Source organism: Scyliorhinus torazame, chromosome 1 (genome assembly GCF_047496885.1).
Source record: "Scyliorhinus torazame isolate Kashiwa2021f chromosome 1, sScyTor2.1, whole genome shotgun sequence".
Lineage (NCBI taxonomy): Eukaryota > Metazoa > Chordata > Chondrichthyes > Carcharhiniformes > Scyliorhinidae > Scyliorhinus > Scyliorhinus torazame.
In genome coordinates this window covers 168,730,793-169,019,150 of record NC_092707.1, presented here as the reverse complement: position 1 = coordinate 169,019,150, position 288,358 = coordinate 168,730,793, and the positions used below count along the sequence as shown (strand labels likewise).

Here is a 288,358-nt window from a genome sequence, read left to right as displayed (position 1 = left end):
ACGAACGAGGTACCATCAAGTCTTAGTGGTCCACGTTGGGACAAACAACATAGGCAAGACTAGGAAAGAGGACTGTTTGGAACAAAATTAAAGAACAAGTCCTCCACGGTTATAATCTCTGGATTAATACCCAAGTGCAAATTGGCATTGGGATGAGAAAATTAGGGAAGTAAACACGTGGCTAAAGGAGTGGTGTGGGAAAGAGGGGTTCCATTTCATGGGGCACTGGCATGAATATTGGCACAGGAGGGATGTGTACTGTTGGGACTGTCTCCACCTGAACCGATCTGGGACCGGTGTTATAGCGGAAAGGATAAATAGGGTGGTCACAAGGACTTTAAACTAGCAAATGGGGGAAGGGAAGGCCTCAGGGGAACTCAATACAGTTCCATAAACAAGTAACAGGGCAGAGAGTAAAGGAATAGTCATGAACCAACTAGGAACTGCAGCTAATGGTAAAACTACAAGAAGTATAATGGTTAATTGGAACCAAAGCAGCAATCACCATGTGAGGAGAAGGTAGAAGTTCATAGGATGACCAGACAGGGCCAGTCTAACAACTACGGAGGGGAAAGGAAATGTAAAAGATCAAAATGTAAGGTGACTGTGGGAGTGAAAGTTGGAATTGGGGCTGAGTATTATCAGAGATTAATAAAGGAGGTCAGAATGTGTGAAAAGCATAGTGCACAAGAAAATCCAGCAAAGAAAAGACAAATCAGTGCGAGATATTTAAAAACCTTGTACCTAAATGCACGCAGTATTCGGAATAAGATCAATGAGCTGACGGCACAAATAGAGACAAATGGGTATGATTTGGTGGGGATTACTGAAACATGGTTGTAGGAGGACTGGGACTGGGATTTGACTGCCCAAGGCTACTCAGTTTTCCGAGAGGATAGACAGGATGGAGCAGGAGGTGGAGTTGCTTTGTTGGTTAAAGAAGACATCAAGGCTGTATTAAGAAATAATATTGGCACTGATGGCCAAAATGTTGAATTGATCTGGGTGCAAATAAAAAACAATGGAAAAAAAATCCTTGGTAGGAGTAATTTGCAGGCCCTGGGCAATACTTCCAAAGTGGGGCATAATATAAACCAAGAAATAATGAGGGCTTGTGAGAAGGGCACAATGATAATCATGGGTGTTCTTAATATGCATATTGACTTGATTGATCAATTTGGCCCGGGTAGCTTCGAGGGAGATTTCAAAGAGTGTATGAGGGATTGTTTCTTAGTGCAATATGTTATGGAGCCAACCAGGGAGCAGGCTGTTTTAGATTTAATATTATGTAACAAAGAAGTTGATAAATAATCTTGTTGTTAAGGATCCTCTTGAAAGGAATGGGGCGAGATTCTCTGACCACCCGCCGGGTCGGATAATCGCCGGGGGCTGGCGTGAATCCCGCCCCCGCCGGTTGCCGAATTCTCCACCACTGGATATTCGGTGGGGGCGGGAATCGCACCGCGCCGGTTGGTGCCCCCCCCCCCCCCCCCACCACCCCCTCCGCGATTCTCCGGCCCGGATGGGCCGAAGTCCCGCCGCTAGAATGCCTGTCCCGCCGGCGTAGATTAAACCACCTACCTTACCGGCGGGACAAGGTGGCGCGGCGGGCTCTGGGGTCCTGGGGGGGGGGGGGGCGATCTGGCCCCGGGGGGTGCCCCACGGTGGCATGGCCTGTGATCGGGGCCCACCGATTCGCGGGCGGGCCTGTGCCGTGGGGGCACTCTTTTCCTCCTGCCTTCGCCACGGTCTCCACCATGGCGGAGGCGGAAGAGACTCCCTCCACTGCGCATGCGCGGGAATGCCGTCAGCGACCGCTGACGCTCCTGCGCATGCGCCGCCTGGAGATGTCATTTCCGCGCCAGCTGGCGGGGCACCAAAGGCCTTTTCCGCCAGCTGGCGGGGCGGAAATTCATCCGGCGCGGGCCTAGCCCCTTAAGGTTGGGGCTCAGCCCCCAAAGATGCGGAGCATTCCGCACCTTTGGGGCGGCGCGATGCCTGACTGATTTGCGCCGTTTTGGGCGCCAGTCGGCGGACATCGTGCCGTTTCCGGAGAATTTCGCCCATAATCACAGCATGCTAGAATTTCAAAATCAGTTTGAGCAAGAGTAGACCGAATGCCATACTAGAGTTTTGGTGTTTGGCAGAGTTGGCCCAAGTAGACTGGGCACAATGATTTGAGGATAGGACAGTTGAGGAACAATGGCGGATATTCAGGGAGATATTAAATACCTCTCAATTAAAGTATATTCCTGAGAGGAAGAGGAATTGTATGAGGGAGACGATCCTTCCATGGCTAAACAAGGAAGTCAAAGCGGACATAAAAGCAAAAACTAGGGCATACCAATCTGCAAAAGCTAGTGGTAAGCTGGAGGATTGGAGGGACTTTAAGGTTAATCAAAAGGCTACTAAATATCAAATCAAAAGAGCTAAGGTGAACTACAGAAGGAAACTAGCAGAAAACATAATCACTGATACCAAAAGCTCTATAAGTATATAAAGAGGAAAAAAATAGGTAAAGTAAATGTTGGCCCTTTAGAGGACGATACTGGTGAAGTAAGAATGGGGAATGCAGAGATGGCTGAGGCACTGAACCAATATTTTGCTTATATCTTCACGGTAAAGGATAATAAAATTTTTCCAAAAACTGCAGTTAATGCAGAGGAACTTGGTGCAATAATCATTATTAGGGAGAAGGTGTTGAATAAACTAATGGCATTAAAGACAGATAAGTCTCCAGGACCTGATAGCCTGATCCCTCGGGTATTAAAGGAGGCAGCAGAGATAGTGGATGCATTGGTTATGATATTTCAAAATTCTTTGGATTCTGAAAAAGTCCCAGTGGATTGGAAACACGCTAATGTGGTGCCCCTATTCAAAAAGGGAAAGAGGCAAAAAAGTAGGAAACTAGACCAGTTAGCTTGACCTCTGTGGTGGGGAAGTTGCTGGAATCAATCATTAAGGAGAAGATGACTGAACATTTTGAAAGACAAAGCTCAATCCACCATTGTCAGCATGGTTTTCTGATGGGTAAATAATGCTTGATGAACTCGCTTGAGTTCTTTGATTGGATTGAGGATTGGCTGACTGACAGAAAACAGAGAGTTGGGATAAATGGGTCCTTTGCTGGCTGGTGAACTGGCTAGCAGAGTGCCGGAGGGGTCAGTCCTTGGACCTCAACTGTTTACAATCTATACAAATGATCGGAAGCAGAGACGGAGTGTAATATAGCAAAATTTGCAGATGATACTAAAATAGGTGGGAAAGCAGGCAGTGAAGAGAAGATAAAGATTTTACAGATGGATATAGATCGGCTAGGAGAATGGGCCAAAATTTGGCAGATGGAGTTTAATGTGGATAAGTGTGAGGTCATGCATTTTTGCCAATAGAATAGTAAGGCAAATTATTATCTAAGTGGAAAGCAGATTCAAAATGTGTCTGGATAGAGGAATCTGGGTGTCTTTGTTCATGAATCACAGAAATTCAGTATGCAGGTACAGAATGTAATAAAAAAGGCAAATTAAATTTTAGTGTTTATTAAAAGGACTGGAGTATAAAAGTAGAGAAGTGTTGTTGCAATTGTATAGGGTGTTGGTGAGACCACAGCTGGAGTGTTGTGTCCAGTTTTGGTATCCTTATTTGAGGAAGGATGTGGTGGCATTGGAGGCATCTCAGAGGAGGCTCACCAGATTGATTCCAGGGGTGAATAGGTTGACGTATGAGGAGAGATTAAACAGTTTGGGCTTATACTCGCTGGAGTTTAGAAGAATAAGGGATCTGATCGAGGTATATAAAATACTAAGAGGGAATGATAAAGTAAACGTAGACCAAATGTTCCTCTTGTGGGGCAATCTAGAATGAGAGGTCACAGATATAGGTTGAGAGGCAGGAGGTTTAAAACTGAAATGAGGAGGAATTACTTGTCCCAGAGGGTGGTGAGATTGTGGAACTCGGTGCCCCTTATTGCGATGGAATCTCAACCATTAATGGTTGCAAGAAGGTGATAGAGGGCAAAATTCTCCCCCAACGGCGGGAGGTCCGCCGACTGGCGCCAAAGCCGACGCCAATCAGACGGGCATCGCGCCGGCCCAAAGGTGCGGAATGCTCCGCATCTTTGGCGGCCTAGCCCCAACATTGAGGGGCTAGGCCGACGCCGGAGGGACTTCCGCCCCGCCAGCTGGCGGAAATGGCGTTTGTTTCCCCGCCAGCTGGCGCGGAAATGCGGCGCATGCGCGGAAGCGTCAGCGGCCGCTGTCAGTTTCCCGGTGTATGCGCGGGAGCGTCAGCGGCCGCTGTCAGTTTCCCGCGCATGCGCAGTGGGGAGAGTCTCTTCCGCCTCCGCCATGGTGGAGGCCGTGGCGGAGGCGGAAGGGAAAGAGTGCCCCCACGGCACAGGCCCGCCCGCGGATCGGTGGGCCCCGATCGCGCCGCGCTGCCCCCCAGGAACCCGGAGCCCGCCCACGCCGCCTGGTCCCGCCGGTAAATACCAGGTTTGATTTACGCCGGCGGGACAGGCAATTTCTGGGCGGGACTTCGGCCCATCCGGGCCGGAGAATCCAGCGGGGGGTCCCGCCAACCGGCGCGGCCCGATTCCCGCCCCCGCCGAATATCCGGGGCGTCATTCTCCAACCCCCCGCCGGGTCGGAGAATGGCCGTTGGCCGCCGTGAATCCCGCCCCCGCCCCCGCCGAAGTCTCCGAAGGGAGAAAAGTCGGCGGGGCGTTAATGGCGCCGCTGCCGCGGAGAATGTCACGGGTCTGAGCAAGGCAGCCGATTTTCGGCCTGCCGATATTCTCCCTTCCGGATGGGCCGAAGTCGCGTCGACGTCAATCAAACCTCCTTTTCATCGGCGTGACCAGGCTCACGCCGACCAGCGAGGAGGTGAGTGACGGCCTGGGGGGTTGGCTCTGGGCAGGAAATGGCGTGGCTGCAGACTGATTGCGTGAGGAGAGGTGTGTCTCGGCTTGTGTGTGTGTGCGGCTGGGGGGGGGGGGGGGGTGGTTAGAGTAGGCTGGGCTCCGGGGGAGTGCCGGGAGGGGGTCCGTGCCGGGGTGGAGGTTGGGGGTTGGGGGGGTCCGTGCCGGGGTGGAGGTTGGGGAGGGGGTCCGTGCCGGGGTGGAGGTTGGGGGTTGGGGGGGGGTCCGTGCTGGGGTGGAGGTTGGGGAGGGGGTCCGTGCCGGGGTGGAGGTTGGGGAGGGGGTCCGTGCCGGGGTGGAGGTTGGGGGGGGGGGTCCGTGCTGAGGTGGAGGTTGGGGAGGGGGTCCGTGCCGGGGTGGAGGTTGGGGGGGGGGGTCCGTGCTGGGGTGGAGGTTGGGGAGGGGGTCCGTGCCGGGGTGGAGGTTGGGGGGGGGGGTCCGTGCTGGGGTGGAGGTTGGGGAGGGGGTCCGTGCCGGGGTGGGTGATGGGAGGGCAAATGAGTTGGTCCACCTGGCCAGGGTCCAGCCTCCAACAGTTGGACCCATGCGGTCCATGCCACCTGGCTGTGGGGAGGAGGGGATATGGGCAATGATGACATGTCGTCGTTCCCCTCCCCCCCACCAGGCCGTCATGTTTTCAGACCATCCAGCGATGTTGGTCGCCGTGGTGGCAGCCGCTCATGTCTATGTTGCCCTGGATGAGGAGGAGGAGGAGGAGGAGGAGGAGCGTGCCAGAGAGGCGGCGCAGGCTGCCGCAGAGGGGCAGGCGGCAGCCGCCCAGGCTGGAGGGACACCTGACCGACAGGACGAGGAGGGGGAGGAGGACGTCGCGGCCCCACGGCAACGGAGGCACCCGAGGGCGCCCCGTGTGTACCGGCCCCGGCAGTCATACCAGGACCTCACGGACCGGGAATGCAGGAGGAGACTCCGGATGAGCCGGGAAACCGTGGCACACATCTGCCACCTGCTGGCACACCTGTCACCGCGTGGCACTGGCGGGGACACCCTCTCCCCGTGTCCGTCAAGGTTACGGTGGCCCTGAACTTTTATGCAACGGGGTCATTCCAGGCACCGAGTGGGGACCTGTCCGGCATATCGCAGACATCGGTGCATCGGTGAATCCGGGCAGTGACAGATGCCCTTTATGCCATGGCGCACCGCTACATCCGCTTCCCCGTGGACCGGGCCAGCCAAGATGCCCGGGCCGTGGGCTTCTCTGCCGTTGCCGGGTTCCCCATGGTCCAGGGCGCGATCGATGGGATGCACGTCGCCGTGCGGCCACCTGCAGAGAACAGGGCCGTGTTCACTAATAGGAAGGGGACCTATTCAATGAACGTACAGGTGGTCCGCATGATGATCCTGCACGTCTGCGCCCGTCACCCAGGCAGTGTACACGACTCATTCGTGTTGTCGCGGTCATCCATCCCCGGCATGTACGAGGGACGCCATCCCCGGCTGAGGGGCTGGTTGCTGGGCGACAGGGGCTACCCATTGCGATCGTGGCTCATGACGCCTATACGGAGGCCACGCAATGAGGCGGAGAACCGCTACAATGATGCCCATGTAGCGACAAGGGGAGTGATCGAGAGGTGCTTTGGCGTGCTGAAGATGCGTTTCAGGTGCCTGGACCTCTCTGGGGGCGCCCTCCAGTATCGGTCAGATAGGGTCGGCCGCATCATTGTGGTGTGCTGCGTCCTGCACAACATAGCCCAGCAGAGGGGCGATGTGCCGCAGGCAGAGGAGGGCGGAGTGGAGGAGCAGCAGGAAGAGGCCCAGTCCTCCCCAGATGAGGGGGATGGGGGCAATGGTCAGGGCAGACGGGGTAGACACAGGCGGGTGGCTGTCCACCGTTACCGGCTGGCCCAGCGGGCACGGGACAGACTGATAGACGCCCGCTTCACTGACTAGATGGGCGTGGGAATCGGGTAGTATGGCCACAGACCGCACACCATGACAACAGCCGACCACCCACACCCCCCACCCATCCACCCACCCAGCACCCTCACCCCCCTCCCCAACCCCACACACCCCACCCGCATGCACACCACCCCCTCACCCCCAATTGCCGATCCACCGGCGGCACAACGGGCCGGGCTCACCCAGTTGCGGGTGGACGCGTGTCTATCGCAGGCCATGGAGAATGATGACAGCCCGCCTCCGATGAGCTCCTGGCTCTACATCGTTGGACTATGTCTGACCCATGGCCACAGTACCACCATCCACCCGGACCATCCCTGCATGCGGCTGTGACACTGCAGCGCACGGTCCCGTCCTCTGCCCGGGGGATGTTGATGGCGGCCCAGGGGGAAGGGGGCAGACTCACCTGGGGCTGAGGTAAGACCACCCCTCACACACACACGTGCGCTCAACGTACATGACACCCCCGCACACTTTGGACAGAGCACAAAGGCAGCTTCGGTAGGTGTAACATTGACTTTAATAACCAAAGGAGTTCATGCACGTGCCCTAGCCCCTAAAACTCATCTGTGCCCTGCACCCGTGCCAACTTACTCAGTGTCTAATTGTTTGGCCTTACGGGCCCTTTGACTACGTCTACGTGGTTCCCCAGACGGTACAGCAGAACTGGAGGTGGACTCCTGTGATTCCTGCCCTCTGACACTGGATCCCTTTGGCGGCCGTTTCCTGGGGCGTCCTGGCCTAGATGGGCCAGGCTGCGGCCCGGGCGACTGGGATGGCGAGCTGCCAGCCTGTCCTGCCCGTTGCCCACCCGATGCACCTGGGACGGAAGGGGGGGGGGGAGTCCGAGGTGTCGCGGTGTACCGGGACCTCCCCTACAGAGGGAGCCGGGACGGACCACACCACCTCCTCCTCCCTCGGGGTGCCCGATGGCCCCCAGGCCTCTACATGGGTGGGGGATGTGAACGGACTGGCCATCCGACGCGCCCCCGACATCTGGCGCTGCCAGTCCTGGAGGCCCGTGCTGGTATCGACAGGGGTCTGCAGGTTTGCAGCCATGGAGCCCAGGGGGTTGTCGAACCCTGTCTGCGACAGTGCGACGCCAGCTCGCACATGGCCACTGGCGCCGATGCCCTCAGCGATGGCCTGCTGAGACTGGGCCATGGCCTGCAGAGACTGGGCCATGGCCTGCAGAGACTGGGCTATGGCCTGCTGAGACTGGGCCATGGCCTGCTGAGACTGGGCCATGGCCTGCTGAGACTGGGCTATGGCGTTGAGCGCCTCTGCCATCTGGCGCTGGCACTGGCTCATGGCCTCCTGTGAGAGGGCAGCCATTTCCTGGGCCACAGACGCCGCCTGCACGGAAGGCCCCAGGCCTCGCAACCCGTGCGGTGTCAGCCTGGGTGGCACGCATGACCGGGACCACTCCCAGCTCCTGGACGTGGGTGGACTCCTCCACCTGCGACCGCAGCCGCCGCAAGCCACCCGTCACCCTATTCGCTCGTCTCCGTGTCGGTGGTTGCATCGGATCTATGTGTGGGTGTGGTAACTGCAGGAACCCGGGATCCATCTGGGCGGCAGATGTTCGCTTGGCCTGGGCTGCCCTCCGACCGCCCGGTCCCTCTGCTGCTCCTACCTCCACCTGCTGTACCGGGACGGCTGTGTTGTGCGCACCAGTGAGTGTACCAGACGCCTCATCACTAAAGTGCCCAACCGTGGTGAGTGTTTCTGCGATGGTGGAGGGTGTTGGTGACAGCAGTGGCTTTGTGTCGTGCTCTTCGTCCCACTCTGAGTCCATGGCACTTTGGGGTGGGGGTTCGTCTCCACCCATCCACTCTGAGTCACTGTCCGGTATTTCGTCTTCCCGGGTAGGGGTGTCCTGGGTAGTGCTGTCCGGGGTAGTGCTGTCCTGGGCAGTGCTGTCCCGGGTAGTGCTGTCCCGGGTAGTGCTGTCCCGGGTAGGGGTGTCCTGGGTAGTGGTGTCCCGGGTAGTGGTGTCCTGGGTAGTGGTGTCCCGGGTAGGGGTGTCCTGGGTAGTGGTGTCCCGGGTAGGGGTGTCCTGGATAGTGGTGTCCTGGGTAGTGGTGTCCTGGCTCGGATGTGACGGGGGCCTGTGGCTGCCCCCCTCATCGCTGGTTGGTCGCTCCCGCACCTGACGGGGGTGTCGTCTCCCTGTTGCTCCAGGTCTCTCCGTCTCCCGTGGCGTGCGAGGGGCATCCTGCGGGTGTCGCATGCTGGAGGGTTCGGGTCTCTCCGTCTCCCGTGGTCTCCGAGGGGCATCCTGCGGGCGTCGCATGCTGGAGGGTGCGGGTCTCTCCGTCTCCCGTGGTCTCCGAGGGGCATCCTGCGGGCGTCGCATGCTGGAGGGTGCGGGTCTCTCCGTCTCCCGTGGTCTCCGAGGGGCATCCTGCGGGCGTCGCATGCTGGAGGGTGCGGGTCTCTCCGTCTCCTGTGGTCTCCGAGGGGCATCCTGCGGGCGGTCTGCATCTGCGGGGATGGGTGCCTGGACGTTTGGTCCTGCGATACACAATGAAGCATGCATGGTTAGACATCAGGCAGTGATCAGGTGATACGGGGGAGGGGGATATAGGGGAGGGGGGATATGGGGACGGGCTGTTGGTGGCTCACTTGCTCGTGGGGCCCCGACCTCTGCATCAGCAACCTCCCGGTCCTCAGGTCCGCCAGCCAGTTCCAGGGCCCTTTCCTCGTGTACGGTCAGTGGCCTCTCATCAGCGGGCCCTCCTCCAGTCCTCACATGCTCCCTATTGTTGTGTGCGCGCTTCTCCTGTGGGGGGGGTGGGGTGGTGGCAGGGGTAAAAGGCAACAGTGTTAGGCAGGTATATGAATGCACGCCATCGGTTGCGCGTGCATTGCAGAGGTTAAGGTTAGGGCTGGATTCACTTGGGGATATGGGGGATATGGGGGAGGAGGGGATATGGGGGATATGGGGGAGGGGGGATATGGGGGAGGGGGGATATGGGGGAGGGGGGGATATGGGGGAGGGGGGATATGGGGGAGGGGGGATATGGGGGTTATATGGGGGATATGGGGGAGGGGGGATATGGGGGATATGGGGGAGGGGGGATATGGGGGAATATGGGGGATATGGGGGAGGGGGGATATGGGGGATATGGGGGAGGGGGGATATGGGGAGGGGGGATATGGGGGATATGGGGAGGGGGGGTATGGGGAGGGGGGATATGGGGGAGGGGGGATATGGGGGAGGGGGGATATGGGGGAGGGGGGATATGGGGGAGGGGGGATATGGGGGAGGGGGGATATGGGGGAGGGGGGATATGGGGGAGGGAGGGATATGGGGGATATGGGGGAGGGGGGATACGGGGGAGGGGGATATGGGGGAGGGGGGATATGGGGGAGGGGGGATATGGGGGAGGGGGGATATGGGGATATGGGGGAGGGGGGATATGGGGGAGGGGGGAATATGGGGGATATGGGGGATATGGGGGAGGGGGGATATGGGGGAGCGGGGATATGGGGGAGGGGGGATATGGGGGAGGGGGATATGGGGGATATGGGGGAGGGGGGATATGGGGGAGTGGGGATATGGGGGAGGGGGGATATGGGGGATATGGGGGAGGGGGGGATATGGGGGAGGGGGGATATGGAGGAGGGGGGATATGGGGGATATGGGGGAGGGGGGATATGTGGGAGGGGTGGATATGGGGGAGGGGGGATATGGGGGAGGGGGGATATGGGGGAGGGAGGATATGGGGATATGGGGAGGGGGGAATATGGGGGAGGGGGTATATGGGGGATATGGGGGAGGGGGGATATGGGGGAGGGGGGATATGGGGGATATGGGGGAGGGGGGATATGGGGGAGGGTGGATATGGGGGAGGGGGGGATATGGGGGAGGGGGGATATGGGGAGGCTCACCCTGCCTGCTCTGACGAGGTCGTTCACCTTCTTGTGGCACTGGGTGCCTGTCCGTGGTGTTAGGGCCACAGCGGTGACGGCCTCTGCCACCTCCCTCCACAGACGCCGGCTGTGGCGTGGGGCAACTCTGCGGCCGTGCCCGGGATACAGGGCGTCCCTCCTCTGCTCCACCGCGTCCAGGAGCGCCTCCACATCGCCTGACTCGAACCTCGGGGCTGAGCGACGGCCAGCCATCAAGTCGGGTGTAGCGGTCGGCTGTTCCGGTCGGGTGGGGGGGAGCTGCGCGGCCTTATGAGCCGTCACGCCGTGCAGCGCGTATGACGCTGCACGGCGTGAACCACTGCGCAAGCGCGGATCCCGTTACGTCGCTGCTAGCCCATTTCGGGCCGCAGACTATCGGCCCATTTTTATGACGTGACGCAAGTGGGATTTGCGCCGTTTTTTGCGCCGATCGGCGGACTTTCCGCCGATAATGGAGAATTTCGCCCCCGGTGCCAGAGACTTCGGCAACCGGCGGGGGCGGGATTCACGCCAGCCCCCGGCGATTCTCCGACCCGGCGGGGGGTCGGAGAATGACGCCCCTGCTCTCAGCCGGTGGGACCTCGGCGTGGAAGGGTCTGGGGGCGGCCTGTGGGGGGGGGGGGGTCCGGCCCCGGGGGGGCCTCAGTTGTGGCCTGGCCCGTGATCAGGGCCCACCGATCGGCGGGCTGGCCTCTCATGCTGGGGGCCTCCTTTCTTCCGGGCCGGCCTCTGTAGCCCTACGCCATGTTGCATCGGGGCCAGAATTGCTGATCATGCACCCTGCACGTACACGTGATGCCAAGCGCCCAGTATGTGTGTGCATTTGGCACCAAATCACAGAGGAACAGCCTCTTCTGTTTTCTTGCTGCTGGCAAGAAAGGCAAGAGGACAATGAAGATGAATTATTTTCTCACGAGCACGGGATGGCCAGAGATACAAATAGACAGTGTACCTACTGGCCAGAATCTTGCAGATGAGAGAAGAAGTTTCAGATTTTGAAAGAGAAGTGGTGGGTGAAAAATTCCTTTTGAGGTTGAGACCCCAGAGTCAGTAATTAACTTACAGCTGACTCCAAATGAAAAGATTACATTGCTGTACCTAACCTGTGGTAGCACATTAAAACATGCCAAAAGCCCAAGAGGCTGTCAGCATTCTGTAGTAGCATCTCCCAGGAGTATCCAGTCCTGAGTAAAACAGGTATTTTGTTGCTATTGTCCTTCACGACGACCTACATGTGCGAGGTTGGATTTTCCAGTCTCACAAAGTTGAAGACAAAGGAACTGGTTGAAGTCTGCACCTGATATGTACATTGCCCTCTCCTCCTGTGAACCTGATTGGAGTGAGATCATGATGACCAAGCACGCTCCCCTTTCACATTAAAAGTAAATGAGCGTGGAGTGTGTCGCGACGATTGGCCGGCATAGGTTCCTGAAGGTCGGCCAGTTGCCAAAAGTGGGTCCCCGGAAAAAAAGTTTGAAAAACACTGGTCTATAGATCCTTCTGGTCCCTTTGAATAGAAGACCTCTCTCCTCCTGTGCAACACTCCAAGGCTTCCAGTTCTGCATTAGGGAATCTCAGAGCCCATTCTCTCCCCTGTTGTTCCATGCTTACTCTTCTTAAAGGTCAGATACTCTTCCCTACACCCACACCTTCTCCGGTCAAAATGCACATCACCTTTAAGAGGCAAAGGTTGGTTTAAGTAGTGCAGCTGGATTGAACTCACGTTTGCCTCTCATGGTTTTGTGCCTCCTGCACACGCTTGCAGCCACTCAAACAATGCGCTTGATACTGCCTGCCACTGCAACCCTGTAAATGAACATGCAGCACAAAGTTTGCATGCTGCCTGCATCAGAAGCAACGGGTTAATGGCACAAGGTGACCCCTGTCTGTTTTGAGGCCCTATCAAATTTTAAGGCTCAAGAGTGGAGCCAGTGAGTGTAAACCTGAGAGAGGCCAATAGCAGTATCGCTGAGAAGAGTTAATTAGTGGGAGGAACGAGTTGCTTTTCCCAGACACCATCATTCGGCCATAAGGTGGGGAAACAAATCCCTACCCATGAGAGAATTACACCTGTCCCGGATGGCTGAACGTAGCTATTTTCTCACCCTAAACAGCTCTGCTTTAAGGAGTAAGTGGAATAAATCCTTCAGAGCTGAGCAGAAATGGTTTGAAGGTAGATTATAAGAATAATAAACAGGCTTGGCTATACATTGAGCTCTTTGTTACCTGACAACAAATGACTGAAACCTCGCAGTCCAACCCTTTAAGCTTTTTTGACAGGACCTTTCTAATAATGTTGAAGATAGGGTTGATTTACCACTGTGAAAATCCTCACAAGGAATTGCAAACAAGTAGAAGTAGAAATGAGACACTAACAGTGTTGGAGATGTTGATTGCGAAATCCCCCTGTTGATGGAGACAATAAGGAACTTCTTTCTCCTGTTAGTGTAGCTGATGAAAGTAAGAGGGACTTGCTTTTAAATAGTATCTTTTTGGAAGCCCCAAAGAGCATCACAGCCAATGAAGTGCATCTCAGTTGCACTGTTGAAATGTAGAAAACACAGCAACCGATCTATACACAGAAGGATCCCACACACTTCAGTGACCCGGGGCAAAATTCTCTGGTATCGGCGCGATGTCCTCCACACCTTTGGGGCGGCGCGATGCCGGACTGGTTTTTGGCGCCTGTCGGCGGACATTCGCCCTGGATTCTCCGTTTCTGAGACTAAGAGCTGGATTCTCCATTTCTGGGACTGAGGGCTGGATTCTCTGGGCGGAATTCTCCGCAATCGGCGCGATGTCCGCCGACCGGCGCCAAAAACGGCGCGAATCAGGCCGGCATCGAGTCGCCCCAAAGGTGCGGAATCCTCCGCATCTTGAGCGGCCGAGCCCTAACCTTGAGGGGCTAGGCGGGAGCTTCACGGGCCGCTCACGGCATCCCCGCACATGCGCTGTGGAGGGAGTCTCTTCCGCCTCCGCCATGGTGGAGACTGTGGCGAAGGCGGAAGGAAAAGAGTGCCCCCACGGCACAGGCCCGCCCACGGATCGGTGGGCCCCGACCACGGGCCAGGCCACCGTGGGGGGACCCCCCCGGGGCCAGATCGCCCCGCGCTCCCCCCAGGACCCCGGAGCCCGCCCGCGCCGCCTTGTCCCGCCGGTAAGAGAGTTGGTTTAATCCACGCCGGCGGGACAGGCATTCTAGCAGCGGGACTTCGGCCCATTTGGCCCGTAGAATCGCCGGGGGGGGGGTCCCGCCAACCGGCGCGACGCCATTCCCGCCCCCGCCGAATCTCCGGTGCCCGAAAATTCGGCAACCGGTGGGGGCGGGATTCACGCCAGCCCCTGACGATTCTCTGACCCGGCAGGGGGTCGGAGAGTCTCGGCCCCCCTTCTTAACCACATTCGTCCAATCCTGCCCTTTGTCAGTTTAGGAAAGGGTTTGGCAAAAGGTGGCATCCCTCCTTTCCCACAACTGTGGAAGAAAATAGTCAACATTTTTGTACGGGGTGATGTCTCATGTGCGTGAATGACTCCTGACTTCAAGTTTTGTGTCCAGAATTTTCCCAATTTAGATTGCACAGAGAATGATTCATGATGTGCAAGTATGGACATGCAGGGGTGAGGTAGTTACAAGAGAAAAGGAAAATAAGAGGGGAAAGTGAAGCATGTAAGTGGTATTCTTTCAAAATAGAGAAACTTGGACCACAGCCAAGCTGAGACAATGTGATGATTGAAAAGGAGCGAGCATATATTTATTACAATAAATCCAGGAATTAGTCAAAGGGCTTTTTAAATGTCCTATTGTATATAGTCATTTTAAATATTCACCGTTGCTAGTCATTTGGCTTGATAACAAACATTGGAACTATCACAAAAATTATGGCTTGAATTTTACTTTATCATGGACATATGCAATAATAACATTTTGTTTAGGCTTCTTATTTGAGGCTAGAGGTAACAAAATGAGAAATAAAAAGACAAGAACCAAGTGTACAGATAAACTAAAGTGGAAGCAAGAGGGGGAATAGTTAAATAACTGTTAGTGAAGAGAAATATGAATTCAAGTTGGTATTCTCATGCTTCCAGATATCTGGGGCGGGATTCTCCGATCCCCCCCCCGCGGGGTCGGAGAATCGCCGGGGGCTGGCGTGAATCCCGCCCCCACCGGTTGCCGAATTCTGCGGCACCGGATATTCGGCGGGGGCGGGAATCGCGCCGCGCCGGTTGGCGGGCCCCCCCCCGGCGATTCTCCGGCCCGCGATGGGCCGAAGTCCCGCCGCTGTCAACCCACGCCAGCCGGCGTGGATTGAACCACCTTTGAGACGGCGGGACACGGCGGTGCGGGTGGGCTCCGGGGTCCTGGGGGGGGGGGGGGTGGGCGCGGGGCGATCTGGCCCCAGGGGGGTGCCCCCCACGGTGGCCTGGCCTGCGATCAGGGCCCACTGATCCACGGGCGGGTCTGTGCCGTGGGGGTACTCATTTCCTTCCGCCTTCGCCATGGTCTCCACCATGGCGGAGGCGGAAGAGACCCCCTCCACTGCGCATGCGCGGGGATGCCGTGAGCGGCCGCTGACGTCCCGCGCATGCGCCGCCCGGCAAAGTCAGCTTCGCGCCAGCTGGCGGGGCACCAAAGGCCTTTCCCGCCAGCTTGAGGGACGGAAATCAGTCCGGCTCGAGCCTCGCCCCTCAAGGTGACGGCTCGGCCGCTCAAGATGCGGAGACTTCCGCACCTTTGGGGCGGCGCGATGCCGGACTGATTCACGCCATTTTTGGCGCCGGTCGGCAGACATCGCGCCGATATCGGAGAATCCCGCCCCAGATTTAAAACATACACAGATAGCTGTGGACTCTATAGCTACCGTCTTGCTGCTGCACAAATATTGGTTGAAATGATCAAATAGACTAATTCTTACATCCGTTATAAAGCTGAATAAACATTTCTAATTCTAACAAAAATTTAAATTATGTGGCAGGTGTGATGGTGCAATTTGTGACAATAGGTGCTTGACTGCTGATCATTAGGACATTCAGCGTCACTAATTAATTAATTTTTTGAAACTGGATTTAGTGCAGGTTTCTGAGCATAAAAGTAAAACTGGGAACGTAATACTTTATGTGGTAAGTGAATTTGTGGGGATGGGACTGTGTTGTTCATCAAGTGGGATGAACACTGTGGGTGTGATCCAACAGCCACTCTGCGCCAGAAAATCAGCTCGCCACGGCGCAGCATGGTCGAGGAAAGCCAGGAGACCCCACTCTCGGGATCTACCCAGCTCGCAACGCCTCGCGAGATCCAACGCCATTTAAAAATGGCGTCCCAATCTCTCGCTTCACTGGGGAGTTCCGGCGAGCGGGGCTATGTGTGGCCTCGGCTGCGCCTTCCCCATTCAGGCCCCTTATACAATGCAATTTGCACTGAATAGACATGTGTTTATCGGCACTGCGAGTGCCTGGAAACACGCGGCTAAACGTGCTCGCTAGGGGACTTTGTCCCCTTTTGGTGGAATCGCGCCCTGTAAATGACTCCTTAAACCAGACAGCAAGCATGCCTGGAAAATCAGGATAGAATTTAGTGGCAAATTTGTTGGTGGGGGCATTCAATTGGTCTGGAGGGTGGTGGTGTGGAAACCGCAGCCTTCCTGCACCTACCCCAATCAAATTGATGGCGGAAAGATTCATGGACAGCCAACCTGCTCCTCTGCCAATTAAGGCCCTTAAGTGTACAATTATTGCCTACTGAAGGACCTCATTCCACCCTGTTGGTATTAACCCAATGACGGGTAGGGGAGTCAATTAGCATGCCAGGAGTATGATAAGCAAGCCCATCCGGAACTACTTACGAGCTCCCAGGGAGTGGGGAGCCTCTTGTTCAAAAGTACTCAGTGACTGCTCTAGGGACCCGACATTGGGAAGGACAGGGGGCCCCACTGAGAACCAATCCCTGCCCTTGTTGCTAATCGGGGCTGGTTTAGCACAGTGGGCTAAACAGCTGGCTTGTAATGCAGAACAATGCCAGCATTCCCGTACCGGCCTCCCCGAACAGGCACCGGAATATGGTGACTAGGGGTTCTTCACAGTAACTTCATTGAAGCCTACTTGTGACAATAAGTGATTATTATTATTCTTATTATTAATCCTCCTCTCCCTGTCTTTCCCCTGACCCCACTCTGCCATCTTTCTCTTGTCATCACTCACTTATGGCTTGGGATCCTGTGATAATACTAGGCCTCATGTGGGTGTATTATCAGCGATGGCCACAGCCTCTGATTGGAGTCCTTGATCCCTGGGGAAGACCTGCCGCTGTCCGGTTAGGTGCCTAAGTGACACTTAATACAGGGGCCCTTGCCGAAAAGAGGGTGCAGGGGGCTCTCGTTGGCTCTCCAGCCAGCGGACGAACCCCGTTGCCTCAATTAAATACTGCTCTCAGTGTCACCTGAATAAATCAGGGGTTTTTGTTTGATTTTTCTTGTGACATCTTGTGCAAACCTTGTGCACTTTCTGATTGGATAAACTACATCTGTTTTTTGAATGGCCACTTAACTAACTAACTGAGGGTTTTTAGAGGATCATTATTGCTGTTTATCAAGGGTGTTTGAATTGTTTTTCATTCCTGTTAATTAAACAATGTTCTTTGGACGTATATGACTATAAGCACACCATTGCTCATGTCAATGGGATTTCTCATTGAAGTCACCCCAGCGCACTGCCAGTGAGAAAAGAGGGGCGTCATTCTCCGACCCCCCGCCGGGTCGGAGAATGGCCGTTGGCCGCCGTGAATCCCGCCCCCGCCGAAGTCTCCGGTACCGGAGATTGGGCGGGGGCGGGAATCGGGCCGCGCTGGTTGGCGGGACCCCCCGCTCAATTCTTCGGCCCATATGGGCCGAAGTCCCGCCCAGAAATTGCCTGTCCCGCCGGCGTAAATCAAAGCTGGTATTTACCGGCGGGACCAGGCGGCGTAGGCGGGCTCCGGGGTCCTGGGGGGGCACGGGGCGATCTGACCCCAGGGGGTGCCACCGTCCCACCGATCCGCGGGCGGGCCTGTGCCGTGGGGGCACTCTTTCCCTTCCGCCTCCGCCACGGCCTCCACCATGGCGGAGGCGGAAGAGACTCTCCCCACTGCGCATGCGCGGTGAACTGTCGGCGGCCGCTGACACTCCCGCGCATGCGCCGCATTCCCGCGCCAGCTGGCGGGGCAACAAACGCCATTTCCTCCAGCTGGCGGGGCAACAAACGCCATTTCCGCCAGCTGGTGGGGCGGAAATCCCTCCGGCGCCGGCCTAGCCCCTCAATGTTGGGGCTCGGCCCCCAAAGATGCGGAGCATTCCGCATCTTTGTGCCGGCGCGATGCCCGTCTGATTGGCACCGTTTTTGGCGCCAGTTGGCGGACATCGCGCCGTTGGGGGAGAATTTTGCCCGAGAAGCCCAACGGCTGGAGAATTCTGGCCTTGGTGTGCCTATGGTGAAGGGAATAGATGTTCAAACTGATAGACAGATACCAATCAAGTGGGTTGCTTTATCTCACATTCCACTTTCATTGAAACTATCCTGGTGAACAGGGTACATGATCTATAGGGCCCAGCAGTTTGAACCTTGCAAAATGCATCTCATCAATCAAACAACCACAATGAAGACCTGTTTCTTTAGTTTTCCAGTTTCTCTCCTCCTCTTCTGAAGGTGTTGGCAGTTACTGGCATGTGGTTACATTAGTGTTGGCCAGATTACAGCACCTTACCCTGCTTGTTGCTTCTTCATGTGTGAGTAATAGGAGGATTTTTAGCCAAGGCATCATAGTTCAGACCTATCTTACCCTTGCACAATATCCATATCTGTACATTTTCTAACAGGAGTAATTGAATAGCCAGGAAAAGCCAGGAACTTGCTATTTTTCTCCAGCTAACTCAGCACACTGAAAGTGACAAAAGTGAAGCATTTGTTCATATGTTCATTAAATTATTTTCCAACTGTGTTAAAGTACCGGCTATTCATTATAAAATACAGCCTATGGTGCATGATGATCCCTTCTGATCCATTATTCCTAAGCAGTATTTCTTACCACAGTAAAATCTTTGTTACTCATGCAAAGGGAATGAGTAGCACCGGTTAATCAAAAATTCCGATTAATGGAAAGTTCCACTTACCGATGGAATACAGCCCAATACTTGTCGTCTGAACTTTCAAAGAGTAAAGTTTGAAATAATATAGATATAGAAGCTGGGAGATTGTGGGCTCTATAGTACAAATCCAGGAGGCTTTATTAACCCAATCCCTGATGTCAGATTGCCTATTTATCGTCTTTTTCTGCATTTCAGTAGAGTGCAGAATGTGCAATTGCATAACCTCTTGTGCAGAGCAGCAAACGATACATCAGAAAATGTACTTCGTTCAGTCAGTTTCATTTCCTTATCAATTTCTTTTGCCTTTTGTTGCTCTCTTTGGTTGTTTCTAAATATGGCGGTCAATATGGTCACCTTCCTTAATTCTAATTACGTTTGCTTTAGAGCCACCAGGTATCTTTCGATACTGCCACAAGGTTCAAATCCGAATACTGATCAAAGAGCCGGTACACCAGTTAGTTAGTTCAAAGTCAATACTATTTATTTACACACACAGCAATATCTACTCATGCACGACATACTACAGACTAAACTATCACTACTGCTAAATCCTACACTTAGCTTCGGGCGTCCACTCAGTCAGAGGAACAATGGCCGTTGCTCGGTTCTGTGGCTGCTGGGGTCAAAGTGGTAGAGGGGAACAGCTAAGGTTGTCCGTCTGGTAGCGAGCGTTGACCTTGGACTTACTTGCTTCTGGTGTAGCTGGTGGAAGGGTCTCTCCGCTGTGAGAACCGATTCCACAAGAGCGATTCTCTCTTGGGGCCCGAAGGGGGCTTCACGCACTTTTGGGCGGGCCTTGAACTTGGCCCCAATCAATTGGGCCATTTCTTGATCAGTCGCATTGATCCTGACCAATAAAGAGGTGGGTGCCCTGATGGCTGGGCGTGTCCTAGGTGGCCGTTGGCCTGGCTTTGTTTTCTGCCATCGGTTTGGGGAACTGGCGCCGCGAGGTCTGGGGCCAGATCGGTTACTTAAATATCTTCCTTAGTTCTTGGAGATGGGCCATCCATATGCAAATGGGCCTACAGTTTCAGTCTCGTCTGGGAGCTGTTTCTCCAATATGCAGACAGGCTCTGTGCCTGCCTGCTTTCTTAACATTGTCCATTTTTCCCTGCAATCTTTGCAAATGTCCAATTTGTATTCTGGAAGTGGCCATCCCAGATGGCTACACTTTTAATGAGCATTGGGCTGGAGATAGGGGCACCTTCCGAAAGTTTCAACAAAAACCATAGAAAACACTGTCTACCTGCTCTAACTGAGGCACATGAAGAGTGCAGCTTCCCATGGCTTTATTTGATTTGGAACTAGCAAAAAAATTCTTTTTGAGCCTTGATATCGGGGATGAGCCAACATTGTATTATTTCATCAAAGCCTTCTGATCCTTGCCCTTTGGATTACATCTATAGATATAAATTTTCCGCTTTAACATCAATAAAACTCATTTGAGCTTTGTAGGAGGCTTTTCCCTGGTTTTATTGAGGGATTTAATAGCAGACTGAAGGAGAATTTCACCCCCCTCACAAGGCATTCCCGCTCCTCTGATGAATGTGTTGAAGTCTGAGATGTGGGGGAGGTGCTCATTGGTAGATGGGTGATGAGCACCATCAATGCAATCTGACCAACTTGATACCTTGCTTTTGCTCCACTTGACCCACCCAAGGACAAAAACACAAGGGAATTCCCAATGTGGAACATGTTCTGCACCATAAATTCTATAATTCTATGATTCTCCTTTGTGTGACCTGGTGAGTGGTGATAGGAATAGCGGACTCTCAGATCATGCCCTTTGGCATTGGGCAGTCCCAATTATAAAACTTGTCATCTCTGGCATGTTTATACTTCATTACCTTCATGCATTTGTATCATGGGGTGAAATTCTCCATAAGCGGCGCGATGTCCGCCGACTGGCGCCAAAAACGGCGCAAATCAGTCCAGCATTGCGCCGCCCCAAAGGTGCGGAATCCTCCGCCCCTTGACCGCCCTAGTCCTAACCTTGAGGGGCTAGGCCCGCGCCAGACTGATTTCCGCCCCGCCAGCTGGCGCGGAAATGACATTGCCGGGCGGCGCATGCGCAGGAGCGTTAGCGGCCGCTCACAGCATCCCCGCGCATGTGCTGTGGAGAGAGTTTCTTCCGCCTCCGCCATGGTGGAGACCGTGGCGAAGGCGGAAGGAAAGGAGTACCCCCACGGCACAGGCCCGCCCGTGGATCGGTGGGCCCCGATCGCGGGCCAGGCCACCGTAGGGGCACCCCCCGGGGCCAGATCGCCCTGCGCTCCCCCCAGGACCCCGGAGCCTGCCCGCGTCGCCTTATCCCGCCGGTAAGAGAGGTGGTTTAATACACGCCGGCGGGACAGGCATTCTAGCTGCGGGACTTCGGCCCATACAGGCCGGAGAATCGCGGGGGGGGGGCCCGCCAACCGGCGCGGCGCGATTCCCGCCCCCGCCGAATCTCCGGTGCCGGAGAATTCAGCAACCGGCGGGGGCGGGATTCACGCCAGCCCCCGGCGATTCTCCGACCCAGCGGGGGGTCGGAGAATCTCGCCCTTGTTATCAAAGAAATGCAAAGAAATGTGGGGCGACATTCTCCGACCCCCCGCCGGGACGGAGAACCGCCGGGTGCTGGCGTGAACCCCGCCCTCGCCGGTTGCCGAAGTCTCCAGCACCGGATATTCGGCGGGGGCGGGAATCACGCCGCGCCGGTTGGCGGGGCCCCCCGCTCGATTCTCCGCCGATAAATTGCCTGTCCCGCCGACGTAAATTAAATCACCTACCTTACCGGCGTGACAAGGCGGCGCGGGCGGGCTCCGGGGTCCTGGGGGGGTCGCGGGGCGATCTGACCCTGGGGGGTGCCCCCACGGTGGCCTGGCCCGCGATCGGGGCCCACCGATCCACTGGCGGGCCTGTGCCGTGGGGGCACGCTTTCCCTTCCGCCTCCGCCACGGTCTCCACCATGGCGGAGGTGGAAGAGACTCCCTCCACTGCGCATGCGTGGGAAACTGTCAGCGGCCGCTGACGCTCCCGCGCATGCGCCGCCTGGAGATGTCATTTCCGCGCCAGTTGGCGGGGCATACAAAGGCCGTTTCCGCCAGGTGGCGGGGCGGAAATCCCTCCGGCGTCGGTCTAGCCCCTCAATGTTGGGGCTCGGCCCCCAAAGATGCGGAGCATTCCGCACCTTCTGGGCGGCTCGACGCCCGTCTGATTTGCGCCGTTTTGGGCGCCAGTCGGCGGACATCGCGCCGTTTCCGGAGAATTTCACCCGTGAATTTAGCCAGCTGATGATGTACCTCACTGGCTATAAAGCACTTTAAGAAAATAAGAAATAGGAGCAGGAGTAGAGCATACAGCTTCTTGAGCCTGCTCTGCCACTCAATACAATCATGGCTGATCTGCCTCAACTCAATATATGACCAGCCTGTTCCCCATATAAACTTTCCTCAGTGATCAAAAATTTGTCTATCTCAAATGTGCTCTATAATGATTCATCCAGAACCTCTCCTCATCTCAGTCCTAAATGACAGAACCCTTATCCTAAGGCTGTGCCCCTCTTGTTCGAGATTCCCCAGCCAGGAGGAGCTGCTTCTCAGTGTCCACCCGGTTGCGCCCCTTCAGGAGCTTGAGTTCATGAAAGGAGCTGTAATAAATGCAAGTCCTTTTCTTTTATTTTAAGGAGGTAGCAATGATTAAAACTGATAAGAGAAAATGACAGCGATACATGTGCGCTGTTCTTCAAGTTGAGAGTGAGGTTGGTAGAACATTACAACCATGGGGCGAGATTTTCTGACCCTCGGCCAGGTCAGAGAATTGCCGGGGCTGGCGTGAATCCCGCCCCCGCCGGTTGGCGGGCCCCCCCCCCCCACCCCCCCGTGATTCTCCGGCTCGCGATGGGCCGAAGTCCCGCTGCTGGAATGCCTGTCCCGTCGGCGAGAATCAAACCACCTCTCTTACCGGCGGGACAAGGCGGCGCGGGTGGGCTCCGGGGTCCTGGGGCCCGGGGTGTGCCCCCACGGTGGCTTGGCCCGCGATCGGGGCCCACCGATCCGTGGGCGGGCCTGTGCTGTGGGGGCACTCTTTTCCTTCCGCCTTCGCCACGGTCTCCACCATGGCGGAGGCAGAAGAGACTCCCTCCACAGCGCATGCGCGGGGATGCCGTGAGCGGCCGCTAACGCTCCCACGCATGTGCCGCCCGGCAATGTCATTTTGGCGTCAGCTGGTGGGGCACTTCCGCCAGCTGGCGGGGCGGAAATCAGTCCGATGCGGGCCTAGCCCCTCAATTGTTAGGACTCGGCCGGTCAAGGGGCGGAGGATTCCGCACCTTTGGGGCCGCGTGATGCCCGACTGATTTGTGCCGTTTTTGGCGCCGGTTGGCGGACATCGCGCATATACCGGAGAATTTCGCCCCAGTTTTTTTTTTCCAATTAAGGGGCAATTGAGCGTGGCCAATCCACCTACTCTGCCCATCTTTGGGTTGTGGGGGTGAAACTCACGCAAACATGGGGAGAATGTGCAAACTCCACACGGACAGTTACCCCGAGTCGGGATAGAACCCGGGTCCTCAGCACCGTGAGGCAGCAGTGCTAAACACTGCACCACTGTGCCACCCCACCTGCCATTTGTCAATGGGATTACCCATTGAAGCCACCCCACGCCGCTGGGAAAGCCACCGACGGGGCTCTGCTGCCAGCAGTAACAGGGAATCCCAACAGCCGGACAATTCCGGCCACGATGTACAAAGAGTGAGATAAAGTGAGTCCAAAACTCCTAACTGATGGAACCCGTGCTCCGTCCCCAGGGATCGTGTGCTCCAGTCCCATTGGCCGACTGGACCACATGACCCTCTGGGGACTTGCCCCCTTCAAGGGGCACGCTACCACAGATATGTGCTCAAGAAAAAACATGGAGTTACATTCGAGATGTGCGTATGTTTTTAAAATTATTTGATACAGCTGTACCTCGTATGGAACTTCATTGCTTTTATTCTGAACCATGTATTTCACTGAAGCACTGGACTATTGGCACAGACTGGGCTTTGCACTGAACTATTGGCACAAACTGGGCTTTGCACTGAACTATTGGCACAAACTGGGCTCTGACTTTGGCAGGAGTTTCACACTTCATCCTGGGTGCCAAAAGAGTTGCTGAAATCCAGTTTGTAATTGATTTTAAAAGGAGACAACAGTCTGGTTAAATAAAGAGTACATTCTTGCTTATCTGCCCGAGGCTGTGACAAGACAGTGACAGAGAATAACTACCTGTTGCATGATCCATCACTCTTGTACTTCCCTCCAGTGTTTTTGTGTTTGTAGCATAGATTTAAAAATCCTTACTTGTATTTGCTACATTTGTGAGACTAAGGGCGGGATTCTCTGGTCGCCGACGTTGAAATCGCATTTGGTAATCGGCCGAGAATCCCCACTTGTTTTACGACAGGAAAAACACGCAACAGCTGCGATTCAGCTACTGTAAATGGGCTGCACCAGCACCACGTGGATCGCAACCGGTTCCATGCGAAATGGTGCCGGATTCGCCGGGTCCGTGATTAGCGCACACGCCGTAGCTGTACTTCAGCGATCCACCCCCCCCCCCCCCACCCCCACCCCCACCCCCCTCCCCCACACACACACACACCATCCAAGTCAACAAGATGGCTGGAAGGAGAGCACGCCACTGTTCAGGGACGCTGAGCTGGATACCCTCCTGGACGCCGTGGAGGAGAGGCGGATGATCCTGTACCCCGGCTCGGCCGTTCGCCGTGTCTGGCCGTAGGTGGCAGATGTGGTCAACGCCATCGGCAACGTCGTCCGGACTGGCATCCAGTGCAGGAAGAAACTGCATGACCTCCTCAGGGGGGCCAGGGGGAGTAGGCAGTGCTGTGCCCCTGGCTCCAACCCCGCCCTCCACACACCCGTTACCCACCCCCTAGTCGGTGAACCGTGTGGCGATGAGGGCGTCCCATGCATGCTGGCCCTGGCGATGGCATTGTGCAGCCTCCCATGCCTGCCTGGGCCTCTGCCCCGCTCAACGTCCATCTTCCCCGCATCCTCCTTGTCGGATGAGGTCTGATCTTCCTCATCAACCTCTTCCTTCAGCACATCGCTCCTCTGCAGAGCTACATTGTGGAGAATGTAGCAGTCCACTACGATGTGTGTGACCCTCCTAGCCTCTTACTGGAAGGCCTCTCCAGAGCGGTCCAGTCACCTGATGTGCATCTTCAGGACTCCAAAGCATCGCTCGACCACACCCCTGGTCGCTGTAAGGGTATCATTGTAGCAGGTCTCCGTGTCGGTTAGTGGCCTCCAGATAGGTGTCATCAGCCACGGCCACAGCAGGTAACCCCTGTCACCCAACTACGCAGCTGGCGGGGTGGAGGGTTGGGGGGGGGGGATCACTGGATATGCCAAAATGAGTGAGCCATGCGCACTGCCGGGTACCGGGTGCAGACGTGCATGACAAGCATCTGTTGGTCGCACACCAGCTGGATGTTCATGGAGTGGAACCCCTTTCTGTACAGTGGCCTGTTGTCCGCAGGTGGCCATAGGGTGACATGCATGCCAGCGATATCAGCAAACCCCGATGCCTGGGCATCCTGGTGGGCTCAGTTCACGTGTGACAGGATGTACCACTCCACCTGTGCATATAGGGTGCCGTGATGGTGCAGATGCACCCGTGCAGTAAGGTCTGTGAAATCCCGGACATGCCCCCTCTCGGCGTCTGTAAGTACCCCGTTGCATAAAAGTTGAGGGCAACTGTCACCTTGGCGGCCACCGGGAGCAGGTGTCCTCCCCCATACCCACACGGTCCCAGGTGTGCCGTGATCTGGCAGATGTGTCTCACAGTCCCTCTGCTCATCCGCAGTCTCCGTCTGCATGCCCGGTCCCGCAGGTCCTCGAATGACACGTGGTTGCGGTAAACGCGGGGCCTCATGCGGCACCTCCATTGCAACTCCTCCTCCTTGTCCTGTTGGGTGGCCAGCCTCCAGCCTGTGCGGCTACCACCTGCCCTCTGCAGCCGTTCCGCTGCAGCCGGGTCCTCTGCAGCCCGGTCCTCTACTGCAGACTCTGCCTCCTCTCTGAGTGGCACCCGCTCATGCGGCCTCAGGGCATCTTGCAGAGCTGCAGCCATCACCACGGCGGCCAGCACTGCGGGTTGATGTCCGAATGCCATTCTCTGCGGGGGGTGAAAGGCTAATATGTTAGCATGGCGCATACTCCCGTGCCCAACAAGGTACCATGAGCTACAAGATGGCCCCAGTTGGCACTTCGGGCCCTGCCCATCTATGCCCCCCCCGCACCCCGGCCCGGTCCTGGTGCCCATCCCTGCTGCCAGGGGCACTGTTGGCTGCCACTGCCCTCATTGGAGGCTGCCTTGGGTGTGATCCTGGGTGGTCCCCCAGTGGGTGGCTGCCGGTTGGGCGGGGTGCTCGGGGCCGAGTGGGAGGAGCGTAGTTTGCCGGGGAGGGGGCGCACCCATATGGCCGGTGTCACTGTGTAGAACTAGGGGCCGGGGTGGGTGGTCAGCAAGATGGCCGCTGTAATGGCGGTCGGTCCCTGGGCAACGCCCCAGTCCCGTGGGAGGCCGCCCTCCCCCTCACTCCCCCTCCCCTCCCTCAGCCCTGGCTGGGCCCCCCCACCCCGCCACAGCCAGCACAGCTGGTGTCCGGGCCAGCAGCCCGCAATCTCTCCACGCCATTTCCTACCTATTCTCTCTCGCTCAGCAGCCAGAATGTCAGGTTCACGATTTTTAGAACCACAAGTGAACCACGCCGTCGGGAACTCAGCTGATCGGAGGCGGTGAATCGCGGAGGCCCCGGAGCATCGGGCGTCAGGCATGCTAATAATATGCCAACTGTACTTTTAGCCCGCATGACGAGCGACGGATTTATGCCATTTTCGGGGTGCCGGAGCATACCGATTTGGCGTCAAACCAGCTCCTACCGTGATTTCAGCGTTGGAAGATATTCTCCGCCAAAATCGTGTTTCATGATTTTGCCATTGGCAAACAGAGCATCCCGCCCACTGAATTTCCATCACAGCTGCCTCCTACACCCTTGACCGTCCCAGAGACACTCACCTCGGTTGTGCAGTTCAATAAAGAGCTTCCTGGGACACTATCTGGTGAGCACCACACATGTGCTGCGGTACAACAGGTGGAGGGAGGAACCCCGAGGCGTACTTACACCTCAAGGACTGCAGCGGTTCAAGAACACGACTCACCACAGCCTACTCAAGGGTAACTAGGGATGGACAATAAATATTGGCCTAGCCAGAGGTGCCCACATCCCATAGATGAAGATTTTAAAAAGTGGCTGCAGGCTGGACTTCCACTCCTCACTCACTTCTCGCCTTAAAGCGCTGCCAATCAATCTGATTGGGCTGATGCTCTCCTGTCCCTGTCTCCTGTAGTGCTGCAGTGGACAGAGGAAGAAATGCAGGCAGATGCCTGAGACAGGGTCTGCGCAGGAGGCCCAAAAGGTTCAAGAGGCCGCAGGGCAGGGAGGGTAAGGAAGGCCAGGGAGGGGGTGGCATGAAGGGGGTGGCCAGAGACTCAGGGGAGAGGCCGGATTGGGGGAGCAGTGGCAGGAGGCCGAGAGGCCACCGTAAATTAAGCCTCGGTGCCTGACTTCAGAAAGGGGCTTCTGATTGAGACGCATCCCTTCACCTTCCCATCTGAGATGTAACTCTGTTCGTTTTTTATGCTTCCCACATGGAGGTTCAAACCTCCTGCCAGCCTAAAAATTGAGGCTGTGTGGGAAACAATATTGTCTACTTAGGGGCCACAATTGGGGCAAGGGTGGGCTTCCCATCTAGGTCCTTGCCCATTGCAGTGTAAAGTCACTGCGGGAATCCCGTCCCTTCAATTTCATGCGCCCCCTGCTTAGGGAGGGGCCCACAGGTGAGAGAGCGTAACATTCTGGCCTATGTCACTGATGTGACCATCAATTCACACAAGACGATTAGTAGAAGTGAACAGTGGTTTTAATAAGCTAGATCTGTGCCTGCCTGCGACTGCTCTGTACTGAGTGCCGCCTACAGGCTGCAGATCCATATACCTCCCCCGAGGGGACGGAGCCACAGGCGATGCCCACAAGGGCATCAACATAATACAATACAATACAGTGGTGAATTGTAGGAGCAATACATTCACCAGTCACTCACTCACACTCTTATCGACGCACAAGATTAGGTGCAGATGAAAATAAAATCAATAGTTTTAAAAATGGACTGAATCTCAGTCTCGAGACAGGCCTATTATTTCATCCGAACATTGTTAGATGTGAAGGTTTTGAAATCGCAGAAATGGCTGAGCAGTTGCGATGACTCTTTTGGTTGAGCTGCTGGAGGTTGCTTTCACAAGATGGAACCAGGTAGGGTGGGGAAGAGCGGAATCTCTTTTATTCCTCTCTTAAGGGACTGCAGCGTGGCCCTGGTTTACTCCCTGTCAGTGGAGTTCTGTCTGCTTGTAGCAGGTTGTGCTATTTTTACCAGGGAATAAAGTTGACCACCGGATCATGTGACCCTATAACAAATGCCAAGTCATCTTCCAAATAAGCATTATGATCATTTTAGTTATGGTCTGAATCCTCCCATCTGGGGCGAAATTCTCTGCGGCGCGATGTCCGCCGACCGGCGCCCAAAACGGCGCAAATCAATAGGGCATCGCGCCGCCCCAAAGGTGCGGAATCCTCCGCATCTTGGGGGGCCGAGCCCCAACCTTAAGAGGGTAGGCCCACGCCGGACTAATTTCCGCCCCGCCAGCTGGCGGAAAAGGCCTTTGGTGCCCCGCCAGCTGGCGCGGAAATGACATCTCCGGGCGGCATAAGTGCGGGAGTGTCAGCGGCCGCTCACGGCATCCCCGCGCATGCGAAGTGGAGGGAGTTTCTTCCGCCTCCGCCAGGTGGAGACCATAGCAAAGGCGGAAGGAAAAGAGTGTCCCCACGGCACAGGCCCGCCCGCGGATCGGTGGGCCCCGATCGCGGGCCAGGCCACCGTGGGGGCACCCCCCCCGGGGCCAGATCGCCCCGTGCCCCCCCAGGACCCCGGAGCCCGCCCGCGCCGCCTTGTACTGCCGGTAAGGTAGGTGGTTTAATCTACGCCGGCGGGACAGGCATTCTAGCGGGATTTTGGCCCATCCAGGCCGGAGAATCGCGGGGGGGGGGGGGGGGGCCGCCAACCGGCGCGGCGTGATTCCCGTACCCGGCGAATATCCGGTGGTGGAGAATTCGGCAACTGGCGGGGGCTGGATTCACGCCAGCCCCCGGCGATTCTACGACCCGGCGGGGGGTCAGAGAATGACGCCCCTGGTTCCTCATGAGATAAGAGAGAATGGTTGGCATCCACAAAAGCAGCCATTGACCTCAGAGTCTATATTTGACGTACAGTCCATATTTTAAAATGTTAAAATACAGCTTTCATGATTTACAATACTGTCATGACACCTGGTAATATGCTGGTAAATTTCTTCTGTATCCTTTCTGATGCCTTTACATCTTTCCTGAAGTGTAGCGCCAAGAATTGTAGGTCCTTGCCCGTTGCAGTGTAAAGTCGCTGAGGGAATCCCATCCCTTCAATTTCATGCGCCCCCTGCTTAAAGACCCAGTCACTCACTCACTCACCCACTCACTCACTCACTCACTCACTCACCCACTCACTCACCCACTCACCTATTCACTCACTCACTCACTCACTCATAACCCACTCACCCACTCACTCACTCACCCACTCACTCACTCACTCACCCATTCACCCATTCACTCACTCACTCACTCATAACCCACTCACCCACTCACTCACTCACCCACTCACTCACTCACTCACTCACCCACTCACCCACTCACTCACTCACCCACTCACTCACTCACCCACTCACTCACTCACCCACTCACTCACTCACCCACTCACCCACTCACTCACTCACCCACTCACTCACTCACCCACTCACTCACTCACTCACCCACTCACTCACTCACCCACTCACTCACTCACTCACTCACTCACTCCCCAAACAGTGCTATTGGGCTGGATTCTCTGATTTGCAGACTAAGTGCTGACGCTGGTGTGGGAACAGTGGCATTGTACGCCAAATAAAACGGCGAATAAGCTGCACCGATCTTCTGTCTGGTGAGGGTAGCCCCTGACTTTACCTGCGAATATGGCTGTAGAATTGCCAGGTCCATAGCCGTGCATGCGCACGGCAGCAGCCTGCAGAAGCCACGCCGTGCAACATGGCACCGGCGGTGCGCAGATCCGGCCTGCCAAAACCTGCCACCCTTTGACTAGGCTCACCACCCCCCACCAGTGCCCCCAGCTCCCGCCAAAGCCCCCCAGCTCCCTGTCCGTGGAACGGCTCTCCCCCGACGGTGGCGGCGCTGGACTTAGTTCACAAAGATAAAAAGGATACGTGTTCCACACTGTCGGGAACTCGGCCCATGGGGGGCGGAGCATTGGGGGAGGGCCTCAGGTGACGTCCTGAGGCCGTCCCGATGGCGTGCAGCGTACTCTGCGAGTGTGCCGTTTTCACGGGGCGGAACATTGCAAAGCGGCACCTCCTCCGATTTCGGCACAAGCGGTGATTCTCCTGCCGATCGCCGAACGCGATTTCGGCATTGGCGACCAAAGAATCCCGCCTATCCTTTTTCTCCATAACATTTGTCCTTTTAGCCACCTTATATCGACTTGCCCTCCCCACCTTTAAGGATTTGTGCACCTGAAAGAAAGATTTTCCTGCTCCTCTACACTTTATGCGAATCATTTAAAGCATATTGTGTATAGTCCTGCCAAAGTGCATCACCTCTTATTTCTCCGCAGTGAATTCCATTTGCCATATGTTTTCCCCATTTCGCCACTTGCCAATGAGCAATCAGTCGATCGGGGGCCCTGGTCATCCTCTGTGATCGTCGGAGCCTCGGAAGTGACTCTGGTGGAGGCTCGGGCGTCTGTGACTCCGGGAGCGTGGCTTCGATCTCCGTGGCAGCTTCAGCACCCCTAGACGGCGCTGGTGGGGAAAACGGCTGACCTGGGAAGGTAGCACCTGCGGGGGGCGTCGGTAGGTGGGGGTACCTAGGCAGGGGCGGCGGAAGGACCGATCCTCCTGTAAAGTGCTGCGGTGGAGGGGAGGATGGGACTGGTGGCTGGAATGTGCGTGGACGTCCGGCGGGTGCCAGGTCCCGAAGGGAGACCATATCTTGTCGGCCGTCGGGGTACGCCACGTAGGCGTACTGGGGGTTAGCATGGAGCAGGTGGACTCTCTCGACCAACGAGTCTGACTTGTGCGCCCGCAAGTGTTTTCAGAGCAGGATGGGTCCGGGAGCTGCCAGCCAGGTCGGGAGCGAGGTCCCAGAGGCGGACTTCCTAGGGAAGACAAGGAGACGTTCGTGAGGTGTCTGATTGGTGGTTGTACAGTGTAGTGACCGGATGGAGTGGAGGGCATCCGGGAGGACCTCTTGCCAACGGGAGACTGGGAGGTTCCTGGACCGTAAGGCCAGTAGGATGGTCTTCCGGACCGTTCCGTTCTCCCTCTCTACCTGTCCGTTACCCAGGGGGTTGTAACTGGTCGTCCTGCTCGAGGCAATGCCCTTGCTGAGCAGGAATTGACGCAGTTTGTCGCTCATAAAGGAGGACCCCCTATCACTATGTATGTAAGCAGGGAACCCGAACAGTGCAAAGATGCTATGGAGGCCTTGATGACGGTGGTGGCTGTCATGTCGGGGCAGGGGATGGCGAATGGGAACCGGGAGTACTCGACAATCACGTTCAGGAAGTACTTGTTGCGGTCGGTGGAGGAGAGGGGGCTTTTGAAGTCCATGCTGAGGCGTTCAAAGGGACGGGAAGCCTCTATCAGGTGTGCTCTCTCTGGTCGGTAGAAGTGCGGTTTGCACTCCGCGCAGATTTGGCAGTCGCTGGTGGCTGTCCTGACCTCCTCGATGGAATAGGGCAGGCTGCGGGTCTTGACAAAATGGAAAAAGCGAGGGACACCCGGGTGGCAGAGGTCCTCGTTGAGGGCTTGGACGCGGTCTACTTGTGCGGTGGCACATGTGCCGTGGGACAGGGTGTCAGGAGGCTCGTTTAGCTTCCTAGGATGATACAAGGGGCGAGATTCTCCGACCCCCCGCCGGGTCGGAGAATCGCCGGGGGCTGGCGTGAATCCCGCCCCAGCCGGTTGCCGAATTCTCCACCACCGGATATTCGGTGGGGGCGGCCGGTTGGCGCCACCCCCCCCCCCCCCCCCCCCCCCCCGCGAGTCTCCGGCCCGGATGGGCTGAAGTCCCGCCGCTAAAATGCCTGTCCCGCCGGCGTAGATTAAACCACCTACCTTACCGGCGGGACAAGGCAGCGCGGGCGGGCTCCGGGGTCCTGGGGGGGGGCGCGGGGCGATCTGGCCCCGGGGGGGTGCCCCCACGGTGGCCTGGCCCGCGATCGGGGCCCACCGATCCGCGGGAGGGCCTGTGCCGTGGGGGCACTCTTTCCCTTCCGCCTCCACTGCGCATGCGCGGGAATGCCGTCAGCGGCCACTGACACTCCCGCGCATGCGCCGCCCAGAGATGTCATTTCCGCTCCAGCTGGCGGGGCACCAAAGGCCTTTTCCGCCAGCTGGCGGGGCGGAAATTCGTCCGGCGCCGGCCTAGCCCCTTAAGGTTGGGGCTCGGCCCCCAAAGATGCGGAGCATTCCGCACCTTTGGGGCGGCGCGATGCCCGACTGATTTGCGCCGTTTTGGGCGCCAGTCGGCGGACATCACGCCGTTTCCGGAGAATTTCGCCCAAGATCTCGTAGTTGTAGGTGGAGAGTTCGATCCTCCACCGCAAGATCTTGTCGTTTTTTATCTTGCCCCGCTGTGCATTATCGAACATGAAAGCAAGCGACCGTTGGTCAGTGAGGAGAGTGAATCTTCTGCCGGCCAGGTAATGCCTCCAATGTCGCACAGCTTCTACTATGGCCTGGGCCTCCTTTTCGACTGAGGAGTGGCGGATTTTGGAAGCATGGAGGGTACGGGAGAAGAAGGCCACGGGTCTGCCCGCTTGGTTGAGGGTGGCTGCCAGAGCTACGTCAGACGCATCGCTCTCGACCTGGAAGGGGAGGGACTTGTCGATGGCATGCATCGTGGCCTTTGCAATGTCTGCTTTGATGCGGCTGAAGGCCTGGCGGGCCTCAATCAACAGGGGAAAAGCTGTGGATTGGATCAGGGGACGGGCCTTGTCTGCATAGTTGGGGACCCACTGGGCGTAATAGCTAAAAAACCCTAGGTAGCGTTTCAGGGCCTTAGAGCAGTGAGGGAGGGGGACCTCCATAAGGGGGCGCATGCGTTCAGGGTCGGGGCCTATAACTCCATTTCGCACTACGTAGTCGAGAATAGCTAGATGGTCGGTTCTAAACACGCATTTATCCTTATTGTATGTTAGGTTAAGGATTTTAGCGGTCTGGAGAAATTTTCGGAGGTTGGAGTCGTGGTCCTGCTGGTCGTGGCCGCAGATGGCAACATTATCGAGATACGGAAATGTTGCCCGTAAACCGTACCGGTCGACCATTCGGTCCATCTCGTGCTGGAAGACCGAGACCCCGTTAGTGACACCAAAGGGAACCCTTAAGAAGTGATAGAGCCGTCCGTCTGCCTCGAAGGCAATGTATTTGCGGTCACTAGTGCAGATGGGGAGCTGCTGGTAGGTGGACTTGAGATCCACCGTGGAGAAGACCTTATAATGCGCGATCCTGTTTACCAGGTCGGATATGCGGGCGAGAGGGTCCAGCTGCGTAAACCTGTTGATGGTCTGACTGTAGTCGATGACCATCCTATGCTTCTCCCCGGTCTTTACCACCATTACTTGAGCTCTCCAGGGGCTGTTACTGGCTTGAATGACCCCTTCCCTCCGTAGCCTTTGGACCTCTGACCCGATGAAGTTCCGGTCCTGGGCACTGTACCGCCTGCTCCTGGTGGTGACGGGTTTGCAATCCGGGGTGAGGTTCGCAAACAGGGAAGGCGGGTCGACCTTAAGGGTCGCGAGGCCGCAGACAGTAAGGGGGGGTATAGGGCCGCCAAATTTGAAGGTCAGACTTTGAAGGTTACACTGGAAGTCTAAACCCAGGAGTGTAGCCACGCAGAGGTGGGGAAGAACGTAGAGACGCAAATTTTTGAACTCCTTTCCCTGGACTGTGAGGTTTGCGACACAAAACCCCTTTATCTCCACTGAGTGGGAACCGGAGGCCAGTGAGATTTTTTGATTAACAGGGTGGATGAGGAGGGAACAGCGCCTTACCGTGTCGGGGTGTATGAAGCTCTCCGTGCTCCCAGAGTCAATTAGGCAGGACGTCTCGTGCCCGTTGATGAAAACGGTCATCGTAGCGGTTGAGAGTGTTCGAGGTCGAGACTGATCCAGAGTCACCGAGACCAATCGCAGTAGTTGGGAATTCTGTTCAGGCAGTGTGTGGTCGGCCGAGCTGAGGTCCTGGGGGTTCATTCAAGATGGCGTCTCCCATTGGTCGCACATGGCAGGGGGTGCACAAAATGGCGGCGCCCATCCCTCAAGCGTGGCGTCCGCGGAACAAGATGGCGGCGCCCGGGGTCCACACGTGGCCCTCAGATATGGGGGTGGTGGCGACCGCTGGCCGCACGGGGCCCGTGGAGAAGTTTGTGGCGGCGGTCCGCATTCGCCGCTGGAGACCGCGGCCACCGCTCGGGCCTGACATACCCCCATGAAATGGGCCTTTATGCCGCATCCCTTGCAGGTGGATGTGTGGGCCGGGCAGCGCTGGCGGGGGTGCTTGGCCTGCCCGCAAAAGTAGCAGCGGGGCCCCTCGGGGTTGCCAGGCCGCCTTGCAGTGCAGGCCTGTGGGGGAATGGGGGATGTCTCGGGGTCGGCCGCTGCGGGGTTCCACGCTGCCCAGGGGGCTGCCGCGCGGTCGGGAACGTAGGCGCGGGCGTTCCTGGAAGCCACGTCCAGCCTGCAAGGGCCCGTGCCTCCCTGAGACCCAGGGTGTCCTTCTCTAACAGGCGCTGGCGGATTTGTGACGAAAGCATACCTGCCACGAAAGCGGCACGGACTCAGAGTTCCGTGTGTTCGCTCGCCGAAACTTGCGGGCAGCCGCAGCTTCTTCCCAGCACCAGGAGTGCGCGGTACAATTCCTCCAACGATTCCCCAGGGGTTTGTCACCTTGTTACAAGCAGGTGCCGGGCGTAGACCTGGTTTACCGGGCGAATATAGTGTCCTTTTAGCAGCTCAATTGCTGCATCGAAGTCTTCCGCTTCCTCGATGTGGGTGTAAATCTCCGGGCTCACCCTTGAGTGCAGGACGTGCAGTTTCTGCTCTCCCGTGGGTGCGTTTTCGGCCGTCTCGAGATAACCTTTAAAGCACGCCAGCCAGTGCTTAAAGATTGCCGCTGAGTTCACCGCGTGAGGGCTAAATTGCAGACACTCCGGCTTCATTCGGAGCTCCATCCTTTCTTCTTAAAAATCTAGCTTATTAAATTGATGCACGATCAATGACCACTAAAGCGAGGTTGTAGGCCAACTGAAGGCTTTAATAAGCTAGATGTTTCCCCCAGCAGCTCAGGTACAGAATGAGGGCTGCTGGGGCGGCACAGGTTCTTATACCCCGCCTATCAGGGCGAAGCTATTATACACTCTAGCCAATAGCAAGTATACAGGTTCTACCAATGGTGCTTTAGCCTCTCAGGTACCGTAATACCTATAATACCACACAATGTAATACTGAAATCTGCAATTATCCTCATCACGACCAACTCTTTGACAACTTTACAATCAGCTGCAAGCATTATAATACTGCTCTCTACATCTGAGCCAGGGTCATTTATAAAAATTGCAACCAGTAATGGATTACAAACTGACTTTTCTGGAAAACCTCTGCAAACCACTTCCGAGTCTGCAAACCATCCAGCCACCCCCACTGTTTGTTTCCAGTCTCTGAACAATGAAGTATCTGTAGTGTAGGATTCTGGCACATAAAGGGTTAATGTGGGACTGAGTACTGTACCATCCTCACAGTGAAGTAAGAGAACACATGGCCCCACGTTGGGGTCAGTGTAGTGTTAGACAGAGCCATGTGTAGAATCAAGCATGGAGACAGCTCCTAGATTCGATCTTTACGATCCCTTGGTATTTAGGGTGAGATTCCCTGGCCTCCCCCCGGCGTGCTTCTCAATGGGAGGAGACGGGATCTTGTGGTCCCACTGCTATCAGTGAGATTTCCCATTGAATTCACCCCATGCCAATGGGAAACACGCAGCAGGGGTGCTTTGCGGCAGAATCAGAAGATGACTTGGGCGTGAACGGCCGGAAAATCTCATCCTAGTTTTTAGTAGTTAATAAATACTTAGGGCAGCACAATGGCGCAGTGGGTTAGCACTGCGGCCTCACGGTGCCGAGGTCCCAGGTTCGATCCTGGCTCTGGGTCACTGTCCATGTGGAGTTTGCACATTCTCGCCGTGTTTGCGTGGGTTTCGCCCCCGCAACCCAAAGAAATGTGCAGGCTAGGTGGATTGGCCATGCTAAATTGCCCCTTAATTGGAAAAAATGAATTGTGTACTCTAAATTTAAAAAAAAAAGAAGAAAAAAATACTTACTGTTGAACTGTTGACTGAGAATACCTCAATAAGACTTACTGAACAACACCAAACACTTCTAACAGTAACCATACTATCATGGCCCCTTAATTTCATGGGCATCCACCTTCCAAGTAAGTCTCCTGCGTGGTACTTTTTCAAATGTTTTTTGAAAGTCGGTGTGTACAATTCCCTTCTGGTTCTCTTCCCAATTAGCTTTTAATTAAAATTGATTTTTCTTTCTGGACTGTGTCTGGAATAGCAGGCAGGTCGATGCCAATGTCACAATGCAAACTGCAAGTGTGTGTACTTCCCATATTCTATTTGCCCTTTCTTGTGAGAAAACACATTCTGAGAATTAGAACAATTTTGTCACCTCATGGATTTCCTAAGTTGGAGAATTCAAGTGTCAGGTGGCTTGGGTCTGGAGAGAGGGAATATTGAAGTCCCCAGTTTATTTTGTTATTCTTCAGACATGGGTAACAGTGGGAAGGCCACACCACTGCTCTGGCAGGGCAACTAATGGCATTTGCAAATTAGTTAGACATTCCCCCACATATTCAGGTTTTAAACATTTTTGCGTGACAGTAGTTGAAAGCACAAGTTTGTAGGCTGGGATTCTCCGAGCCCGCGCCAGCTCGGAGAATCGGAGTTGACGGTGAGACGGCCTGCGACGCCAGGACACGATTCTCCGGCGACCGGTAAATTGGCGGCAGTCGCGCACGCAGTCGACGCGGTCGACTGGACGAGTTCCCGCTGGCGTGGTTCATGTATGGTTCCACCCGGCGGGTGCTCAGCATCGCGGCTGCGGTGGCCATCCTGGTGGAGGGGCGGGGGGATCAGTCTCTGGGGGGAGGCCTCCATGACGGCCACGCTGGCAATCTCGGGGGGGGGGAGGGGGCCTACCTTCTTCTGCGCCGGCCAGCTGTGTGGCTCCGCCATGTTGCGCGGTGCCGGCACGCAAGCGGCCGGCGCGTGTATGCGCGGACCCGCGGCCGGCCGCCATGCGCATGCGTGGACCCGCGGAGCAGTGCAGGGCTGTATACGGCAGCTGAAGCAGCGCGGAGCACTCCAGCGCCGTGCTGGCCCCCTGTGGGCAACAGAATCACTGGGCCAAGAGGCCCGTAGACACCGGCGAAACACTTCGGTGTTTACACCAGCGTCAACACTTAGCCGCGTTTTCAGAGAATCCCGGCCGTAGAGTGGGGAAGTTGGCCATTTGAGATTTGGGCCATAATGATTCAGTTGTCCCAGTGCCCCCCCCCCCCCACCCCTGCCTGCCTGCGGATTCCCTGGCAGCGTGGGTGGCTTCAATGGGAAATCCCATTGACATGTGACAGGAAGAGAGGTATCCCATCGCCAGCGAAAGGCGCAATGCTGAGAAACACGCAGCTGGGGGATTGAAGAATCCACCCATGGTTGAACATGGAAAGCAATCTCCTGAACCAACCTGATTAAATGATTGGTAAATAAGCAGTGCAAGGGCTGAGAATGAAGGTGTAAATAAGAGTGACTGAGGCCAGTAACTTCCTGGATCCCGTGTGTCAGATTTGGGGAGTACACACAAGAAGTGCTTGGAAATCCCTCTGGAAAGTATCCAGGTAAGGGCTTCCCTGGCAATTGTCCAGAAGCTCCACTGTCTGCTGGACAATTGCACTGCGCTGGGACCCATTCCGGCAAAGAAATTTAAATTGTTAACTTGTAGAGTGGGAAGTAGACGTGGAGAGGATGTTTCCACTAGTAGAAAAAACTAGAACCCGAGGGCACAGCCTCAGACTAAAGGGATGATCCTTTAAGACAGAGATGAGGAGGAATTTCTTCAGCCAGAGGGTTGTGAATCTGTGGAACTCTTTGCCGCAGAAGGCTGTGGAGGCCAAATGACTGAGATAAATAGGTTCTTGATTAATAGGGGAATCAGGGGTTATGGGGAGAAGGCAGAAGAATGGGGATGAGAAACATATCAGCCATGGTATATCAGCCATACCGGGCAGCACGGTAGCACAAGTGGATAGCACTGTGGCTTTACAGCGCCAGGGTCCCAGTTTCTAGTCCCCGCTGGGTGACTGTCTGTGCGGAGTCTGCACGTTCTCCCCGTGTCTGCGTGGGTTTCCTCTGGGTGCTCCGGTTACCTCCCACAGTCCAAAGACGTGCAAGTTAGGTGGATTGGCCATGATAAATTGTCCTTAGTGTCCAAAAAGGTTAGGAGGGGTTATTGGGTTATGGGGATAGGGTGGAAGTCAGGGCTTAAGTGGGTCGGTGCAGACTCGATGGGCCAAATGGCCTCCTTCTGCACTGTATGTTCTATGTTCTACGATTGAATTGCAGAGCAGACTCAATGGACCGAGTGACCCAATTCTGCTCCTATGTCTTATGGTCTAACTTCAGATGGTTCTGCCAACGTTATACTAATAGTTACTCTGAAAGAGTTAGAAGAAGTAAAAACATTTCGAGGTTCAGCGTAACTAGTTTAAACACGCAGACGAAACACTACATGGAATTCCCGAAATTCTGGACCCCGCTCCAAATAATCCCACCCCCAGTCCGGTATTTCCAACCCGATCTTCACCCATGAGATTCCTCCCACCCTCGAACTGAGCCACATGGGACTCCCTCCCAACCCCTGCGCCCGACTCAAAATCTCCACCAACCCCTCCAATCCTTGATACCCCCCAACATCTGACACACCCACTTGCCGACATCTGATCCGACCCACCTGACCTGATACCCCTGACCCAACCCAAAATCTCCCAGTCCCAAGCCCTCCCGACCTGATCCGACTTGAACTGAATAGTTTGCTAAACTACTGTGATGGTATCAGGAGCCACATGGAAGATTAGTTGTTAATACCATTCATGAACCAGTGGGTTTTAACATTTTCTAGCAACTTTCGTGGTCATTTTTCTTCTGTTGTAAGTCCACAAATTGTCAAATTTATTCAATTTAGTTTGTCAACTTGATATGGTGGAATTTTAACTTGTAAACTGTGAGTTGCCAGTCCCTTATTATAACCATCATGTTACACATGAAGGCAACAGAAAGTTGGTACAGAAAGATTTGATAGAAACAGCTTTGTTAGAAACAGCTCAAAAACAGCTTCTTCCCCACTGTCACCAGACTCCTAAATGACCCTCTTATGGACTGACCTCATTAACACTAATGAGGTATGCTTCATCCGATGCCAGTGCTTATGTAGTTACATTGTATATGTTGTGTTGCCCTATTATGTATTTTCTTTTATTCCCTTTTCTTCTCATGTATTTAATGATCTGTTGAGCTGCTCGCAGAAAAATACTTTTCACTGTACCTCGGTACACGTGACAATAAACAAATCCAATCCAATCCGATAGGGATGATGTGAGGGATGATCTTAACCACTGGACTAACATCCTGAAGAAGATGGAAATATCTCATACCGCTAGACAGAAGAAGAGTCAGCTTAGATGGGGTGTGGAATTTCTTCTGTGAGGAAGGGGGAAATTTACCTGGACACTTTATTTCAGGAGATAGTCACTTCCCTTAGGTGATTTTATCAGTCATCAGGGTCAGGAGGATGTTGCAGAATCTGGTGAATGTAGTAATTGTTATATACTGTTGCAATAATGGCTGAAAACGCCTGGGTTAAGGTTTTTATTTGTTGCAGTAATATTATTAAAGAAGCTAGCTTAAAGTACCCAGACTGTACGTCCAGTAAAGCTGTAATTTAGGAGTCGTAAAAGAATGAAATAATTATTGATTTTAACCATTTACTTTGTTAAAGATAAAGGGCTAATTGAATCATGTTTTGATTGCTGGAGATTCCCTGGAGTGTAGATAATTTATGGGGGAAGTGCTGGTCCTAGCTAAGCAGCTTATGGAACTTAGTGGGATATAGATGATGTAATTAATAATGCCCGTCAGGTCTGTCTGTAGTTTTGCAGTGTGCCATAGGATTTTAAGTTGAAAAGCAGTTTTGCCAAATGCTGTAAGCTTGAGTAGAAGTGTACTGGATCTGCTCTTGAAAGGATCTCTCTCCAAACATCCCTACATGGCTAAGCAAGCAGAATAGTTTCATTAACTTTATTTATAAGTGGTATGTGAACTGCATTGGGTTGCTTAATTGGAGTTAGTAACAGGTATGGATAGTAAGTTTAAGCTTTTCCTTGTGTTTAATAACTGTTTAACTGATAATTGTATAGCTATTTCTTTGATGTTAATGTGGTTTATTCTTGTTTGTTTTAACATAAAATATTCCTATTGGTCAGAGTCATCACTCCTGGGGTGAAATATCCTTTCCTTACAGTTTTACAAAATTAAAAAATCTGTTTGGGGTTCTTGTCTGGTATCCCAATAAATGTTGGGGTCTGGTCTGGTGTCCTAACAAGAGAGCCAGACGGGTACAGGGATTAAAAAGATTGAAGTGGAGGAGCCTCAGTCCTTGTAATTGTTCAACAGTTTTGAGATTCTTGCTGCTTGTGTAGGTGCAATGGGAGGCTGCAAAGTGGATGAGTGAATTGACCTTGGCACCATGCTACAGGAGGCTATTTAAACAGGGGGAAGTTAATCAAAATGTAATAGTAGCAGAAAATATAGCCATGGGGCTAGACACTGTTCTCTGCATCTGAGAGTGAGAGTCCTGCAGGCTATGTTGCCTGTCTACTGCCAAAGTTCAAGACATCAGCTCTGGGCTGGAGAGGAACTTGTAGTGAGAGCGGGAGACTCCATAAGACATGGTCCATGTTGGCACCTACAACATAGATAGGATTAGGAAAGACGTTCTGCTGAAAGAGTATGAGCAGCTAAGAGTTAATTTCAAAAGCAGAACCCCAAAGGTAATAATCTCTGGATTATCACCGAGACCATGGGCTAATTCATGCTGGATAAATGCACGGCTCAAAGACTGATGTGGGGAAAATTAGTCTTGATTCAAGGGGTGCTGGTAACAATACGGGGGGAAGAAGGAGCTAGAAACTTTAGGACAGTCTTCACTTGAATGTGCTGAGTTAAGGCGATAGGCGAGTGATGTAGCTGGGTAGAAGAGATGACTTTAAACTGAATAGTCTAGATGAGGGATCAAGTTTGGGTAGATGTGATGAATTAAGTAGAGAAGACAAGGCAACAGAGCAAAGTAAGAATAAGAGAAATGATGATTAGAGCGGGGCAGGAAGGGAAAGAGTGTATAAACCTAAATGTGCACCGGCAGATAAGGTGAGAGGCTACAAAAATAGTAAAAAGACGGAATTAAAGGGTCCATGCACGATAACGTTCGTAACAAGACAGGTGAATTGACAGCACATATAGAAATAAATATGTATGATCTGATAGCCATTACAGAGACATGGCTCCGACCTGAATATTCAAAGGTATATGACATTTCGGAAAGACAGGAAGCTAGGAAAAGGTAGAGGGGTAGCTCTATTAATTAAGGTTGACCTTAGCTCTAAAGATCACAATTTAGAATCAGTTTCGGTAGAGTTAAGAAATAGTAAAGGTAAGAAAGGTACTTGTGGGAATAGTTTACATCCCTCCCCCCCCCCCCCCCCACCCCACCCGCCTAACAGAAATCACATTGTAGGAAGGCATATACAGGAAGTAATAATGCGGCCTTGTGACAAAGGTTTGGCAATAATCATGTGTGATGTTAATCTACATATCGATTTAGTTAATCAGATCGGCAATACAACCTGGAAGATGAATTTATAGGGTTTTAAAAAAATATTTTTTATTGGAGGTATTTTCAAATATATACAGAACAGAAACGGGCAAACAACAACAGTAATAATTAACCATGTACAATTGCCCCTATTCCCTCGTATCAACCCCCCATCCTCTCCTTTTACACCCAGGCCCCCAATCCCAAACAGAACACAACCTCCCCCCCTCCCTCCACTGATGTGCTACTGTCCCTTATAGAAGTCACTAAAGAGACTGCACCTTGTGGAGAATTCCTCCTCCGCTCCTCTTATGACAAACTTGATTTTTTTCCGAGGTGGCAGAACTCTGCCTAGTTGCTCACCCATGTCCTCATGTTTAGAAGATCCGGGACCCGCCACCACAACAAGATTCGCCTCCGGGCTATCAGCGAGGCACGTCACCTCTCTCCCGGATTCTCCGACACCTCAAAAATCGCCACCCACGGGCTCGGGACCACCTCCACTCCCAATACTTTGACATTACGTTCGCAAACTCTTTCCAGAACCTTTCCAAAACATGCCCAAAACATATGGACATGGTTCGCCAGACACCCGCACCTATCTTCCACCCCTGGGAAAAGCTGACTCATCCTAGACCCCATCATATGAGCCCCATGCACCACCTTAAACTGTATGAGACTCAGTCTTGCACACGTCAAAGACGAGTTTATCCTCTTCAGCGCCTCGCCACACTCCGGCCTGCATCGCCCCTCCCAACTCCTCATCCCATTTGCGCCGGACCTACTCCATCAGGGCCCCTTTCCTCTCCATCAGCTCCCCATATATATCTGACACCTTGCCCTCACCTATCTCATCCTCGGTCAGAAACTTGTCCTATAGCGCTGGAATAGGTCGCTGCGGGAACGAACCCAACTACTTCCGCAAGAAGTCCCTCACCTGCAGTCCCATTTCCCTTTGGCAGCAAGTACACCTCCTCAAACTCCTCCAATTCTGCAAACTTACCCCCCACAAAAAGACGTCAAAAATACTCTATCCCCGACTGTCCCCACCCCGAAACCTCGCATCCAGCACTACCGGCACAAACCTGTGTGTAATACAAATCGGCACCCACAAGGAAATGCTTTCTATCCTACAGTGCTGCTGACATTGATTCCACACCCTCAACGCTGATACCACCATGGAGTACCTGGCCAGCGAGAACGAAGAGGTGACAACAATAACTCCCTCAGACTGGTCGCTTTACACAAAGCCTCCTCCATCAGTCCCCACAACAACCTTTCCTCCACCCCCCCCACTTCTGTATCATTGCTATGTTTGCTGCCCAATAATAATTCTGCAGATTCGGCAGCACCAGCCCCCCACATTCCTATCCCTTTCCAGAAACACCCTCCTGATCTGGGGAACCTTACCGACCCACACAAACCCTAGTATCCCCTTATTCACCCTACTAAAAAAAGACTTGAGCATGAAAATCGGGAGATTCTGAAACATGAACAAAAACTTCGGGAGCACCATCACCTTTACCATCTGGACCCTTCCAGCCAATGACAAAGGTAACACATCACACCTTCATTCCCTTCACTAGCTTTGACACATTCAACTTGTTTAGCTGGGCCCAGCTCTACGCCACATGTATCCCAAGATTCAAAAAAGCCCGCCCCACCAACTGAATTGGCAACCTCCTTAAACTTCCTCCCTGTCCCCAGGCATTGATTGGGAACACCTCACTTTTCCCCATTTTTTTATTGGTAGAGGGATTGAGTTCCGGAGTTGGGAGGTCATGTTGCAGCTGTACAGAACTCTGGTACGGCCGCATTTGGAGTATTGCGTACAGTTCTGGTCACCGCATTATAGGAAGGACGTGGAGGCTTTGGAGCGGGTGCAGAGGAGATTTACCAGGATGTTGCCTGGTATGGAGGGAAAATCTTATGAGGAAAGGCTGATGGACTTGAGGTTGTTTTCGTTGGAGAGAAGAAGGTTAAGAGGAGACTTAATAGAGGCATACAAAATGATCAGGGGGTTGGATAGGGTGGACAGTGAGAGCCTTCTCCCGCGGATGGATATGGCTGGCACGAGGGGACATAACTTTAAACTGAGGGGTAATAGATATAGGACAGAGGTCAGAGGTAGGTTCTTTACGCAAAGAGTAGTGAGGCCGTGGAATGCCCTACCTGCTACAGTAGTGAACTCGCCAACATTGAGGGCATTTAAAAGTTTATTGGATAAACATATGGATGATAATGGCATAGTGTAGGTTAGATGGCTTTTGTTTCGGTGCAACATCGTGGGCCGAAGGGCCTGTACTGCGCTGTATTGTTCTATGTTCTATGTTCAGCTTACACCCTGAAAAAAGACTGAACTCCATAATGCCATCAAAGCTTTCAACCGGGTTCACAACATATAACAAGAAGTCATGGAATTCTTATGAAGAAAAGTTCCAATTGTATCTAGTAGCAAATCAGACACCGGAAAACCTGAATGCTGTGACTTTTCTCAGCTCAGTTTGATGAAAACCATTTTTTTGTTACAAAATCGAGTCCACCCAGCTAAACCAGGAGGAAAAACCTACAAAGAGTTAATGACAATCTTAAAAGGGCATTTCCCTCCCTGTCCGTTGTTGATGGCTGGAAGATTCTGCTTCCATCATCATGCACAAGAGGAAGGACAAAAATTGCAAATTTTTAGCCATACTATATAAATTAGCCACGTGGATTTGGCCAAACACTTGATGATACACTTCGAGACAGATTGGTCTGTGGTCTCAAAAATGAAGTAATCCAAAGGAAACTGCTGACTAAAGATGCATTAACCCTGAAATCTCTGTGGAAATTGTTATTTCCATAGAACTTGCAGTGAGAGATGGTTTATTTATTGGAGTCCAAAAGTAGGAGATTCAGGGCTACACCATTCCCCCCCACCCTCCCCGTGCCCATCCACCCCCTCAAAGCCCTAAATGCCATTGCCAACGGTTCAATCGCTAGGGCAAAGAGCAAAGCGGAGAGCGGACACCCCTGCCTCGTCCCCTGATGCAACCCAAACTACTCCAAATTTGTCTGCACACTCGCCTTAGGAGCCCGATACAACAATTTCACCCAGTCGACAAACCCCTGCTTAAACCCGAACTGCCCCAACAGCTCGAATAAGGACAGCCACTACACATGGTCAAACATCTTCTCCGCATCAACAGGCATAACCACCTCCTCCTCCTGGCCCATCGAGGGCATCATTATCACATTCAATAACCTCCAAATTTTGGTGATAACTGTCGTCCCTTCACAAACCCCGTCTGGTCGTCCCCTATCACCCCCGGCGCACAATTCTCTATCCGCACCGCCAGCACCTTCAGCAATAACTTTGCATCCACATTTACCAAAGATATTGGGCAGTACAACCCACGCTGCTCCGGGTCCTTGGGCGGGATTCTCCGGAAAGATTTCTAAGTGTGGTAGTGAGCGGGAACTGCCGCAAGCTTCCCGGCGCTCAGCCCAGCAAGGTTGGCAACACTATTTAACGATAATGGTCCACTTAACGGAGCCCCACAAGCTTCTCGCCGCAAATGAAGACTCGCCAGCTGATTCATGGGCATCATGCTCGCCAGCCCCTTCCGCTAACAAAGTTGAGCAGCACTTAAGCTGCACTTGCTCAGTCAACCCCAGACAGTTTGCAACAATGGCGCCCAGGAGGCCGGCCCCAAGATTTGGGGATGCAGATCTGGCCAGGCACTTAGGCAGTGAAGGCCAGGAGGGATGTTCTGTTCCCCGAGGGTCCCAGAGAGTGAGCCACAAGTCAGCCAGTGCTGCCTGGGATGAGGTGGCGGCTGTGAGCGCCGGGAATGTGACCAGGAGGACCGGCCTCCAGTACCAGAAAAAAGGTCAACGACCTACACCGGCAACACAGGTGAGTAGATACCAAGGCCCCCCACCCCTTCCCTGCCCGAGACCGTTCCACCCCCACGCTAGCATCCAACCCCCCAACTTTCCTTGCGACCCCAACCCTCCCTCACCCCCTCTCCCTTTAACCCCCCTTACCGTTCCTTCACACACACCCTCCCACCACTGTGAACCAAGCGTGTGGCGAACAATGTCCTCTCTGTGTCTCCTCAGGAAATGCTCTCCCACAGTCACTGGGAGAGGGCCCAGACTGGCGGCGTGGTACCAGACGTAAGAATCCTCACCATCTTCGAGGAGCGTGCCCTGGAGGAGACTGGGATGGACGAGGACAGAGGGGTCAACAACATGGAGGCTGGTGGACGCCACAGAGGTGACAAACCAACGGGCTCCATCCGAAACACCTGAAAATGTGAGTTGTTATTGCCTTACTGACGGATCCATCCGTCCCACTGACCTCATGTCCATTCTCCGATAGGTCCTTCAGCGGACTGCGCCGGACCATCCAAGGTGGCCCCCTGTCCAGCCTCCCAGGAGACCATCTCAGAGGGCAGGTCCGAGGAGGAAATGATCGAGGCGTCAAAGCTGTCATCCCCACCCTCCACCAGTGCAGATAGACACACCTCGGTGGGAAATGTTATTGGTCAGTTTTCTGGGGCACAATCTGGTGAGCACCACACAGCTGCTGATGTACATCAGGTGGAGGAAGGAACCCCCAGGCGAGACAGCAGCTAGAGGTCTGCTGGATCCCAGTGGATCCCAGCTGGATCCCAGCCTGATGTTGAGCTTGTGGAGGAGGTTTCCCAGAGCTGATGGAGACATTTGGGTGTGGCGAGGACAATCAGAAGGCGATGTCAGCGATACTCCAGTATGTCTACAGCTGATCGGAAGAGTCCCAAAGGCTAGGGGCACAGAAGATGTCAGCACCATCAGTGCAGGTGTCCAAGGCATCGCGCAGTCGGTGACAGCCATGGCTTAGGTTCTCGACAGTATGTCTGCTTCGCTGGGGGATGTCCCCCAGTACCAGGCTGACCTTGATGAGGTTCTGTGGGACATGTCCCGCTCTCAGATGGGAATGGCGGAGACGCTGTGGAGCTCGTGCCAGTTGTAGGTGTGCATTGCCGAGGCGCTGCAGAGCATGTCCCAGTCACTGAGGAGCATCGCCGAGGGCGTCAACATGATGGTGCAGACCATGGGGAGCAGGCAGGGTTGGCAGAGCCAGATGGTGCAGGGGCAGCTGGGGCTCGAACCAACTGTCCCTCTGCCCCATGGTGAACGCCAAGGCCCTATGGGCACTGAGCAAGAGGAGGGGGCGCTAGATGCCAACCCGGACCCATCGCATGGAGTGGCGACGGTGGCCACCAGCTCCCCCGAGTTCCATCCTCTGATGAGACCGCGTCTCGCAGGCACCACATGGGCCAGGGTGGACCGGCTGTGTATGTACTGCCGACATGTGAACCAGGGCCCTCTGGCTCCAGAGCCCCCAGAGGACACCCGGCAGGGGCATCGAAGGCCGCGGGACGTGGTTAGCAACTGGCTGCCTCCAACTCTTATGTGCAACCTGGGGACACACCTAAATGTAGCGGTAGAGCTAGGGAGGCAAAGCACATCGAGAATCACTGAGGGCACTGGGGTGGGGTGGTGGTGGTGGGGGGGGGGGGGGGGTGGTAGGTAGGGGGTGAGGGGGTGGGGGGGAGGGGGTGGCACCATCGGGAGAGTGGGGAATTGTTACACACAACAAACACCCTTGTGCACAACCAGTATGATGCCCCTGTCACATTCCTCCGCAATACGGGTCAACTGTCGAACCCTTGGCCCTTCTCTCCCGGTTTCCCCCCATTTCCGTGGCACTTACCCACCCTCCGGCCATGGACATGTCCCTCGAGCTGTGTCCCTTCCCCTGGGTGTTCGGATGTTGGCTGCTGCGTGTGTGGTGTTGCCTCCCATAGTGTTCAGGCACCAAGGTGTGATTGGGATGCTAGGCAATTACTCCCACATGGTACATGGCCCGCCTACCCACAGGAAATTACTTGGGTTATGTGAAGTGCGCATTGACCATGATTCCCAATTCCCTATTTTATTCCAACCCTATTCAAACGATTACCAAACATAAAAGGTCAGGAGAACATACTCCCCAACACGACTATACAGTTTGTACAATTTTCATCCACCACCCCCCCCCCCCTCCCCCCCTCCCCCCCTCCTCCCCCCTCCCCCCCTCCTCCCCCCCCTCCCCCAAAGAGTCTGGCCCGACCTCCTCCCCCACAATCTTTATTAGTGTCGCGAACGCGCCCACCCAGAATCTCTCTAACTTCTCACAGCCCCAGATCAGGGACGGAGAATGGCCGTTGGCCGCCGTGAATCCCGCCCCCACCCCCGCCGAAGTCTCCGGTACCGGAGATTGGGCGGGGGTGGGAATCGGGCCGCGCCGGTTGGCGGGATCCCCCCCTCAATTCTCCGGTCCGGGTGGGCCGAAGTCCCGCCCAGAAATTGCCTGTCCCGCCGGCGTAAATCAAAGCTGGTATTTGCCGGCGGGACCAGGCGGCGTGGGCGGGCTCCGGGGTCCTGGGGGGGGGCGCGGGGCGATCTGACATCGGGGGGTGCCCCCAAGGTGGTCTGGCCCGCGATCGGGGCCCACCGATCCGCGGGCGGGCCTGTGCCGTGGGGGCACTCTTTCCCTTCCGCCTCCGCCACGGCATCTACCATGGCGGAGGCGGAAGAGACTCTCCCCACTGCGCATGCGCGGGAAACTGTTGGCGGCCCTGACGCTCCCGCGCATGCGCCGCATTTCTGCGCCAGCTGGCGGGGCAACAAACGCCATTTCCGCCAGCTGGCGGGGCAACAAACGCCATTTCCGCCAGCTGGCGGGGCGGAAATCCCTCCGGCGCCGGCCTAGCCCCTCAATGTTGGGGCTCAGCCCCCAAAGATGCGGAGCATTCCGCACCTTTGGGCCGGCGCGATGCCCGTCTGATTGGTGCCGGTTTTGGCGCCAGTCGGCGGACCTCGCGCCGTTGGGGGAGAATTTCGCCCCATATGTGCGTGGTTTGCTGGCCCCGCCCACACTTCTTGCACTCGACTGCCACTCCCTGGAAGATCCCACTCATTCTTACCTGAGTCATATGCACCCTATGTACCACCTTGAACTGTATCAGACTCATCCTCGCACACAAGGAAGTCGCATTTATCCTTCATAGTGCCTCACTCCATACTCCCCAGTTTATCTCCCCTCCCAACTTCCCTTTCCACTTCTCCTTAATCTTCACCACCTGCTCGCCTCCCTGCTCTCCCAGCCACTCATATATGTCTCTGATCCCGATCTTTGCTTCCATGTCCGGAAGAAGCAGTCGCTCCAGCTGGGTATACTTCGGTAGCCTGTGGAACTCTTTCCAAACCTTCCGTGTGAAGCCTTTTACCTGCAAGTATCTAAACTCACTTCCGCTCAGGAGCTCTACTCACTCCTTCAGTTCCTCCATCCTGGCAAACCCCTCCTCCAGGTACATATCCCTCACCCTAACCAGCCCCACTTCTCTCCACTTCCTATACCTACCGTCTGTCCCCCCTGGCTTGAATCCATGGTTTTTGCACAGTGGCGCTAACACCGACATCCACTCTATCCAAAAGTGCCTCCTCAACTGGTTCCAGACCTTCACTGTGGGTTGCACCACTGGACTCTCCATGTATTTCCCTGCCGCCAGTGGCAATGTCGCAGTCACCATAGCCCGCAACCTGGGTTCCTTACAGGATTCTTCCTCCATCGTAACTATTACAGGCCAGGGTTTAGTGTATCATGGAGTTCACCTGACCCACAACTTTAAATAGATTGTGGTATGGGGAGCACACAGCCCACTCTACAGGTGTGATGTGTCAGAGATCTAGAGCACTTTTAAAACAAAACAATGATTATTATATGAATCCAGTTAACATTTTATAAACACACAGTAAACATCATAGCAACTATCAACTCAAATACTTCCCCCAAAGAATACAGTACTCTATAAGTAACCCTTAATCTTTCCTAGCAACATCCAGAACACAAATACTCTCTTTAACAAAGACAGCATCTCTACTGAGAGCAGTTATCACTTTTAAATTAGCAAGTGATCTGAAGATATTCTTTACATGCAGAGAGAGATCAAAATTACACCTTGTTTGGCTGGAAGCAGCTCCAACTCTGTAAACGAAACTAAACACACACTGTAGCTGCCAGCTCAAAAACGAAAGTAAAACAGACAGACAGCCCAGCTCCACCCACGCTCTGACATCACTGCAGCTATTTGATAAACACCCCTTTCTTAAAGGTACATCCACTACAGCTATTTGATAAACACCCATTTCTTAAAGGTACTCTCACATGTCACTAACCCATTCTGCCCCCTCTCCTTCCCACCACTGCTCCACCTTCTCCACGTTCGCCGCCCAATAATAATGCAGCAGGTTTGGCAAAGCTAATCCCCCCTTCTGCCTCTGCCTCTGTAACAGGGGCCCCTTGATGCCTGGTACCTTCCCTGTCCACACAAACTCTGAGATAATCATATCCAGCTTCCGGAAAAAGGCCTTTGGTACAAAAACTGGAAGTGCCTGGAATATGAGTCGAAACCTTGGCAAGATGTTCATCTTCACCACTTGGACCCTCCCTGACCAGAGTCAGGTGCAGCGTATCCCACCTCTTCAAATCCTCCCTAGCCTCCTCCACCAGCTTTGTTAAATTCCATTTATGCAGAGTCGCCCACTCTCCCGTTACCTGAATCTCCAGATATTTAAACCTATCTCTGGCTACGTTAAATGGTAACCCCCCCCCTAGGTTGGCTCTCCGACCTGGGCTGATTCACTGGGAACACTTCACTTTTCCCAACATTCAACTTGTATACTGAGAACACCCCGAACATCCGTAATAGGTCCATAATCCCCCCCCATGCTCTCCAGTGGGTCCGACACGTACAGTAACAGGTTGTCCGCAAACAGAGACACCCGATGCTCCCTACTTCCCCTAGTAATCCCTAGCCACTCTGCTGACTTCCTGAGGGCCATTGCCAGAGACCCAATAGCTAGCACAAGCAATAGGGGCGACAGCAGGCACCCCTGCCTTGTTCTCCTGTGCAGTTCAAAGTTCCGTGAGCCCATATTGTTGGTCCGTACACTCACCATCGGTGCTACGTATAACAGGTGCACCCACGTCACAAACTTCGGCCAAATCCGAACCTTCCCAGGACCTCAAATAGATACCGCTACTCCACCCGGTCAAATGCCTTCTCCTCATCCATGGACACCACTACCTCCAATACCCAATCTCCCGATGGAGTCATGATCACATTTAACAGTCTCCTTTTATAATTGTAGAGTTGCATGCCCTTTACGAAGCCTGTCTGGTCCTCCACGATCACCCCCAGGACACAACATTCCGTCCTCCTGCCACCAGTTTAGCTAGCACTTTTACATCCGTGTTTAACAGTGATATGGGCCTATATGACCCACATTCTAATGGGTCCTTCCCCTTCTTTAGTATCAATGTGATCGTTGCCTGTGTCATCGTCTCCGCCAACTCTGCATTCTTCAGCGCCTCATTAAATGCCCCCAACAGATGTGGTACCAGGTCCGTTTCATACTCCTTATAGAATTCTGCCAGGCAACCATTGATCCCCGGGCCTTTCCCAACTTCATAACCCTTATACTGCCCAATACCTTCTTCAGCCCCAAGGGCTCCTCTAGTAGCTGCCTCTTCTCTTCCTCCAACTGCAGAAACTCCAGTCTATCCAAAAAATGTCCTATGTCCCCTTCTTCACCCCCCAGGTCCACCCTGTCCATCTCCTTATAGTATTCCCTGAATGTCGCATTTATCCTCCCTGGCTCTGTCACCACCTCCCCAGCCTCTGTCCGTATCCTCAATATTTCCCTGGACGTGGCCTGACTCCATAGTTGATGTGCTAGCATTCGGCTCGCCTTCTCCCTGCATTCGTACTGCACCCCCCCCCCCACCCCCCCCCCCCCCGCCCCCACCCCCCCCCCCCCCCCCCCGTCCTACTTCCAGCTGCCCCACTTCCCTCCTTCGTCAACCTATCACATTGCCCCAGCAACTTTTTCCTTCTCACCAACCCCCTCGTGGTGGGCACCCTTGAATACTCCTATCTACTTCAACTATCTTGTTCATTAAGTGCCCATACATTTCTCTCCTTTTCCTATCCTCATGTGTGTGACAATATGTATATTGTTTGATGTGAATGCTTCCAACCACTAGATGATGATCAAGTGCAGACATGTGAATCACTTGATACCTTGATTCTGGGAGTAGGTGATTAGACGGGATAGAGAGTAGTCATGTTTTCAGAAGCTCTGTAGATAGAATAATAGTCTTACTATATTTTGTAATATTTACATTTTAGTTGGTTCGAATCTAGTTTAGTTGTAGTGTTAATGAATAAGCTTTGTTTGAAACATAGCTTGATGTTTTTTGTTAGACACCACACTTCAAAGCCATCATCATCCAGAAAACAAAGAACATCACATGGTACCATGAGTGGTTGCTAAGACAAATAGAAAGGTTCAGCAGGAGAAGGGAATTTTGGAAAAAAGCTCCGTTGAAAAAAATCAAAAATTCAAAGAAATTCTACCAGGCTCTGACTGCATCGACAAAGACGCAGACTTTCCTAGTCAAAGCGAGATTGGAGGTCTGCAAACTCCACAGTAATTTTGTACTTTGGGTAAAGTAGACGTTAATTGGCGCAATTTCAAGCAGCAGTTTGACCTTAGGCCCAGAAGCGGCCAGCGATCAGCGAAAAATAGCGTTGTTTCTAACAGTGGCTGTTTCGCAAGCCCTAGAAAATGTTCAACTCGTTCCGAATGAAGGACGAAGCAGATAAGAAATAATACAATAAAGTAATTCAAAAATTCGATAAGCAATGCCAGTTGCTGCAAAACAAAATGTTTGAATGGTATGTGTTCATGCAAGAGTGCAAAAAGCAGGTGACACACTTGACTGCTTCATCACAGATCTGAGACTTCAAGTGCAGACATATGGGTTGGAATCTGCGATTTTTGAGGCTATGTCCCCACGCCGGCGTGGGAACGGTGACGTTTTACGACAGAAAAATGGCGTAAATTGGCCACCGATCCTCTGTTTGTCTGGGGTCTAGCATCAATGCAGCGTAGAGCACCCAGCTCCAGCTGCCGATACGGCCTAGAGAATTGCCGGGTCCTTGGCCATGCATGTGCACGGCGGCGGCCTGCAGCAGCTGCACTGTGCAACATGATGCCGGCTGCTCGCAGACTTGGCCTATGAAATAGTGCCCCCCCTTTGGCCGGCTCGGTAGCCCCGGACCACCCCCCAACAGTCCCCCCAGCCCTTGGCAAAGTCCCCCTGCCACGGATTGGCCCCCGCCCGACTGTGCTGGACTGAGTCCGCAGCTGCCATGCCAAGTTACTGACGGATGATACCACACGCGTTGAGAGCTCGGTTGGTCGGGGGGAAGAGTATCGGGGGGTGGGCCTCAGGCAATGTTCCGAGGCCGTTGATACGGCGCGTGGCATACTCAGAGAGTACACCGCTTAGGAGTACGTGGAGCATCGCAAAAGCGACGCCGCCCCTGATTCGGTCGTGAATGGGGATTCTCCATCCGATCGCCGAACGCGATTTCGGCGTCGGCGACTGAAGAATCCCACCTGTAATTTTTCCATTCTCCTAGACTCACTTCTGCGAGATCAAATAGTCTATGGAATAAAAAACGATAAGCTACAGGAAAGATCATTGAGGCAGTCTGATTTAACGTTAAAAGCCGCAATCAGAGAAGGTGCTGCTGGAGCAGGGGCTGGCTCTTCCGAATTTTATTAATTACTACTGGGCGGTGAATATTGCGATGGTTAGGTCGTGGGAGAGGGGTCGGTTTGGGAGCGGCCTCATGTAAGGGGCAGGAGTTTAACGGCACTACTAATGGCACCTCTGCCGTTCTTGCCGGCTCGGTATTCCACCGGCCCGATAGTGGTGGCAGCCCTGAGGATGTGGGGACAGTGGAGGCAGCACATGGGGTTTGAGGGGCGTCAGTGTGGGCACTGTTATGTGATATCCACCAGTTCGCCCCGGGGCGGGGGGCTGGATGGGGGGTTTCGGAGATGGCAGCGGGCAGGGATCGAGAGATTTGGGGATCTGTTTATTGATGAGGGTTTGCCGAGCTTAGAGGAGCTGGAGGAGGCATTTGAATTGCCAGGTGGGAATGGGTTCCGGTATTTACAAGTGAGGGATTTTGTATAGAGGCAGGCTTCGACCTTTGCAAGCCTGCCGCACCGGGGACTACAGGATAAGGTGGTGTTGAGAACAGGAGTAGGAGAGGGAAAGGTCTCAGAGATCTGTAAGGAACTGATGCAGTGGAGGGAGTCCCAATAGGGGAGGTGAAGAGAAAATGGGAAGAAGAGCTGGGTGGGGGAGTTATGGGAGGAAGCCCTGAGGAGAGTTTATGCATCCTCGTCGTGCGCCAGGCTCAGCCTGATACAATTCAAGGTGGTCCATAGGGCGCACATGACTGTGGCCCGGGTGAGTAGGTTCTTTGAGGAGGTGGAGGATAGGTGTGGGTGCTGTGCGGGGGGGGGGGGGGGGGGGGGGGGCTCCTGCAAACCATGTCCACATGTTTTGGGCATGTCCGAGGCTGAGGGGTTTCTGGCAGGGGTTTTGCTGATGTGATGTCAGAGGTCTTACAAGTGAGGGTGGTGCCGAGTCCAGAGGTGGAGATCTTTGGTGTGTCAGAAGATCCGGGAGCCCAGGGGGTGAGAGGCTGACGTCCTGGCCTTTGCCTCCCTGATGGCCTGAAGACGTATCCTACTAGGATGGAGGGACTCGAGTCCACGAAGTCTGGGTTAGCGACATGGCGGGGTTTCTCAGAATCAAGAAAATTAAATTTGCCCTGAGGGGTTCGTTGCAGGGGTTTGCTCGGAGGTGGCAGCCGTTCATCGACTTCTTCGAGAAAAATTAAGCCGTCAGCAGGGAGGAGGGGGGGGGGGGGGGGTGGGGGGAAGGGGAGGCATGGGAGAGATGAGTAAGGACAGGAGAACCAAGGGAGGGGGGGGGCTGGGGAAGGTGAACCTGTTTGTGTAAGCCATGATGGCTGGGGGTTTGTATTCGGGGGGTTTGTTAGTTATATTGTTGTGTTTTTGTTTTTGTTGAAATTCGAGGTTAAAATTGTTAAAATTGTAAATGCCTCAATAAAATATTTTCTACAAAAAGAAAGAAGGCACAATCAGTCTGTGTGGAGGCAAGCGAACTTGCCAGAATTCTAGGGCTGGATTCTCCTCCGCGGGATCCTCCATTTTGCCGGCGCCTGGGGGGTTTCCCGATGGCGTGAGGCTGCCCAACAATGGGAAACCCCATTGACCGGCCGGCGTAATGGAGCATCCCACTGGCATGGTGAGGCAGAAATGTGGCGCGGCGAGGCAGAACATCCCGCCCCAGTTCTCCGAAATGTTTGTCCGTGAAAAAGGCACGGAAACTAACAATGTGGCCGACACTATTAATGCTGTGGAGCACCAAAAAAGAAACGTCCTCCAAACAGCCGCCATTTTGCGCATGGCGTCATGACTGTCATGACATGCACCTTATGTTGCAATGTCTACCGAATAAAAAAGTGCCCTGCGTTTGGACAAACCTGTGCGAAGTGTCACAAATTGAAACACTTTGCATCTCAGGAATAAAATCGCAACATGTTAAGCAGTTTAGTATGGTGATTAACACCTGTACAAAGAAATAAGCAGTATAAAACATGTTAATAAAGCGATCATACCTGACTCAATGAAGATGCATTTGATTTGGAAGATTCTTTCTTTGTATAGAGAAAGGGGCTACAGGAAACTTCCGATGCGGACATCTCACAACAGATATCAGTTGTACACAATAATGATGATTGTTGTACTAAATGGAGATTAAATTTGATACCGGAGCACAAGCTAATCTGATTAATCCGACAGATGGTGAGCCAGAAGAAGAAGACCCTGAAAGTTTATTTAGTTTATTTGGCATCAGTAGCGAGCTGATAACAAATAGCATCTAATCTTTGAAGTATAACGGTGAATGTGAATGTTCTAGGATGGACTGTGCAGAGGCTGAAAATGAGAGACAGCAGACAAATCAGTTAAGAGCACATCAATTGTGAACAGCCAACAGGAAACTGAAGAGATAATTCCCATCTTGGAAACAGTTGGGCTGGATTCTCCGATTCTGAGATTAAGTACTGATGCCGGCGTGGGAACGGTGGCGTTTTTATGACCAAAAAATGGCGCAAAACGGCCACCGATCCCCCGTCTGGTCGGAGGCTAGCAGACACGCAGCCCCCGGATTCTTTGTCTGTGAGCAAAGATGGCTACCCACCTCTTGGGGTCCCCACAGCAGCCCTTCCAACACGTTCATGTTTTTCGAAAAGAGTACTAATCGCCACCAGCGTGACCACTTGCTGGGGAGGTCGATGAATCATGGGAGGCAATTGGATAAGGCTCCCCGTTCATTGTATGGAAATAGGGCTTAAGTGGTGATAATTGGTTTCTCGCCACACTACAACGAGATCCCAATATCGCCCACGGGAACGGGCCGGTTGCATCGTAAACCGACGCGGTTCTCGTTTTCGGCCTCTCCCAGTATTCATCGGCCTCATTTTGCTCAAGTGAGGGCCCGACAAGGCTGGAGAATCGCACCCCTTGGGCTGGATTCTCCGTTTCTGAGACTAAGTGCTGACGACGGCGAGGGAACAGTCGTGCTTTAAACAGTAAAAACGGCACAAGAGGTGTACCGACTCAGCAACTCTAAATGGGCTAGCAACAGCGCCATGTGGAGCACAACCGGTGCCAACCGGCACCGGATTCGCTGGGTCCGTGATTGGTGCACATGAGGGTCATACGCCGCAGCCACACTTAAACGGCCCCTCCCCCCACACACATTGTCACAGTCAACAAGATGGCTGGAAGGAGAGCAGCTCCACGGTTCAGTGACGCTGAGCTGGATACCCTCCTGGATGCTGTGGAGGAGGGACGGATTATCTTGTACCCCTACCCGAGAGGAAGGCCACCAGGCACCGCCGTTCGCCATCCCTGGGCGCAGGTTGCTGAGGCATTCAGCGCCGTGGGCAGTGCAGGGAGAAACTGCATGAGCTCCTCAGGGTGGCCAGGGAGAGTAGGCAGTGCTGTGCCCCTGGCACTATCCCCCCCCGCCCTCCCCCCCTCCCCCCCCCCCCCACCCGCTCCCCCCCCACACACACACACCCGTAATCCGGCCTCTCCCCCTCCGGGGACCAGCTGACCCCTCACCCTGCCCCACAGGCCAGCACCTATGCCAGCCGCAATGGGCGGGTGCCCTAGCAGCTGTCTCCAACACCCTCCACCATCCCGGAGACTATCACCTCGGTTGGACACATTGGTGAAGAGGCTCCTGGGACACTATCTTGTGCGCACCACACAGTCGGTCCGGTAAAGCAGGTAGAGGTAGGAGCAGCCGAGGGGCTGGACGGTCGGAGGGCAGCCCGGCCCCAGGAACCAGCTGTCGCCCAGACGGGTCCCGGGCTCTTGGAACATCCAGTCCCACCCACAGTGCAGGTGCAGTCAGAGACCCAGGGACTATAGGAGGGGATGACGGCTGGCTTCCAGCACCTGTAGGTGCAGGAGGAGGAGTCCATCTGCGTGCAGGAGCAAGGGATGGTGCCGGTCATGCGTGCCACCCAGACCGACACTGTATGCGTGGTGTCCGCTGTGAGGCAATGGGGGCGATGATGTCAGATATGGGTCAGAGTATGCAAGGCCTAGGGGCATGCTGTGCAGGTGAGGGCCGAGGCCCAGGACAGGGTTTGCCCTCTCACAGACAGCCATGTGCCAGAGCCACCTGGACATTGCAGCGGTGCTCCTTTGCGTGGCCCAGTCACAGCAGGCCATAGCTGAGAACGTCGGCGGCATTGCCGAGGCGCTGGCCGGCATGACCCAGTCCTGGAGGGAGGTGGCCCACACCCAGAGGGACGTGGCCCATCACTGACTGATGTGGCACAGACCCTCAGGGTGGTGGCACAGTCGCAGACGGAGATGGTCCACTCACTGTGCTCCATGGCAGCGAACGTGCAGACCCTAGTCGAGACCAGAGCTCGCCTCCAAGGCTGGCAGCGCCAGGTGGCGGAGTGGCCTCAGGGGATGGCACCCCTGTGCCACGGGGTAGCCCGGGGTCCATCAGGCACCTCGAGGGAGGAAGTACCGGAACACGCAGCACCTCGGACTCCCCCCCCCCATCCCGCACCCAGTCCCTGGTGCTTCTGGCGGGCTGCAGGAAGAACAAGGTGGCACCACGCCACCCAGGACGCCCGAGCAGCAGCAGGGCCCATCCAGGCCGGGTCGCCCCAGGAGGCGTGCACCAATGGGGACCCTTGTCACAGGGCATGAGTCAAGCAGGCCACCTCCACTCCTGCTGTGCCGTCTGGAGAACCACCTCGGCATAGTGTTGGCCCGTAAGGCCAGAACGTTAGACACCAGTTAGGTTGGCACCGGGTGCAGGGCACAGTTGAGTTATGGGGCGAGGGCACAGACTGTATATATTCCTCCACAATAAACACCTGTTAACCCTGTTAAATCCTGCATCAGTGCTGTGATGGGCGTGGGTGTGGGCTGGTCAGTGCTGGCCGTGGGGAGTGGGGAGTGGGAGCAGTGCAGGCCCCATGGGTGGACCGTGCTCCCCCATCTCCACCCTGACTGTCCCCAGCACCCCCACCTCAGGGATCCGACGGGACCACGTGCTGGACTGGCCAGCATGCATGCGGGGATCACCCAGGTCGATGGTGCGAATGTGGGCATGAGTTAGACATTGTCCATACGATGTAGAGCACCAGAGCTCATCGCGAAGTGGGGTTGTCATCATCCTCCATCCGATGGACCAGAACCGCTGTCACTGCCAACCCAGTGCCCCCAGTTCGTCGCGCCGCAGGTATGTGTCATGGAGGAGGTGTGAATGCAGGTGTTTTGGTGGTGTGGGAGGTGAGAGGTTTGCGTCTGGGATGGTGGTGTCCATGCCCGTGGCCAACAATCTCCCTCCTCCCTAGTCGGTGAAATGTGTCGCCTTTGAGGGCGTCCTGCGTGCGCTGGCCCTGGCAATGGGCATCGTGCGGCCTCCCATGCCTGCCCGGGCCCCATGTCCCGCCCATCATCCCCCTTCCCCACATCTTCCTCATCGATTGAGGCCTGCTCTTGCTCCTCATCCTCCTTCTCCAGCACATCACCCCTCTGCTGCGCGATGTTGTGGAGGGCACTGGTGGATAACAGGCCTGGGTGATCCCCGCATGCGTGCTGGCCAGGTCACCACGATTCGGGCGACCCTCCTAGCCTCGTACTGGAAGGCCCCTCCAGAGCGGTCCAGCCACCTGAAGCACATCTTCAGGACCCCGAAGCACAGCTCAGCCACATCCCTGGTTGCTGTACTGGTGTCGTTGCATTGGGTCTCTGCATTGGTTAGTGGCCTCCGGATAGGCGTCATCAGCCGCGACCGCAACGGGTAACCCCGTCGCCCAGCAGCCAGCAGCGCAGCCGGGTGGGGGGCTCAAACATGTCGGGGTACACTTTGTGTGCCAGGATGAAGGAGTCGTGCACACTGCCCGGGTATCAGGTGCAGACGTGCATGATGCGCATCTGTTGGTCACAGACCAGCTGGACGTTCATGGACTGGAACCCCTTTCTGTTAGTGTACAGTGGCCTGTTATCCACCAGTGCCCTCAAGGTGACATGCATCCCATCGATCACCCCCTAGACCTGGGGCAGCCAAGCGATGGCAGTGTACCCCGTGGCCTAGGCATCCAGGTGGGCGCGTTCCACATGGAACAGGATGTACTGGTCTGCCTGTGCATAGAGGGCCTCCGTGACGGCACAGATGCACCTGCGCACCAATGTCTGCGAGATGCCGGACAGGTCCCCACTTGGCGACTGGAAGGACCCCATCACATAAAAGTTCAGGCCGACCATCACCTTGATGGTCACCGGGAGCGGGTGTCCACCCCCATATCCCCGAGGTGCCAGGTGTGCCATCATCTGGCAGATGTGTCCCACAGTCCCTCTGCGCAGTCTCCGTCTGCATGCCCAGTCTGGCATGTCCTCAAATGACATGCAATTGCGGTACACGCGGGGCCTCATCGATGCCCCCTTGGCACCTCCTCCTCCTCCTCAGCCTGTTGGGCGGCCCTCCAGTCTGAGCAGCTGCCACCTGCCCCTCTGCAGCCCGCTCCTCGGCTGCAGCCTCTGCCTCCTCTCTGAGCGGCCCCCACTCACGCTGCCACAGGACATCATGCAGGGCCGCGGCCATCGCCTCGGTGGCCAGCATCGCAGGTTGGTGTCCGAATGCCATTCTCTGAAGGGGATGAAAGGACAAAATGTTAGCATGGTGCATACTCCTGTGCCCATCCAGGTACCATGGGCAGCACGGCTGGCCCGGTTGGCACTTCGGGTCCCGCCCACCCATGTCCCCCCCCCCCCCATACCCCGGCCCCGTCGGTACGCCCAGTCCTGGCGCCGGTTCCTGCTGCCACTGGCACTGCCCTCACTGAAGGCTGATGCCGTGGGTGCTGCCCTGGGTGGTCCCCCGGTGGGTGGCAGCCAGTTGGGTGGGGTGTTCGGGGCTGAGGGTGGCACGCTGTGGAGGGGGATGGGCACCCATAGCGGGGACACATTTACGCCATTTTCAGGGTGCCGGAGCATCCCGATTTGGCATCAAACCGTTGCCTACCCCGATTTCGGCCTCGTAAGCTATTCCCCGCCCAATCGCGTTTCACGATTTTGGCATCGGCAAACGGAGAATCCAGCCCCTTATCTTTCTTTAAAATGAGCAAGATAGTCACCTGACATAGTGTGGGGGGGAGCTCCCCACTCCCCACCGACTCATTGTACATCTCTACTAACAGGGCCCCAGCTCTGACTGAAACTTCTTATAAAACTCTGCAGGGAACCCGTCTGGGCTTCCTCCGACTGCATCGCCCCCACATACTGATAGTCCTTCAATAAGCACATGACAGAGTGATGAATGTATCTGAGGCGTTAATACACTAAACAGCAAGTTTCCTGCCTCTGGACCCGAACTGGGTCAGAGGCGCAGACTTGCCACCTTTATACATGAGCCCGAGGGGAGGAGCCACAGGCGGAGCCAGCCTGGACAAGCCCAGGCACGTACAACACAACACAATGCAATACTGTGGTTTACCACATTCACCCCCTGTTTGAATAAGAGTCCAGCTGGGGTGAAGTGGTCTTAAAGGTCAAGTCTGTCGGGGGCCTTGAGCTTCCTACGTGATCGCCTCAGTCCCGGCTGTGGTGTGGGCACCGGTGTCGAGACCTGAGCGTCCGGGAGCGTGTTGGCTTCTTCTTCACCTAGATGTTGAGCCGGTAAAGGGGGGTGGCGGTGTATGGGCGGAGGTGGTGGTGATTGTCGCCGGTGGGCCTGCGGGTGCTTGTTCGTGAGGTAGGTGGGCCGGGGCGGCGAAGACGGTGTAGGGTCGGAGGTGGATTTCCTGGGGAAAGAAAACACGGTCGTGAGGAGCCTCGTTGGTGGCTGGACACAGGAGCGACTGGATGGAGTGGAGCGCGTCGGAGAGGATCTCCTGCCAACTGAAGACTGAGAGACTTCTGGACCATAGGGCCAGGAGGACAGCCTTCCAGACTGTTGCGTTCTCCCTCTCCACCTGTCCGTTTCCTCGGGGTTTATAGCTGGTCGTTCTGCTGAAGGCAATGCCCTTGCTGAACAGGAACTGACGCAACTTGTCGCTCATGAAGGAGGATCCCCAATCACTATGGATGTAGGCGGGGAACCCGAACAGGGTGAAAAGACCGTGCAGGGCCTTGATGACGGAGGCAGAGGTCATGACAGGGCACGGGATGGCAAAAGGGAATCTTGAGTACTCGTCAACGATGTTGAGGAAGTACACATTACGGTCAGTGGAGGGGAGGGGCCCTTTGAAATCAATGCTGAGGCGCTCAAAGGGAGGAGAGGCCTTTACCAGGTGTGCTCTGTCTGGCCGATAGAAGTGCGGTTTGCACTCCGCGCAGACCTGGCAGTCCCTGGTCACTGACCTGACCTCCTCGATGGAGTAAGACAGGTTGTGAGCCTTGATGAAGTGAAAAAAACGGGTGACCCCCGGGTGACAGAGGTCATTGTGGAGGGTTCCGGAGTCAGTCTACTTGTGCGCTGGCACATGTACCGCGGGATAGGGCATCTGGGGCAAATTGAGCATCCCGGGTCGATACAAGATATCATAGCTGTAGGTGGAGAGTGAATCGCCTGCCGGCCAGGTAATGCCTCCAATGTCGCACAGCTTCTATGATGGCTTGGGCTTCCTTTTCGATGGAGGAGTGTCGAATTTCAGAGGCATGAAGCCACGGGCCTGCCCGCCTAGTTGAGTGTAGCGGCCAGAGCAAAGTCAGACGCATCGCTCTCCACCTGGAATGGGATGGACTCGACCGCAGCGTGCATTGCGGCTATGACAATATCTGCTTTGATGTGGTCGAAGGCCAGGCGGGCCTCAGCCGTCAGTGGAAAAATGGTGGATTTGATCAGTGGACGGGCCTTGTCCGTATAATTAGGCACCCACTGGGGCATAGTACGAGAAGAACCCCAGGCATCTCTTCAGGGCTTTGGGGCAGTGGGGGAGGGGGAGTTCGCATGCGGTCGGGGTCGTGTCCTAGGACTCCGTGAACCACGACGTAGCCGAGGATGGCTAGGCGGGTTGTGCAGAAGGCGCATTTTTGTCTATTATAGGTGAGGTTCAGGAGTTTAGCGGTGTGGAGGAAGTGCCGGAGGTTCTCGTCAAGGTCCTGCTGGTCATGGCCGCAGATGGTGACATTGCCTAAGTACAGGAACGTAGCCCGCAGCCCGTACTGGTCAACCATTCGGTCCATTTCTCTTTGGAAGACCGAGACCCCATTGGTGATGCCGAACGGGACCCTGAGGAAGTGGTAGAGGCGGCCACCTGCCTCGAAGGCAGTGTATTGGCGGTCCTCTGGGCGGATAGGGAGCTGGTGGTACGCTGACTTCAAGTCAACCGTGGAGAAGACTCGGTACTGCGCAATCTGATTGACCATGTCAGATATGCGGGGGAGGGGGTACGCATTGAGCTGCGTGTACCGGTTGATGGTCTGGCTGTAATCGATGACCATCCGGAGCTTCTCCCCAGTCTTGACGACCACCACTTGGGCTCTCCAGGGGCTGTTACTAGCCTCAATGATCCCCTCTCGCAGGTGTCGCTGGACCTCCGACCCGATAAAGGCCCTGTCCCGGGCACTGTATCGTCTGCTCCTTGTAGCGACGGGCTTACAGTCTGGGGTGAGATTTGCGAAGAGCGAGGGTGGGGCGACCTTCAGGGTCACGAGGTTACAGACGGTGAGGGGGGACATGGGTCCACCAAACTTTAAAGTAAGGCTCTGGAGGTGGTACTGGAAGTCGAGCCTCATTAATAGGGCAGCACAGAGATGGGGAAGGAGTTTGAAGTTAGTGTACTCTATGCCTTGTACAGTAAGGGTGGCGACACAGTAGTCCCCGGATTTCCACTGCGTGGGATCCGGAAGCCAGGGAGATTTTCTGGGTCACAGGTAGGATGGGGAGGGAGCAGCGCCTTACCGTATCTGGGTGTATGAAGTTGTTTGTGCTCCCGGAGTCGAAAAGGCAGGCCGTCTCGTGCCCGTTGATCCAGGCGGTCATCGTAGACTTCACGAGGTGGTGCAGCCGGGACTGATCGAGCGTGATGAAGGCGGTTGGTAGGCCGGTCGGAGGTAGCGGTGCTCAGCGTACGGTCGGGTGAGCTGGGCTCCCGGGAGGCTGTGGAGTGATCCTAAGATGGTGGCCCCCATGAGTCACACGTGCCGGGTGGCAGCGGCGATGGCATCCAAGATGGCGGCCCCTGTGGGTCGTGCGTGGCGGTTGGAGGATGCGTTAAAGATGGCAGCGAAGATGGCGGCGCCCACGAGTCGTACATGGCTGGTGGCGCAGCAGCTGGCGGTGGCCCTGACAGGCAGCGCTGCTGGGCCTAGAGGTTTTAGGGGGAGATCGGGCCAGGCAGGCATTTGCAAAGTGGCCCTTCTTCCCACAGCTGTTGCAAGTTGCGTTCCGTGCTGGGCAGCGTTGTCTGGGGTGATTACTCTGGCTGCAAAAGTAGCACCTCGGGCCTCTGGCTTTGGCAAGCCGCTGCGCGGCACAGGCTTGCGTCGCTCCCGGGTCGGATGATGGCTGCGCCCACGAGGCCCACGAGGGTGCCACGCGGTCGGAGGTGTAGGCCTCCATGTTCTGGGAGGCCACCTCTAGCGAGTTGGAGAGTTGCAGTGTCTCTGGGAGACCGAGTATTTCCCTTTCTAGTAATTGCTGGCGGATATAGTTTGATTTCATGCCCGTGATGTAGACGTCCCTGATCAGCAGCTCCGCGTGCTGGGTAGCCGATAGCACCCGGCAGTCACAGTTCCGGAAGAGTGTACACAAGGCACGCAGGAATGCTGCAAGGGATTCCCCAGGATGTTGCCGTCTCGTGGCGAGGAGGTGCCTAGCACACACCTCGTTAACGGATTTCACGTATTGTCCCTTCAGTAGAATTATTGCGTCCACATACGAGGGGGCGTCCCTGATGAGAAGAAAGACTCTTGGGCTCACCCGTGCATGGAGGATCTGCTTCTTCTGGAGGTCTGTGAAGTCTTCAGTGAAGGATCCGACGTACGCTTCGAAGCAGCTTAGCCAGTGCTCAAAAGTTTCTGTGGCGTTGGCTGCCTGTGGGTCCAGCTCCAGGCGATCAGGCTTCAATGATGAGTTCATCTTAAAGTTTAGTGTATTAAATTGATATGCCTTCAATAAACACACGACGAGTGATGAATGTAACTGAGACTTTAATACAGTAAACAGCAAGCCTCCTGCCTCTGACCCGAACTGGATCGGAGGCGGAGACTTGCCACCTTTATACATGTGCCCGAGGGGAGGAGCCACAGGTGGAGCCAGCCTGGACAAGCCCAGGCATGTACAACACAACACAATGCAAAACAATGCAATACCGTGGTTTACCACACATAGTCCATCACCTCCCCAGACCAAACGGGCCCCCAGCCCCCGTACCCTCACTTCATCCACCCTCGGGAACTCTAGCGCATCCACCCTCGGGAACTCTAGCCAATCGCCCTCGCTGCCGCATGCTCCCTCAACTGATGCATAAGTATCCTGCTCGCCTTCTCCCCAAACCCGTGCACTGCCCCTCTGGCCCAGTGCAACTGTCCTCCCACCTCCCTCGTTGACACTAGCAGCTTCTGCCTCTCCCTCAGCAGCACTTCCTCAGGTGCCACTGAGTACCTCTGGTCCGCTGCCAGAATGGCCTTCACCAGCCTCAGCCTCTCCCCCCTGCTCAGCCCTCACCCTATGCACCCTCATTGAAATAAACTCCCCTCTCACCGCTGCCACAATGCCTGCCACAGCGTAGCCGCTGAGGCCTCCCTCCACATAGTTCTGGATAGCCAACCCATCTTCTCACAGACTTCATATTGACCAATAACACCACATCCACCCTCCAATGCGGCCTTTTGGAGCTTGCCCCTTCTACCCAGTGTTGCGCATGGTCAGACACCACGATGGCCGAATATTCGGTCCCATCTATCCCCACCAGCGGTGCCTTGTCCAGAACAAAACGATCAATCCAGGAGTACCCTCTGTGCACATGCAAGAAGAACAAATAGTCCTTTGCCCTCAGCCTCCCAAACCGCCATGGGTCTGCCCACCCCCCCCCCCCCCCCCCCCCCCCGCCCCCCTCCCGCCATGATCAGGCGGTGCGTGTACAGGGCAGGGATCTTTGCCAGGACTCGCCTCAAAAACTCCACATCATCCCAATTTGAGCATAAATGTTCACCAGCACCATGGGTGCCCCTTCCGACCTCCCGCACACCATCACAAATGTTCCCCCTGGGTCCACCACTATGCTCCCCACCGCAAAGGATACACTCTTATTAACCAGCACTGCCACCCCGCTGAATTCATATCCAGCATCGAATGAAACGCCTGACCCACCCATCCCTACCTCTTCATCAGCCTCGTCTGATCCACCACCTTCAAATGAGTCTCTTGCAAAAACACAACTTCTGTCTTCGGACTTTTCCAATGCGCGGCAACACACTGCTTAACCGCTCATTTAATCCCCGATCATTCCATGAAATCAGTCAGGTCAGGAGGATGCGCATTCCCCCCCTCCCCTCTGGTCATCCATATCTCCGCATTAGGGCAGCACAGTAGCACAGTGGTTAGCACTGTGGCTTCAGGGTCCCAGGTTCGATTCCCCGCTGGGTCACTGTCTGTGCGGAGTCTGCATGTTCTCCCCGTGTCTGCGTGGCTTTCCTCCGGGTGCTCCGCTTTCCTCCCACAGTCCAAAGATGTGCAGGTTAGGTGAATTGGCCATGCTAAATTGCCCTTAGTGTCCAAAATGTTTAGGAGAGGTTATTGGGTTAAGTGGATAGGGTGGAAGTGAGGGCTTAAGTGGGTCGGTGCAGACTCGATGGGCCGAATGGCCTCCTTCTGCACTGTATGTTCTATGTTCTAATTAACCAGCCCCCCCAGGTCCAAGCCATTTACCCCCTCGGGCCTATCCAAGATGCCCACCACCATCATAAGCAACTGCGCCACACCAACTCCGTCCACGTCAGCAGCCCCCCCCACCATCACCAACAAAGAACAAGAAAAAGAAAATGAAAATATCCTCCCCCCCCCAGCAACAGATGTATCCCACACTTCACTCCCGTTAACTAGTCTATCCGCTAGCATGGTGGCCCCCGCTCAAGGCAACTGCCTTGTCCCGATTCTCCCCACTCCCTCGTCCCTGTTCCTCCACCTTGCCCCTTATACCCACAACCCCAATAGCCCACATAATATACATCATGACACAACATTCAACCCAACCGACACAATGGTAACATATCCCCCACTATATCTCCATAGTCCCAAGTTCTTACAAGTCCCCAAGTGGCCTCGCAAAAACCTGCTCGTCTCCTCTGACGTGCCCATGTATAACTCCTGGCCCTGGTACGTAACCCACATCCGGGCTGGGCAACGTACTCGGCTATGGCCTGTGATATTTTCCCACAGAAGGCCTTGTTGGTCAGGAGGGTTGTTTCCAGCATCCATGGGGGGCGCTGGGCACGGCCCGTCTCCAACCTCACATCCATGTAGTGTGGCGTGTGATCGAAGCACCGATTTCCACACTTCAAAAAGTCGAAACGGGTGTAAACCCTGTGTACCTGTGAGAAGAATGAGAACTCCATCTCCTCTGAATGCTTGAACCTCCACGGATCCACTGCCTCCATCTGCTCCATAAACGACGCACCTACCTCGTTTGCTATGTTTGATGTCTTTCCCATTTTGGGGTATGACTTGTCTGTCAGCGGGTCCTGTACGCAGTTCAAGTGTGTTTCCCCCCCCCCGCCCCCCATGATAAGTCAGTGGGTGTTTACATCGGGGATTTCCGCCATGGTCTTTTTAATAAACTTCGTGTCACCCAGTTGGGAGCGTACACGTTCACCCGACCACTGCTGTTCCTTCCAGCACACGGCTGACCATGACGTACCAACCCGTGGGTTCGTAACCGCCCTTGTCACGCTAAATGCCATCCTCTTATTCAGCAGTATGGCTACCCCTTATCTCTCGTCCCGTAACATGAATGGTAAGTCTGACCCACCCATCCGTTTCTTACCCTCAGTCTGTCCTTCTCCCACAGTTGTGTTTCTTGGTGTCAACTTTCATACTTCCCAGCTGGATCTTTTCACTGGGCCATTAAGTCCCCTGACATTCCAGGTGACTATCCCGTTGTGTGGGGGGGGGGGGGGGGGGGGGTGGTTCTGTGCCCCCCCCCCCCCGCCACATCGTGGGATCAACCATACTTACCTTGTGGATGCACCCTTGCATTCCGGGGTTTCCCTTTCCTAGGGGGCCATTCAATATGGCCACAGTCACCGTACTCACCATGAGGCCTGGCCTTTGCATTCCGGGGTTTTCCTTTGTTTGGGGACCCTCCATGGTGGCTGTTTGCGGGGCAATTTTGCTCCTTGTTACCTCGTGTGACCTGTTGTACCCAGCCTAGAGCCCTTTCCACCCTTGTCCCTTTGTTCCCCCTGTGGTTCTGCGTCTCTCCCCTTCTTTTACCCTCCCCTTCCCTATTGTTGTTCCCCCATCTACCCCCCATCAACCCCCCCATCTACCTTCCATCTACCCCCCTAGCTATCCTGCCGTTGGTGGTGTCCCCCCACCCCTCCACCATCACCAGATGCTTCTCCCCGGTGGAAGTTGCGCTGTGGATCCCCCTCACGTACCTCCTGGTTGTACTTTCCCGCTAGTGTGGTGGGCCCCCTCCTGGGTTCGGCCTGACCCCCTCTTTCCCAGCTGCTTTTATTCCCCCCCTGTCTCCTTCTCGCCCTCTCTGCAGCCCTCACCCCCTTCTTTCTATCCACTGGTTCCCAGGATCAGAACAAGGCGGTAGAGTGTCGCAAAATTGTCCTTTAACATTTTCCACCTCTTAAGAGTCTGCCTAATCGTTGTCTCTGTTGCTGTCTGGCGCCTCGGCTGGTTCTCGTGGTCCTCAATCTTTCCCTTCAGATTCCCCTTGGTTGCCACCAACCTCGTTATTTTCGCCTCCAGGGTGGCAATCCGATTGCTCTGGCCCATCAAGGCTTTTTCCTGGTCTTTGATCATGTCACCCTAGGTCTCCAATCTCCTTTCTACTTTGTCAAGGGCCACCTGGATGGCGGCCTGCATTTCTGTGACCGCCGCCTTGACCACTGACTTGATCTCAGTCTTGATCTCGTCTTTCAACTCCTTTAGTTCCTTCATGAGTAACTTCCTCAATCCATCCTCCGGCGGCGGTGGGGGGGGGGGGGGTTTGCGGTTAGCCGGGGTCCCTCTCTCGGGTGTGTTCGAGGATCCCCTGCCTTGTGGGTCCGTCGATCCGCTGGCTCACTTCTCTTGTCCTTTGCTGCTGCTTTTGGCCTCTTTGCGGCCTCTGGAGCTACTGCTACCCAGCATCTCTTCTTGTCCGTGTGTTGTAAAGGGTGAGGGGATGTTTTTGTCCAATTTATGTGGGCTACTTTCAGTCAAAAGTGCGTATTTTCTAGTTCTTTGGAGGAGAGACATCTTTTGTGTGTCGCTCAGCTCATCACCGTCACCGGAAGTCATTTTTTAACTTAAATAAGGGCAACTATTATTATTTTTAAAAATAAATTTAGAGTACCCAATTCATTTTTTTTTCCAATTAAGGGGCAATTTAGCGAGGCCAATCCGCCTAGCCTGTACATCTTTGGGTTGTGGGGGTGAAACCCATGAAAACACGGGGAGAATGTGCAAACTCCACACGGACAGTGACCCAGAGCCGGGATCGAACCTGGGACCTCGGCGCCGTGAGGCAGCAATGCTATCCACTGCGCCACCGTGCTGCCCTAAATAAGGGCAATTATGAGATTATGAGACAGAACTGACTAAAGTGAATCGGGTAATTATGTTCAGGGATAGATCAGTAGAGAAACAGTGGCAGACATTCACGGCCCACTGACATGTTCAGTTCAGGACAATTAGGGATGGGCAACAAATGCTGGTTTTGCTGGTGATCCGCTGAAAGGATAAAGTGAAAAATAATTGGAGAGAACAAAGTTGCTCAATATGCAATGAGTTGATCAACTGTAAATCAGCAACAGGGAGAAATGTGAAATAAAAACAGGAAATTCTGGAAAAATTCAGCATGTCAGGCAGCATTTGTGGAGAGGGGAATAGAATTAACATTTCAGGTCAATTACTGTTCTGCTGAGGAGTCATCATCCTGAACAATTTCCAACATTTGCAGTATTTTGCTTTTGTATTAGGGGGAAATGTGTATGAGATTTCCTTTTAGACCTTGTACATTTATTCACACATCTAATATTTTTAATGCCATATTAATAAAGGAAACATGAGTGCTAAATATGCCAAAGATGTCCTGTTTACTACAGATTATATTGCTGGTCAAGATCTTGTTTCTGTGACCTTGGGTGTCATTCTCCGACCCCCCAGAGGGTCGGAGAATGGCCGTTGGCCGCCGTGAATCCCGCCCCCGCCGGTTGCCGAAGTCTCCGAAGGGAGAAAAGTCGGCGGGGCGTTAATGTCGCCGCTGCCGTCGGAGAATGGCACGGATCTGCGCAAGGCAGCCGATTTTCGGCCTGCCGATATTCTCCCATCCGGATGGGCCGAAGTCCCGTCGACGTGATGACCGTTCACGTCGACGTGAATCAAACCTCCTTTTCATCGGCGTGACCCGGTGCTCCAGGCTCACGCCGACCAGCGTGGAGGTGAGTGACGGCCTGGGGGGTTGGCTCTGGGCAGGCGATGGCGTGGCCGCAGTCTGAATGTGTGGGGAGAGGTGTGTCTCGGGTGGTGTGTGTGTGTGTGCGGCGGGGGGGGGGGGGGGTGGTTAGAGTGGGCTGGGCTCCGGAGGAGTGCCGGGAGGGGGGTCCGTGCCGGGGAGGGGGATGGGGGGTCCGTGCCGGGGAGGGGGATGGAGGGGGGGGTCCGTGCCGGGGAGGGGGATGGGGGGGGTCCGTGCCTGGGAGGGGGATGGGGGGTCCGTGCCGGGGTGGAGGTTGGGGGGGGGTCCGTGCCGGGGAGGGGGATCCGTGCCGGGGTGGAGGTTGGGGGTGGTCCGTGCCGGGGAGGGGGGTGGGGGGGGTCCGTGCCGGGGAGGGGGATGGGGGGTGTCCATGCTGGGGAGGGAGATGGGGGGTCCGTGCCGGGGTAGAGGTTGGGGGGGGGTCCATGCCGGGGAGGGTGATGGGGGGTCCGTGCTGGGGAGGAGGATGGGGGGGCTCCGTGCCGGGGAGGGGGATGGGGGGTCCATGCCGGGATGGAGGTTGGGGGGGGGTCCGTGCCGGGGAGGAGGATGGGGGGATGTCCGTGCCGGGGAGGGGGATGGGGGGTCCGTGCCGGGGTGGCGGTTGGGGGGGGGGTCCGTGCCGGGGTGGAGGTTGGAGGGGGGTCCATGCCGGGTAGGGGGATGCGGGGTCCGTGCCGGGGTGGAGGTTAGGGGGGGGTCTGTGCCGGGGTGGATGTTGGGGGGGGGGTCCATGCCGGGGAGGGGGATGGGGGGTCCGTGCCGGGGTGGAGGTTGGTGGGGGTCCGTGCCGGGGAGGGGGATGGGGGGGGGTCCGTGCCGGGGAGGGGGATTGGGGGGTCCGTGCCGGGGAGGGGGATGGGGGGTCCGTGCCGGGGTGGAGGTTGGGGGGGGTCCGTCCCGGGGAGGGGGATGGGGGGGGGGTCCGTGCCGGGGAGGGGGATGGGGGGTCCGTGCCGGGGTGGAGGTTGGGGGGGGTCCGTGCCGGGGAGGGGGATGGGGGGGTCCGTGCCGGGGAGGGGGATGGGGGGGTCCGTGCCGGGGAGGGGGATGGGGGGTCCGTGCCGGGGTGGAGGTTGGGGGGGGTCCGTGCCGGGGAGGGGGATGGGGGGGGGGCCGTGCCGGGGAGGGGGATGGGGGGTCCATGCCGGGGTGGAGGTTGGGGGGGGTCCGTGCCGGGGAGGGGGATGGGGGGGGGTCCGTGCCGGGGAGGGGGTGCGAGGGCAAGTGAATTGGTCCACCTGGCCAGGTGCCAGCCTCCAACAGTTGGACCCATGCGGTCCATGCCACCTGGCTGGGGGGAGGAGGGGATATGGGCAATGATGACATGTCGTCGTTCCCCTCCACCCCACCAGGCCGTCATGTTTTCCGATCATCCAGCGATGTTGGCCGCCGTGGTGGCAGCCACTCATGTCTATGTTGCCCTGGATGAGGAGGAGGAGGAGGAGGAGCGTGCCAGAGAGGCGGCGCAGGCTGCCGCAGAGGGACAGGCGGCAGCCGCACAGGCTGGAGGGACACCTGACCGACAGGACGAGGAGGGGGAGGAGGACGCCGCGGCCCCACGGCAACGGAGGCACCCGAGGGCGCCCCGTGTGTACCGGCCCCGGCAGTCATACCAGGACCTCACGGACCGGGAATGCAGGAGGAGACTCCGGATGAGGCGGGAAACCGTGGCACACATCTGCCACCTGCTGGCACACCTGTCACTGCGTGGCACTGGCGGGGGACACCCTCTCCCCGTGTCCGTCAAGGTTACGGTGGCCCTGAACTTTTATGCAACGGGGTCATTCCAGGCACCGAGTGGGGACCTGTCCGGCATATCGCAGACATCGGTGCATCTGTGCATCCGGGCAGTGACAGATGCCCTTTATGCCATGGCGCACCGCTACATCCGCTTCCCCGTGGACCGGGCCAGCCAAGATGCCCGGGCCGTGGGCTTCTCTGCCGTGGCCGGGTTCCCCATGGTCCAGGGCGCGACCGATGGGATGCACGTCGCCGTGCGGCCACCTGCAGATAACAGGGCCGTGTTCACCAATAGGAAGGGGACCTATTCGATGAACATACAGGTGGTCTGCGACCACCGCATGATGATCCTGCACGTCTGCCCCCGTTACCCAGGCAGTGTACACGACTCATACGTGTTGTCGCGGTCATCCATTCCCGGCATGTACGAGGGACGCCATCCCCGGAAGAGGGGCTGGTTGCTGGGCGACAGGGGCTACCCATTGCGATCGTGGCTGATGACGCCTATACGGAGGCCACGCAATGAGGCAGAGAACCGCTACAATGATGCCCATGTAGCGACAAGGGGAGTGATAGAGAGGTGTTTTGGCGTGCTGAAGATGCGTTTCAGGTGCCTGGACCTCTCTGGGGGCACCCTCCAGCATCGGTCAGATAGGGTCGGCCGCATCATTGTGGTGTGCTGCGTCCTGCACAACATAGCCCAGCAGAGGGGCGATGTGCCGCAGGCAGAGGAGGGCGGAGTGGAGGAGCAGCAGGAAGAGGCACAGTCCTCCCCAGATGAGGGGGATGGGGGTAATGGTCAGGGCAGACGGGGTAGACACAGGCGGGTGGCTGTCCACCGTTACCGGCTGGCCCAGCGGGCACGGGACAGACTGATAGCCGCCCGCTTCACTGACTAGATGGGCGTGAGAATCGGGTAGTATGGCCACAGACCGCACACCATGGCAACAGCCGACCACCCACACCCCCCACCCATCCACCCACCCAGCACCCTCACCCCCCTCCCCAACCCCACCCGCCCCACCCGCATGCACACCACCCCCCCCCATTGCCGATCCACCTGCGGCACAACGGGCCGGGCTCACACGGGTGGACGCGTGTCTAGTGCAGGCCATGGAGGATGATGACAACCCGCCCTGCGGTGAGCTCCTGGCTCCACATCGTTGGACTATGTCTGACCCATGGCCACAGTACCACCATCCACCCGGACCATCCCTGCATGCGGCTGTGACACTGCAGCGCACGGTCCCGTCCTCTGCCCGGGGGATGTTGATGGCGGCCCAGGGGGAAGTGGGCAGACTCACCTGGGGCTGAGGTAAGACCACCCCTCACACACACACTTGCGCTCAACGTACATGACACCCCCGCACGCTTTGGACAGAGCACAAAGGCAGCTTCTGTAGGTGCAACATTGACTTTAATAACCAAAGGAGTTCATGCACGTGCCCTAGCCCCTAAAACTCATCTGTGCCCTGCACCCGTGCCAACTTACTCAGTGTCTAATTGTTTGGCCTTACGGGCCCTTTGACTACGTCTACGTGGCTCCCCAGACGGTACAGCAGAACTGGAGGTGGACTCCTGTGATTCCTGCCCTCTGACACTGGATCCCTTTGGCGGCCGTTTCCTGGGGCGTCCTGGCCTAGATGGGCCAGGCTACGGCCCGGGCGACTGGGATGGCGAGCTGCCAGCCTGTCCTGCCCGTTGCCCACCCGATGCACCTGGGACGGAAGGGGGGGGAGTCCGAGGTGTCGCGGTGTACCGGGATCTCCCCTACAGGGGGAGCCGGGACGGACCACAGCACCTCCTCCTCCCTCGGGGTGCCCGATGGCCCCCAGGCCTCTACATGGGTGGGGGATGCGAACGGACTGGCCATCCGATGCCCCCCCGACATCTGGCGCTGCCAGTCCTGGAGGCCCGTGCTGGTATCAACAGGGGTCTGCAGGTTTGCAGCCATGGAGCCCAGGGGGTTGGCAAACCCTGTCTGTGACAGTGCGACGCCGGCTCGCACATGGCCACTGGCGCCGATGCCCTCAGCGATGGCCTGCTGAGACTGGGCCATGGCCTGCTGAGACTGGGCCATGGCCTGCTGAGACTGGGCCATGGCCTGCAGAGACTGGGCTATGGCGTTGAGCACCTCTGCCATCTGGCGCTGGCACTGGCTCATGGCCTCCTGTGAGAGGGCAGCCATGTCGTGGGCCACAGACGCCGCCTGCACGGAAAGCCCCAGGCCTCGCAAACCGTTCCCCATGTCTGACACCATCGCACCCATTGCGTCCACCGCGGACGCCACCCGTGCGGTGTCAGCCTGGGTGGCACGCATGACCGGCACCGCTCCCAGCTCCTGGACGCGGGTGGACTCCTCCACCTGCGACTGCAGCCGCCGCAAGCCAGCCGTCACCCTCTTCGCTCGTCTCCGGGTCGGTGGTTGCATCGGATCTATGTGTTGGTGTGGTAACTCCAGGAACCCGGGATCCATCTGGGCGGCAGATGTTCGCTTGGGCTGGGTTGCCCTCTGACCGCCCGGCCCCTCTGCTGCTCCTACCTCCACCTGCTGTACCGGGACGGCTGTGTTGTGCGCAACAGTGAGTGTACCAGACGCCTCATCACTAAAGTGCCCAGCCGAGGTGAGTGTTTCTGCGATGGTGGAGGGTGTTGGTGACAGCAGTGGCGTTGTGTCGTGCTCTTCGTCCCAATCTGAGTCCATGGCACTTTGGGGTGGGGGTTCGTCTCCACCCATCCACTCTGAGTCACTGTCCGGTATTTTGTCTTCCTGGGTAGTGCTGTCCCAGGTAGGGGTGTCCTGGGCAGTGCTGTCCCGGGTAGTGGTGTCCTGGGTAGTGGTGTCCTGGGTAGTGGTGTCCTGGGTAGTGGTGTCCTGGGTAGTGGTATCCTGGCTCGGATGTGACGGGGGCCTGTGGCTGCCCCCCTCGTCGCATGGTTGGTCGCTCCCGCACGTGACGGGGGTGTCGTCTCCCTATTGCTCCAGGTCTTTCCGTCTCCCATGCTGTGCGAGGGGCATCCTGCGGGCGTCGCATGCTGGAGGGTCCGGGTCTCTCCGTCTCCCGTGGCCTCCGAGGGGCATCCTGCGGGCGTCGCATGCTGGAGGGTCCGTGTCTCTCCGTCTCCCGTGGTGTGCGAGGGGCATCCTGCGGGCGTCGCATGCTGGAGGGTCCATGTCTCTCCGTCTCCCGTGGTGTGCGAGGGGCATCCTGCGGGTGTCGCATGCTGGAGGGTCCGTGTCTCTTCGTCTCCCGTGGCCTCCGAGGGGCATCCTGCGGGCGGTCTGCATCTGCGGGGATGGGTGCCTGGACGTTTGGTCCTGCGATACACAATGAAGCATGCATGGTTAGATATCAGGCAGTGATCAGGTGATATGGGGGAGGGGGCTATAGGGGAGGGGGGTTATGGGGACGAGCTGTCGGTGGCTCACTTGCTAGTACGCCCCCGACCTCTGCATCAGCAACCTCCCGGTCGTCAGGTCCGCCAGCCAGTTCCAGGGCCCTTTCCTCGTGTTCGGTCAGTGGCCTCTCATCAGCGGGGCCTCCTCCAGTCCTCACATGCTCCCTATTGTTGTGTGCGCGCTTATCCTGTGGGGGGGGGGGGGGGGCTGGCAGGGGTAAAAGGCAACACTGTTAGGCAGGTATATGAATGCATGCCATCGGTTGCGCGTGCATTGCAGAGGTTAAGGTTAGGGCTGGATTCACTTGGGGATATGGGGGATATGGGGGAGGGGGGATATGGGGGAGGGGGGATATGGGGGAGGAGGGATATGGGGGAAGGGGGATATGGGGGAGGGGGGATATGGGGAGGGGGGGATATGGGGAGGGGGGATATTGGGGAAGGGGGGATATGGGGGAAGGGGGGATATGGGGAGGGGGGATATGGGGGAGGGGGGATATGGGGGAGGGGGTATATGGGGAGGGGGGATATGGGGGGATATGGGGGAAGGGTGGATATGGGGCAAGGGGGGATATGGGGTGGGGGGATATGGGGAGGGGGGATATTGGGGAAGGGGGGATATGGGGGAGGGGGGATATGGGGGAGGGGGGTATGGGGGAGGGGGGATATGGGGGAGGGGGAGATATGGGGGAGGGTGGATACGGGGGAGGGGGCATATGGGGGAGGGGGGATATGGGGGAGGGGGGATATGGGGGCGGCTCACCCTGCCTGCTCTGACGAGGTCGTTCACCTTCTTGTAGCACTGGGTGCCTGTCCGTGGTGTCAGGGCCGCAGCGGTGACGGCCTCTGCCACTTCCCTCCACAGACGCCTGCTGTGGCGTGGGGCAACTCTGCGGCCGTGCCCGGGATACAGGGCGTCCCTCCTCTGCTCCACTGCGTCCAGGAGCGCCCCCACATCCCGTGACTCGAACCTCGGGGCTGAGCGGCGGCCAGCCATCCAGTCGGGTGTTGCGGTCGGGTGTTCCGGTCGGGTGGGGGGGAGCAGCGTGGCCTTATGAGCCGTCACGCCGTGCGGCGTGTATGACGCTGCACGGCGTGAACCACTGCGCAAGCGCGGTTCCCGTTACGTCGCTGCTAGCCCATTTCGGGCCGGAGACTTTCGACCCATTTTTCCGACGTGACGCAAGTCGGATTTGCGCCGTTTTTTGCGCCGATCGGCGGACTTTCCGCCGATAACGGAAAATTTTGCCCCTTGTGTCTGATCTGCTTTTCTGCTGACTGCAATGCAAACTGCACTAGTGGAATAATAATAAATGCACTTGTTTCTATAAATCCCAGCTTGCAGATATATATCGATCACAATATTTTGGCAAATTAGTTCCTCACAATTTCTGTCTTTATACCAGCAACAACCTCAAAAAAGATGGAATTTTCAGGGGGTGTTTGAGAATCCTTTTATTCTGTGTGAACTCTTCACAATCAGATGCTACATCATAAATGGGAAAATGTAGGCAGCTAACAAACATCTTCTCGAAAATTATGTGGCTAAGTTATCGGTTTTGCAAAAGAGTTTGGTCGTAATCACAGTAATTATATGCTTTTAAAAAAAGGGTAGGTGACTCCCTGTAATGGCATGCACCAATCTAATCTGTAGGGCAAGGAACTGCAACCACTACACTGGCTTATTAGTGTTATCTGCAGATCTGAGGCTCTTGTCCAACAAGATTGAAAAGTGTCAAGGCTTTGAAAAGTCTGAAACGTCCTAATCCTCCCCCTTACTAGTCTTTATCTGCACTAAAACCATGTTTACATTACAAGACTTGTGTTGAAGTCTGCCCTGAACTCCCATGCAAAGCATTTACACCAATTACACTCGGCCTGCAAGTTCAAGTTTGTTGTCAACTTGGAGGACAGTTGCAGAAAGTTCTTTGGTATAAAATCTGGTTAGATTTCGGAACAAATGTGCAATGTTTGTTGCATGGAGCAGGTGGCCTTGAACCAGACACACCTAATGCAAATCTGATTTGGGGAACTCAAAATTCCGTGTACATATGTGTCAACGCATTTAATAATATCTTCATGAACTGATTTATGGAAACCTCCAGCACTAATGAGTATTGTAAAGTAAATTACTGATCATGCACTCTCAGCAGTGTGGCACATTGTGGACCAAAGATTCCTGGTGGTGTGTGCCCTATCTTTAAACTATGCACCATTCGAGCATGGCGACCTGCTGACATTCCTTTCTCTACTATTTAATGGAAAATATTAATCTGTTTCTTTTAAATGGGAAAATGCCTGTGTTAAAATAGAGGACTTTGTAATGTCATTACAAAAGCATTAAATGTTCAACCATTAATGTAATTGACACTATTTTCTGGCTGACCTGGGACAAAATATATTTGTGCAGCTCAAGCTGAGCAAATAACCAACATGGGCATGAAACGTTTACCTTCTCGGCTGCCAATATTTCACAATGTGGAGGTTAGGAATTTTTAACCCTCTTTGCCCTTTACTTGCCAGGCAGGCACAAGGGGTGTAAAATGGAACAGCGGCCATTATTCATCCATCCATACTCACTTCCCACTCTATGCAAATGGCATGTCAGGGTCCATGACGTGGTTACTGACCCAACGTGATCTCAATAGGAAACAATGGACGAGCCATCATTGTCCTGCCCATTCGGTTCAGGATTTTTAAAGCTGCAGGCATTCAGTATAGTGGAATCTACGTTACTGGGCTTGTTGGAGTTGCAGTGATTTGGTGCTTTGCATATTAGTTACTCATTTTAGTTTGTTTTGCCCTCCTGTCCTTCATGAATAGTGACAGCCTGTGGTGATTGACGCTCTGACTGTGATGCACTCATGTTGCTCTCAGCTCGGGACCAGCCAGCAGAATTGTCTCAACTGTGAGGAATTTCATTCAGTTAAAGTGAAGCCTGTATGTGATCATAACTAGTGGATCATTCAAATCTGTGCCCAGTTCCCAGGCAGCTGTTACAATATATTCATCTTGTGGTAGTCAAATAATCTCCCATTTTTCCCAACCTGCCAGGAACGTTGAAGGGTGCATGTTAGCGATAGTAGTTTCTCTCTTCTACTATGGTCCATGATACTTATTTGAAACCTGCATCACATCAGTAGACAATTCAAGTATAACAAGAGCCATGGCACCTCAAGGGACATCATCAAACTTACTTTCAGGCTCCTAAAGCAAATGCTCATGTACCTTGACAGTAATGCCAAATGTTCCAGAGAAATCTCCTAGAAATAGGTGTCCTGGACAGTATCTCGATCCAGATGAGAAAACAGCTGGAGGAGGTAGATGACAAGTAAAGTCTTCATCTGAGGAGGAAGAGGTGCGAGAAGGTGAGGGAGAACGAGCAGCACAATGCCTTGTAGCCATCGATACAAGGAATGCATAAATTACTCAATGCTTCCGATGAACTTTTCTTCAGTCCCTTCACAAGCATCAAGATAGTGCAAGAAGAGCTTGGAATCATTTTGCTTTTGGAATTCAATGTGGTGGGGTATACATGGCTGAGGGAGGGGGACCAGAGCAGGCTGAAGGTAGGACTTTTGCTATGGACAGACCAGGCAGAGTTGGAAGAGAGAAAGTGGAAGAAAGAACAGTGTAAATTTTGTAAAAATCAGGCTAACGGCTTTTAACGAACAGCTTAAAGCACCATTTTGTAAAATGGTGAGGCTAACAGCATTCGCTGTTCTAATGGGGTAAATTCAGCAGCAACTTTAGTTATGGTGGATCAGTCCTGGATAGCCCCTGATCAGTGTGGTGACTCGAGACAATACACTGGAGCCTTCCAGTGACAACAAAGGGGGTTTATTACCAGTAGGCAAAGGCAACTATTTGCAGGCACAGAGCAATGATGGTTAAGTTGTGACTCTATAGCTCCAGGGTTCACACTGCTCGAGTCTCTGCTCCCAGTGCCCTGCGCTTTCACTCAATTGGTCGGCCTTGGCACGCTTCCATGCAATTGGTCCTGAGCCGTTCACATTGACCGCAAAGACCACCCCCATAAGGGGCTGCGCTACTACAATCAGCAACCGTGCGCACCTTGGACATCAAATCAGCTGCTCACACAGAACCAATAAGGGGCTCCCATGGCGATCAGTCCTTGTACTGGACTTCTTCACCATCGATATCAGCGATCTCCTTCCCACAAAGTCACAGCTCTTTGTTTATGCTGTTGACCTGGTCCTTGCAGGTTAAAGAACTTCAGGACATTAATAAACCCTCACTGAATATTTTTCTTCTCCAGAAGCCTACTTCATAAAATGGAGACTTTGACCAAAGACTGATAAGATAAGACTGTTGCTTCAGCCTTTCACCTGAACAATCCAAAGGTCAGGGAAGGATGTCATGACTGGTTCTGTGGCTGATCAATGACTCAGCCATGATCCAATGCCAAGATATCTTGACAACACCTTCAGAATGCCAGGGCCAAGATCCAAACGCGAGTGAATCACGTACAGAAACTGATGGGTATCTGCTGCGGTAATAGAGCCAACACATTGCGCATTGCTTGATTTGTCCTGGTCTACCGGACAGCAAGTGTCCTGCTGCTCAACATGGCTCAGGAGCTGCCACACAAACAGGGTAGATATCCACCTCTGGGAAGCCAGGAGGATTATTTCTGGGATCTTGAGTCCTGTGCTACCACAAATGGAACCTTCTGATATCTGCAGGCAAAATATCCTCCTTAAAGAACACCAACTGGCTGAGAGCTGACAAAGCACTCCTGCTGACACATAGAACATAGAACATTACAGCGCAGTACAGGCCTTTCGGCCCTCGATGTTGCGCCGACCTGTGAAACCACTCTAAAGCCCATCTACACTATTCCCTTAGCGTCCATATGTCTATCCAATGACCATTTGAATGCCCTTAGTGTTGGCGAGTCCACTACTGTTGCAGGCAGGGCATTCCACGCCCTTACTACTCTCTGAGTAAAGAACCTACCTCTGACATCTGTCTTATATCTATCTCAACTCAATTTAAAGCTATGTCCCCTTGTGCTAGACATCACCATCCGAGGAAAAAGGCTCTCACTTTCCACCCTATCCAATCCTCTGATCATCTTGGTATGCCTCAATTAAGTCACCTCTTAACCTTCTTCTCTCTAATGAAAACAGCCTCAAGTCCCTCAGCCTTTCCTCATAAGATCTTCCTTCGAGACCAGGCAACATTCTGGTAAATCTGCTCTGCACCCTTTCCAATGCTTCCACATCCTTCCTATAATGCGGCGACCAGAATTGCACGCAATACTCCAAATGCGGCCGCACCAGAGTTTTGTACAGCTGCAACATGACCTCATGGCTCCGAAACTCAATGCCTCTACCAATAAAAGCAAACACACCGTACGCCTTCTTAACAACCCTCTCAACCTGGGTGGCAACTTTCAGGGATCTATGTACATGGACACCGAGATCTCTCTGCTCATCCATACTGCCAAGAATCTTACCATTAGCCCAGTACTCTGTCTTCCTGTTATTCCTTCCAAAATGAATCACCTCACACTTTTCTGCATTAAACTCCATTTGCCACCTCTCAGCCCAGCGCTGCAGCTTATCTATGTCCCTCTGTAACTTGTAACATCCTTCCGCACTGTCCACAACTCCACCGACTTTAGTGTTATTTGCAAATTTACTCACCCATCCTTCTACGCCCTCCTCCAGGTCATTTATAAAAATGACAAACAGCAGTGGCCCCAAAACAGATCCTTGTGGTACGCCACTAGTAATTGGACTCCAGTCTGAACATTTCCCATCAACCACCACCCTGTCTTCTTCCAGCTAGCCAATTTCTGATCAAAGCTGCTAAATCACCCTGAATCCCATGCCTCCGTATTTTCTGCAGTAGCCTACCGTAGGGAACCTTATCAAACGCTTTACTGAAATCCATATACACCACATCAATTGCTTTACCCTCATCCACCTGTTTGGTCACCTTCTCAAAGAACTCAATAAGGTTTGTGAGGCATGACCTACCCTTCAGGAAACCGTGTTGACTATCTCTAATCAAATTATTCCTTTCTAGATGATTATACATCCTATCTCTTATAAACCGTTCCAAGATTTTGCCCATAATAGGATTAATGCTCACTGGTCTATAGTTACCTGGGTTGTCCCTACTCCCCTTCTTGAACAAGGGGACAACATTTGATATCCTCCAGTCTTCTGGCATTATTCCTGTAGACAAAGATGACTTAAAGATCAAAGCCAAAGGCTCAGCAATCTCCTCCCTAGCTTCCCAGAGAATGCTAGGATAAATCCCATCCGGCCCAGGGGACTTATCTATTTTCACACTTTCCAGAATTGCTAACACCTCCTCCTTATGAACCTCAAGCCCTTCTAGTCTAGTGGCCTGAATCTCAGTATTCTCCTCGTCAACATTGTCTTTTTCCTGTGTGAATACTGACAAAAAATATTTATTTAGTGCCTCTCCTATCTCAGCGGACTCCAAGCACAACTTCCCACTACTGTCCTTGACTGGCCCTACTCTTACCCTAGTCATTCTTTTATTCCTGACATATCTATAGAAAGCTTTAGGATTATCCTTGATCCTACCTGCCAAAGACTTCTCATGTCCCCTCCTGGCTCTTCTTAGCTCTCTCTTTAGGCCCTTCCTAGCTAACTTGTAACTCCTGAGCGCCCTAACTGAACCTTCATGTCTCATCTTTACATAAGCCTCCTTCTTCCTCTTGGCAAGTGTTCGACTGCGTTAGTAAACCACGGTTCCCTTGCTCGACCACTTCCTCCCTGCCTGACAGGTACAAACTTATCAAGGACATGCAGTAGCTGTTCCTTGAACAAGCTCCACATTTCCATTGTGCCCATCCCCTACAGTTTTCCACTCCATCCGATGCATCCTAAGTCTTGCCTCATTGCATCATAATTGCCTTTCCCCCAGATATAACTCTTGCCCTGCGGTATATACCTATCCCTTTCCATCACTGAAGTAAATGTAATCGAATTGTGGTCATTATCACCAAAGTGCTCACCTACTTCCAAACTAACACCTGTCCTCGTTTATTACCCAGTACCAAATCCAATATGGCCTCGCCTCTTGTTGGCCTATCTACATACTGTGTCAGGAAACCCTCCTGCACACATTGGACAAAAACGGACCCAGCTAAAGTACTCGAACTATAGCGTTTCCAGTCAATATTTGGAAAGTTAAAGTCCCCCATAACAACTACCCTGTTGCTTTCGCTCCTATCCAGAATCATCTTTGCAAACCTTTCCTCTACATCTCTGGAACTTTTCGGAGGCTTATAGAAAACCCCTAACAGGGTGGCCTCTTTTCCTGTTTCTAACTTCAGCCCATACTACCTCAGTAGACGAGTCCTCATCAAACATCGTTTCTGCCACCGTAATACTGTCCTTGACTAACAATGCCACCCCTCCCCCTCTTTTACCACCTTCCCTGAGCTTACTGAAATATCTAAACCCCGGCACCTGCAACAACCATTCCTGTCCCTGCTCTATCCATGTCTCCTAAATGGCCACAACATCGAAATCCCAGGTACCATCCCATGCCGCAAGTTCACCCACCTTATTCCGGATGCTCATGGCATTGAAGAAGACACACTTTAAACCACCTTCCTGCCTGCCGGTACACTCCTGCAACTTTGAAACCTTACTCATGGCCTCACTACTCTCAACCTCATGTACACTGGAGCTACAATTCAAGGTCCCAAGCCCCTGCTGAACTAGTTTAAACCCTCCCGAAGAGCATTAGCTAATTTCCCCCCCAGGATATTGGTACCCCTCTGGTCCAGGTTTTGACCATCCCGTTTGTAGAGGTCCCACCGACCCCAGAATGAGCCCCAATTATCCAGAAATCTGAAACCCTCCCTCCTGCACCATCCCTGTAGCCACGCGTTCAACTCCTCTCTCTCTCTATTCCTCGTCTCGCTATCACGTGGCATGGGTAGCAACCCAGAGATAATAACTCTGTTTGTCCTAGATCTAAGTTTCCACCCTAGCTCCCTGAATTCCTGCCTTACATCCCTATCCCTTTTCCTACCTATGATCTAAGTTTCCACCCTAGCTCCCTGAATTCCTGCCTTACATCCCTATCCCTTTTCCTACCTATGTCGTTAGTACCTATGTGGTCCACGACTTGGGGCTGCTCCCCCTTCCCTTAAGGATCCCGTAAACACCATCCGAGACATCACGCACCCTGGCACCTGGGAGGCAACACACCAACCGCGAGTCTCTCTCGTTCCCACAGAATCTCCTATCTATCCCCCTAACTATGGAGACTCCAATGACTAATGCTCTACTCCTCTCCCTCCTTCCCTTCTGAGCAACAGGGACAGACTCTGTGCCAGAGACCTGTACCCCATGGCTTACCCCTAGTAAGTCGTCCCCCCAACAGTATCCAAAGCGGTATACTTGTTACTAAGGGGAACGACCACAGGGGATCCCTGTACTGACTGCTTCCTCCCAGCCCCTCTCACCATCACCCATCTATCTTTATTCTTCGGAGTAACTACATCCCTGAAGCTTCTATCTATGACCAGCTCTGCCTCCCGAATGATCCAGTTCCAGCTCCAGTTCCCTAACACGGTTTCTGAGGAGCTGGAGATGGGTGCACTTCCCACAGATGAAATCAGCAGGGACACTGACGGCGTCCCTCACCTCAAACATTCTGCAGGAGGAACATTGCACTACCTTCCCTGCCATCCCCTCTAGATAAAAAAAGAAAAAGAAAGAAAGAGCTTACCTGTTATTCACTCCCCTTCTCAGCAAGCACACTCTCAGCAACCTCTGCTCCTTGCACGATAACACCTGAGGGAAAATAAAAGAAAAACTACTTCCCAGTCACCAGCCAATCCCTTACCTACAGGCTGTGACGTCAAGGTTCAACTTATTTCTACTTCTACCTGCCCTCGGGCCTTCCTCACAGGACCTCAAAATAAAAATCCCCACATTCATCTGAAGTCCCATAGCCCCTCCTGGGACTCACGCCATACCCTACAAACCAATGACAGCCCCACCTCAGAATGGCTCACCACCTGGTTGACTGCAAACAGCACCAACCACAATCTGGTAACTGACCCGAGGGATGAGGTCCCAGGTTTCAACCTTCTGCACAAAATCTGGATAACCCTCAAGCACTTGAGGACAGACCAAGGAAGATGTGGCCACGTGCTCATTTGCTTTACTAGTGGAAGCCATTCATGGATTGCTAACCTCGACTTCAAGCTATAACTGCTTCCCCAGCTGTATAAATAAAAGTGATGAATTAGAGTAAACCTCCGTTGTAAAACAACACCAAAACATTATGGGCAACTGTTAGCAAGGTGAATGGTCAGTGGTTATCCCTTTGTCACTGACCACCAAATCCAGGTCATGGAGGATAGATACCTGGGCAGCAGCTCAGAAAGGGAAATAGAGTCTGAAGAAAAATGGAGCAGAGGTGAAACTGGGTTTCCAGTCTTTGCTGCCTAAAAGGAAGAATTGATTTTGCGTAAGTGATGAATTTGAGTTGGAACAGAAAAGCAGGGGTAGCTATGACAGAGGATGCGAGGTGATAAACACATATTCAGCTGTGTACGGTGAAGATGGTGAATTTCAGAAAACACTGACAATAATTAACCATTAGAAAGGCAAACCGGAATGGTTTGAGTTTTTTTCTTCTTATTTCTTTCATTTTCTTGTTTGTTTTGCATTTTTCCTGTGCTTCAAGGGCAGCTCGGTGGTGCAGTGACTTAGACCCTTGAGCACTTCTCACTATGTTCACCTCTTTCCAGCTTTGAAAACATTTGTTGGCCATTTTACTCGGCGCAGGGGAGGGGAGGGGGAATGTTCCCCCAATTCCCTTATTCTAGACCCCGCATTCACTGGACTCAGCCAATTTCTATCTACTCTGCCCCATCTCTTCATAAGATCAAATCGCCCTGAAATCTATTTTAGAAAAAGCACACCACAATATTCCACCCCTTTTTCTTGTATTTGTGTTTCCTCATACCAGGTATTATCAAAATGAACCTGCATTGTATTTTCATTAATGTCTTGACGCTCCTCTCGGAAGCATTGCATCCAAATTTTGAATATAAGTGCAGCAAGTGTTCCTTGCTGATTAAATCAAAGAAAAGGTATGACACAACAGACTAATCAACATGCCAGGGTGAGGCCCTGATGATGAATTCTAATTTTATGTTAAACTAGTTAGTCCTTGAACAGGAATTCTCCATAATACACATGTAACTAGTAAGATTTTGGAAAATATGTATACTGTGGTTCTCATCTCATTTATCTTCAGTCGGTCACACTGATTTGAACACCAACATCAACAAACGTTTCTGGCCATTATTATTTATGCGATGGGAAGGCATTGTTCCAGCTTGAGATTATCATATTTTAATACAGGAAGATAAATTGGATGATTCAATAGATTTACTGGGCGTGAATACTGTGCTGATTCATCTATTCAGTGAGGCACAAAGACTGTCATGAATCACAAGCATCCACACACACATATACATATCCATTCTTGTGCAATTGAGGCAACATTGCAAACAGGCTTTAACGTATGTCCTCCTTCTTTACTTCCACAACATGTGTGCCATTTCTCTCCAAAGAAAGCCAGGGCTTCAATTCGGATTATAGTGCCTATTTTTTGGTGTGACAGATGTTAGTTTGCCTCTCATATGTTGTCCATACCTACACACTTCTGACTCTGGTTACGCTAGACCCCATTTTGCTGAAGGCTCTACGACTTGCAAAGGGTGTGTCTACCAGTAGCACGCAGAGTGATTGTGATGTTAATCAGTACACACTGACATTTTGAAACTCAAAAGTTCATCCAGTGCTGTCTCTTTACTTAACACAGCTGAACATGTGTTCAGGGGCAGGAAGGACTCCCCCATCCATACTATTTAAAGGAATTGTCAACTGTTTGCAGGCTAAGTGCTGATTGCATTCCATTGACTCTGTCTGAGTTTGAAGAAATATTTAGTAGGTTTCAGTGTGGCTTAAAGTTGCTGACATCAACAGGGAATGTTGTGGCACATGCTGAAGGACTTTGTCACCTTGCTTGCAGGTAGGGATACAGTAGTTTGCATCGGGTTTGGTCTACATCATGACCAGGAGAATGGGCAGAGGTGACACAGAACAGTAAAAGCTGCTAGAAGGGGGAGGAGGTGAGGGAGAAGGGTCTTCAGCAGGAAGCCATATCTGCCCACTGTGCTCAGGGACCAATTCGCCAACCTAAACCTTAGACGGACAATGTATTAGATGTCACTGCCTTGCCAAAGAGATCCTCGTTGAAACCCACCACTAAGTGCAGCATGGTGGCACAGTGGTGAGCACTGCTGCCTCATAGTGCTGAGGACCCGGGTTCGATCCCAGCCCCAGGTCATTGTCCGTGTGCCGTTTGCACATTCTTCCCATGTCTGGGTTGTGGGTCTTACCCCCACAACCCAAAAAACAGATGGAAAAAAAAGAATTGGGTACTCTAAATTTATTTTTAAAAAAGAAATCCATCACCAGCTGGAACTATAACTGCAACCTCAAATCAAGGCAAGGACTGCATTGACATTGGTTTTGAAGATGCTTGTGGCCATAAGCGTTTATGTACCTGGCTTCTTCCTGGCTGGAGCAAATAGCATTGAGGTCAACTCCCAGTTCTTGACCCATTGTTGCATAAGGGCCATCACTGAGTCTGTTTATTGCAATTGAGCTGAATACATTTCCTTATCTCTTGCCAAGGAAAAATGCAGAGCGGGTATGTAGCTTTGTGAGGTTGTAATAATAATAATCTTCATTAGTGTCACAATTACATTACACTGCAATGAAGTTACTGTGAAAAGCCCCTTGTCGCCACATTCGGCACCTGTTCAGGTACACTGAGGGAGAATTCAGAATGTCCAATTCACCTAACATGTAGGTTTCCCCATGTCGCAATTGCCATTGACTACATTTTGTTTTGACGTTCCTCAGATCAACTCTGAGATGCACTGCCAATGATTCCATTCCCTCAATGCCCAGCTGGTATGTGATACGTAGCGTATCATGCAGGCCATTATCGGGCGGCACAGTAGCATAGTGGTTAGCACAGTTGCTTCACAGCTCCAGGGTCCCAGGTTTGATTCCCGGCTGGGTCACTGTCCGTGCGAAGTCTGCACGTTCTCCCCGTGTCTGCGTGGGTTTCCTCCGGGTGCTCCGGTTTCCTCCCACAGTCCAAAGATGTGCAGGTTAGGTGGATTGACCATGCAAAATTGCCCGTGGTGTCCAAAAAATGTTAAGTGGGGGTGGGTTACGGGGATAGGGTGGATATGTGGGCTTCAGTGGGGTGCTCTTTGTAGGGGCTGGTGCAAACTTGATGGGCCGAGTGGCCTCCTTCTGCACTGTAAATACTATGATTTCTATTATGATTCAGTGACCTGGCAGTACGCATGAAGCTTTAATTCTACAGCAGTCCATTGTACAACCAGAGGTGGGCCATGGGTGACAAGGGTTATCCATGACCACATGGCTCATGACTCCAGTACACGCTTGCACAGGTGGGCAGCATGTATAGAATGGAAGGCGTGTTGCCAAGCAAAACGTGACTGAGCAGAACATTGGGCTGCTGAAACAATGCTTCAGCTGCCTGGACCATTCCTGAGGTGGCCTGCTGTACTTGGCAGTGTGGTTTGTCGAGATTCATCAAAGTCTGCTGTAGACTGAGCAACCTTGCCATCCAGAGAGTACAGCCAGTGCCTCCGGCTATACAGCGATAGACAACGGAGGAAGGGAAGGAACAACCAACACATCCCCTTTCCAGCCATGTTGTTTGTGATGAACTCATTTGAATGTGATACCAATGAGCACAACCGTGGTTCCTCAACAGTCCCACAACTTAACTTCCCTCTGTCACTGACCGTCATACGCTCACTTGACCACAATACGTAAAAGCTACCACAAAACAAATATTTCAAACCAAATCTATAAAACAAACATTGCGTTATTGCATACAAAAGTCAACTATTCATCCCTAGTTCTTGTTTTGTGTCTGCCCTTGTCTCTCCTCGTGCTCTTATTCAGTGTTACCCAATTACCTGCAGCATGGCTGGTCAAAGACTGCTGACTGCCTTGCAGGATGACCTTGACCACCTCTGACCCTAGAAGAGTGATTCAATCAGCGTGGCCAGCGGCAGTGTGGGCTGGCTGGCGTATAAAAACAGCTAGGCCACTGGTGGAATGGCAGTGGTGGGAGGATGAATGTAGTCATTCCAAGATGGGATAAAGGGTTTGTGCGCCATGGAGCCGCTGTCACACTTCTGGGACAATATCTCAGCAACCCTAGTAATGTGTTGGAAGGACAGATTTCAGGGCTGCTGCAACACTCTGTAGGCCTCTTTGATCAGGAATCTGCAGCACTGATGGCTGCCAGCTGATAAAGCACAAAGCTGTAACACGTAGAAGCAGATATAGGCCATTCAGCCCATCGAGACTGCTCCGCGATTCAATGATTTCAGCTTGAGCTGTTAATGCAACAGTCAGATGTTGAGTGGCTTCTACTTGTGCTGTAATTGAAGCTGAGGGATTGCCCATCAGATGCTGCATCATGAATGGGTCAGGAGGTTTCTCATGGGGTTGGCGATCACTTTTCCACTGCAGACCAGACAGGCTCCAAGCACTGCGCAAAGCCCTGAGCCAAGTTGGTGCTGGACATCTCCATGTTCCTTGACATTGAGGGCAAGCTTTCTGGCTGGTCTGTCAATGCACCAAGGATTTCATTTTACAAGCCCATCAGCGTTCCTCTGTGTGCTGCCCATCAAGATTCTCTTCTGAGTCCTCTGCAGCAGAACTCATGTTCACCTCACCTTGCTGTGAGCCAACATCTGTGTTACCCTTATCCCTTGCCTTGGATGCAGTCCACCCATGACTGTTGTTTCACCTAGTGCAGAAGCTGCCTCTAACTAAGGCATTTGAAAATGCATTTACTGACCTTAACTACTTGTGTGAGGTCATTGAATTTCCTGTGGCAGTGTATCCAGGTCCTAGTGACTAGACGGCCTAATGAGAGTTTATTCGGAGTGTTTCCTGGCCCAATACAGGTAGATGATCTCTCCTCTTCTGCAAGGCAGCCAGTGCAATGTTATGATGGTGCCTTGAATTTGTGCTAGCCTCTCTCAATTTTGCACTCTCGACTAGCGTGACACAGTGGCACATTGATTAGCACTGCTGCCTCACAGCGCCAGGGACCCGGGTTCAATTCTGGCTTTGGGTGACTGTGTGGAGTTTGCACTTTCTCACCGCGTCTGCATGGGTTTCCTCCGGGTGCTCCGCTTCCCTCCCACAGTCCAAAGATGTGCAGGTTAATTGGATTAGCCATGCTAAAATTCACCTTCATGCGGAAGTTATTGAAGAAACATTTAGTTACTATGATGGGAAAAAAATTAGGATCTTGCTGGATGGATGAACTAACTTTACTGTGATCTCCCATGATGCCGTGATTATTTAAAATTTATTCAAGACAAAGTTGGACAGATATTTAATGGATAAGGGAGTCAAGGGATATGGGGGGTGGGAGTGCAGGGAGGTGGTGGGGTGGTGGGGGAGTAGTGTGCGGGGGATGCAGATGGGAGTTGAGTCCACAACCAGATCAGTCATAATCTTATTGAATGCTGGAGCAGGCTCGAAGGGCTGAATGGCCAATGTTGCTATGTTTCTACATTCAGATTGTGGGGTAGAAATATGACTCTGGATCGACCATTGCTACTTGCAGCACCGCAGCCCACTGCAGGTGTCATATGTAACATTTGTCCAATCCAAAATCACCCTTTTGCTCCCCACTCAAGATGAAATTTTGCCCCCAGGTCTTTCATAATAAAGACGAATTTAAGATTGCACACAATGCAAGAGCATTTTTGGAGGTTCAAAGCTAATTCTTGAACAAAACTGTCTTTTTAAAAAATGGGCACGGCATATATCATCCCGTGTCAATGCATCACACAAATAAACACATGCCTAGGTAGAGTCCTAATTCATGTAAGTTACAATTTTCAGTAACTGTTTGCTGCAATTCAAATGATAGTGTCCTGCAGGCAAATTCTGCAGGCTCCTGGAATATCCCTTTGTTGTGCCGCCAGAATCTTTCAGAAGGTGTCTATGCGCACTTGTCTCATGTTAGAAGGTTAGTAGTATTTTCAAAACTGTCTGATCCATGGTAGCAATTAAAAAGGTCCACATTCCCATTGATTAGAGGGTCTGTGTCACTGCCTTTTAACCAAACAATTTGAGACTTTGCATTGGAAGGGGGAACTGGTGGGAAATCAAGAACGAAAGGACAATTAGTCAGAGTCCAGATATTAAGTGCACTTTGCACTGAACTAAAAGGTCACCAGTTCAAGTCACAGAGCTGACAACTAGTCAAACTCACTTTCCTCAGTTGGGCAAATCAGTCAATCTCAGACAACCTCCTGGGTGGAGTTAGGGACATTTATGTGGTGATGCAGAAGTGAAGTATTTGTTTCAGGGATGATATCCGCAACAGTATCTCGGAGTTTACAGTCAGCGGTGAAGGAGCCGCACTCACTGTTCACCACACCGGAAGCTGCCCCACAGACCTTTTTGCAGGGTTTTGAGTGGTTCCTTCTTGCCAATGGGTGTCTGAACATGTGCACAACACTCCACAGGGGAGTTATAGCATGTGTGAGCAGGGCAAGCAAAAGCGCGTCTCTTCAGCCAATCAGGTTGCTGAACCCTCGGAGACACACAGGTATCAAAGCAGAAAATATGAACCAGAAAATATAAATTAGATTTCATTCATTGTAAAATCTTGTGCAGTAAAGGAAATTAACAGAGGGATAGGTTTATGGGATTATGAGGGAGTGCGATAAAATAGAAAGACAAATTAAAGAACAATTATGTTTTTAAAAAATATATATTTTTATTCAACTATTTTCATTTTATACATAATACAAAAACAAAATAACACAACCAATCGAATAAAAGTTATTCACTCCCACCTACCACCTCCAGGCCCCAGCCCCACCCCTTCAGAAACACTGAACCCCAACACCCCCTCCACTTCCCCCACCCCCCGCTTTAGCAAATAACGGTGACCAGCTGTTTGAAATACATACCTTTGGTAAAACCCTCAAATTACTCCACTCACAGAGTACTCGACTTTCTTGAGGTATAGGAACTCCTTCAGATCTCCAGCCACAGAAGCACTGGGTGGATCTGTTAGCCTCCACCCCATCAACAGTCGAAGGCCAGGACATTGGCCCCCTTGCCCGTCTGCAGCTCCGGCGAGTCCGACACCCCAAATATGGCCACCAAGGAACAGGGCTCTAGCTCAATTTTCAGATTTTGCTGACATGCTGCTAAAGAGGAGACCCAGAAACCCAAAGCTTGGGACACACCAGAACATATGCACATGCTTGGCCAGACCCCCTGAACAGCGCTTGCACTTGTCCTCGACCTCTGCAAAGAACCAACTCATGCTTGACCTTGTCAGGTGAGCTCCATACACCACTTTAAATTGTATTAAACCAAGCCTCGCACACAAGGGCATGGAGTTTATCCTCCGCAAGGCTTCATTCCACACCTCATCATCCAACACAGGCTCCAACTATTCCTCACACTTGGCCTTAGCCCCCTCCACCGATACAGAGTCCTCCAACATAATCCGCCCATAGATACCAGAAATGGTCCCTTTTTATCATTATCATAGAATTTACCGTGCAGAAGGAGGCCATTCAGCCCATCGAGTCTGCACCGGTTCTTGGAAAGAGCACCCTACCCAACGTCAACACCTCCACCCTATCCCCATAACCCAGTAACCCCACACAACACTAAGGGTAATTTTGGACACTAAAGGCAATTTATCATGGCCAATCCACCTAACCTGCACATCTTTGGACTGTGGGAGGAAACCAGAGCACCCGGAGGAAACCCACGCACACACGGGGAGGATGTGCAGACTCCGCACAGACAGTGACCCAAGCCGGAATCGAACCTGGGACCCTGGAGCTGTGAAGCAATTGTGCTATCCACAATGCTACCGTGCTGCCCCTGCGAGTGAAAGAAGCTGAATATTTCACTGGTGAGAATGGGAGCAAGTCCATTGTTAATGCCCTCTGCCCGGACACACTACACAATTTCAATTCCATCTGCACCCACATGACTCCTGGATCACTACACCAACCCAACACCTTCTCCGTCTTCGTCGACCAATAATAGCATATCAGGTTCAGCAGCGCCAAGCCCCCTGACTGTCTGTCCCTTTGAAGGACTGTCCTTCAAATCCTCACAGCCCTGCCCGCCCATATAAAGGACGTGATCAATTTTTCAACTCCCCCAAAAAAGAATTTAGGAAGAAAAACTGGCAAACACTGGAACAAAAGCAAAAATCTTGACAAAATGTTCATCTTGACTAATTGAACTTTGCCCACCAAAGACAGACAGAGGCACATTGTCCCAACTCTGCAAATCACTCCTGACCCAACCCACCAAGCTCATATAGTCAGTTTAGGGAACCGGGCCCAATCCCGAGCCAACTGAACCCCCAGATACCTAAATTGGAACCAGCCATCTGGAACGGCAGCAGCCCCAGATTGACTCCCCTTCCCAGGGGATTAACTGGGAAGCACTTACTTTCTTCCAGGTTTAATTTATACCCGGAAAAAGAACCAAACTGCCTCAGCAGCCCAATATGTTACCCATGGTGGGAATCAAATCCATTACATCCAGTAAGAGATAATCGGCGTAAAGGGATATCCTATGCTCCACCCCTCCCCTCACTACCTCCCTCAACTACTTGAAGCCCTAAAGGTGATGGCCAAAGGCTCTATCGCCAATGCAAACATGAGGAGACACATGGGGCACCCCTGTCTCATTCCCGTTTAATTGGAAATAACCCAAGCTCATATAATTTGTGCGGACACTGACTTTCAGGACATTGTACAACAATCACACCCAAGACACAAACTTGGGCCATAACCCAAACTTTTCCATTAATAATAAGAATCTTTATCAGTGTCACAAGTAGGCTGACATTAATACTGCAATGATGTTACTGTGAAAATATTGCAAACAAATACCCCCATTCTACGCTGTGGAATGCCTTTTCGGCATCCAATGCAACAATTAACTCTGGTTTCGGCTCCTTAGACGGGGACAGCACAACATTTAACAACCGCCGCACATTAGATGACAATTACCGGCCTTCACAAAAATCCGTCTGCTCCTCCCCTTAACTTGAAGGAGACACTGGTCCAGCCTCAGTGATAATAACTTGGCCAATATATTAGCGTCTACGTTCAATAAAGAAGTAGGGCAATATGATGTGCATTCCACCAGGTCCTTATCTTTCTTTAACAGAAGTGAAACGGACATCTATAACATCATCTCGGGTTACCCTCCTTCCAATCTTGGCAAAGGATTCAGTCCCTCCACCCCCTCCAGCAACCCTATGGTCCTGAAGTTCTGTCTCCTCGACCTGTTCTCCACATCCCCGACCTTAGCCCTCAGGCTCTTCTTCCTCTCTCCCCCACCAGCAGTTCAGCTTCCAGTGAGGCAATCTGATCACTGTGTCATGACAAAGCCTCCTCCACCCCCTTCAGCACTTCTCCATGCTCACGCACCATCCCAGAGATCTTTCCCAATGCCTCCCTTGTTAGGCTCAGCGCATCTTCCACCGACGTTTTGAGGGTCTCCATCATCTCCCTCATTTGCCTTGCAAAATTTTTGCCGCATTGTCTCTCAAACTCGGCTGCCATTACCTCCGTCAGCTTATCCACAATAATAATCCCCAACCGACGAGCTTGCCTTTACACTTTCCCAGTCTCCTCTGAAGGGCTACCATTTGTATCCTTCTTTCCAACGTTCTTTTTTGCATTCTTTGACATCCTCTCTCAAAGAACCATTAGATGGGCCCGGCCTGTCCACAAATTCCCCCCGGGAATGGGGCTAAAAGGACCAAAATGCGAGCACTCTACCTTGGGTGCGACCTCCCTCTACATGCCGCCACTGGAAGTTGAGAAAGAAAAATTATGTTAATTTTTATATCACCAACACCAATTATATTCTGAAATAGTGAAACTCCACACTTGCATAGTTAAATTTTCAGGTCTAGAGAGGTTGTTTGACAGTGATTATGATTTACTTTTCCACCAAATATTCACTATTATATGTCTGCACCAGACTTAACTATCTCTGGCTTGTTTAGTGGGTAACTAGAGAGTAAATATCTCAATTTCACACTCAACCATGGATTTAAATACCAAGGCTATCAGTTAACTTAAAAGCAAATAACTGTGGATGCTGGAATCTGAAACAAAAGCAGAAAATACTGGACAATCTCCGCAGGTCTGACTGCATCTGAGGAGATAAACTGAAGCCAACATTTGGATGACTCTCTTTCAAAGCTGGAGAGAACTGGAAATGGGGTCAGATCTCAATTTACGGCAGTGGGTGGTAAAGTCTGCCATGGGCCTTCCCTACTCAGAAGCAGGAGAGGCGGGAAAGCAGCAGGGTTTAGGTAAGACATCACCCTGCCTAAGTAAGTCCCTTCTCGCCTTCCACATACCACCTCAGGGAGCAGAAGATTCAGCCCATAACTTTCCTTCCTGGAGGTTTGTCACCAGTTGGTAACAGTTGAGGTGCATTGATTAAAACAATAAAGAGATGTGAACCCCAAATAATTCCACAATTCCTCAGGTGTAAGAAAAGCAAACAGAGTGGTAGCCAACACTTACAAAGGAGAAGAAATGAGCAGCATGGATTATCATTGCTACATATCAAATCTCTGCCCATACCCTTTATTGTTACGGTTACAGGGTTTATTGGCACACACTTCCACAAACGCCGGGTCCCAGAGCATGCATTTAGCATTTTAAAAATGAAATTTATGGTGGTTAGATTTCACAGGGACTTAATGAAACAGGATCTAAATCAATCAATGACAACCTTGATTTTGACTGCACCTGCTCAATAGTTGCCATCATTGCTATCTCATCTGTCAATGGTATGCAGTTGGCAGTGTTACGACACCCTATGCGAGTGCACGGACAATTCCAGCCCCACAGACCCCGGAATTCCAACATAAATGAATTCACCAATAATCTGTGTATTTCGCTGAGATCTTTGGCCCTTGACTGCTCCAATGAGATCAGGTGCCAGATTTGTAAGTAAAACATTTAAAAACTGTCTATTATAATAAGGGAAAAGATAAACATGTAATGAAAATAATCGAACAATGGTCTACTAATCTAGGTTTGAAATAATGGGGATTAAACTGGGGATGAGAGATAGATCTTTGCTGCTGAGGTTGTAGACTTTGTAGTTGGGGATCTTCCAAGGACGTGAAGAGTTGAAATCATCAGTTGGTTTTGATCTTCTAATGGTTGTCTTCAATTTTAACATGCAGAATTCACTCTGGGGAGCCACTTTCAGATGTACAGGCCTCCACCGGACTGGCTTTCAGACACACTGAGATAATATTAGAAGTCTGTCCCTGAGAATTTAAAAGAAGGTTACCCATCCACTCCACCTATCGAATACTTGTCTGCCATCCCCACAGATCGAGATGAACTGTAGTGAAGAGAAAGTAAAAAGTCCTTTTCCAGACCTCTAGAGATCTCAGGGGAGAGCTATCAGCACTGTGCCTTCCCAGCTTTCCAAACAGAGGTTAGGCTTTCATAGACCTGGCTGGAGATTATTTGCAGCCTTTTGATCAGAAGTTACTTTCACAGGCTTCAGCCTTTTGAATCGCCATGCAGATACCTGCTTCACCATCCAGTGGAACTTCCACGTGCTAGCAGAAGCATTTTAAATCATCCGAGAGAGTAGAGAGAGACTCAACCTTCTGTCTGCTGCCTTTCAGGCCTAAGCAGAAACTGAAAGCCAAAATGGAACTTGCCTGGATTTTCCAGAATTTTCCAGATGCTTCTGAAGAGCTCCACTAATCCCAATCAAAAGTAGAAAATGTCCTGGAATTTCAGGAGAGATCTGCTCGCCAAGTCCATCAAAATGACATCACGAGCAGCGCCAAAGAGCACACTGTATCAAAGGGGGTGCCTGGGTCAGTCCAAATAGCAGCTTGTAATGGGGGGAGGGTTCAGTTCAAAACCAAAACTCTGCAGTTTTTAAAACAGCAGCCAGCAAAAACAACCAGCAAAAAGCAGCCAGCAAGACAGGGATTAAAAAGGGCACAAGGATTATACAAGGAGTTTGTTTTATTTGTTCATGGGACGTGGGCGATGCCAGCTGGGCCAGCATTTATTTCCCATCCCTAATTGCCCTTGAGGGGGCAGTTAAGGGTCAACCACATTGCTGTGGGGCTGGAGTCACATGGAGGCTAGACCGGGTTAGAACGGTAGATTTCGTTCCCTAAAGAACATTTGTGAACTAGATGGATTTTTATGACAATCGACAATGGTTTCATGGTTATCATTGGTTAGTACATTGGTTGGCGCTGTTGCTTCTCAAGCTCCAGGGTCGCTGGTTCGATTCCCAGCTTGGGTCACTGTCTGTGCGGAGTCTGCACGTTCTACCGTGTCTGCGTGGGTTTCCTCCGGGTGCTCTGGTTTCCTCCCACAGCCCAAAGATGTGCAGGTTAGTGATTGGCCGTGCTAAATTGCACCTTAGTGTCCAAAAAGGTTAGTTCTGGTTACTGGGTTACGGAGATAGAGTGGAGGTGTGGGATTAAGTGGAGTGGTCTTTCCAAGGACTGGTGCAGACTCGATGAGCCGAATGGCCTCCTTCTGCACTGTAAATTCTATGATGATTAGACTTTTAATTTCAGATTTTTATAAAAATTCAAATTTCACCATCTGCAGTGGCGGGATTTGAACCTGGGTCCCCAGAGCATTACTCTGGGTCTCTGGTGTACTAGTCCAGTGACAATACTACTATGTCCCTACCTCCCCAAGAGAATCCTTACAGCAGGGGCGACGGAAAGAAGGAAATTACACAGGAACAACTTCTTCAGATTGGTTCCAGTCCCCAGGCTTCACATTTCAGGTCAATCACAGTGCAGACATCAGTCTGATATGGATACATACGTATTAATTTGACCCAGCTGGTGTTACAACCACCCCCAGGTGAGGTTCCCTCAAATGTTGTTGATCCAGACGAGACTCCTCGATTTGTCACTGTCTAGCTGAGATACCCCTGAATTGTTACAAACTCCGGTGAGGAGGAGGGATATCTTTATTTAACCCACCCTTGGCTGGTAGCAGCAAGGTTTTAATGTAGCAAGGTTCCCTTTCCCTTGGATACCTTTCATGTTTCAAAAAGGAGCCAATTCGACCAGGCTTTCCTGAGTTAAGATAGGGTAGGTATATTAACTGCTAAATGGGTAAGGAGAAACGCTAAAACACCTCTACATTCTTACAGATTAGATGCAAGAATTGAGTCCGATAGTAAATAAACCTAAATAGCAATACGGAACAGTCCTCGATTGGGAAGGAGTAGATGATGACACATTGCAGCGGTTACAAATTCATTCCTGTACAGTTGACTTCTGCGGGCAAGTGATTGATTCTATTATTCAAGTGATCTGTAGTTTGGTAGAAGTATTTCAGTTCTTTTTTCCAGCAGTGACCCTTTTTGTTGGCTGTTTGACTTCCAATTCAGAGAGAGAGAGAGTTTTTAGATATTCCTGCAAAAGATAGCAATTTCCTTTTTGCAAGGGCACTGGTTCTGGTACTGTGCCACATGCCTACAGTGTGGGATTTTTCCAGCAGCTTTTCCTGACAGCACACAGACAGACAGTACGGCAGTTCAGGCAGACCCTGGGCAACTCACCCCATGAGCTTTTTACCTGCTTTTAACCAAATGGAAACTAGGAATATACTAGCCTGTCTAATCAGTTATATCCAGATTCTTTGAGGTAAGGTAGTCATCATAGAATTCTAGACTTCCTACAGTGCAGAAGGAGGCCATTCGGCCCCTTGAGTCTGCACTGACTCTCTGAAAGAGCACTCTACCTCGGCCCACTCCCTTGCCCTATACGATAAGCCCACCTAACCTGCACATCTTTGGACACTAATGAACAGTTTGGCATGGTCAATCAACCTAACCTGCACGTCTTTGGACTGTGGGAGGGAACCAGAGCACCTGGAGGAAACCCACGCAGACACAGGGAGAACATGCAAACTCCACACAGATAGTGACCTCAGGCCAGAAATAAACCCGGGTCCCTGACACTGTGAAGCATTAGTGCTAACCATTGTGCCACTGTGCTGCCCATTATGTCCCTTTGCCTTCACCAGAGAAGGTAATCAGTCTTTGGATGCTTTTAGAAGTACCTGGTCTGGAAACAGGGAGGGGTTCCATTGTCGCTCAGAGAAAACCCCTGCAACCATTCCTGTCAGTGGTTAACTGTACATTCTCAGCCACCGTCCATTTAAAAATATAAAACTCAGGTCTTTTTAAAGTCCAATATTTCCATGTATATATTCCATGGCTTTTTCTATGTCATCATTAAATTGGGTAGCAACCTGGATGCTGAGTGTTTTAAGCAGCCCTCCAGAATTCGAACACATATCCTAAATTGAGGAGGTGCCAACTATCAGATGAGATGTGAAGCCCTCTGCTTTTTCAGAGGCTGTTGTGACATTGTGTAGAATGTCTAGCATACAGAGGGTTAATGCAATATCATAATTGACCACTAGATGGAACTAGATGCAGAACTATATAAAGCACTGACTCTCAAGTTTCTGGGAGAGGGCTGGAGAGAGTGCAGAGGAGAGGTCTAGAGAGTGCAGAGTACAGTTATAGATAAAGTGTAGAGACTAGTGTTAGTTGAGTGTAGATTGTAGATTACTAGATTATTGCTTGCTATAGGAGTAAGTGGTCGAGCTTTAATAAGTAGTGTAATAAATGTTAGCTTTGTTACTGAAATTAGCTTCTGTGGTTTTTTTGAACACCACAACGTCCATCCTGATAATAAAAATCACGAAGGAACACCACATAGTACCAGAAGTGTGTTCTCAAAAGTATAGCAGTAAGTTTAGAAAGTCAGATCAGCTTTAAAGAAGAAAAGAACAATCACCTACTCAACAGAATCTCGAAATCAGCACCAAGTTACTGATCGTAAGATGGAAGGTCTGAAAAAAACAGAACACTTCAGGGCGACCGGTAAACTAAGTCTAAACTGGAAAGATTTCAAAAGTTTTTTTTATCTGCCTCCCCGTTAGAATCAGCTCCTGATCATCGCAAATTCGTGCCCCTCCTAAATTTGGCTGTACCACAGGCATTTGAATTATATAATTCATTTGAGTTTGAAGACAGTGAGAATAAAAATTTTATGAGTAGGTCATGGACAAATTTGATGTTCATTGTAAAGTGCAAGTGAATGAAACATATGAGCGCTACATGTTTTAAAAAAGACGGCAGCTAAAAGGAGAATCGATTGATTCATTCATCACTAATCTAAGGCTCAGATCTCAATAGAACATAGAACATAGAAAAATACAGCACAGAACAGGCCCTTCGGCCCACGACGTTGTGCCGAACCTTTGTCCTAGATTAATCATAGATTATCATAGAAGTTACAGTGCAGAAGGAGGCCATTCGGACCATCGAGTCTGCACCGGCCCTTGGAAAGAGCACCCTACCCAAGGTCAACACCTCCACCCTATCCCCATAACCCAGTAACCCCACCCAACACTAAGGGCAATTTTGGACACTAAGGACAATTTATCATGGCCAATCCACCTAACCTGCACATCTCTGGACTGTGGGAGGAAACCAGAGCACCCGGAGGAAACCCACGCACACACGGGGAGGATGTGCAGACTCCGCACAGACAGTGACCCAAGCCGGAATCGAACCTGGGACCCTGGAGCTGTGAAGCAATTGTGCTATCCACAATGCTACCGTGCTGCCCTTAAGAACAAATTCATCTACAATATATCATTCTACCGTAATCCATGTACCTATCCAATAGCTGATTGAAGGTCCCTAATGTTTCTGACTCAACTACTTCCACAGGCAGTGCATTCCATGCCCCCACTACTCTCTGGGTAAAGAACCTACCTCTGACATCCCCCCTATATCTTCCACCTTTCACCTTAAATTTATGTCCCCTTGTAATGGTTTGTTCCACCCGGGGAAAACGTCTCTGTCTACTCTATCTATTCCCCTGATCATCTTATAAACCTCTATCAAGTCACCCCTCATCCTTCACCGGTCTAATGAGAAAAGGCCTAGCACCCATAACCTTTCCTCGTAAGACCTAGGCAACATCCTGGTTAATCTCCTTTGCACCTTTCCCAAAGCTTCCACATCCTTCCTAAAATGAGGCGACTAGAACTGTATGCAGTACACCAAATGTGGCCTTACCAAGGTTTTGTACAGCTGCATCATCACCTCACGGCTCTTAAATTCAATCCCTCTGTTAATGAACGCTAGCACACCATAGGCCTTCTTCACAGCTCTATCCACTTGAGTGGCAACTTTCAAAGATGTATGAACGTAGACCCCAAGATCTCCTCCACATTGCCAAGAACCCTACCGTTAACCCTGTATTCCGCATTCATATTTGTCCTTCCAAAATGGACAACCTCACACTTTTCAGGGTTAAACTCCATCTGCCACTTCTCAGCCCAGCTCTGCATCCTATCTATGTCTCTTTGCAGCCGAAACAGCCCTCCTCACTATCCACAACTCCACCAATCTTCGTATCGTCTGCAAATTTACTGACCCACCCTTCAACTCCCTCATCCAAGTCATTAATGAAAATCACAAACAGCAGAGGACCCAAAACTGATCCCTGCGGTATCCACCACCACTTTCTGACTTCTATCGGTTAACCAGTTTGTTATCCAACTGACCAAATTTCCTACTATCCCATGCCTCCTTACTTTCTGCAGAAGCCTACCATGGGGAACCTTATCAAATGCCTTACTAAAATCCATGTACACTACATCCACTGCTTTACCTTCATCCACATGCTTGGTCACCTCCTCAAAGAATTCAATAAGACTTGTAAGGCAAGACCTACCCCTCACAAATCCGTGCTGACTATCCCTAATCAAGCAGTGTCTTTCCAGATGCTCAGAAATCCTATCCCTCAGTACCCTTTCCATTATTTTGCCTACCACCGAAGTAAGACTAACTGGCCTGTAATTCCCAGGGTTAGCCCTCTTCCCTTTTTTGAACAGGGGCACGACATTCGCCACTCTCCAATCCCCTGGTACCACCCCTGTTGACAGTGAGGACGAAAAGATCATTGCCAACGGCTCTGCAATTTCATCTCTTACTTCCCATAGAATCCTTAGATATATCCCGTCAGGCCCGGGGGACTTGTCTATCCTCAAGTTTTTCAAAATGCCCAACACATCTTCCTTCCTAACAAGTATTTCCTCGAGCTTATCAATCTGTTTCACACTGTCCTCTCCAACAATATGGCCCCTCTCATTTGTAAATACTGAAGAAAAGTACTCGTTCAAGACCTCTCCTATCTCTTCAGACTCAATACACAATCTCCCGCTACTGTCCTTGATCGGACCTACCCTCGCTCTAGTCATTCTCATATTTCTCACATATGTGTAAAAGGCCTTGTAACTTTTCCTCTGTAATGGATTCATTCATTCGGGATCAAATCGTGTTTGGTGCATATGATGAGCGGTTGTGAGAATGTTTACTTAGAAGATCGATTTTGTCGTAGAAGAAGCTATAAATCTCTGCAAGGATAGCGAACAAGCCACAAACCAGTATGCAGAGTTTAGGGCTCAAGCAAAAGGCGCAAATTCGGGAAACGTAACCGACGCCATTAACTCAGTGATGCAGTTTAGAAGACAGTGCGCCACTGACGGTGGCCATTTTGAAAGTGACGCAAGCAACATGATGTCGTAAACACTCTGTGGTCACGGCCATTATAGAAAGAATTGTCCTGCAAAAGGAAATAAATGCTCATGATGCGGTAAACTTAATCACGTTGCCTCCCAATGCCATTTTACATCAGCGATACCGGAAAAAAACTCTAAAAAAAAATCATATCAGAGATATAAAAAAGTACAGAATGTAAAAAATGAAGGAAATGAAGAAAACATTTTTACATCAAATTCCGATTCCTCTAAGTATACTCTGCAAGATACCTTCATGGTAGAAACGATTACAAGAATTAATAAATTGGACACTGATGACAAGACAATACTTCAATTATCAGATCTAATAAAAGATTGGACTGACACACTTCATGTTAATGCGTCTGATTTAATGTTCAATTTAAGCTGGATACAGATGCAAACTTGATAACAGTGGCAGATCTGAAACTTGTAAATAAGTTTCCAAAGATTAGGAAGTCCAAATGTCGGCTGACAGACTACAACGGGAACGCAATTGCAGCAAAAGGTTCCTGCTGCCTCACAGAACAGAACTGTGACATCTGCATACCATTAGAACTTGAAATTGTTGATGCTCCAAAATCATCATTAACTGGTGTAGATGTATGCATTCAATTACATTTGGTGCAAAGAAATCAGACTTCCAACACATCTCAGCATGAAGCTGAGGGCAAATAACTTGTTGTAGCAGATGCATTGTCAAGAGCTCCGAGTTACAATGATGAGAAAGCACAAGCCACATTTACCGCAGACATGTTACCAGTGTCTGATGCATAACTGGGCAGCACGGTAGCATTGTGGATAGCACAATTTCTTCACAGCTCCAGGGTCCCAGGTTCGATTCCGGCTTGGGTCACTGTCTGTGCGGAGTCTGCACATCCTCCCCGTGTGTGCGTGGGTTTCCTCCGGGTGCTCCGGTTTCCTCCCACAGTCCAAAGATGTGCAGGTTAGGTGGATTGGCCATGCTAAATTGCCCTTAGTGTCCAAAATTGCCCTTAGTGTTGGGTAGGGTTACTGGGTTACGGGGATAGGGTGGAGGTGTTGACCTTGGGTGGGGTGCTCTTTCCAAGGGCCGGTGCAGACTCAATGGGCCAAATGGCCTCCTTCTGCACTGTAAATTCTATGAAATGATTTCTATGAAATAACTAAGCTTAATTCGGGACGAGACTGAAAAAGATACAATACTTCAGTGGGTGATCAAACATCTGAGAGAAGGATGGCCTAATGGCAGCTTCAACAGTTTTAGAAGCGTCAAGGATGATCTGACTGTTGTCAATGGATTCATGTTGAATGGAGATAGAATTGTCAGACCATCATGCCTACGAAGAAGTATTCTAGAAAAGATACATGAAGGGCATCAAGGGGTAGAGAAATGTGAAAGACGTGCCAGGCAATCAGTATATTGGCCAGGCATCACAAAGATGTTCAAGATTGTAGTGTCTGTCAAACACATCAACAATCCCAGAAACATTTGCATCGAGTGAAATTGTCACTAACCCACGGTCAAAGGTTAGGATGTCAGAATAGTAAAACAACTGTTCAAAAAGGCATTTGATGATCAAAAGGATTTTTTGTTAACACAGTTAAGCTATAGAGCTACTCCTTTGGCATCAGGTTTGTTCCCTGCCCAGATGTTGATGGGAAGGAAGCTACATACTCCGTTACCAGCCATAACCATTCCAGATCTGGATAAACAGCTGATTCATGACAAAATGAAACAACTGAAATGCAAACAAAATCATATTATGATAGGCATGCAAAGCAACTACCTCCACTGATAGAAGGTGATGTCGTAAGGATACAAAATCCAAATGGTGGATGGTCGGAAAATACAAAGATGTTGAATGAGGTTGCACCATGCTCGTCTGTGGTACAAACTGCATCTGGACTGATGTTTCGTAGGAATCAACGAGCTTTGTTAAAAGTCAAGAATCCAGTGCATGTTCCAGAACCAACTATAACACAACTGGATACTATGTTTTGCAATATTGACTTTCCGAAGGCTTTGTTGTCAAATAGAATTAATGAACAGATGAGGGACAATTCTAATGACACTTTAAGTGTATTAGGAAGGTCCAAAAGGACAAGGAAACAACCTAATCCTCTGAACTTGTAAACAATGATACCTGCACTCTGTAATTGTAATTATGATATTTGATATGACATTGTACAGGTTATATATAAATGCATTCTCGTATAGGCCTCTCCAGCTCCTATCTTCTATGTATCTATAGCAGGATTAGGCTATTGGGTTGGATGATCAACCATGATCATGATGAATGACGGAGCAGTCTCGAAGGGCCAAAAGGCCTCCTTTTTCTCCTATCTTCTATGTATATTTATGTATCAAATGTTTGAAAGTATTTCAAACATTCTTTTCAAAGAGAGGGGATGTGACATTATATAGAATGTCTAGTATACAAAGGGTTAATGTAATATCATAATTGACCACTAGATGGAACTAGATGCAGAACTATATAAAGCACTGACTCTCAGGTTTCTGGGAGAGGGCTGGAGAGAGTGCAGAGGAGAGGTCTAGAGAGTGCAGAGTGCAGTTATAGATAATGTGTAGAGACTAGTGTTGCCAGAGTGTAGATTATTGCTAGATTATTGTTTGCTACAGGAGTAAGTGGTCGAGCTTTAATAAGTAGTGCAATAAATGTTATTGAACTTAGCTTCTGTGGTCTTTGTGAACACCACAACATCCATCCTGAAATTAAGAATCACAAAGAACACCACAGCTGTAAAAGATTCCATAATTTTATTTGAAGGAGATCTTTGCCCACATTTCAGTTCTGGGGCGTCATTCACCGACCCCCCGCCGGGTTGGAGAATCGCCGGGGGCTGCCGTGAATCCCGCCCCCGCCGGTTGCCGAAGTCTCCGAAACCGGATATTCGGCGGGGGCGGGAATCGGGCCGCGCCGGTTGGCGGGCCCCCCTGCTCGATTCTCCGGCCCGGATGGGCCGAAGTCCCGCCGATAAATTGCCTGTCCCGCCGGCGTAAATTAAAGTACCTATTTACCGGCGGGACAAGGCGGTGTGTGAGGGCTCTGGGGTCCTGGGGGGGGGGGGGGGGGCGCGGTACGATCTGGCCCCGGGGGGTGCCCCCACGGTGGCCTGGCCCGCAATCGGGGCCCACCGATCCGCGGGCGGGCCTGTGCCGTGGGGGCACTCTTTCCCTTCCGCCTCCGCAACGGTCTCCACCATGGCGGAGGCGGAAGAGACTCTCTCCACTGCGCATGCGTGGGAAACTGTCAGCGGCCGCTGACGCTCCCGCGCATGCGCCGCCCCGACATGTCATTTCCGCCAGCTGGCGGGGCAACAAAGGCCGTTTCCGCCAGCTGGCGGGGCGGAAATCCCTCCGGCGCCGGCCTAGACCCTCAATGTTGGGGCTCGGCCCCCAAAGATGCGGAGCATTCCGCACCTTTGGGGCGGCGCGATACCCGTCTGATTGGCGCCGTTTTGGGCGCCAGTCGGCGGACATCGCGCCATTGGGGGAGAATTTCGCCCGTGGTTTCTGATGCTGCTCCGATTTTCTTCATTCCACTGTTTTAAACTGAAAATTGGGTTGTGGGGGTGAGACCCATGCAGACACGGGACAATGGGGCAGCATGCTGGTACAGTAATTAGCACTGGGACTACAGCGCTGAGGACCCGGGTTCGAATCCCAGTCCTGGGTCACTGTCCATGTGGAGTTTGCACATTCTCCCCGTGTTTGCGGCCGTACTTTCAGACTCTCTCTGTAATTCCTACCTAAATCTTTTTCCTTCTCTACCTGTCTCTTCCTTTAAGTAGATCCGTACACCTTCTCTTTTGAACAATCTTCTTGGGCAGCTGGTTCTAAAATCTCTTTGCGTGGCTTGGACCTAATTTTGTTTGATAATGCTCCTGTTAAGCGCCTTGGGCATCTGACAGTATTACAAATGGTAAATAAATAAATACAATCTTCCATGAACACTACCTACCCCTTAATCAACTTGACTAAAACAGAGGAAGAAGAATTAGTCCTTGTTGTGACCATTTACTGGACCAAACGTTTCTGTTGAGTAAACAATTTTGGGTTGTTATTTCTCATTGTCAATCTGCCCTTGAAGTGTGCTAGCTGTCAATTGGAAATCAATGACATCACAGTACCCAGATTTTTAGGGAACTTGAGTACCAAATCAAGGTGTTAATATTTGTATTCGGATTCTACTCCTACTTGTTTGTTCAGATTTACAAAGGCCGATCAGGTGGTCCTTAAAGAAATTACTGGTGGTTTCCCACAAACATGTAAGTTTTCCTTAGAACAGAATCAATTAAGGGGATTTTTCAACAGAGATGTTCAAGGTTATGAGTTTTGATGAAGTAAAGAGGTAGAAACTGATTCCACTGGCAGCAGGATCAGTAACCAGGGGCGTCATTCTCCGACCCCCCCAGCGGGTCGGAGAATGGCCGTTGGCCGCTGTGAATTCCGCCCCCGCCGCCCGCCGAAGTCGCCGAAGGGAGAAAAGTCGGCGGGGCGTTAATAGCGCCGCAGACGTCGGAGAATGGCACGGGTGGGCGCAAGGCAGCCGATTTTGGGCCTGCTGATATTCTCCCGTCCAGATGGGCCGAAGTCCCGTCGACGTGATGACGGGTCACGTCGACGTAAATCAAACCTCCTTTCAATCGGCATCAACCTGTGCTCCAGGTTTACGCCGACCAGCGTGGAGGTGGGTGACGGCCTGGGGGGTTGGCCGCTGGGCAGGCGATGGCGTGGCCGCAGTCTGAATGTGTGGGGAGAGGTGTGTGTAGGGTTGTGTGTGTGTGCGTGCGGCGGGGGGGGGGGGGTGGTTAGAGTGGGCTGGGCTCCAGGGGAGTGCGGGAGGGGGGTCAGTGCTGGGGAGGGCCGGGGAGGAGGATGGGGGGTCCGTGCCGGGGAGGGGGATGGGGGGGGGGTCCGTGCCGGGGAGGGGGATGGGGGGACGGGGACCGTGCCGGGGAGGAGGATGGGGTCCGTGCCGGGGAGGAGGATGGGGGGGTCCGTGCCGGGGAGGAGGATGGGGTCCGTGCCGGGGAGGGGGATGGGGGGGGGGGTCCGTGCCGGGGAGGGGGATGGGGGGACGGGGTCCGTGCCGGGGAGGAGGATGGGGTCCGTGCCGGGGAGGGGAATGGGGGAGTCCGTGCCGGGGAGGAGGATGGGGTCCGTGCCGGGGAGGAGGATGGGGGGGTCGGTGCCGGGGAGGGGGATGGGGGGGTCCGTGCCGGGGAGGAGGATGGGGTCCGTGCCGGGGAGGGGGATGGGGGGACGGGGTCCATTCCGGGGAGGAGGATGGGGGGGGTCGGTGCCGGGGAGGAGGATGGGATCCATGCCAGGGAGGGGGATGGGGGGTCCGTGCCGGGGAGGGGGATGGGGGGGGGGTCCATGCCGGGGAGGGTGATGGGGGGTCCGTGCCGGGGAGGGGGGGTGCGAGGGCAAGTGAGTTGGTCCACCTGGCCGGGTGCGAGCCTCCAACAGTTGGACCCATGCGGTCCATGCCACCTGGCTGGGGGGAGGAGGGGGTATGGGCAATGATGACATGTCGTTCCCCCCCCCCCCAAACCAGGCCGTAATGTTTTCCGATCAGCCAGCGATGTTGGCCGCCGTGGCGGCAGCCGCTAATGTCTATGTTGCCGTGGATGAGGAGGAGGAGCGTGCCAGAGAGGCGGCGCAGGCTGCCGCAGAGGGGCAGGCGGCAGCCGCCCAGGCTGGAGGGACACCTGACCGACAGGACGAGAGGGGGATGAGGACGTCGCGGCCACACGGCAACGGAGGCACCCGAGGGCGCCCCGTGTGTCCCGGCCCCGGCAGTCATACCAGGACCTCACGGACCGGGAATGCAGGAGGAGACTCCGGATGAGGCGGGAAACCGTGGCACACATCTGCCACCTGCTGGCACACCTGTCACCGTGTGGCACTGACGGGGGACACCCTCTCCCCGTGTCCGTCAAGGTTACGGTGGCCCTGAACTTTTATGCAACGGGGTCATTCCAGGCACCGAGTGAGGACCTGTCTGGCATATCGCAGACATCGGTGCACCGGTGCATCCGGGCAGTGACAGACGCCCTATATGCCATGGCGCACCGCTACATCCGCTTCCCGGTGGACCGGGCCAGCCAAGATGCCCGGGCCGTGGGCTTCTCTGCCGTGGCCGGGTTCCCCATGGTCCAGGGCGCACGTCGCCGTGCGGCCATCTGCAGATAACAGAGCCGTGTTCACCAATAGGAAGGGGACCTATTCGATGAACATACAGGTGGTCTGCGACCACCGCATGATGATCCTGCACGTCTGCGCCCGTGACCCAGGCAGTGTACACGACTCATACGTGTTGTCGCGGTCATCCATCACCGGCATGTACGAGGGATGCCATCCCCGGCTGAGGGGCTGGTTGCTGGGCGACAGGGGCTACCCATTGCGATCGTGGCTGATGACGCCTGTACGGAGGCCACGCAATGAGGCGGAGAACCGCTACAATGATGCCCATGTAGCGACAAGGGGAGTGATTGAGAGGTGCTTTGGCGTGCTGAAGATGCGTTTCAGGTGCCTGGACCTCTCTGGGGGCGCCCTCCAGTATCGGTCAGATAGGGTTGGCCGCATCATTGTGGTGTGCTGCGTCCTGCACAACATAGCCCAACAGAGGGGCGATGTGCCGCAGGCAGAGGAGGGCGGAGTGGAGGAGCAGCAGGAAGAGGCGCAGTCCTCCCCAATGAGGGAGATGGGGGCAATTGTCAGGGCAGACGGGTTAGACATGGGCGGGTGGCTGTCCACCGTTACCGGCTGGCCCAGCGGGCACGGGACAGGCTGAGAGACGCCCGCTTCACTGACTAGATGGGCATGTGAATCGGGTAGTATGGCCACAGACCGCACACCGTGGCAACAGCCGACCACCCACACCCCCCACCCATCCACCCACCCAGCACCCTCCCCCCCCTCCCCAACCCCACCCACCCCACCCGCATGCACACCACCCCCCCATTGCCGATCCACCTGCGGCACAACGGCCGGGCTCACACAGTTGCCGGTGGACGTGTGTCTATCGCAAGCCATGGAGGATGATGGCAACCCACCCTGCGATGAGCTCCTGGCTCCACATCGTTGGACTATGCCTGACCCATGGCCACAGTACCACCATCCGCCCGGACCATCCCTGCATGCGGCTGTGACACTGCAGCACACGGTCCCGTCCTCTGCCCGGGGGGATGTTGATGGCGGCCCAGGGGGAAGGGGGCAGACTCACCTGGGGCTGAGGTAAGACCACCCCTCACACACACACTTGCGCTCAACGTACATGACACCCCCGCATGCTTTAGACAGAGCACAAAGGCAGCTTCTGTAGGTGTAACATTGACTTTAATAACCAAAGGAGTTCATGCACGTGCCCTAGCCCCTAAAACTCATCTGTGCCCTGCACCCGTGCCAACTTACTCAGTGTCTAGTTGTTTGGCCTTACGGGTCCTTTGACTACGTCTACGTGGTTCCCCAGACGGTACAGCAGAACTGGAGGTGGACTCCTATGATTCCTGCCCTCTGACACGGGATCCCTTTGGCGGCCGTTTCCTGGGGCGTCCTGGCCTAGATGGGCCAGGCTGCTGCCCGGGCGACTGGGATGGCGAGCTGCCAGCCTGTCCTGCCCGTTGCCCACCCGATGCACCTGGGACGGAAGGGGGGGAGTCCGAGGTGTCGCGGTGTTCCGGGACCTCCCCTACAGGGGGACTCGGGATGGACCACAGCACCTCCTCCTCCCTCGGGGTGCCCGATGGCCCCCAGGCCTCTACATGGGTGGGGGATGCGAACGGACTGGCCATCCGACGCCCCCCTGACATCTGGCGCTGCCAGTCCTGGAGGCCCGTGCTGGTATCGACAGGGGTCTGCAGGTTTACAGCCATGGAGCTCAGGGGATTGGCAAACCCTGTCTGTGACTGTGCGACGCCGGCTCGCACATGGCCACTGGCGCCGATGCCCTCAGCGATGGCCTGCAGAGGCTGGGTCATGGCCTGCTGAGACTGGGCCATGGCCTGCAGAGACTGGGCTATGGACTGCTGAGACTGGGCCATGGCGTTGAGTGCCTCTGCCATCTGGCACTGGCACTGGCTCATGGCCTCCTGTGAGAGGGCAGCCATGTCCTGGGCCACAGGCGCCGCCTGCACGGAAAGCCCCAGGCTTCGCAAACCGTTCCCCATGTCTGACACCGTCGCACCCATTGCCTCCACCGCGGACGCCACCCGTGCGGTGTCGGCCTGGGTGGCACGCATGACCGGCACCACTCCCAGCTCCTGGACGCCGGTGGACTCCTCCACCTGCGACTGCAGCCGCCGCAAGCCGGCCGTCACCCTCTTCGCTCGTCTCCGGTTCGGTGGTTGCATCGGATCTATGGGTGGGTGTGGTAACTCCAGGAACCCGGGATCCATTGGGCGGCAGATGTTCGCTTGGGCTGGGCTGCCCTCTGACCGCCCGGCCCCTCTGCTGCTCCTACCTCCACCTGCTGTACCGGGACGGCTGTGTTGCGCGCACCAGTGAGTGTACCAGACGCCTCATCACTAAAGTGCCCAACCGAGGTGAGTGTTTCTGCGATGGTGGAGGGTGTTGGTGACAGCAGTGGCGTTGTGTCGTGCTCTTCGTCCCACTCTGAGTCATGGCACTTTGGGGTGGGGGTTCGTCTCCACCCATCCACTCTGTGTCACTGTCCGGTATTTCGTTTTCCTGGGTAGTGCTGTCCCGGGTAGGGGTGTCCCGGGTAGTGGTGTCCTGGGTAGTGGTGTCCTGGGTAGTGGTGTCCTGGCTCGGCTGTGACGGGGGCCTGTGGCTGCCCCTCTCGTCGCTGGGTGGCACACGCCTGCATCGTCGCACCCGCACGAGACGGGGGCGTCGTCTCCCTGTTGCTCCAGGTCTCTCCGTCTCCCGTGGTCTCCAAGGGACATCCTGCGGGCGTCGCATGCTGGAGGGTCCGGGTCTCTCCATCTCCCGTGGTGTGCGAAGGGCATCCTGCGGGCGTCGCATGCCGGAGGGTCCGGGTCTCTCCGTCTCCCGTGGTGTGCGAGGTGCATCCTGCGGGCGTCGCATGCCGGAGGGTCCGGGTCTCTCCGTCTCCCGTGGCCTCCGAGGGGCATCCTGCGGGCGGTCTGCATCTGCGGGGATGGGTGCCTCGACGTTTGCTCCTGCGATACACAATGAAGCATGCATGGTTAGACACGCAGGCAGTGATCAGGTGATATGGGGAGGGGGATATAGGGGAGGGGGGATATGGGGACGGGCTGTCGGTGGCTCACTTGCTAGTACGCCCCCGACCTCTGCATCAGCAACCTCCCGGTCCTCAGGTCCGCCAGCCAGTTCCAGGGCCCTTTCCTCGTGTTCGGTCAGTGGCCTCTCATCAGCGGGGCCTCCTCCAGTCCTCACATGCTCTCTATTGTTGTGTGCGGAGCGGGGGATATGGGGGAGGGGGGATATGGGGGAGGGGGGATATGGGGGAGGGGGGATATGGGGGATATGGGGGAGGGGGGATGGGGGATATGGGGGAGGGGGGATATGGGGGATATGGGGAGGGGGGATATGGGGGAGGGGGGATATGGGGGAGGGGGGATATGGGGGAGGGGGGATATGGGGGGGATATGGGGGAGGGGGGATATGGGGGATATGGGGCAGGGAGGATATGGGGGAGGGCGGATATGGGGGATATGGATATCAGGCGGGGGGGGGGGGAGGCTCACCCTGGCTGCTCTGACGATGTAGTTCACCTTCTTGTGGCACTGGGTGCCTGTCCATGGTGTCAGGGCCACAGCGGTGATGGCCTCTGCCACCTCCCTCCACAGACGCCGGCTGTGGCGTGGGGCAACTCTGCGGCCGTGCCCGGGATACAGGGCCTCCCTCCTCTGCTCCACTGCGTCCAGGAGCGCCCCCACATCCCGTGACTGGAACCTCGGGGCTGAGCGGCGGACGGCCATCCGGTCGGGTGTTCCGGTCGGGTGTTCCGGTCGGGTGGGGGGGAGCAGCGCGTCCTTATGAGCCGTCACGCCGTGCGGCGTGTATGACGCTGCACGACGTGAACCACGTGAGCAAGCGCGGATCCCATCACGTCGCTGCTAGCCCATTTCGGGCCGGAGACTTCGCGACGTTTTTGGCGGCGTGATGCAGGTCGGATTTGCGCCGTTTTTTGTGCCGATCGGCGGACTTTGCGCCGATAACGGAGAATTTCGCCCCAGATGCCACACTGTGATAACCCTCATGAGTACCACAGGGAATCGCTGATTGATCTCCCCATGGGCTTTCCGTGATGAGCGGGTGGAGGCCCGCCCATCTGGTGCTTGTTTGCGAGACCTTTAAATGTAGCCCCCAGAGGGTGGCATGGTGTCACAGTGGGCTGCCTCACTGCGCCGAGAACCTGGGTTTGAGCCCGACCCTGGGTCACTGTCCGTGTGGAGTTTGCACATTTGTCCCGTGTCTTTTTTTTCTGTAAATTTAGAGTACCCAATTATTTGTTTTTCCAATTAAGGGGCAATTTAGCGTGGCCAATCCACCTACCCTGCACATCTTTTTGGGTTGTGGGGGTGAAACCCACGCAAACACGGGGAGAATGTGCAAACTCCACATGGACAGTGACCCAGGACTGGGATTCGAACCCGGGTCCTCAGCGCTGTAGTCCCAGTGCTAATTACTGTACCAGCATGCTGCCCCATTGTCCCGTGTCTGTGTGGGTCTCACCCCCACTACCCAATTTTCAGTTTAAAATAAACCAGTTTGACCTTTCACTCCGCGCCTCCTGGAATTATCACACACATGTTTAAGATAATTAGAGGAGATGGGAAGAATTTATTTTACACATGTTGCTATGATTTGGAATGCACTGTCTGAAAGATGGATGGAAGCAGATTCAATTGTAAGCTCCAAACGAGAATTGGACAAATCCCCAGGGTTATGGAAGTAGAAATAATTAAATAGCTCTTTCAAAGGACCAGCACAGCATGATAGGCTGATTGGCCCCTCTATGCTGTATGATTCTATGAACCTTTTTACACCGTTGATTCCTCCAATCTCCAAACATTAGTCACGCTGTTGACAGCTCAAACCCACCTCTATCCAGTACACCTCTCCCTCCCATTTCTTGCCCCTGGCCTGGTGTGGTGTCAGAGCCAACCCCATTGGTGAGCTGAACCGAGATGCTTGACTAGCATTTGCAGTTCACCAGTTCTACTGAAATGACACCCTAAACCTAATGCATTTTGGCTGGGTGTGTGCCCTTGTTGCAATAGCCAATTCACCCTGCTTTCTTGTGTTCTGAGAATTTCCACCTCAGAAATGCCGTGAAATTAGTTGCCTTGTTTGCTAACATTCTGAGTATTATAACTTCAAAAGTTGTGAAGTACTTCAGCTGAAAGCTGCTAATTAAATATAAACATCTTTCCCGGGATTTTTAATGTATGTTCTTCGAATTGTTTTTGTCAAAATCACACTGAATATTGCTCCTACTGATGCAATTATTGCAACACATTCCTAAAATGAGAACAAAGCTGATGTTGGCATGACTGCACTGCTAGGAGTTAATATGCAGACCTAAAGCCTTGAAATGAATAGCTGGCACTGGCTTGGTATCCAGATCATTGGTGATCATCTGGCAAAAGTACCTAACAAACAAAATTACCTTTATTTAATATACAGCAGGAGCTGCCACAGACGTTCACGGCACTTTGGGAACAGATCCACTGCACTGCACATACCCAAAATGAAAAACAGTAATTAGGGAAGGTGTTTCAATAAATTGTGGAGATGATGATTAAGGAAGGACAGTATTAGACCCAATGGCATTTTCTATACAATAGCTTTATTGATAGTAGTGTCATACAGGCCTCTAGTGTGGTTTGGCACAAATCCAGCCTTTGGAATTCACAATAGAAAATATTCAAATGCATAACTTTTGTAGTCTTAAAGCCCATATGCAATGCTATTGAAGAGGGTGTGGAGGTGGTGTTATGGTAACAACTCAGAATATACATACTTGGAGAGTCATACCTAATTGAGACCCCAATCCTATTTCCAAATGTCACATTTGACCTCATTCAGATTACTTGAAGTTGATTTTCTAAAACAATGATGCATGCGTGTTGATCTGAGTGAGATAGGAAACCCAATTTATTGCTGGTCCAGCACTGCACAAGTACGCTGCACCACATTTCTCAATGCAACTTTGTTAATTGAGAACTGAAGGCAATAGGCCCACAGGGTAAAATACCAGGAAGGTGCAAAAAATTAAATCAGTTTAGGATCTGTGATTTAGAGTCACAGAAGTTGCAATGAGTAAATAAGAACCTTACAAATGGATATAGATAGATTTGGAGAGTGGCCAAAATGTGGCGGATGGAGTTTAATGTGGATAAGTGTGAGGTCATGCATTTTGGTCGAAAAAACGGAAAGACAACTTATTATCTAAATGGAGGGAGATTTCGGGGTGTTCCGATGCAGAGGGATCTGGGTGCATGGGTCACAGAAAATGAGCACACAGGTTCACCAGATAGTAAGGAAAGCAAATGGAATGTTTCCATTTATAGCAAAAGGAACTGAGTATAAATGGAAGGAAGTGTTGTTGCGACTGTACAAGGCATTGGTAAGAATGCACCTGGAGTATTGTGCACAGTTTTGGTCCCCTTATTTGAGAAAAGATGTAGTGGCATTGGAGGCAGTTCAGAGGAGGTTCACTAGATTGATTCCAGAGATGAAGGGTTTGTTATATGAGGAGAGATTGAACCTTTTAGGCCTATACTCTCTAGAGTTCAGAAGAACAAATGGAGATCTAATTGAGTTATCCAAGATGATAAAGTATGGATAAAGTAGAGGTGGAGCTGATGCTTCCTCGTGTGGGGCATTCTAAAATGAGAGGTCATAATCTTAGAATAAGAGGTAGTAAATTTAAAACAGATTTAAGGAACAACTCCTTCTTCCAAAGTGTTGGAAATCTGTGGAATTGGCTGCCCCAGAGTGCGGTGGATGCAGGGACAGTGAGTAAATTTAAGGACGAGTTAGACAGATTTTTAATTGATAATGGGTTGAAAGATTATGGAGGACAGGCAGGACGGTGGAGTTGAGGCCAGGATGGGATCAGCCATGATCACATAGAGGGTGTTAGGCTCGGGAGGTTAAATTGCCAAAATGTGTTCTAGGGAGGAGATGCTCTGGCTGATTTCACAATCCAGCTCTTGGTCTGTAACATTGTAGGTAGCAGATGAGGAACATATCAGCCGTGATAGAATGGCAGAGCAGACCCCATGGGCCGAATGGCCTAATTCTGTTCCGATCTCTTCTGAACTTTTAAGTCTACAGTGCAGAACAGGCCGTGCGGCCCACCATGCCTGTGCTGGTCAAACAAAGCCACCTACCTATTCTTTTTTTTGAAAAATATTTTAATTCAAATTTTCAAACACACAAACCCAACGTCACCAGCCCCCACCCCGCCCCTTGACAGCAACCAGATCCCCCAAATATAAAACAAACAAAATATAGAACAAACAAACCCCGTCTCTGGTGGGGCCCCTCATCTGCCCCTCTCAGAGCAAATTTCACCTTCTTCAAATACAGGAGTTCCATTAGATCCCCCAGCCACACCGAGGCACTGGGTGGAGAAGCTGACTTCCACCCCAACAGGACCCGTCTGTGCGCGATCAACGAGGTGAAGCTAAAACGTCTGTCCAGCACCCTTCGGCAGCTCCGGCAGGTCTGACACCCCTAATATGCCCTCTAGGGGACCCGGCTCCAAATCCACATGCAGGACCTCAGCCATGGTGCTGAAAAAGGACCCACAAAATTTCTCCAACTTCGGGCAGGACCAGAACATGTTAACATATGATTAGCTGGGCCCCTCCCACACTACTCGCAGCTAACCTCCACCGCCTCAAACAACCGACTCATCCTCGCCTTTGTTAAGTGCGCCCTGCGCACCACTTTTACCTGAATCAACCCCAGCCTCACACATGAGGTTGAGGCATTGACCCTTCACAGCACTTTGCACCACAGTCCTTCCTCCAACACCATCCCCAACTCTTCCTCCCAGTTGGTCTTAATCCCTTCCATGGACTCCTTGCCCTCCTCCATTACCCTACCATAGATCGCCAAAACAACCCCACTCTCCAGCCCCCCACCAACAGCACCTCCTCCAATAATGAAGAGGACAGTGCCACCGGAAAATTCGGGAAAACCTTTCTTGTGAAATTTCGTACCTGCGTATACCTGAAACCCTCCTCTCGCTGGAGCCTGTACTTCACCCCCAACTCCGCCAAGTTTGCGAACCACCCCTCCAAAAACAGATTCTTCATCTCCTTCACCCCTCTCTCCTCCCATCCACAAAACCTCGCATCCATCCTCCCTGGCTCAAACCCATGATTCCCTCTTATCGGCACCACCCTCGAGCCTTCTCTCAAGTTGAAGTGCTGTCGGAATTGCCTCTACATCTCCAACGTGGCTACCACCACAGGACTACCCGAGTACTTCCACGGGGCGAACGGTAGTGGCACCATTGCCAGCGCTCGCAACCCCAACCCTTTACAAGAACGCGCCTCCATCCGAACCCACAAAGTCTCTGTTTCTCTACTCCAGCCCCGCACCTTCTCCGCATTCGCCGCCCAGTAACAGCGTAACAAGTTCGGAAGGGCCAAACCTCCCGACTGCTGTCCCTCCTAGGAGTACTGCCTCCCTTATCCTGGCCACCTTTCCTCCTCTCACAAAGGACAAGTCCAACCTGTCCATCCCACAAAAGAATGACTTTGGCAAAAACACTGGCAGACACTGGAACAGAAACAAGAACCTTGGCAGAATGTTCATTTTTACTGCCTGCAGCAGTAAAATGTTCATTTTTACTCGGCCTGCCAGCAACAAGGGGAGACTATCCCATCGCTCCAAGTTCTCCTTTACTCTCCCCACCAGGCTCGTGAAATTAAGCTTACAAAGTCGCAATCAGTCCCGCAGCACCTGCACCCCCAAATAGCTAAAGTGAGTTGTCGCTGCCCGAATTGGCAATCCTCCCACTCTCACCCCTACACCTGAAGAAGACACCACAAAATATTAATTCTTCCCGAAATTTAACCTATACACGAAAATGCCCCGAATTTCCTTAGCAAACCTCTTATGTCCCTCACCAATGAGCTCAGGTCCGAGATGTACAGCAGCAGATCATCTGTGTGCAGAGACACCCTATGCCCCACCCCTCCCCACCACTATTCCCTTCCATAAGTCCAAGCCCCTCAGCGCAATGGAATGAAATGGCCTCACCCCTCACTACCGCCTTCAATGCCTCCCAAACCACCAAAGGTGACATCTCCCCCAGAAGGGACCAGCGAGCATGGCCGGGATGTGCCCACCTTGGTCCAACACCATATTCCAATACCCCCCAATATCAACTGGTGAGATCCTAGTCGGTATGGCCGCCAGCATTTTCCTCACAAACCCAGCGTCGTCCCAATTTGGGCCATAAACACGAACCAACACCAATAGCTTCCCTTCCAACACCCCAGTCACGATCACATATCTGCCCCCCTGGTCTGCCATCACCATCTCCATTTAGAACTTCACCCGTTTACCCAACAGTATCTCTAATACCCCCCTTACCCCCTCCCGGGCCCGAATGAAACACCTGGCTCTCCCAGCCCTTCCTCAACCTCATCTGGTCTTTTACCCTCAGATGGGTCTCCTGTAGCAGCACCATGTCTGCTTTTAGGCCCTTTAAGTGCGCAAAAACTCACGCTCTCTTCAATGGTCCCCCCAAGCCATGCACATTCAACCTCACCACTCTGACCGGGGTCTCAGAACCACCTCCATCATGCCCTTCCTACCTAACATGACCATCTTCCCAACCCCACAGGCGAGTCCCTACCCCAGCCCCAGTCACTGTCAGACCCCCACCCCTCCCCCACTTCCCAGACACTCCTCCACCACTTCCTCTTGAAAGCACCTCACCCAGTATCGTCCCCCTTCTCCCCACCATTCACATTCCGCAGGCCCATAGAAACCTGTCGCTACCGCTTCCCCCACCTCTCTCCCGTTCACTAGTCAACCTTATGTTTGCTAGCATGGTGGTCCCTGCCAAACTCTCGCCACCCCACATCCAAATAAGCTCCAAAACCGAAACAATTATAAATCCCAACCATTCTCCCCAAATCACCCCAAACCAAACATCCATTACACAAAACAGTTAACCATAGCAACAATAACGAGATAGTACAACATAAAGGAAAAATAATTCCGTCAAAAACCATCAACGTCCAAATTCAGCTCAGTCCCAGGCCTTCTGCCTTCATAAATGCCTCCGCCGCCGTCTTGAAGTAGTAGTCCCTGCCATTGTACGTTACCTGAAGGCCCTCCCCCAATGCTTTGCCCCCAATGGGCCGAGTTCCCGACGGGCGGGACACGTGTGCTCTCAGTTTTCATCAACCTGGCGTCTGCGGACTGTGTCCAGTGACACTACAGTTGGCGGAGGGAGCCGTGCGCTGGTCCGGGAAGTTTTGGCGAGGGCTGGGGGGACTGGTGGGGGGTGGCCCGGGGGTGGCGAGGCGGTGTCCGGAATTCCAGTGGGGCACTATCTGGCAGGTCAGTCTGTGCGCGGCCGGCGCCACGTTGTACGGTGCAACCGCTGCAGGTCGTTGCTGTGCGCATACGCGGTCATGGACATGGCAATTCTCCCGGCGTTTATATTGGGAAGGCTCTGCGTTTTACGTGGCGCGGTTGCTAGCCCCTCACTGGTCGGACCATCGTTGCTGGGGCCTTGCCGATTTCTTCGTCATAAAACCAGACATTTCCTCCAGGAATAGCCTCAAAAGGAGAATCTAGCCCTCTATTTCTCTGGATCCTTTTTTCCGGTTTCTGACATTCTATAAATACCTCAGACCTTTCCACAGCTTCTCACAAAAGAATTTTCCCTAAAACTGTGTGCAAAGGACTCAAAAAAGACAACTCCGACAGGACCACCAAACATGCAACCTCCACTTACCTGCCACAACTGGAAGTTCCCATCTAACTATTCTAATTCTATTTTCTAGCACTTGGCCCATAGCCTTGTATGCCTTGACATCGCAAATGCACATCTAAATGCTTCTTAAAAGTTATGAGGGTCTCTACTTCCACCACCCTTTCATCAGACATGTTGCAATATTATATTAATATTTGTTCAATATATAAACAAACATCTGCTCACGTCATGCATTTTAAATCTTAGGGTGTCCCAAAATGCTTTACAATGAAAGAATTTATTCTGAAACACAAGTCTTGTGTTGTCAGTTATTTTAGTAGACTTAAAAGTTGGGTTTTAAAAACTTGAAACCATGGGAAGAATAGCTTGAAGGAGGGAAGCAATTCTATAGCTTAGAGATTCCCTCATGAGCTTCTGTAATAGTGGCTTCCGCAGCCTTCCAATATCACCTCCAAAGTCTCAAGGACACACTCTTAAGCCTCGTCTTTTTATTATTAAATATCGCTTCTTGGTAACATTGCAATCGTTTTTACGTGCAACGTGATGACACCTAACTTTATATCCACTGATGCTCCCAAGGCCTCTATTGCTTCTGAGCTGTTTGACGAGTCCAATATACAGTTTTGGATGAGTTGTCTGTTGCTAAACAGCAAGAAGACCAAAGCAAATGCTGATGGCCCCGTCACAAATGTCCTACTATTATCATTTTTTTAAAAATTTAGTGAACCCAATTCATTTTTCCAATTAAGGGGCAATTTAGCGTGCGTGGCCAATTCACCTACCCTGCACATCTTTGGGTTGTGGGGGCGAAATCCCGCAAACACAGGGAGGATGTGCAAACTCCACACGGACAGTGACCCAGAGCTGGGATTGAACTTGGGACCTCGGCGCCGTGAGGCCGCAGTGCTAACCCACTGCGCCACCGTGCGGCCCTTACTATTATCATTTTATCCATTTCCCTGGCTGGCCACAAGCTCAGGCTGAATCATACTGCTCTCATCCTCGGCATCTTATTTGGCCCCAGTTTGTCTATCGGGCGCATACTGCATGCTGGCAGCTTGCCAAATTAAACTAAATTCGACCTGATTGTGAAATTGATACAGAATCCAACTCTTTCACAGCTCTCCAAGCCAAGATCTTTTAAAATTTAACATTTAATGTTTAACAAGTCAGGTTTGTGCTGGCTGCCGGTTCCACAGTGGGTGAAATTTCAGAATGGTGGAAGACTTCCTCCTCCAAAATGTGAACTGATGTCAGCAAGTTACATTTATACTGGCCATTAGGTGCTGCAGTGTCATTAGAGACTCAATATAATCATTCCATTCTATTTTACACAAGCTCTATTGATACTGAATTATTTTTCTTGGAAACTTTAAAATAAGAAAACATGTCCTCTCCCCAAATGCTAACCACCGCTACTGGTTGTTGTCACTCTATTTGGATAATATTAAAAAAAAGATAAATTTTTTCCCACCTGGCTTCCCCTTCACTATGAGAAGAGGAACTTGCAATAATTTAGCAATTTTCAGGACATGCCAAAATTCTTTACAGCTAATAAACTATAATAATAATAATCTTTATTGTCACAAGTAGGCTTACATTAACACTGCAATTAAGTTACTGTGAAAAGCCCCTAGTCACCACATCCCGGCGCCTGTTCGGATATGCAGAGGGAGAATTCAGAATGTCCAAATTACCTAACAGCATGTCTTTCGGGACTTGTGGGAGGAAACCGGAGCACCCGGAGGAAACGCACGCAGACACAGGGAGAACGTGCAGACTCCACACAGAGAGTTTGTCGCTCTTGTACAGGTTGAGTATCCTTTATTCAAAATTCCAAAATCTAGAAGCTCTGAAATCCGCACCTTTTCAGTGTTAGTTGTTCCTAGCACTGTGTCCCGCTCCTGTGGCCGAACACTCATACGTTTGTGTATCCTTTCAATTGACAGCACGGGTTTGTTGCACTGAAAGAGTTGTGCCTGGTACCTGATTCCCTGTCGGGAGGGAAGCCGCGGACCCCCCCCATCAGACACATGCAGCACCGACCTGTGACTCCGAGCAGTGTCTGAGGGTCTTTGCAACTTTGTATTCCAAAATTTGAAACATTCCAGAATCCAACATTCTATCGCCCCAAGCATTTCGAATAAGATACTTAATTTGTAATGTAAGAAATGCACCAGGTATTTGTGCAGTTAAAACTAGGTCCCACAAACAGCAATGTGATCAAATCAGATCATCTGCTTTTTGATGATGTTGGTTGAGAGATAGATATTGGCCACTGGGGACAACTCCCTTGTTCTTTTCCAAAATTGAGCCATAGGATCTTTTATGTTTAGCTGAATGGGCAGATCAGGGCTCGGTTTAACATCTCACCTGACAGATGGCACCTCAGGGGTGCAGCAATCCCTCAGCTCTGCACCCATGTATCCGCCTAGATTATACATTCAGCTTTCTAAACAGAATCCTGAACCTATGATTTTATAACACAGAATCCAGAGCCTGTTTGCTGAGTTGGGGCTAAAAATTCCTATCCCATGTCTGGGCAGAACCTTGCCAAAATTTGGCAAAGTGTCAGGCTCAGACAGAAAGCTCTCCAGTTGCATAGACCAGTTTTCTCGCCAAGTCCTGAGCCTCTTAGACAAAAGAATGATTGGGCGTGGTGTACGCCATCACTCTGGTGGAGCGGGGGAGGGGGCTGCGGGGAGCCTCCCATTTGTGGCCACACTCGCCATCGGGACCTCATACAACAGCCTAACCCACCTGACAAACCCCTCCCCAAACCCGAACCTCTTCAGCACCTCCCACAGGTACCCCCACTCTACCCTATCGAAGGCTTTCTCAGCGTCCATCGCCACCACTATCTCCGCCGCCCCCTCCCTCGCCGCCATCATGATAACGTTCAAAAGCCTCCGCACATTCGCGTTCAACTGCCTCCCCTTCACAAACCCCGTCTGGTCTTCATGGATGATCTGCGGCACACAATCCTCAATCCTCGTGGCTAAGACCTTCGGCAGCACCTTGGCATCTACATTTAGCAAGAAAATCGGTCTGTAAGACCCACATTGCAGTGGATCCTTGTCCCGCTTCAGGATCAAGGAGATCAGTGCCCGGGACATCGTCGGGGGTAAAGGTCCTAACTAACAGCGGGCCCAACAGGTCCATATATTTTTTATAGAACTCGACCGGGAAACCGTTCGGCCCCGGTGCCTTCCCCGCTTGCATGCTTCCTATCCCTTTGATCAGCTCCTCCAGCCCAATCGGGGCCCCCAGTCCTGCCACCAGTTACCCTCTTCCACCTTTGGAAACCTCAATTGGTCCAGGAAACGGCCCATCCCTCCCTCCTCCCGTGGACGCTCGGATCGGTACAATTCCTCGTAGAAGTCCCTGAAGACCCCATTGATGCCAACCCCACTCCGCACCACGCTCCCTCCCATGTCCTTAACTCCCCCGATCTCCCTAGCTGCGTCCCTCTTCCGAAGCTGATGCGCCAGCATCCGGCTTGCCTTTTCTCCATACTTGTAGACCGCTCCCTGGGCCTTCCTCCACTGCACCTCTGTCTTCCTGGTGGTCACCAGGTCGAATTCGGACTGGAGGCTGCGCCTCTTCCTCAACAATCCTTCCCCAGGCTCTTCCGCGTACCTCCTGTCTACCCTCACCATCTCCCCCACCAGCCTCTCCCTCTCTCCCCGCTCCCTCCGCTCCTTGTGGGCCCTAATGGAGATCAGCTCTCCCCTCACCACCGCCTTCAGTGCCTCCCATACCATCCCCACTCAGACCTCCCCGTTGTCGTTGGTCTCCAAGTACCTCTCTATACTTCCTCGGACCCGCTCGCTCACCTCCACGTCCGCCAACAGCCCCACCTCCAAGCGCCACAGCAGGCCCTGGTCCCTCTCCTCCCCTATCACCAAGTCCACCCAATGCGGGGCGTGGTCCGAAATGGCTATTGCCGAATACTCGGTATTCTCTACTCTCGCTATCAGCGCCCTACTCAAAATGAAAAAGTCGATTTGAGAATAAGCCTTATGGATATGTGAGAAGAATGAAAATTCCCTAGCCCCCGGCCTTGCAAATCTCCAAGGGTCCACCCCTCCCATTTAGTCCATAAATCCCCTCAGCACTCTAGCCGCCGCCGGCTTCCTACCCGTCCTAGACCTGGAGCGATCCAGTGCCGGATCCAACATCGTGTTAAAGTCTCCCCCCATTATCAGGCCCCCCACTTCCAAGATCCGATCCAACATACGACGCATAAAACCCGCATCGTCCCAGTTCAGAGCATACACATTGACCAGTACCACCCTCTTTCCCTGCAACTTACCACTTACCATTATGTACCTACCGCCATTATCGGCCACAATGCTCGACGCCTCGAATGACACCTTCTTTCCCACCAAGATCGCCACCCCTCGATTTTTGGCATCTAGCCCCGAGTGAAACACCTGACCTACCCACCCTTTCCTCAGTCTTACCTGGTCTGCCACTTTCAGGTGTGTCTCCTGGAGCATAACCACATCCGCCTTGAGTCCCTTCAGGTGCGCGAACACGCGGGCCCGCTTAACCGGCCCATTCAGTCCCCTTACATTCCAGGTTTATCAGCCGGACCAGGGGCCTACCCGCCCCCCTCCCCCGCCGACTAGCTATGAGCCCTCCTCGGCCAGCAACACCCCCGCACCCCACACCCGGCCCATTCCCCACAGCGGCATACCCCCGTCTCGACCCCCCCCCCCACTCGCTCCAGCTCCTCCTTGACCTTAGCAGCAGCAACTCGATTCCCCCCCCCTGGCTAGGACCCATCCTAGCTGGTTTACTCCCCCCATTGCACTTCCACAAGTCAGCTGACTCCTGCTGACCCCGGCCACTCCCACCTCCCCTTCGACTGCTCCCATTGTGTGGCACATCCTCCTCTCCCGCTCCCCATCTACAGGCTCTCTTCCTCCCCCCTCCGTTCTAAGCGCGGGAAACAATCCTCTCTTCCCCGCCCCAGCCCCAACTCACCAGTCTTCGGCGTGGGAAACAGCCCCCCCACCCCCCCGAACCAAAAATAGGCATAACATTTCCACCGCAGTCCCCAATCGCCCATCCCGACCCTCAATCTGTGTCCAGCTTCTCGGCCTGAACAAAGGCCCACGCCTCCTCTGGAGACTCAAAATAATGGTGCCGGTCCTTGTAGGTAACCCACAGTCGCGCCGGCTGCAACATGCCAAACTTCACCCCCTTCCTGTGCAGCACCGCCTTCGCTCGATTGTACCCGGCCCTCCTCTTCGCCACCTCCGCACTCCAGTCCTGGTATATCCGAACCTCCGCGTTCTCCCACCTGCTGCTCCTCTCCTTCTTGGCCCACCTGAGCACACACTCCCGATCGACAAACCGATGGAACCGCACCAGCACCGCCCGTGGAGGCTTGTTAGCCTTGGGCCTCCTTGCTAACACTCTATGGGCCCCTTCCAGCTCCAGGGGCCCCTGGAAGGACCCCGCTCCCATCAGCGAGTTCAACATGGTGACCACATAGGCCCCCACGTCTGGCCCCTCCAGCCCCTCTGGGAGGCATAGAATCCGCAGATCCTTCCGCCTCGACCGATTCTCCATCTCCTTGAACCGCTCCTGCCATTTCTTGTGGAGCGCCTCGTGCGCCTCCACCTTTACCGCCAGGCCTAAGATCTCGTCCTCATTGTCAGAGATCTTCTGTCGAGCCTGTCGGATCGCCACCCCCTGGGCCGTCTGTGTCTCCAGCAGCTTATCAATAGAAGCCTTCATCGGCTCTGGCAGGCCCATTTTAATCTCTCTGAGGCAGCGCTGGATACCCTCCTGTTGCTCCTCCGCCCACTGCCTCCACGTTGCCTGGTCTCCGCCCACCGCCATTTTGTCCTTCTTCCCTCCCTTCTTTGGGTCCACCAACACCTTTTTTGTTGCCCCGCTCCTAGTTAAAGCCATATACTGACGGGGAACTGTTATTAACTCCTTCCCACACTGGGAAACGTCGCAAAAGTGCCGTTGGGGGCCCTGAAAAGAGCCCAAAAGTCAGTTTTTGCGGGAGCCGCCGAATGTGTGACTTAGCTCCGCATAGCCGCAACCGGAAGTCCCATTTGCATCAATTTAAATATCATTAGTGCCCCCCCCCGTCACATGATCCCCCCTCACAAAATATTCAAACCTTGTCAATAAAGTGTACAACAGGCTTGCTTGGTCAGACGTTAGGCAGTCAAGTGGATCCCTCCAGGGGGGTTGAAGGACATGTCCATCCACAGAAACTGCTTCCTGGCTCAGGTTGGCACTGACTGTCCCGGGGGCGAGCCCTAGGGGGAGCCCCATTGTGGGTGGGGGATGCATTGATGTGTGGTGCAGGAGAAGTGTTGGCTACACCTCCATGGTGTTGGTGGGGTTTCAATGCCTGCAATGGAGGTATGGATGTGGAGGAGGGGAGGGAGCGGAATGCCAGCGATGATTGTTGGGGGGGATGCAGAAGGGGTGCCCCCGATACCTCCATCATGGGGCTGGGGGCATTAGGTGGCAGTGCCGATTGGGGCACCCGGCAAATATGGCGCCCTGATCGTTTTGGAGCCGGTTGCAGGCTCCTCAATTGCCTCAATTGGTCCAAGAACCGTGTGCGGAATGCTCCGCATCTTGGGGGGCCGAGCCCCAACCTTAAGGGGCTAGGCCCGCGCCGGACTAATTTCCGCTCCACCAACTGGCGGAAAAGGCCTTTGGTGCCCCGCCAGCTGGCGCGGAAATGACATCTCCGGGCTGCGCATGCGCCGGAGCGTCAGCGGCCGCTCATGGCATCCCCGCGCATGCACTGTGGAGGGAGTCTCTTCCACCTCCGCCATTGTGGAGACCGTGGCGAAGGCGGAAGGAAAAGAGTCCCCCACGGCACAGGCCCGCCCGCGGATCGGTGGGCCCCGATCGCGGGCCAGGCCACCGTGGGGGCACCCCCCGGGGCCAGATCGCCCTGCGCCCCCCCCCAGGACACCGGAGCCCGCCCGCGCCGCCTTGTCCCGCCGGTAAGGTAGGTGGTTTCATCTACGCCAGCGGGACAGGCATTCTAGCAGCGGGATTACGGCCCATCCGGGCCGGAGAATCGCGGGGTGGGGCCCGCCAACCGGCGCAGCGCGATTCCCGCCCCCGCCGAATATCCGGTGCCGGAGAATTCGGCAACCGACGGGGGCGGGATTCACACCAGCCCCCGACGATTCTCCGACCCGGCGAGGGGGTCGGAGAATCTCGCCCCCTATCTAATTCTTCCTCCTCTGTGAATGTTGGTGTTATAAATGATTCAGTGGCAATATTCATCACAGTGTGTAATTGCAAGAACATCCATGTGTCTGTGACAGTTTCATAACTTTATGTGGATGACATCCTGCACAATGGTTTCAAAGCGATGAAGAATTAACTCTAGTACAACTGCCAGGGGTACTATTAAATCATTGGAGTATTCATCTGGACATTGTTAAATTGTTAAAGATTAAGGTGTGATTAACCTTAAAATCCCCATTGGATCCACAACAGCATTGTGCACAAAGTCAATACATTACTTTTGAAAAGATTTAGTTGATATGTTAAGTATGTGCACAATTGGTAATATAAAGCACATACTGAGAGTGGATACCTACGCTGATTGAGTAATGATTTGACAGAATTTGCAGTTCAATACCTTTTGTAGAGCATTTGTTAAAGGGGATATTTTTTGTTAGTTTTCTGTCTGGTTTCAGTACTGTTTCTTTCACTGATATGTTTGTACATGAGTGTATTTGTACTTCTGGAGCAATATTGAAAGAGATTGTTATGCAATCGTCTAGGGGGCTTTAAGCTATGTTTAACAAAGTTAGCTCAGGCTGTGTCCGGGTTTTTAAACTGACCAATTTAAAGGACCACCGAGTGTTGTTTATGGTGTGCCAATAAAACATAACCACACACATGCACAACTGGGAACATTAATACACCTATGGGTCTTGATGCGCTTTGCAATATTCAGGTTTTGTTTTGTATTTATATTGATGAGAAAACTTCAGTATCTAAACTCATTTTGTGTAAAACCTGTCTGAAATTGTGCTGATTATTGAAATGGAACACGTCACAATAGCTACTGGGGGCCTTTGATCCATCCGATAGGATAAAACAAGGTTTAGTTTTGAATTAAATTCCGCCTCTCATTTTTATTTAGAATAAACAATTTGTGATCCATCTATTTTTCTTTTACCTACATCCCTATTACCAACCCACATACTATTTAGGTTATCATGGATCTAAACTGTGCCACTTATGTCTACGTATGTCAGTGTAAATCTGTGTATATTGTAAAACATAGCAATTGTGTAAACATTGTTTACCCATTTGCTCCATTTACTTGTCTCATTGACTCTACTTGGGTGTGATTCTACTGGCTTAAAGATGGTATAGGTCGTATGTCCATTACTCCCCAGCACCTTGTCCAGGTGGTCATTACTTACCTGTGTGTGAGCCTCAATGTTAAAGGGGTCACAGTCAACAACAATTTCAATGAAAAGGAAAATTAGGAGGTTCGAGAACACAAGCCCAACCCACACTGCCAATATTACAATCTAGCAGAAAGCAGGGATTACCCTCTGAATGTCTGCAGGCTATTTGTTCCTTGCTAATGATTAATGTTTTTCTATAAGATCCTTTTCAGCCTGCTTTTTCTCGTAAACCTGGAGAGTTTGAATTTCCTGAGAACGTGACCCAGAGAATTTGTCTTGACTAGTTCCAGTAAAAATAAGATAATTCTCATATTAGTATCATTTAAAAAGCAAAATCACATTTGTTGTTTAGATTAGCAACATTAAAATATCAGTAATTTTGAGTTGATAATAATTCAACTTAAAATTACATTTTCAACTGAAGTTAGAATTCTTCAGTGACTATTGAATTGATTTGCCCAAATTATAGCTTGAAATATCAATTCACAGACAGAGCACCTCACTGGCTAGTCCATCATTTGTACCGATCAATAGCAGTCATGAGGAGTCCCAAAAAAGTTAGTCCAAGAAGTTTTATTTCTGGTACAAAATAAAACCGCACAGTGGCAGAGAGCACAACTAGCCCCTGCCGAGACCATCCAAAGATGCCGGTTCCCTTCTGGGCCGGCTTTTATCAGGTGAAATTGACAAGCCCCACTGTTGGGTCTCCATCCCTCAATGGGGGAGCTCATATTCCACGACCATGGGGAGATCAATAGGGTGGTCCCCGTGGGTCTCATGGGGGTTCCAACATCCCACCCCCACCACCCCTCAAAGTCTGTAAGCCCCTCTGTCGTAGAGGGTGGAGGAGGCCTCCTTCGCCGCTTCACCTGTGGTTGCATCTCTGGCTGTTATGGGGCAGGTTCGAAGGCTGTGCAACATCTTGGGGAACATTCCCTAGTGAGGCTGTTGTCAAAACCACGGATGCTTGAATCGACATGTCCGGCCTTGAGTCTTCCATCTTGGTAATCTCTGTGTCTGGGCGCCTAGGGAGTGTTGTTCCTAGGCCTTAGGGTGTTGGGCAGGTGGGATGAAGGGCCGGCTCATCCGATGGGGCTATCCTTATACTGGTTCCCTGATCCAGAGGTGGGCTAAATGCTCTTGCATCGTCCGCTCCAGTGTTTTCCCCATGTATTATATCAGTCCAGTCTATTCCATAATGGTCCCTGGTATTCACTGGGTACTGTCTCCAAAGGTTCTGAATGTATACCATGTGCTCCATTCCTGTCCTACGTCTGTCTGCTTCAGTACAGCTTCTGGAGATCATGTTCTACGTTTCTGCCAATATGAGGGAATGTCAGGCTAAGGCAGATCTTGAGCCTCTGACCCATCAGCAGTTCCGCCAGTGCCACTCTGGTTGTTTAGTGTGGTGTGGTACAGTAGCTGAACAAAAAGCTTGCCAACCACATCTCCACGGATCCCATGGCCTGTTTCCTCATGCCCCTCTAGACTGTCTGCCAGACCATTTAAGGAAGAGTGGAATTGGGAGGTCCAAAAGGGCTCCATCCCATTTGACTTTGTGAAGTGTGCAAACTCCCCGCTAATAAAAGTGGGACCATTGTCCGTGACCAATACCTCCAGGATGCCATGGGTACTAAATGAGAGGTGCAGCTTCTTGATGGTAGCCATTGAAGTGGTGGTCGGCATCTGATGGACGTCTAACCATTTGGAATGGGCGTCCACTATCAGCAGGAACATCAGCATTGAAAGGTTCCTGCAAAGTCCGCATGCAAGCATACCAAGGTCGGCCCAGCCATTCCCATGGCTGGAGGGGAGTGACTGTTGGGAGCTTCTGATGTTCCTGAGACGTGGTGCATTGCTGTGCCAACCGCTCGATGTTGCCATCCAAGCCTGGCCATCTTACATGGCTCCTGGTGAGCATTTTCATCTTTTGATATACCAGGGCTCCCACTGTGTAGGTCCTGAATTATAGACGTCCTGCCCTGATTTGGAATCAGAACCGGAGCTCCCCACAGGAGGATGCTTGGCCCCAAAACCCAGGCTCTGCAGGCTGTTTTCCTTGCTGACCCCTGTTCAAGACGATATGGCGTAACTTCACCAAGACCTTGTCCTTTTGCATCCAGTCGTGAATTTGTGCCGTGGTGACCGGCAAGGTATCCATAAAATTCAACGCTGATACACCTTCGTCAGTCACTGGTGTGTCGGCAATGGGGGTTGGCTCAGTGCATCTGCGATCTGCGTGCCCAGGCAATACTGGAACATGTACGCTGCCAACAGTAGGGCCCAATGCTGTATCTGGGCAGATGCCATTGGCGGAATTGCCCTGTCCTCTTTGAACAACCTGAGCAATGACTTGTGGTCCGTTATGATCGTAGAACTTCGGCCATAATCGTAGTGGTGGAATTTCTTCACTGGGAAAACAACAGCAGCCCTACCTTCTCAATCTTGAGCGTAATTGCATTACACATTGACCAAAGTCTTCAATGCGTAGGCTATTGGCCTCTCCATTATGTCATCCATACGGTGGGATAACACCACCCTAGTCCCATATGGGGAGGCATCACAATTGACCAAAGGAGGCCTTGAAGGTTCGTAATGGGTCAGCAGGCCTGATGAAGACAGTCGTTGCTTCACCTTGGCGAATGCCTCTTCTTGCGGCATCCTCTGTGCCCAATCCTGGTGCTTCCTCAAGAACACATGCAATTAAGGGCGGCATGCAGCATAGTGGTTAGCACTGGGACTGCGGCACTGAGGACCCAGGTTTGAATCCCGGGTCTGGGTCTCTGTCCGTGTGGAGTTAGCACATTCTCCCATGTCTGTGGGGTTTCACCCCCACAGCCCCAAAATGTGCAGGTTAGGTTGATTGGCCATGCTAAATTGGCCCTTAATTGGAAAAAAAAAATTGGGTATTTAAAAAAATTTTTAAAAACAAAAAAACAACGCATGCAGTGGTGCTAGGATGCTCGCCGAGTTTGGTATGAATTTCCCGTAATAATTCATGGGTCCTAGGAACGACCGCAATTCAGTTGTGTTCTCAGGCGTAGGGCTTATTTGATGGCCCATACCTTCTCCTCCATTGGGTGCAAGCCATCCCTATCAACCCGGTACCCTAAGTAAGTGACCTCTTTTGCTGAAAAATGCATTTGCGCCTCTTAAGGCAGATGCCTGCCACAGAAAACCAACGGAGGACTTCCTCTAAGTGGCTCCAGTGATCAGGACATCATCCAAGTAAACCGTCACCCATGAAAGCCCTTGGAGGATACTTTCCATGACTCTCTGAAAATCACACAATCCGATGACGTCCTGAATGGCAACCTATATATCCGTCGAGGCCCCATGGGTATTTATTGTCACAAACCTTCTGGATGCCAGGTCTAGCTGCAATTGGAGATATGCGTGACTCATGTCAAGCTTTGGAAAAGGGGTATCCTCCAGCCAGCTTTACATAGAGGTCCTCCGTGTGCAGCATTGAGAACCCGTTCAAACAAGAGGCCTGATTCACTGTTGCTTGTAATCTTCACATAGCCAGACGGTTTTATCCAGCTTCAGCTCCGAGACTACAGGGGCTGTCCACTCCGCAAATTGTTCTGGCCAAATGATTCCTAGGCTTTCCAAATGGTTCAGCTCTTCCTATACCTTTGTCAGCAAGGCATAGCGAACTGGGCAGGCTCTAAAATACCTTGGTTGGGCTTCAGGGTCTATGTAAATCACCACCCTTTATATTTCCAATGCCATCCTGGAAGATTTCCGGGTATTTCCCTAGGACTTCATATAATCCCCCAGTGCCCATCCTGAAAATCTGCTGCCAGTACAAGTGGAGCCTCTGCAGCCAGTCACGGTCCAACAGACTGGGCCGGGCCCCCGTGCTATCAGGGGCAACTGGATGGACTGCTGTCCTTAGGCAACTGGGGTCATTGTTGTGCCCACGATGGTCAACGGTTTTGCCGTGCACATTGCCAAAAGTGCCTCAGTGTCCCTCAGTCTAAGCATTGAATTCCTCTCCTGACATTCGGGAACGTCTGCCCTCCTATAACCGAGACTGCAGCTCCCATGTCCAGTCCCATACTAGTGAGTGGCCATTAACCTGGACGGTGACATTGATGGGGGACAACCCGTGGCGCATCAATGCAGTTTAACTGCATGCATTGGTCCTCATCGGACTGCTTCAGGGGGAAAGCCCGGGCTCTAAGCGGACCTGTTCCTCCATCCAGGCGACATGTTTGTTGGCTGATTTGGCGGTCCTTCTCCCTGCAGCTTCTCTGACCACTGGTGCAGCACCTCTTTGAGTCCTCCTCCAGTGGTTCAGGGGAGACGCCTCGGCCGAAGGGCCTGGCCCAGCTGTTGCTCAGGCAAGGACTGGGTCCCAGCGGCTTTGTTGTTAGTGGGTGTCGCATGTCGGAATGGGGGTTGTCCAACACTATTTACCTCCATCCCTGACATGCCCTGGAGCTCCTGGACTCCCTTCTCCGTGCTTTCCCGAGAGAGGGAGATCTCTATGGCCTTTTCAAGTCCAAAGACGGTCCAGCCAGTAATTCCTACTGGGTTGCTATGTTGTTAACTCCGCACTCAAGGTGGCCCTTCAGCATCTCCAGTAGGGATATCCCGTAATCGCAGTGCCTGGCCAGCTTACATGCCAGGAAGTTATTAAAGGGCTCACCCAGTGTTCTCCCGGCTATATTGAACCAATACTTTTGGAGAATGTCCGATGGTTTGTGTCATGGTGGTCTACCATGACCGCCACCAATTCGTCAAATGTCTTGGAGTCTGGGACCACAAGGTAGGTTAGGCTCTTTGCAACACTAAAAGTGGGGGCCCCTCAAATGATCAGGAGTATCACCTTCTGGCTGTCATCGCCTATAATGGCGTTTGCCTTGAAAAAGTCATGCATTTGCTCAGTATACTGGGCCCAGTCTTCTATACTCGCATAGTATAGCCTCGAGCCTCCGGAAAAGTGGCATTTTAAAATCAGTGCGAACCTTGTTCCTCTGTAGTGAGATGCAACCATGGTCTGGATGCCCAGCAGCACCACTTGTAGTTCCTTTTTCCTCGTCGCCAGTATAGTAGTCACAAAATGTCCCAAAAAAGTTAGTCTAAGGTGTTTCATTTCTGGTACAAAGTAAAGACGCACAATGTCAGAGAGCACAACTAGTCCCAGCCGAAGCCATCTAAAGATGCCAGTTCCCATGTGGGCTGGCTTTTATCGGGTGAAATGGACAAGCCCCACTGTTGGGCCCCTCGGCGGAGCAGCTGGTTTTCCATGAGCCCCATGGGGAAATCAATCGGGTCGTCCCCGTGGATTCCATGGGGGTTACAACACCATCCAACATTGCCTTTGAAAACATTTCTATTGCTTCCTCAGAGTTTCAAACCCAATACGCAGAGTGGATGGGGCAATCGCCTCATCCATCATCTTGCTTGGTCTGCAAATCAATTCAAATTCAAATTGAATCCAATTCATGGTTCCCACAAAAGAGACAAACTAGATCCAAGCCGACAAGAACAGGCATTACCACTGATCTCACACTTCATCCTCGGCTTGAGCTTAGCCAAAAGGCCAAGATGCCATCCAAGATTGCCTTTGAGAAGTTGGTGATGAGCCACATTGTTGAATAGAGCAGAATGGCATGCAGGGCCACTGCAGAGCAGTTAACCCTCAACCACATGACTGTGGGCCTCGAGTCACATGAAGGCTGGATAGGGACAGCAAGTTGCCGAACCTGAAAGGAAACTCATGAATCAGGTGGGTTTTTACCACAATCTGATGATGTCATGATCACCATTACTGACACTAGTTTGATTTTGATTTGATTTATTATTGTCACATGTATTAGTATACAGTGAAAAGTACTGTTTCTTGCATGCTATACCGACAACACATACCGTACATAGGGAAGGAAGGAGAAACTGCAGAATATAATGTTACAGTCATAGCTAGTGTGTAGAGAAAAGATCAACTTAATACGAAGTAGGTCCATTCAAAAGTCTGATGACAGAAGGGAAGAAGCTGTTCTTGAGTCTGTTGGTACGTGACCTCAAACGTTTGTATCTTTTTCCTGATGGAAGAAGGTGGAAGAGAGTATGTCCGGGGTGCGTGGGGTCCTTAATTATGCTGTCTGCCTTTCCGAGGCAGCGGGAATTGTAGACAGCGTCAATGGATGGGAGGCTGGTTTGAGTGATGGATTGGGCTACATTCACAATCTTTTGTAATTTCCTGCGGCCTTGGGCAGAGCAGGATCCATACCAAGCTGTGATACAACCAGAAAGAATGATTTCTATGGTCCATCTGTAAAAGTTGGTGAGAGTCGTAGCTGACATGCCAAATTTCCTTCGTCGTCTGAGAAAGTAGAGTCGTTGGTGGGTTTTCTTAACTATAGTGTTGGCATGGGGGGAATAGGACAGGTTGTTGGTGATCTGGACATCTAAAAACATGAAGCTCTCGACCCTTTCTACTTCGTTCCCATTGATGTAGACAGGGGCATGTTTTCAACTACGCTTCCTGAAGTCGATGACAATCTCCTTCATTTTGTTGACATTGAGGGAGAGATTATTGTTGTTGCACGAGTTCACCAGATTCTCTATCTCATTCCTGTACTCTGTCTCGTCATTGTTTAAGATCCGACCTACTAAGGTGGTGTCATTAACAAATTTGAAAATCGAGTTGGAGGGGAATTTGACCACACTGTCATAGGTGTACAGGAGTAAAGTAGGGGGCTGAGGACACAACCTTGTGGGGCATCAGTGTTGAGGATTGTTTGGAGAATAGTTTGTTGTGTTAGAATTAGTTAATTAACTGAATTTAAATTACCCAGATGCTGTGGAAGGATTTTAACTCACAGCTCCAGATCATTAAACTAGGCCTCTATACTACTGTTCCTGTAACATAACAAGTAAAGCATACCCTTTATCCAGATGTTAAAATGATAAAGTAGGTAGCAAACTAGCTTGACTATATTAGTTGTAGAATGATAGTTGTTTTATTGTCTTCTCCTTCGCACTCTAATGGATGGTATCATTCCACTTACTTTTGAATGTGACTTAATTCAACTTGCACCAATTACCCTTCCCCAGGTGAGGCAACAGATAAGTGACCTATTTACAATCCTCTGTCAAAGTCGTTCTTGAATTGAGAGTTTGATGAACCCGGGACCACTTAGCCACTCATTTTCATTCTTTGTTGAGAAGCTGCTGGTTTTAGTCCCTCAGTAGGTAAGAAATTTGACAATCACTGCAGGAGTTCCTCAGGGTGGTGTCCTAGGCCCAGCCAGCTGCTTCATCAATGACCTTCCTTTCGTCATAAGGTCAGAAGTGGGGATGTTCGCTGATGACTGCACAATGATCAGCACTCCTCAGTTAATGAAGCAGTCAGTGTCCAAATGCAGCAGGACCTGGACAATACCAAACTTGGGCTGACAAAGGGCAAGTAACATTCGCGCCGCACAAATGCCAGGCAATGATTATCTTCAACAAGAGCATTACTAGAACTTAATCCCACACTATCAACATCCTGGGAATTTCCATTGACCAGAAACTGAACTGGACTAGCCAGTGTCTAAAAGAGCAAGTCAGAGGCTCGGAATACCGTAGCGAGTTACTCACCTCCTGACTCCCCAAAGTCTGTCCACTATCTACAAGGCACAAGTCAGGAGTGTGATGGAATACTCTATATTTGTTTGGATGAGTGCAGCTCCAACAACACTCAAGAAGTTTGGCACCATCCAGGCCAAAGCAGCCTGTTTGATTGGCATCCCTTCTACAAACACTGCCTCTACTATTGACGCACAGTAGCAGCCGTGTGTACCATCTACAAGATGCACTGTAGGAATTCACCAAGGCTCCTTAGGCAGCACTTTCCAAACCCACGATCACTACAATCTAGAAGGACAAGGCAGCAGACACATGGGAACACTATCATCTTGTAGTTCCCCTCCAAGTCAGTCACAATCCTTTTTTGTTTAAATTTAGAGTATCCAATTCTTTCCTCCAAGTAAGGGTAAATGTAGCGTGGCCAATTCGCCTATGCTGCACATCTTTTTGGGTTGTGAGGGTGAGACCCATGCAGAAACGGGGAGAATGTGCAAACACAGACAGTGACCCGGGGCCGGGATCGAACCCGGGTCCTCGGTGCCGTGAGGCAGCTGTGCTAACCACTGTGTCGCCCTGTAGTGAGTCACAATCCTGACCTCGAAATATATCGCTGTTCTTTCACTGCCACTGGGTCATAATGCTGGAGCTCCCTCCCAGCACTGTGGGCTGGGACTGCAGTGGTTCAAAAAGAGAACTCAGCACCATCTTCTCAAGGGAAACTAGGGATGGGCAATAAATGCTGGGTTAGCCAGCGATGCCCACATCCCATAAATTAATTTTTAAAAATGCATGTGGTTGCTGGGATTTGCTTTCCACTTTCCATATAAATAACAATGGCCACTGCTATCCTTATCATTATTTCAACCGTAAAATCTGGCCCAACATTAGGCAGTGAAGGGACTTTTAGAGTTAATGAGTGTCTGTTTTATGATTCAGTTTGTTAAAGAAACGACAATAGAAGAAAATATTTCAATTTTCCTATGAGTAATAGGAATGATCAAATGCCAACGCAAAAGCGGGTGAGGCTTTAAGTATCAGTGATCATAATGTAATCACACTTAACATTACAAAACTGGAGAGGCTTTTAAAACACAAACAACATTTCCACATTTTTCTGGGACCAACTTAAAACAGTTGAGTGTCCTGTCAGAGTGGGCCTTGGAGGTTTGAACATGGCTAGAGGAGTGAAGAATCTACGGGAGGTGATTTTGAAAAATTAAATTGACCAATGTACACTCATGGAAAACAAAACTCCTGCATTTAAAAGGCACCAAATGCCTTGTTGAACATGTTTGCCAAGCAGCCCATGAGAGAAAATGTCAATTAAGTCATATTATCCATATTAGCTAAACATATGAGAGGAGGATAAAAAAGGCGATCAAAATCACAAAGAACATTTTTGAATTGAATATGGCAAGTCATGTCGTGGGTAATTTTTTTTGTTAATTCAATCAGAAAGGAAAACAAGATATAGGGCTGGAAAGTATGGCTACAATTTGCGCCTCCGCCCACCCCACCCCCACCCCCAGTGCATTCAGTGTGATGATGTCTGGTCGGCATTCCAATGTCATCGCGAGAGTCTCCAATATTATGAGAGCAGGTACACAATTGCAATCCGGCCCAAGATTTTTAAATAACTAAATAACAAGCCAACAATCCAAGTGTATGAAACCTTTTGCTGCCCACTCACTTTTTGGACATCGGACAGGATGATGGCTGGGAGTGTTTGATGGCACAAGGGCGAATGAAACGGCCTTGCCAACTGCATCATGGCAGCAGATATTTACAGAGCCTGCTCGTGAAAGTGGCAGTGTCTGTGGGTGGGATTTTCCAAAAATTGCACGAAGAGTTGGATCAGGCAAGAAAAGCAGTGTGAAACCTCCTTGTTTCATCGCTGTCTTTTCTAGCCAGATCAAATGGCACTCTATAATTTCAAAGTGCTGGTGAGGATTACATAGCCAGCCGGATATGGGGGGTGACACACGGCTTAAAGACGCTGGCAAAGCAGGGATTCAGAGATCTGGGCACCATTTTTAAGAGGCACCCTAATGTCAAAGTTCAGTTAAAGGCCCCCCTCCCCCAATCCTTGAATATCGGGACTCCCGGCAGACAAGAGAAACAGCTTCAACCCCCAACACAGAGAGCCAACCTCCCCTGACCACTTAATGATCAGGTCAACTCCTCCTCCCCCCCCCCCCCCCTCCACAACATGCAGGTATTAGGGTGACCTGACACCCCCCCCATCATCCCATCCTCGCCAGCATCGGGTCACCCTCCATTCTAAGTTTTTGCCCCCCACTTCACTACCATGCAGGCACAACAACCCCCTGAGAGTGGTGATTGAGTGAGGGCATGAGGTATGGCAGTAGATGCCACACAGCCTGCAAACGTGTTATGTACATTTTTTGCTTCAGTTTTAAAAAAACATTTTATTGAAGGCATTTTCAAATATATAAATAACACAAACACACAAAATCCAACCGCAGCAACAAGAACACAACCACACTCTCCCTACAACCCCCCTCAACAAACACCCCCACTCTCCCTGGCACCCACCCCCTCTTTTTCTATTTTTCAACCAAACCCCCCCAGCCCAAACAGAAACGCCCCCCCACACTGAGTAAATCGCTCAGCTCTCAGCGGCTCCGGGTCCCACCAGCACAACAGAATCCATCTCCGGGCTATCAGGGACGCAAAGACCAAATGTCGGCCTCTCTCCCCACCTGTACTCCCAGATCCTCCAACACTCCAAATATCGCCACCTCTGGACTCGGGGCTACATCTACCCCCAAAATCATTGACATTATGTTGGAAAATCCCGTTCAACCTCGGATACTTCCAAAACATAAGGACATGATTCATCCCCCCCCCACCCCCCCACCACCACCAGAACACCGCCCACATCTATCTACCACCCCCGAAAGGAACCGACCGATCTTCCTGGACACCATCATGTGGGCCCCCTGCACCACTTTAAACTGGATGAGGCTTGAAATCTTGCACACGACAAGGATGCATTAACCCAGCCACCCCCCTCCCCTACTCCTTCTACAGATCAACCCCCACTTCACTCCTATTAACTAGCCAATCAGTTAACATGGTGGCCCCCACTCAAGCCTGCCGCCTACCCCCCTTCCCCCACCCCTAGCCACCCTTCACCCACAATTCCCCAAGAACAGCAAAACACACTTAAGCACTCTGCACCCAAGCACAGTAAATACAACAATCCGCCCTGTGTACACATTCCCACATTGGCACCACCAAAGTTCAATGTCCTCACACGCGTCCCAGCCCAGGATCTCTCATAAATCCACCCGCCTCCTCAGGCATGTCAAAATAGAATTCTCGATTCTGGTGCGTGACCCACAGACAAGCAGGATACAACACCCCAAATGTCACATCTTCCTCACAGAGAGCCACCTTGATCCGATTGAACCCGGCCCGCCGCTTGGCTAACTCCACACCCAAGTCCTGGTAGATCTGCAGCACATTTCCTTCCCAGGTGGACTTTTTCATCTCCTTCACTCACCTCGGAATCTTCTCCCCCGCCTTCGGCCTCCTCAATGGCCTGTGTGCTCGATCCAATTCGGAGGGACTTTTAAAGACTCCCGCCCACACAAACTTCTCGATCATATTCACCACATACTTTGTGGCCTGCATTCCCTCAATCCCTTCAGGCAGCCCCACAATCCAGACATTCTGCCTCCTGGAGCAATTTTCCAGGTCCTCCACCTTCTCCCTCAACTACTTCTGGCTCTCTGCCATGAGCACCATCTCTACCTCCAACAAGGCCAGCCGATCCTCATGTTCTACCGGTGATGACTCACCTTCTGGCGCACCGAACTCTGCACCTCCAGCCGCTGCTCCACTCTCTCAAAAGCCGCCCTGAGCGGCTCCACCACCTTAGCCAGGTCCTCTGAGGCCTCTTGCTTCTGCCGCTGGAACTTAGCATTCAAGAATTCCACCAGTTGCTCAGTAGACCACTGGGTGGGCAAAGATGCCCCAGAGCCCTACCCCATCTTTCCCTCTGTCGTACTTCGAGAAATCTCCCGTCCTGACTACTGCCTCTTGCTCATTGCGCTCTTCTTCTGATAAGCCATAAACCAGCCCGAAAGGAGGAGAACTTCTATCAAGCACCTCACACCAGCAAACACCCCCTAATTCGTGTGAAAAGGGACCAAACAATTTCGCTTTGAGCAGGAGCCAACCAATGTGCGATCACTCGCTCCATGGCCGCCAGCGAGAATCTCTTTTATTTCAGTTTTTACCAAGAAAGAAAAGGTAACTGTTTTGACCTGGAAGAGGAATAAAATCATTTTGCTGGGATAAACTTGACACTATTCCCATTACTACCAGTCTGTTTATCAAAATTTGAAAAATTAAGTTAAATAAATATCAGGATCCGGTTCAGATGTATCCACAAAGCTTGAGGATCAAAAGGACGAAATTGCAGGAGCTCCGGCCCAAGTATTCCAGAAATCACTGAACATTGGAGAGGTGCCAGAGAAGAGATAAGGGCAGACGTTATTCCTATTTTTAGAAAAAGTGGCATAATTGGCTCAAGAAGCTGCAGGCTAATGCATCATTTCGGGCAACTTATGAAAACCCTCATTAAAGATAAGATCATGGAACACCTGAATAGAAGTAAGATCATGAAAGATTGTCAGTATGGCTTCATAAAGCGGATATTTTGTTCCTCCATCTGACTGGTTTTCTTTGAGGGTGTGACAAAGGAGCACAGTAGGGGTGAGGGAGTGGATATGCTTACTTGGATTGCAGTGGGGCTTTTGATACAATTCATCCGGAAAAGCTGGTACCGAAAATAAAGACAGGAAATATTTCACAATGGATATTGTAATTGGATGATCAGTAGAATCCTGAGAGTGATTGCCACTGACCACAGAGAATGTTCCCACCGATGTTTGTCTGGAGCTGTTTTTTGTTTAATATTCCAGAAATAATCATGTCAGCAAAATGTACAAATGGTACAAAACCACTGAAAGTAGTGCTTTTTTTCATTCCTTCTTCTTTAACTTCTCTGGTGTTCAGTGATTCCTGAAATATTCGGGCCAGGGTTCTTGCAATTTCCCCTTTTCCTCAAGGATTCTTGAATACATCTTGCCATGATATGCAGACATGCAGATAATGATATACAGACAGGCACAGGCAGGCAGCTAATGAACACAGATAACAGGGCATGGCCAATGAGCAGGCAGGACACTCAGGGGTGGTATCTCACTATAAAAGGTACGAGGCACTCACACTTCGCCTCTTTCCACTGATGAACATCTACAGAGTGAGTCAGGGTGTATGTACAGTATCACACCTCCATCACGTGGCTAAGAGCTAGTCTAGTTCAGTCAGACAGAGTCACCACACTTGGGTTAGCAGAGAGTCAAACTCATAGAGATCTGTGCTAACTGTGCTACTGGTTCAATAAATCCGATTGAACTAACTTCAAGGTCTGGATTATCTTTTGGTTAAAGCTGCATCCAGTTGCAGCCTGTGTTATCCAGGAGTACATAACACATCACATCTCAACCGGTCCCTGGGATTTATTTAGCTTAGTTTTTCACATTTTGGATAAATAGATTGGGGGCGGGATTCTCTGGTTCCCCCAACCACATGTTGCTCACCGGCACGCCATTCGCTCATGGTGGCATCCTCTACTCCTGCTGCTTGTCCAAGGGATTTCCCATTTAATCCACCCTCCACCGCGGAGAAACCCCCTGGGCAGGGGTGCACTGCCGATGGGAACAGAGTATCCCAATAGTCGGAGAATTTTGGCCTGGTAATAATGGGAAATAAATGTTGGCTGGACCGATTGGCTTTCAGAGAGTATTTAAGGGGCAACAACCACATTGCTGTGGATCTGGAGTCACATGTAACCGCCCAGGTAAGGGTGGCAGATTTATTTCCTTCCCTGAACCAGATGGGTTTATACAACAATGGCTTATGGCCATTGGTGGTCATCATTAGACTTTTAAAAAAATTTATCGAGTACCCAATTAAATTTTTCCAATTGGGGCAATTTAGCGTGGCCAATTCACCTAACCTGCACAACTTTGGGTTGTGTGGGCGAAACCCACGCAAACACGGGAGAATGGATCGAACCTGGGACCTCGGCGCCGTGAGGCAGCAATGCGTCATTAGACTTTTAACTCCCAATTTTTATTGAATTCAAACTTTACCATCTGCCGTTGTGGAATCTGAAGCCAGGTTTCCATTGGGTCTCTGGATTACTGGTCCAGTGACAATACCACTATGCCACTGCCTCCCCTAATCCTGAATGGTATTAACATTGAGGATATAAATAGGCTTGTGAATTAGGCGAATAGGGAGATGAAATCCAACGTGACGAAATACAAAATGCTTCACATATGGGACTAAAATTCCAGGAAGGAACTATTACTTAATTCAAAAGTGTTTAAAACTATGGCAAACAATGAAGATCTAGGATCCTGATTAATAATGAACAAGAACCATTGCAACATTGCTCCATGGCATTGAGTAATGAAATTCAGGTGCACAGGGTAGAAAAAGATCCATGTTGAAACACAGAAATGTGAGAATCTTGCCACTTTACAACTCATTGGTCCAACTGGTTGCCAAGATATGGAAAGGATAATTCAGCTTTTGAGATGTGGGACCAAGCAGAATAGCTGAGGGGGGGATACACGATGGAGGGATCGGATTATGTGAGTTGATTTTGCAAATTGAGACGTGACATTGTTCAAAAGCAAAATGTGGAAATCCAAAATAAAAACAGAAATGCTAAGAAATACTCAGCTGGGGACGCAGCGTCTGGAGGGGCAGAAGTGGAGGGGGTGCTCTAGATGGGGTGCAGAGGCGATTCACCAGGATGCTGCCTGGGGTGGAACATTTAAGTTATGAAGAGAGGTTGGATAGAACATAGAACATACAGTGCAGAAGGAGGCCATTCAGCCCATCGAGTCTGCACCGACCCATTTAAGCCCTCACTTCCACCCTATCCCTGTAACCTAATAACCCCTCCTAACCTTTTTTTTTGGTCACTAAGGGCAATTTATCATGGCCAATCCACCTAACCTTTTTTTAAAAATTATTTTTAAAAAATAAATTTAGAGTACTCAATTCATTTTTTCCAATTAAGGGGCAATTTAGCGTGGCCAATCCACCTAGCTTGCACATCTTTGGGTTGTGGGGGTGAAACCCAGGCAAACATGGGGAGAATGTGCAAACTCCACACGGACAGTGACCCAGAGCCGGGATCGAACCTGGGACCTCGGCACTGTGAGGCAGTAGGGCTAACCCACTGCGCCACCGTGCTGCCCCCAATCCACCTAACCTGCACATCTTTGGACTATGGGAGGAAACCAAAGCACCCGGAGGAAACCCACGCAGACACGGGGAGAACATGCAGGCTCCGCACAGACAGTGACCTAGCAGTGAATCGAACCTGGGACCCCGGCGCTGTGAAGCCACAGTGCTAATCACTTGTGTTGCCCAAAACCTGGGTTGTTTTCGCTGGAGCAGAGAAGATTGAGGGGTGACCTGAGCGAGGTGTACAAGATTATGAGGGGTATGGGCAGGGTGCAGAGGGAGCAGCAGTTACCCTTAGTTGAAGGGTCAGTTATGAGGGGACACAAGTTCAAGATGAGGGGCAAGAGGTTTAAGGGGGATTTGAAGAAAAACATTTTTACCCAGAAGATGATGATGTGCTGGAGTGCATTGCCTGGGAGTGAGAGGCGGGTTGCCTCACATCCTTTAAAAGGTACCTGGATGAGCACCTCATACCATTCAAGACTTTGGGCCAAGTGCTGACAAATGGGATTAGGTAGACAGGTCAGGTGTTCTTCATGCGTCGGTCAGACTCAATCTGCCAAAAGGCCCCTTCTGCACCATATTATTCTGTGATTCTGTGGAGAGAGATACAGAGTTAACATTTTAGTTCACTAACCCTTCATTAGAACTGGGAAAGTTAGAAATGTATTAGGTTATCCCAGAGTACATCACACATCACATAGAAAACAATTTAAAATGGTTCAAGATGTTAGAATCTAATATTGTTGAATCCAATGTTGAATCCAGAAGGCCGTGGAGTGCCCAGTTAGAAGGTGAGATGTTGTTCCTAAAGCTTGTGTTGAACTTCATTAGAACACTACAGGAGGTCAAGGGTAGAAATGTCAGATTGGGAACAAGGCAGAAAATTAAAATAGCAGTTACTGGAAGCTTGGGGTCATAAGATCATAAATAGTAGGAGCAAGAGTAAACCATTCGGCTCATCAAATCTACCCTGCCATTCAATAATTCAAACTTGTGGATCAAACAGAGGTGTTCCGCAAAGCGATCACGCAGTCTGCATTTCGTCTCCCCAGTATAGAAGAGACCGTGAGCAGTGAATACAGCATACTAAATTCAAAAAATAAAGTAAATCACAGTTTCACCTTGGACAGGAAGAAGGGAGGAAGTAAAAGGGGACGTGTTGCATCTTCAGTTTCCGAAAAAGAATCGTATTGGACTTGAAATATTCATAGAATCATAGAATTTACAGTGCAGAAGGAGGCCATTCGGTCCACCGAGTCTGCACCGGCCCTTGGAAAGAGCACCCTACTTAAGCCCACGCCTCCACCCTATCCCTGTAACTCAGTAACACCACCCAACCTTTTTGGGCACTAAGGGCAATTTATCATGGCCAATCCATCTAACCTGCACATCTTTGGACTGTGGGAAGAAACCGGAGCACCCGGAGGAAACCCACGCAGACATGAGGAGAACATGCAGACTCCGCACAGACAGTGACCCAAGCCGAGAATCGAACCTGGGACCCTGGAGCTGTGAAGCAACTGTGCTAACCACTGTGCTATCATGCTGCCCGTATTAACCCTGTTTCTCTGTCCACAGATGCTGCCAGACCTGCTGAGTTTTACCAGCATGTTCTGTTTTTAACTTCAGGGGCGAAATTCTCCCCCAACGGCTGGATGCCCGCCGACTGGCGCCAAAGCCGGCGCAAATCAGACGGGCATCGCGCCGGCAAAAAGGTGCGGAAGTCTCCGCATCTTTGGCGGCCTAGCCCCAACATTGAGGGGCTAGGCCGACGCCGGAGGGATTTCCGCCCCGCCAGCTGGCGGAAATGGCGTTTGTTGCCCCGCCAGCTGGCGCGGAAATGCGGCGCATGCGCGGGAGCGTCAGCGGCCGCTGTCAGTTTCCCCGCGCATGCGCGGGAGCGTCAGCGGCCGCTGAAAGTTTCCCGCGCATGCGCAGTGGGGAGAGTCTCTTCCGCCTCCGCCATGGTGGAGGCCGTAGCGGAGGCGGAAGGGAAAGAGTGCCCCCACGGCACAGGCCCGCCCGCGGATCGGTGGGCCCCGATCGCGGGCCAGGCCACCGTGGGGGCACCCCCCGGGGTCAGATCGCCCCGCGCCCCCCCCCAGGACCCCGGAGCCCGCCCACGCTGCCTGGTCCCGCCGGTAAATACCAGGTTTGATTTACGTCGGCGGGACAGGCAATTCCTGGGCGGGACTTCGGCCCATCCGGGCCGGAGAATCCAGCGGGGGGTCCCGCCAACCGGCGCGGCTGGATTCCCGCCCCCGCCCAATCTCCGGGAGCGGAGACTTCGGCGGGGGCGGGGGCGGGATTCACGGCGGCCAACGGCCATTCTCCGACCCGGCGGGGGGTCGGAGAATGACGCCCCTGATCTCCAGTCAGGAAGGGAGGAGCGTTCGGTTGGCTGAAGTGTGGACCAAGGTATCAAGGAATGGTCCCTTTGAAAGTGCTGGAAGTGGTGGAAATAACAGAGGAAAATCCATTGAATATAGAGGCTGGTGGGTGAATGATGAGGACAAAGAGAACCCCTAATTTGGTTCTGGGAGGGATGGGAAGCAGTGAGACCAAAACAAGACAATTGGGCATGTTTTCAGGCCCTGTCAACCACCATGGGAGGAATCCTCAGTTGAGAAAAAGGAAGTCGCATAAGAAGTACTGGTACGGAAGTTTGCATTTTCAATAGAAGCAATGGGGATGGAAAAACTGGGAACAGTCTTTACGGGAAGCGGGGTGTGAGGGAATGTTGTCAAGGTTACAGTGAGAGTCTGTGGAGTTATAATGAATCATAGAATCAGTACAGTGCAGGGTGAGGCAGTTAGGCCTATCGAGTCTGCTCCGTACCTCCAAAAGAGTGCTCAACCTCGGCCAGTGCCCCCACCCTATCCCTGCAACCCAGTAACCCCACCTACCCTTTTTGACACTAAGTGGCAATTTAGCATGATCAATTCACCTAACCTGCACATCTTTCATTCTGTGGGAGGAAACCGGAGCACCCGGAGGAAACCCATGCAGACACCGGGAGAATGTGTACAGACAGTCACCTGAGGTTGGAATTGAACCCGGGTCCCTGGCGCTACGAGGCAGCCGTGCTAATCACTGTGCCACTGTGCCGAATATTGGTTGATAATCTATCCTCAGAAATGGACACAGCGAAATCTAGGAAGGGAAGGGAGGAGTTGAAATGGATCCCTTGAAGGCGAGGGAAAGTGGAAATTGGAAGCTGAGTTGAAATGTTCCAGTTCAGCGTGAGAACAGGAAATGGCTCTGATACCGTTATCAAAGTACTTGGAAAAGAAATTAGGGAAGAAGCTTGAATAGGACTGAAACAAAGAATGTTCCAAATATCTCACAAAAAGGAAAGCATGGCTGGGTACACATAACAACACCGTTTAGTTGGAGGAAGTGAGTGGAATTAAAGGAACAGTTGTTCAGTGTGAAACCAAGTTCAGCCAAATGGAGAAAAGTAGGGATGCAGAGCTGATTGTGCCTCTGTTCCAGGAAGAAGTGGCGACCCCTCAGACCGGCTGCAGATGCAGAAGGACTGAATATCCATCATAAAAAGTAGATGGTTAATGCCAGGAAAATAAAGCAACGGAGGGCATTGAAAAAATCATGAATGTAGGCTGTAAGATAATGGACGAGGGGAGAAAAAATAGAGGAAAACGTCAGTTAACTGGGGGAGGAACAGGCTGAAATGATGGGTCTACCAGGACAGTTCTGTTTATGGATTTTGAAATGGAGGCAAAAACAGACTGTTCTGGGTTGGGGAAAAATTAGATTGAAGGGATGATCTCCAGAGTAGCTGAGGTCAGTGACCACTCTGGAAACAACAGTTCGACATTAGGTGGTGGAATCAGGGGAGTCATTCTCCAACCCCCCAGCGGGTCGGAGAATGGCCGTTGGCCGCCGTGAATTCCGCCCCCGCCGCCCGCCGAAGTCTCCGAAGGGAGAAAAGTCGGCGGGGCGTCAATGGCGCCGCAGACCTCGGAGAATGGCACGGGTGGGCACAAGGCAATCGATTTTGGGCCTGCCGATATTCTCCCGTCCGGATTGGCCGAAGTCCTGTCGACGTGATGACGGGTCACATAGAACATAGAACATAGAACAATACAGCGCAGTACAGGCCCTTCGGCCCACGATGTTGCACCGAAACAAAAGCCATCTAACCTACACTATGCCATTATCATCCATATGTTTATCCAATAAACTTTTAAATGCCCTCAATGTTGGCGAGTTCACTACTGTAGCAGGTAGGGCATTCCATGGCCTCACTACTCTTTGCGTAAAGAACCTACCTCTGACCTCTGTCCTATATCTGTTACCCCTCAGTTTAAAGCTATGTCCCCTCGTGCCAGCCATTTCCATCCGCGGGAGAAGGCTCTCACTGTCCACCCTATCTAACCCCCTGATCATCACGTCGGCGTAAATCAAACCTCCTTTTAATCGGCGTCAATCTGTGCTCAAGGTTTACGCCGACCAACGTGGAGGTGGGTGACGGCCTGGGGGGTTGGCTGCTGGAGAGGCGATGGCGTGGCCGCAGTCTGCCGGGGAGGGGGGATGGGGGTGGCCGTGCCGGGGAGGAGGATGGGAGGTGCGTGCCGGGGAGGAGGATGGGAGGTGCGTGCCGGGGAGGAGGATGGGGGGGGTCCGTGCCGGGGAGGGGGGATGGGGGTGGCCGTGCCGGGGAGGAGGATGGGAGGTGCGTGCCGGGGAGGAGGATGGGGGGGTCCGTGCCAGGGAGTGGGGATGGGGGGGTCCGTGCAGGGGAGGGGGGATGGGATGGTCCGTGCCGGGGAGGGCCGGGGAGGAGGATGGGGGGGTTTGTGCCGGGGAGGAGGGATGGGGGCTCCATGCCGAGGAGGGGGGATGGGGGGGTCCGTGCCGGGGAGGACCAGGGAGGAGGATGGAGGGGGGTCCGTGCCGGGGAGGAGGATGGGGGGGTCCGTGCCGGGGAGGGCCGGGGAGGAGGATGGGAGGGTCCGTGCCGGGGAGGGGGGGTGCGAGGGCGAGTGAGTTGGTCCATCTGGCCAGGTGCCAGCCTCCAACAGTTGGGCCCATGCGGTCCATGCCACCTGGCTGGGGGGAGGAGGGGGTATGGGCAATGATGACATGTCGTCATTTCCCCCCCCCCCCCCAAAACCAGGCCGTCATGTTTTCCGATCATCCAGCGATGTTGGCCGCCGTGGTGGCAGCCGCGAATGTCTATGTTGCCCTGGATGAGGAGGAGGAGGAGGAGAGTGCCAGAGAGGCGGCGCAGGCTGCCGCAGAGGGGCAGGCGGCAGCCGCCCAGGCTGGAGGGACACCTGACCGACAGGACGAGGAGGGGGAGGAGGACGTCACGGCCCCACGGCAAAGGAGGCACCCGAGGGCACCTCGTGTGTACCGGCCCCGGCAGTCATACCAGGACCTCACGGACCGGGAATGCAGGAGGAGACTCCGGATGAGGCGGGAAACCGTGGCACACATCTGCCACCTGCTGGCACACCTGTCACCGCGTGGCACTGGCGGGGAACACCCTTTCCCCGTGTCCGTCAAGGTTACGGTGGCCCTGAACTTTTATGCAACGGGGTCATTCCAGGCACCGAGTGGGGACCTGTCCGGCATATCGCAGACATCGGTGCACTGGTGCATCCGGGCAGTGACAGACGCCCAAAATGCCATGGCGCACCGCTACATCCGCTTCCCTGTGGAACGGGCCAGCCAAGATGCCCGGGACATGGGCTTCTCTGCCATGGCCGGGTTGCCCATGGTCCAGGGCGCGATTGATGGGATGCACGTCGCCGTGCGGCCACCTGCAGATAACAGGGCCGTGTTCACCAATAGGAAGGGGACCTATTCGATGAACATACAGGTGGTCTGCGACCACCGCATGATGATCCTGCACGTCTGCGCCCGTTACCCGGGCAGTGTACACGACTCATACATGTTGTCGCGGTCATACATCACCGGCATGTACGAGGGACGCCATCCCCGGCTGAGGGGCTGGTTGCTGGGCGACAGGGGCTACCCATTGCGATCGTGGCTGATGACGCCTGTACGGAGGCCACGCTATGAGGCGGAGAACCGCTACAATGATGCCCATGTAGCGACAAGGGGAGTGATAGAGAGGTGCTTTGGCGTGCTGAAGATGCGTTTCAGGTGCCTGGACCTCTCTGGGGGCGCCCTCCAGTATCGGTCAGATAGGGTCGGCCGCATCATTGTGGTGTGCTGCGTCCTGCACAATATAGCCCAGCAGAGGGGCGATGTGCCGCAGGCAGAGGAGGGCGGAGTGGAGGAGCAGCAGGAAGAGGCGCAGTCCTCCCCAGATGAGGGGGATGGGGACAATGGTCAGGGCAGACGGGCTAGACACGGGGGCGTGGCTGTCCACCGTTACCGGCTGGGCCAGCGGGCACGGGACAGGCTGATAGCCGCCCGCTTCACTGACTAGATGGGCGTGGGAATCGGGTACTATGGCCACAGACCGCACACCATGGCAACAGCCGACCACCCACACCCTCCTCCCCAACCCCACCCACCCCACCCGCATGCACACCACCCCCCCATTGCCGATCCACTTGTGGCACAACCGCCGGGCTCACACACGGGTGGACGCGTGTCTATTGCAGGCCATGGAGGATGATGACAACCCGCCCTGCGATGAGCTCCTGGCTCCACATCGTTGGACTATGTCAGACCCATGGCCACAGTACCACCATCCACCCGGACCATCCCTGCATGCAGCTGTGACACTGCAGCGCACGGTTCCGTCCTCTGCCCGGGGGGATGTTGATGGCGGCCCAGGGGGAAGGGGGCAGACTCACCTGGGGCTGAGGTAAGACCACCCCTCACACACACACACTTGCGCTCAACATACATGACACCCCCGCACGCTTTGGACAGAGCACAAAGGCAGCTTCGGTAGGTGTAATATTGACTTTAATAACGAACGGAGTTCATGCACGTGCCCTAGCCCCTAAAACTCATCTGTGCCCTGCACCCGTGCCAACTTACTCAGTGTCTAGTTGTTTGGCCTTACGGACCCTATGACTACGTCTACGTGGTTCCCCAGATGGTACAGCAGAACTGGAGGTGGACTCCTGTGATTCCTGCCCTCTGACACGGGATCCTTTTGGTGGCCGTTTCCTGGGGCATCCTGGCCTAGATGGGCCAGGCTGCTGCCCGGGCGACTGGGATGGCGAGCTGCCAGCCTGTCCTGCCCGTTGCCCACCCAATGCACCTGGGACGGAAGGGGGGGAGTCCGAGGTGTCGCGGTGTTTCGGGACCTCCCCTACAGGGGGACCCGGGAAGGACCACAGCACCTCCTCCTCCCTCGGGGTGCCCGATGGCCCCCAGGCCTCTACATGGGTGGGGGATGCGAGCGGACTGGCCATCCGACGCCCCCCCGACATCTGGCGCTGCCAGTCCTGGAGGCCCGTGCTGGTATCGACAGGGGTCTGCAGGTTTGCAGCCATGGAGCTCAGGGGATTGGTAAACCCTGTCTGTGACAGTGCGACGCCGGCTCGCACATGGCCACTCGCGCCGATGCCCTCAGCGATGGCCTGCAGAGACTGGGCCATGGCCTGCAGAGACTGGGCCATGGCCTGCAGAGACTGGGCTATGGCGTTGAGCGCCTCTGCCATCTGCCGCTGGCGCTGGCTCATGGCCTCCTGTGAGAGGGCAGCCATGTCCTGGGCCACAGGCGCCGCCTGCATGGAAAGCCCCAGGCCTCGCAAACCGTTCCCCATGTCTGACACCGTCGCACCCATTGCCTCCACCGCGGACGCCACCCGTGCGGTGTCGGCCTGGGTGGCACGCATGACCGGCACCACTCCCAGCTCCTGGACGCCGGTGGACTCCTCCACCTGCGACTGCAGCCGCCGCAAGCCGGCCGTCACACTCTTCGCTCGTCTCCGGTTCGGTGGTTGCATCGGATCTATGGGTGGGTGTGGTAACTCCAGGAACAGGGGATCCATCTGGGCGGCAGATGTTCGCTTGGGCTGGGCTGCCCTCCGACCGCCAGGCCCCTCTGCTGCTCCGACCTCCGCCTGCTGTACCGGGACGGCTGTGTTGTGCGCACCAGTGAGTGTACCAGACGCCTCATCACTAAAGTGCCCAACCGAGGTGAGTGTTTCTGCGATGGTGGAGGGTGTTGGTGACAGCAGTGGCGTTGTGTCGTGCTCTTCGTCCCACTCTGAGTCCATGGCACTTTGGGGTGGTGGTTCGTCTCCACCCATCCAATCTGTGTCACTGTCTGGTATTTCGTTTTCCTGGGTAGTGCTGTCCCGGGTAGGGGTGTCCTGGGTAGTGGTGTCCTGGGTAGTGGTGTCCTGGGTAGTGGTGTCCTGGCTCGGCTGTGACGGGGGCCTGTGGCTGCCCCTCTCGTCGCTGGGTGGCACACGCCTGCGTCGTCGCAGCCGCACGAGACGGGGGCGTCGTCTCCCTGTTGCTCCAGGTCTCTCCGTCTCCAGTGGTCTCCAAGGGACATCCTGCAGGCGTCGCATGCCGGCGGGTCCGGGTCTCTCCGTCTCCAGTGGTCTCCGAGGGGCATCATGCGGGCGTCGCATGCCGGAGGGTCCGGGTCTCTCTGTCTCCCGTGGCCTCCGAGGGGCATCATGCGGGCGGTCTGCATCTGCGGGGATGGGTGCCTCAACGTTTGCTCCTGCGATACACAATGAAGCATGCATGGTTAGACACAGGCAGTGATCAGGTGATATGGGGCAGGAGGGATATGGGGACGGGCTGTCGGTGGCTCACTTGCTAGTACGCCCCCGACCTCTGCATCAGCAACCTCCCGGTCCTCAGGTCCGCCAGCCAGTTCCAGGGCCCTTTCCTCGTGTTCGGTCAGTGGCCTCTCATCAGCGGGGCCTCCCCCAGTCCTCACATGCTCCCTATTGTTGTGTGCGCGCTTCTGTGGCGGGGGGGTGGGTGGGGGTGGTGGCAGGGGTAAAAGGCAACAGTGTTAGGCAGGTATATGAATGCACGCCATCGGTTGCGCGTGTATTGCAGAGATTAAGGTTAGGGCTGGATTCACTTGGGGAAATGGGGGAAGGCGGATATGGGGGGGATATGGGGGAGGGGGATATGGGGGACATGGGGAGGGGGGATATGGGGGTGGGGGGATATGGGGGATATGGGGAGGGGGATATGAGGAAGGGGGATATGGGGGAGGGGGGATATGGGGGAGGGGGGATATGGGGGATATGGGGGAGGGGGGATATGGGGGAGGGGTGATATGGGGGAGGGGGATATGGGGAGGGGGGATATGGGGAGGGGGGATATGGGGGAGGGGGGATATGGAGGATATTGGGGAGGGGGGATATGTGGGATATGGGGGAGGGGGGATATAGATATCGGGCAGGGGGAGGCTCACCCTGGCTGCTCTGACGAAGTCGTTCACCTTCTTGTGGCACTGGGTGCCTGTCCGTGGTGTCAGGGCCACAGCGGTGACGGCCTCTGCCTCCTCCCTCCACAGACGCCGGCTGTGGCGTGGGGCAACTCTGCAGCCGTGTCCGGGATACAGGGCATCCATCCTCTGCTCCACTGCATCCAGGAGCGCCTCCACATCCCGTGACTGGAACCTCGGGGCTGAGCGGCGGACGGCCATCCGGTCGGGTGTTCCGGTCGGGTGTTCCGGTCGGGTGGGGGGGAGCAGCGCGTCCTGATGACCCATCACGCCGTGCGGCGTGTATGATGCCGCACGGCGTGAACCACGTGAGCAAGCGCGGATCCCGTCACGTCGCTGCTAGCCCATTCCGGGCCGGAGACTTTGCGACGTTTGGGGCGGCGTGATGAAGGTCGGATTTGCGCTGTTTTTGGCGCCGATCGGCGGACTTTGCGCCAATAACGGAGAATTTCGCCCCTTGTTCCAGGAGGGTGGGAAGACATTTCAAAGAGTAGGCATTCGGCCTCTGCTATGTAGAGGTTGGCATGTCAGACAACCAACAGCACCTGACCCCTGTCAGCAGTTTTGCTGACAATATAGGGGTTTGGACCTGCGAGAATAGAGAGCTGCCAATTCTGATGGTTAGAGTGCATGAGGGGAACAGAACTGCTGAGACAGCGAATGTTATGCCAGCAGTCAAAAAGTCCGCTGCAATGGGGGAGGAAGATCCTGACCAAGGAAGAGGTGAAGTCATCAGCCTCGGTGCCGAGCTCAAAATCTGTTAAGGTGGGTCATGAGGAGTGTGGTGAGCCACGTATGGCTACGTAAGGGTGTTGTATATATGTTCTACTGTTCTATTAGTATTGTTATCTCCACTGTTGTACATACTTATTGTTATTGCTGTTCTGTCATTGGTTGTTGCTGTTGTACTGTTGGAATGTTACGATTGGTGCTGCTGTTGGCTCCGCCTGTGGCTCTGCACAGCTGTGGAAGTATATAGCCTGTTGATCTGGGGCAGCCCTGCAGTGCGGGAGGAGCTACAGGTCGGCACATATTTAGCTTATTAAAGCATCGGTTCACTGCTTCTCAGCGTCTCGTCTGAATTGATGTCTATCAAGGAGATGAAGCCGCGACCTTTGCTCAGGACGGATTGTTCAGGGTCAGAGAGGGAATGGCCAATTTGTACCATGGATGAGATTGGAAGAATTGTTTTCAGCATTTTACAGGGACTAGAGAATTTAGCCCACAACAAGCTGTTTCACCTTGAACTATAGAGCCAGAGGAAATGGCTCATGCATGAAGTGAGGGCAATTAAAACTATTCTTCAGAATATTGCATTTAGTTAGGAGTGAATTCATCGACCAAGCTCCCTCAGGAAATAGTGGAATCAAAATGATCCAAATGGAAATCAGATAGGTATGTTCCAGCAAATCATATTTTGAGTTCCAGGATGTGAGTAGTTTGAGATATGTCATAGGACAGCATCCTTTGGAGGAACACATGACTTTGAGCCTCTTGTTCCCAATGCTTTCCACCACTGGGTGTTTCCCTTAGTTTATGTCTGGGTTTGTTGTAGATTAATTGGTAAAGATTGGGTGCTATAGTTAGCCACTATATTTTATCATGTGATTAGGCAAATGGTAGAGGACGATCAAGATGGAGTGTGATCTTTTCCTGTCCAGCAATTCCTACGTCTCTAATTCAGGAGGCAACAAACTATAGGATACTGCTGTGGCACAGGGCATTACACCAGCCCTGTCGCTCATTATCACATTATTTGCCACAAGTTATTTGACTATGTTTTTGAAGTTATCCAAATGAACGAGTCAAGCACAGTGTCTATGTCCTCATCTTTAGTGTTGATGGAAAACCTGTCAAAGATTGAATGCTCAAAACCTGCACGTTTTTCAGTGTGATGTGTACAATATTCCACAATGGACTGGGCTTTGGATCTGTGATGACATTGGAAGCAGTCCAGGAGTTCTTAGTAATACACTGATGGGTGTTCTGTATTTCATTTATTCCAGATTATACAAATATATGTGACCATCTGTTGAAAGTTTTTGATTTGTTTCTCGTGGGTCCTCACATCTGCAGAAGTGCAACAGCACCAGGGAATCCAAATGCACACATGCCAGTGTTATGGGACAAGTGATTTGCCATCATATTTAATGTTCGGCAAAGCCACGATGGGACCTTTCCATTTACATATACCCCATGTATTTTAGAGTAGGCAGAGCAGGTATTTCAACAGCTGGCACCTCAGTGAAATACTTGTGAAAGTGTTGCACTATTGGAGGTGACATTTTCCAATGAGAGGCTAGATCTTTCAAGTGAACCTTAATGAAGGGCACTGTTCAAAAGAACAAGACAGTTCTTCTGATGTACCAGCTCACATTTATACCTCAACCAACAAAACACTTAAAAACTGGTAATTTATTACATTGCTAGATGTGGGACATTGTTATTGCCAATTCTCTCCTCTTTTTCTACATTTTAATCACAAGTCTAAATATTGGGACATAATGGAGTAGTGGGAATGCACTATAATTAATGCAAGTTATTGCTCTCTTCTTCCTTTGTATAGTAGATTAAAAATTGGGAAGGCAAAGTTTCCGAGAACCCCGTGGTTAAAGAGTTAAGCTATTGCACCTGTTATTGTACACCTGTCTGACTCACCTGCAGGCGTACCTGTATCTGAGGAGACCAATCAGAAACAGAGCAGGAGAATCTACCTGTCAGCAAAATTCCTGCAGTGAACCTAGAGGGAAATAAATAGAGATCCATCACTGACGCGGTTAGCTTTTAACTAGAAATATCACACATAACCACCTGGATGTTTTTTGACCTGAGAGAGTAAGAGCAGCTGTTATAAAAATATATAACTTGTGAAGGTTCCCGTGAAGAGCCAGACTATGTCCAAAGAGCATGGGTAAGTGAATACTCTGGCAGACAACAGTTGATATGACTTTCTTTTAAGATACTACTCTGTTTATGGAGAGGAAACACATGCCAGTTTAAACCACGCTATTAGTCTGTTGTGTTTCCTGAAAGACTGAGTGCCAAGTTTCTGCTGTAATGTGATGGTTTTTTGCGATGTGTATTTGCTTCGTCCCAGTGGAAGAAGTGAACATTATCAGAGATTGTCACAGTTGCTTTGCTCCTCGGGGTATCAGATTCCTTCTTTGCCACTGTAAGAAAACTGAACAATATAATTGAAAGGTTAAGCCTGGCCACGTGATCACATCAGAGCATCCTGTAGCCATGGTTTCAACATATTCTACTTTAGTGATTAGAATTGAAATATCAAAAAGGGAGGAATTGTAGGGAAATTGGGCAAGTTTATACTTGAGTCTGTATTTACTCCATGGATGTGAATGACCTGTTTTACTATCCCGTGATAGATCATTCATGATCTGACTTGATAATCTTGTTCCTGAATGCACTTTAAAATGAGAGAACAATTACTTTTCTCCTTATTCTCTTCTGTGCCTAGTAGTACATGAAGCAACTCTTTTCTTCCACTAGTTTGCATACTGCAGACTGTGATCGGGGTTCTTTCAATAACAAAATTCCCCCTTACATTAACAGTTTGTTAGCCTGATTCACTATCCATATCAGGATAGCTAATTAGATGTCATAGCGGAGTCATCACCTCACTTGTTTCAGACACAAAGAACCCTGCTGGATATCAACAAACTCTCATCTCTGCTCACTGGAATAATGTTAAATCAATTAGATAGATAGCAAGTAATTAACTGATCCTTATCTCTTGTAATTCGTACCTGCACAAAAGCTGCTTTGCACTATATGTTAGATATTCACAGAAGTGCAGTTAAATGTGCTGGATTTATAATAGGTATTATGCAAATGTCACCAGTCATTCTCACTGCCCTAAGTCTGAGCACTCCACCACACTCTCTGTACGCTTGATGTGGATTGTTGAAACTTCATTTTTCAACCTAGCAGTCAACATAATTAAGCAGACTAATAAATTAAGAGCAGAGGGCAAAGCTGAGCTGTAACACTTGTGAAAATAAATTCAAGAATCATACAGCACATACTAGCCAGTTGGCAGAACGAAACAATCTCAAAGAAAGACAATGCAGAATTTAGTATCATCTCCAAAAAGAAATTGACAAACGAAAGAGTCATGGTGAATGTTTCATTAATGCTTAATGTTTAATGTTAGAGAAGTTGTGAATCAGAACTGATTGTATAATTTCAACGCCTACTGGTTTAGGTGTGGTATTCAGTGATAGGGAAATAGCAGGGACATGGATGAAAACTGCCTTGAGACATTGATGGTCAAAGCAAATGCTTCTTGTTAACAGGCAAGTGTACCTTTAAGATGTTTTGTTTTAGCTGGCACTGAATGTTCAAACAGCAATGTTTTGTGTCTTTTGGTAAAACAGTATTTTTAATGTGACCTCTTCCATCAGGATGCCTGGGAATGGCACAAAAAGAATGAGACATGTGTCAGGTACCAAGGAAACCAGTAGAGATGTTTTGATTGGAGAGTGAGCTTTGAGCAGCTATTCAACCATATTGCTGGATGGTGCATATGCAGTACTGTAGTAATGGCAGAGGCAGAAAACAATTTAGTATATTTCTACTTGCCACGGGCTATTTGACATAATTGTGTATATTAGAAAACATTTTAATATTAATTAATTTATCCTGCTACACATTATAATAAAATAGATTGCTTTGACTTTAAACATTGCAGTTAAGTTTCAAATCTCAACTTCTTCTTCCCTTAATTGTCCAAACTATGAAGGTTCTGTGACTGTTACCAAAATCTCATATTCAAGAAAGGAGGGAGATAGAAAGCAGGAAGCAGTTAGCCTAATATCTGTCATTCGGAAAATTATTATTAAGGAGGTAATATCAGGACATTTGGAAAATCAGAATACAATCAGGCAGAGTCAACATGTCTTTGTGAAAGGGCAATTGTATTTGACTAATTAATTGGAACACTTTGAAGGAGTAATAAGCAGAGTGAATAAAGGGGAACCTGTTGATGTAATGTATTTGTATTTCCAAAAGGCATTCAATAAGGTGCCACCTAAAAGGTTACCACACGAGACAAGAGCTCATGGTTTTGGGGGTAACTTATTAGCAAGGATAGAAGATTGGTTAGCTAACGGGAAGCAGAGAGTTGGGATAAATGGGTCATTTTTGGGTTGGTAAAGTGCATTAGTTGAGCTCTACAGGGATCAGTGCTAAGGTCTCAACTATTGATCTATATTAATGAAGGGATCGAGCGTATTAGCGACATTTGCTTTTAGCAAAGTAAAAAGGCAAGATGTGAGGAGGTTACAAAGAGCCTATAAAGGGATATTGATAGGTTAAATGTATGGGCAAACATTTTACAGATGGAGAAAAATGTGGGACAGAGTGAATTTTTCCACTTCTGCATGAAAATTTGAAAAGCAACGTATCATTCAAATGGAGAGAGAATGCAGAAACCTGTGGAACAGAGTGATTTGGGCGTCTTGGTACACAAGCCACAAAAAGTTAACGCGCAGGTACAAGAAGTGGTTGAGAAGGCAAATGAACTGTTGGTCTATATTGCAAAGGGAATGGAGTATAACAGTAGGGAAGGAGTGTTACATCCACACAAGATTTTAGTGAGACCTTGGGTGGAATTCTCGCATTTTGGGATTAAGTCCTGTGGCGGGATGGGAATGTGAAGTGCTTCCCATTGTGGAGGCTGGCGGGAAAACACGCCAAATCTCCTGGCCCTGACCTCATTAATTATCCACCCGGTTGTTTCACGCCATATTAAGTAGCAGGGCGGGCATGATGACACATAGTCCGCTATCTTATCCGGGTGCTATATTGAAATAGCACCCATCATCACGGAAGAAAGAAACTGGAACCTCCTGAAAATGAAACTGATGCCCAGTAGCACTCTGAAGCTGGAAGGAGGACCCACTGAAAAGAACATCTATATCTATAATCTTTATTAGTGTCAAAAGTAGTCTTACATTAACACTGCAATGAGGTTACTGTGAAAAGCCCCTCGTCGCCACATCCTGGCGCCTGTTCGGGTACACAGAAGGAGAATTCAGAATGTCCAATTCATCTAACAAGCACCTCTTTCGGGACTTGTGGGAGGAAACAAGAGCACCCAGAGGAAACCCACACAGACATAGGGAGAATATGCAGACTCCGCACAGACAGTGACCCAAGCTGGGAATCGAACCCAGGTTCCTGGCACTGTGAAGCAATAGTGCTAACCACTGTGCTACTGTGCAGCCCTGGATCTCCAGGAACATTCTGAGGCTGGAAGATGGACCCCCTCCAGGACACCAAATCTGCAAATGCTCCTTCCAACCACTGCTAAAGGACTCCGGGTTCCAGGGTTGTTTGCAGCCTTATGCTGAACGCAGGAGGTAACCCCAGACATTATTCAGGTGAGTCCCAACATCTGCATGCCACATTGTTCCGGACATGTTTCACGTCGGCGTGTATTCCCCACCAGCGTCGCAGAGGATCTTGCATGATGGGTCTGGCCTTCATCTGCATCCCATTAATGGAGTGCAAATGTCGGCCTCTGGTGGGTTTTCTGACCGGGACCCAATCAGCTGCAAATTCACGTCGGTGTGGAACTGATTTCTGGGCGTCACATCATCTTCTCCCCACGACTGCCATCAAATCCATCGGTGGGGGTTTGGAAGAATTCTGTCCACTGTGCGCACTTTTGGTCTCCTTACTTAAGAAGTGATGCACTTAGAAATCATAGAATTTAAAGTGTAGAAGAAGGCCATTTGGCCCATCGAGTCTGTACCAGCCCTTAGAAAGAGCACCCTACCTATACCCACACCACCACCCTATCTGTACACCTCCACCCTACACCTGTAACCCCACCTAACCTTTCTTGGACACTATGGGCAATTTAGCAAGGCCAATTGACCTAACCTGCACATTTTTGGACTGTCGGTGTGGAGTCTGCACGTTCTCCCCGTGTCTGCGTGGGTTTCCGCCGGGTGCTCCGGTTTCCTCCCTCAGTCCAAAGATGTGCAGGTTAGGTGGATGGCCATTCTAAATTGCCCTTAGTGTCCAAAATGGTTAGGTGGGGTCACAGGGATAGGGTGGAGGCGTGGGCTTAAGTAGGGTGCTCTTTCCAAGGGCCGATGCAGTCTCGATGGGCTAAGTGTAAATTCTATAAGTGTGGACCAGTGCTAAACAGCGCCATGGTGAAGTCTCCAAAGTGCGGGTGTTCGATCCCGCACCTTGGGAGACTCCGGCATGAACATATTTAAGTGAGCTTAACTGCACACTGGAATATGTAGATCTGTGGGCGGGATCCAGATCAAGACGCCTTACGAGATCCCGTTAGATCGTTAGATGCTCCTGAGCATTGTAAATCCCCCAAGAGGCCTCTCATGAGATTTGCCGGCCTCAACGCATCGCCTAGCCGAGCGCGACGAGGCTGTACGATCGCGGTCAAATTGTCTCCCATTTAAGATGGAGATGAGGAGAATTCATTTCTCTCAGAGGGTTGTTAGACTTTGGAATTTCTTCCTTGGAGAGCAGAGGATATTGGATCATTGAACAAATTCAAGGCTGAGTTAGACAGAGTTTTGATTAACAATTGAACCTGGGTTATGAGAGGTAGGCAGGAAAGTGGAGTTAAGGCCACAATTCAGATCAATCTTAGTGAATGATGGAGCAGGCTTGAGAGGGCAAATGGCCTATTCCTGCTCCTACTTCTTATGATCTTATATCCTCATGATCTTTTTTGCTTGGTGTTATGCTATCACACTTCAGCAAAGAATAATTCTGAATCAATATATGGGCTACTTCTGTTTCAATTAATCCAACTGATCAGTGAGTGAAGTACCTCATTGACATGACAGAAGTCCTACATAGGTAAGATTTGTTGGTAGCAGCAATTAGTGAGGAGCCCAGAGTTCTGTCCATCACACTGTCTGAACGGATGGGCAGTGGACGGAATTAGGGTGAGAAAAACTCTATAGGTTGTTTCCCGAGAAATGTAAATCTTAACTGGCGATGAGATAAGTTCATAAAAATGAGTAGTACCTATGCATTGATGTGGCTAAGATGTAGGCAATCTGGCAAATGCTAAGATAAAAGCAAATTACTGCGGATGCTGGAATCCAAAACAAAAACAGAAAACACTGGACAATCTCAGCAAGTCTGACAGCATCTGAGAAGCTTTGCCAAAGAGTCATTCAGACTCGAAACATTAGCTCCCTTCTCTCTCCACAGATGCTGTCAGACCTGCTGAGATTGTCCATCATTTTCTGTTTTTGTTGCAGGCAAATGCTAAGGTCGGCTGCAGACCAAGTTATCAAACAGCTTCTACTGTGATCAAAAAAGGATTTTAAAAAAACTAACACAGAGATGAAACCAGTGGCAGAGCTTATTGATTAATAAGCAAAAGCTGGAGAGGGACGAGAGAAGTGACTTTAAGTGTCAGAGACGGGACAATGGGATTTACACAGGACTTTGTTCTGTTTGCAACTGAGAGAATTGTCTTCCTCGGTGACAGCTGTGGACTGCGGAATTCTTGTGAACTAGACAGAAAAAGTCTGAACTGTTTTTCATTTATAAACTCCCTAGTTGAGTAGATGATGTGAATACACAACTTAGAATTGTAAATGTGTCTACTTATGCGTGTACCTGGAAAGTGCATAACTTTGTCAAAAAGCAGTATTTATCTTTCTCACTTTCCCTTGTGTCAGCCTCTGAATTGCCAAGCGTACAATGGTCAGGGGATTTTCTGTTGGGCATTTTCTTGTGCCATCTGCTCTTCCTCATTGTAAATGTGAATGTACTAATCACTTAATTGCCTTGCTGTCTGGCAGAATACAACCGTTCTGCTCTTTAAACTGGCTCCAGACGCATCAATAGAAATTTACCTAAGCTAGTAAAATTGTGGCTTTAAGTAAGTGGTGGGGGGAAAGAAATTTAGCAGTATAAGTTGTTTGTAAATTGGAACTCACGCAATTTGCCCCATACATATCTACAGTAATGAGGAAATAACTAAAATGTTTGAGATATATTTCACAAAAATGGGCTCTGCCAGAAGAGCAAGGATTGAATTCAATTCTCAAACAAATCCATGAGCCACAATAATACAAGTAGGCATTCTTCTAAGCTTATTCTTTAATTTCAGTGCAGGGTGGCACGGTGGCGCTGTGATTAGCACTGATGCCTCACGGTGCAGAGGACCCCGGTTCGATCCCGGCTCTGGGTCAATGTCCATGTGAAGTTTGCACGTTCTCCTTGTGTCTGCGTGGGTCTCACCCCCACAACCCAAAGATGTAGAGGCTAGCTGGATTGGCCACGCTAAATTACCCCTTAATTGGAATTTTAAAAAAACATTTAATGAAATACTATTTCAGTGCAGTCCAAAACAAACTCTGTGGCTTGTCAAATTACTGAACAGAAAATGACCAAATGACGAAAATGTCATCAGACATTTAGTAGTTTGTTGATGAAGGTAACGCTAAATGGCAGATAATGAGCTCCTGAGTATCGGCAAATGATGCTCTCATACTATTTGCAAGGACGCATGCAGGAGTGGCTGAAAAAAAATTGCATGGGAATCTGTACAGAGGGAATGTTACATTGTCAGATTATGTGGGGATGAAACTGGTCCACGTCAATAGTTTTGAAAGAGTTGCTGATGCTGATCCTTATTGGATGGTTGTGCTGGAAAGTAAGTGCATGTGAACCTGCTGAGAGGACAGGAACAACCATGGTCAAAATGGCTGTGGCACTAAGGTCCCAGAATCCGTAGAGCTTCTCAAATTTCAAGACTCAGGTCAAATACCTTGAAAGAGAGAGAGAGTAGGCGCTCGCACCTTTTCTGGTGTTCCTTGGCCGTCCATCCTACAGAACACAGGTAACATGTCCGTGGAAACCTGATGCTCCTTTGGAGTTGAGAGTGCCTGATGTTGGTCACAATATTAAAGCTCTCATTGCGAAAACAGCAGTTCTAGATTTTTTTTTAAAGAAGTTGACACCATTAATATTGTTCCAGTGGCTTTTTTCTTTGAGACAAACCGATCTAACTCAAATAAAATCAGAAAACACTGGAAATACTCAGCAGGTCTGATAGGGATAGAGGGATCTCTCTTGTCAGGCACTTAGTGCCTGTTTGAAGAACCCAGCATTGGGAAGGAATGGCCACTGAGATCTGCTCCTAGCCCTTGCCTCTGATTCCCATATACCCTCCCCCTTCCCCATCACTGCCACCCCACGACCCCATCCCACCCTCAATCAGCTTTGGCCTGGGGTCCTTCAGTAATACTGGGCCTCTGTTGGGTGCATTTTAAGCAGCTGCCACCTCTCCCGGTGGCGCTGATGAGCAATGGAGAGCTGTTGATCTCTGATTGGCTGGCAGCTCTTGGCAGGCCAGGCTTTATGCCAGGTTCCTGAATCCGGGAGTGGGCACCTAAGTGCCTATAGAGCACTTAATATCACCAGGCCTCCCCATGGAACTGCATGGAGATCCCCAAGGTTCTCCAACAGGTGGGCGAGACCCACATCGGGCTGACTAGATCCAACCCAATGTTTCATGCTGTGACATTTCATCAGAATGGATTTGAAACGTTAACTCTGTTTCTTGCTTAACAAATGCAGCCGCACCTACTAAGTAGTCCCAGCATTTTCTATATTTATTTAAGATTCGCAACATCTGCAGTATTTTACTTCCTAATTCAAAAGCACTTTCTGTGCCAGACCCACAAGATCGACAACTTGCGAAAGAAGTGATCGGATTTGCCTCCTGAGTGTTCCTCTAGAATTACTATTCCTTTGGTTAATTCCAAAATCAAGAAACAGAAAAATCCAGTCTGTCTTTTTTGTTAACAAACTTCCCTGTGTTGTAATGCACTTAAACTTGATTGTGTGTGTTGAAGAGAGAGAGGGTTAGGAAAGGCTTTCCACTGTCAACAAACTCTTAGTTCCCTTAGTTTCTATTGTGATGTTGTAAGTCAAGGTGATCACAGATAACTTGTCACATTGTCAGACCAAGCCCACCATTTGAATTAAACAAACTTAAAGTACCCTGCTGTCAGTTGCTGGTTTCGACAGCAGAGCACTATTTTGCCAGAGGCACATTTCTATGCATGCAATTTTCTTCCTTATTGAGTGGGTGTTGGGAAAGTGAAGAAGCTCATTAAGATGAAGTAACATTGCCTATGCATGTGATTTCAACATGCATGAAACACTCAAACCTTAATAAAATCTTTAATTGCTGTTAGGCAAAGACCTTTTCTAACAAAGTACTGTGAGCATTGTCTGAACAATACCAATGAGAGGGCAACTGTTTGCTGCTGATTTTAGGGCCGATGCTCGTTTTGCCATGAGGCAAAATTAAGTCCTGAGATCGGTGGAGATGTGCTAAAACCAATCATTAAGCATTACGATTGTACACATAGATTGTTATCAGTTGCTAGAATCAGGCTTCCAGCTGTAGTTTTATTTATGGCCTCTTTGCCTGAGTTGTATTAGCTGCGGGACTCTGCTTAAATCCATTCATTTTTCCTTATTAACGTGATGGTGTGTATACAACAGACACACATGATGTTTGCCAAGGTATCTGCCAGGTCTTTAATGCAACAAGTTGGCCCACACTTAGCTTTTGTTTTTTGAGGGTCTCGAGGCAAACTGAGGGAAACAGATTTTTCACCATGTCAAGTCAAGTTTGAGCAAATTGTGGTTCTGCATGTGGTCTGATAAATTAAAGATGACACTCACGCATTATTGCAGCACTGTCAGTTTGAGCAAGACTTGGGGTGAAGCATACTTCTATTAAAACAGAAAGCCCAATGTGTTATTCAATCAGGACTATTCGACTGGAGAGGAGATAATGGAGACGCAGGATCCCACAACCTAGTTGAAGAAAAGGTATGTGCACTAAATCATGAGAATAGAAAAGTCTGGATATAGCTTGTAGGAGATATAACAGTCAATGCTGAATGAAACAATTGCTGCACTATGCACACAGAATAATGTGTAATGATGGCGTCTACATGATTAAAGTCCAATTAATAATATTTGTTGTATACAGTGCCGTATCATGTCAAAGCATCTCAGTTTCACACGGTGAATTACTTTGGAAATGCAAAGTATGTTGCCGTGTAGGTAAATTATAATTGAAAATAAATTCTTGTGTACTATCCAGTTTCTACTCTTTAATAGATATCCTGTTCATGGAAGCATAATGTGTAACTTACATTTATATAAAGGCTTGACTGGGCCATATTTGAACTACCATGTGCATTATAAACAAAACATTGATGTGCCGGACAAAGTGCAGAAAGATTTACAAGGATGATACCAGAATTAAGAGAATGCAACCAAAAGGAAATATTGAGCAGGCTTACTTCTCGTCTCTGAAGAATAGAAGACTATGAGGAGTTTGATTGAGGGGTTCAAAATTATGAAAGGGTTTAATTGAGTGGATGCAAACAAATTGTTTCTACCTGAACTCATACGGGGCACTTGCCTTTATCAGTCGTGGCATAGATTATAAGAGCAGAGAGGTTATACTGGAACTGTACAAACCTTTGGTGAGGCCACCGTGGAGCATTGTGTGCAGTTCTGGTGGCCACACTATAGGAAAGGTGTGATTGTACTGGAGAGGGTGGAGAGGAGAATCACCAGGATGTTGCCTGGGGTGGAGCATTTGAGCTATGAAGAGAGGCTGGATCGGCTTGGGTTGTTTTCTTTCGGGCAGAGAAGACTGAGGAGGGACCTGATTGGGGACAGCACGGTGGCACAGTGGTTAGTACTACTGCCGCACAGGGACTCTGGTTCAATTCCGACCTCGGGTGACTGTGTGGAGTTTGCACTTTTTTCCCATGTCTGCGTGGGTTTCCTCTGGATGCTCCTGTTTCCCCCCACAGTCCAAAGGTGTGCAGGTTAGGTGGATTGGCTATGTTAAATTGTCCCTAGGTGAGGTTACGGGGATAGGGTGGGGGATTGGGCCCCAGTAAGATGCTCTTTCTGAGGATCGGTGCAGACTCGATGGGCCGAATGGTACTGTAGGGTCTTATGATCTATGATTCTAAGATTAGGAGGGCTATGGACAGGATAGATAGGGAACAGCATTTCCCCTTAGTTGAAGAGTCAACAATAACCCCCAATGCTCCACTCCTGCCTCTCACCTTTAAGGTGAGAGGCAGGAGGCCTAGAGGGGATTTGTGGAAAAAGATTTTCACCCAGAGAGTGGTGGGAGTCTGAAATGCACTGCTTGGGAGGGCAGTAGAGATGGGAAACATCAGAACCTTTAAAAAGTACGTAGGTGGGTCAAGCACTGGAAGGTGGAATTAGTGTAGGTTTCGTGTAGTTTTGTTGGTGCAGACATGATGGGCAGAAGGGCCTCTTTTGTACCCTATGACTCTATGATTGTGTGTGTGTAAAACAGCGGTATAAACATAAGATTGCTACAAACAGATTATACAAAGAATTTAGGAGGAATTTCCTAATGCAGAATGGTGAGAATGTCGAACTCACTTCTAGATAACATCAACAGAACTAAGGAGAGGTTAAATGCATTTATGAAGCAGAAAGGCATAGAGAGATATGGGGGCAGGGTGGAACATGGCAATACGAGTAAAAGCAGGCTTATGTGGAGTCAAATACCAGCATTCCACTGTTGAGCTGAATGGCCTGCTTCCAGGCTGTCAATTTTATGCACCGTTCGCAATAGAAGGAATCAATAATCATTTTATTTAGTGGTTGTTATTATCTGCCTGCACGCAGTGGTGTGCAAGGCAGACTTTCATCTGATTCCATAGCGAGTTTTTATCTGGAGCAGTTCGCTAACCTGTCGCCAGAGAGGTGCCACTCCACACTAAACATGTCTCCCACTCGTACCGCCAGCCATTGGCATGTTGGAAGAATTTTGCAGGTTGATATTCGATCTGCTGGCCACATTATGAACGCACCTTCCTTGGCCATCAAGTCCTGAGGTGGGACTCGAACCCAAGCTTCTGTCTCAGAGGTAGGGAAGCTATCCCACTACCTTTTGAAGATATGGGCCGGGATTTTCCAATCCTCCATACCACAATCGTGCACGGTGCGGGGGCATAGAATGGGGCGCTGGACCCAAGACGCATTCCCGCAATTCTCCGGCAACCGGACAATCACCGCCAGTCACGCGCACACTGTCGACGCGGTTGGGGGTCATTTAAAGAGGCTCCCGCGGCGGTTCTCCGCAGACGACCGGTCGAGTTCCCGCTGGCGTGGTTCACATATGGTAACAACCTGCAGGAGCTCGGCGTTGCGGCTGCGGTGGCCGTCCTGGTGGGGGGGGCGGGAGGATCCGTCACGGGGGCAGGGGGGGGGGGGGCCCTCCACGGTGGCCAGGACCTCGATCAGGGGCCACCGATTGGTGGACACGCATGATCTGGGGGGTGGGCCTACTTCTTCAGCGCCGGCCCATTGTCTGGGTCCGCCATGTTGCGCGGGGTCGCCGCCGCAGGCAGCCGTCGCGCACATGTGCGGCCCCACGACCGGAAGTGCAGGGCCCCATACCGGCAGCCGGAGCTGCGTGGAGCACTCCGGGGCCCTGCAAGCCTCCTTAAAAACGGAGAATCACACCGGACTTTCCAGAAAAAAGTCTGGAGTGATTTGCGTCCGTTTTCTTGCGGGGGTGGGGACATTGCCCCATTATTGGAGAATCCCGCCCATGCGATTTACATACAATAAATATTGAAAATAAGCATGCCTTATATCACTTGTTTAAATATAAAAAAGAGATATCTCGCAGGGAGGCGATGGCATAGTGTTATTGTCACTGGACTAGTAATCCAGAGACCCAGAGTTCTCTGGGGTCCCAGGTTCAAATCCCGCCGCTGCAGATGGTGAAACATGAATGCAATAAAAATCTAAAACTATTGTCAATTGTCATAAAAACCCATTTGACTCATTAATGTCCTTTAGTGAAGGAAATCTGCCATCCTTACCTGGTCTGGCCTACATGACCCACAGCAATGTGGTTGACTTTTAACTGCCCATCAAGGGCAATTAGGGATGGCACAGCCTGCGACGGCCACGTCCCATGAACGAATAAAAAAAACGTATTAACTGATGAGGTGAATGGACAAAACTGTGACAAATAGATTTCAGCATTGGTAAATGTGGAGTCACCCATTCAGGACCTAAAAAGGATAGAATAGACTACTTTCTAAATGGTGAAAATCTAGATACAGTGGAGGTCTAAATGATTGGGGTTCCATCTTTAAAATATCAAGAACATGTACAAACATTTTGAAAAAGGCGAGTTGAAACTGATGTTTATATCTAGAGAAATAGAGTGCAAGGGCTAGAAGTCATGCTGCCATTATACAAAGCCCTGACTAGGCTACAACTGTAGTAATGTGAGCAGTTTTGGACACCACATTTCAGGAAGGATCTGTTGCCCTTGGAGAAAGTGCAGCATAAGTTTACCAAATGATACCTGGACTCTAAGGGTTAAATTACGAGGAGCGATTACACAAACTAGAAAGTAGTCTATTCTACCATTTTAGGTCCGGGAATTTGAAAGCTTAAAGGGCGACTTTGATCGAAGTTTGCAAGGGGGTCTGAGAAATTACTTCAGCTGGCTGGGGAGTAATAGGACTTGGGGACATATGTCCAAAAATTAGAACCAGACCTTTCAGCGGTGAAATTAGGAAACACTTCTACATACAAAAGTGGTATAAGTTTGGAATTCATTTTCACAAATGAGCAATTGTTAATTTTAAGACTGAGATTAATAGACTTTTGTTAACCCAAGGCTAAGGATTATAGGGTAAAGGTTTGTATATGGCGTTAGGTCACAAATTAGCCATGATTTTATTGAATGGTAGAACAGGCATAAGGGCTTAAATATCCTGTTTCTGTCCCTACCTTCCTATGGATATCTGAACTAATTAAGGTTCTAATGTTTCCCATGAAATCATTGCCCTGGTATTCTATTCAAATTCATACCCCTCATTAATTGTGGACATTAATTGAGAGTTTTGCTGGTCATTAAATTTTGGAACACTCTCGCCATCCAATATTTCATTGATAGGACTGACTCCAATATTACGTAGGAGAAGGTGTGTCATATTAATATGGGTCATATCTGCACCACTGACTTTCATAAGTTCAAAGATATTGGAGCAGAATTCGGTCATTTGGCCCATCGCGCCTACTCCGCCATTCGATCATGGCTGATCTCATCGTGGCCTTAACTCCACTGACCTGCCCATTCTCCATAACCCTTCAACCCATTATCAATATTGGAGCAGAATTCGGTCATTTGGCCCATCGAGCCTACTCCGCCATTCGATCATGGCTGATCTCATCGTGGCCTTAACTCCACTGACCTGCCCATTCTCCATAACCCTTCAACCCATTATCAATTAAAAATCTGTCTAACTCCTCCTTCGATTTACTCACTGTTCCAGCATTCACTCCACTCTGGGGCAACGATTTACAACACTTTGGGAGATGTAGGGAGTCATTCTCCGACCCCCCGCCGGGTCGGAGAATGGCCGTTGGCCGCCGTGAATCCCGCCCCCGCCGGTTGCCGAAGTCTCCGGTACCGGATATTCGGCGGGGGCGGGAATCAGGCCGCGCCAGTTGGCGGGCCCCTCCCGCTGGATTCTCTGGCCCGGATGGGCCAAAGTCCCGCCGATAAATTGCCTGTCCCGCCGGCGTAAATTAGAGTACCTATTTACCGGCGGGACAAGGCGGCGTGGGCGGGCGCCGGGGTCCTGGGGGGGGCGCGGGGCGATCTGACCCCAGGGGGTGCCCCCACGGTGGCCTGGCCCGCGATCGGGGCCCACCGATCCGCGGGCGGGCCTGTGCCGTGGGGGCACTCTTTCCCTTCCGCCTCCGCAACGGTCTCCACCATGGCGGAGGCGGAAGAGACTCTCCCCACTGCGCATGCGCGGCAAACTGTCAGCGGCCGCTGACGGTCCCGCGCATGCGCCGCCCGGGGATGTCATTTCCGCGCCAGCTGGCGGGGCAACAAAGGCCGTTTCCGCCAGCTGGCGGGGCGGAAATCCCTCCGGCGTCGGCCTAGCACCTCAATGTTGGGGCTCGGCCGCCAAAGATGCGGAGCATTCCGCACCTTTGGGGCGGCGCGATGCCCGTCTGATTGGCGCCGTTTTGGGCGCCAGTCGGCGGACATCGCGCCGTTTGGGGAGAATTTTGCCCGTAGTTTCTCCTCAACTCTGATTTAAATTTGCTACCTCTTACCCGAAGACCTCTCATTCTATAATGCCCCACAAGGGAAAGCATCTGTTCCATTTTATTTTATTTCATGTCTATTTTATCTATACCTTTTAGCATCTTGTATACCTCAATCTGTCTTAAAGTTGAGTGTCTTTAAGACAGAAGTTGATAATTTCTTGATTTCTCGAGGAATTAAGGGCTATGGAGAGAGCGGGTAAATGGAGTTGAAATCAGCCATGATTGAATGGTGGAGTAGACTCGATGGGCCGAATGGCCTTACTTCCGCTCATATGTCTTATGGTCTTATGGTCTAATTAGATCTTCCCTCATTCTTCTAAACTCTGGAGAGTATAGGCCTAAACTGTACAATTTTTCTTCAAATGAAAAACCCCTCAGGCAGGATTCTCCCTTCTGGGGACTAAGTCCCCACACCAGCGGAAAAACAGGCGCCAACCATTTCGGCGTCAATAGCCTCCGAAAGTGAGGAATTCTCCTAATTTTCGGGGGCTAGGTGGATGCCAGAGGGGTTGGCGCTGCTCCAGCTGGCGCCGAAGGGCCGGCGCGAGTTCGCGCATGCGTGGAACGGCCGGCATGATCGCTCGCATGCGCGGACCGGCTGGCGTATTTCCACGCATGCCCCCCCTTCCCCCATACCCCAAGTTACGGGCAGGACAGGCTGACAGCTCACCATCCCAGTCGCCCGAGCCGCAGCCTGGCCCATCTAGGCCGGGCCGCCCCAGGAAACGGCCACCAAAGGGTCCCTAATCACAGGGCAGGAATCACAAGAGTCCACTTCCAGTTCTGCTGCACCATCTGGGGAACCACCTAGACGTAGTCATAGGGCCCGTAAGGCCACAAAATTAGACACTGAGTAAGTTGGCACGGGTGCAGGGCACAGATTAGTTCTGGGCTAGGGCACGTGTATGAACTGTTTGTTATTGAAATCACTTTCACACCTACAGAAGCTGCCTTTGTGCTCTGTCCGATGCGTGCGGGGGTGTGGTGTGAGGTGAGTGCCAGTGTGTGTGTGAGGGGTGATAGAACGTCGGCCTCAGGTTAGTGTTCCCCCCCTCTCCCCGATTCGCCATCGCCCCGGGCAGACGACGGGTGCGCTGCAGTGTCACGGCCGCATGCAGGGATGGTCCAGGTGGAGGGTTGTACTGTGGCCATGGGCCAGATATTGTCCAACGATGTAAAGCCCAGAGCTCATCGCAGGGCGGGTTGTCATTAACCTCCATGGCCTGCAATAGACACACTTCCAGCAGCGACCGTGTGAGCCCGGCCCGTTGTGCCGTAGGTGGATGTGCAATGGAGGGGTGGTGTGCATGCGGGTGGGGTGAGGATGGTTGGTGGTGGGTGGGTGGGGTGAGGGTGGTAGGCTGGTGCCGTGGTGTGGAGTCTGTGCCCATACTCAGCGATTCCCACGCCCCCCCTAGTCCGTGAACCAGGCGGCTATCAGCCTGTCCCGTGCCCACTGGCCCAGCCGGTAACGGTGGGCAGCCTCCCGTCCATGTCCAGCCCGTCTGTCCTGACCATTGCCCCCATCCTCCTCATCTGGGGAGGTCTGCGCCTCATCTTGCTGTTCCCCCCCTTCCCCCTCCTCTGCCTGCAGCACATCGTCCCTCTGCTGGGCTATGTTGTGCAGGACACAGCAGACTACAACGATGCGGCTGACTCTATCTGACGTGTACTGGAGGGCCCCTCCAGAGTGGTCCAGGCACCAGAAGCGCATCTTCAGCAGCCCAAAGCACCTCTCTATCACACCCCTGGTCGCTGCATGGGCATCGTTGTAGCAGTTCTCCGCGTCAGTCTGTGGCCTCCGTATAGGCGTCATCAGCCACGACCGCAACGGGTAACCCCTGTCGCCCAGCAACCATCCCCTCAGCCGGGGGGGGGGGGGGGGGGGGGGGGGGGCGTCCCTCAAACATGGTGGGGATGAAAGATTGTGCCAATACGAATGAGTCATGTACACTGCCTGGGTAGTGGGCGCAGACGTGCAGGATCCTCATGCAGTGGTCACAGACCACCTGCACGTTCATGGAATATGTCCCCTTCCTATTCGTGAACACGGCCCTGTTATCCGCAGCTGGCCGCATGGCGACGTGCATCCCATCGATCGCCCCCTGGACCATGGGCATCCTGGCCACAGCAGCGAAGCCCGCTGCCCGGGCATCCTGGCTGGCCCGGTGCACAGGGAACTAGATGTAGCGGTCCGCAATGGCATATAGGGGGTGCGATTCTCCCAAAGGGAGACAAAGTCCCGACGCCGGAGTGAAAACCGGAGTGTTTCATTCCGGCGTCGGAGCCCGCTCCCAGCCCCCTATTCTCCTGCCCTCGGGGGGGGTAGGAGTAGGGTCACGTATTTTACACGCGCTGTGCCTCGGCGCCGGGTAAAAGGCGGCGCCGCGTAAATGACGCGGCCGGCGTCGCGTAAATGAAGTCACCTGCGCATGTGCGGTTGCCGTCCTCCCCAAGGCCGCCCGCAAGAAGATGGCGGATGGATCTTGCAGGACAGCGGAGGAAATGAGGTCCTCCTTTCGCGAGGTCAGCCCGCCGATCGGTGGGCCCCGATCGTGGGCCAGACTCCATCGGAGGGCCCCCCCGGTGAAGGAACCCCCCCCCCCACAGGCCGCACCCCCCCAGCGTTCCCGCACAGTTCCCGCCGGCAGCAACTAGGGGTGAATTTCTCTGGTATCGGCGCGATATCCGCCGACTGGCGCCCAAAGTGGCGCAAATCAGTCGGGCATCGCGCCACCCCAAAGGTGCGGAATGCTCCGCATCTTGGGGGGCTGAGCTCCAACCTTAAGGGGCTAGGCCGGTGGCGGACGAATTTCCGCCCCGCCAGCTGGCGGAAAAGGCCTTTGGTGCCCCGCCAGCTGGCGCGGAAATGACATCTCCGGGCGGCGCATGCACGGGAGCGTTAGCGGCCGCTGACGGCATTCCCGCGCATGCGCATTGGAGGGAGTCTCTTCTGCCTCCACCATGGTGGGGACCGTGGAGAAGGCGGAAGGGAAAGAGTGCCCCCACGGCACAGGCCCTCCCGCGGATCGGTGGGCCCCGATCGCGGGCCAGGCCACCGTGGGGGCACCCCCCGGGGCCAGATTGCCCCGCACCCCCCCCAGGATCCCGGAGCCCGCCCGCGCCGCCTTGTCCCGTCGGTAAGGCAGGTGGTTTAATCTACGCCGGCAGGACAGGCATTTTAGCAGCGGGACTTCGGCCCATCCAGGCTGGAGAATCGCGTGGGGGGGCCCGCCAACCGGCGCGGCGCGATTCCCGCCCCCGCCGAATATCCGGTGGCGGAGACTTCGGCAACCGGCGGGGGCGGGATTCACGCCAGCCCCCGGCGATTCTCCGACCTGGCGGGGGGTCGGAGAATCTCGCCCCAGGTGTGGACGGTGCCGGCGGGAACCTGGCGTGTCGGAGCGGTCGCTCGGCCCATCCGGGCCGGAGAATAGCGGGGGTACCGGAGAATCGCCCGAGACACTCACAACGGCGTGGCGCAGAATTCGACGGGGCCATTCTCGGCGGTTGGGAGAATGACGGGACGGCGTCGGACCAGCGTCGCGCGATATAATGGCGCGGCCGGTGATTCTCCCAACCGGTGTGGCCTCGGAGAATCGCGCCCAGGACGTCTGTCACTGCACGGATGCACCGGTGCACCGATGCCTGCGAGATGCCGGACAGGTCCCATCTCGGCGCCTGGAATGACCCCGTGCATAGAAATTCAGGGCCACTGTAACCTTGACGGCCATGGGGAGACGGTGTCCTCCCCCAGTGCCACGCGGTGCCAAGTGTGCCATCAGGTGGCAGATGTGTGCAACGGTTTCACGGCTCATCCGGAGTCTCCTCCTGCATGCCGGTCCGTGAGGTCCTGGTATGACGAGCGGGGCCGGTACACACGAACCTCATCGGGCGCCAAGGCACCACCACCACCTCCTCCTCCCCTTCGTCCTGTCGTGCGGGCGGCCCTCCAGCATGGACGGCTGCCACCTGCCTCCCTGCGGCACGCTCCTCTGCGGCAGCCTCCGCCGCCTCCCTGGCACACTCCTGCTCCAGCTGCCCCAGGGCAACATGTAGATGTGCCACGGCGGCCAACGTCGCTGGGTGATGACCAAACATAACTGCCTGCAGGGGGTGAGAGGCGGGGGTGGGGGGGATAGACGACATGTCACCATTGCCCATACCGCCCCCCTGCAGCTAGGTGCCATGGGCGGCATGGACGCGACTGTTGCCTCCTGGCACATGGCCAGGCTGACAGCCCCCCCTCCCCGGCACGCACCGTCCCCAAATCGCCCCCCTCTCCTCCCTGTCACTTCTCCGGCGGCCGCCCCACGCCGACCCCTACCTCCACGACTGGTTGACGCCGTTAAATAGGTGGTTTCATTTACACCGGCGTGACCCGTGGTCACGTCGGCGGGACTTCTGCCCATACGGCCCGGAGAATTGGGGCGGCCATGGGGCCCATTGCGTCGCGCCGGTCCTTGACATTCTCTGAGGCGCGCGGCCGATTCACGTCGTTGGGATTTCTGTGGGTCGGAGAATATCGCGGGCGGCCGGGCGGGATTTACGCCGCCCCCTGGCGATTCTCCGACCCGCCGGGGGTCGCAGAATCCCGCCCCTGGAATCAACCTAGTGAACCTCCTCTGAACTACCTCCAATGCCACTACATCTTTCCTCAAATAAGGGGACCAAAACTGTGCGCAATACTCCAGTTGTAGTCTTGTATAGTTGCAACAACACTTCCTTACCTTTATACTCTATTCCTTTAGATATAAATGCCAACATTCCATTTGCTTTCCTTGCTAACTGCTGCATCTGTATGCTCGTTTTCTGTGACTCGTGCACGAGGACCCCCAGATCCCTCTGCATCGGGGCACCCCAAAGTCTCTCCCCATTTAGATAATAAGTTGCCTTTCCGTGGGCGTCATTCTCCGCCGGCGGGAGTCTCCGTTCTGCCGGCACCGGGGGGTTTCCCGACGGCGTGGGGCTGCCCCACAATGGGAAACCCCATTGACCGGCCGGTGTTACGGAGACTCCCGCCGGCCGGTCGAGCAGAAATGTGGCGGGGTGGGTAGGAGAATGTCGCCCCCTTTTTCTGACCAAAATGCATCATCTCACACTTGTAATTTCAATTGTGTCATTCCTGTTTGTAAAAAATAATGGTTGTGACCGTGCCGAAAGAAAACTTTGATGGATCTGGTATTATTTGAACAGTAAAGTTTGTACGATAAAAATAAATGTGCTCATATTGATTTACAATATATGAATGAGACTTGAAACTAAATAAGAATCGAAAGCCTTTTAAAAAGAAAACTTACATTTGCATAGTATCTTTCACATCCTCAGCTGATGAAGTACTTTTGATGTGTAAACTCTGCTGTAATGTAGGAAATTAAAAATATATTTACTCATAATTCACCTTTCTCTTCAGGGTCGAAATTCTCCCCCAACGGCGCGATGTCCGACGACTGGCGCCAAAAACGGCGCCAATCAGACGGGCATCGCGCCGGCCCAAAGGTGCGGAATGCTCCGCATCTTTGGGGGCCGAGCCCCAACATTGAGGGGCTAGGCCGACGCCGGAGGGATTTCCGCCCCGCCAGCTGGCGGATATGGCGTTTGTTGCCCCGCCAGCTGGCGGAAATGGCGTTTGGTGCCCTGCCAGCTGGCGCGGAAATGCGGCGCATGCGCGGGACATCAGCGGCCGCTGACAGTTTCCCGCGCATGCGCAGTGGGGAGAGTCTCTTCCGCCTCCGCCATGGTGGGGGCCGTGGCAGAGGCGGAAGGGAAAGAGTACCCCCACGGCACAGGCCCGCCCGCGGATCGGTGGGCCCCGATCGCGGGCCAGGCCACCGTGGGGGCACCCCCCGGGTTCAGATCGCCCCGCGCCCCCCCCAGGACCCCGGAGCCCGCCCATGCCGCCTGGTCCCGCCGGTAAATACCAGTTTTGATTTACGCCGGCGGGACAGGCAATTTCTGGGCTGGACTTCGGCCCATCCGGGCTGGAGAATTGAGCGGGGGGTCCCGCCAACCGGCGCGGCCCGATTCCCGCCCCCGCCCAATCTCTGGTACCGGAGACTTCGGCGGGGGCAGGATTCACGGCGGCCAACGGCCATTCTCCGACCCGGCGGGGGGTCGGAGAATGACGCCCCCCATATAGTTGAATATTCTTGAAAGAGAATTTATGGCACCCTGTCGCTTTGTGTACCATGTATTGGTGTTATAATGACTTGGTATGATTTCACCATTTCATTAAATGTCCACACAATGACATGCATGGTATGTGTTAGGCTGTAGAAGACAAAACATCAACAAGGTAGTGTGTTTATTACACGGACAGTGACACAAGCTGGGAATCGAACTTGGGACTCTGGAGCTATGAAGCAACAGTGCTAACCATTGTGCTACCATGCTGATAACATACAAACAGAATATAAATCAGAAGCGATCTTGGCTGAAATTCTCCGTTCATCGGGATTCACTTTTCCTGCTGGCAGAGCCCCCTCCGCCGGCGGGTTTTGCGGTGGCCAGGGGTGATTTCAATGGGAAATCCCATTGACAAGTAGCGGGATGATAGAATCCCGCCACCAGCGAACGGCATGCAGCCAAGAAACATGGGGGAACCAGAGAATTCCACCCCCTATTGTTGATGTTTAAAGTTTCACCAAACCCCATCGGTGGTCGTGTCTGTAGACCCGTCGCCATGAGGGACAGAAAAAATCCAGCGAGGATGACTGAAGTCATCAGCAATTTAAAATTACAAGAAACAATTAAGGAATATAGGTTTGGTTTCTTGGAAAAGAAAAGACTCTGAATAAATTAAGTTTTTCAAGATTATGAAAGAGATTGATGAAGTAGATCAGGCGCATTGTTCGCTGTGTTGAGAAGTTCAAATATCAGAAGGCACATGAATTACAAGTTAGAAGTAAGATAGGAGGAAATATTTTACATAAAGGGTAAACATGAGAAATAAATTACCAGAGGGAGACTTTTAAAGCATTTATAATTGGAAATGGGTACAAGGGACAACTATATGTCTTTTGTGGGAGAGAGAAAATTGAGAGATAAGATGAAAATGCAGCTAGGTGACTGGAAATCAATCAAGGACAGGTTTATTGAACCTAAAGGCCTTTTTTTTCCTTTTTCCATTTTTAAAAACACTTGTGTTGTTCCTCTGCATCTTAAAAACAGCTTGGGACTGGTGTTAGCAAAAACATCACACTCAAATAAAGTTTGACTTTGTAAGAATTTAAGTTATCTAGAATTTATTTCGTTATATATAGATTAGATTTTAATTGTATTTTCACCTAAGCATTGTGAAGGTTCAACCTCAAAAAGGAAAGAAATGTTTTCCATAACCTTATATTTAACTGTATTCTACCATTAACGATTAAATAATTTCTGATATTTCTCTAACATGTTATTAGTTACATATTGCTTACGTGTTCAAAACTAAAAGCTCCAGTATTGAACAGATTATGTGCTGTGATGTCAGTAGTTATTGACACATATTTGAAGGTAAGAATACCGTAATATATTTGACTTTTTACCTGCTAATGTGATTCAGGAGCCACACTGATTAATGGCAGCTGAATTAGAATGATTAGGAGCTAGCTCAAATTATTTAATCATTGGTATCATTTTTCAGAGATTTCAGGAACTCTTTCTGTCCAGTTTTCCCTAATTAGATTATTTTAAAAGTCGTACACTAAAAATGACAACTCAGTAGCACTTTTTATTTTATTTGTACACCTTAATATACCTGCATATTTACGTACAGATGCATATGCAGATCAGACTAGCTCTAGGAAATAATCACCATCGGAATGTTGTTTGGCACCGTTCAGTCGCTGGAAGCAAATAACATTGGCAGGGCAGACAAAATAACACTGGCTCGAAAGACAAAATAACACTGATGGGGCAAACAGGATTTTTGTCTCACCCACTTTCCTGTTCCTTGTGAGGGTTGTTTCTTTTAACTTTGTTCTCGGGATGGAGCAAAGCCGTTAACGCCCATTGTCAGTGTAAGAAGGGCATTCACTTTGAATTTTTGGGTGCTGTTCATGCTCCCAGGCTGCTGACTAGTAACTGTTTTACTATTGAGTGGCTCATTAGAGGGTATCACAGTCAACTATTTTGCAGGACTTGTGCCACATAGAACCATAGAACTACTATAGCGCAGAAGGAGGCCATTTGGCCTATCGAATCTGCACAGACCCTCTGAAAGAGCATCCTACCTAGGTCCACTCCTCTGCCCTATCTCCATAACCTTACCTAACATACACATCCTTGGATACTAAGGTGAAATTTAGCATGGCCAATCCACCTAACCTGTACATCTTTGGACTGTGGGAGGAAGCCAGCGCACCCAGGGGAAACCCACTCAGACACGGGAGAAGGAGCAAACTCCACACAGTCACCCAAGGTCAGAATTGAACCCAGGTCCCTGGCGCTGTGAGGCTGCAGTGCTAACCACCATGCCCACGTCGGGCAGATTAGAAGTTCCCACAATTGAAGGACTGAATGAACAAAACTCTTGATTGTAAACAATGACAAATTATCAGATTTAACGAACAATATTTCATGCGTCGTATGACAGGATTTAAAGACCTAAACTTCGAATTACTAGCCTAGCATCATAACCACTACACTACTATAACCATACTGTTGGGTTACCTTATAGCTCTCGGGCAACAGACACCCTTCTTTTGAAATCTCGTTTGAGTATGGTCGTTGGTCGGAAAAATGTCTGACCTTGAATATTGTGCTTGGCCATTTTGCACCAAGAACTTTAAAAATCAAGTTAAAATTGTCCAAAATACTTCAAAATGTAATTCAGAAAGGTACAACTGGAAAATTTGAGCTGAAAAAATTCCTTTGCTTTGCTTTGGTAATTATATCTAAATTCTAGTGGAAACCCAGGTGACCAAGATTCCCACAATACATGACAGAACTCAATGGAATTTACCAGCCATGTAGCTGAGTCTATTAGCATTATACATACACTAGGATCACTGCAAAATGTTCCATTCACTTCAATGGATGTCTGCACTGTGGTTATATCTTTACTGTGAGTTCATTGGGCAGATTAATGTTATAATTACCCACAATTATCCGAATGTTAACACATGATTAAGAATCTCTTCACATTGATCATCACTGATAGTGGAAAAATGAAAAGAATATGCAAATTGAACTGGAAAGGTCCAGCTTTATTATGGTGAAGGTACATAATTTCAAATTAGATGACAATTTTCCCAAAGGATGCAGTTCATTTTTGCTGCAATTTACATGTATCTTTGCTTATGAGTTTGTGAGAGAGAGGCAATGGTGCGATATCTTCAGACTCCTGAGATTATACTGTTTTATTTCACACATCCAAATAAATGTAGATTGAGAGTATTTATCTTCTGCGTTTCTTGAGCATTGCAGAGGAAGTGGCAAAACATTATAATTACTTAGATTATTTATTTCTATGATGATAAAAGAGGTCATTTCCATTCCTGCATTTGTCTTGTCTCTAAATTAGGACATTAAAATACATTCTCATTTTGCATAGTATGTGGCATGAATGGTTATCGTAGAATCTCTACAGCACAGAAGGAGGGCCATTTGTCCCACTGAGTCTGCATCGACCTTCCGAAAGAGTACCCTGTCCCTTTAACTCTGGAACCTTGCCTAACTGTTGGACACTAGGGAGTAATTTAGCCTGGCCAATCCACCTAACCTTGCTGACACAGAGCTCAAGAAAGACTCAAAATTTTAAAAGGTATTTACATTAAGATATATAATTACATTGGTGAAACCCAGTAACTTTATTTATTTGAAAGAGCACGAAAAGGTTTGAGATTAGATGCAAGAATATTTAAATCAAACCTTGAAACAATTCTGCGACATTTCTAATCACCTGTAAATGGTGAATGGTGGAAAACCACTTCTGAATTTTTACCAGTCTAAGTAACTACCTTGAATCCCTAATACAATGGCAAAACACTGTTGACACCGTAAATATGTGGTAAAAACAGAAAATGCTGGAAATACTCAGCAAGCAACATCTGTCGAGAGAGGTAAACAGAGTATGACAGGTTGAAATTTCATGGCCCCGTGATGGCAGGCTTGGAGGAGGGGCAATCAGGAAACTAGGGGGTTCACCGGGCATTTGGACAGAAGTTGACAGAGCCACTGAGTGTTTCCAGCCTTTTCATTTTTCAGTATCTGTAGCCCTTACTCTGTTTTGTAGTCAGTTGACTTGATGTCAATAAATAGATCGGGGGGCTTCTGCCGGGGCTGTGGGAATAGTGGGAGGTGGCCAGGAGGTGGGCTGTGGGATCAGGGTGGATGGGTTTGTAACACCATTACTGCAGCCAGCAAGGCAGCCAGGCAGCTGCGCACACTGCTGACTTCCCACTTTAAATCTGGTGCCCTGGGTCATATAGGGCAGTCCCCTGGGTGCCCTCTGGTCCCAACCGACCCATCAGCTCCAGCACAACCTGTCCCATCTTTTTGGCCGACCAGTGTTTGTGCGTGTGTGTGTGTGGGGTGTGTTGTTTAAGTATGGCTGCAGCTTGTCAGCCCAGCGAGTGTCCATCACGGACCCAGATATTCCCGCACTGTCTTTCATGGGTTTTGACTGTGTTCCACACGGCGCTGGTGCTAGTCCCTCACCGATAGCAGAATTGGTGCGGGTTTGATGTTGTTTTTTCTGACGTGGAAGTCCATGGTTTCTCCATTGGCGTCAGCACTTGGATGCAGAAATTGAGCATCCAGCCCAAGATCTTTAAAAGGCATCACAAGGATACACACTTTGCCTTACTTGTGCAAACATCTGGGTATTTTCGCATTGTTTTTCCAAATATTTTGACATCGCAAAATGTAAATTCTCCAATTTTGTTAATTTGGGAAACGGGGGAAATCTATTTGCCGAGAGCGAAGCGAGAATGTGGAATTGACTACCATCGGGAATAGTTGAGGTATTTAGCATTGGTGGACTTAAGGGACAGTTAGATGGCTGTATGAAGCAGAACTCAATATAAAGTTCTGCTGATAGTGTTAGGTGACGAAGGGTGCATAGGAAAAGGTTTGTGTGGAGCATAAAGGCCAATACTAAATTATTGGGCTGGAGCGTGATTCTCCGCAAACTGGTGCGATGTCCGCTACCCGGCGCCAAAAACGGCACGGATCACTCCGACGTCAGGCCGCCCCAAAGGTGCGGTTCTCCGCACCTTTAGGGACCAAGCCCTCACCTTGAGGAGCTAGGCATGCGCCGGAGTGGTTTCCGATCCGCCGGCTGGCGGGAAAGGCCTTTGGCGCCACGCCAGCCGGCGCTGAAAGGACTTCACCGGGCGAAGCATGCGCGGGAGCGTCAGTGGCTGCTGACGTCACCCCCGCGCATGTGCAGGGGAGGGGGTCTCTTCCGCCTCCGCCATAGTGAAGACCATGGCGAAGGCGGAAGAAAAAGAGTGCCCCCAGGGCACAGGCCCGCCCGCCGATTGGTGGGCCCCGATCGCAGGCCAGGCCACCGTGGGGGCACTCCTGGGGTCAGATCGCCCCGCGACCCCCCCCAGGACCCCGGAGCCCGCCCATGCTGCCTGGTCCCGCCGGTAAATACCAGCTTTGATTTACGCCGGCGGGACAGGCAATTTCTGGGCGGGACTTCGGCTCATCGCGGGCCGGAGAATCGCCAGGGGTGGCCCGCTGACCGGCGCGATTCCCGCCGACCGGCGCGGCGCAATTCGCGCCCCCGCCGAATCTCTGGGGCGTCATTCTCCCTGGGGCGTCATTCTCCGACCCCCCGCCGGGTCGGAGAATGGCCGTTGGCTGCCGTGAACCCCGCTCCCGCCCCCGCCGAAGTCTCCGGTACCGGAGATTGGGCGGGGGCGGGAATCGGGCCGCGCCGGTTGGCGGGACCCCCCGTTCAATTCTCCGGCCCGGATGGGCCGAAGTCCCGGCCAGAAATTGCCTGTCCCGCCGGCGTAAATCAAAGCTGGTATTTACCGGCGGGACCAGGCGGCGTGGGCGGGCTCCGGGGTCCTGGGGGGGGCGGGCGCGGGGCGATCTGACCCCGGGGGGTGCCCCCACGGTGGCCTGGCCCGCGATCAGGGCCCACCGATCCGCGGGCGGGCCTGTGCCATGGGGGCACTCTTTCCCTTCCGCCTCCGCCACGGCCTCCACCATGGCGGAGGCGGAAGAGACTCTCCCCACTGTGCATGCGCGGGAAACTGTCGGCGGCCGCTGACGCTCCCGTGCATACGCCGCATTTCCGCGCCAGCTGGCGGCACCAAATGCAATTTCCGCCAGTGGCGGGGCAACAAACGCCATATCCGCCAGCTGGCGGGGCGGAAATTCCTCCAGCGCCGGCCTAGCCCCTCAATGTTGGGGCTCGGCCCCCAAAGATGCGGAGCATTCCTCACCTTTGGGCCAGCATGATGCCCGTCTGATTGGCGCCGTTTTTGGCGCCAGTCGGCGGACATCGCGCCGTTGGGGGAGAATTTCGCCCCTGGTGGCGGAGAATTCGGGACACAGCGGGGGCGGGATTCACGCCCGCCCCCAGCAATTCTCCGACCCGGTGGGGGGGTCGGAGAATCGCGCTGTTTCTTCACTGTACAATCAATGCACAATTAAGCCTCTGCAAACTGAAGTATGGGTGTATGGGTGAATGGGTGTGCTGCCCACTCTAACATATACACTCTAACAGTTCGGGGATTTCAGGAACTTGTAGTTTCGAACCACCCAAAGCAGCAACATGTCTGTATCTGTCAGGTTTCGTTGTGACTAATGCTTTAGATAATTGACGAGCCCTCCCTCCAAATGGTTCCATAAGTTAAAAATTGTGTCATGGTTTCGGGACTAATTAGGCAATCTTGGCACTTCATTGAAATATTAGATTACTATGGGAGGGCCCTGTTAGCTTACTGTCAAACTCTTTCATCAAATTTAAAGGGCTAGTCTCACTCTTTTGAAAAGTTATTAAATACCTGGAACAGCTGGAACAAGGCTATAGTTTTGGTGTCAGTGGGAATTTGTATAGGTTGTCTTCACTGCACCCCTGAGCTCCTCATCTTAACTAGTAAGTAAGTAAAATCGCCATTGCCCCAAATGACCATAGGCTGCTTTCCCCTTTGAGGGGGAGAGCTGACAGGTGGTGATTTAACCCTGAGGATCACCACACCTCAGACTTGGGGCAGGGCTGTGAAAGCGAGGCCTTCATGAATAACTTCAGAAGGTATGGGGATTGAATCCGCACTGTTGGCCTCGCTCTGCATCATGAACCATGGGCGTCATTCTCCGCCGGCGGGAGTCTCCGTTCTGCCGGCGCCCGGGGGTTTCCCGACGGCGTGGGGCTGCCCCACAATGGGAAACCCCATTGACCGGCCGGTGTTACGGAGACTCCCGCCGGCCGGTCGGCGCAGAAATGTGGCGGGGCGGGTAGGAGAATTTCGCCCCAGCTCTCCAGCCAACTGAGCCTTAACTACATTGTTCTGGAGGAATCTAAATGGAAGCCTATTGTGGGACGAGGGGTTCCTACATTACAAAAGTCACAAAAAGTACAAAATTGGCAGTAAGGTACATTGGCAGAACCAGAGCTTGTGAAAACTGCTGTATAAATGCTATCTGTCTTTTTTTTCAGTGTTGGCCTGAGACTATTCTTGAGAGTTTACCATCCCACTCAGAACAGCAATGGCATAACTCTTGGACCAATGTATCCAAGCAGCTGAGCAAACAATTCTTTGTCTTTATTATCTATTCTATATGCTCAAGTTTTGGATTCTTTAGCAGATGCCAACAAATAGATAACCAATTATCTATATTACCATATTTACCTTTGAAACAGTGCTTCACGTTACTCTTTTATATTTCTACATTGTGAAAGAGACTACACCTGAAAAGCACTTAATTGGCTCTGAAGTGCTTTGGGATGTCTTAAGATCGTCAAAAGCACTATATAAATGCAAATCTTTCTTTCTGTTTCTTATCTTGTCAGGATTTTCATTCAGAGCCTGCAACTGCATTGTAGCTGTTAAGTAGTAGTAATGAATGGAAAATGTAGAAAACGCAATGGTTAATGCTGACAGAAAAGCAACAGAAAGTGATGTTTTGTGGACAGGAAATTTGCACTGCATAATTAGTTAATAAAGGGTGGGATTTAGCGGCTGTTCACGCCGGCGGGAAATTCTGGTCCCTCGCCAGTGCACGAGTTTCCCAGCGACAAGGGCTGCTGTCACCGGAGAATCCTGTTGACCATGGTGGGGTCGGTAGATCCTGCTGGCTGGTCGCCTTCACCTCCGAATAACACATGGTAGGTTGCTCGGTAAATCCCACCCAATATGTAAACATGCTCTTACAACCTTCTTCTTGCTAGTCATTGGGAAAATGCTGCAATGTGTTATTTAGAAAGTTTTAACAATGCACTTAGAAAATCAAAGCATGATCGGAGAGTTGATGTGGTTGTACAACAGGGAAATTGTTAGGCACACTTAAGAGTTTTCCTGAGGAAATAACTACTAGCGTAGATCAAGGGAAACCAGTCATTGTCGTATACTTGAATTGTTAAACGGCATTTGATAAGGTGTCACACAAAAGGGGCGTCATTCTCCGACCCACCGCCGGGTCGGAGAATGGCCGTTGGCCGCCGTGAATCCCGCCCCCGCCGAAGTCTCCGGTACCGGAGATTGGACGGGGGCGGGAATCGGGCCGCGCCGGTTGGCAGGACCCCCCGCTCAATTCTCCGGCCCGGATGGGCCGAAGTCCCGCCCAGAAATTGCCTGTCCCGCCGGCGTAAATCAAAGCTGGTATTTACCGGCGGGACCAGGCGGCGTGGGCGGGCTCCGGGGTCCTGGGGGGGGGCGCGGGGCGATCTGACCCCGGGGGGTGCCCCCACGGTGGCCTGGCCCGCGATCGGGGCCCACCGATCCGTGGGTGGGCCTGTGCCGTGGGGGCACTCTTTCCCTTCCGCCTCCGCCATGGTCTCCACCATGGTGGAGGAGGAAGTGACTCTCACCACTGCACATGCGCGGGAAACTGTCGGCGGCCGCTGACGCTCCCGCGCATGCGCCGCATTTCCGCGCCAGCTGGCGGGGCAACAAACGTCATTTCCGCCAGCTGGCGGGGCAACAAACGCCATTTCCGCCAGCTGGCGGGGCGGAAATCCCTCCGGCGCCGGCCTAGCCCCTCAATGTTGGGGCTCGGCCCCCAAAGATGCGGAGCATTCCGCACCTTTGGGCCGGCGCGATGCCCGTCTGATTGGCGCCGTTTTTGGCGCCAGTCGGCGGACATCGCGCCATTGGGGGAGAATTTCGCCCAAGGTTAGTAATATGCAAGATCTCATGGAATTGGGAGAATATATTGGCAATGAAGGGGAATTGGTTCAGGGATAGAAAGCAGATTGTAAGGATAAATTAGGCATTTTCAAGTTGACAGGCTGTAATTAGTGAAATGTCACAACGATCAGTGCTGGGGTCTCATTACTAACAATTTATATTAAAGACTTAGACGACGAGACCAAGAAGAATGTATCAAAGTTTGCTGATGATACAAAGCTGTAAGCTTTGTGGAATGTAAGCGGTGAGCAGGATACAAAGCGGCTATAAAGAGATATGCAGATTGAGGGGAATGAACAATGTAGGGAATGGTCAAGTTTCCACTTTGATGTTATGAATAGAAATGTAAAATATATTTTAAGGCACAAAACCTCTAAATATTGATGTTCAGACAGACGTGGGTGCTCTTGTACAAGGAACACAGAAAAGTAGCAGGCCGGTACAGCAAGCAATTAGGGAGCAATGGCACATTTGTTTTCATTGTAAGGAATGGAGTAAGGAATAAGAAAGTCTTGCTGCTGTCGTGTGGGCATTGGTGAGACCATACCTGAAATATTGTGCATTGCATCACTCTGTATACTTAAGGAAGGATATTCTTCTTTCACAAATTCACTAGATTGGCTCTTAGGATGAGGGACTTGTCCTAAGAGGAGAGGCTGAATAAATTGTGTCTACATTCTTTGGAGTTTAAAAGAATGAGAGGTAACCCAATAAAAACATTCAAAATTCTGAAGGGGTTTAACAGGGTAGACAAGGAGATGTTGGCTGGAATTCTCTGGTCGTCAGGATTCACTTTTCCCACTGACAGTGCACCCTCGTCAATGGGTTTCCAGACAATGTGGGATGATTTCAATGGGAAATCCAATTGACAAGTGGCGGGAAGATAGAATCCCGCCACCAGCAAACGGTGCGCTGCCGAGAAACATGCAACTGGAGGGGGGGGGGGGGGGGGGGGGGGTCGTTAATCTCTCCCATTGTTTTCCCTGGCTGGAGAACCCAGAACATGGGAGCACAATCTCATGAAAAGCGGTTCATCATTTAAGACTGAGGTGAGGGAGAGTTTCTTCACTCAGAGGATAAATTACCATGTAGATGGAAAAGATCACAGATTCAATCCCCGAGTCTGTACTGAGTACCCTAGCACTGGGGCAGATCGGATCATAGCTTGGAGAGAAAATTTCACTGCAAGAACAGTATACTCAATTGCGTATTAACAGGTCAAATGTAGAGCAGATGATTCTCATCAATCAAAGGCTCCCTGCTGAATCTTATACTTATCTTGTATTCTTTCAGTGAGATCTCGGTAGTTGTCCTTGTAATAGATCTGTTTTTTGGGATTGATTTCTCTGTGAGTCACAATACTCCAACGCCCTCTATTTATTAAGACCTCCTACTACTTCGACACTTTGTAATATCTGCATTCATATTGAGGAATGCAAATCCCACTCGACTATTTTAATTTCTATTCATGGTGATACTTTCTCCCTTGCTTGGTGCAACTAAATTTATAGATGAACCAACATCATCACTCTTAGCAGACAGAAGTCAAGACAGGAATAATATATAAAGGTATTCGGGAATGTTGATGCAGAGAATCTCCTAATTCTGGAATCCCATTCATGTCTCCCTCAAACAGTGTATTTAAAAGTATGTTAAATGTTTGCCCGTTAATATCGTCAAAAATAAATTCTACACTAAAAAGCTTAGCTATAATTTTTAGAATGTTATACCTCTAAAATCATAATTTTAATAAAAGTTCCCTGAACATGTGAAGTTAATTCAACCTATGGGCCCCATTTTCTCTCTGTAATCATTGAAAAAGAGTAGATGTGTGGAATCACGAAAGGCTACCAGCACGTCAATTATCAAATCCACAATGCACCATTGATAGGTAGCTGCTTATGTGTTGACAAATCTAAATTGAATAGCATGTTAGTGGTAATTTTATTAATTTGCTTTGCTCACCAGCATGCATGGCAGGAATTCTAGTGCCTCCTCCACACAATTTTCGGTCCATTGCAAAATTAATGAATAACAGATTGCAAGATAAATGAAATGTGACATAATATTATTTAATGAATGAGTGCATGTGGTGTTCCAGCAAATGTGTTATCATGATAACGTACATTTTATACAGTGCATTTAATGTGGGGAAATTTCCCAAGGAATTTGACAAGTGTGACATTGGACATAATTGGATGCAGAGCTGAAGAAGGAGGTATGTAGAGATAGAGGTGGCGGGATGGATCGGTTTAAGCAATGAGTTCCTGGAATGTTTGTCAATGGTGGAATTAAGGGAGAGGGGGATGCACAAGAGGTCAGTCAGTGGGACAATGAGATCATAAAATCATAAGATCATAAGACATAGGAGCAGAATTAGGCCACTCAGCCCATCGAGTCTGCTCCACCATTCAATCATGGCTGATATGTTTCTCAACCCCATTCTCCTGCCTTCTCCGCATAACCCCGATCCTTATTAATCAAGAACCTGGGCTGGATTCTCTGATCCTGCGGCTATGTCCGCAGGGTCTGTCTGGTCTTACAACCAGAAAGTTGGGGCCGCCCCCGCACCGATCATCTGTCCAGTGGGGGACTAGCACAGCGTAAAGCCCCCAGCTTTACCTGCGGATAAGGTCGGGAATGGCCGTGTCCGTGGCCACACGTGCGCACGGCGGCGGGCTACACCGCACAATATGCCGCTGGCCGTGCGCGGTCCTGGCCTGTCAAATACTGCCCCCTGTAACCAGCCTGGCCACCGCCGAACCACCCCCCACCAGTCCCTCCAGCCCCCGCCGAAGCCCCCCCTGCCAGCGGTTTCAGGTCTTGTGTCCCACGCCGTCGGGGCTCAGCCCGGCGGGGGCGGAGTATTGGGGGAGGGCCTCAGGTGACGTCCTGAGGCCGTCCATACGCCGTACTTCCCGAGTATGCCGTTTTTGAGGGGGCGGCGCATCGCAAAAGTGGCACCACCCCCGATTCTGGCGCAAATGAGGATTCTCCGGCCGATCGCCGAAAGCTATTCCGGCGTCGGCGATCGGAGATTCCAGCCCACTATCTATCACTGTCACTCAGTGATTTTGGTCTCCAAAGGCTTCTACAGCAAAGATTTCCACAGATTCACCACACTTTGGCTGAAGAAATTCCTCCTCATCTCTGTTTTAAAGGATTGTCCCTTTAGTCTGAGATTGTGTCCTCTCCTTCTAGTTTTTCCTACTTGTAGAAACATCCTCTCCATGTCCACTCTATCCAGGCCCCACAGTATTCTGTAGGTTTCAATAAGATCCCCCCTCATCCTTCTAAACTCCAACGAGTACAGACCCAGAGTCCTCAACCGTTCCTCATACGACCAGCTCTTCATTCCAGGATCATTCTTGTGAACCTCCTCTGGGCCATTTCCAAGGCCAGCACATCCTTCCGTAGATACGGAGCCCGGAACTGCTCACAGTATGCCAAATCGGGTCTGACCAGAGCCTGATACAACTTACGGAATGAGTAGCTTTGGGGCTAAAGATTATTTCAGAGATAGGGGCAAGGCCATGAAGGCTTTAAACACAAGAATAAGAATTTCAAATTGGAAACATTGGAGGATCAGGGTTCAATGCAGATGGTCACATGACTGATGATTAACCAGACTTGACTTAGGATAGAAAACAGCATAAAACTGGATAAGTTGAAGTTTATGGAGAATAGAGAAAGGAATGCATTGGGGCTCTCCCTGCACCCCCCTCCCCCCACAGGCATTGGGGCGCTCCCCGCACCCCCCTCCCCCCACAGGCATTGGGGCTCTCCCCGCACCCCACCTCCCCCCACAGGCATTGGGGCTCTCCCCGCACCCCCCTCCCCCCACAGGCATTGGGGCTCTCCCCACATCCCCCTCCCCCCACAGGCATTGGGGCTCTCCTCGCAGCCCCCTCCCCCCACAGGTATTGGAGCTCTCCCCGCACCCCCTCCCCCCACAGGCATTGGGGCTCTCCCCGCACCCCCCTCCCCCCACAGGCATTGGGGCTCTCCCCGCACCCCACCTCCCCCCAAAGGCATTGGGGCTCTCCCCGTACCCCCCTCCCCCCACAGGCATTGGGGCTCTCCCCGCACCCCCCTCCCCCCACAGGCATTGGGGCTCTCCCCGCATCCCCCTCCCCCCACAGGCATTGGGGCTCTTCCTGCATCCCCCTCCCCTCACAGGCATTGGAGCTCTCCCCGCATCCCCATCCCCCCACAGGCATTGGGGCTCTCCCCGCATCCCCCTCCCCCCACAGGCATTGGGGCTCTCCCCGCATCCCCCTCCCCCCACAGGCATTGGGGTTCTCCCCGTACCCCCCTCCCCCCACAGGCATTGGGGCCCTCCCCGCACCCCCTTCCCCCCTGCAGGAATTGGGGCTCTCCCCGCACCCCCCTCCCCCTACACGCATTGGGGCTCTCCCCGCACCCCCCTCCCCCCACAGATATTGGAGCTCTCCACGCAACCCCCTCCCCCCACAGGCATCGGGGCTCTCCCCGCACCCCTCTCCCCCCACAGGCATCGGGGCTCTCCCCGCACCCCCCTCCCCCCACAGGCATTGGAGCTTTCTCCGCACCCCCCTCCCCCCACAGGCATCGGGGCTCTCCCCGCACCCCCTCCCCCCACAGGCATTGGGGCTCTCCCCGCAACCCCCGCACCCCACAGGCATTGGGGCTCGCCCCGCAGCCCCCTCCCCCCACAGACATTGGGGCTCTCCCCGCACCCCCCTCCCCCCACAGGCATTGGGGCTCTGCCATCCCCCCTCCCCCAACAGGCATTGGGGCTCTCCCCTGCCCCCTCCCCCCACAGGCATTGGGGCTCTCCCCGCACCCCCCTCCCCCCACAGGCATTGGGGCTCTCCCCGCCCCCCCCTCCCCCCACAGGCATTGGAGCTCTCCCCGCACACCCCTCCCCCCACAGGCATTGGAGCTCTCCCCGCATCCCCCTCCCCCCACAGGCATTGGGGCTCTCCCCGCACCCCCCTCCCCCCACAGGAATTGGAGCTCTCCCCGCACACCCCTCCCCCCACAGGCATTGGAGCTCTCCCCGCATCCCCCTCCCCCACAGGCATTGGGGCTCTCATAGAATTTTTTACATAGAATTTACAGTGCAGAAGGAGGCCATTCGGCCCATCGAGTCTGCACCGGCTCTTGTAAAGAGCACCCCACCCAAGGTCAACACCTCCACCCTATCCCCACAACCCAGTAACCCCACCCAACACTAAGGGCAATTTTGGACACTAAGGGCAATTTATCATGGCCAATCCACCTAATCTGCACATCTTTGGGCTGTGGGAGGAAACCGGAGCACCGGAGGAAACCTACGCACACACGGGGAGGATGTGCAGACTCCGCACAGACAGTGACCCAAGCCGGAATCGAACCTGAGACCCTGGAGCTGTGAAGCAATTGTGCTATCCACAATGCTACCGTGCTGCTCCCCGCAACCCCCTCCCCCCCACAGGCATTGGGGCTCTCCCCTCCCCCTCCCCCCACAGGCATTGGGGCTTTCCCCTCCCCCTCCCCCACAGGCATTGGGGCTCTCCCCGCACCCCCCTCCCCCCACAGGCATTGGAGCTCTCCCCGCACACCCCTCCCCCACAGGCATTGGAGCTCTCCCCGCATCCCCCTCCCCCACAGGCATTGGGGCTCTCATAGAATTTTTTACATAGAATTTACAGTGCAGAAGGAGGCCATTCGGCCCATCGAGTCTGCACCGGCTCTTGTAAAGAGCACCCCACCTAAGGTCAACACCTCCACCCTATCCCCACAACCCAGTAACCCCACCCAACACTAAGGGCAATTTTGGACACTAAGGGCAATTTATCATGGCCAATCCACCTAACCTGCACATCTTTGGGCTGTGGGAGGAAACCGGAGCACCCGGAGGAAACACACGCACACACGGGGAGGATGTGCAGACTCCGCACAGACAGTGACCCACGCCGGAATCGAACCTGGGACCCTGGAGCTGTGAAGCAATTGTGCTATCCACAATGCTACCGTGCTGCTCACCGCATCCCCCTCCCCCACAGGCATTGGGGTTCTCCCCGTAACCCCTCCCGCCACAGGCATTGGGGCTCTCCCCGCACCCCACCTCCCCCACAGGCATTGGGGCTCTCCCCGCATCCCCCTCCCCCCCACAGGCATTGGGGCTCTTCCTGCATCCCCCTCCCCCCACAGGCATTGGAGCTCTCCTCGCACCCCCCTTCCCCCACAGGCATTGGGGCTCTCCACTCTTCCCACCCACCTGTTGCAGGCATTGGGGCTTTCTGCTCTAATCCCCCCCCTCACCCCCCACTGACCCCCCTCACAGGCATGGGCCTCCCCACCCCCCCCAACCGTTGCAGGCATGGGGGCTCTCTCCTCTTCCCTTCCCCCTCACAGGTATTGGGGTTGTTCCCTCTTCCCACCTCCCCATCGCAGGTATCAGGGCTCACCTGTCTACACCACACCGCACATAAGGGCACTCCCCCAATGGAGGAGGGTAACCCCCCACCCCCCTTTGCACTGCCCCATTCATGTACCCCCTTGGCACTGTCCCCTTTGTGTGCCCCTTCATTTGTGCATTGGCAGGAGGCATTGCCAGGGTGTCAGAGGGCAATATCCAGCTTTATCCCTCAGCACCTGAAGCTTATAGGTACCTCCACACCCCTGGCATGGTTATCACGACTGAATTTAACTTTTGAAAACCAAGAGTGATTCATGCCAGCGTGATCAGCATCAACGGGGCTGAGGTGGAGATGGTTAGCAGCTTCAAATTCCTTGGGGTACACATCTCCAAAAATCTGTCCTGGTCCACCCATGTCGACACAACAGCGCCTATACTTCCTCAGGACACTAAGGAAATTCGGCATGTCCACAGTAACTCTTACCAACTTTTACAGATGGGCCATAGAAAGCATCCTAAATGGCTGGTATGGCAACTGCTCAGCCCAAGTCCTCAAGAAACTTCAGAGAGTCGTGAGCACAGCCCAGTCCATCACATAAACCCGCCTCCCATCCATTGACTTCATCTACAGCTCCCGCTGCCTGGGGAAAGCGAGCAACATAGTCAAAGACCCCTCCCACCCGGCTTACTCACTCTTCCAACTTCTTGTGGGCAGGAGATACAGAAGTCTGAGAACACGCACGAACAGACTCAAAAGCATCTTCAGTCCCACTGTTACCAGACTCCTAAATGACCCGCTTATGGACTGATCTCATTAACTCTACACCCCTGTATGCTTCACCCAATGCCGGTGTCTATGTATTGTGTACCTTGTGTTGCCCTATTATGTATTTTCTTTTCTTTTCATGTACTTAATGATCTGTTGAGCTGCTCGCAGGAAAATACTTTTCACTGTACCTCGGTACACGTGACAATAAACAAATCCAATCCAATCTTACACCACCCCGTCTCTCTGCCCTTGCCCTGCAAATGTTTTTCTTCAGGTGCTTTTCCAATCCGCTATTAAAAATCACAATCAAATTAGTCTCTACCACACACTCAGGCAGTGCTTTCCAGATCCTAACCATTCGCTATGTAAAATATTTTTTCCTCAAGAAGCTATTGGTTCTTTTGCCAACCAAGTTAATTTGGTATTTCCTGGTTCTCAACACTCCCGCCAATGGGAAGTTTCTCTCTACGTACTCCATCTAGACTCCTTATGACTTTGAAAAGTTTGATCAAATCTCCTGTGAGGTGAACAAAATCTACTTTCCAATCTATTCAGTTGAGGCTGAACCAGGATTTTATCTCGCTGGCAGTTATTGAGAGTCACTGTTGCTGCTTTTGTTCTTGGATCACATGTAAACCTGTTTGGGTAAGGCTGGTAAATCTCCTTGTTCGAGGACAACCAGATAAGTTTCTGCTTTATGGTCACCATTATGGATTCTATTTTTTATTTTAGATGTATTTAAATGACGGAATTTAAATTCCCTGACTGTCATGGTGGAATTTTAACATATTCTCCAGATTATTAGAATTGTTCTCTGGATTACAGTTCCAGTAGCATAGCGACTATGCTCCCGTTCCAGGATACCCTCAATTTTGCTTTGCTTCATTGATGGATTCAGTGTTTGATTGGTGGGGTCTTCTTTTTTTGCAGGGGAGGCAGTGGCATAGTGGTATTGTTACTGGACGAGTAATCCAGAGACCCAGAGTCATGTTCTGGGAACCCAGGTTTGGATACTGCCATGGCAGATGGTGAAATTTTAATTCAATAAAAATCTGCAATTAGAAGTCTAAAGATGACCAGGGGCGACATTCTCCGACCCCCCCCCCCCCCCCGCCGGGTCGGAGAATCGTCGGGGTCTGGCGTGAATCCCACCCCTGCCTGTTGCCGAAGTCTCCGGTTGGCGGGCCCCCCGCTCGATTCTCCGGCCAGGATGGGCCGAACTCCTGCCGATAAATTGCCTGTCCCGCCGGCGTAAATTAAATCACCTACCTTACCGGCGGGACAAGGCGGCGCGGGTGGGCTCCGGGGTCCTGGGAGGGGCGCGGGGCGATCTGACCCCGGGGGGGTGCCCCCACGGTGGCCTGGCCCGCGATCGGGGCCCACCGATCCACGGGCGGGCCTGTGCCGTGGGGGCACTCTTTCCCTTCCGCCTCCGCCATGGTCTCCACCATGGCAGAGGTGGAAGAGACTCCCTCCACTGCGCATGCGTGGGAAACTGTCAGCGGCCGCTGACGCTCCCGCGCAGGCGCCGCCCGGAGATGTCATTTCCGCGCCAGCTGGCGGGGCACCAAAGGCCGTTTCCGCCAGCTGGCAGGGCGGAAATTCCTCTGGCGTCGGCCAAGCCCCTCAATGTTGGGGCTCAGCCCCCAAAGATGCGGAGCATTCCGCACCTTTGGGGCGGCGCGATGCCCGTCTGATTGGCGCCGTTTTGGGCGCCAGTCGGCGGACATCGCGCCGTTTCCGGAGAATGTCGCCCCCGGAAACCATTGTTGATTGTCGTAAAAATCCATCTGGTTCACTAATTTCCTTTCGGGAAGGAAATCTGCCATCCTTACCCGGTCTGGCCGACATGTGACTCCAGATCCACAGCAATGTGGTTGACTCTTAAACACCCACATCCCATAAACAAATAAAGAAACTTGGTTTCCTGTGGAGAAAATTTTATTTTTCTTCTGTATCTACTGCACATTCCAGCTATTGCTACAATTGTATAGAATCTTTGTCCATATTCTTTTAAAATTGTAAATTTGTACATGGTATCGCTGAATATACCTGAAAATATCTATTTCAAAAGGGAGTTTGAAAGTCAGATCTTCAACCGGTTCAGTAGGAGTACTTTAAACAAAGAGATCTAGGGGTACAGGTTCATAGCTCCTTGAAGGTGGAGTCGCAGGTGGACAGGGTGGTGAAGAAGGCATTCAGCATGCAGGTTTTATTGGTCAGAATATTGAATACAGGAGTTGGGACGTCTTGTTGAAGTTGTACAAGACATTGGTAAGACCACACATGGAATACTGTGTTCAGTTCTGGTCACCCTATTATAGGAAGGATATTGTTAAACTAGAAAGAGTGCAGAAGAGATTTACGAGGATGAACCAGGACTTGATGGTCTGAGTTATAAGGAGAGGCTGGATAGGCTGGGACCTATTCCCCTGGAGCGTAGGAGGCTTAGGGCAGATCTTATAGTGGTCTGTAAAATAATGAGGAGCATAGATAAGGTAGTCAACATCTTTTCCCAAAGGTAGAGGAGTCTAGAACTAGAGGGCATAGGTTTAAGGTGAGAGGGGAGAGATACAAAAGAAACCAGAGGGGAATTTTTTTCACACAGAGGGTGGTGAGCATCAGGAACGAGCTGCCAGAGGCTGTGGTAGAGGCAGGTACAATTTTTCCCTTTAAAAAACAGTTAGACAGTTACATGTGCAGGATGGATAAAGAGGGATATGGGCGAAATGCTGACAAATGGGACTAGCTTAGTGATAGAAACTGGGCGGCATGGACAAGCTGGGCTGAAGGGCCTGTTCCATGCTGTAAACATCTATGACTATGACTCTATCTATCTGGTGTAAGCATTTTAATTATTAATCCTCAGTGAGTGAAGGAAAAACTCAATTTCCAGATATTGGGAGACAAGGGGCGGGATTCTCCGCAATCGTCACAATGTCCGCCGACCGGCGCCAAAAACGGCGCGAATCAGTCCGGCATCGCGCCGCCCCAAAGGTGCGGAATTCTCCACATCTTGAGGGGCCGAGCCCTCACCTTGAGGGTCTAGGCCCGCGCCGGACTGATTTCCGCTCCGCCAGCTGGCGCGGAAATGACTTTGCTGTGCGGCGCATGCGCGGGAGCGTCAGCGGCCGCTCACGGCATCCCCGCGTATGCACAGTGGAGGGGGTCTCTTCCGCCTCCGCCATAGTGGAGACCATAGCGAAGGCGGAAGGAAAAGAGTGCCCCCACGGCACAGGCCCGCCCGCGGATCTGTGGGCCCCGTCGCGGGCCAGGCCACCATGGGGGCACCCCCCGGGGCCAGATCGCCCCGCCCGCGCCGCCTTGTCCCGCCGGTAAGATAGGTGGTTTGATTCTCGCCGGCGGGACAGGCATTCCAGCAGCGGGACTTCGGCCCACTGCGGGCCGGGAAATCGCCGGGGGGGGGAGCCCGCCAACCGGCGCAGCGCGATTCCCACCCCCGCCGAATATCTGGTGCCGGAGAATTCGGCAACCGGCGGGGGCGGGATTCACGCCAGCCCCCGGCGATTCTCCGACCCGGCGGGGGGGGTCGGAGAATCCCGCCCAAGGCTTGCTGATACTTTTCTCAATTGGTTCCTCACTTACATACCAATGACTTCTTCTCCCACTCCTCAGAGTCTACCAGGGTTCTATTTGAGGCTTTCTCCCCCTCATCTACAGGCTGCCCCTTGTTGACACAAGATGATTGGGACTATTCCCAATAATACGAAAAGCCAAGGTGGCGATTAGAAGAGATTTTTAAGAGTATATGAAGAATTTTGACAAGTGTGAATAAGCAGACAAAGGGATTATAAATTTAAAAATGTTACCAAAAAAACAATAAACAGGTGGACTATTGACATAAATGATATTATATTGCTTAAGATAAGTTACTTCAATGGGAAGCAAAATGTGGTGGGATATAAAACTGGTGGTAAATCCAGGATTCCTGTCAGGCAGGTTTGGTTGAAATCATACCCTATCCAGTTGGGGTTTTCTGTTTGTGCTATCTCTAGTCTTTGATTTTCCTCCAATTTACTTTAAGGAACAAGATTACCAAGAGCTAGTAATTGGACTAGCAGAAAATTTAGTCAAAGGCTGGAGTCTTCCATTGGGGAATCTAAGTTCAGTGGTGGACATGGAAATAGGAGTGATTTTCACTGTGGTATTCAGGTGCACTGCTTTGCTCATTATATATGCACCTGCAAGGAGTTCACCAATTAACACGGCAGGGGCAAGCTGGATGTAGCTGAGCCTGCCGTTATGTCATGGACAGCCTACACTTTTCCTTCCACCTTTGCTCAGCCATTCCTCCACACTTCCTGCCTTCCTTAGTCAACCTCCACACAATTTGCACTGCCACCACCTCTGTATTATTGGGCAGCCAAAGACTTTGGGCATTTTTATAAGAATTATTGGGTAACTCACTTTGTGTTGTGACTGCAGTACAAGTGGGGCTGGAATTGATTGTGCACTTGCTTAGGGTGTCGTAACATAAAAAGGACTCGATGGATAATTGAATCACTCCCTTCATCACTGGGAAATTGATTCAAACCCAGACCAGAGAATAGTTTTCGCTCTCTGGCTGCAAGATTCTGAAGTGAATTTGGGTGCTTAATTCACTTTCTAATTGGCAGGCAGTCAATGTTCAAAACTGCAAAATATAGTTCTAATTAGGAACAAAATGGCAGCACTACCTAAATGGACCTCAAAAATATTCGGAAATATCATTGTTACACTCTTGCACCAATGAGTGCACTAGTTGGAGTCAATTTTGGTGTCAACACATTGTTGAGTCAATCATCAATTTGATAGGTACTGCAACTTGCCAGGCAATGGTAATAGTTCAGAAAGCACACAATAGGTGGATTCTCCGGGGCCGCCAGCAACGGCAGTAATCCCGATGGCCCGGTGAATCGGGCATTGGGCAAAAGATGGGTTACAAGCTGGTCATGAAACCCATTGCAAGTCTTTGCCCCGCCAGCACTGCCGACGAGCTTCGCATCCAGACCCAGCAGGAATATGCAAATAGGTCATTATCCCTAATTTGAATTTAATTTATGGGCCGATTCACCTGCCTCATGGGATGCTCCCCCCCCCCCCCCCCCCCCCCCCCCGCCGCCGCCCCCCACCGCTCCAAGGCCAGGTGTTTGCTGGTGTGAATTGGTGCAATGCCTGACAAACACGGACCTGGTGGCTGGCACACTGACAAGTGGCAAGAGTGTGAGTACCCTCCCTACAATTGCCTCCAGGGTGCTGGGGTGGTGGGCAGGTGGGGGGGGGGGGGGGGGGGGGTCCTTCATGGGTTCTGGGGCTAGGGCCCAGGGGGCTTGTGGAGGGGCTCATGTTGGGGGTCTGTCCTGGAATGGAGGTTGTTTGGCTGGTCCTCCCATCCGCAGTTTTTAAACCCTTTAAACAGTCTGTCAGCATCTCAAAATTAAAGTTCTCTAAGAATAAAGTGAAAGTCTTCCCATATGCATCCCTAAATCTTTTATACAGTCTATCAGCGGGCCAAGTTCAAAGATCTGAGAGAAGGGAGGATTAGTGTTGTTTATTTATTTAGCTCTATGGGGTCATTAACTATGCGGAGCAGCTGTTTCTCTAACCGCAGTTCTCAAAAAGTTTTGTACTCAAGAACTACCAGGTGCTCAGAATGAAGAGACAACCTCTCAAAAATAAAATGTAGGGCGCGATGCAGCGGACTCAAGTTAAAGTCCCCTGAATGGCGTGTTTTGCGGGGTGTTTCTTGGCAGCTGCCATGCCGAGAAACACCCAGCTATCCACTTTGCCGTTTTCCTGCCTTGGGGAGATCCTCTCCGTCGAGGCTGCACTTAGAGAGATTTCCTGCTGATGAGTTTCCTCACAGATTGGGTGCCATTTTGAAAGGCTGCCCAAATTTCTCCTCCCCACCTTTCAGCCCTCCCCCCCCATCACTCTTTGACCATCCCCCCTCACCCTCCCCAATCTTGGGGAGGCCCCCGGAAACACCCACCTCATCTCCAGTCTACCTGGCAAGGCCCCCTCCGGGCCTGACCCCTGGCAGTGCCAACCTGGCACCTGTGCATCCTGGCACACTGGCAGTCTGGGATTGCACTACCAAAGTGCCAGGCTGGCAGTGCCAGGGTGCCCGGGGGAGTACCAGGGTGCCACCCTTTCCTGTCCCTGAACGCCCGGGGGTCCCACTGGATTGGGAGACACCCCCAGTGTCATTACAACTGGTTCACGTTTGTGTGGACCAGTACTAAACGATGTGTGGCGAGGTATCCAAGGCACAGCCAGTTAGTCCTGGGCGCCAGGGAAATCCAGCGTCCGGGTATTTAAATGAGGTATAAGGCTCATTTAAAAGTTCAGATTTGGATCGTGCCCAGTGTGAGCAAGATCTAGATCATGCCGGGTGGAGCGAGTTGAGTGACTCGTGATCGGCCCAGCGCACGGCACAGAGCCCAATGTGGGGCTCGTGCACAATTCACCCATTGCACCTGGATCCATGTCAGGCACAACGGGGTTGCTGAATTGCACCTATCGGAACAGAATCAGCTTCATGAGATGAGAGACACATCTAGAGCAGTGCCTAATGTGGTGCAGTTGGGAGATGACAACCTGTTAGAGAGCGTTATAAAATTCTCTTCACTTCTCTTTGCACGTCAAACTGACGTTTTGCAGGAAATGATTGAGCACAGAGGGCTTTTCCCTAAAGTGCTCAACCCCTAGCTTATTAAATACTGTTTTGAATCCTCTCCATCCAGCACATAGATCCCCAGTTTGAAAAGTTCTGTAACCCTAGGGAGCATTTCTTGAATTTAGTAGAAATATGCTATTTTGCATACAGGGCAATGCTTGGTTTCAAATTGCTTCAATGATGGCCATCTTGTCATCTGTACTGCAAATGCTCATGCTTATCATTTAACAAAAAGAAAAGAAGCCTAATTATGTACTTACATCTCAAAGAAGAAATAATCCCTCCCCTGCAACTTAAAAACATGTTTTATGATAGGAATATATCCTTTTGAAATAACCTTCGTTGTATGCTGCTTGTTCGCTGAAAGAAATTGTTTTACCAGAAAATAATTTGGTAAAATGTAAGGTGGTGCCTTTAAGAGGAATATATTGTGTTAATTCTGGATGAGAGTCAGGGGTGAAACCATTATCTCAGAAAGATCAAAGCCATGCAGATTGCATGCAGATAGCAATATTCTGTGGGTATTTCATATTTTTCTTCACAAGGTAGATTTGTGGATGTGATTGTTGATAGAAACTTGTGAAAACAAAATGTTGAAGAGCAGCAAAGAGCCCTGTAGTTAAAATGTCACTGAAGGGTGTGACAAGGCTTGGCTGTTTTGCTACATTTTAAAAATAGTAGGGAGAATAAATAATGTTAAAATAGAGCAAGTTTAAAGTAAAGCAATTTTTATTGTCACAAGTAGGCTTACATTAACACTGCAATGAAGTTACTGTGAAAAGCCCCTGGTCGCCACATTCTGGCGCCTGTTCGGGTACATGGAGGTAAAATTCAGAATGTCCAAATTACCTAAAGGCACTTCTTTCGGGACTTGTGGGAGGAAACCGGAGCACCCGGAGGAAACCCACCCAGACACAGGGCGAAGGTGCAGACGCCGCACAGACAGTGACCCAAGTGGGAATCGAACCTGGGACACTTGCGCTATGAAGCAACAGTGCTAACCACTGTGTTTTTACATGCCACCCAGAAGTAAGTGCACCTACATGAACTGTAAAGCTCCCCCGCCACCTCATTAACTTTTGAATGACCAAAGGCAATATGATATACTTTTGCTAATTATTTCTTCATTGCTGTTAATTGCTGAAGTCTTCTGTCCTCTGTTCTTTTTTATTCAGAAAATGCTATCTTTTACTTCACATTTACAGATGTTCTTAACTTTTTACATAAAAGCTGTTTTAAAATGTTTAATTGCATTGGCCATGGCTTCGTTACTGATGCAATCAGCAGGCTGAATTCTGCACTGACACCCTGACATAAATATCCCTCCTGTCTTAGTGTCATCATGAGAAAAGGACACGTTCATCAGAATGTGATTGCATTCTACTTATCCATTGATAATGCATTCCTAGGAATCCTGGGTAGACCGAACATACCATTAGATTCAGTAGCCAACTCAAAATTCTGTGAAATCAGTTTTTCCCCGTTATTACTGCTCTCATTGGTCACGTAATGTTGGCTTAAACCTGCTGTTGTACAGGCTGCTGGGAAGTAAGAAAGATACCTTTCTCCAATTTGTTCTCCTTCTCTGTATGGCGGAGACCAGGATCTTTGCAACTGGGGGTATCGAATCTGTGTGGCGCCACATGTTTATCGACCATGGCACTTCCATGAAGTAATTGTTATCTGTATTTTTCGCCTCATTTGCAAACAGCCATTTTGATTAATTTGTCTCAATGATGTCAGGTCGCTTGGTTTTCATTGTAATTGTGATTAATTTCTTTCAGTTTGAGGCCTGTGATGGTGCTCCACAATGAAGGGGTTAATTTCCAACTACATTCTGTCGGTAATGAGGACGAAGCTTGGAAAAACTATCTGGAAAATCCATTAACTGCAGCAACAAAGGCCATGATGAGCATCAATGGTGATGACGAAAGTGTAGCTGCTTTGAGTTTCCTCTATGACTATTATAAGGTATTTGTTTTGATTGAAAGGTATGTGATCAAAGGGACAAACATATTTTTAGTTAATTTAGTAACAAAAACTCAATTCGAAAGATCCTTTTGCTTTTTGTACAGTGTCAAAATGACATCAGAAAGACTCACATGATGCAAATTTTAATCCCCTCCTTTTGTTTCTGTGATACTATGGGTGAGATTTTCTGGTTGCACCCGCCCTGAGAGCAGATGTTCCCACCTGAGGTCAATGAACCTTTAAGTAGTCCATCAAATTTTCCATCCTGCCCGTGATGGTTCTTGCGTTGAGTGGCACCGAAAAATTTACCCCGATATGTATCTCTGTAATTCCACCACTGCACACCGTAAAAGGCTAGGCAGTCCAAATGAACATTAACACCAATAGCATCGTAATTACCCAGAGGCACGTGGATACTCAGCTGTTGATATATTCAAGGCAGAGATCTATAGGTTTTCAGATGCTAAGGGAATCAGGAATAGTGGGATAGTGCAGGAAGGTGGATTTTGAGATAGAAGATCAGCCATGGTCTTTATTGGATGCTGTCAAAGGGCTGAATGGACTATTCCTGCTCCTATTTATTCTGTTCATCTATATTCAAACTGTTCCTTGTCCTTCTTGGCAAGAAGCGTGGCCTCCAAAAATCAGCTCCATTAATATTTATCTGAATGTCACATTGCACTAGGATTTTAACTTAATTTCTCTTATCAACATTTCAATTCTCCAGTTAATAAAAACCTTACCAGAAATCAACTTTCTTTGTACTGCTCATGTCATTGTTCTATGCAACTCATCATTAATAAAATTAGTACTCTGGCCATCCATCCAATATCCTTTCGTTTTTTCCCTACTTACATGGTAGGATAAATTCAAGAAACATGTAGGAAGACACGTAAGTAGTCCATTACCTCATTCTCAAAGTCAGATAAGATCCAAGTTACTCAGTTCACATGAACTGATGTGAACAAGTGGGTGGTTGAACTTTCATAAGTATGTGTTAGTACAATTACTCTCAGCAGTTCACACTGATTCCTGCCGACTGATAACTTTTTGTCAATCTCAACAGTTTCCTATGCGTTTTTTTTTAAAGTGATGTTGCTTCTTTTATAGGTCCCAAGGCAGGAAAGATTTCTTCTGCCTGGAAAAGTACCTCGCCAGTGTGAACCGAATTTAGTAAAGAGGTATGAGATATCTTCAGATCTTGATGGTTCTTTCTCGTACTGATTGGCCACGCCACATTTTGCTCAGTTGAAAACAGCAGGAAACACTGGACTAAATTACCATGTGGACAACCGTTTCTTTCCTATTTTATCCCAAGTGGCCTTTATCTGTAGAGCCAGGGCATATTATTTTCCTTTTGAACGCAAGCCAAAATGCCCATGAAATTAGGCCCCTGTCTCAGAGCCAGAATCAAGCAAATGTCTCCCCAGAAAATCCGGGTGCACCAGCCAGCCAGCCCCCCCGACCCCCTCCTCAACCCAGTATTCCCAGCCGGAGATCCAGACTATATTAGCATTTATCTAAAAGGCTGCGGTGGGAAATTATTTCCTCGAGACAGCCCAGTGGCTGTCACAATATGGTGTTACCCACACACCCTGCTGGTCAGGAGAAGGAAGAGGCATGAGGGGGTGGACGGGGGGAGGGATATCCATTCTCAGCAATGGTGGGAGCAAGTGCGGGGGGTGGTCCAGGCAAGTTTTGTGGGGCATGCAGGAGAGCCCCTGCTCCTCCAGCTCCACAAAAGTAGTTTTGGGTTCAACGTTGTCTCTTTCCCATTTTGTTGTAAAATGACAGTCAATGTACTCAGTATTGCACCTTAAAGAAAGGGAAAGAAACCTCAAATAAACTCTGCTTCCCCTGGAGTCCCTTTCACTGTCTTGGCCTCATAGGAAAGTTACAGCAGCTTCTCCGCTTTAGGCCATAGTTAAAGTGATGGCATCACTCCCCATATTTAAGGATGTATCTTTTAATAAGAGCATGGGGAGTCCACACTGAGTAAAATAAGAAACTAAGGGCGGGATTCTCCGGGAATCGGCGGGGCGGGCAGAAACGGCGTAGTGGAGTGGCTGGAACCATTCCGGCGTCGGGCCGCCCCAAAGGTGCGGAATCCTCCGCACCTTCAGGGGTTAGGCCGGTGCCGGAGCAGTTTGCGCCCCGCCAGCCGGCGTGGAAGGCCTTTGGCGCCACGCCAGCCGGGGCTGAAGGGACTCCGCCGGCCGGCGCGGGTCCGTGCATGCGCGGGAGCATCAGCGTCTGCTGACGTCATCCCTGCGCATGCGCACATGGAGTCACGTCCGCACCAGGAATGGCGGATGACCACGGCCTCCGGTGCGGAAGGAATAGAGTGCCCCCACGGCACAGGCCCGCCCGTGGATCAGTGGGCCCCGACAGCGGGCCAGGCCACCGTGGGGGCACATCACAGGGCCAGATCACCCCGCGATCCCCCAATAACCCCGGAGGCCGCCCGCGCCACCAGGTCCTGACGGTAAGGGACCAACTCCAATTTACGTCGGCGGGACCGGCTACAGGTGGGCGGGACTTCAGCCCATCGTGGGCCAGAGAATTCAGGTGGCCCCGGGGCTCACTGAGTCACGCCGGACCCCGCCATTCTCCGAGGCGGGCGGCGCGACTCACGCCACGCCGGTTTTTGGGGGGTGGGAGAATTCGGAGGCCGGCGGAGGCGGGATTCACGCCGACCCCGGTGGGGGGGTCGGAGAATCCCACCCAAAGTTTTATTTACACAAACGATCCGTACACCCCCAGTAGATCCCTACCGAGTTCCTTTCTGGTTGGTGCCTTACTGGTCGACCGTATATACATGGGTTAATTGAGATACCCTATCCATAGCGGGGGAGCTTGTTCTCCGCAAGGAAGACAAGCATTCCCACCCCTTAGGTTCCATGCGGGATATTACAGACATCCATTAGCTGCAGACAGGTGCCTTATGCACCTGTTGTAAAGAGTCACATTAAAATCAGGACCAATGCCAAAGAGGCAGGGGGGAGTCGCCAAGGCATTTTAACTGTCCACTTGCCTGATATCCACCAGACAGATAGGGCTAAAATTGTACCTGCGCTCACGGTGAAGGAATCCTATGAACAAGCTCCTCACTCACTGACGAACCTACTCTCTCACAGGAAGTTGGCTGGGTCTCACTGACTCACTCACTGACGTGAGCATTTGGAGTTGAAAGCCACTCAAAAGGTGAATGATAAATTAAATTAAGGCTTATTTGACTCAGTGCCTTTTCACAAATGCATTTTATCTACAGGAGTAACCCTGGAATTGGATTTGAATTTGATGACATGACATCTCTGGATAACTCTGTTCAAACTATGAAACTTTTGTCCGAAGATATCACCATGTCAACAGACTACCCTGATCCAACTAGACGATCCCACCGGCTCCATTCAGATTCTATCTTTACAAAATCTCAGCCACAATTGGACATTCCCACGGACCTATATGACTGCAGTTTAACTGATTCATTTGATATTTTAATGACACAACCACCACAAAGGTGGGCTCCTGAAAACAGTTTCAAAGATGCATTCAAGGACATCTCGCCTGAGGTAGGTTTAGTTTTCATAGTAATACAAATATTTGTTAAAGTGATTGTTTATAAAAAAGAGCTAGCTTATAACATTTTTACAAGATTAAGACCCAAATAATTATATTGGTATAGGCTTAAATTGTTTGTGTACCGATGGATTGTGCAACAAAGCAGTTACACATGTTCAGGCCTGCGTTCCAATCTTGGCATAGTCTTGATCTTGATGTGGTCACTGTGGGAGATACAATAGTGGAGGACTTCAACCTTCCCAGTACTCAACCATCGCCCCAACCCCTTGCGCTACGGTTGGCTAGGCTAGAGCTTTGCAATGAGTCATTAGATTGTGCTTCCAGCTAAGTGATGAAACAATATGAAGAAAAATATATAAAGGAAAAAATAGCTTCAAAGAAAAGAGAGGATTCAAATAAATTGTCTGAGTTGAGGCATTAACTGACGAAGCGGTAGTGTAGCTGGAATGGATGCACTGTTCCTGTGGTTCTGCGGTGGAGGAGGGGCGAGTGAGAGACAGATGTGGAAGGTAGCAGAGCAGGATTGAATAAAAAATGGCCGAAGGTTCTTGAGTTTTGCTTGATAATATTTGGGGTTCAATGAGGTATGTATGCTGAGCGAATGTCTGTCCAAACTCATCTTGTGAAATTACAGCCAATGGTAATGATTTTGTCCTGGCTACAGAGCTGACAGAAAGTGACAAATCTAAATTATTTAACTCTGTTAAAGCTGAAGATGACTTGATTCAAAAAAGGAGCAGGAAGTTTGAAAGTTTATTTACTCAGCCACCAAGATGTAATTTTAAAGAATCGGTGCACACTTTAATTTTTCAATTTGAATATATCAGTAGGAAAATCTGCTACCAAGTTAAATAAGAAATGAAAGCTGAAGTTGCAAAGTGAAGTTATTTTCTCTACCAATGGTAGCCAGTTTATTCGGCTGTATTCAATTGCTGCACCACCTCAGTATTTAAGTTTCATGGTGAGCAAAGGTCTCTTAAACTTAATTGTCTTTAGATGTTTTCATAATGTAAATCTTAATAGAGTTAAAATCTCTTGGGCGCCAACATGCAAACTTATTGCTCACTCGGACTCTTAACAAAGACTGATTCCACCGTGTGATTAAATCAGGGCCAGCAAAGTAAAGCTAGCTGTAATCTCGGTCCTTACATCAGAAGAACACGCACTGTTGCACAAAGGTGTCATTTTACCATTTTCCATGCCAACAACCCTCAAGCTATTCTGGATGAGATTGCCATTTGGTGCCGAATAAGGGACAGTGCAAACCATAGGCCCTGAATGCTAGATGCAGACCACTCACACTCATTTCATACAAAACATTTTTAGACCTATATCTTATTAGTCTGAATTGAGTTTGGACCCAGGGCTTAGACATGAAAGACCAAGGTTCAATCTTTGGGCTGCCCTCTCGCCATATGGTTCGGCTACAGGACTGGATAGGAGAAAGCAGTCAAATACCTAAGGGCAGCATGGTCGCACAGTTGTTAGCATTGCTGCCTACAGTGCCAGGGACCCGGGTTCAATTCCGGCTTTAGGTGACTATGTGGAGTTTGCACATTCTCATCATGTCTCAATGGGTCTCCTCCCGGTGCTCTAGTTTACTCTCACAGTTCAAACATGTGTAAGCTAGGTGGATTGACCCGGCTAAATTATCCCTTCGTGTCCAAAAGATTAGGTAGGGCTACGGGGATAGGTGGGAACATGGGCCTAGGTAGGGTGCTCTTTCGGAGTGTCGGTGCAGACTCAATGGGCCAAATGGCCTCCTTCGGCACTGTAGGGATTCTATGAGAACTTTGATATATTAGACGTTCCATCTATGTTAACCATGAGTATAAGGGAACTGGACTTTCAAAAGTAAGGAAAGCATGGATTGAAGAGGTTAACTGAGGGAGAGCAGCGGGCAGCATAGTGGCACAGTGGTTAGCGCTGCTGTCTCATGCCGCCAAGGTCCCAGTTTCGATCCCCGGCTCTGGGTCACTGCCCGTGTGGAGTTTGCACATTCTCCCCATGTCTGTGGGGGTTTCACCCCCACAACCCAAAGATGTGCAGGGTAGGTGGATTGGCCACGCTAAATTGCCCCTTAATTGGAAAAAATGAATTGGGCACTCTAAATTTAAAAAAAACTTAGGGAGAGCAAAATACTGTAAGACTTAAACAATTGCATAACCAGTTGCTAAGGGCATAAATTGAAATTTTAAATCCTTGAATTTAATCATTCAAAATCCTAGAAGAAACTCATGCAGCTCAAAGAGACTGCAAAGTAAAAGGGAATAAATGACAATAAATGTTCTCGCACATTACAGGTACTTTAAAATATATTTTCTTCCTTGTTTTTGTGTCTCTTTTATAATTTTTGCCTCTGAAAGCATCAACTCATTTACAGCGTTCTGTTTCATGGGCACTCTCTATGTGTTATTCTAGGCAGTTGTGTTGGTCAAGTACTCATCCAAGCGCTTTTTAATGGTTGTGAGATTTCCAGCTTCCAATACCTTCCCAGACAGTGCATTCCAGATTTCCACCCTCCTCGGAGTAAAATATATTTTTCTCAGATTTCCTCGGAACTTCCTCACCCTAAAACTATGCCTCCTTGTGATTGACTCCTCAACCGAGGGGAACAGCCATTTACCCTGCCCAAACCCCTCATAATTTTTATACACCTCAATCATAACCCCCTCAGCCTTCTTTGCTCTAAAGAAAACAGTCCAAGCCTATCTAATCTCTCCTTATAGCTCAGATGTTCAATCCCAGGCAACATCTTGGTGAGTCTCCTCTGTACCCCCTCCAGAGAAATCACCTCCTTACTATATAGCGAGGTGTCCAGAGCTGCACGCTGTATGCCAGCTGTGGCCTAACCAACGTTCTGTCCAGCTCCAACATAATCTCCTTTCTCTTATATTCTATGCCACGATTGATAAAGGCAAGTGTCCCATGTGCCTTCTCAATTACCCTATTCACCAGCTCTGCCACCTTCAGGGATCTTCTTTTTCCAAAGTGCATTACCTCGCACTTATCAAGGTTAAATACCATCTGCCACTGCTCTGCCCATCTGATCAACCAATCTATATCATCCTGTAAATTATGACCCTCTCCATGACAGTTAACCACCCTACCAATCTTGGTGTCATCTGCAAATTTACTTATTATTTCCCCCATGTTCTCGTCTCTATCATTTATATATCTAACCAACAATAAGGGTCCCAGCACTGATCCCTGTGGTACACCTCTGGACATCGAACTCCAGTTACTCAAACAGCATTCTACCACCATTCTTTGTGACCTATTACTAAGCCAGTTTCAGATCCTTAATAGGTTTCCTTGAATTCCATGGGCGGGATTCTCCACTGCCTGATGCCAATATCGTAATCGGCGATCAGGCACAGAATCCCTTCCGATGTCCAAATCGGGGGCGGTGCTGGTTTGATGCCGGTTTTCGATTCTTCCCCCCCCCCTCCGAAATGGTGTCATTGTGCCGTGTGCCGCACGCCGTTCGAACGGCGTTGGCGCGTCATCGGAAGGCTCTCCCCTGATGCTCCACCCCCGATGGGCCGAGTTCTGGACCGCGTGGTCGACATGTGGTCTGAGCGGTTGGGAACCCATGTGGCGGCCGCGGACTGTGTCCAGCGGCACCACAGTCAGCCGGGAGCCGTGCTGCTGGCTGTGGGGCATCCACGAGGGCTGGGAGGACTGATGGGCGTGGCCAGGGGTTGTGCTGTGGGGCAGTATTTGGTTGGTGCCATGTTATATAGCCATTCTCCGGCTGTTTTTTGGCATGGGAGCCGGGTGTTCTGCCTGGCGCCACTTGCCAGCCCCTCATACATCCTGGAATCGGTGAGGGTTCGGCGCCGATTTTGGCGTCATAAAACATGTCGGGTCGGCACTTAGCCTCAAAGTCAGAGAATCCAGCACCATATTTTTCAACTTTCTCAATCAGTCTCCCATTTGGGACCTTGTCAAAGACTTTGCTAAAATCCATATAAATTACATCAACTGCACGTCCTTCATCTACACGCTCGATCACTTTATCAGAAACATTCTATCAAATTTATTAGGCATGACTTCGCTCTGACAAAGTCATGCTGACTATCCCTAATCAACCCATGCTTTACCAAGTGGAAATTAATTCTCTCCTTCAGAATCTGGGCGACATGGTAGCATAGCACAGTGGTTAGCACTGTTACTTCACAGCTCCAGGGTCCAAGGTTCGATTCCCGGCTTGGGTCACTGTCTGTTCGGAGTCTGCGCGTTCTCCCTGTGTCTGCGTGGGTTTCCTCCGGCTGCTCCGGTTTTCTCCCACAAGTCCCGAAAGACATGCTGTTATGTAATTTGGACATTCTGAATTCTCCCTCTGTGTACCCGAACAGGTGCCGGAATGTGGCGACTCGGGGCTTTTCACAGTAACTTCATTGCAGTGTTAATGTAAGCCTACTTGTGACACTAATAAAGATTATTAGATTATTATTAGATTAGATTATTGTCTTCAATAGTTTCCCTCCCTAGTTTCACCGGTCTGTAATTCCCTGCTTTATGTCTACCATCTTTCTTGAAAAATGGAACAATAGCTGTTCTCCAGTCCTCTGCCCCCCCCCCCCCCCAATGGCCAGAGAGCAATTATAAAATTCCAGAAGAGCCCATGCAATTTGCAGCCTAACCTCCCACAGCAGCCTGGGATGCGATTCATCCAGGCCTGGGGAATGGTCTATTTTTAAGCCCGTCAAAGCCTCCAATACTTTCTCACCTCCAATATTAAACTGCTCTAGGTGCTCACAGTTCCACTTCCTGAAATCTGTGTGAAGACCTCTGAGAAGTATTTATTTAACAGTCATTTTTTTTGCAATGTCCTGCAGATTCACACACAGTATGCCCCCTGGTCTCCATATAATAACCATATAAATGACATAAAAATGATATGCATATATAAACGATATAATAACCAAATCAAACACTTTCCTCTTACAACATAACACTCCCAACAAGGATCACTGAATCCTAACCTGGAGACAGAACCCTAGACAACTTCCTTTTTTCCTTAACCCAGTGGATTTGAGGCCTGAGACCAATGGTAACATTTGGAATGTTTGCCCCTGGATCAGTTAATTCAACACATATCATAGATTTAATCTGGGACTTTGTCACTTGGTTAGTTCAGTTACTAGTTTTTACTAGCTCAGTAAGTAAAATCTACCTTGAAGCATTTATAGTATGTTTTATGTATAAACATGGAGCCAAGCTCAGTAATTACAATGCTACAAAATGTAATTCTCAATTAAGACAGCTATAACTTAAATCACTATTCTTACTTGCTTTAAGCAACAAGGCTTTCTGAATGAGTGAGTTTACTGGCCATGGCCAAAGATTTAAGAGAAAATAAATAGGCGTTGGGAAGATGACTAAAGAGCACTATTGATTTGTTGGTTCCAACGCAATGCATGTGGATAGACCTGGCTATATGAAAAGGATAGCACAAAGTAGGCAGTGGAAAATTTGGAGGCAGTAATACAAATGTAACACATGTAATAACCTTTTCCATTTCTTTAAATAGGCCTTTCTTAATGACTTGATAAGACCATCCTGTGATGAGGAAAACGCTACGAGTAGTAAACCAAGGTAGGTATATTCCCTCTCAGTTTGCGCTATTAGAATCATGGAACTATAGAATCCCTACAGTGCAGAAGGAGGCCATTCAGCCCATTGAGTCTACACTGAACCTCTGAAAGTGCACCCTCCCTAGGCCCACTCCCCCACCGTTATCCCCATAACCCCATCTAACCTACACACTTTTGGACACTAAGGGACAATTTAGCATGGTCATTCCACCTAACCTGCACTTATTTGGACTGTGGGAGGAAACCGGAGGACCCGGAAGAAACCCACGTAGACACGGGTGAAAGTGCAAATCCACACAAACAGTGACCGAAGACTGGAATTGAACCTGGGTCCCTGATGCCATGAGGCTGCAGTGCTAACCACTGTGCCACCGTGCCACCTGTATTAGGTAAAATAGTTTTAAAGAAACAGCCCTTTCTGGGGCTATGGCGACTTTACTTACATTAGTCAAAAATGTATAGAATTCGTAAAATCATAGAGAAACTTACAGCACAGAAGGAGGCCATTCAAACCCTTGTATCAATGCTGGAACAAACAGTTAAATTGTCAGAAAACCACGTGTGGTCAGACGTCTGATACAGGCTGCCAGCAGGCACAACTCCCTCAAGGGAGGGTAAATTTGGACCAACCACCCCTAAGATGTTCAAAAAATGGCAATATTGTTTTCAGATTTGCTTTTCTTCATTTTCAAGGGTGGATTTTGAATGTGTGCTGGAAGCACCTAAATCTGTCAATCAGAAACCAGGGGAGGAGTCGATGGGTTACCTCAACAAGGGACAGTTTTACCCCATCACACTGAGAGCCGTGGAAGGTGACAAATGTCAACAATTACCCTCAACCAAAGTCCGAGTAAGATATTTTAGATTCTGCATTTTGGCTTCATTAACCTAGATTTTGTTTTGCACTGCTAGCTAAATTTGCTGTTTGGCTGATATGGTTTCACACCTACTAGATGTACCCCCAAATGTGCCCTCTTGAGATGGAGCCTTACCTGCTTGATTGCACATCAGTATTTTCCTCAGTGTTTTCCATCCATTAATGCCAGGAGCATGTCAATGTTTAAATGCATCTGGCAACTTTCTGAGCTGCAATAATGTACGGATTAGACGGATTGTTCATACCAGAGGTATGGGGCGGGATTCTCCGTTGCCCTACGCCAAAATCATGTTCGGCGATCGGGCGGAGAATGGGGTCTGCCGTTGCTGTGACGCCGGTCAGCCATGCTCTGCCCTCTCCGAAATACGGCGAGAGCTGAGGGGACTGGTGGGAGGTGGCCAGGCGTTTGCCAGGGGATGGGCATGAGGGGTCGAGGATGGCGGGTTGGGTCTGCACACGACTGCCGCCACGTTGTACGGCATGACCGCTCCAGGTCGTCAGCCATGCGCATGCGCAGCCCAGGACCCGGTCATTCTCTGGCCATTTCCGGCACGGGAGGTGGGAGTTTCGGTCGGCGCCGGTGCCAGCCCCTCACCAGTACCAGAATCGGTGAGGGGTTTGCGCCTATTTTTTTCACGTAATCCTCTCGCGGATTCTCCGTTCAAGACAGCACTTAGCCGCAGAAATGGAGGATCCAGCCCATGGTTTTCCTGGGGAAGGAAAGGTTTACCAAGGATTTGCCGGCAAATGCACAATGTTATCTTGCAGATCTTGGCCATTTCACATTATTATGTCACTGTTACACAACATCCTAACAACAAAAGGGTTTTACCAAACAATTATGAAGGTGAAGCCCTCTAATAAAGCAAAATTTACACTCATGTACATATTCATTTTGAAGTTCCTGTATTTTCTAAAATAAGACAGAGAGTTCAGGTATATTAACATTTTGAATGAATTATTTTACTGAAGTGAAAAAGAGTCATAACCAAAAAGATAAGTGTGATGAGTCAGCACTCACAGGCCAACAGTTACACTTCTAAGCAGTTCTTCCACTTGTTCTGTGAGCACATAAATGTGAAAAAGAGCTTTTTCTAAGCCAACAAATATGATGGGAACCCAGCTTGTAAATCTGGTCTGGATTGCAGAGAAGTCTATGAAGAAAGTCACTCATGCCGCATCATGATTTGAACAATGTCCGGAATCACAATGTCAAACAATCTTTGAGGTGTTATTTTTGGGAGGTTTTTATGAATGCTAAAAATATTTCCATCTGGAGTCAAGAAACTAACAGATTTCTTATTGGTGCTTGATGTTTAAAATCTCCTGACACAGTTTATCAATTGTGCTGTTGTCTTGGATACCATGGCGGGCATTTATTACTTGGGTAACAGCATCTAAGGTTATTCTAAACTATTACCATAAACGTCATCGAATCGGTAGAATCCCTATAGCAAAGGACGCCATTCAGACAAACAAGTGTGCACCCACCCTCCGAAAGAGCACTATAACTAGGTCCACTCCCGCCCTATCCCCGTAACCTTAAGCATTAACTATGGCCAATCCACCTAACCCTATCTTTTTCGCCTGTGGGAGGAAACCCACTCAGACACAGGGAGAAAGTTCAAACAGTCACCCAAGGCTGGAAGGGAATCCGGGTCCCTGGCGCTGTGAGGCAGCAGTGCTAACCACTGTGCCGCCGTGCCGACCCCATGCCATAATTTTGGATTAAAATTGGAGTCACAGAGCCATAGAAGTTTACAGCATATAAAGAGGCCCTTCTGTCCATCATGTACCTATTTATCCTAATCTAATTTTCCAGCATTTGTTCTGTAACCTTATAGGCTAAGCCGTTTCAAGTGCTCAACTAAATTCTTCTTCAATGCTGTGAGGGTTCCATCCTCTGCCACCCTTTCAGGCAATGAGTTCCAGATTCCCACCACCATCTGGCTAAAATGTTTTTTCCTCAAACCTGTTCTAAATCTCCCATCACTTATCTTAAATCTATGCCCCGTGGTTATTGAACTCTGTAGTGAGGGGAAAAATTCCTTCTTATCTACCCTATCTATGTTCCTCATTTTGTACACTTCAAACTGGTCCCCCCTCAGCCTTCTCTGCTCTTAGGTAAACAATCCCAGCCTAACCAGCCTTTCTTCATAGTTGAAACACTCCAGCCTAGACAACATCTAGGTGAATCTCCTCTGCACCATCTCTAGTGCAGTCACATCCTTCCTATAATGTAGTGATGGGCAGGAGCGTTTATCGGAAAGCTAGCTTAATTTTTTTTCTTCAGAAATCAAAAGGTGCATGTTGCAGATCTGCAAAGTATGAACAGAAAATGGTGGTCACACCAAGTGGTTCAGTCCACTTTTTGTGCATAGAATAAACGATGATTGGAGTAGACCCCTTTGAAGAAGGATCCACTTCCAATTGGGCCACTCTTCTCACAGATCTTGTGCATGTGGATTAAATTCAGCAAAGCATGTTGAAAGGTGGCATGTTTAAACTGTAAAGCCTCCAAAGGCTAAGCTGTAGTTTATATTGTACAATATACAGCCAGCTGCTCGGCACCCAATGTTATCAGAAGCTATTTCCATTAGTTGACCCTGAGAATGCAATGACACAAAAACTATCCAAAGTCAATAGTGAGCGTCCATCAGTGATTATTCCATTCTTTCTAACATGGAAAGTCTGAGTTCATGCTCCTTCTGATTTGAAGAATGCCGAGGACGTCACATGAAATTGGCGTTTCATATTTACACAAGTTACAAGTAGTTTCACATGAACCACCTTCTCGGTCATTAATCATGCCGTCACCAAGGCAACAACTCCATTGTTTTTCTGTCTAAGCGACCTGAAAACTGGAGTTAGCCCAGGAAATTCATGATTGTCACTGATTTTAGTGTGGCTAGAGTTATGACAAATCAACTTCTCACTACTTTGGCGAGGCATGATGTGGAGATGCCGGCGTTGGACTGGGGTGAGCACAGGAAGAAGTCTTACACCACCAGGTTAAAGTCCAACATCCATTGTCGCAGCATCTGCATGGTCAAGGCGAGACCCCTATGGCATCTGCGCAGAACAAAGGCAGGGTACAGTTTTGGGCTAGCAGTTTTCAGGTGCTGATTGACTTGAAGGCTATACCTATACTCACACATGAAGTGCTCTGACTTCGGTTGAAATAGTGCTTGTGGGGCTGCAACGAGAACTCCCTTGTTCTTTAAGCTCTACCTAACAGTGCTCTCAGTTCCTTGCCATTGACTTGTTTCTTACCCCTTATCGTCACCCTTCTTGATATGCATGTGAACAAATGTTAACAAGTATACACTTGTAAACCGAACGCTGGCACTGAAGGGGTCTTAACGAAGCTCACGTTTCAGTTCAGCTCTAGAACGTGCCACAGATTTTCTCTGGAAGCCGTTGGTTTCTGCCTCATTAATTCATTTTTACAACACCTTAGGGTGAAATCTTCACCAAAATCTACGATTTTTAATGAAGAAGTTAAAATATAAAATGCTCGAAATAGATCACTGGATATTTCCAGCATAAAGACAGCACAAACCCTTTATCCAACAGCTGATGTCTTCATTTTAAATTTATGGCATTTACAATTTTGTTTTAATTTTCGGTTTTATAACTTTTTTTGGAGAATGGACTCAAAGACAAGTAACAAAACAAAATCTGCTTATTTCCCCATTTTGAGGAAACCTTTGGAAGCCTAAACCGAGGGTTAAACACAAAATGGCTGCACAGGGGTGGCATCTACGTCGGCCCTTCAGTGCTAACTCCACCAGAATGCGTGAGCTGAGCAAAAGCACAACTCATGAGCATGGGATAAGTTGGCACAAGTTGATACCAGCCATGCACTTAGAAATCTCCAGCACCTGACTCTGATCCCTTTGCTCACTGACTAAGATGCAGTCAATCTGCTTCCTTCTCAGAAACTTGCTCCATCTTTGGAGGAGCCATGGCAGTCTCCCACCACTGAGAAACACACATACATAGAAAATAGAAGCAGTAAGAGGCCATTCGGCCCTTCGAGCCTGCTCCGCCATTCATTACGATCATGGCTGATCATCGAGTTCAATACCTTGATCCTGCCTTCCTCCCATATCCCTTGATCCCTTTAGCCCCAAGAGCTATATCTAATTCCTTCTTGAAATTACACAATGTTTTCACGTCAACGACATTTTGTGGGCACGAATTCCACAGATTCACAACTTTCTGGGTGAAGAACTTTCTCCTCACCTCAATCCTTTTTATTTTAAATCTTTTTATTGGCATTTTCAAAATTTATAAACAATTATGTACATTGTTAGCTGTATTTGTTTACTGTATTATACATAAAAGTTTCTCTTGTCCTTCCCTTAATTTCCCCTATTTACATTCTGCCGCCCTCTGGCTTGGCGTGTGGTCCCTCCACCCCCCTCATCTCCATTTCCTGAAGGTGGCGTCTAGCATGGCTGGGGGGGGGAATTTGTGATTGCCGCAGATAGGAGCCACAAGGGACATCCTAGTCAGCCCAAAGTGCTGTCTTAATTGGGCCTACATTTTCAGTGTGGCCGCTACAACTGGGCTTGATGTGTATTTTGCCGAGGGGGATGGGAGTGCTGCTGTAGCCAAGGCCCAGAGAATCGTCCCCTTGCAGGAGACCTCCTCGATCTGTATCCGCTCTGAGTTGGGTTCATTTACCCATCCCCTCACTCTTTCCGCCGTTGCTGCCCAGTGGTAGTACTGCAGGTTTGGCAATGCCAAGCCACCTTTGATTTTCCTCCTTTGCCGTGTCAGTTTGGGAACTCTCGGGTTCTTACTTCCCCACACAAACGCCATGATTAAACTATCTACATTTTGGAAGAAGGCCTTGGGGATGAAGATCAGTATGGAACTAAACAGGAAGATGAACCTCGGCAGCACGTTCATCTTTATCGTCTGCACTCTCCCCGCCAGGGAGAGTGGGAGTGTGCCCCACCTCTGTAGGTCCTTTTTAACTTCCTCCACCAGGCTGGTCAGGTTCCACTTGTGGATCTGTGTCCAGTCTCTGGCTATTTCTATCCCCAGGTATCGGAATCTGTTCTGGGCTGTTTTAAATGGGAGCCCCTCCAGCTCTGTCCCTCCCCCGTTTGGGTTCACTGGGAATGCCTCACTTTTGCCCAGGTTAAGTTTGTAGCCCGAGAAGGTTCCAAACTCTTTCAGGATCTGCATAATTGCCTTCAGTCCTTCCTGCGACTTTGAGACATACAGGAGCAAGTCATCCGCATAGAGTGAGACTCTGTGCTCTCTGTCTCCTTTCTGGATGCCCTTCCAGCTTTTTGCGTCCCGCAGGGTTATCGGTTCGATTGCGAACAGGAGCAAAGGCAACGGGCATCCTTGCCTCGTGCCTCTTTCTACCTGGAAGTATTCAGAGCTGGTGGTATTGGTTCGAACGCTCACCTTGGGAGCGTTGTACAGAAGTCTCGCCCAGGCGGTGAACCCTGCTCCGAGGCCAAACTGTTCGAGGAGGTACATCCATTCGACTGTAGCGAAGGCCTTTTCTGCATCCAGGGAGATGATCGCCTCTGGTGTTCTCTCCCCGGGGGGGTGTCATTATTACATTCAGCAGCTGCCTGATGTTCGCAGTGAGTTGCCTACCCTTGACAAAGCCCATTTGGTCCTCTGCGATCACCTCTGGTACGCAGCCCTCCAGCCTTTTGACCAGGACCTTTGCGAGTATTTTCACGTCTACATTCAGCAGCGAAATGGGTCTATAGATCCGCATTCCGTCGGGTCTTTATCCTTTATCAGTAAAATTGTGGCCTACGCTAGCATAGGAGGCAAAGTGCCCCTTGCTAGCGGGTCCGCGAACATGTCCCTTAGTTTTGGGGTCAGGGGTGGCGTGAATTTTTATAGAAGTCCGCCGGGAACGCGCCAGGTCCCAGTGCCTTCCCAGCCTGCATGGAGCTGATGCTCTCCATGATTTATCCCAGATCTATTGGTGCTCCCAGCTCCTCCCCCACCCCGTCTGTCTTCCCCCACAACTGGTAGTTCCAGTCCATCAATAAACTGTTTCATCCCCGCGTCCTCGTCGGGGAGCTCGGAGGTGTACAGTCCTCGGTAGAAGATCTCAAATGCCTGATTGATCTCTTTTGGTTCTGCTATCAGTCTGCCTCTGCCGTTCTTTACCTGCGCTATTTCCCTCATGGCTGCCTGCTTCCTCAGCTGGTGAGCCAGTAGGCGGCCAATCTTGTCCCCATGTTCATAAAAGGTCCCCTGTGTCTGGCGGAGTTGGTGCACTGCTTTCCTGGCGGATAGCGGGTTAAAGTCCATTTGCAGCTTTTTCCTCTCCGCCAGCAGCTCTACGGTCGGGGCCTGGGAATACTTTCTGTCGCCTTCCAGAATGGAGTCGATCAGCTGTTGCCTGGCCACCCTCTCTTCCCTATGTCTGCACACCTTGTAGGCTATGATCTCTCCTCTAATCACGACCTTCCGTGAGACCTCCCCATTCTGATTACCAACGTAATCGCCTATGGCCCGCGATGTTTTCTGACAGAAGGCCTTGTTGGCCAGGAGGTCCATGTCCAGCGTCCATCCGTCTGCAACCTCACATCCATATAGTGTGGAGGGTGGTTGGAGATTACGATTACGGAATATTCCTGGAAGCACCGATTTCCCAATTGCAAATAAGTCTATGTGGTTTTACACCTTCTGCACCTGCGAAAAGAATGAAAACTCATTTTCTCCCGGGTGCAGGAATCTCCATGGGTCTACTGCCCTCATCTGCTCCACAAATATCCCCTTGCTCCCTAGCCATGCCTGTCTTTCTTTACGTTCGTGGGTTTGATTGATCTGTCAGTGGGCCCTGTATGCAGTTATAGTCACCCCCCATAATCAGCCGATGTTTTATCGATGTCGGGGATTCCCGCTATGGTCTTTTTTATAAATTCTGTGTCGTCCCACTTGGGAGTGTACACTTCCAGGACACCCCTGGGACCGTAACTGTCTTGGTTTCCGTAAACCTCGTCCTCTTGCTGATCAGCATGGCTACTCCCCTAGCCCTCGTCTCGTAGCATGAATGGTACGTCTGTCCTTTCCAGCCCTTCCTTACTAGCATGTGGTGAATGGAACTACTGTTAATTCACCAGTGCACTGTGATATCATGTTACTGCTGTATCGTGTTACGTTATGTGTTTAACCCTGTGGGCTCCACCTATGGGCCATTGTACGGCCTCACCCACAGGGGGATATGTCGGGGCATGTACGGGCTCGCCCCTGGCTCCACCCCTTACAGGAAGTATAAAGGCAGCTGACCTGCGGGGTCGCATTCATTGTTGTACCGGTCACAGACAGGCTCAGTTGTAAGCTGATTAAAACCACGGTTTACTTCTCAACGTGTCTCTCAGTGAATTGATGGTCGCATCATAGCAGTCGATCATTCTCCCTCAGGTTTGTCTCCTGTAGGTAAATTATGTCGGCCTTCAGGCTTCTTAGGTGGGCAAAGACTCTAGATCTTTTCACCGGGCCGTTAAGGCCCCTTACGTTCCAGTTAACAATCCTGGTGGGGGGTTTCTGACTCCCTGGTCCTGCAGAATCAACCATACTTACCTGGTGGATGCGCCCCTGTACTCCGGGGTTTCCCTTCATCCAGGGGGCACCCAACATGGCTGCCAACTATGTGTACACCACATGGATGCGCCCCTGCACTCCAGGGAATCCCTTTGCACAGGGGCCCTCCCGAGTGGCTGCTTGCGGCGCCATCTTGGTTCCTCGCCCTGCTCCATGCTTTCCGAGGCCTGTGTCTGTCTTGTTGCCTAGCCTTATTTGTCTACCTCAACCCTAAAAGGTTTACCCCTTATCCTCAAACTCCATGACAAGCTTCAGCATCTAGATCTTTCTGCTTAAACGAGTGCAGAGCAAGATAGCAGTACTGTGAGCTGACTGCTAACAACTTTCCCTGGTCATCTCATTTCAGTATTGATAGCTCCTTCTGCAGGAAGCCCATAATAGAGATTGTGGAAAATCTGCCCAGTAGGTTAGATTTAATGGGATGTGTACAATTAAAGATAAATGGCGACCTGTCAGGGCTGATTGTGGGCTTTCCTTGTTGTCAGGCACTCAGTACCTGATTGAGGAACCTGATATTGGGAAGGAAGAGTCACCCCCCCCCCCCCTTGCTTTTGCTGCTGACCCCCCCTTATAGAATCATAGCATCATAGAATTTACAGTGCAGAAGAAGGCCATTCAGCCCATTGAGTCTGCACCATCCCTTGGAAAGAGCACCCTACTTAAGCCCCATGCCTCCACCCTATCCCCTTTATCCTGTAACCCAGTAACCCCACATAACCTTTTGGACCCTAAGGGCAATTTAGCATGGCCAATCCACCTAACCTGCACATCTTTGGACTGTGGGAGGAAACCGGAGCACCCGGAGGAAACCCACGCACACAAGGGGAGAACGTGCAGACTCCACATAGACAGTGCCCCAAGCCGGGAATCGAAACTGGGACCCTGGAGCTGTGAAGCAACTGTGCTAACCACTATGCTACCACGCTGCCCCATCACCCTGCTGCAACCTGCACCCTGCAAACCTCCTCCTGCCAACACTCATCTGTGGCCTGGACCTTTCTGCAAACCTGGGCCTCAGGTGGGTGCATTACCGACAGCTGCCACTGCTTCCCCAATGGTGCTGCGAGGCAGTGCACAGCTGCCGACAGCACTTGGTAGAGCAGGGGGTGGGATTTCCTTCCCTGGGTTTTTGATCTCCAGTTAAGGGCCTGATGGGCACTTAATACGGTGGGTCTTTCCAAAAGGAGGTGACACGGTGCTCCCAACCAGCTCTCCAGCTGCCAGGCTGTTATAACCTCCATGAGGATGAACCGATTAATCTCCCTGTGAGCCTCGTGGAGCATGAGCTCCACCGCTGAGGGGCCACAGACCCATCAATGGGATATTGGTCTTGGGACATAAAAGCCAGCCTAGGTAGGAGCCGTGCTGTTGTGTCCCGGCTGGGACTTGAATTGTGTTTGTACATAGTTTACTTTGACAATAAACCTTCTTCTCTCTGACCACCAAACAGGCCAACATCATGATTAAGTATCACCCATCAATCTTCCTGAATTAAAAAGGATTGTGTAAATGTCCAGCTGAAATATATTTATGTTAAGGCCAAGGTGCTGGACCTGGGAGGCAAATTAAAAAGGGAAGGGAGGGATGCTCTCCAGGTGCCCGTTAAATATAGCGCCAAGATCTTTGAGCGCCTGGTGATCACGCCACCGCCACAGGATTTGCAGTGCTCCACACGGATGCAAAAATAATGAGCTGAACAGCACAAGATCGTGCACGTTCAGCCATCCCGCTCCCCACCTTGTGGGAATCACTCAAACTCCCACTCCCGCCATCCTAGAATTCAGAGCAGAAATTCCACTTTGCATTCCAGTAACTTCCCAATCTATCCAATACATGTTTTTTTGAGAACTTCCTGCAGAAAAATGTGATTAATAACTGTCTTCTATCATGTAGAGTACGATTATGGCTGTTTTTGACAATGCAAAGACTCCGGAGGAACAAGTGAAGTATTGGAAACACTGGCATTCACGGCAGCATACAGTCAAGCAACGGGTCATTGATTTTGGTGAGGAAATTTGTACCATCTTGTTCGAACCACACTTGGACATTGCATTTTATTTCCAATTGCTTTTCTTTCCTACACTTTTTCACTATTTTTGTTCCTCAAAATCTGGCAGAAATATGCTGAAAAATATGCACATTGTACAGAGCACCAATGGCACTAAAATTTAACATTAGCTGTCGTTAATACTTATTGAAGTGTTCAATACTCATTTCATCTGTGATCCAGTAAAAGCCTTCACAGAGAGCATTCCATTATGTTAGATCTTGAACACTTTAATGAAGTGAAATGCATGGGAAAATAATTTAAAATACTTAATCATATAGAACAGTCCTGACTTTTAGATTTAAAGGAAGATTTAAAGTCTAATTGGTGATTATTGTCTTTGAAGAATGTATGACATAAGGAATTGAATGCAGTCTCAGCAGAATACATGCCAGGAATGTTATAGATGCCAGTCCTGTTAAGCCGAAGTGCCCCAAGGTGACACTGCTCAATCTTGCAAAGTCAATTGATTCAAATAATCAGCAAAAATTCTCCCGATGACTTTAGCCTCACCATCAACAGCCAGCCAAATTGCGCTCTAGAAAATCAGCTTAGCAGGCAGATTTGTAAGGATGTGACCATTTAAAGGTTAGATCAAGAAGGACAAAGCGCATGTGGAGCATAAATACCAGTGTGAACCAAAATAATAACAACCAGCACAACCTGTAGAGCTGAATGGTCTGTTTCTGCGCTGTAAATACAGGTCTAATGTGAAATTGTAGATTAATGTAGATTGGGTGGCAAGGTGGCAAAATGGTTAGCACGTCTGCTTCACAGCACCATGGACGCGGGGTCAATTCCAACCTTGGGTGATGTGTGGAGTTTGTATGCTCTCCCTGTGTCTAAGTGAGTTTCCTCCAGGTGCTCCGGGAGTTTCTTCCTGTAGTCCACATATGTGCAGGTTAGGTGGACTGGCCATGCTAATTTGCCCGTTAGTGTCCGAAAGGTTAGGTGGGGTTACAGGGCTACGGCAGGGGTGTGGGCCTAGGTGGGGTGCTCCGTCAGATGGTCGGTGCAGATCTGCTGGGCTAAATGGCCTGCTTTTGCACTGTAGGGAGTCTATGATTCTATGATTAATGGCAATGCTGTATAATGTTGTTCACTTGTTCTGCTAACCTGCACACCACTGACTATTGGGGGGAAATAAATCATTTTCACTGTGCTAACCAGCCTGGGAGGGTCAATGATTAAACAGGCCTCCTCTAAATTCCCCACATAAATGGTTCAAAGAAATTACAGACTTTAAACGTTCGCAGGATTTTCTAAAGAGAAAGGTGATTGTTTCTCGCCTGATCAATGTAGATACCATGGGATATTTCTGAAGAGTTAGAAGATGTAAGAAGCTTTTCGTTCTTCAATGGTTAAAGGAAGGATTTCATGCATAACTTTTGAAGATCGGGCAGCACGGTGGCGCAGTGGGTTCGCCCTGCGGCCTCACGGCGCCGAGGTCCCAGGTTCAATCCCGGCCCTGGATCACTGTCCGTGTGGAGTTTGCACATTCGCCCCCACAACCCAAAAAGATATGCAAGCTAGGTAGATTGGCCACGCTAAGTTGCCCCTTAATTGGAAAAAATGAATTGGGTACTCTAAATTTATAAAAGAAAAAAATAACTGTTGAAGATCACAGCACAGAAAGAGTCCATTCAGCACATCATGGGCTGGATTCTCCGCCCGGCCGCGCCAGATTTCTGCCCTGACCAGCCGGCGGGATTCTCCGTTACGCCAGCCGGTCAATGGGGTTTCCCATTGTGGGGCAGCCCCACGCCGTCAGGAAACCCCTGGGCGCCGGCATAACGGAGAATCCTGCCGGCGGAGAATCCCGCCCCATATCTGTGGAGAGACATTCAGACTTGAAATGTTTCTCTCTCCACTGATGCTGCTAGACCTTGTGAGTTCATAGATTACCATTCGGCCCATTGAGTCTGCACCGGCTCTTGGAAAGAGCACCCTACCCAGGGTCCCCACCTCCACCCTATCCCCATAACCCAGTAACCCCACCCAACACTAAGGGCAATTTTGGACACTAAAGGCAATTTATCATGGCCAATCCACCTAACCTGCACATCTTTGGACTGTGGGAGGAAACCGGAGCACCCGGAGGAAACCCACGCACACACGGGGAGGATGTGCAGACGCCGCACAAACAGTGACCCAAGCCGGAATCGAACCTGGGACCCTGGAGCTGTGAAGCAATTGTGCTATCCACAATGCTACCGTGCTGCCCTGTTTATCGAGCATTTTCTGTTTTTATTTCAGATTTCCAGCATCCACAGTATTTTGCTTTTATTTATTATATCAGTGGAGATGTTTTGTTAGAGCAATTCAAATTAGTCTCACTTTGGGCAGCACGGTGGCACAGTGGTTAACACTGCTGCCTCATGGTGCCGAGGTCTGGTTCTGGGTCACTGTCCGTGTCGAGTTTGCACATTCTCCCCGTGTCTGCTTGAGTTTCACCCCCACAATCCAAAGGTGTGCAGGGTAGGTGGATTGAGCACGCTAAATTGCCCCTTAATTTTAAAAATTGTTTTGGGCACTCTAAAATTAAGAAGAAAATTAGCCTCACTGTTTGAAACACCCTGCAAACTTTAAAGCTTTCAGTTATTGAAGTAGAAACAACATTTTAAAATATGGACTCAAGTGTCAGATTCACTACACAATCGAATAGAAAAGAAAGGGATAATTTTGGAAACTTTGGGTCTCGTTTCCTCCGCGGCCACTGGCTGCTCCCCAACCCCCTCCATCTGCCAGATATAATTGATAGCGAGAGAGTAGTCGCAGGACTCCAATGGATTGCCCTTCCATCTGTGCACGTTGCTGCCACTTACTGGGGCAGCCAGAGGCAGGTGGCAGTACGTCTCAGGGCCTACTGGACCTCTGATGTTCTGATCTTCAGGGCAGCTCTGCTGCTTTACCTGCCTGTGATATATTCAGGCATTGCAGTGGCAGGCCCACTGCAGCACTGCTGGGATTCAGCAGCCAGACAATACGAGTTCACATTTGGTGATGAGATCCAATCAGCAAACTGTTGTCCATCAGAATACTGGATCAGGGTTCTGATGGTGTTGCAATAACACTGGAAGTACCATAGCCCACCAGAACAACATCACTGGGAAGAGAATGCTGACATTGCTCTCAAAGACCTGTTTAGTTCGCAGTTATTTACATGAAAATGGCTTAATTATAACCATTTGCTTTTATAGCAGATTACAAAGAAAGCAGCAACACAATCAGCTGTGTGAAAGAAGTGGCATTTAATGCGTTGTCCTTCGTCTGGGATACCAACACGGAAGCAAAGGTAAGACAAAGAGATGTATGGGATATTACAGGGGAAACCCAGTCACCTTCAATGACATTCACAAATTGACTGAGAAATTACAGTACAGTGTACTATCTCAAATCCTGCCAAAATTGTCTGAAAACTGGCCACTCTTAGAATGTGCCATGCATCAATTTTAATAGAGGGAAATAAAACTTTAACTTACCTGGACAAGTCAGCTAGACACTGCATTGGTACGGTGTAACCCTTGACTCAGTTACCCCCTTTGCCATTTACACGCTGGTCTATTCCAACACTTGGAGCGACCCTTCAACGTCTCAACCTGACCCAGCATGATCTGAACTGCCCTTGGCCTGGACCGCTCACCCTGAAACCCAGCAAGTTCTAAAATCCGACAGCACGGTTCTGAGACTGCCGATTTTGAGGTGTTGTACCTGGAACCATTTGATCAAACAGAAACAATGAAACTATATTTTATAATTAACCATTGATTTTTACAAGATACCCACCTAAATCTTACAGCCTACCTATCTATGTCTGTCAGTCTGTCTCTCACCAGATCCATGTAATCCGTTATTATTATAAAAACGATGTGCATGGATGTACTTCCTGTCCTTCACACTTCAGGGGCGTCATTCTCCGACCCCCTGCCGGGGGGTCGGAGAATGAATCTTTCTCTGAGGGCCGTGAGTCTTTGGAACTCTCTTCCTCAAAAGGCAATGGAGCAGGGTGATTGAACGTTTTCAGGCAGAGCTAGATAGATTCTTGATAAGCAAAGGGGTGAAAGGTTACTGGGGGTAGGTGGGAGGTTACAATCATGGCCGGCCATGATCCCGTTGAATGGTGGAGCAGGCTCCAGGGGCCGAGTGGCCTACTCCTGCTCCTAGATCGTATGTTCCGACATAACTGTTTTAGCTCAGTGCGCTAGATAGCTGGTTTGTGATGCAGAACAAGGCCAGCAGCGCGGTTTCAATTCCTGTACCAGCTTACCCGAACAGGTGCCGGAATGTGGCGGCTAGGGGCTTTTCACAGTAACTTCATAGTTGTGACAATAAAAGGTTATTATTATAACTGTTTGGAATGGCTTTTCAGAAATATTTTGGCCACCATAGGTATTCCTCACAAAGGTATTCCTCACAAATGTAATTATTCAAACGTCACAGTAAGATTTCTAAGACAATAAACCATTTCACACTCACATGATAAAATGCATTTTCAAAATGATCTTTTTTGTTGGTGTTGTTTGGTTTCCTCAATAATGTCTATACACAAAGGTTTCAGCTTTCCTCCAAACCTTGGACTCGATTTAAATATTTTTCTCAGAGCTGTAACTCTGATAACTGTAAGGGGTTATTGACTACACATTGCCTGCAGAATGCATGTGCACTCATCATTGCCCTGTCTGCTTCAGCATGTTGTCATTTGGACAACTGGAAATGTGCCTTTCCTTGGGCGAGACTCTCCAACCCCCCGCTGGGTCGGAGAATCGCCGGGGGCTGGCGTGAATCCCGCCCCCACTGGTTGCCGAATTCTCCAGCACCGGATATTCGGCGGGGGCGGGTATCACGCCGCGCCGGTTGGCGGGCCCCCCCCCCCCGCGATTCTCCGGCCCGGATGGGTCGAGGTCCTGCTGCTAAAATGCCTGTCCCGCCGGCGTAGATTAAACCACCTACCTTACCGGCGGGACAAGGCGGCGCAGGCGGGCTCCGGGGTCCTGGGGGGGGCGCGGGGCCGGGGGTCCACGATCAGGGCCCACCGATCCGCGGGCGGGCCTGTGCCGTGGGGGCACTCTTTTCCTTCCGCCTTCGCCACGGTCTCCACCATGGCAGAGGCGGAAGAGACTCCCTCCACTGCGCATGCACGGGAATGCCGTCAGCGGCCGCTAACGCTCCCGCGCATGCGCCGCCCGGAGATGTCATTTCCGCGCCAGCTGGCGGGGCACCAAAGGCCTTTTCCGCCAGCTGGCGGGGGGGAAATTAGTCCGGCCCGGGCCTAGCCCCTTAAGGTTGGAGCTCGGCCACCCAAAATGCGGAGCATTCCGCACCTTTGGGGCGGCGCGATGCCCGACTAATTTGCGCCGTTTTGGGTGCCAGTCGGCGGACATCGCGCCGATACCGGAGAATTTCGCTCCTTATGTTGGACCATGATTTTGGAGTTATTGGGTGGGATTCTCCGTCCATTCATGGCAGTGGGACTCTCCCATCCCGCTGTATTGAATGGGTGATTTGAACGCCAAATTCTCCGTCCTTGCTAGCGGTGGTAGGGGGAGTGAACACTCAATGGAGGATCCCGGCCATGGGGGCGATTCTCCGAGCCCCGCGCCGGGCCGGAGAATCGGCGCAACCGTGCCACGATGCCCCGACGCTGGCGCGCGTTTCTCCAAGGTGCGGAGAATCACCGGCGCTTGGCGCGGCTCCAGCGGCGGGCCGCTGGAATCGGCGGGGCCGCCGATTCTCCAGCCTGGATGGGCCAGCGGCCACGCGAATACGACAGAGTCCCGCCGGCACCGTTCACCCCTGGTCGCTGCCGGCGGGAACTCTGCGCGAACGGTCGGGGGGGGCGGCCTGTGGGGGGGGGGAGGGGGGCTCCTTCACCGGGGGGGGCTCCGATGGGGTCTGGCCCGCGATCGGGGCCCACCGATCGGCGGGCCGGCCTCTCCCCCCCGGGCCTACTTCCCTGCGTGGCCAGCCCCTGAACACCGACGCCATGTTGAGTCGGGGCCGGCGCTCTAAAGAAGTCCCCCGCGCATGCGCGGTTTGGCGTGGCGCCCATTTGGCACTGGGAAAGGAGGCTGGAGCGGCGTGAACCGCTCCAGCGCCGTGCTGGCTCCCTGTGGGGGACAGAATACGTTGTACCCGGGCCCGGTTCACGCCGTCATGAAACACGACGGCGTTCACGACGGCGCAAACACTTGGGCTCCATTCGGGAGAATCGCCCCCAATGTGCTGATACAAAAAAGCACAAATGAAGTAGTTATGAAATGTAGTCACTATTGTAAGGAAGAGAGCACATGGCATGAAATAAGGCCGACAAAGAACAATTAGATAAATTATCAGTGAATCAGTTTTAATGATGTTGGTTGAGGGAAAATATTGTCCAAGACATTGGGAGAACTCTTCTGGTTTTCTTTGCAAGTGTAATGGAATCTTTTATGTCCACATGATAAACTGTCACTCCACATTACCAGATAGATGCCAGTGTTGTAGCTGTCCTGGAAGTTTGGCTAGGAGCCCAACTAGTACTGGAACACAAGTACTCAGTACTTATGCTGGAATGTTCTAAGAGCTCATAGCCTTTGTAACGCCCAGTGCCTTCAGCCATTTCTTGGTATCATGTGGCGTGAATCAAATTGGCTGATGACTGGCATCTGTGATGGTGGGGATTTCAGGAAGGGGTTAAGATGGATCATCCATTCGATACTTCTGGCTGAAGATTGTTACGAATGCTGCAGTCTTGTCTTCTGCGCTGATGTGCTGGGCTCCCCCATCATCGAGGATGGGGATATTTGTGGCGCCTCCCCTTCCTGTCAGCTGATTAATCCCCCACCACCATTCACAACTGGATGTGACAGGACAGCAGAGTTTAGAACTGATCCGTTGGTTGTGGAATCACTTAGCTGTCTATCACTTGCTGCTTATGCTGTTTGGCACATTGTAGCTTCACCTGCTTGGCTCCTCATTTGTAGGAATGCCTGGGTGTTGAGCCCCAATGTTGAAGTTGATCTTGAAGTTGATAGGAGAGTGGGGGATATGCTGGGCCATGAGGCTACGGACTGTGGTTGAGCACAATTCTGTTGCTGCTGCTGATCCACGGCACCTCATGGATGTCAAATCTGCTTGAAATCAATCCCATTTAGTACAGTACTAGCATTGTACAACACAGTGGATAGTATCCTAAAAGTGAAGATGGAACTTTGGTTCCACAAGGGCTGTGGGGTGTTCACTCATACCAACATTATCATAGACAGATGAACCTGTGTCAGATGGATTGGTGAGGATGAGGCCAAGTAGGGGTTTCCCTCTTGTTGCATCCCTCACCACCTGCAGCAGACCCAGTCTAGCAGATATGTCCTTTAGGTTCCGGCCAACTCAGTCAGTAGTGATGCTACTGAGCTACTCTTGATGATGGATATTGAAGTCCCCTACCCAAAACACATTCTGTGCCTTTACTATCCTTAGTGCATCCTCCATGTGGTGTGCTTCGGTGGAATCTGGAACCCCGGTCCCTGGAACATTAACTTGGACCTCTGGATTACTAGAGCAGTGACATTACCACTATGCCACTACTCCCCACAAGAGGAGTATTGTGTTTGCTGCAAGGTTGAGTTTTGTGAAAGATTACAACCCACAGGGTTTATATTGAAATTTAAACTAGTCTTTATTTAAAGTGTGCTATCCTCAATTGGCCCAAGTGCAAAATTGAAGAGTACATCGAATAATAATTGTGGGTTGTGACAGCTACCTTCTTTCTGACAATCTTGTCTATTATCTTGGTAGTTCAATAGCTTTGCCACTTTTGACTGAGACAATCTGGAGCTGTTGTTTATAGCCACATAATATTTACCCTGGAGGCAAAGACTGAGGGCCACACCCATTCAATTGTAAGATTCTGGAGGTGGTAGCCAGTAGTTGCATTATCTCATATTCCTTCTGGAGATAAAGGGTTACTTGCCTCTCAGTCAGTTTTCAATTTTTATGTTAAAAACCTCTCAGGAGCGACATTAATAACCTAATGGAATAATACTGATCACTAGCTAATGTATTTATGAAGAGATGTGCTTAACTTTAAGATTGAGATAAATTAAAATAGGCTAATTTCTTTAAATCAAAGTTAACTTACTTCACTCATGCAACTTACCTTACCGTGATCTTTGTTCAGGTGCAATAACTCTGGTCACTTCCATTAGTGGATTGATCATCTCATACTCCAATATATGTCCCGATAAATCTATGATTGCATATGCCAAAAATGTTACAATAATGATCTGAAGCTGATGCCTGTCCCTCACACACGCATCTCTGGAACAAAATAACACTTGGTGAGAATAGGCCTGATGTAAATTATTATGCTGCTTTATTTCATAGACAGTTAGTGAATTTACAGGACAAATGCTAAGATTGGCCATCACTTGGCAGTACAAAACCATAACTACACTAAACATCTGCACAAGTCATCTTGTCTGACTTAAACTCCTTCTAATTACTCCTTTATATTCCAATCTTGAGTGTGGTGCAGGCCTCCCCAGTAGCCATCTGCTTAAAATCCTAACTCTTGGGATGGAACTTTGCAACCCTGTCACGGTGGAGGTGGGGCCGTAAAATGTGGCGAACCGTTCCAAAGTTAATTGACTTTGGTGGGACTGTAAAATCCCACCGGCATAAAATTCCACCCTTGGTGTGCGTTTCTGACCTTCTTATCTCCTCATGTTCACAATCAAAGAGGACAGTCTATACCTGATCATACTTTCAAGTGCTTAAGGCTAGAGCATTTTTAAGACAGTGTGGGGTGAGATGAGGGCACTCATTGATTATTGCAACACCGTCATAAATTGCTGATTGTTTTCTATCCTTGGGGAAAGAATTTCAATGCTTAGTTCACATGCCTGTTCTTCTCAATGTTATTTTGAAAGTTTTCATGAAAATTCTTGGCTTTGAGATCCCAATAAACAAATCCAGCTGTTTTCTGAAGCTGTTCTGTGAATAAATGGCTAGAAAATTCCCAACACATTACACTTGCAGTAAATAACATGGTAGCCTGTTGTTGGCATGAAGATTACAAGGGAGCTTGATACCCCCCCCCCACCCCACTTTCCAACTAAATACAAGAAGCAGTTCAGTAAAACTCTTTTATCCAGATAGTGGTTAGAATGTGGAACTACAGGGGAAATGGGTACTGATTGGTTGGCAAGTTGACTCTGATTGGCCAAGGCATTGCCAGGGAGAAAGCAGCAAGAAAATATAGACTCACCAAGCTCCCGGCTAATTAAAAAATAATTCTCCGCCTGTAGTATAAATTGTTATGATTCTTTGAAATTTGCCACTTTCTGTTTGTCCTGATCAGCGCGAGACAAAAAGTTCAGGCAACATGTTTTTCTTTTCAGCAATAATTAAGAAGGGCCAGAATTTTCTGGTCATGCTCCCCACAGCTTGTTTTCCGATGGTGGAAGCAGCTTGCCATTGACCGCTGGCAGGATCTTCCATGCCTGCCGAAGTCTATGACAAGTTATGCGATTCACCCTCTCCCCCCCGCTGTCAGGGAACCCGCCGCGAGGGGTCACCTTCGGCGGGACCGGAAGATCCCGCTGGCGGAAAGGGTCAGAAAAACTACCCAAAAAGTTCTCAGGTGGCTTCACCTTGGCAACAGTTAGGAATAGGCTGCTTAAAAAATGCTGAAAATCCACTGATGTTCTGGTAAGCACAAGTCGCAATAAATATTATTTTCACCAACGTAAGCAGGCCTCCAGTAAATATGATAAACTTTGCAGGGCTGTACTTGTGGTGTGCATCTTCCCTGGTGGTGGGCGTGTGGTATAAGATCGGACATGGCATCTCGCAAGCCAGATTTGATGCGGCGCCTTTGGCGATGTGCAATTTTGAGGGTAGAATGAGGCAAGCATGAGCCTCTTTCACTTTGAATATCTGTCAGGGTTGGAGGCTGCATTGAATTTCACAAGTCTGGGGAAGGCTTCACCCACATCACTTACCACAGCATACTTACCACATTCATCATAAATCCAAGGGTCTGACCAGCTCAAGTAGATTTTTAAAGAGAGATTAATGACGCTGCTGAGTTGATGTTGATTGGAATTTTACCTGAAGGGCTGGTGGAAGAAGATTTGATAACAATGTTAAATAGAGAATGACTCTGGGTCTCTGGATTACTGTCCAATGGCTACGACACTGCCTCCCCACTCCCTCCCGTGTCACCTCCCCCCACTCCCTCCCATGCCACCTCCCCCCTTCCCTCCGCTCCTCATCCACCAGCCCACCCCCAACCCGGACAAGTTATTGTTCGATCCAACCAATAGTATATATGAACATGAACAGCCAACGTATATTCAGTTACCACAGAAACATCATTGTGAAGGTCCAGAAAGCAGTCGCAATGCTTTCCTTCTAAAGGAGTCCAGTAAGGTTGCTTTATTTGTAAGAGATGTTAGAGGGGTAGCAACTCAAACGGACTTGGATTGACCTCTGCTACTGACTACATTAAGAAACACCTGCCAGCAGAGGAGCATCTTGGTCTGAAGGCTTGAGCATCTGTTTATTGTTACTTGGCTGCAATTCCACCTTGAAGGAAAGTATGCAATCCAGTTTTGGCAAGATGAAAGTTGGCAGGATAAAAGATTGCAAGTAAAATATGTCACGACTTGCCTTCTGTCCTGTGACAGTTACCATGAACCATTTTTGCAAAATTGGCAATTATTTCCACTGATGCAACATGCACAATTTATATCGCAACTCCAAAAACTGTGAAGTTTAAGAATTTTATGACTTTCTTAAATTGGTCTGATTGCATTTGATTGTTAATGTTTTAATAGCATTACCTTTTTGAGGATCGTTGTTTAATGATTTCCACTTAAACCTTGTACAATTGTTTGTAAGATATGTTTAAAGGTAATACTGTTGAGTTAAAGCTGCATCTACACAAAAATCTGTGTAGAATCATAAAATAGAATAAGCTGATAGTAAAGTTACTTTAAAAGGTGAGGATTGGACATCATTCTATCAAACAGACTTGAGGAATGTAACATTCCTGAGGGCATTTACTTAATAATGTACACCTTGAAAATGTACCTGCAACGTTCTGAATCTTTCTCCCTAAAGGCTGTAGGGTGTGGAATCACAGGCTACATTCAAGCTAATTGCAGACAGGGACAGGGAAAGAAAAGGAAAGTGCTGTATTCCCCTCTGTTGTCCCTCAGTCCCACTAACACCTGTTCTTTGTAGCACTATAGTAATTTGGAATTATATCCTGAACTGTTTCATGGCTATATTGAGATGGCTTCCTGCTATGCAAGCAACCTTTTAGTGCTCACTTGTTACGTTCATGTTCCTCTCTTGTCAAGCAGAACAAGGAAATAAAGTTTTTAAAAAAGTCTGATTCAGCTGTGACAGATGATTTAAAACTCCTTTGACAGCACGGTCTATAAATGTGCTTGAAACAAAACTCCTTCAGGGTCTGATGGTAATCGTTCCGCAGCTGTCCCAGTTCGGTCTGTTGAAGGAAACTTGAGTAAGACAGAGAGAAAAGCCCATAAGATCACATGACTGGAACAGGATTAAATTGTAGTCCAAACCAAAAAACTATTTACAGTTCAATTCGTTTTCTTTAACTATGGATAGGTATTTTTTTTTACATCAAAACAATTTCCAAAGTATGTGATGTAGGTTTGGCATGATGCTTTCTGATCTTAGCACATGACCACTTATGTTTGTGCAGTCACAGAACACCGCATAATTCTGAGGTCCTAAGAATAAGCCAGATGCTAATTAGAATTGAGCTGTGGGGAAGATTTGACATTTATTATGGCAATGCTGTTATTTTGCTTTTGCTTTACAATTAATAGCAATTTTCGATCAGTTTATTTCAGATTATTTATGGGCAATTATTTAATGTGGATTGATTTACGCTATGACTTTACGTAGTGATATAGTCGTATAACATTACATAATGGTACACAGCTCTACTAGCTTTTCATTTTCTTTTGAAAACATTGGGTGCGATTTAACTAAATGGGAATAAAGTCCCAGAGCGAGCGTGCTTACCCATTTGTTTCCCAGCACTCACAGCGCCGAGAAACACAACTCTATAAAATGGCACTCATGTTAGATAGGGGGCCTCAGTGGGGAGACCTGTGGCCGAGGCCCACAGAGCCCCGTTTTGTGCGCTGAGGACCTCTGCTCACCAGAATTCCTTAGTGTAGCGAGAGATCCGGATACCATTATTAAATTGCATCCCGACCTCTGGAGCCCCCTAAGCGATCCATGACCCCCCCCAAGCTCCAATGCACTATGAGAGGTCCCTGCTCCCCCGCACCCTCCCCCCAACACCTGCGTAGGTTACCCCTGGCCTGATCGCCATCCCGCTGAAAATGCTAACTTGGCACCTTGGCATTGCCAACTTGGTAGTGACTCACCAGCTTGCAGTGCCACCTGGACATCCTTGGCAGTGCTAGGCTGGCACACAGGTGGCACTTCCAGGGTGCCAGGCTGGCAGTGCCAGGGTGCTCAGGTGGCCCCAGCAGTGGCAGGGTACCCCCTGCCCAAAGGGCATGCACCTGGAGGCCTCTGATTCCCTGGGTGACCCTCAGGAGTGCCATTCCATCTGGTCCCCGTTTGTGGAGACAAACACTGAACGGGTGCCTGCCCGAGGTCTTGAAGGTGAAGGAGATAGGTCCCACACCTTGGGTATTTCTCTGTACCTAGCCGTCTCGCTTTAATATATAGGTTTGCCCATTCTGGGCAGGATTTACATGTTGCGATATCGCGTTGGATCTCGTGAGGTATTGCAAGCCGGGTAGATCCCAGGAACGGGGTCTCTCGGCTTCTGTCGGCCATGCTGCGCCATGTGCGAGCTGCCGTTTGGGCGCAACATGGCTGGAAAATCATGCCCATTGTCTTTTCGACATTTCATTACTAAGGGCTGAATTATGTGAGGCATCAGTCCCCTCTCCCCACCCCCGCTAAAAAGTTGGTGAGACCTGCTGAGGGGAACACGGGGTGTCTCGTAGCCACTTAATAGTTAATGCAGACAGTGCAGTACTAAAGGGCTTCTACACTGTCTGAGGTGCCGTCTTTCAGATGAGGCATTAAACTGAGGTCTGGTCTGCCCCCTCGGGTGGGGTCACGTTTCAGGGTTGCCCTTTGTCAGATACAACGTGGCTTGCACCTGCAGACATCTGCGAGGTCATAAGAACCAAAATCTTCATGACCCAAAGAGGTGGCTGTGGGGAGGAAAGCCATCTCCGCAGCTCCAATAATAATAACCTTTATTAGTGTCACAAGTAAGCTTACATTAACACTGCAACCCATTGGGAAAGTGTTCTCCATCTTCCCTTGGTGCTTGGGCCATCCGGAATGTTACATTAAAGTTTCTCTGCTGAGGGCATCTCCATATTGATGCCTCTTTTTGTGCTGGCAGCGTCTACATCCTACCCACTGTCTTTATTGATGACGGGTCCTGAGGTGGCCAATTAGGAGGTCACCTCCAAGTATATTGCTGAGCTATGCCCATACTTTATCTCGATGTCAGAATTCCAAAGTTCACGGTAAAATTCATACCACACAATAGGGATTTGAAGCATGAGCTTGAAGAGTAACATACTCCTGCCAAAATGATTCATGTATGATTTTGCCAGTAAATAAATGTCCCTAAGCACTGCCAGAAACAAAGGTCTCCTTTATTGGAAAGTCTAATTGAAATATTTGCATGGGGACCACACGGATGCTGATTCTCAGGTAACTGGAATTTCCAAATGGCTCTGAAACAGAGCTCTTCGGATTTTGGATTCCTCAACCCAGTGGCTCTCTGTCCTCCTCAATTATAACAATGTCTCGTTGGATGGTGAAGTCAAAAACAACCTCCATGGATGAAAGACTTGCAGAATCTAGTTGTTTGCCACATGATCATCATGAAAGAAATACAGCACATTTTTGACTCAAATTTCAATAAGTTTACACACGGTTGCTTTTAGTACACCTTTATTATCCTGAAGGTAAAGCAACAGATGTTGTGTACACTTTGTACAGTAAATACTCTGAAGAGCTTCACTTGGATTTGTCTGAACACAGTTTGATGGTTCTGCTGTATTTTCACATCTATCAATTTGTGCATCAGTTGTGAGCATTAATTAATAGAGCGAATAGAATAATAAACACTGTTTCTTTTTAAATCACACCATGAAGACATCAAGTGAGGACAACCCTTGAAATTATATCCCTGCTGGCAGGTGAAGGCCACCAAATAATATCTCCCTCAACTTTTAAGATCGTAAGAAATTGGCCATTCGAGCCTGCTCTGTCATTCTGTATATTCACAGCTGATCTTTTGCCTCAAATCCACTTTCCCGTCAACCTTCTCTTGATTGCCTGAGACCCCAAAAATCTATCTACCCCAGCCCTAAAAATAGTCAACGATGGAGCATCCACAACCCTGTGGGGTAGACAATTCCAAACATTGAAAACCCCCCGAGTGAAGAAATTTCTCCTCACCTCAGTCCTAAATGATTGACCCCTTATCCTGAGACTGTCTCCCTGTGTTTTAGATTTCCCAGCAATGTGGTAACATTCTGTCAGTGTCTGCCACTCATTCTTTGAAACTCCAGAGAACAGAGGCCCTATTTACTCAGCCTCTAATGATAGGACAACTCACTCATTCCAGGATCGAATCCAGTGAGCCTTTGCTTTACCACCTCCAATGCAAGTATATCCTTCCTTACATATGGAGAACAATACTGTGCACAGTACTCCAGGGGCGGTCTTACCAAAACCCTGTACAGTTGTAGGAAGACTTCCTTATTCCTGTACTCCAATTCCCTTGCAACAAAGACCAACATATACTATTTGTCTTCCTAACTGCTTGCTGCAGCTGCATGCTAACTTTCTCTACCCCTTGTACAAGTAGATGCAAGTTTCTTTGGACATTAATATTTGGAGGTTTCATGCCATTTTAAAATATTTCACATTTCTAATCTTACTACCAAAGTGAAGAACCTCACACTTCCACACATCATAGTCCACCTGCTATGCTGTTGCCAATTCACTTTAACCCATTTAGCACAGAGTACTGGTAATTATCCATTGGGTCCACCGATAAGAAAGTGTTCATTTGAAAAATTATTTTTAGTAAATGAGAATTTCAATGAGTCACCTCCTTTCCAGGGATAATCATATTCTGACTCTTCTAAGAATTCAGTCCTAAATTTCCAATCTCATCTATATGGGATACTTTAAGTATAAAAGAAGCATCGATCAGTGTGCAAAAGACTAATTTTTCCATTTTCTTTTCTCTCCAATAGGTTTACATTGGAATTAACTGCCTTAGTACAGACTTCTCCTCACAGAAGGGAGTCAAAGGCCTTCCCCTGAATCTCCAGATAGACACCTTTGACTGTGAAGCCAAATCAGACAAGCCTATTTACCGGGCTGCCTGTCAGATTAAAATATTTGTGGACAAGGTACATTTTCATCTGTGCAATCTTTTGTTGTGATGTCTCAAAAGCTGATGTGTTTGGTACCTAGAGGACATTGATGTTCAATAACAAAATCTTACAGCGTGATCTTATTGAAACAGATCTTGAGTGGATTGGGGAGAATACAGGGACAGTGGGCGCAATCTAATGGCCTCGTCGCACTCGACTTGGTAACGCGACAAGGCCATTAAATCTCACGAGAGGCCTCTTGTGAGGTTTGCGATGCTTGGAAAGCCTCGCTAAATCTAACGAGAACTCAGAAGACATTGCAATCATGATCTCACCCTCGCTGGGTGAGATCCAGATGAACATATTTAAGTGGGCCATTAGGTTCATTTAAATATGCCTACGATGGATTTTTCCTGGGCCTGGGGACTAATGGCCTCACCTGGGAGACCTCGCCATGGCGCCATTTGCACTGGCCCACACAAACGTGGACCAGGCGTATAGGCGCCTTTGGGTCATGTCCAAGGCCATTGAAAGATCCTGGCTGTTCGGGCTCTGGGTAGGGTGGTACCCTGCCACTCCTGCTGGCACTCAGCCACCTTGGCACTGTCAGGCTGGCAGGGGCACTGCCAAGGTGCCAGGCTGGCAGTGCCCAGGTGCCAGGAATCACGCCTGGGGGTACCCTTCCCTTAAGAGGTGGGGTATCGGGTGGCTCGAGGACCTCCTAAGTGGTAAGTTGGGCAGAGGAGGGTCTGGAGATCCCGGTGGAGGAGGAGAGGGAAGGTAGAAGATTGGGGCGGCATTTTAAAATGGTGCCCTGATCTGCAGGCCGTCTTCCTGCACTGACGAGTAAGTGAGACCTCGATGGGGCATTCCTGATTCAGGCCAAAAAACCCGGCAGAGTCATAATAGATAGCAGGGTCTTTTTCAATGATGCCGGCGCCGAGAAATGCCCCTCAATACGCGCGAAGTGGGACTCTGTTTTTTTTTGCACATTAAATAATGCCCAGTGTTTCCTCTGGTGGGGGTGAAACTAGAACTCGAGAACATAATTTAAGAATAAGAGGCCTAGGGCAGCACGGTGGCGCAAGTGGTTAACAAAGTTGCCTCATGGCGCCGAGGTCCCAGGTTCGATCCCGGCTCCGAGTCACTGTCCGTGTGGAGTTTCCACATTCTCCCCGTGTTTGCGTGGGTTTCACCCCCACAACCCAAAAGATGTGCAGGATAGGTGGATTGGCCACGCTAAATTGCCCCTTGATTGGAAAAAAGAAATTGGATATTCTAAATTTATTAAAAAAAAGAATAAGAGGCCTCCTCTTTAAGACATAGATGAGGAGAATGTATTATCTCAGATGGCCATTCAAATTTTCTTCTGTAGGATGTAATGGGGTCTAGGTCTTTACATATAATTCAAGAATGGGGTGGATAGATTTTTGCTAAACAAGGAAGTTGGGGCTATGGGAGGGGTGGGGGGCAGACAGCAAAATGGAGCTGAGACCAGAATCAGGGGCGTGTGGCCTGGCCCGCGATCGGGGCCCACCTATCCGCGGGCGGGCCTGTGCCGTGGGTGCACTCTTTTCCTTCTGCCTTCACCATGGTCTCCACTATGGCGGAGGTGGAAGAGACCCCCTCCACTGCGCATGCGCGGGGATTCCGTGAGCGGCCGCTGACGCTCCCGCGCATGCGCTGCACGGCAAAGTCAGTTTCGCGCCAGCTGGCGGGGCACCAAAGGCCTTTCCCACCAGCTGGCGGGGCGGAAATCAGTCCGGCGCGGGCCTAGCCCCTCAAGGTTAGGGCTCGGCCCCTCAAGATGCGGAGGATTCCGCACCTTTGGGGCGGCACGATGCCGGACTGATTCGCGCCGTTTTTGGCGCTGGTCGGCGGACATCGCGCCGATTGCGGAGAATCCCACACCAGAATAGCCATGATCTTATTGAATGGTGGGGCAGGCTTCAAGGTTTGAATGGCCAGCTCCTGCTCCTAAGTCCCATAATGAACAAAGACGAAAAAAACATAGATAAGAGAAGAAAAATAAAAAGTGGATGAATTGCAAAAAAGAAAAGAAGTTTCAAATATTAATAAATGAAATGGTAAATTCTAATTCGCACTGAATATCAAACCACAATACTAATAGGCCTATCCTTCTGTGCTGATTGATGCAAAATTGTTATCGTTACTCGGTGACACTAAGAGGATAGTTTAGAAAATGGAAATGTATTATAAAAGCTGTTCTGCTCAGTATGGGGATTAAACCAAATATCTGACAGAAAATCAAGAGCGCTATTATGAAGGTGGCATAATATATTTTGTATGATAATCTATTTACATATTTTGTTCATGGAAAACGGTCCACTAATTATCCAATGGCTATATTCTGATTTTGGCAGCATTCTGGTTATTTTCTAATGCCAAACTGGATTTGGTAAAGGATTGATGTATTGTGCTGTTCATTTTAGTGCAATAATAAACTGTAGACTATATTTGTAGTAAGCTTTTGTTGAGTTTGAGGAAGCGACCATGGAGGAGCGTAAGGAAACAAAAGGTTCATTGACATAGAATGAAAACTCTATGTACACTGGTCCCAGAGGGAACAATTGCACCCAGCCCTCTGGTTTATATGTCCTGATTAGCTTCCCCACTGAGGGGCAGAGCTTCCTTATCCCTCCTCCTTTTCTGAAACCCCTATTGATGCCAGTGGATAACGATTTTTTTCTTCTTCTTTGTGCATAAGATGAACCTCTGATTACAAAGGAAATGCTCTGCCCATTGCTGCAATGAAAACAGACCCAGCGATAGGAATATACATTGCACAACTGAAATATCAAAGCTTGCAAAATTTTCTTTTTGAACAGTTTGGATGAGTACAGTTGAGGAATGCCCCCTGACATGTGCAAATATTATCTGAGTGATTGAGTTATGTCAGATCTTTGTGACTTGATTACTACATTGAAACCGATGAAATGATAAGCAGAGTGCTGGAAAGATCTGCAGGCTTCTCTTCAGTTCATACCATGAGTTACCTGTGGGCAATTTCTAAATAAATATAAAATTCAAGGTCCTGTGTTTTGCAGACTCTGTATGTACAAGATAAAACTTTTATAGTCAATGTATAAGACCACTAACCTAGTCATTTAAAACTTTACATTTATAATAGTGAGTGTCATAATATACACCAGTATATCATGGTGCAGACACATACTGATGGACACACAGTGGGACCAATCAACATACACAACACCGCAGCCAATCACCAGTGAGAGCACACGCACTATAAAGACAGGGGGCATCAGAGTTCCCGCTCATTCGAGTAGCAGCTAGCTAGGAGCACAGAGCTCACAGCCTGCAACACAGACATTCACCATGTGCTGAATGCATCAACTGGTTAGGACAAGGCAAAGGTCTTTAGTTAAAGCTGGTATCGTATTTACCCACAGTTCAAGTATGTTTAAATAGTTAACCTTTTAATAAAATAGTATTGCACTACTTCAAGTGTTAGTGACCTGTATGTGATCCAGAATACCCAACACATCAGTGAGGGAAACACCTTGGGCGTCATTCTCCGACCCCCCCGCCGGGTCGGAGAATGGCCGTTGGCTGCCGTGAATCCCGCCCCCGCCCCCGCCGAAGTCTCCGCTCCCGGAGATTGGGCGGGGGCGGGAATCCGGCCGCGCCGGTTGGCGGGACCCCCCGCTGGATTCTCCGGCCCGGCGGGGCCAGGCGGCGTGGGCGGGCTCCGGGGTCCTGGGGGGGGGGCGCGGGGCGATCTGACCCCGGGGGGGTGCCCCCACGGTGGCCTGGCCCGCGATCGGGGCCCACCGATCCGTGGGCGGGCCTGTGCCGTGGGGGCACTCTTTCCCTTCCGCCTCCGCCACGGCCTCCACCATGGCGGAGGCGGAAGAGACTCTCCCCACTGCGCATGCGCGAGAAACTGACAGCGGCCGCTGACGCTCCCGCGCATGCGCTGGGAAACTGACAGCGGCCGCGGACGCTCCCACGCATGCGCCGCATTTCCGCGCCGGCTGGCGGGGAAACAAACGCCATTTCCGCCAGCTGGCGGGGCGGAAATCCCTCCGGCGTCGGCCTAGCCCCTCAATGTTGGGGCTAGGCCGCCAAAGATACGGAGCCTTCCGCACCTTTGGGCCGGCGCGATGCCCGTCTGATTGGCGCCGGCTTTGGCGCCAGTCGGCGGGCATCCCGCCGTTGGGGGAGAATTTCGCCCCTTATTTTGCAACAGGTGAATCAAACCCATTTCTTCCTACATTTAGGTACATAGTGTTATTGTGATGAAAGAGTGATTTCTCAAAGTTACGAAGAAGGGTCTATGATTAATGCAAGGTGAATTGCCTGACTAGTGCATTAGGAGATATTCAACTGTACTTTTACATTCATTGGATGACAGGTGAATGCAATTGAAAGGCTTGTAGTTATTAGCAACACTTAGTTAGCAATTTTGTTATGGTAGGAAAATACAATCTTGTTGCCGGCAATGACTGCAGAGTATTTCCTAAAACTTGCACTGACTTTATGTAACATAAACCTCTAGTGTACTGTAGAGGTCTTTGGTGTAAGTATGTTTTTCTTTTCCATTGTGAATAATGGGAGAAAATGAAAAGAGATAGGATCTCTTTTAAAACCTGAGCCAGGATTAGTGAAAGATATGTAATATATACCTGAGGCATCAACCATCACAAAATAACAGATGGAGCTGAAATGGAATGCGACAGCGAGAGAGAGAATGGGTGAGAACGAACTCATTGTAGTTTAAGATGCACGCAAAGTGTAGAAACAGTCAATTTTGTTTATCCAGTGATCTGGTATGCGGAGCCATACCCCACCCATATATTTTTAAAAGCCATGTTAATGCATGAGTTTGGAAACTAAAATGATCTGCTGGTTTGTCTCCTGACCAGACCCTTTGCATAGACAGGTAGGCAGTGGACAGATTCAGTTAGATTGAACTGTTAGTGGCACAAGTCTATTTTTTTGAGTGCTTTAATGAGATTAAAGTAATAGATTAGCAATGCCTTAAGGAGGTAAAGAGATCAATTGGATTACTACAAAAAAAATATGCAATGGTGCTTCCTAGGAGTGTGGGGAACACTGCTGTTTTTCATATATATTAATGACCTGGAATTATAATATTGACATCTGCTGATGATATGAAACTCGGCAAGTGTGGTGAACAATAATAAGAGACATTAAGAGGACGTCGGGAAAAAAAATCACAGACAATGCTGAGAAAACCCAGCAGGTCCGGCAGCATCTGTGAGGAAAGAAAATAGAGTTAACGCTTTGAGTTCATGTGACTATTGCCGTCGGTGGGAATGGAAAATCCCACCCATTATGTTCAATTCAGGAACTACAGGGACCTTAAGGATGCAGAAGAATGATGACAGGAATGAGGGACTTCAGTTATGTAGAGAGGCTGAGGTTGTTCTTAGAGCAAAGACAGTTAAGAAGATATTTGATAGAGGAGTTCAAAACCAGTGATTTTGATGGAGTAAATATAGAGACATTTTTTCCAGTGGCAAAAGGATCAGTTACCAAAGGACACAAGTTAAGGTGACTGGCAAGAGAACTAGAGGTAAAAGGAGGAAATATTTCTTTACACAGTGGGTAGTTATGATCTGGAATGTACTGTATGAAAGGGTAGTGGAAAAAGATTCAACAGTAACATTCAAAAGCGAGTGAGACAAATACTTTAGAGTAGAACGGTTAGAGGGTTATAGAGAAAGAGGAGAGAAATGGGATTAACTGGATAGGTCCACTGAAAAGCTGACACAGGCATGATGGACTGAATGGCTTTCTGTATCATTATACCATTCTATGATTCAACAATTGGATCCACCAATAGGAAATACAGTACATAGTGGTGGAAATACGGAATGCGCTGCCTAAGAGGGTGGTGGAGATAGGGGGCGTGATTCTCCGATCGCGGGACAGAGTGTCCGTGCCATCGTGAACGCCGTTGCGTTTCACGACGGCACGAAACGGGCGTGGGCCCTAGCGATTCTGTCCCCCACAAGGAGCCAGCGCGGCGCTGGAGTGGTTCACGCTGCTCCAGTCTCACTTCCTGGTGGCGCCAACCCACGCATGCACAGTGGCGACGCGCCAGCCCGCGCGGTGGCTTTACGGAACGCGCTGGCCCCGACGCAACATGGCGCGGGGGTTCTGAGGCCGGACGCGCAACAAAGTAGGTCAGGGGGGAAGAGGCCGGCCCGCCGATCGGTGGGCCCCAATCGCGGGCCAGACCCCATTGGAGCACCCCCCCCCCCCCCACCCCCGCCGGGGACGGAGCCCCCTCCCCCCCACACAGGCCCCCCCCGACCCTTCGCGCAGCGTTCCCGCCGGCAGCGACCAGGTGTGGATGGCGCCGGCGGGACTCTGCTCTTTCCGCTCGGTCCATCCGGGCCGGAGAATCGGCGGCTCGGCCTCGTACAGCGGCCCGCGACCGGCGCCGCGCCAGATGCGCCGGCGCAAATGGCGGCAATTCTCCGCACCTCGGAGAATCGCGCGCTGGCGTCGGGGCAGCGTGGCATGGTTGCGTGATTCTCCGGCCCGGCGCGGGCTGGGAGAATCACGCCCCCGTACTCTCGCAACATTTAGGAAGCATCTGGATGAGCACTTAAATCACCATGGCTTAGTAGGACCAAGTGCTGGTAAATGGGATTAGTATAGGTTGGCATTTGATGGTCGACATAGACATGATGGGCCGAAGGGTCTGTTTCCGTGCTACATGACTCTATGACTCTATAGATCCTTGAGAATGATGAAATAGTATTGGGTTTTTTGTACCTTATTGCTTCTCGAGTTCTGTATTTGAATTTTACACAGGAGTTTGTATCCTCATGATAATTTAACTAACAGTTCACATTCTGGGAAGTCACTCCATATTCTTCTTATGTCCTTTGTTCCAGGGCGCTGAAAGAAAAATGAGAGATGAAGAACGCAAACAATCGAAAAGAAAAAGCAAGGTCCCTGATTCCACCACAGACAGTGAGTAAAATTCTGTTTAGGATGGCACGATAGAATCCTACAGAATGAAATGAATGAAAATCTTGATAGCACTCAACACCTCGAGACTCTGGGTCCGATTGAACGGCCTCCTCACGTCCGACTTGGGACTCAATGAGGCCATTAAATCTCGCAAGAGGCCTCTCACAAGGTTTACGATATTCTGGACGCTTTGCGAGATCTAATGAGATCTTGTGAGACACCACAATCTGGATCTCACCCTCATTGGGTGGAATCCAGATTTGCATATTTTACTGAAAAGTTAGGCTCACTTAAATATGTCTGTGCCGGATAGTCACGAGGCCCAGGAATGAACACCTGTGCCTTGGAGACCTCGCCATGGCGCAATGCATCACTGAGACACACAAATTTTAGTAAGATTACAAAATAGAGAGAAAAAGGTGGAGGAAGAGAGAACCAATAGATACTCTACACAGATAGAGTTAATCTGTCATTAAACCTAAGAACTCCTCAGTTTTCTCTTGGTGACTTCATTTTCTGCAGAGCCTCTAAAACCTCTCCCTTTCCTTCAAATGAGCCCTGCATCCTGCCCTTCCCCCTGATGTTTGCTCGTACCTCTCCCCTTCCTCTCACAACATCAGTAGTGTCCCTCTTGTTTTCACTTTCTGTCCCATGGGCCTCTTTTAATTACCAGGTCACCTCCAACCATTTTTACTGCATACAAAATGATCCCAGCCCTCCCTGTCTTTCAAAGGGACTGGTTCCCTGAACAATACTCTTGTGAAATCTTTCACCATCCCTATTTCCAGCTATGCTTCTACTGGTGCCTTCTTCTGCAGACACACAAGGTCAATGTCTGCCCGTTTCCTCCTGCCACCTCATTATCCAGCACCTCAAACACTCCTTCCACGTGACAACAGTTCACAAGTACTTTCTCTATCTTATTTTATAGCCCCCTCCAAATTGGGAAGTTCAAATGCAGCATATATGACTGCTTCACTGAATATCTCTGTTACCCTGAACTGCCCGTGGCTTTTCGCCTTAATGCTCTCATTTCCATTTTCCATACTCACCTCAACATTTCCTGCATCGTTTCACTGAAACCCCAACGTAATATTTAAAAACAGTCACCCTCGACTGGGCTGGGAATGTGAATGGAGTGCCAGTTTCCTGCACTCCATCCTGTCCCAGACCATTTTCCTGCGGACAAGATGGGGGGGGCAGTTTGGCGACCCAGCCTCCTCACACCATAGTGTGGCCCAGCAGCACAAATAATTACTTCTTTTAATTTTTTTAAAATTGGGACGACAACGGAACGTTACGATAGAGTAGTTGATAGAATAGTTGTTAATATGCTAAATATAATCATTTAGATATATGTTTATGCTAATATGAAGTTACAAAATTTCATGTGATTTAATTCTCTTGCAGTTTGCAGATTTTAGCTGAAACAACAAGTTGCCTTCAATGCTTAGTGCTCAAACTCTCATTTGTACCAATCCAGAAAGAGATAGTACAACAGGTGCCTCCATTTTGAAGCATCCTCTCCCTCATTTAACTGCCATGGCTTTCAGGCGATCAGGCCTCTGATTGGCCCTCCAGTTTCAAGAGCCCGTCCGACCACGGTCCTTAATTGGAGAGCGTCAGTTGGTCGCTCTGGGGACAATCACGTTGAGCGACTGCTCCCCACTAAGTTTAAGCTTCGACCCTCATTTCAGCCCGACTGTGAGGTTCAGAAGCTCGCAAGGTAAAAACATCCAGCCTCTTAGCTATCATGTCTTCACAATAATGCTCCCAACTTCGGACCCCAGCTGCACTCCACGTTATCTTTGTAACAATTGTTGCTCATGATGTAGGGTGGGTCTGGCAATATTTGGGAGGAGGGTGGGCTGCTATATGCCAGGACTCAGTGCTATCTGGAACCTTGATGTACGATCACCTTCTTGTTTTCTCGTATTTTTATTTTTTGTTAAAATTAAATTCCTGCAGCAAGTGCATTTTTAACATTTTTCCTCTCTGTGGTTTGGTTATTTCACAAATGTTGTTCTGCAAGCGACTCTTCTTTGCCTTTTCAACCCTTTCACCCACTATTTGCACATTCTTTTACCCTTTCCATGGGCGGGATTCTACGACCCAACGCCGGGTCAGAGAATCGCCGGGAGATGGCGTGAATCCCGCCCTCGCCGTATCCTGTACTCTCCGCCACCAGAGACTCGGCGGGGGCAGGAATCGCGCCGCGCCGGTCGGCGTGCCCACCCTCGCCGATTCTCTGGCCCGCAATGGGCCGAAGTCCCGCTGCTGGAGTGCCTGTCCCGCCAGCGTGGATTAAACCACCTTTTGAATGGGGGGACAAGGCGGCGCGGGCAGGAGGGTCCTGGGGGGGGGCGTGGGGCGATCTGGCCCCGGGGGGTGCCCCCACGGTGGCCTGGCCCACGATCGGGGCCCACTGACCCGCGGGCGGGCCTGTGCCGTGGAGGCACTCTTTTTCTTCCGCCTTCGCCATGGTCTTCACTATGGCAGAGGCGGAAGAGACCCTGCTGCTGATGCTCCCGCGCATGCGCCGATCCGCGTCGCCCGGTGAAGACCTTTCGGCCCCGGCTGGCGTGGCACCAAAGGCCTTTCCCGCCAGCCGGCGGCGCGCAAACCACTCCGGCGCGGGCCTTGCCCCTCAAGGTGAGGGCTTGGCCCCTAAAGGCCCGACGCCGGAGTGGTTCCCGCCACTCCATTACGCCGGAACCCCCTGCCCGCCGGGTAGGGGAGAATCCCGCCCCATATGTCTACACTATCTAATTAATCTTTTGTATTGCTTATTTTCTACTTGGCAGCTTTCAGCTACTTATCAACTACCTTGCTGTGATTGGTGTGTCTGGTGCCTTTTCCTCCCACCTTCCACCTTTTTTTCCTCTCCAACTTCTTCTTTACTAACATTTACTCTTTATCGTTTGACTTTCAGATTGATGGAATGTACATACTCAAAATCAAATATCAGTCTTTTTTCATTACAGCTCTGTATTTGCAGTGCATCTTGTTTTCATTTTGGGTTTCTAGCCTATGCAGTTTTTATTTTAAAGTTTACTGTGTAATTCTCACTCAGAGTGGTTATGAGGGCCCTGGGGTTGAAACCAGGGGCGTCATTCTCCGACCCCCCGCCGGGTCGGAGAATGGCCGTTGGCCGCCGTGAATCCCGCCCCCGCCCCCGCCGAAGTCTCCGCTCCCGGAGATTGGGCGGGGGCGGGAATCCAGCCGCGCCGGTTGGCGGGACCCCCCGCTGGATTCTCCGGCCCGGATGGGCCGAAGTCCCGCCCAGAAACTGCCTGTCCCGCCGACGTAAATCAAACCTGGTATTTACCGGCGGGACCAGGCAGCGTGGGCGGGCTCCGGGGTCCTGGGGGGGGGCGCGGGGCGATCTGACCTCGGGGGGTGCCCCCACGGTGGCCTGGCCCGCGATCGGGGCCCACCGATCCGCGGGCGGGCCTGTGCCGTGGGGGCACTCTTTCCCTTCCGCCTCCGCTACGGCCTCCACCATGGCGGAGGCGGAAGAGACTCTCCCCACTGCGCATGCGCGGGAAACTTTCGGCGGCCGCTGACGCTCCCGCGCATGCGCGGGGAAACTGACAGCGGCCGCTGACGCTCCCGCGCATGCGCCCATTGATAATTGGCAGGAAGATAGAATCCTACTGCCAGCGAACAGTGCACGGCCGAGAAACACATGGCTGGCGTACTGGAGAATCCCTCCCAATTTCTTTTCTTAGATCTTAATTCCTTATACTTTATTGGAGCAATTGAAGATTGTGAAGTTTGCAATATTTGTGTTGGGTGGAAATTTGGTCCTGCTGTTAAATCTGGTGCTCTGAGGATATCTACAAAGCCTCATCCTATCTACATTGATTATCAAATGGCAAAAAATAAATGCTTAATCTTCTGTCTCATCCTTTTCATTTAACAGCCATCAATAGCAAGAGGATCTCACAGCCAGATCACAAAGGAAATGATGTTACATACTTTAAGCCAATGACAGATCTCATTTCTTCTCCTGTTCTATTCACCCCAGAAGTCCATATTCTTTATTCACAACGAACTGGATTGGTAAGTAAATGCGCTGATAAGTGCAATACTACTACAGAAAGATCATTACTGTTTATTTTACAAGCCTCCAGTTGTGATTTTGTTTTTCCTTTCCTATTTTTACCTTGTGCTGAGTTGAGTCCCATGAGTAAGCAGCAACCCTACCTCGAGTAACTATTGCTCATGCGTGAACTGAAATATTCTGTGCTGCGGTGAGCTGGTTTAGCACCGAGTGCAACACAAACTGTTATGCCTGATGACTTTCCAGTGGGGTTTATTGCATTGTTTTCTAGCCTGAAGATGAGATTGCTTCCTAGCTTCTGAACGTCAACTTTCATGCCTTTATTACTGCCTCAATAGAGATTAGGTGGTGCAACGTGAATCTAAGAACCAAGCTTACTTTCTTGGCCTCTCCACTGGTTGTGTCCCATGTAGTGAATGCATCATTGAGCCACATTTTGTTTTGAAGACAGCTTTTGCACTGTGATTGAAGACTGAGCTCAAATATATATGATGTTATCATGCAGCTCCTAATTGAGTTGACAAGAACTGGGATTTTCCAGTCCCATTGTGGTGGAACTCACTGCGGGAGAGTCGGCGGCCCAACCAAAAGTCCATTAATGTTTGTTGGGACTGGACGAACTCGGCGTTGGGCAGGGCCAGTAAATGAATGCCCTTGGCCTTTTTCCCTAGCATTTGGAAGAATGACAGATGATCGCAGTGAAATAAATGAAACACTTGAGCTGTTTGACGGGGTAGAGGTTAGGAGGACGTTTCCTCTCTGGCTGGCCGAAGAGTCTAGAACCCAAGATCACAGTGTCAGAACCCCGGGTCTGCCATTTTGGACTGATGAGGAGAAATTTCTGTACTCCATATTTTGTGATCCAATTGGAATATCTCCCCACTGAGTTGGGAATGCTCAGTTGTTGAGCATATTCAAGTCAGAGATCATTAGATTTTTTGATACCAATTAAATCAAGCTATATGGGGAGAAACGGCAAGATCAACCGATCTTATTGAATGGTGGCGTGGACTCGAAGGGCTGAACAAATTCCAGCTCCTGTACAAATATGATTTTTTTTTTTATCCCTTCTTTCCAAATTGTTTGGAGTCGTGGGCAGAGTAAAATCTTCTTGTTGAAAAATTAGAAGCACTGGTTTACGTTACAAAGTGTTCCTCTGACACAGTATTGCTTCAGACGAATCAATCACGTGCTGGACTCCATTCTCCGTCCCAACAAACACAGAATTCTAAACACTACAATACCTCAGTCCAGCTGATTTTTCAGACCAGAATCTGTTTGTCAGGATATTATATTCGCAGTTAGCATTAACAGAACTCCGTAGCAATATTTCCAGCAAATAAGGAAAGCTTTAAAAATACAATATGGTCAAACCAAGCCTTCCAAATTTCCATCTGCGACTTGCAAATTTGCTTTCCAAAAACCTCTTTTAATGTTAGCAGCAACTGCTATTTTTTTTTAAAAGTACCCTGGATAATACTTGTAAATTATATTAATTTGCTTTGCTTTTTAGGGGCATTCAATGAGTTTTGAAGTCACAAATCCTGAGAGGTAAGGAATCCTTTTTGTTTATTCTAAGTGAAGTGGTTTGGGGATAGTTTTTCATGTTGATGGTGCTACATGTATGTATGTATGTGTATGGTTGATGATGAGATACACCACTATATATAATTCAGAGAGCCCAAAGATGTGCCTCTATTCAGTAATTTGATAATTAGAAGACATGTCAGAGCCTTTGAGAGAGGCATAAAGGAAATTTCAAATGGCTTTATGCACTGACACCATTTCCTACAGGGGACACTAGAACTTAACGTTCTTACATTACACTTCAGAAGAACTTAATTGGTTGTAAAACGCTTTGGGACATTATTAGTTCCTGAAAGGTACTCGATAAATGGCAAAACTTTTCATCTGGCTCAGCACATGCATGTCAAAGTTTAAACATCAACAATTTAGCATCCACAAAACAGTTACAGAATGGAAACAGTGAAAAAAGGAGGTAATTACACTCAAATATATGTCAATGTAAATTATGAAAAATGAATCTTTTAGTATTAATTACTGAATCATAACATATGTTCTGTAAAGTCAGGTGAGAGTCTCTCCAAAAGAGTAACTAATCGTGTGAATCTTACCGCAAGTTTGCAATTAACTCTGGAACTTAAAACTGCCATCACAATTTAATTCGCAACTACAAATGGTTATTTTGTTCTACGGTGAAAAACTGTTCTATCATTGAACTGTACAGTTAAAGTAATGGCCGTTGAAGCCAAACATAATAATAATAATAACTGGACCAACTGTGGAAAAGGTATAAGGCGTCCACATTTGGAAATTATTTTAGCTTAAAAGAAATTTAAGAACAAGTCGAAGTTGCGGATTATAAGAGAATAAACCAGAATGGGCAACAGGACCTGTTATGAGCACTACCAGCTGAAACTGGAGGTTAAAATGTTTTGACCCACGTTCGGGCGAGGGTTACTATCTATCATACTACTTTGATTTTATTTTTAATTTCATGCACCAGTTTCAGTTTCAGCTGCGTAATACATGCTGAATATGTTCGACAGTTTTGTTAGGCCACAGGCAAGACTATAGATTAAATGGTTTACAAAAATGTATTACAGTTTTTGTGGTTTAATTAAAAGATTAGAGCAGATCTTGATGGAGAGAAGCCTCTTACAAAGGGTCCATTTACACTGTCAGTATGAAGTAATTTCATCTTTGCACAGATGTAAAACTAACAGTGCAAAGATGGGCTCTAAGTCTGACCTGATGCGAGAGCAAAGCAAAGTGAGGCTGGAGGCGATGGGGTCATATTGCTTCAGTTTGCTGAAGGGAGAATCCACTGCAGTGACAAACCTGATGTACTTGTAATTTATTCTTGCGATGTGGGCATCGCTGAAAATGCCAGCATTTATAGAATCATATGACCATAAGATGTCAGAGCTGACGTAGGCCATTCAGCCCATCGAGTCTGCTCTGCCATTCAATGATATCATTACTGATATTATAATCCTCAACTCCACTTTCCCACCTTAACCCCGTAACCCGATTCCCTTACTGAATCATAGGATTGTTACAGCACAGAAGATGACCATTCGGTCGATCGTGTTCACACTGACTCTCCTAAGGAGCAATTCACATAATGCCACTCCCCTGCCCTCGCCCACATCCCAGCGCATTCCTCCTTTTCAGAAATTTTGAAAATGTAGAAAAATTTACTGCCCACCTCAAGTTGCACCATGGAGTCGGTAGTGAGAGGCCTTGTTGAACTGCCGCAGTTAATGCATTGAAGGTACTCCCCAGTGCTGTTAGGTAGAGAGATCTAGGATTTGAACCAAGCAACAATGAAGAAACAGTGATATATGTCCAAGTCAATATGCTGCATGACTTTTTTATAATCTTTATTAGTGTCACAAGTAGGCTTACAATAACACTGCAATGAAGTTACTGTGAAAATCCCCTAGTCGCCACATTCCGGCGCCTGTTCGGGTACACTGAGGGAGAATTTAGAATGTCTTTCAAGACTTGTGGGAGGAAATCGGAGCACCCGGAGGAAACCCACGCAGACACGGGGAGAACGTGCAGACTCCGCACAGACAGTTACCGAAGCCGGGAATCGATCTCGGGTCCCTGGCGCTGTGAAGCACCAGTGCTAACCACTGTGTCACCATGCCGCCCGACTTGAAGGGCAACTTGCAGTTGATGATGATCCCATGCGTCTGCGAGCCTTGTTCTTCTAGGATAGATTGTGGGTTATTATCCAAGAACCTTGACAACTTGTGGCAGTGCATCCTGCAGATAATACTCACCATAACCATGATGCACCAGTGCTGGAGGGAGAGACTGTTATGTCTATTTGCAATAACCTCAATCTAAATGTATCAGACATTTCTCTCCCACCTGTTCTGCAAATATTTACATTTCTGACTTTAAGAGACAATCATGCATCCAGGTGTTTGCAGATCCCTCTTGTAAACAGGATCTAACCAGGCAGAAGTCAATCAATGGAAAATGGATTCAGCTTGACTGAACCTGAATACTTATTACCAGTCTCTATTGGGTAGTTAGTGGAAATACACTCAAGGGTTGTATTATGTCATTACACATGTATTCTCCATACAAAATTAAAAGGATACATTTTGTGATGGATACCACCAAGATTAATTCGCAAAAATGATGTGAAATCACCCCATGGACTGAAGTAATGGTTTGTACTTGGTGTAGTTCCATTCTACACTGGCACAGCAAAGAACACCAATTCAGGCCAGGCATGTCTGTTTCAATATGATGACAAGTTGGTCTGGGTTACATCTGGCTAGTGACCAACATACCGACTTTATCACAGAACCAAAAATTGCAGTGAGATGATGCTCATTTTTTAAAAAAAAACAGAGTTACTCTAACCATCTGAAATTTAACTTCATAATAATAATCTTTATTGTCACAAGTAGCTTACATTAACACTGAAATGAAGTTACTGTGAAAAGCCCCTAGTCGCAACATTCCGGTACCTGTTCGGGTGCACAGAGGGAGAATTCAGAATGTCCAAATTACCTAACAGTATGTCTTTCGGGACTTGTGGGAGGAAACCGGAGCATCCGGAGGAAACCCACGCAGACACAGGGAGAACGTGCAGATTCCACACAGACAGTGACCCAAGCCGGGCATCGAACCTGGGAGTTAAAGCTGTGAAGCTACAGTGCTCCCCACTGTGTGACCACGCTGCCCTACTTCCACGTAGATGGAATAGAATGTAAATGGATTATGGATGTTCGAACTTATCTCAATATGACTACAATTGCATTCTGATGTGACATCTGACAGCATTGTGTATCGCTTCTAACCGTGTGCTTTTAACATGCAGGTTTCCAATGAAGAGGGACCACAAGACTCTGTTTAAAGATGAATCGGACCCACCAGTCAAACAAGCTAGGCTTTGCAAACCAGAAAGAGGTACAAAAATTGTCTTTAATATTGAGTGCTCAGGGTGTGCAGGGTACAAGGTGAGAGGGAAGCCCTTGTTGAGAATTATTTTGCCTTGGCTATTTTAACTCCTGGGCCTCACTTGAATAATGCAGCATTGCCCCAACATGGTCACCAAGCAGGCAGGGGTTATGATCTGTAAGCAGGGCCGTAAATTTGAGCGGGAGCCTGTCAGCTTCAGAAACCCATGGAAGCAATGTGTCCTATAAAGTTAGTGCTGGGATTTAAGAAGAGATGCCGTCGCTGAGAGAGAGAAGCGAGGCTAGAGCTGGGAAGGCCGAAGCATCCTCACCGTGTGAAACTCTCCTATGTCTCCTGATCCACCAGGAATCCACAGAAAAGAATGCTTCGTGAAAATATTTACCCTGGTAGCCCAAATGTGAGGTGTAGTACGGCAGAGGCAACCAGGGGACACAAGAAGAGACAGTTTTCATTGATATCCATACAGGCAGCAACAAACTAAGCAGTAATGTAAACAGAAACCATGATGCCTGTCAGAGGCAGATTTGGCCAAGTATTCAATTGCTTTCCTCCTGTACAGTCCAACTGAGCAATTTTATTCTCACTCACTTTTCAGACCTTCCCCAGTTATCAGGGTAGGTAAAATTAGTGTTCCTGTTAGTCTCTGCTTCTCTATTAAACAACTATCTGATCATGCAAATTACTGTTTAAAAAGAAGGTTGTGAAAATTGTTTGTCGTTGATTTGTGACTTTCAATAAAACATGTCATAAAAACCAGAAGAGAGTCTGAGTAACCAGATAGACAACTAGTTTTGATGAAGCCACAAGTCATAAGATCAAAATCTGAATACTTGTAAATGCTACTGCCTTAAAATGAACTCAGAAATACTTTCTTTAACTGCTGGACATTCTAAACTCCTGACTTTTAGAGGCCCATAAATCAAAGTAAGAGCATAATATCATGGAGTTATTTTGATAGTGCAGGAGCTTTGTATAGCTATATAACAATGGTGGTTGCAGAGATACATTCATGAGGTGAAAGTCAAAACATCTACTGAGATCAAAGAAGAGCAAAATACTACAGAACTAAAGCTATTGGGCTGAATTTTTCCAGTCTCCACCAAGCCAGCTTTGGAGGTGGTTGGGGCAGCGTGGAAATCTGGAATAATGCACATTAGTCCGTTCCATGACGTATTCCCACCTTTGTGTACTTTTCCTGGAGGTTGCTACCAACACCAGTGGCATATCTGCATGGCAGCAACAGACAGCCCCTTAAAAAGGCAATTAGCCCTTCTTCTTGGAAGAATTGCTATTTTGTGAGTGGTGCATGGGTCTTGCATTGTGTCCACTCTCACAGATGGACGGATGAGACAGAGCTGTTTCACAGCAGGAGGTTGGAGCCTTGGTGCCTTTGACCACTAAGAGCTCACTTGCAGAAAATGACAAGGCTGCTGTTTACCCATATTGCAGTCTTGCCATTGGGGAATGAAAGAGCCACGTGCATTTTAATTTTTGTCTGCTGTATGGATGCTAATGGCCGACTCTGTGCACCCCTGCCACTCCATCAGTCTAACCCTCAGCAGCAGTCCCACTGGTCTTTCAGTGGGGGCTGCCAGACTCCATTGCAGTGGGTCACGGTGTCCTGAGCTCGTACTGCCTGGAACACACGCCATTGTCCCGAATTGGGCAATGAACGCAGAGGTGCCCCTGTTCATTGGCCATCACTTGCAAGATTACGTTCAGAGGCAAATGTCAGACACCAAGAGATGGGACCCGGAAAGGGCCCCGACAAGTATGTGGTGAAAATGTTGGAGGAGCTGATGGGGGAGGAGGCCTTTGACCTATCCCTCGAGGTGGATCAAGGACACAGGGTGCTGAGAAGGAGGCGGCAGGTGGGGCAGCTGCCGAGAGTGATGGTGGTGAGGCCGAATTGGCTCTTGGATAAAGAGAAGCTCCTGAGGTGGGCAAGGCAGACCAAGAAGTGTACCTGGGAGCGTTTGTTAAAGGAGAGACAGAGGCTCTAGATGGAGTTCGGGTTAGTGTCCACAGGGAAGGCGATCGGGCAATTGTGGAGGGCCAGGGGGGCAGTGTACGAGCACGGGTAAAAGGCGAGTAGGATCCGGGCCCACCAGCTGGGGAAGCAGGCAGCGGTGAGGGAGATAGGTAGGATGAGGGATGAGAGGGGCAAGGTGGTGTTGGACCCTGAAGGGGCAAATAGGGTATTTGAAGCCTTCTCCAGAAGGCTGTACAAGTCAGAGCCTCTGCTTGGGGAGGAGGGGATGAGACGATACCTGGATCAGTTTCGTAGGGTGGAGCAGAAGAAGGTGGAGGGTTTGGGGGCCCCGATCGGGCTGGGGGAGGTGATGAATGACATTGGTGCGATACAGGCAGGGAAGGCCCTGGGGTCGGACGGGTTCCCAGTGGAATTTTACATGATGTTTGGAGCAGAGTTGGGGCTTCTGCTAGTGAGGATGTGCAATAAGACGAGGAGTAGAGGGGAGCTACCCCCCACATTGTCCATTTCCCTGATTTTCAAGAAAGATAAGGACCTGGAGCAGTGTGGGTCATACTGTCTGATATTGTTGCAGAATGTTGGTGCAAACTTTTAGCGAAGCTGTTAGCATCGCGGATAGAGGATTGCACGCTGGGGGTGATAGGGGAGGACCAGACAGGATTTGTGAAGGGGTGGCAGTTGTTGACGAATGTCGTAGGCTCCTTAATGTTGTTATGATGCCCTCGGAGGGGCAGGTGGTAGAAGGAACAATGGCAATGGGTGTGGAGATGGCCTTTGACCGGGTGGAGTGGGCATATCTGTTGGAGGTGTTGCGTTGGTTCGTGTTTGGCCAGAGGTTCGTGGATTGGGTTCGGCTGCTGAACAGGGCGCCAATAGCAAGTGTCCGTACGAACAGGGTGAGTTTGGGGTAATTCGGGCTGTATCGGGAGATGAGGCAGGGGTGTTGTTTTTCACCTTGGCGATAGAGCCGCTGGCGATGGCACTGAGGGAGTTGAGAGGTTGGAAAAGGATTGAGCGGAGGGCAGGGCGGCGGCTGAACACAGAATCTTGTTGTATGCGGACAATCTTTTGTTATATATTTCGGACCGGTGGGCAACTTTGAAAGGATCATGGAGATTTTGAGGGAATATGGCTGGTTTTCGAGGTCTGAATTGAACATGGGGAAGAGCGAGGTGTTCCCGATTAATGCCAGAGAGCAGGAGAAGAGACTAGGGGTGTTGCCGTTCTGGGTGGTGGGGCAGGTTTTCGGTATTAAGAACATAAGAACATAAGAACTAGGAGCAGGAGTAGGCCATCTGGTCCCTCGAGCCTGCTCCGCCATTCAATGAGATCATGGCTGATCTTTTGTGGACTCAGCTCCACTTTCCGGCCCGAACACCATAACCCTTAATCCCTTTATTCTTCAAAAAACTATCTATCCAAGTGATGTGGAGTTGGGAGCAGCTACATAAATTGAACTTGGCATGGCTGGTGGAGGGGGAGTGGATGAAGGCGGATTCCATGAGGTGAGATGTGCTGCCACTGTCACTGGCTGGGTAGGTGCAGATTAAAATGGCAGTGCTGCCTAGGTTCTTGTTCGTGTTTCAGAACCTCCCCATGTTAGTTCTCAACTCCTTTTTTAGGAAGGTAAACTGGATAATTTCGGGGTTTGGTTGGGCGGGGAAGATCCCATGGGTGAGGAGGGTGTTTTTGGAGAGGGAACGAGGGGTGAAGGGGTGCTGGCGTTGCCAAAGAGATGAATTATTATTCGGCTGCGAACATCACAATGGTGAGGAAATGGACTGTGGAGGCGGGGTCAGTGTTGAGGTGGATGGAGACGGAGTCATGTAGTGGGACGGGTCTGAGGGCACTATTACTGGTGCCCCTTCCATTCTTGGTGATCCCATACTCCATGAGTCCAGCGATGGTTTCAGCTTTGCGGGTGTTGTGCCAGTGCAGGCAACATTTCAGTTCAGAAGGCATGTCCTTGTGGGCCGGTACGGTGTGTGACAATCACAGGTTTCTGGCGGCAAGACTGGATGCGAGGTTCCGGTGGGCAGGTGGGGGTAGAGTACAAGAGGCATTTGTTTATAGGCGGGAAGTTTGCAAGTCTGGAGGAGTTGGAGGTAACATATGAGCTGCCCAAAGGGAATGGTTTCCCATACCAGCAGGTGAGGGATTTTTGTGAGGAGAGAGGTGCGTTCTTCCTGGGGCTGCTGCCTCCGATGTTGCAGGATAAGCTGTTGTCAGAGAATGATATTGGGTAGGGGAGGGTGTCGGACATCTGCAGTGAGTTGATGGAGAGGGAGGGTGCTCCAGTGGAGGAGATTAAGCGTAAATGAAAGGAGGAGGAATGCGGCCGGGATGTGGAAAGAGACACCTTAGCTCTTGCATGGGGCACCTGACCACCCCCAAAATGGCACCTTATCTCCTGCAAAGAACACCTGACCTCCCCTAAAGCTGACCAGGGACCATATCCATAAGGATACCCTACTTTCCAAAGGATTCCTCAAAGTTTAGACCTGTTCCTCCACACCCTGGGAGTGATTCAGCAGACTTAAAACTAAGTCTGCTTTCGGGCCTATTGGCGGGGTGATTCTCAACAGCTGCAGTGCTGAGAATCATCCCACTATCCAACGGCACTGACGTTTAAGGTGCATCTTGACAAATTCATGAATAGGACGGGCGGAAGTGGAGAAGATTTTAGTTTAGACGGGTAGCATGGTCGGCGCAGGCTTGGAGGACCGAAGGGCCGGTTTCTGTGCTGTACTTTACTTTGTTCTTTGTCGTTTTTTGTGGCCTCAGGGAGTTTCTCCCACCAAGTCCGCACTTTGGAGAGATTCCCGGCAGATGAGTTGATCGCGCCAGCAGGAACGGCTGTTCGCAGATCGGTGCACCATTTTGATCCATAGCCCAGATCTCTCCCCCTCTTTCAGGTCCCCAGCCCCTGCTTTCTACCTCCCCACCCCCACCTCACACGCTGAGAGACTTGTAGAGGCCCCTGATAACATCCCCTCACCCCCCTGTAATTGGCAAGGACCAACCACTGTCAGTGCCAACCTGGCACCCAGGCACCTTGGCATTGCCAGCCTGGTGCCTTGGCAGTTCCATCGACATCCTGGGAATGCTCATTAGGCTCATTCAAATATTGAGATCTGGATCGTGCCCAGTTGAGGGCGAGATCCAGTTCGCATTGGATGGAGGGAGTCAGGTGATTCCGGCGCAGAGCCCAATTTGCGGCTCTCGCGCGATTCACCTGTTCACCCGGATCTGTGCCAGGTGCAAAGGGATCATTTACTGATTCCCCGAATCTACACATGTCATGTTTCACAAAGCTGGAACACCGGCTATAGGCAAGATTGGAGGCTGCTGCTGATGTATATGGGCCGCTGCATTTGCGAAATGCACGTGCAAATCCTGATGTGGGGCCATTCCGTCCCCTACAAAAAATGGCCGATGCCGTCTTTGGGGGCAGGATTACTGGATTTTGGCCTCTTTCGTAGTCTCTCTGTTATTCCAAAATACAGGCTTGACTATTTCCCTTGGGTGGTGTGTGAGGGTCAATGGGTCACATTGCTTTCATACATAGCTGTTTCATAAGAATTATCTTTGTGAGAATTCCTTATGATCAAAATTTAAAACTACTTGAAACTTCATGAACACTATCATAAAAATGAATATTACTGAAAATAAATCTCTTGATTTTATTTATATCAATTAGTGCTATAACTAACAAAACTAGAAATTGATTACAATATTTCTGCAAGATAAACTGGATGATGTTATTAATTTAAAATAGAGTCTGTCACCAAAATCCTTATTTATTATGAACAAATGAATCCTATGCTCATGCGGTTTGGATTAAAATGCTGCAGCGTGCCGTGTAGATCTGCTATTAAATGTACAGTGTCAATCTTAATACAACTACGTATAGAATAAACACAGCAGTAATAATATATTTTGTTGTAAAATAGAAAATCACTTCATAAAGGTTATTGGAACATTGTGTAGTTTTGAAGGCAATTCAGGTTTCAAATCTTTTTGCACTTTTAAAATTCAATGAACAATTATAATTATATATAATGTGCAAATATAATATATCAATATTGACTTTGTATGGTTTTCCTTGGAAAATGGTAGGAATAATGAACAAGTGTAAATTTTAACATAAGTAAAACATATCTATATTCCTTTCTAGTGCTGCTATATGTGCGGAGGGAGTCAGATGAAGTGTTCGATGCTCTGCTGTTAAAGACGCCTAATCTTAATGGACTGAAGAACGCTGTTAGTATCATATTACCTACTTCTCTTTGTTGGATACCTTGTCTCAAAATATAGTATGGTTAATGGCAAAAAATCAATCTGTGAGTGCCATTTCATGGTATTAAACCATGATGGTATTTCCAGCAAATTGAGGAATTTCAGAGCTATCTGCACCTGGCTCTGTATCGAGTAACGACCTCCATTGAGTTCAAGAGGAATAATGTTCGGTGCATCCATCTGGACTGACCAGGTCCAGGCCAACTAATATTCACCCTGACAATACAAAGTAATTCAGTGGGATCCCCCTACACTTAGCAAGTTTGTTTAGTGGGTACCTAAGCCATAAAGACAAAAAGTGTAATGTAATGGGTTAATAGGATGGATATGCTAATGAATCATGCAGACCATGATGCATCAGTGACATAAGAGTGTGCTGAACTTGAGAGGATGGAATACACTGTGTTCAAGGGAGACATACCTACTCTGTCAGATATCTTATAAATAGTGTTAATGAACCAATGTAAAGCAAGTATCAGAGTAAGACCACAGTCTCGCCAGGTAAAACTTATCAATCATACTAGAAGCCAGCAACCATGCCAAGAATATATCGAGCAGGAAGGTCCCTAAATAATGCCCGAATTAGCTGATCTCAGTTTGTGTGGTTTTATGAGTGGTAAAATTGGCTTCAGTATTCCTGAGTTAGGGAGGGATTGTTACCAAGTGATCTACGATAATTGTGTCAGTATGGGTGCCAGGTGATGACAAGATCAGGCTTAGCTACTTTGGTGGTGTCAGTGGGAGGAAACTTGTACTCTCGCTCGGGTGAGCTTTGGGGAGGAAAGGACAGGTACTTAAACAGGATGGTGGTATAACTGAACCCCACCACCTTCCTGCCCCTGCCCAAATGAAGATTGGGTGGGAAGGCTCCTGGTCTACTTTCCCAGCATGCTGCTAGGTGAGGTCCTGAAATGGTCAGTTAATGACCAATTAAGGGCCTCATCCCTCTGCTGCTGGTTTTAACCCAGCTGCAGGCAGCCTGTCACCATGCGGAAACCACAACATGTAAACTGAAACGGGCTGCTCGCTCGAGGGATTTGACATTGGAAAGCGGGGGCCAACCCCTGCCCATGGTGCTCATCCCCCTACAGCGACCCTCCCTCCCCCAGCAAATTGTACTTAGCATATTACCTGGCCTGGGCTACTCCACAATCCTGGGACTCCAGTGCCTGTCAGTCTGGCAGCAGCAGTGGCACTGCTGAGCACAAGCGCTAATTGGCAGGCAGCTCTGAGTGGGTAAGGCTTCCACCAGGGAAGACCTCCCACTGGGCTCACTACTGTCTGATTGGCCTGTGATTTCACAATCTTTCCGAAAAAGAGGCAGCATGGGTCTCTCGCTGACTGTCCAGCCAGCAGGCAAGAGCCCGATGCCTCGACAAGATTCTGACGCAAAGTGTGCCTGACAGCTGTTGAACTGTACCCAACCAGAACTAAAGTAAAGGAGAAGTGGGAGAAAACTGATGTGATAAATTATGGACATGGCACATATTTAATAATAATCTTGATTAGTGTCACAAGTAGGCTTACATTAACACACAATGAAGTTACTGTGAAAATCCCCTAGTCGCCACACTTCGGCACCTGCTTACGTACACAGAGGGAGAATTCAGAATGTCCAATTCACCTAACAAGCCCATCTTTCAGGACTTGTGGGAGGATATCAGAGCACCCAGAGGAAACCCACACAGACACAGGGAGAACATGCAAACTCTGCACAGACAGTGACCCAAGTCGGGAATCGAACCCAGGTCCCTGGCGCAGTGAAGCAACAGTGCTAACCACAATGCTACCATATTTGGAAAGTAGGCACCTACACAATTCATCTGGAAAATCAGTTGGAAAATAGTTTTTATGGGATGAAAATGCACATTGCAATATTGGCATTTCAAGCTGTTAAAATGTTCCCCTGCCTGCCATTTTAACGAGGTAATTTCCTTTCAAAATACAAAACCAAATAATGTGGAGGCTGGAAATCGAGTAAGATCAGAAAACGCTGGAAAAACTCAGTCGGTCAGGCAGCATCTGTGGAGAACTTTTCAAAATAAGTACAGACATTTTAATAGTTCATACAATGATTTGCCCTCTGACACTCCATTAAATTAAGTTTTTCATTTATTTTTCATAATTTGTAGAACACTGGAAATACTCAAATATGATCAACTACCAGATTATCAGGAATTCTTCACCACTGGTGATAATTTGCTCAGCAACAAGCACAGGATTGCAAACATTTTGATTTCTTTAATTTCTTTGGATTTTCTTCACTAATATTATTCATGTGGCATTGAACTTTACGGGAATCATTAAGAGTGTTCCAGAAAAGTGGCTGGAAGTTAGAAATGTAGAAAAACCTAAATCCTCTGATCCTGAATCCTCGCATTAAGCTGAGCTTAAAGAGAGCATAGGTCAGGAATGTGGTTGGTGGGAGTGTTGGGGAATTTCCTTTTGTTGCATATTCTTATCGTCACATATGTTGATAGATCCTGATTAAGCAATGCCATGATTTTAACATCCTCCTCCTTGTTTACAAATCCTTCATGGTCTTTCCCTTGCTCATTTCCTTATCTCTGATCAAGCCCAGAACCCTCTGAGATAGCTGTGCTCTTCTAACTCTGCACTCCTGAACATCCCCAATTTTAATTGCTCCACCTCTGGCAGCCGTGCCTTCAGCTGGCTGGATCCTAAGCACTGGAATTCCCTCCCTATATCCCAATGCATCTCTACTACTTTGCTTTCCCCTTTTTAAGATACTCCTTAAAATTATTTTCCCCAGCATATGGTCACCTGCCCTAATATTCCTAATATGTGGCTTGATGTTATCTTTTGTTTGATAATGCTCTGTAAATTGCCTTGGGATGTCCAATTGCATTAAAGATGGCAATTAAATACTTGCTTTTGTCTTTGGCCATAATGAGGAAAATGTATGAAAAACACTAAGGACTTCCATGGACGGTAAAAGCCTCCAGTAAATATGCCATCCTTTCCCATGTTTTCAACTTTATTACGACTCACAAATATTAACCTCTCAGCAGAGATGACCTGGGATACTTGAAGCAATTTTGCATGACCCTTTTATCAATTGTATTTTGATGTTCTTGACCTAGATTTCAGAAAAGTATGGACTGCCTGAGGAGAGAATTTGCAAAGTTTACAAGAATTGTATAAAAGGGTGAGTAATTGAACAGATGTTATCTCTGTATTGTACGTGCCTCATTTACACTGCATTATTAGTAGCAACCACCAGTGGGCTGTTATGCACACAAACTGAGATAATGATCTTGAACTGTAAGTTTTACAACAGGTACAACTCTGAAATCAGTATTTGCAGTCATTACTCGCATCCATGGATGGAATTTTCCTTTTAGCCAACATCTCACATATCATGAAACACTACATCATGATTGTATTTTGATAATAAATGGTATTTTACATAAACAACATGTTCACAGCCCAAGGATAGCAGGAAATTTCCAGCCTTTCACACCGTAAGAACTTTCCGGTCCCGCCGGTGTGGATGCAGATTTCAATGGCTCGCCGGCCCGCCAAAGATTCAGATTAAAACGTTCATACGTAGATGAAGGGCGCGGTCCAATGGCCACACTGTGTCTGAAAAGCAGCTCGCTGCTCCCGGAATCTACCCGGCTCACAACGTCTTGCAAGATTCAATGTCATCACGCGAGACGTTGCGATGTGAATCACGCCCACAATGGGTGGCATCATTTTTTAGCAAATCTGCATTTTAGAGCGAGGCTGTAAGCCTCACTCTAATGTGCAGATTCCCAAGGTATCTGAGGCTTTAGGATTCAACCCCTTTGTCTCAGAAACCTCGGGCACTCATGGGGATTTCCCAGGGAATTAGAGGCCCGGGATGTCATGATATTCAGATAAACATCATGGTGCAAACACACATACACACTGATGGAAAGATCAACGGACCAATCAATACACACGCAAAATCACAGCCAATCACAAGCACGAGCAGACACACTATAAAACGGGGAACACGACACTTCCGATTCATTCCAGCAGGCGACAGCTCAGGGCACAGAGCTCACAGCAAGCCACTCAGACATTCACCATGTGCTGAGTGCCTCTCCAAGATAGTGTTAGGGCTGGGTCCACAGGTTAGAGGGTAATAAACGAACCACAGTAACCAGTTTACAAATGTTAATACTGTTAGTAATAAAGCTGAGTTGTACCTTCCGCAACCGCGTTGGTTCGTCTGTGTAGCAGAGCACCCAACGCGACATAGTACCAGGATTGGAACCCGGTAACTGTGAGACCTACCTTCGCATCCTCAAGAATCCGCCATCCTGCGCCATGGACACCATCAGCCCGCCACAGCCGCTCCAAATCGCTGGAAACCTCGGCGTTAACTGGAAGTTGTTCAAACAGCGCTTCCAGTTCTTCCTAGAAGCCACAGAAAGGGAGAATGTTTCGGACACCAGGAAAATCGCCCTCCTCCTCTTCACGGCAGGGCAACACGCCATCCACATCTACAACTCCCTGGTGTTCGTGGAAGGTGAGGACAAGACAAAGTACAAGACGGTCCTTCTCAAACTTGAGCAACACTTCAGCGTCGACGTAAACAAGAGTTTTGAGAGGTACCTCTTCCAGCAGCGCCTGCAGGGTAAGGATGAGCCTTTTCAATCTTTCCTTACACACCTCCGTATCCTCGTGCAGTCCTGCGGTTACGAGGCCACCTCCGATTCCATGATTCGAGACCAGATAGTTTCTGGGGTCACCTCGGGTGCCCTACGCCAGCAGCTCCTCAAGATAAAAAGTCTCACCCTAGCCACCGCCATCGAAGCCTGCGTCCTCCATGAAAACGCGACCAGCCGCTACTCCCAATTCCAAGCGGCCGAATCGGCACGGCAGGGGTCCTACGAGGCCGAGCAGGTCCAGTCCATCGAGTTCCTCCCGGCCCCCGGCCCAGACGGGGGCGGCCATTTTGCGCGCTTTTCGCGGCCTCCCGCACTTGTACGCGGCAAAAGAGACGTCGACGCAGAGGGACGTGACGCGCAGGCGCGCTCTACGCAGGACCAAACTGTGCATGCGCGATGGCCCAACGAACGCCATGACATCACGACGTGCGGCAACTATGGATCCGCACTTTTAAAGCGGCAATATCCAGCAAAGAACCGACAATGCCTCCGCTGTGGCAAGATGGGCCACTACACTGCCTGCTGCCGAGCAGCTCAACCTGCCAACACTCCCCAATTCTAACAGCCTCGCAGGGATGTGCGGACCATTCAGCCTCCATACACCGAATCATACCGGGATGATATACAGACCAGCGATACAGATGACCGGGAAGCCTTCCGCGTTGCGGTCATCGACAGGAACCGGATGTCTCCAAGCAGGATCCACCAGCCGATTCCAGTGAACAGTGTCAATCCGGGTGATGGATGGTGTGCCACCCTAACGGTCAACCGATCACCAATCACATTCCGTCTGGACACTGGTGCCTCCGCCAACCCGATAGCATGGTCAGCCTTCTACGCCTCGAAGGTCAGACCACCAATTCGGCCATCCCGTTGTAAGATCGTCGACTATAACGGAAACGTTATCCCGGCCATGGGATCCTGCCAGCTCCAGGTGACGCACAATGCGTATAAGGCCACACTGTCCTTCGAGATTGTTGGTTCATCAAAAGACTCCCTGCTAGGTGCACAGGCGTGCAAGGTTCTCCACCTCGTTCAGCGGGTACACACTCTGTCTCCAGAAGGCACATCAGACTTCCCAGATGCTGAATTTAGGGCACAGCTCCACTCGCTCCTCGCCCACAACCAGGAGGCATTCGAAGGCATGGGCACACTACCCTATACCTACAGAATACGGCTCAAACCGGATGCCACCCCGGTCATGCACGCACCTCGTAGAGTCCCAGCACCACTCAAAGACCGCCTCAAGCAGCAGCTGCAGGATCTCCAGGACCAAGGAGTGCTATCCCGGGTCACGGAGCCCACGCCATGGGTCAGCTCCATGGTGTGCGTTAAAAAGCCCTCTGGCGAACTCCGGATCTGCATCGACCCGAAAGACCTGAACAACAACATCATGAGGGAACACTACCCCATACCCAAAGGGGAGGAGATTACGAGCGAAATGGCTCGGGCTAAAATTTTCACAAAACTTGATGCCTCAAAGGGTTTTTGGCAGATCCAACTGGATCAGTCCAGCCGAAAGCTGTGCACCTTCAACACTCCTTTCGGCAGGTTTTGCTATAACAGGATGCCGTTTGGCATCATCTCGGCATCCGAGGTCTTCCATAGAATCATGGAACAGATGATAGAGGACTTCGAAGGGGTGCGCGTCTCATTTTCATTTCATTTTCATTCATTCATTGCATTTTTCATTTCATTTCATTTCATTTTTCATTTCTATGTTGACGACGTCATCATCTGGTCCACCACACCACAGGAGCACATCAGTCGTCTCCAGCGTGTTTTCGCGCGGCTATGGGAACACGGCCTGCGCCTCAACCGAGCAAAGTGCTCCTTTGGCCAAACTGAGCTAAAGTTTCTGGGGGACCACATATGCCGGTCGGGAGTGCGTCCAGATGCAGACAAGGTGAGCGCCATTACAGCCATGCCGCAGCCGGCAGACAAGAAAGCAGTGCTACGCTTTCTAGGCATGGTCAACTTCCTGGGGAAGTTCATTCCCAACCTTGCCTCTCACACAACAGCTCTTCGCCACCAAGTTAAGAAGTCCACGGAGCTCCAGTGGCTGCCCGCACACCAGAAGGAATGGGAGGAGCTCAAAATTAAGCTCACCACAGCCCCGGTATTGGCGTTCTTCGACACCTCACGGGATACGAAGATCTCGACTGATGCCAGCCAGACCGGCATTGGGCCGGTACTCCTGCAACGGGACGACACTGCATCATGGGCCCCGGTCGCCTATGCCTCGCGGGCCATGACCCCCACAGAACAGCGCTATGCGCAGATTGAGAAGGAGTGCCTGGGTTTGTTATCCGGCATAGATAAGTTCTACGACTACGTGTATGGTCTCCCTCAGTTTACCGTGGAAACTGACCATCGCCCCCTGGTCGGCATCATACATAAAGACCTGAACGAGATGACCCCTCGCCTCCAGCGCATCCTACTCAAGCTCCGGAGGTACGACTTCCAACTGGTCTATGCCCCGGGTAAGGACCTCATCATTGCGGATGCCCTATCTCGAGCAGTAAGCACACCGCCCAATTCGGAGGGGTTTGTCTGTCAGGTCGAAGCGCATGTGGCCTTCACATCGGCCAATCTGCCAGCTGACGATTCAGGTCTGGCCCGTATTCGCCGGGAGACTGTGGCTGACCCCCTTCTTCAACGTGTGATGCGCCACATGACGGGAGGGTGGCTCAAAGGATAGTGCCCACAATTCTACAATGTCCGGGACGACTTGGCTGTCATTGACGGTGTCCTCCTAAAGCTGAACCGTATTGTGATTCCACACAGCATGCACAGGCTGGTCCTCGACCAACTGCACAAAGGTCATCTCGGGGTTGAGAAGTGAAGATGGAGGGCCCGAGAAGCTGTATACTGGCCGGGCATCAGCGATAACATTGCCAACATGGTGCTCAACTGCCCCACCTGCCAAAGGTTTCAGCTGGCGCAACCCCCTGATACGCTTCAGCCCCATGAGTTGGTGACGTCCCCCTGGGCGAAGGTGGACGTAGACCTCTTTCATGCGCTTGGCAGGGACTATGTAATCATCATAGATTACTTTTCAAATTATCCAGAGGTCATACACCTGCACTATTTAACATCGTCCGTTGTCATCAGGGCATGCAAAGACACCTTCGCTGGACATGGCATTCTGATTACTGTCATGTCGGACAATGGGCCCTGTTTTGCGAGCCAAGAATGGTCTTCTTTTGCTGCTTCGTATGGCTTCACACACGTGACGTCCAGCCTTCTGCATCCCCAGTCAAATGGCAAGGCGGAAAAGGGCGTTCATATCGTCAAGGGGCTCCTCTGCAAGGCTGCTGATGCTGGATCGGATTTCTGCTGAGCCCTGCTGGCCTATCGCTCGGCCCCATTAGCCACTAGCCTCTCACCAGCCCAGCTGTTGATGGGTCGCGCCCTCAGGATCACTGTGCCATCCATTCTTGTCCCTACACTCGACCACATTCCAGTACTGCAAAGGATGCGACAGCAGCGTGCTCAGCAAAAGGTGGCACACGACACTCGGGCAACTGATCTTCCTGCCTTGGCGCCTGGAGCCAACATCCGCATCCACCTGCCAGAGGGTGGCTGGTCGCCAACTGCCGAAGTTCTCCGACGCGTGGCTCCCTGCTCGTTCCTGGTTCGCATGCCCGATGGCTCCATTCGCCGGCGCAATCGCCGGGCTCTTCGCCTGCTTTCGCGCTCCCTACGCCGGTGCCACGCCCTCCTGTTGTTCCTGATGTCGAATTTGTGGAGCTTCCTGCCACCATGCCCATTCCTCGGCTGCCTGTGGCCAGGCCCATTCCTCAGCCAGTGATTCCTGACCCACCCTTGAGGCGGTCAACCCAAATTCATCACCCACCTACTAGGCTGGACTTATGAGCCTGTTTGAACATTGGACGCACTAAACGTTTTATGCCACTATGTTACTAAGCTTCTCTTTTGTCGTTACAGGAGTTCGTTTTTGATGCCTAATGTTTACACTTGTTTTGTTAATGGTACAACTTCGTTGCTATGTTGCATCTGACACCTTCCTATGTATATAGTTTAGCCTCATGTACATGTTGTAGATATTGCACACACACGCATTCAGCTGCACTCAATACACATCCATATTTATTACCACATAGGCACATATTCTTGTCAAAAAGGGGGGATGTCATGATATTCAGATAAACATCATGGTGCAAACACACATACACACTGATGGAAAGATCAACACACCAATCAATACACACACAACATCACAGCCAATCACAAGCACGAGCAGACACACTATAAAACGGGGAACACGACACTTCCGATTCATTCCAGCAGGCGACAGCATTCCAGAGGGCACAGAGCTCACAGCAAGCCACTCAGACATTCACCATGTGCTGAGTGCCTCTCCAAGATAGTGTTAGGGCTGGGTCCACAGGTTAGAGGGTAATAAACGAACCACAGTAACCCGTTTACAAATGTTAATACTGTTAGTGATAAAACTGAGTTGTACCTTCCGCAACTGTGTTGGTTCGTCTGTGTAGCAGAGCACCCAACACGACATGGGTATCAGCCTGGCACTGCCAAGGTGCCAAGCTGGCATATTTTGCTCATGCGCAATAGGGTTGGGGTTGCCTGGGATGGGTGTTGGGATGTTGTGGGGATGTTGGGGACCCTCCTATATTGCATTCAGGCTTGGGGCAAGCGGCGGTAAACATGCGACTAAACTCGCTCAATAGGAAACTTTGTTCCCTTTTGGGAGCATCGTGCCCTAAGTAATCAAATGAAAAACATGGAGTAATTACGTAGCAACAAAAAAAGACATATTCATGCAGATAACAGTGAAGTGGTAGATGGGATATGAAAAGAAGATGATGATGATGATGAATTGAAATTACAAACCAATCATGAGTAAGCTCCATCGTTTGAAAGTGATGCAGCATCTAATACGTTTCAAATAGAGGTTTTCCACTTGATTTAATATAAACTGCAGGCAGCTCTGATATTGTGAGCTATCAGTAGTTGGAGAATTTTAAACAATGGTGTTAACTCTAATAAAAGGATCTAGGCAGAGCGAGTTCACCTATAGCCTGAATTATTTATTGATTGGCATGTGCATATTGTCATGTTTATATATTTCTGGAAGTATGTACACTATGAATGGCAACAGTAAAATAGACACTGGTGGTGAACATGCACCAGGGATCCCATTTTACTGCTTCAGGATTTGTTGCTTTATGAAACCAAGTATTATGCTGAGTAATTGTGCATTAATAAGAATGTCTAGAATTAGATACCAATTGCTGATAACATAATAAATATGAAGGGACAGACAAAAAGATCTGACTCCAATGATTGAAGGGCCTAATGAAAGAGAAAAAGTATAAGATTAAATGTAAGAGATTAAGACTAGAGAACACAGGAAACCTTTTTGCACAGAAGCTGGCAACAGTGGAATATGCTGCTGGAGTTAATAATTGAAGCAAGGACGATGCTAACATTTAAGAGTAAGTTAGCAGGATGCTTGAAGGAAAGGAGTATGAAAAGGTTATGCAAATAGATCAAGTATGCAACAAGAACTATTGTATGTGTGGAGGATAAACACTAACACGAGATGTTTGGACCAAATAACCTGCTCTTGTGCTGTAATTCTATGTTCACGTTATATTTTAATGTCCAGGCAGATATTGTCACCTCACAACAGTTGTTGTTTTTATATAGCAGCATTCTCAGACTACCTCATCAAAGTGGTGTCATGCTATTTGGTTGACTTTGGAGTACACTACACGGTTTACACTATTACAAAACTAAAACTGTCTCCGATCAATCCAAATTCTAGAACACTGGAAAAGCTCACAGCAATCATGAATTATCAAAATAGTGCCGGTGTTGTTCCTTTAAAATGTTTTTCAGCCATTTGTCCACTGTATTTCCGAAAAGCCATTATACTATGATTAAAGTCTCAATACTACAAGGAGAATTTCAAAGTTGCTTTGCATTTTTACCTGGAAGATACTTTTTATTCATAATGTCCTTGTTAAATGCTCACATTTGCACGTTTTTATAATATGCATTCTATATTTAGAATGACGAAGAGGACACAATTTCAACATTGAGCAATCGGTAGAATAGGAATGCAGGCAGGACTCTGAAACCTTCCTTGAGGTGTTTATTCAACTTGATAATAAAAATGTCAATGTGAGAGCCTGCATTAACATTAAACTGAGACATGATTTATAGGTTTGATAATTTTAATAAAGAGTGTTGCCAAACAATAGGGATTGTAGATGAATAAGAGGAAATGAATGCACACAAATAGTTAATCACCTTGGAATGTTTGTTCGTGACTGGATTGGAATGCAGCCTTGCTGATTTGAGCACTGATTTTGGTCCTTGCTCAATGGCTCATTACAAGAACACAAAACAGGTGCTTCCAGTTCATTGGAAGGAATTTAACATTTAAATTTAGAAATCCAAGTATTGTAAAGTAGCTGTGTTATTTTAGCCCTTATTTTTCCAAACAAGTTGTGATGTAGCTGGATTTGCAACAAGTAGGAATGGAACTGGATTCTAAACCACACAGAGTAGCGGAGCAAATTGCAAATTCATGGTGTTCTTCTTCATTAGAGGCATGTGACCTACAGGCTCATTAAAGAACAGGCATAGCACTCATCAGACAGAAGATTGTGGTTTCAGCCACCTTGCCATGTCATGTAAAGGAGGTTGCCTTATTAAAGGTTATTTAAAAGTACCTTTGAATGCTCTTCACATGACTCATATGTGATGAGAAGCTATTCCTTGAGAGTGGGTATTTCTTAGGCTTAAGAGCTTTGACCACAATTAATGAGCTCTAATTAACATTCATTTTCCATTTTCCCTCCCACAGAATCTTGGTAAATATGGATGATAACATTGTGCAGCATTACTGCAACCATGCTGCATTTCTGGTGGAGATAAAGGACATAATTGGAGGCTGTCAGATAACACTTAAAGAGGTTTAAAGTGTCTCAGCACTCATGGACAAACTCAAAGGAGCCTCAAAATTAGGAATACGCCAGTTATCACTCTACCTCTTCCCCTTCTCTCCATGTACATATATTATTGGCTGCTTTCAATATTTGGACCCAAGATCACTTTCTTCTGGCCAGTTGTAAAACCGAACTTTATGAAGCCAAGCACGAAGAACTCAACGTTACCTTATTTTTAACCTATACTCATGTTGGATGAAGCCCCCTGTATCATTGAAGAAGTTTTTTTCCCCTTATTTGTTTATACTACTCAACTTGTTATATCTCCAATGTTAATGTGCTACACGCTTTCAGCTCTGGCCAACAAATTATTATTGGCTGTTAGACAATATACATGGAATCACTAGCCATTCGATGCATACTTCAGTGTATTTGAATATGCGATATTTTTGGATTCTTCCATCTTTTTCTGCAATTTACATATCATTCTTTTGTGGCAAATTCAACTGATTTCAAATTTTCTGCAGCTTTTTCAATCTAAAATATTTTTACAAGAAATGGCAAAGCGATTGCTATAAAATGCTATTACGGTGCTCATGAAGTATGTGGAAAGAGTTCATTGCTCAGGAGAAAACAAAAAAAAGAACAATTTTCCCCATTGAAGGACATTGGCTCTGTGATAATTCAAAAAATATTTATATTTTCTTGAATCCAAGTTTCCGCAGTCATATCCTTCCCTTTCACAAATCATAAATCTGTGATATACTTCCCAAATGCTTCAGTTGAGGAAATATTCATGTCATTTTAATGCCACAACATGGTACCAGGACCTCCTGACATGAAAAAGGATTTCCAAAATCTTGGTAACCATCATCTTACAGAGGACATGTGTTTTCAAATCATGGTGCGCTGGTATCATCATGATTTGAAACACAATGGATATGTATAAAGTATTGTAACGTGGATTAAAGAGGTCACAACACACAGTGACCTGGCATCCGTCAATTACTAAAATATTACTTGGGTGACTAAATTTAAAATATTAATAGCCCTGTTAACTGACTGCTTAAAAAAAATCTATTACCATGTACAAGTTCTTTATTTTTATAGCAAATGTTCCCTGGCATTGTAACCCTGTCAAAATCAGGGCAAGGATATCTTATTTTCCAATGCAGTAAGCTAGAGAGACCATTGATTCCTATTGGCTTGTTGCTATAACATGTTTACTGAGAAACATTTCTATGCCTGAAGATATGACAAATCAGAGTGATTCAAGCTTTTGTCTTTCTCTGAGTATATATTTTCCTCTCTTCACTAATATTAACGAGAACATTTACCTGAAGCATAAAGTCAGAAGTATGCTATCTACTCAGGTTGACACTTTCACTAATGTTAGTGCACGGGCAGGAGAATATCTTGTTATGAATTGTCTTGCCTGATTTTCTATTGACTTATTATGATTAATATAGGGTTTGTGTATTGTCAATTTGTGACAGCTATTAGTATTGTGCTAAAGATTTCCTCATTGTGAAACATATATATTGTACATATGAAGAGTAAGGCTCAAGTATGAACAATGTTTCCTTTAGGATATCATTCAAACTGCAGACTTGGTCTCAGAATTGCCTGATATACTTTTGTCGTCCTACTACAATGAATCAGCTTCTTGTAAGGTATTGAATGACATGGTGTAGAACCTTCACTGCCAAATTCCTGTAAAAATTTCAATTGAAAAATGTAAAGTGTAACTTTTGAAATTCAATTAGTTGATGCATTTCTCATCCAATTAGAAAATTAAATCACTCAGTGTCTCTGTGCCATTGTATCTATCTCTTGGGTATCCACAGAGATGCAGTCTACAAAGTTCATAGATTCGAAAGAAATGCCCCCTTTTTACTTGGAACTGTTTAAAGGGGAATGTGTTTGTCAATCTCTAGTGTGCCAAAATGAAATGAAAATCGCTTATTGTCACAAGTAGGCTTCAATGAAGTTACTGTGAAAAGTCCAGTTCTAATCTTATTCAACATTATCATTGTACCTTGTACTAGGCCATCTCACAAGGCAAGTGCGCACTGCTGCCTCACAGTACCAGGGACCCGGGTTCGATTCTGACCTTGGGTGACTGTCTGTGTGGAGATTGCACGTTCTCTCCATGTCTGCGTGGGTTTCCTCCCGCAGTCCAAAGATATGCAGGTTAAGTGGATTGGCTGTGTTGGATTGCCCCTTCATGTTCAAAGGCTATATGGGGTTGCGGGGATAGGGCAGGGGAATGGGCCTGGGTAGGGTTCTCTTTCAGAGGGTAGGTGCAGACTTGATGGGCTGAGTAGCCTCCTTCTGCAGTGTAGGGATTCCATTTAAGCGCATTGCTGCAGTCTGGGATTGTATATAAGCCAGACCATGTAAAAATAGCAGATTTATTTCCCTAAAGGACTTTAGTAAACTAGATAGGCTTTGACAACAACCTGGTAGTTACCTGGTCACCAATCTTTTCATTGGTGCAATGCAAAAGTCTGTTTTGTTTCTTGTTAAAAGAAAATTATTCTGAGATAATGAGGTTCACCACATTTAAAAACAAAATATGTCTCATGCTTTAATAACACAAGCCAATTATTTGCACCAATTCCCCCTCTGAAATTTACTCAGGACTATCCCCGTCACAGCCTCCCTGAACAGGCGCCGGAATGTGGCGACTAGGGGCTTTTCACAGTAACTTAATTGAAGCCTACTTGTGACAATAAGCGATTTTCATTTTCATTTCAGTACTACAGTTGATTACCCAGAAAGATCTAGGTGCCTATGCCACTCGTAGTTTATGAGTTAATCTTTATGTGTGAGTAAACCAAATATCCCATTAGTCCTTTTGTACCAGGTATTGTGATTGTCATTTACTGGATTGTGAACAATATTGGAAAATGCAGATGGAACAAATAACAAACACATTTTATTAACTGGAAAACATTGTTGTGAGACCAAGAGAATTGTTTATTTTAAGTTTAAAAAAAGGTTAAATAAAAAAACTGTAATTTATGGTTTGCTGAGTTATTTTTAACTGCCTGGCGAGTGAGCAACATCACCACCGTTGCAGGCACAAACCAGTACTGGCAGCAGCTGATGGATGTGCACCAATGGCATCTTCAGGAGATGGGAGGGTGCTGTGCATGTGCCAGTAGATGCATTGCGAGCCAAGTGTACTTGCATAACTGTTTCTGGTGCATCTTATGGTTTATGTTTCCTACACAGTTGGTCTGCAGTGCGATATAAGAATAGATGGATATTTGACTGCAATGAGTAATTTGTTCATGAAATAATGTCGGTACAAAATATCACGGAAACCAAGGACAAGACTGGATAATGTAACCTGTGGCACAGCATAATAAACAGACAATAATAGAGATCTATTATTGCAGCACAGTAGCATAGTGGTTAGCACTGTGGCTTCACAGCATCCGGGTCCCAGGTTCGATTCACTGCTGGGTCACTATCTGTGCGGAGTCTGCACGTTCTCCCCGTGTCTGCGTGGGTTTCCTCCGGGTGCTCCAGTTTCCTCCCACAGTCCAAAGACATGCAGGTTAGGTGAATTGGCCATTCTAAAATTGCCCTTAGTGTCAAAAAAGGTTAGGAGGGTTTATTGGGTTAGAGCGATGGGGTGGAAGTGAGGATGTAAGTAGTAGTTTTGATAAAAGGGAACTAGTGGATGTGGTGTATTTGGATTGTTATGATACCAGCTGTTACTGGACCAGTCAGATCCCAGACTGAAACTTGGCTCGATAGAGGGCTTCTTTTTTTTTATAGAAACCATGGAGGTAAGATACTGAAAGAATTCCCAGGAGTCTGCTAATGAACTTATAACACAAAGAATAAAACATTTATTAAACAAGGAAAATGAGTTATATTACGCCTGACAAAAAAGTTGGTAAGATCTCAGCACAAACACAACAAAATGATTTGAATATTCTCTCCAAACATCAGTCCCACTGGGACAACTTCAATAAGGATCCACCTCGATGATTTCAATATCATCTTCTGTAATTCCTTTCCCCTGGATCTTCATGTACACTCAAGCTTTTACTTCCCAACACACTTTCAGACCTTCAGCCATACCTAGCAGAATACCACTGCTCCAAAGGGTATCTTTGGCTTTATAGCCCACTGCACGGAGTCTCCAATCTCTCTCAGATCTTCAGGGCTTCTCTTGAGCCCACTTCATTCAAGTCTGCTCCTGCAGCTCTTTCATTTACTTGGAGCCTTTTCCTCTGCTTCTTTACGTAACAGGACCTGGGATCTGGCATTGTCCCTTACCTGGGACTGTCTGCTGGGACCACCTTCTGTCCCACTCCCTTATTTAGAAACTTATTCTTTGTTTGAGGCCTTCTCCCTCTCCCCTCCCTTGTCCTGCTCCATGGGACACAACCTCTGCAATAACTCTCCTCTTCAGGTCATTTGGTCTGCAGTTTTGCACTGTTTAATTTTCCTTTTTTTTTTTCTTCTGCACATGTGTTCAGGTCAGGTTCCTGACATGAAGATGAGAAACACCACTAACCATGTAGGGGCGGTCCCTTTCTGAGTTAGCACAGGCACAGCATCAATGAATTGCGCATGTGCAGCCATATTCAGGAGACATGAAAAAGGAAAAAAGACTTGAACTGCACATGTGTGGTCAGTTCTTGGCTAGTACATGCACAGAAGCCCTGGGATCCTTTGGAAACTAGAGTTCACAAATTCTGACTCCGATTTAAACTTAAGGTGAGTATTTTCTCTTTTTTTTTAATCACACTATTGTCATGTCCAAAAGACATAAAATATACCACAAACTGATTGAATAAGATCTTACTTTCTGCTTGCTTATAAATGGACTTTGCTGGACCAAAAACATGGCTACTACAGGTCACATGATTTGCAAGTTGGCTACAGATCTGGAAGTTGCCAGCAGTAGTTACATGACAAAGCTCAACCCTCATCTTTGAATAATCACACATCTATCATTGTGTCGACTCATTACAATCAATGAAACAGAGGAGCAGCAGCAGGTCTGTTTCCCTAGCCTTGACTTAAAACAAAGAGAGCGAGCTGTCAAAACTTTTTATACCTGTGGGGGTGCTAACAGCCACCATCTATCCTGTGACAATGGATTATGACCAGAGACATAGAAACTGGTTGTTAATCTGAAACAGACTCATCAATGGGCAACACCACATGACCTAAGTTTCTTTGGTTTTTGGAAAATGTTGATGTAACATTCCATGATTCCTAGAACAGCCTGCTGTTAACATCCAGCCTGTCAGCAACAAAGCAAGACTCCAGACTGATAACAAGGCCTACCTCATGTTTAAACCTTCCTGAAGCCTGGTTCTCTGAAAAACTCCTGCCATTGCCTATGGAGAAAGCCTTCAGCGGGATTCTCCCTTCCAGGGACTAAGTCTCCACACAGGCGAGAAAACCGGCGCCAATGACTCTGGCGTCAACGGGCCCCCAAGGTGAGGAATCCTCACCTGTTTAGGGGGCTAGGTGGACGCCGGAGGGGTTGGCGCTGCTCCAGCCGGCACCGAAGGGACAGCGCAAGTTCACGCATGCGTGGAACGGCCGGCGTGATTCCGCGCATGCGCAGGGGGTTCTCGTCTCTGCGCCGGCCATGGGGCCGGCGCGGATGGAAGAAATGCTCTCACGGAACAGGCCTGCCCGCAGATCGGTGGGACCCGATCGCGGGCCAGGCCTCCCGCCCCCCCTGAGGACCGTCCCCGCCGACTTACCTGCCAGGTCCCGCCGTGTGGGACCTTACGTAACCCACGCCGTAGGGACTGGCCAAAAATGGATGGCCGCTCGGCCCATCGGGGCCCGGAGAATTGCCGGAGAGGCTGCTGCCAATGGCCCCCGACCGGCGTGGTGGTTGGAGGGGAGGCAGAGAAAATAGGGGTTAACTTATCAGGATGGCTTCCCAATGCATTCCCACCATTGGAGAAATCTTTCATGGATGGGCAGGTATTTACGAATCACATTAGCTCTGATTTCTGCCACCGGTGGAACAACCTCTACCACCCTCAAATGCCGCCATGGCAATGGGTGCAGCTGGCTTGCGGCAAGACGGGGAGCCATCGGAGCTGGAGGGTTCATGTCCCAAAGATGGAGTCACGGACTTCCACTCCAAACAATCCACCCAGAGGGATCTCCTCTCCACTCTGGTGATCCCCATGGTTTCGTCCCAGCGCATTTTATCTTTAATTGCATGACTCCAAGGACTTCTCCATGTTAAGCCAGCAGTATTCTGAGCCTGCCCATTATGCTTAATAGGGCAGTGGGTTTGGCCTATTAGGAGGCGACCCGCATCGTCAGTTGTGCTTACAGTGAGTGTGGGCTCAGATCCTTCATTGGGTCCCTATGCTGGGTGCTGAGGATCTTGAGAACATTCTACTCACAGAGTCTGCAAACAGATGCAGATAAGTTCACTAATTTGGCAAGAAAGTACCATATGGGAAAATGTGAAGTTATTCACTTTGATAATCAAGACAGAAAACCAGAACATTTTTCAAATGATGAGAAAATATTAAATGTTGGCGTTTGGACAGATTTCAATGTCTTTGGATATGGATCACAGCAAGCATTCACTAAGGCGAATGATATGTTGACCTTTATTGGAAAAGGGTTTAAATACAAGAATAAGGAAGTTTGCTGCATTTGTGAAACCACACCCAGAGTATTATGCACAGATTCTGGCTCTGCTCCATGAAAGTATACTCTTACCTTAAATGATGTGCAATAGCTGTTAACTAAATTGGCTCCTGGTGGGATGCAAGGGTTGTGTTATGAGGAAAGATTTATTTGAGTGGGCCTATGCCCTCTGAAAATTAAAAGAATGAAAGGTGATTTCATTGAAACACATAAGATTCTGAGAGGACCTGACAGGGTAGATGCTGAGATGCCTTTCCCCTGGCAAATATGTCTGAAACTAGGGGGCATAGGCCTGAATTTCCACGAGGTTGGGGAGACTCTGGTGGCCTTTATAAGTAGCAGCTAAGGTCCAATTCCAGGAATACCAACCCCGTTCCTGGGTTTCTGATTTTCACCATGGCATTTTAAGCGAGCAGATTAGTTTGGATAACAAGCACACATCCTATATTCCTGACCTAGCCAGCTCCAGTGAGGGCATAGGCATGTCCTAATCCTCTGCAATTGTCATGGAGCCACCCAGCTTTTCATAGAGTTGTGGATCGCGGCACCTCAGAGGTTTCAGGAACCATTGGATGCAATGGTTTGAAAGGTTAACCTTTGAAAGGTTAAGTTCAAAAGATCCTCCTCATGCCCCATCCACACCACTTTATGCTTCCCACCCATCCCCTATAGCCCCTCATGTGTCCCAAGCCAAGCGATGGCATTTCCACATCCATGCAACAACTATGAATTATATAGAACAAATAAACCCTCTTTGCATGTTTTTAAATAACCTTTAAAAACAATCATTCATTGATTATGTTCCACTTCCTTTACAAAACTCCTTTTTATTACAGACCAATAAAAATATCAATCATTCAGACCATTTAAAATACCAATAATAGGAACTGCAGGCACTTCAAACCTCTTGAGTTTGTGTAAATAAACATTGTGCAATTAACAGCATAGATCAGAGCGCCAGAACGTTCAATCAAGCACTGATTTCCATGGGCTCAGGTGTGTTTATTGGATTTCTGCACACTCATCCAACCCTCATTATTTATTCTTGACTGAGAGGCCAGACATCAATTAGTGCATGAATAGACATGGAAATACCATGGTCGGGATTCTCCAAAATCCCGGCTAAGTGTTGATGCCAGTGTAAACACCGGAGTGTTTCACGCCGGCATCAATGGGCCTCTTGGCCCAGCGATTTAGTGGCCCACAGGGGGCCAGCACGGCGCCGGAGTGCTCCATGCAGCTCCGGCACCGATACGCGGCCCTGCACTGTCTGTGTGGGTCCGCGCGTTTGCGTGGTGGCCGTTTCCATGCCGGCGAATGCGTGTGGTGGCTGTTTCCGTGTTGGCACATGCGCGTGGTGACCGTTTCCACGCCGGCGCCGCGCAACATGGCGTAGCGACACAGCGGGCCCGTGCGGAAGAAGGTAGGCCCCCCCTCAGATCGCGCACACCTGCCGATCGGTAGCACCAGATCATGGGCTGGATATCTTGGAGACCCCCCCCCCCCCAGAGTCTGATCCCCCCGCGCGCCCCCCCCCCCCAACCAGGACGACCACTGCAGCTGCGGGTCCGAACTCCCGCCGGGTGGTACCATATGTGAACCACGCCAGCGGAACTGGCCGGGAACTCGGCCGGTTGACCACGGAGAATCGCCGCGGGGGCCTCTTTCAACAGCCCCTGACCGGCGCCACGTCGACCGCGCGCGCGACTGCCGCCGATTCTCCGGTCACCGGAGAATCGCGTACCAGCATGGGCTCGGAGAATCCCGGCCCATAGATTGGTGAGAAGGACAGGAGGGGCCATAGAGGATACGCTATGTATCCTCTCTTACATTGCTTTGTTATTCTTCAATTGAATATTCCAGACGATCTGGAAAATAAAGTATGGTACCTAGTCACTACCATATTAGCCTGGGTGTTTATACAAATGTATGAATTGTGGTGAGATTAAAAGTGCATCTTACTGTTTCGGTGTTGGTCTGCTGGGGAGGTATTGGTCTAGTGGGTAGGTATTAATCTAGGTATTGGCATGATTAGTCTGCATTTGTTCCAACTATCAAATGGAATTGGGCTAGAAAGATTGAGTTTTAATTTTGAGGTAAATTAACTTGCACAAGATCCCAATAAGAGCCTTTTTTCTTACCACCAGCAACTTCTATATTGATTAAAATTCTGATTGCTGAGGGAAGTGGTCAAAGGGCACGTGAACCTGAAATCTCTTGTCATTGCTAAACTGTTCAAGTTTCACTAGTTGAATCAAAATAATGTTTCTCACCTTACAGCAGAACTGAGGTAATTGTGAAAAATATTTTGACTTGGGTGTGTTTCTGGACAATGCAATAAGTGACCACTTAATCTATGGTTTGATGGAAAGTTGATATCGGGGAAGCTGTTAGCAGAAGATGGATTCACATCTGCTAGAGCTCGTGAAATAATGTTTGGGGAGTAGACAATATGCCATGCTTGCTGTTGATTTAAATGCCAGAGAGATCAGCAGATCCAGAATGAACCGAGTTCTCTAACCATGTTGGCAGCTGGGAGAGAAGAATTTTCATTCAGACTGATGTTTTTTACGAAGTTTAATTGTCATAGCTACATTGTCTGTTTTCATGCAGTTAAGTGTTGCTGGTAGGTAAGGATATCCACAAGAGGCAAAAACGTTCCCAGTTACATCATAGTGCTGTGAGGAATCAACAGAAGAAAATAAACCAAAAATGTAGTACTCATTATGCTAATTTTGATGAGAAACCTAGCTACATCACAAGTTGAGATGGATAAAGAAAACACAGGGCCTCCAGTATATTTCTTAACATTTTGTAAGACATTTCTTTCAACACGTGTTCTGGACCGCATCGCTAGTCCTTGGGAAAATAAACGATCAAGCGAAATACAAGTACAGCTCAAATAATTGTCTGTAATTGTTGTGACAGGCAAGGACCCTCATTGACTGGACAAGATTGATTTTGTAACCTGATCAACACTTATAAACCTGAAGTCATATTCAAGGAAGACTACAAGATGTCCAAAATTTGGCAACAGTTAAGACTATACAAGTGTAACTTAATGTGATGTGGGCAACAAAATTTAAAAAAAAGTTTATCCCAGAGTGGATGCCTGTTTTCTAAAGGATATCAGTGAAATTAGGTTTTATGGAGCAAGAAAACATAGGTAAGTAAATCGCCACAACTGGGCAAGTCCACTCGTGTCTGCAGTAAATGTTAAATTTGAACTCTGAGCAAGTGAATGTGAGTTAATTGAGTTAAAATCCCACCCAATAATTCAGAGAGCAGCAAGAACACCAAGACCAGCAGCAAATAAAGTCCCGGTAGCACTCTGGTGTGTGGCCTCAAAGAGTGGAAATTGCTCAAACCAGGATAAGTAAAGTTTCAGCTTCCTACTAGCCAGTAGTCAGAAAAAAGAGGGTTTGCCTGCCATCAACGATCTTGCTCTTGGCTAGCTTAACTCGACCAAACTAAAGGCAGGACCTTTCGATCTTGTGCAAATGTTGTCCAGGGGCTCAGTGTTCTTACAATACTTTGCAGAGGCTCAGTGTTCTTACAATACTTTGCAGATTTTGGAAGGGAGTCACAAGAAGGTACAAAATAAACAACGGAACTGTCCAAAGGAATTTGAAGCACTCTAAACATGCTTATACCCACTGAAGTTTCAATCATTAATGAAGTAGGTTTAGGAGCTTATAATCGATGCCAAGGTTTCTACAGCTCCACAGAAAACTTGAGCTGATTTACCTATTGCCTTTATAATGAATCAACCGTAGCCCAAATTTGTGCTCCTGGTTGTGATGGGAACTCTCCAGGATGGTAGCCAAAGGAAACTGTGAACCTTGACATAGTTGACATTGGTGAAACTGAACCGAAAATAATTTTCACGGCTGCTGTTATGCTCACCCTTTGTCAATCCTGCCTGAAAATATCCAGTAAACTCCAGATTATTTAAATTTATAGAGGAGTTGAGATTATTTCTGCTATGATGGTTTTCATTATTGTTCTAATGTTGCGTAACCCAGCTTTCCCACATACGATTAGTGGAGTACTTTTTTGTTATTGTAAGACAGTTGCTGAATTTCTTTACCAACTTTTCTTTTAGCTTTTAACCAGGAACATTCTTGGAGCTGATTATTTTGGTTTGTAATTCTGAGAGGCAAAGTGATATGTATCGTAATTGTGTATTGTCATAATATACATCAGTACATTATGGTGCAATCACATACACACACTGATGGACATGCAATAGGATCAACCAGCATACATAACACCGCAGCCAATCGCCAGTGAGAGCACAAGCACTATAAAGACAGGGGACAGGAGAGTTCCCGCTCATTCTAGCAGCAGCCAGCTCAGAGCACAGAGCTCACAGCCTGCATCACAGACATTCACCATGTGCAGAGTGCCTCACCATACCTAGTGATAGGAAAGGGTCCACAGTTAAGCTGGTATTGCTTACACCCACGTTACAGTATGTTAGCATAGTTGTACAGTCAATAAAATAACGTTACACCACTTCCAGCATTGTTGGCTTGTTTGTGAACCAGAACACCCAACACAACATGGTACAAGAAGTGGCCACAATCTAGCACTTGTGAGACCTACCTGCAACTTCTCAGCATTCCGGCATCCTACAGCATGGAGAACATCAACCCGCCGCCGCCGCTCCGCATCGCTGGCAATCTCGGGGTAAATTGGAAGATATTTAAACAGCGCTTCCAGCTCTTCCTCGAGGCCACGGACAGGGAGAATGCATCGGACACCAGGAAGATTGCTCTGCTCCTCTCCACGGCCCGGCAACACGCCATCCACATCTTTAACTCCCTGACATTCGCGGACGATGAGGACAAGACCAAGTACAAGACGGTGCTCCTCAAATTCAACACAAACTTCAGTGTTGAAGTCAACGAAAGCTTTGAAAGGTACCTGTTCCAGCAGTGCTTGCAGGGTAAGGAAGAGCCTTTCCAGTCTTATTTAACACACCTCCGCATCCTCGCGCAATCCTGCGGCTACGGGCCCACCTCCGACTCCATGATACGCGACCAGATTGTTTTTGGGGTCATGTCGGACACCCTGCGTCAGCAGCTCCTTAAAGTTAAGCAACTAACCCTAGCGACTGCCATCGAGACCTGTGTCCTGCATGAGAATGCCACCAGCCGGTACTAACATAGATTAACATGAAATGAAATGAAATGAAAATCGCTTATTGTCACAAGTAGGCTTCAAATGAAGTTACTGTGAAAAGCCCCTAGTCGCCACATTCCGGCGCCTGTTCAGGGAGGCTGTTACGGGAATTGAACCGTGCTGCTGGCCTGCCTTGGTCTGCTTTCAAAGCCTGCAATTTAGCCCTGTGCTAAACAGCCCCTTATAGAATTAACATAGAATTTACAGTGCAGAAGGAGGCCATTCAGCCCATCGAGACTGCACCAGCTCTTGGAAAGAACACCCTACCCAAGGTCAACACCTCCACCCGATCCCCATAACCCAGTAACCCCACCCAACACTAAGGGCAATTTTGGACACTAAAGGCAATTTAGCATGGCCAATCCACCTAACCTGCACATCTTTGGACTGTGGGAGGAAACCGGAGCACCCGGAGGAAACCCATGCACACACGGGGAGGACGTGCAGACTCCGCACAGACAGTGACCCAAGCCGGAATCGAACCTGGGACCCTGGAGCTGTGAAGCAATTGTGCTATCCACAATGCTACCGTGCTGCCCCTACATACTCCTACATACAGGCAGCTGAAACGGCACGGCAAGGGCCCCATGAGGCGGAATGGGTACAAACGATCGAACACATCCTGGGCCGCAGTCTGGAGGAGGGCGGCCATTTTGCGTGCTTTCCGACGCCTCCCGCGCTTGTACACGCCAAACGAGGGGATGGTGACGTGGAGGAACGCGATGCGCAGGCCCGCACCACGCAAGACCGTACCGCGCATGCGCGGTGGTGCAACGAACGCACTGACGTCATGACGTGCGGCAACTGTGGCTCCGCCCACTTAAAGCGGCAATGCCCTGCAAAATCGCGACAGTGCCTACGCTGTGGCAGGCTTGGCCACTATGCTGCCTGCTGTCGAGTAGCCCAGCCTGCCAACTCGCAACGATTTAACCAGCCTAGCAGGAATGTGCGGGCAATCCAACCCACATTCACCGAGTCCGATCCTGACTTCATGCAGACCAGTGACACCGAGGACAAGGGAGCCTTTTCGAGTCACTGTCATAACCAAGAACAGGCTGTCCCCGAATCGAAAGCACCAGCCGCTGTTGGTACACAGCATTGATCTGGACGACGAGTGGTGTGCCACCCTGACGGTCAACCGATCCCAGATCAGATTCCGTCTTGTTTTTGAAAACTCACCACTATTCTTAGAAGTCCCCCTATACCAAAAAGGGCCGACATTCGAAATGGTGATCAGGCATTCTCACTCCCCGACTCCGATGCAAGCTTCAGTGGGTGCTATTCAGGTCAAACTATATTTTCAAGTTATCCCCCGGTATAACTCATACCTTCACCGAAGATTTCATCTACTTACCACTTAGTAGCATCGATCCTGGGTCCCGCATTGCTAAGTAAGTAAAGTAGACTAATAACCACTATTTCAGGTTAAAACTTTTAAGTTATTTTATTATTATATTTCTTTTTCTCTTTTTAAAAGATGCAATCACTGTCTTTACAGAAAAGTAAAAATATCTTGCTTCTGGATCCTTCTGGTTGGTTGAAGGGACCTTCCGGCCCAACTTGACAATCAATCTTCTTTAAAGTCTGGTCTTCTTTAGATGTATCAGCTATTTTAGCTCGGCTGCTCTGCCCTGTCCATTTCCAATGGCCGAGCTGATTGTAATCTGAGTCTAGCTGCTTGTTCCTTCTCTGCTTCTCTCTCTCTCCCTCTCTGAGCTCTGCTTCTGGATCTGGATCTGAATCTGATAGTTCCTGCCCTGGTCTCGAGGTTTATATTTGCTTTCTAACAATTACGTTTTTTGATGTTATTGTAAAGTAACTCTTATTTTCTTTGATTGTAAAAAGGAACTTTGATCTAAATAGTCTAATCCAACTAAGTATACATTTTGACATGACTTCATCTCATAGATCTGATTACATGGTGTCCTTTGTGGTGTTCAAAATGCTTTGGTTTCAATGGGTGTTACTTTTAATTCCTGTCATTTCTATAGTTTTATTTTCCAATTGTGTCCTCAGCTCAATTTTGACTTTGATTTTGGCTTTGAATTATGTTTCTCGTAGACTGAGAGCCTCCAGTTTTCTTTAATTTACCTGGTATTAGCAAATTTTCACACTTCATAGAATTTACAGTGCAGAAGGAGGCCATTCGGCCCATCGAGTCTGCACCGGCTCTTGGAAAGAGCACCCCACCCAAGGTCAACACCTCCACCCTATCCCCATAACCCAGTAACCCCACCCAACACCAAGGGCAATTTTGGACACTAAGGGCAATTTATTATGGCCAATCCACCTTACCTGCACATCTTTGGACTGTGGGAGGAAACTGGAGTACCCGGAGGAAACCCACACACACACGGGGAGGATGTGCAGACTCCACACAGACAGTGACCCAAAATATGTGTCAGAAGTGGGATTCGAACCCACGCCTCCAGTTGGAGACCAGAATACCCAGCTTATCGCGGAAGGACTTTACTCCTTGAGTCTGGCGCCTTAGACCACTCGGCCATCCTGACACCCACACCACTTCGAATTATCACAAAATTCAACTGAACTCATCCATTCTTTTCCAGATCCTTACTAAGTTAATTACTTTCAATGAAGGTGTGAGTCATTGTTTTTGGCTTCATTCAAAATCCTGTTTGTCTTGTTTGCTGAGCCTGCTTGACCAAGGATATCTGCATTTTACAATCCTTCTCCTGGCAGCTGCTGTTAACCCTTTGTGGGATCTTTCCCTACATTCTCTCATGTTTCTCTCAGACCAGATATTGCCAGACTTCCATGTTTCAAATGACACATCTTTCCATATTTTCAAGAGCAGTCTGGACACTGGTGCTTCTGCCAATGTCCTCGCACGGTCAGCATTTCAAACCCTGGGGGTCAAACCAACAATTCTTCCATCCAATTGCCAACTGGTCGACTATAATGGTAACGTCATCCCTGCCACCGGGTCATGCCAACTCGAGGTGACGCACAACTCGCGAAAAGTCACCCTACCCTTCAAGATCGTGGGCTCCTCAAAGGACTCCTTGCTAGGCGCACAGTCGTGCAAGCTCCTCAACCCCGTGCAGCGCGTACATTCCCTTTCTCCAGAGGACACGTCTGACTTACAAGATGCGGACTTCAGGGCGCAACTAAGAGTCATCATCACTCAACACCGAGATGTCTTCGAAGGCATGGGCACTTCCCTACACATACAAAATCCTGCTCAAACAGGACGCTACGCCTGTGGTTCATGCACCTCGCAGAGTCCCAGCACCCCTCAAGGACCGCCTCAATCAGCAGCTGCAGGACCTCCAGGACCAAGGAGTGCTTTCCAGAGTGACGGAACCAACCGACTGGGTCAGTTCCATGGTGTGCGTCAAGAAGCCTTCCGGCGAGCTCCGGATCTGTATCGACCCGAAGGATGTAAATCATAACATCATGCGGGAGCATTACCCTATCCCCAAGCGTGAGGAGATCACGTGCGTGATGGCTCGAGCCAACATATTCACCAAGCTGGATGCATCAAAGGGCTTCTGGCAGATTCAATTGGACAAGTCCAGCAGAAAGCTGTGCACTTTCAACATCTCGTTTGGCAGATACTGCTACAACAGGATGCCGTTTGGAATCACATCAGCACCTGAAGTGTTCCACTGCATCATGGAGCAGATGATGAAGGGCATCGAGGGTATGCACGTCTACGTGGACGACATTAACATCTGGTCCACCACCCCGCAGGAGCATATCAGTCGCCTCCAACGCGTTTTTAAGCGAATACGGGACCAAGGCCTGCGCCTCAACAGAGCCAAATGTTCTTTCGGCCAGACCGAACTCAAGTTTTTAGGAGACCACATCTCCCGGTTGGGGGTGTGGCCGGATGCGGACAAGGTGGCAGCCATCATGGCCATGCAGAAGCCGGCGGATAAGAAGGCGGTGCTCCGGTTCTTAGGAATGTTCAACGTCCTAGGAAAGTTCATCCCTAACCTCGCTTCCCACACCACGGCTCTCCCCAACCTAGTTAGGAAGATGACGGACTTCCAGTGTCTTCCCGCCCACCAGCGTGAATGGGAGGAGCTCAAGGTCAAGCTTACCACTGCCCCGGTACTGGCGTTCTTCGATCCTGCAAGGGAGACGAAAATATCAACGGACGCTAGCCAATCTGGCATAGGGGCGGTGCTCCTGCAACGAGATGATGCCTCGTCATGGGCCCCTGTTGCCTATGCGTCACGGGCCATGACCCCCACAGAGCAGCGCTATGCACAAATCGAGAAGGAGTGCCTAGGCCTGTTGACCGGTGTCGACAAGTTCCATGACTACATGTATGGCCCTCCCCAGTTCACTGTGGAGACCGACCACCGCCCGCTGGTCGGCATCATCCAAAAAGACCTCAATGACATGACCCCTCGCCTACAACGCATTCTGCTCAAGCTCCAGAGATACGATTTCCAGCTCGTGTACACACCAGGTAAGGACCTGATCATAGCCGACGCTCTGTCCAGGGCAGTCACCACTCCGTCCAACCCAGAGGGGTTCGTTTGCCAAGTCGACGCCCATGTGGCCTTCACGGCCGCTAATCTGCCGGCCGCGGATGAACGCCAAACCCACATTCGCCGTGAGACTGCGGCTGACACCCTGCTACGTGTGATGCGCCACATGACTGGCGGATGGCTCAAGGGACAATGCCCGCAGTTCTATAATATTCAAGACGATCTGGCAGTCGTTGATGGCGTCCTCCTGAAGCTGGACCGCATCGTGGTCCCACACAGCATGCATCACCTGGTTTTAGAGCAGCTGCACGAGGGCCATCTCGGCGTAGGGAAGTGACGACGGAGGGCCCGAGAGGCTGTCTACTGGCCAACACTGTGCTCAATTGCCCCACCTGTCAGCGGTTCCAGCTGGCCCAACCATGGGAGACCCTTCAGCCCCATGAGTTGGTTACGTCTCCTTGGTCTAAGGTAGGCGTGGACCTGTTCCATGCGCTCGGCAGGGACTATGTTCTCATAGTTGATTATTTTTCCAGCTATCCTGAGGTTGTACACCTGCACGACATCACGTCATCGGCTGTTATCCGTGCCTGCAAAGAGACCTTTGCTCGTCACGGCATCCCACTCACTGTGATGTCGGACAATGGCCCCTGCTTCCAAGCCAGGAATGGTCTAACTTTGCCAGCAGGTACAACTTTGTACACGTGACGTCCAGTCCCCTGCACCCCCAGTCAAAGGGCAAAGCAGAAAAGGGCGTCCACATCGTAAAGAGGCTCCTCTGCAAGGCTGCTGATGCTGGATCCGACTTCTGCCTCGCCTTGCTGGCCTATCGCTCGGCTCCACTGTCACGGGCTTGTCACCAGCCCAGCTGCTGATGGGTCGCACCCTCAGGACCACTGTACCATCCATTCACGTCCCAGACCTCGACCATGCTCCAGTCCTTCAGCGGATGCAACAGTCTCGCGCGCAGCACAAGGTGGCGCATGACGCTCGAGCGACTGATCTTCCTGCTCTGGCGCCAGGTGACAACGTCCGAATCCATCTTCCGGAGGGTGGCTGGTTTGCGACTGCTGTGATTCTTCGGCTGGTGGCTCCCGGCTCATTCCTGGTTCGTCTGCCTGATGGCTCCATTCGTCGCCGCATTCGGAGTCCCCTTCGTCTGGTTCCACGCTCGCTACGCGATCCTCCACCGGTGCCACGCCCTCCTGTTGTCCCCGACCTGGACTTTGTTGAGCTTCCGGATACTCTGCATCTGCCTCACATGGCCGTGGCCCGGCCCGATCCTCAGCCGGTGGCCCCTGACCCACCCTTGAGGCGGTCAACCCAAATTCGTCGCCCATCTCAGAGAATTGATTTATGAGCCTTGCAATGTTGGACTCAATGCTTTGTTCTTTCATCCTGTTTCAGCATTTCACTAGTTTGTTTCTCGCATTCGTTATTAGTTTTGTTGTTGGTGTAACACCTTGTTTTTCTTTTCTCTGCACCAGGCACCTTCCCGTGTATATAAACTAGCCTCATGTACATAGTTATGTAAATACTGCACACACATGGTCAGATAGACTCATTACACGTTATTTATTCTCACATAGGCACATGTTCTTTGTAAAAAAGGGGGATGTCATAATATACATCAGTACATTATGGTGCAATCACATACACACACTGATGGACATGCAGTTGGACCAACCAGCATACATAACACCGCAGCCAATCACCAGTGAGAGCACAAGCACTATAAAGACAGGGGACAGGAGAGTTCCCGCTCATTCTAGTAGCAGCCAGCTCAGAGCACAGAGCTCACAGCCTGCAACACAGACATTCATCATGTGCTGAGTGCCTCACCATAGCTAGTGATAGGAAAGTGTCCACAGTTAAGCTGGTATTGCTTATACCCACGTTTACAGTATGTTAGCATAGTTGAACAGTTCATAAAATAACATTACACCACTTCCAGCATTGTTGGCTTGTTTGTGAACCAGAACAACCAACACGACATGTATCATTAACTGAACACTAGCTGCTCCCCTGACGGGATTGTAGCAATTACATTTCAATGTCCTCAATTGTATGACTTTATTATATTGTGACAGAAATTTAGGAAGGATTAAAAGCAACGTTTACTTATATTTTATAGTGTTTTTGGCATAATCTTGTGCCGTTTACAGTCAATCAGGTTCATTTTGCGTGCACTTGCTGTGAAGTGTGGGTCGTAGTTCATGCCAGAGCACATAGTCCTCACATTCAAACAAAAGAAACACAAGTTGCCTGGCTTTGATATTGCCCATCTGCAATAAGCAAGATTAGCCGACACAGGCTCTATTTGAAAGGCTAACTGCACCTTCCAATGCCATGAAAAGAACGCTGAAGGTCACCAAGGGAATGGTTTAGCAGTAAGCAGTTAACTGAGCCGGCAGTAACAATCGCAGAGCACCTCACCTCCCTATATGGCTATCGTCAGATGAATGCACCGTCAACGTCATGCGTCCCTGCGTGCCAACTCTCTGCCAGCAGCTGAGACACAGAGCATTTCTATGATACTCTCGGTGACGTTCTGAGGAACATTCCAAGCAGAGGTATCTATTCATCCTGGGTGACTTCAACACACACATTGGGGCAGACAGTGAACAGGGTTCCCCATTTGAGACACTAAGGGGCGGGATTCTCTGTCCAGCGATGCCTCAATCGCGAGGCACGATTGGGCAGAGAATTCTGTGTCAGACAAAAATCAAGGCTGGCTCCAGGTACCCATCAGAATGCCATGCTTCGGTGTTTCAACAATGGCGTACATGCGTTCAACGCTGCACATACAGTAAACACCGTTGGCATATCATCGATGGGCCC

General features: G+C 50.4%; 1 protein-coding gene, 1 long non-coding RNA gene and 1 other non-coding gene across 5 annotated transcripts; 1 reads left to right on the top strand and 2 right to left on the bottom strand.

Moving 5' to 3' along the window:
• The first annotated feature begins 154,619 nt into the window (after window positions 1-154,619).
• On the top strand, window positions 154,620-272,231 carry LOC140416499 (grainyhead-like protein 3 homolog). Of its 3 annotated transcripts, none has more exons than XM_072501133.1 (16): window positions 154,620-154,762; window positions 199,961-200,147; window positions 201,258-201,328; window positions 203,419-203,719; window positions 209,269-209,333; window positions 210,026-210,182; window positions 219,702-219,813; window positions 223,059-223,150; window positions 235,152-235,310; window positions 242,189-242,267; window positions 246,193-246,332; window positions 247,847-247,884; window positions 251,204-251,292; window positions 257,475-257,560; window positions 260,701-260,765; window positions 269,123-272,231. In XM_072501133.1, the coding sequence occupies exons 1-16, from the start codon at window positions 154,746-154,748 to the stop codon at window positions 269,235-269,237; spliced, it is 1,773 nt and encodes a 590-aa protein (XP_072357234.1). In that variant the 5' UTR covers window positions 154,620-154,745; the 3' UTR covers window positions 269,238-272,231. The 3 variants fall into 3 exon arrangements, with proteins under 3 accessions (XP_072357234.1, XP_072357233.1, XP_072357235.1); XM_072501132.1 differs by having other exon boundaries at window positions 223,056-223,150; XM_072501134.1 differs by lacking the exon at window positions 154,620-154,762 and adding an exon at window positions 163,591-163,722 and having other exon boundaries at window positions 223,056-223,150.
• On the bottom strand, window positions 226,178-242,189 carry LOC140416535 (uncharacterized). Its single transcript, XR_011944778.1, has 4 exons — window positions 242,067-242,189; window positions 229,850-229,952; window positions 227,990-228,079; window positions 226,178-226,964 (listed from the first exon to the last, which is right to left on the bottom strand). It is a non-coding gene; the product is annotated as an uncharacterized lncRNA (long non-coding RNA).
• Window positions 272,232-283,453: 11,222 nt separating the features above from the next.
• On the bottom strand, window positions 283,454-283,567 carry trnal-caa (transfer RNA leucine (anticodon CAA)). The gene is made up of 2 exons: window positions 283,530-283,567; window positions 283,454-283,499 (listed from the first exon to the last, which is right to left on the bottom strand). It is a non-coding gene; the product is annotated as a tRNA-Leu (tRNA).
• Window positions 283,568-288,358: the final 4,791 nt, after the last annotated feature.

Bases quoted from the DNA above. Each gene is read 5' to 3' on its own strand.
- LOC140416499 (XM_072501132.1), top strand. The intron at 209,334-210,025 runs GTAGGTATATTC...TTCATTTTCAAG, and splicing joins GCTACGAGTAGTAAACCAAG to GGTGGATTTTGAATGTGTGC. The intron at 257,561-260,700 runs GTTAGTATCATA...TTCTTGACCTAG, and splicing joins TTAATGGACTGAAGAACGCT to ATTTCAGAAAAGTATGGACT.